At 40.8% G+C, this 271767-nt stretch overlaps 4 protein-coding genes across 5 annotated transcripts; 3 read left to right on the top strand and 1 right to left on the bottom strand.

Moving 5' to 3' along the window:
- Positions 1-2820: 2820 nt before the first annotated feature.
- Positions 2821-194647, top strand: roraa (RAR-related orphan receptor A, paralog a). 2 transcript variants are annotated; one of them, XM_006789317.3, is made up of 11 exons: positions 2821-3120; positions 134386-134415; positions 179575-179660; positions 181264-181405; positions 183338-183733; positions 184368-184489; positions 184595-184727; positions 185713-185820; positions 186808-186918; positions 187112-187224; positions 187624-194647. In XM_006789317.3, the coding sequence occupies exons 1-11, from the start codon at positions 2967-2969 to the stop codon at positions 187786-187788; spliced, it is 1560 nt and encodes a 519-aa protein (XP_006789380.1). In that variant the 5' UTR covers positions 2821-2966; the 3' UTR covers positions 187789-194647. The 2 variants fall into 2 exon arrangements, with proteins under 2 accessions (XP_006789380.1, XP_006789381.1); XM_006789318.3 differs by lacking the exons at positions 2821-3120; positions 134386-134415 and adding an exon at positions 147865-148013.
- Positions 194648-196409: 1762 nt separating this feature from the next.
- On the top strand, positions 196410-206550 carry ice2 (interactor of little elongator complex ELL subunit 2). The gene is made up of 16 exons (XM_087843128.1): positions 196410-196542; positions 197872-197973; positions 198070-198421; positions 198532-198651; positions 198754-198888; positions 199109-199225; positions 199580-199739; positions 200460-200641; positions 200733-201513; positions 201615-201784; positions 201865-201994; positions 203035-203119; positions 203321-203371; positions 205456-205699; positions 206223-206284; positions 206366-206550. The coding sequence occupies exons 1-16, from the start codon at positions 196529-196531 to the stop codon at positions 206406-206408; spliced, it is 2748 nt and encodes a 915-aa protein (XP_087699254.1). The 5' UTR covers positions 196410-196528; the 3' UTR covers positions 206409-206550.
- Positions 206551-206691: 141 nt separating this feature from the next.
- Positions 206692-211103, top strand: anxa2a (annexin A2a). Its single transcript, XM_006789314.3, has 13 exons — positions 206692-206848; positions 207430-207482; positions 207764-207857; positions 208394-208488; positions 208597-208710; positions 208857-208947; positions 209137-209216; positions 209602-209661; positions 209842-209935; positions 210053-210148; positions 210293-210351; positions 210594-210716; positions 210819-211103. Exons 2-13 carry the CDS (start codon positions 207435-207437, stop codon positions 210876-210878), a joined length of 1014 nt encoding a protein of 337 aa, XP_006789377.2. The 5' UTR covers positions 206692-206848; positions 207430-207434; the 3' UTR covers positions 210879-211103.
- A 29573-nt stretch (positions 211104-240676) lies between these two features.
- foxb1a (forkhead box B1a) lies at positions 240677-243013 on the bottom strand. The gene has a single exon (XM_006789313.3). The coding sequence runs from the start codon at positions 242637-242639 to the stop codon at positions 241698-241700; it is 942 nt and encodes a 313-aa protein (XP_006789376.1). The 5' UTR covers positions 242640-243013; the 3' UTR covers positions 240677-241697.
- Between the last annotated feature and the right edge of the window lie 28754 nt (positions 243014-271767).

A 271767-nucleotide genomic window follows, 5' to 3' on the forward strand; every position in this document is an offset into this window, starting at 1 on the left:
AATTGTGATCAATTCATAGACTAACATATCACCTTCAACCTTAGTGTTAAACAAACTTTACAGCGTTGTGAAGAGCTTGTTTGTGCTCAGATTTTGTTTCCCATTTTTTCTCCTTTTCTTCGCACCTTTTTGTCTACAGATCACCCTGTGGTTTGACAAACACATTTTTTCTTCCTTTCTATCGCCACTCCCAAGACAAGATTAGAGGGGAAACTCATCAGTCTCCTTGGCTGTTGTCTGATAAACTTTTTATTTGAAGGGTGTCCTGTCTCATGTCTCTGGTGTCTTCCTCCAGTGCACTCCTGATTTGAAATATAGCCTTACATAATGAGGGAGAAAAATAGAGCGGTGTTGCACCCCTGAGCCAATGTCAGCTTAATCAATCATCTGATCACGGCAGGCATGCTTACTCTACTCGCTTCACATCCGCCACATCCTTCCCCCTGTTCAACGATGTGACAGCAGCATAATTCATTTTAACTCAAAAATTAAAGCAGCAACATCAAGCTTGTCCTTGCATCTGTTTGGTCTAAACACACGGCGGTGCCGGTCTTGGTGTGCGCTTTTGCTGCTTTTGTTTGTGTAGCAAAGTCGATGCTTTCCTTTGCACGCGTGCTTATCGGAGGAGTGTTTGCATGTACTTGTGTACAGTGTGCAGTTTACCGGGGTTGCCTTTGCGTGCACATGCCGGGATGTATTTCGCAGATGTGACATTTGTACGTTTTTCAGATGTAACATTTCGAGTGTGTTTACGTCTCAAGCTCAAGTTTCTTTGCTACAGCGCTGAGCATTCAACAGGCGTGGAATGCGAGTGCGGGGTCCACGCGGTCAAATTGCACCAGGTCAGAAGGTCGGGGAAATTTGGAGAAGCTAAAGCTGAGCAGAAGGAATGGAACTTGGCCTCTTCGCTTGGCAGTGAGAGATTCCTTCTGGCTTTCTGTCAAAAAGTCGGCATTCAGCAAAGCATAACTCCAAAAGTTATATCACGCTCTTGTTGCTGAGTTACGTGCAGGAGTGTTGTAATGAAAACATGAAAACTGACTCTTTTTGACAAAGTACCCCATGTTATTAGTCCAGACTTAAAATGCTGCATATTTTATTATGTCTCATAGCATTGATCTGTAGTTTTGCATGGATTAAACACCTTTCTTTATTATGTGTTCTAAAATTGGATACAGCTTAATTACAAATTAGAAACAGCATAAATCATATTTACATATGCGGATTCTTTCATGTTTTTTTCCCCCAAGGCTATGTTTGTCACTATTCACCTTCACGTTAATAAAGTTTTTGCGATACTCTCAAAAGCTGCACTTAATGCTACATTTTCCCTAAATCACTACAGCCAAACGGCAAATCTGACATCATGACAGAAGGAAGTCACATTTGGCCAGTTGAAGCTAAATAAAGAACTCAACAGAGACACATCATAGCCTTTTTTATTGCCCTGCATCATATTATCAGCCTCATCGTTATTGTATTAATAGAATAATAATACATAAGAAACAAGCAGCTCTGCCAGCTTTCCTTTACCATAAACCAGAGTGCACTATAATCAAAAATTAATGAGAGCCACATCATGTTTCATTTAAGCTATTTAGAGAAAATGTTAACCGCAAGAGTATAAATTAGAATAAAACTACATACATACTACAAAGCAACAGCTACTTAGTTACCATACTGTGTGGTGTCAGAAGCCTAGTTAACCAGTATGCACTGAAGCTCATCTGTATGAAGGCAAATGTTCAGGACAGTACAAATATATGTATTACAGAAATATGTGTAATGTCGTTGGGTATTTGGCAACAAGCAGCCTAACTCTGCTGAGACAGTGAGACCATGTCAAAGTCCACGTGCGCCGCTTTTAAGGGGCGGAGTTCAGTCTCGCAGCTTGCCCGCTGATCACATGCAGGAAGCATGGAGTTTGTAATTTGTGCGCAAAAAAAAAAAGCGGGATATGGACGCCGGTCGGCTGAGTGACGTTTGAAGGCAGCCATGCACGGCGCTGCAGCTTCACGCACATTCTGTCAATCCGCTCTTTTATCACGGACGGCGAAGACACGCAGCTTATTCTGCCAGTGACGAGAAGAGCTCAAGCAGTAGTCATAATAGGCGAAGCACGCTCCTCCCACCGGATGGTGGAGATGATGATGATGATGATGATGATGATTATGTTAATTGTGATGATGTTGATGAAAATAATGAAGAGTGTTCTGATTATCCCCGCTTGAATGCTTGGACGTTAAAGTTGAATACTTGGCTGAGAGCAGCCGGCAGACTCCTATAGTCAAGCCCAGTGAAGGAATTTGAAGTGAATATTCCCTGCACCCCTACAGCTTTTGGCTGACGTTAGAGAGAAGAGAGATGGGTAATATGGCGATAATTATAAAGTGGCCATATTTAACAGGGATTTTTTAAATTAAAGCAAAAAATAAAATAACAACCCCAAGAATAAAGTGTTTTCCTAAAATTATATTGATTATTTTTAGATCGACAGCCTAAAAGAAATAGATTATGTAGCTACAGGCGCAGTTGCGTGCACAAGGATGCATTTTTGGCCACACTGTGCAGTTTTGCAGTTTATAATTCATAGTATTCTATCCCGGTTTTCTCATTTTGCATATAAGCAAATGCAGAGATGTAAAAAATCTTTGGAAATGGTTAGACAGTAATAGAAAATCGATATTACCATGCAAAACTGCGCGGGGTCGATCAGCGTGGATTACTTTCAGGCCTACATCTATTCTTCGACTATTGACAACCTCTCCCTTTCCAGTTTGCATGACTGGAGCTCTCACTAGCGCTGCTAGTGGACAATCAAACCTACACACCCACCTCCAGACACACTCGCATTTCTCATTTCTTACTTCTAAATTAGATAGCGAGACGTGGTGTCGGAGCTCACAGATCGCATAGAATTAGTTTGAAGTACCAGCGGTAGTTAAACAATAAATCTGAAATTCAACATGGAGTCCCCTCCAGATCCAGCGAGCGACCCGGGCAACAGCGCCTCGGAGCCGGCTACCCCGGTCAGGGAAACCCCGGTAAACCTGGAGACGCTCCGGAAAGCGGACCATCCAGCCCCGGTTCGAAGGCAGACCTGTTCAAGCACCAACAGAGGTAAGCGAACCGATTTCCCCCTTTTCACTTGATGAGAAATACGGAGCGATCGGGGACATTTTCATCAAACTTCAAAAATGAATTAAATCGCGTCCCCCTTGAATAACTGCACACTGTCTAAAAATCACCCAACCACAGGTACACAGCTTTTTATTTATTTTTTATTTAGTACCACAGCGGCGATTACCCACTTGGTCGTAATGAGTGCTTCGGTGTGGGATCCTGGTGTTTAGGCTCTGCTGACAGCTCAAATCATAGGGGGTGATACGGTCACAGATGTCACATTTACTCTGACTGCAAGATTAATCAATTATCCAGAAACCCGGAGTTGACCAACGGGACCTTCTCCTCGTGCCAAAACGGGCTAACGTGCTCGCTCTAACGCGATATTGTCACAGAGTCGAAAGTGAACTTTGGGAAACTGTGGGTTAGTTTATCGATTAGTGCTATTCGCCTTCGTACAGACGTGTCCTCCACAGTGCCTTATACAACACACTGTACCGTCTGGATGGATTTTTCCCCCTTTTTTACATTTCCAGCTAACAGATTTGCGCTATTCCTGTGTGGAAAAAGACGCCCCAGCAGCTGGAATTTGTTTAATGCCAGCAAACACTGTTGCAAGCATTGGAGGCTTCTGCACGCCTTTTGCGATTAACCCCCCTCCCTTCAATACGAACAGACAATGAAAGCCCAACGAGCCCTACATTGCAATTAGCCCGTCAAAACGTCTGCATTGCTGCATGAGGACTGTTTCTTTTTTACACGATTTATCCATCACGTCCCGTCCATGTTGTACAGTACAAGACAGTATTTAACCACACCCCCTCTCGGCTGTATCCAGCACAGGCTAACCGGGCTCACCCAAGTTCAAAGAAATAGTGCTTTCTCTGCTGATTCCTGACAAGCAGAGTTGGTGTGGATACATGGCAGCGAAGCGACCGGTGTAGATGTGACATTCATTCATTGAACGATGTTTTCTTTTCTCTTTTTTGTGAGCGCACTCTTCCTGTGCGCAAGGGTATATTTAGAGTGTGATATGGTGAATGTGGAATGTAAGCTGGTTATGTAACAGGTTTAGCCATAAACAGAGGCGCGCAACTGAGAGCAGAAATCATCATCTTAGATCTTTTCACTTTATAAAGTGGTTACCCCCCCTTACTCCTCGTTATCACCGCGCTTGTTTTATATAGAAAAAATAGTCCAGTTCAGCGACTATTTATATGTATTTACCGCTCAAGCGAAACTGTGTGACTTTGTGGGCTGGCACAGCCTGCGCGCTTATGTAATAGCGGGGCAAAGACAGGTAGTTGGGAGGCTTCGTGGATTGATTTCTTTTTTCACAAGTCTGACTTTGAGACACTCCTAACCTGCTGACCCATATTCACCCCACCCTTTTATGCACAGGATTAAAGTGCGTCTGGGAAAGAGAAAGACAGGAAAAAGAACGCCTTTGGTCTGTTATGTAATGCTGAATGGGTGAAAAAAATGTCTTCACTGGGGCAATCTCTGCACTTTGAAAGGAGGTTCTCAGCACGGAAACTTTATTTTGGCCTTTATACAAAGAAAACAGATTATCGTTGGATATTATTTAGCATAGGAGGACTTAAAGAAAACTTTTGAGAACTTTTCAAAAACTTATTGCAAGTAAATATTTGTCTGACATCGCTTATGGTTAAATTTCTGGAATTATTTTCTCACGTTTAACTGTGTAGTTCAAATCCTGTTGTGTATTTTAGCCTTTCATACAGGTGGAAAAAGCCTAATTCATGTTTTAGCCTCATCAATTGTCATGTGCAGTGCTGATTTAGCACCACTCTGTTACGGTCAGTCGTCTAACCTTTAGAACATTAATAAATATTACAGTGAGATTACAAAGTATTGTAATGCTACAAAGGAAGGCCACTGGTTGTTTTAAAAGACCCCCGAACTGAGGTCACGATGGAGATGTCTTATAAATGTAATAATCTAGAAATATTTACAGCATTCATCATGCAGGAGAGCAGAAGAAAAGCTTGCTTTCATAAAGATATTATGTCATAATTGCTTTATTCAATTGAAAGTACACATGTTCTATTAAGGAGAAGCTGCAGCCGGGTTATTGCGTAGGCAGAGTTGATTGTAGGGTTGCTTAAAAAAATAAAACAATAAAAAAGGAGAAAAAAAGAAACAGTAAAAAATATTTATAGTTCACAGCAGTGTTACAGACTTCTGAAACATTTTTTAGGATTACGCTTCCACGCTCAGACTCTGGCTTTTTAGGCCAGGCACGGAAACCAACATCTGAAAGGCGGCAGACACTCGCTTAAGCGCAGTTTCCCTCTTTACACCAGCTGTATTAGACTTTCTGAGGATGCACATTTCTTATCCTGCATGCAGAGCGTTTACTGTTTTAACCCTGAGTGCTAATACCTTATAAGTAGAAACGGCTTACTTCAGCAGAAGCTCTGCTGTAAGACTTGAGTGGGTCAGAGAACAGGCCTTGAAGGGCTTTTGGTATATCATTACTGGAAAGAAGAAAGGGTGTTATTTTCATATTGCAAGATCTCTCTCCGTTCACAAATTTGGAAACAATCAATATTAATGGCTTAGTTATGTAAGGTGATGGTCTCTGCAGAGGTTTGAAATCTCACAGTTGCACAGGGAAGCACCGGAGCCGCGCGTGTGATGAGAGACCTGGTGTTTGCATCCGCATTTAACATTAGTTTGTTCGACTGCCGAAAATGTGTGTGCTTCCTAGAAGTGTGGAATTAGACTCCACCGAATGATGCTGATTGATATGCTTGTCTTCTTGTACTGCGCTATCATTGTCATGTATGCAGACTGTGAGTCATCTGAAAATCATTTTCCTTCGTTAGGGAGTAAGAGGTTACTCATAAAGTACAAATAACATTATGTTGGTTTAGAACAGCGTAATCTGTCACTAGGTGAAGTGTGATGTGGTTCCCTGTGGTGGAGAATATTACAGAGCCTCCTGCTTATTAGTTTGCCTCCGTCTCATATCTCGATTAATTCTGATATGATTTTTTTTTTTAGCCTGAATAACAGCTTTCTTCCTATTGTTTCACTACCTCCAGTGTTATTGTAGTTTTTCCCACCACACATTTTTGTTTCCATAAAATAAAAAAAGTAACCTGTCCTTCAGGTTTCAGTGTAGAGAAGCCTTAACATACAGTGCAGTATATTGCGTGATCCAGTCTAACGGAGGAGAGTTTAAACATTGTCACTCATCTCTTAATGAACACGTAGCCACAATTTACTCAGAGGTTTTATTTTTGGGGAGTGAAACGAGAGCTCTCAGCTAGACAGCCAGCATTTATTTAGTCGTTGCTGAAAGAGGACGGATGAGGTACAGCGGCATAGAGTTTTAACTTTTTGCACTAAATCTCAGAAAGCTGGCAGTTGGCTGAGGTTAGCGCGCCTCTCGAATGGACAGCGGCATTACTGTGGCCCTGGCATTCTCAGATTCAGTGAATGAGGGCACTCTGCCCGCTGGAGAGCGTGAAGGTACAGGTATAGGCTTATAACTGAGACTTCAGCTTGGACAGATCCAGGAGTGGAACTCCATTATGTGTCCTTTTTTTCTGGCTGGCTGGCTATAACATAATATCAAATCTGAGTCCTCTTGCGTTTTCAATTCTGAAATGTGGGTGAGGTAATGATATCATGAACTGTTTCATTGCTACCCTTCAGACACTTAACATCGTTAAATGTTAACAGTCAGTCTTTCTTCAACCATACACCGAGCTGTTGCATAGATGGTGACAACTGTTTCTCGTTTCGACTTTGGCACTAGAGCTGTTGGGGGGAAAAAAAACGATTTTCTGTTCTTATGAGCTTCAAAGGTCAAACATTATTTCAGTTGCATCATGCTTATCTAGACAGTGTACCTGTGAATGTCAGCATAATGTTAGAGTTAGTAGTTGATGAGCATTGATTGAAATATTGCCAAGCAAGATGTGAAGCTTTTTTTTTCTTGCTGTCATTTCAAAATATGAAATTAGCAGCACAGTGGCTCAGTGGTTACTACTGTTACTTCACAGCAGTGATGTGTGTGGTGACTTTCACAGAAAGGCGAGTATATGATGATGACAGGAAGAAACATGCTTAACAAGACACATTAGATGAGATTAAAACAGATCTTTTTATGATTTTGTACTGCCTGTCTTTTATTCTTTTATATAAACTGACAAACTTCCTGCAGCTTTCTGTACTCTGCACGGACACGTCTTAACCTTTCTGCAGTTGTTTCTGGATGAAGAATTATTTTAAAAATGTACTTTAGTATTTACCATCAAAATATTTAGCATTAGCTGACAATTACAAGTACTGGAGGAATTGTTTAGTAAAGTTATACTGCACTATGAAAATACCCAACTCCTTGTCTACGGAGCTTGGTGGAGAGTCCCTAAATCTGGGAGTCTCAACCATTTGACCCTAGAACTGAAGAAGCTTCTCGGATGAGAGGTGAAACGTCTTCAAGCAACTTAAAGAAGTCCAGACGCTTTTCTTTCCAAGCTCCTTAGACTACGATGACCTGGATGACTGAGAACCTTCACAGACATACCCAACTCCTCGTAAATCGTGAACTATTGGAGCATTTAACTTAAAGTATTAAAACAAATAGCAAATATGCTGCATAAAAATATTTTTCTTGCGTTGTTATATGAATTAGTATTACTGCTGCATGTTTGAGCTTGAGCTTTAAATATTTTATATTCTGTCTAATCTCCTGTAATTTATCATATTCTGTAAAATTGTGTTTATAGTCGCTGCCCTGTGAGGATGCAATTTCTTAAAAAAAACAAAAAAGCAATTTAATGAGCTCATTGGGATTAAAAATATCAATAAAAAATGAAGTTGATGTTTTAGCAAAACACTGGGGTTAAATTTAGTACGTCCAATCAACCAAGTGAATTCTCATAGATGATAATCTGAAAGTGCTGGCCGAGCCTGCACCTGTGCAACTTGTCTGCTTTATTAAACCAGTCGTGGCAGGATTTGACGTCCCGTCTCCATCATTGATGCTTTCTTTGCTGTTGTGCTGAAGGAATTATTAAAAACATTTTCACACTATACTCTAACTCCGCTACATCACACAGGTTGGCCAAGGTGATTAGCTAGAGAAAACCTTTTTGTTGAGATGATAAATCATGGAGTGCTTGTTTATGTTAGCTCTGTCTCCACATAACATGTAGTTTGTAACTGATCTCAGAGTAGTAAAAGCAGAGTCAGCTTTACTAGCATACCTGTGAGTTTCCCACCAAAGCCCACCGCTAAGCTTTGTGAAAGGGCATTTCCATCATAATGCTGACCCCGTATAGATTCCAGTAGAGTAAAGCAGAATAAAGCCTGCTTCCAGAGACAATATCCAACTGTGGCTGCAAGATGGTAGGAAATTAGAGGATGGATGCAAACAAGTCAGCAGTTTTATGACATAATACTGTGAAATGCAAGGAGACAGATCGCTTTCACACTGGTATATTTTAGTTGGTGTTAGTTCACTGGACTCTGCTTACCTTGCTTGCCCTGATGAAGCAACACTGCTTCACAGCAAACAAAATATTCCTCCAGCCCCTGTGTTTGATGAATTCATTCTTTCACAGGGACGGTCAGCCTAACATAGAGCTGGCTTAAGTTACCTCCAACTAAATGTGATACCTAAAAAGCACATATGTTCAAAAGCAAATCGAGTCATAATACTGTGTGTTTGGACAATGTATGTTTAAACATTTTCACAACTTGACAATAGCCTACTTTGTTAGTAGTACAATCCCCAAATGGTACTCAGGGGTGTGGTTAGTTTTATGGGTAATTAACAAAAGTTTGGTTTCTGAACACAGGCAAAGTCAGTTCATTTCAATATCAAGCACAAAAAAACAGCTTTTTTCTGCATTAAATATCAACACAATTAGCAGCAAACTGCGTGTCACAAACAGTTAATCAGTTTGCACAGCTGATTTAAATATTCTCCTCTTTATACTTTGTGCCTTCAGAAGGGAAATCCCAGTAATAGACATCAAATCAAACCAAACTTTATTGTCAATTTGCTTCGCATGCAGCTGTAGTGTATGTAAAATGAAAGGGCTTTTCTGCAGGGTCAACACAAGCGTATGCAACAGGGTCAGTCATAAAAACCTTTTCCACTTCTTGCATGCAATCTTATCACCGTGTTGTCTTCGTATATACAGACAGTACTTTTTTAAATGCCAAAACACAGTTTACACTGGCACAGGCGGTTAGAAAACCAGAGCCAATTTGGATTAATCCTGACATAAATATTTTATTATTTGCACATTATGGTTATTGTCAACATCAGTGTGTAAAGCTAGGCCCCAACTTTAATGCATACAACAGATGTAAGGTACTGTACAAGAGGGACAGCAAATATCGTCTCAGTGTTGAAGAAGGACAAGCACTCTTTCGTGCAGACTTGGGAGAGCTGGTATAAAAAAGCATCATACAGAACAGAGGGAAGCTGTATACAAATACTGTGACGTAAAAAGAAATGCTGCTCCAAGTGGAAGCATGACTGATTTTCTTTTAACATCTTGTGCAATTCCAGGAAAAAAAAGTGAAACACAGACACAGCTGTTCATGATATGGTGTTTGGTAACAACACTCCATTTGCTAAACTATTGGATTTGGCAGGAACCTTTGATTTCTTTATGTAACAAGACATGTGAAACAGCTCTAGAGTTTAATTCTATTTCAGCAAGTACTCGATTGGTCTGACCTGTAAATATGACATAAAAAAGTCTCTCAAGTCTCAGAGATGCATAGTTACAGTATATTAAAGGCAGTAAATTAAGTTTAGTTTAATTAAAATTAAACGAAACTTGTGAAAAGACTCTAGACATTGGTTAAAGAAATTTGCTTGTTTTTCATTGTTTAGCTCTGTTTGTCACAAATGAAAATCCAATATTCTCTGTTCATTTAACACTTAAAAATTTTATGCATAACACACATTAAGTCATTGTTAAATGAACTGAAGCATGCACCACAGTATTTGCCATTTGCAAAATAGCAGATTTTTGCTTGACCTGTGCATTTCACTCACAATTGTCCATATAAACTAAAGTGCATTTAGCTTGAAAATGCATTTATGTATATTATTTACTTTTGTTGACATGAATGCATTTCATATGTATATTTAATTTGCATTTTTTGCACAAGTTAGAACTTATATTTATCTTAGGCTTACACTATAGGTAATTCAATGCCATCGTTTAACAGGCAATATTAATTAAAATAAGTTAAAAAACTTAACCTAGACCATCTATGAAAGTTTTATTCTTGTGGGACATCTTATTTTTGAGTTTGAATCACTAGTGACTTAACTGGGGCTGGCGAGGAAATTTCAACTGGTGACAGACACCAGATTTGATGTGAAATCTCCAGTGGTGAATGATAGCTCAGATCTATGGCCCATTTACTGAAGTTTGTATCTTAGATAGAAAATTTTGAATAGTTATGACCGGAAATACTCCAGATGCATTATTGGAGGGTGTTAAAGGAGTCTAATTTTAATGTGGTACACTGTGACCTAAGTACTTGTGCTGCTTGGCTCCATGCCTCTCTGTGGCTCTGTGATATGAAAAGGGCCCCTTAGAAGAGGACTAGAGGGAAAGATGTGGTGAGAAGGGTCTAAAATCTCACTCTGGGGGGATTCTTATGTCACATCTATGGCCAAGGCTTTCACATCTCCATCATTGTGGATGGTGAAAAGCTCCCAAGCAGGTAGGTAAGCCCTTTGCATGTAAAATTGTTACACTCAGAAACTTTGACCGTTTTATCTTTCAAACCATCATTCCTTTCATTTCTGAACAAAACTCCTGCAAAACACCTGCCAGACTGCACCACGTCCTGCGTGACATTCAGAGAAGTCTTTTATTGTTTAATTCAAATCACAAATCCTTTACCTGTGTGTGCACTCTGATCGGCCAGCTACGGACATTATGTGCACATGTCTGCTTTAAAACGAGAAGAAATCTAAAGCATTTTATTCAAACAGCACAACTCCAGAGCTTCTTGGCTGTCATTTATCTTTCTTTCTGAAGGCTAAATTCACTGCAGCCTTGCTTTAAGGATTCTGTCGCGTATGATGTCTGACTAAGATAAAAATGGAAATATCTGTTGCATATTGCTGCCTTTCTAGCACAGATGAAGAGCAGCAGCAACGGACAATAGCAAGGCAGAATAATCCATTTGCTTTCTCCTATGCTTAGAGTAATAATGTAATTTAACAATGTCTGCACTTACGCATTCTCACCATGTAGTACATCTAACAGAATAGTGTAGACGAGAGAAGGTGGTCTCAGGAGTTGTTAAACCTTCACTCAGAACAATATGTGTTTTTACAAGTCTGCGCGCCATTATTGCACTACATGCAAAGGGTTTTTTCCGTTTTTACAGATTCAATTTTTAAAGAAAAAGAAGACCAAAATATTTTGTTATAGTAACAACATTGCTTTTCTGGGGTTCTGTCACACAAAATCCCAGTGCTGCAGGAGGTAAAGCGCTCATATAACATCCTCCACTGCTAATTTCGTTACATTAGTAGTGCCGTGTCATTACTTCACAAAGTTTATTTGTCACCTGAAATAAACAGAAAACTTTTGGAGACGTGGAAGATAAAACAACTTGAAAATCAGTGTCATTTCTGTTGGCTTGATTATTTATATTGGAATAACAAGCCCAACTTAATCTCATAAATAAAAAAGGGAGAGATACAGATCCGTCCCCTCCAGGTACTGCCACCACTTAATCGAATTAGCTCCACTTGCAGGCTTGACGGGCTCTTCAAACACCCCTGGTGACTTCTGAGTGCCGATTACAATCAGCTACTATTTTCAGCCTTTGATTATAATCTGGTGAGGTTGGACAGAATTTTTTTGAACGCAGAACTAACTAATTATTAACATCGCGGCCCATCTCTGTCTTTTTCTCTCTCTTTTTTTTTTTCGCGCCCGCTACTCGGGGCCAATGGGGCTGGAGTAGTTAAACAATACCCACAAGTGTTAATCATATCAAATCAAGCAGTAGTGTGAAACTATTAGCTTGGTCTTATTGAAACAGCTCATGTTAGTTGTTGCGTTGTCCAAACATTAACTCACTAATTGTAAAATATGTGTAATATTAAAGAGGTCTTTTGTATATGTTTCTTATTGTGAAAGGGGAAAAAAAAAGCTATAACATTTGTTCATACAGATTTCGCCACCTGACAGACAACAGTAATGAACACAATTCGCTACTCATAAAATAATAGGAGATGATCACAATTGTTCTTGCCTCACACAGTATGTCACAGAAACACTGCAACGTGCCTGTCAAACACAATTCTGCTCTTTTGTTACTTTTGAAAGGCAGCTTTTGAATATGAATAACTTACTAATGAATATTTGGTTCTTGTGTGTGTGCGCGTCGGTGAATTGATTGCTTTAGGAGGCGTGCTAAGACAGACTGTGGCACGATGGGGCTCAATCAGTGCAGCAATACTGGAGTGCTGCTTTCCGACAGTGATTGAAAGACAGACTTCACTATGTATGATTCTCCAATCACTTATTCGCTGACAAATATCATCTGTCTGATCAATCAATATTTGCAGCTTTATTTTAGTAATGCAGTGCTTAAGAGGCAATAATTAACGCCGTGCTGGGTTGTTAAAAGCCTATTTTTATGTGACAGACAGAAATAGACGTACAGAAATAGGAAGATGAAAACTTTGGGTTGAGGTTGGTAGTGGCAGACCCCGCAGACGTTAGCTGCGCGCAGTGAACATATCGAGAACTTGAGATTGTCCTATGGCATAACTATTTCAGTAGCTTTCAAGTTATGTTAATGTACAAAACTGTTTTTTTTTTTCATCTTAACTTTGAACTTTCTTCCTTCTTTTTTGGTTGAATGCTTATTTCAAAGAGCTATTTGGATTAGAGCTATATTGGAGACAGCGCTTCGAGAAAGTTCCAGGTATAAAAATGTCCAAATCTAATTCTTTATAAGATTTTTTGAGCTGTTGTTGACACAAAACTTTTTGTTTAGCTTGCCGTCTCTTCAGGAACAATAATAAGTTCAGCTTTTTTGGGGGGGGGGGAGGTTGCGAGTTTGTTTGTGAAATTGAAAATATACTGTGAAATAGTCCGAGGGAATATTCATTCAATGTCATCTTGCATTAAACAAGTGTGGCTTGTGATGCTCATTAATTTCTGCTTGCTCCACTTGCGGTGTTTGGGCTCTCTTTGCTGGCTCAGTGCCACAGTGTCTTCTGAAAGAGCCACTTCATCTCTGTCAGGGGCAGGTGGAAATTTTCTGCACACTTCTAATTGGACAAAGTGCCTTTCAAACTCTGAGCCATCATACACAGATCAAATTATCATACAGACCAGGTGTCAACAGAGGTTTTTCACCTCCCTTTTCCTCTTCTGCTCTCTCCGGCGTCTTTTGGTTGATTTTATGATTCTCTCTGGGCTTTTCAAACTCCCTACTGCTTAGTGGCCCCCGGCACGCTCAGGCTCGTCATAGGAATTAATTACAAGAAATTACGCTTGCTATTTTGACTTTAAAGCTTTCATTATTTGCTGTCAAGAAAATTTTTTTTCTCCAGTGCAAGGTCCTCAAGCAGATATAAGCAAATATTTCCACCAGATACAAGGAGAATTTGAGGCTGTGGTTTTAGCTACCAGGGAGCTTTAAGATCTTTAGTAAAGCTCGGGGCCAAACTTAACTGTGCTTTTAAAAGTAATGGGTCAAATCTTCAGATGAATTCTTCATCTCTTAAGTGATACGCAAAAAGAGCAACATGCTGGGCGATGCCATTTTGCCAGTATGTGTCATTTAAAGGTGTAACTGTATTTTGATTGAGCGCCAGTGAAGCCGGCTTGTGACTAATGTGAAAAAAGAGGCTGTCCAGTATCAGACATGTGTTGGGTTAATTTTTTAGATAGTTAGACAGTAGGGGTGGGGGAAAAAATCGATACTGTGTAGTATCGTGATATTTTGTTTGCTAATAATGTATCGATACAGGGACAGCAGAAATCAATATTTTGTTACAAAAAAGGTTTTTGTGCTCTGACTTCAGAGCATGTTGATCCTTTTTCTGAGCAAGAATCCTTTCTTGACATTCCTTCACTGTCCAAATGTGTTTAACTTTTTTTTTGGCAGCAATAAACATGACAGTTTACTTATTTTAATTTAAGACATGTTTTATTTTAATCAAGTTTAAAACTTTTTTATTTAATGTAAAATTATATTTTGCTTTTAATTTACTTTCAAATTCTTCAGTTGCTGAATGGGCTGCATAGTTTTCATAAATTTCATAGTTCAGAATAGCTATAATCGTACCAGATGGTTGCATTCAGTTAAGTTGGACTAGACTGTAATACAAACCGTTCAGTTTGTCAACAATAAAACTGACTGAAATGAGAGAAAGACTGAGTGCGAGACTTTGATATTAGATAAAATGAATATTGATAAAGTTTACCTTTATGTACAGAATCTGAATATTGCAAAATATTAAAAAAAATTGCAACAATATCGTATCGTGCGTTAAGTATTGTGATAATATCGTATCGTGGGATGTATGGTGATTCCCACCTCTATTAGACAGTTCACGGTACAAGACGGCAGATCAAGTGTTTTGAGTGTTTTAGGTGCCCTTTGTGTCCCTGTGCAGCAGTAAGAGGAAATATTTTGTTTTGTGTTGATATGAAAAGTAGGAGCAGTACTGGAGGAGAATAAATAGAGGATGGATTTTGAAACAAGTGTCTGAAAGGTTTCATAAAAGCTGAACCAATTACACTAAGTGTGATTTTTATATTTTCCCAAGCACGTGAGGTGGTCACTTTAAGCCGCATTCATTGCGAAAGCTCGCAGTAAATGAAAGGATGAAAGGACAAGTGATGAATTTGGCTTTTTAAATTTAAACCTTGTTGACGCTTGTACTCATGCATCACATTTTTATCCCAATATCTTTTGAAGGTTTAAAAGCTAAACTGGTTGTAATGATTAAACGATTATCTCCGCTCCTTTAACAAATCACGCAAACGCGGCAAAGTTTTGACACGCTCGATCGCTTATCTTGTCTGCATGTCGTCAACGCAGATGCACTACACTGTGCTGACTTGATTCGGCGCAAAGGAAAGTGGACAGGAGAGATTGATGGTGGTGTCCCCAGTCAGACAGATAACACCTGATTCTGCCTGCAGGGGGCTGGTCTAGCGCGCTCCTCCCCTGCGCCTCAGATGCATCGAAGGCTGCGCCGAGGAGGTGAACCGTTCCTTCGCTCAATGCAAATTCATGGCCACATTCAGAGATGATCCCATGACAATTGAGCCAATGTGGCCCAGAGCACTCTGCAACACATGATCCATGCATCAGCCACACCTGGGAGAAACCCACACAGGCACGGGAGGTCATTTGTTCAACACAGGTGCATCACGTATCCCGATGCAGTCAAACAACCCACATGCTTGAATGCACGCTCGGAGACACACATGGCCAAACGCACACATGCGCATAGATACACAGGTGTTAATGAAATGCTCTGTACACACGTGGTTATCTATGTCTGCAGCACATCAGCTTTTTATTCTATTGTTCTTTGTTTCTATTGTTTCGTTGTTGCTTTGTCTGCTCAGGTTTGAAACATCCATACTTTTTACACGGGAACTTGCCTCAACAAATCAAAATACTATAAAATAATTAGTAGTTGAGGAAACGATACTATAATTGTCAGCCTTCTTGATGGTGATGAGATCATGTGATCGTGTTGGATGGTGTGGCGATTCTTTCTTTCATAGAAACATGTTAAAAACGTGATAACGATTTTCGGAAAACCACCTCCGGGTGTTGATATTTTTAAAGCCGAGCACTACACAGCAAATCCAGCATGTCCAAATTAACACTGTCAGATTTGATTTCAACACTTTTAAAGTGTCTATATGGGTCCACACCAGAGAGTGTTGATTTGACTCTTTTTGGAGAGTTGGTACGTTAACTCTGATTTAGTGTTAAACACCAAATCTCTCTGGAGTTGATAATTTGACACTTGGTGTTAAGAGTTTATATATTAACTCTCAAAGAGTATTTTAGTTTAGCTACGTAGGAGTTATCTTCTAATTAATTCTAAGAAGCGGGAATTTTACTGTTCTGAACTTCTAGAAATTTCTTTTGGAAATAAACATTTATTAAAAAGACGCAATGGTTTTTGAAAAACATTTATTCTGAACTGTGCAACACAATTTCAAAACATTTTCTGAAAGATGTAACAGTGTACATGTTCTCACTTTCATTAGAATTTCGTTTATCAAAAGGTCTGACATAGGTGAGCTGGTAAATGCAAATAACAGCATTCTCATCACTTATTTCAATAAATACAAAATACAATATGCATGTCCTTAATTCATCACTTTGTGGAACTTCAACGCACTTCTGCTCTCCCCCATATTCCATCTTCACAAGCATATCCTATGTGGAGATTGAATAAAAATTAGTTGACACTAATTAATGGCACAAATCAATTGCAGCACAGTTAAAAAAAAAAAAAAAAAAAGGAATCCTTTTTGAGCCATTACTTGTGTAAAGTATTTTCCCAAAAGACAAGGACACAGACAACAGGTAATACTGAACTAAATGTAAAACCTCAACCTTTTTCATTTTTACCTAAAACCGTGTGCACAAAACTCTGGAGGAATCTAAATGCTAACGTAGAACCCAGTCGGGACTCGGGACATCTGCTACTGCTGTTTGCTCGTTTTTTATGGGAGATCGTTTTCAGGCTTCAAGTAGCATCATTATATCAACATTTCACATTCTAGACATTGTTTTAAGTGTATTTGACCAAGAAATTTGACTGAAAATTCACATGCAAGCTTTTTTTCAAGGCTGTGGTATTTGCCCGCAAACAATACCTTTCAGCTAGCTAAAACAGAATATTATGCTATCAGCGAGCAACATGGCTAATGCCTTTCACACAGCTTTGTCTCAACTCCAAAGAGCCACAGAAGTAAAAGCTAATAACAATAATTGAAACAATCTTTGAAAACATGACTTACCAAGCACGGCAAACAACTCAAATATGTAGAGCAAAATGTTTTGAAACGGCTTCACTTCAGCTTCAATTGGAGCCGTGCTGGGGGCGGAGTCTGTGAATTTACTCTATTGGTGTCATAGCCCCTGTAGGAGTTCAGAGTTAAGAGGTCAAGAGTTAATGTTTCCATTGTAACACCTCCAGATTTGAAATAGAAACACTCATTTTTAACACTCGATTTTAACTACTATCATTTTACACCTCAGAGTTACATTAAAAGAATGTGACTCTACTTAGAGTAAAATTAACTCTAAGACTACTAACACCAAAACATTTAACACTTTTGAATTTGCTGTGTACAAATTGGGTGTTGGTCTTGATGCCAGCAAATATGTATTTTCCTGAGGAAAATGTACTTGTAAAACATGTCTACTGAAATGCCAACTCTCTTTAATGGAAGTTTGATTTCATCTGTTTGCCAGATCAGAAAGAAGTCTGGCCAGGTGTAACAGGCAGCACCTCACAAGGGTTAGTGCCAAATTGGTTTGTGTGAAGAATCCACATCATAGGGTGCTTGAGCTGTTACCCTCACATTGTCGCTTTAGGACAGCCGGTTATAAAACTAAAAAACTCCTTGTCTTTTTCTCTTGTGCTATTGACTTAACAGCAAATAGCACTCTGGCTGCACTTGTCACACTACCCAGAGAGGGAGTTTGCTCATTTTGGTATGAATTTTCCATTTCGCGCATCATTTTTTTTGTGATTTATTGTTGATGCTGTGATTTTGTATTCCAATATTAAGTGAACTCCTGTTGCAAGGTATCGCTATTTGCAATAAAGATAACCTAGAAACTTGTATAGAGCTTGCCAGACTAAACAAGCAACTCAAAAACACCGCCATAGGCTTGGGGATAATTGTGATGGATGCCTTGCTGACAGCTTTTTTGATGTTGTTACATCATTTGTTGTAATTTACCAAACATCTGTAATATTTGAGTGTCTTATCATCCCTTTGAATCAAAGTAAGCTACATCTTCAAGAAGACATACAGTGTAAAATCTCATAAAAAAAAAAAATCAATAACAAGGTGTGTTGCACAGGTTCTCGGTGTATAAAGCAGATGGTGAAAGCCTTCTGTATAATAGATCTCAATATTAACTGTAGCACATGCTGGGAGTGTTGGTGGATGGCAAACAGCAGAGTGAAAGAGAAGCAATGACCTTCTGTCCCATCGTTTACCCTCTCGTGCCCCCCCATACTGCTCTCAAATTACTTTGTTTTAGCCAATTAAAGCAGCCGGCTGAGCATCAAGCAGGCTGCCATTTTTCGCTCACCTGGACCCAGGTGACATTATCGCTCTGTCATCGGGAGAGATAGCTGTAAGTGGGAATCTCTGGCATGGCGCCGTGCCACCTTGGACCCCACAGTGTTCGCTGAGATTAATGCAGTGATTCTCCCCCCAACTTGCACGAATCAGTCGGCTCTCTCATCTGTTCCCGGCGATAGCACCGCGCACTGCTTCTCACTGCATGAAGCAAGGACCCAGTGACTGTATAAGTTTTTGTGCTACAAAGCATATACACACAGACATACACGTGTACGTTTATGTATATATGTATATATATAACATTTCCTAAATCGCCCCAGTATAAGTAACTATCAATTCCTAAATATACAAGGAATTTATTGTCTCTTGCTATCTTATTGCCTTGTCGCTGATCAAGATACCATATGCTGAGAAATGACTCTCCATCCAAATCCTTTAATGGCTCAATAATAGAAAGACGGCAGACACAACAATACCATGGCACAAAATGAGTGAAGGACCGGAGAGTGTGGTGTTTAACAGCCATACGAGCACAGATTATGTGCTTGAAGGGGCTGAATCGAGTGCCAGCCGTGACAGTTGGGCTGGGAATTGAGCGTTCCGGGGACGTGCGGCTTGACTCCGCTCGGAAACACCACTGGGTCCAGGGCTCATCTCCGCAGTCCTCCGCCTCCCTCCTTGCATAGTGGCATTGTGGCCTGCCGTTTGCTCCGCTTCTCCGGGGGAATGGACGGGCCCTTGCTCTCGCTTGATGAGCACTCGCTAATGGCTGCTTCTTTGAAAGCTGACGGGCCCGTTTGAGGAGGAGTGTCTTTTACTTCCCTCCAGCTTGCCTTGGCCGGGCATTCGTCAGGCAGCCTGGCTTTGCTGTCCTGCCCACATGATGGTGCGCCAAGGGGCTGAAACGTCTGTCATTTGTTTTACTTTCAAATAAAAGTTGACGATTTACCAATAAAAAGTAAAAATAGTCTTTTGATGATGTCTGGAGGCATATGGAGAAAGTGTTGCAGTAGTGACATTTACAGCACTTTGTTGGGCTAGAAATAACAAAAGACAAAGGAGATTTGTCTGTTTACTTTCTTTTTTTTGTCTGTGTCCCCTCTGTTAGAATTGTTACATGCAAATTAAACGAGTGAGTATAGAAAGTGTCACAGACATTAAAACATGATTTGGAGCCCCTGCTGAAAGTTGCACTTCATTAATGCTCTAAAGCTTCTTTTAATATATCGCTCGCTGTGTATCAATTTATGCACTGAATTGCCAAAATACATTCTTGCTCTCAACAAAACCCCACTTGTTTGTGCTTTATTTAAGAAAAGATATTGCTGCTGCTCAGCCTCTGAAAAAGGACTGTAATAATCGATGCACTGACTGTGATTTCTTGGCCGAGACTAATTTGTGTGTGATTTCTTTTTTTTTGTTTCTGCTCTTTGTTATATACAACAAGTTGCCAAAATTAATGTAACAAAGCAGATAAACACCATCCACTAGTGGTAAATGCCATGTTATTTGCCAATAGTCTGCTCATGTATAGTGGTCCATCGTTGTATTAACAAAGAAGTTGTTTGCCTGGATATGTTGTTTTGATGCTTCCCTTGCATCAGTCAATCTGCCAGTTAGTTGGTTACATATCCTGCTGATACCCTTGACCAGTCTTCTCACCCCAGAGGGAGCTGTTGTTCCTGTTGCCCTCCTCTACACTACTGTACCAGTCTCCAGCTTCTGGAGACTCCATTAAAAAGTTAGTCGTCCTTGGAAATCTCCTTTCTTTAACTTCTCTTGTCTTTACTCTCTCCAGCCCTCTCCCACTCTGTTTTCACGTGGACTCTTTTTTTTCCCCCCCACTTGAAACTAGGGCGAAGGTCAGAATGGTGAATTTGATATAAGAGCTGACATGGTTTCGTGGAGCACCTTGTCAACTCAAAACAATAGGTTTGCAGGAGCTGTTATGCCGAATAAAGAATGTTCGCATATTCCCACTGAAATGTCCTCCGCTAGACATTCCCAAAAGAGATGTGAACATTTGTCTGCATACATTTTTACCAGTCCTGGCCCAGTAGAAAATGGAGGTTGAGGCAAAATGAACATGTGAGCAAATAAGTTATTTCACAGGGGAAGCTAAAAAAAAAAAAAAAGGAAAAGTCGACCACTTTGCTTTTATCCTCGTGTAGTGGCCTGCTCTCTTCGGTCTTGCTCCGGGTTTGCTTTAAATAAATTTAAGCTTCTTGTTGTAACCCTGCATATAATGATGCACCTACATCAGGCCACACATATTATCTATGAAAAAGTAACAGATGTTAGTAGTTGCATAATGGCAAAGAAGGGCAGCTGGGATGTTGTACATTGGCGTGATCAAATAGTTTTAATTTGATCTGACCTCTTTGTCTCAGTGGTGTCTCTGAGCTGCCTCTTAGTTGCAGCTTAAACAACAGAGTATAATGAAACAGGATGAATGTGGTGACGAGAACCAGTCAAGTTCAAACATACTGTGAAAAAAGTAAATTGTGCATTTGCTTTTTTATCATTAATGAAACAGGGTTGGGCATTTTTACAGCTTAAAATATAGCATATATATATACACACACACAAAAGAAGTCTGATTATGAAAATGATAACATCTAAAAAGGACGGATTGATATTATTATAACAGCTTCATTCGTTTCCTTTGTCAGAGATCTCTCACCAAGCAGTTGTCGCAGGCAGTTTCATCTCAAATTAAATTCATTTGGACATGACATTTTAATTGGAACACTATTCCCATTAATTGAACAAATTAGAGAAAGTCTGCTGGGGGAAAGGTAATCTCTGGGAGAAATGATTTGGAATTCACAATTTAAAATTAAAAATCAGCTGCTCAGCTTTGTTTGTATGGCAGCCAGTTTGCGGCAGTGCACGCGGGCAGCGCCAGTGTTTGGGGTCCCAGCGGCACTCAGGGCTCACATTGTCTTCATTAAAAGCGATTAAGGAATAGGTCAATTTAGTCTGCTTGGCTGCTTAAGCCGAGCATTATTTTTTCCTAGTAAATGTCTTTGTCTCCACCAGCCTTTCCTCCGTGGGATCGGGCAGTCCCCGATTTTATTCGTGTTTATGTGTTTGACTGAACGTCCGAGTGAGTCATAGCAGTATCATTTTAAATATTGTCATTTTGTTTAATTTGTGTGCACATACACATGTTTGGGTTTTTCATGCTCCCGTGCTCCGGTTTTAGCATGCAAGCTGTCCGGGTGCTGATGACTTGCTGTCTGATTAGCAGTGAAAGGCAGTTGAACCCTGCAGCTTCGACTACAGTGAGCAATTAATTGTGCTAATAAAGAGCACCTTAAAATGTGCAGTTAATTTTGTAAACACACATGGATAGAGGATTTCACCCCTGTTGTTGATGAAAATTAGCCATCATTCACTGTTGCTTTCAGAAAAGCAACATGTTTCTTCACATTAAGTTGTTTGGAATGTGGCACCATTTACTCCGCTGCTTTTCACAGATTTTGAATCAAAAATGTTTTGCCGATTTTTTATTTCAATGTTTATCATTTTGGGTAGAAAGATGACTTATTTTAAACAAGTAAATAAAATAAGGGAGGTTGGTATCAGACATACACAAACTCATAAAGGCTTTAAGTCCGAAACACTTACAAGCACCTGTGCTGTATGTAAAGAAAGAACAAAACAGAACAGTCTGCCTACATTCTCATTAGGTATACATATGTGCACATAAGAATAATAATGGATGATGTGGCGTGTCAAAGCTCACACTTTGGCCAAGATGAAAAAATCAATCGAAAATAGTGAGCGTTATAATGAATCGGGTGTCGATTTAGAGCGGAGAGCTTGTTACATTACTCTTTCATTTTATTACCCTACTCTGTCAAATGATATACTTAGGACATATGCTGCATGTTTCAAAAGTAGAAGTCTCTGTAGCCGTGTTGCCAGCATACAACTTTTCCAAAGGAGCCCTTTGAAATTTCATCTCATTGTGTTTCCCCTGTATTCAGATCAATCCCGTGGTTTCTCAGCTACCACATTATTATTCATCAGTCTATGGAGCTAGATCCTGATTGTAAACCTTGAAGATGAATCACAGCACATGTTTGTGCATTTGTGTAAATACCACTTGTTTGTGCTTTGAAAACTGGGGGGAGAGACAAAAAAAAGGTTTATAGTGTCTCATCAACCTTGGAAGTCTCAGTTATTATTATTACGTTTTGGGGGGGTTTTATCGCCCTGGAATATTTTCCAAAATTGAAACAGCAGCGATGCCTGTGATATGAATGAGGTAAGAACTAAAGAAAGAGGATGAGAGCCTTAATTGGAGCTATGTGTTGTAAAAATGTGGCGAGAAAGGAGAGGATGGGGTGGAAGGAGGAAAGAGAGAGAGCCAGACAGAGGGGGCTCCTAGATAGAGGGCCAGGGGGAAAAAGTTCCCCCATGCTTGTCAGAGTTTGAGCAAGTTCAGAATTGATGGAGCCCACAGGCAGCACTGCTAATTTTAGTTGAAATCACCTAAGTGGTTTGGCTAATTTATCCAGGCTCCTCGGCCCTCAGCCCCTGGTTTCTGGCTCTCTTCTCCCCCGCCCCTCCCTCCGTGAAATATCCACAAAGCGTGAAGGTACCAGGAGGTGACAGTGGGAACAGAAGGGTATTTTGTGCCCAGCTGATTTGCGGAGCACTGGGCGGTTTCAACCCGTGTCACACTCTTGGATATTGTTTGAACCCTAACGACAGCCCAGGTTCAATCATCTATTCCGCAAAATAATTCCCACCACCCTGAATTTAATGGAAAGTGAAATTACATTCGAACTTTAAAGAAAATCAGATGCAATCTCTCATACATCTTATTTCTCCTAATGGCTTACATTTCACGTTTCAGCTATTTCTTCATTGTTACTTAGATATCAGGAACACTTTTGGAGAGGGAGTGAGTCTGATTTTGTGTAATGATGGTCTGCCAGCTGGATTTGCTGAACATGTTGGAGCTTAACAAGCAGCATTGCTGGCGTTTGAATGTTTAGTAACAACTCGGAGAATCCCTTTTTTGTCCGCCTGTGAACTGCAATTTGGTAGAAAGTCGGGAAGAAAGAATTTAAAATGAAACTGTCATGAAATTACAATGAAGGCGGGAGGTCAAAACGACTTTTTTGGTTCCTGGTATCAAGTGATGTTAAATTATTTGTGGAGTCTTTTAGGCATTTAGATTTTAAATGAAACATTGTGAGCAGGCTTGCTACATCGTAGGTTATTTTCTATGACTATTTGATTGTTTCAAATGAAAAAAATCAGAAAAAGTTGGCTAAACATGTCAAGGTGACTGGAATCCATCAAGGCTTTTAGATGTCATGAGGTCCTTTCATTGCTTGCCCATTATTAGGAAAATGCTTTGAAATTCAAGATTTACTTTTGTTGTTTAATTACTTTAAGTGTGCTTCGGATAAGTCTAGTAACAAAAAACGGACCTTCTTAGTCAATTTAGTGGATAAGAAGCTTTTGTGGTTATGAAAATAGACATTTCTCATTCAATAGGTGTGCGGTACACCCTATATAAGTAACCTAGTCACTTCTGGATATGTAAAATGAGAAGCAAGTTAAGACGATTAAGAGTTGCATAAAATAAACACTTCAATCATTTGGAACCAGAAGAGCAGTCAAAAACAAAAAGGTAAGGGAATGTGTGGTTACGCTAAAATGCATTCTAGTTAATCTAATAGAAAACTCCTGTTTCTTTAATAGCCAATTGATTTCTTTTCTTTGTAAGAAACCTGTTTAACCCCAGTTTCTGGTTAACTGCAAGGCAGCAAATAAAACTGCTGGACTGGGACTGCCTTTCTTTTATTGTTTTAAAAAAAGATTACACCCTATTTGCCGTTGATATAAATATTTGTTTAAGTACCTCAATAAAAACTGTTTGTGTGTCTAAGTGGAGCGGAGTTTCTTGAAAAATAATTTCCGGAGCTGTGACCAAGAGGGATGTTTGAAGTCTAGTGTGCAAGCCAGCAGTTTTTGGCAGATGAATGTAGGGGTTTTATGTGCCAAGCACCTGGTCAAACTGCAAACAATGAGGAGCTTATGGATTCGCTTTATCCAGCGACGGAGACGATACAGAGAACGTTAGAACTCTTATGGGCCATTTTAAGAAATGCTGATGCACAATAAAGCTCAGCTCTTCTCGATGCTCTGGAAAGATTTCATATACCATAAGTTTCATATAGCATGTGTAGTAGGGGCGCAGATAGCTATGGATATTAGCATATTAATGTTGCTCTATCTGCAGTGAGCCTATTTATACTTACTCATTACCATATGAACAAAATTAACAGCCTTCCAGGTTTGCTAACCTGATCAGTTTAGCAAACCTGCTGTAGCATGAAGTCTCTCCAATATAAACAAAGGAATGAGGGAAAATAATTAGGAAAAAATCGTAGCCCTATTGAGCTGATGGAATAGTGATATTGTATAAACAGCTTAAAAACTACATGCAGAATTGAGATTCAGTGTGGAGGGTCTTGTTTGACTCTTTAGCAGTGATCTAATAATGAGCTCCACAGATGGGTTTGTTGGCCGAAGCTCTGCTGAGTCCACCGTGTATGCGGTAGAGAGTGTCAAAGTGTCTCCTGTGCAGGATCATCTCCAGGTTTGGGAAATGGATGGTGTCTGCCAGATATGCTGGCATTCAGTGGGCCTTCACTCGTGCACTACCTGGGCTGGTGCTCAGCCAGGGTTAATTATAGGGGAGCTCCAGAGTCTTGTGTCACTAAGGATTCTAGACAGAATATTGTCATACTGCCATGTCCTATACAGAAAAGACACGAGTAAAAGCACAACTGCTCTGTGGCGTTTCTGTCTTGCACAGTCGTTTCACTGTTGGTCTAAAATGAACAGTGGCAAAGAGCCAAATGGCTGGTAAAAATGTGTGTTTGGTGAGTAAATTAGTAATAGTGCTCCAATAAAATGAGTGGTAACCTTTGTCAGATGGTGACATTTTATTGAATTGCTTGCAGTATTTTTTTTTTTGTCTCAACATTTTAACTGAGTATCCCTGCCGTGGTACAGCCCTCTGAAAGATGGGCAAATTAAGAGTACACCATAGCAGCACAGCTCGGGATGCTGCATTTTTAATTCTCCGCTTTCTTCTTTCTCATCAAAAACTGGTGTCTACATTACCAGCCTTGAACTCCTAGCCTTAAGCATACAGTAGATGGGGGAGGATGAGGAAGAGGTTACAGAAGTCTGGGCAGATCACTTCTTCTTCTTTTCTTTTTTTTAACACTACACCCTTGGATTTTTATTAATGTTCAAACTTGCAGTCAATGAACATAGCCTCAGATGACAGTAGTTCAAACAATATTTTAGACTTTATGCAACTTTTATGATGGGTCCAATATTCTCCGAGACGTGTTTCTCCGAGTTTTTCTTATGGCTGACAGTATACAGTGGTGTATTAGCTATACCATGTTAGCAAAAGGTTGGATCCCCAACAGCAAGGCAGTGGAAACAATTCCTCAGAGATTTTGGTCCATATTGACGTAATAGCATCACACAGTTTCTGCACAGCTGCACATGCTTATCTCCTGTTCCACCACATCTCAAGCGTGCTGTATTGAATTGAGATCTGTTGACCGTGGAGGCCATTTGAGTACAATAAACCCACCATAATGTTCAAGAAACCAGTTTGAGATCTGAGCTTTGTGACATGATGTGGTAACCTCCTGATAACAGTCATTAGAAGATGGGTACACTGCGGTCTTAAAGGTATGGACATGGTCAGCAACGATACTCAGGTAGGTTGTGCTGTTTAAATGATGCTCAGTTGGTACTAAAGGACCCAAAGCATACTAAGAAACCCTCCCTCATACCGTTATACCACCAGCATCTGAACTATTGATACAAGACAATATGGATCCATGCTCTTATTTTGTTTACACCAAATTCTGACCTCACTATCTGAATGCTGCAGCAGAAATCAAGACTCATCAGAACCAGGCAACACTTTTCCAAACTTCTGTTTTGGCGAGTCCATGTGAATTGTTTCCTGTTCTTAGCTGCACCTGGTGTCTGGTGCAACATCTGCTTCAACTTTTGACATTTTGTGCACTTACAGCACAATCTGATTGTAATAAGTGGTGCTTTGAGTTACTGTTTCTTGCCTGTCAGCTCGAAGCCGCCGTTCTCCTGTTAGTGCCACTCTCTGGAAATTTTCAGTTTTTCAGACCATTCTCTGTAAACCCTCGAGATGATTGTGTGGGATAATCTCAATATCCTCAGCAGTTTCTGAAATACTCAGATAGCATCCCATCGGGCAACAACACCCACTCCACATTCAAAGTTACTAAGATCACCTTTTTGTCGACTTCTGATGCTCGGTTTGAACTCCAAAAAGTTTTTTTGACCATCAGTATCTGTCTGAATGCATTGTAATGATTAGCTAATTAGATAATTGCATAAATGAGCAGTTGAATAGATGTATCTAGCAAAGTGTCTGGGAAATAGTTTCCTTAAAAGGTACTTCGGCTAATGTATGTTTGTCTATTGGTTCATTCAGCTAATTGGTCAAGCAAAAGATCTTGACCTCCACTGATATTACTGCAGCTAATTTGGTGTATATTAAACGTCTGCTAAGAATCACTCCTAATGAAATTTATGAACCCCTGACCATTATTGCGACTATAATGTCAGATATTTCTTCTTGACTAAGGCTTTAGTCCTTCGGCTTTCAATCCTAAAGCCAGTATATCTACCAGAAAACTAGTGATTTTGCTTGTGGAATAAAAATATCAAAACCAGTTTTTGTACCAATAATATAAGATTAATTCAAGCAGTTGATTCTGTTGCCCTGATAGTTATCATATAAAGCTTGTGTGTGCTTCTTCTCTCTGTGACCCACTAACCTTTCTATTACCATCACCCTCAGGGGAAAATATCTATACATAACATCCCTCATGAAGTTTACTGGACACAGCCTGACTTTTGTACAACTGGTAACTGACCTTTTCTTTGGTGCCACACTTTCCACAAATTATATAAAAAAAATTCAGTTGTCAACGGGTCATTCCAATTATATGTCACTTGAATATTCATTTACAATATTCATGATTTTCATATACATTGAAGATAGAAATGTAGTTCCATTATGAGTTCAATCTTTACATTTTAACCTCTTGGCACCAGCACTCTAAGGACATACGTGCATTAAATTTTGGCACTGTGGGATAATGAAGATTGGCAGCCCACTTCGCACTTGTCTAGTTTATTAATCAGATGAAAAGGTGTTGCTGCCGTTGACTCTAATTTTGACTGTTAATCCAACAGTTCTGTCTCCCCCTAAAGCGCTTAATAATGTAGCTTAAATTGGTTTATAAGAATTAAAAATGAGTCATCTTCACATTTTCACGGTCTTTTATCAAGTTTCCCCGAACTAAGTCTGGAGCCACAAATCTAAAAGCAAGTTATTCATCTATCAATGCTTTCCTCTAAAGTAAAAGTGTGTTACTTCCCTCTTTTTTACTTAGACAATGTCTAGTCATGGCAAGCTGGTGCACACTGGCCTAGAAAAAAAGAACAGCTTGTGTTTCTGAAGTTTTCTCTCCTGTCTAGTTATTTTTAAAATGCCCCATTTCCGCCATTGTTGTGGCATTGTTTTGACCTTACGCAGAACAATTTTCCCCAAGTCAAATTAGCTTTCACCATTCAAAGAAATGTTGTAATATAATGGTTTGACGGTTCTGCCTGTGAAATATAAAGAAATGGAAGGCCGTGCCACTGGGGTTAATAATATTCCTCCTCTTCAACAAGTACCTTGGGATCGTAAGTGTCCTTGAAAGCAAGCGGCATCTGACTTGCGCTGGGCATCTTTCAGCACTCATGGGTAATAGCAGTCTACTTTCCAAACTCTGTGCACTTTGTATCAGTCTGATTTGTTTGCTTTCTCCAGTATAAGAATTGATGGGCGGGAGTGGGGGAAAAAAACCCTTTCTCCTGCTGTAATTTTTTTTCATGCTTTCTAGAATAAAAGTGAAGATAATTGGAAAATAATTTTCTTGCTATTACTTCTTTGTCCATGAGAAAAGCATCTTCTGCAAGAGATCAATAGCAGCTCATCAGTCTTTTGAATGTACCAGCGTGAGAACTAGAGTCAGCCTTCATGCAAGTCAATGAGCACCTGGAGCGCTTTTCCCAGAGGCCACTAAGTGTGCATAGCAAGGGACTACTAGGGAACTGCAGCAAGGTCTCACATCCTGCTTTGATAGGACAGAGTCAGGGAGGCTTCGTGCGGAGATGCCGGGCCCGCCGAGGTTTACACCACCTGTTTGTTTCCCTTCTCCTGAGCGGCACAGATCTTACATGCCTTTCTGTGCCCAGCCTGCTGGGAATTGGGGTGTTAGATACAACAAAAAAGGTGACTGAGGTGTGCTGAGTTCGGGTTTATGATTTATTAATCTGCACTCCTTTAAATTCCAAACTAACGGTGTGGGGCTGCCATGCACACTCTGGGGAGTAATCTTGAAACACAGAACAATTCAGATTCACCGAATTACCGTCTTCTGCATCTGATGGAGAATAGACAATGCGGTAGCAGAGTGCAGCTGAGAGACACGGGGAACAAAAGCTTTAAAGCCAAAAGTTCAAGAAATGGAGGTCACAGGCAAAGAAAAATGTGGCTTCACTTTTCATCTTGTGGACTATATTTTAGTACTCAAGCAGCAAGCTGTGGATATCCCGCAGGTCTGTTGGGTATAATTTTGGATTAATCTCACATGAAGAACACCTTCTCCTATCAAGTTTTTTCCTGTCACTCGTGCTTTAAGAGGTGCAGTAATTTAGAAGTTGGGTATGATTACAGTTAATTTAGTCCCACCTGTGAGACTCTAAACACAAAGAAGTCAAAGTCAACTGTTCTGGTACAGTAGTGGCCTCAGGTGTACTTATCTACCGTGGAGATTTATCCAGCAGGAGAGATTTTTTTTTCCTTATTTTTTTTTAAACTGCCAGACATTTCTTTGGCAATCTTTCACTACTTGACTTGGCTCTGTATTTGGGTGTATCACCCCAGCCAACAAGGTGGTTAAAGAAGCAACAATGTTGAAGCATGCACATGTCAGAAGGTGTCAGATCATCATTACAGTTTTTTTTTTTTTCCACATAAACTCATGTTAGTGTTGCTTTGGAGGAATGCGTGCTAAGCTTGTAAAATAAGGTGCGCCGTGAATTTAAAACACACCGAGGCCATTTACCAAATATTTCCCCTTTGCAGTCCATCATCCGCCACAGCACATTCTGCGTAGTGTAAAATTTCACTATCTCCGCAGAGCTGTCAGCTGCACACCAGATTTCACTCTAGCTGCATGTGAAGTCCATTATGTGCAACCATTCCCCCTCGGTAATACACGGGTGTCACTTCGAATGTACTTCTTCTTGGGTTACTTTGATATCTTTAACATGATGGCCATCCATCATTACAAATGTTCTGGTCTCTAGCCTGGTGTGTCAAGTAGTTGCAGCAATCATGAAAATATGATGTATTTTATGACACAGCCAACACCATATGGTAGTGTGTGTAGTACACAGGCAATAAATCACTATATAATTGTACATGCAGTCCGCTCCTTTGTCTCAGTTTTAGAAATTATTCGATAATAATCTAATAAGCAACATGTGTCACGTTACTAGTTTATACAAAATACTTGGGAAAAGAGAATCCTAACCTGTTAACTTCAATATATAAAAAAACTAAGTGCTAACTGTGTAAAAAAAAAAAAAAAAAGTCTTACTAATTGATTATCCTTGGGGTTTTGGGGGTTAATTCCTGTACAAATTTCAACCCAGACTAGAGAAAAATGAGAAACTGGCAAATGAAATGTAATTTTAAAAAATTCATCACAAAAATAATGAAATTTCACTCAGAGGAGTAAACTTTAAACATTCATAGCTACAAAGGAAAAAGGTTTTTAAGGAGATTTTCACTGGGAGCTTTAGACACGTTGTTCTGGACTCTCCCATAGATGAGTTGGTGAAATGACTGTTAATAAACTGTGCTTATTACAAAGAGATAAGTGTGTCTGATTGTTGGTTTTGTACTGGCTGTCTGGGGTTTCCTTTTAAAGTGCTGCAACTGAGAGGGCAAAGCTGCTCCTCTGCCCATTAGAGCAGAACCACTATCCTTCACCTGACAAAGTTTGGGAAAGGACACGGATGTTTCCAGTCTACTTCATAGAGTTCAGCATAGCTCCGCCTTGGGAACCCAAGTTTTACGTTTGAAGAGTGGATGTGAGGGGTAAATGGGACAGGGGTGATGGGCCGGTGGGGGTCTGTATGAGCGGACACGGATTCGGGGATGCGAATAGAAGGTCTAAAATAAGAAGTAGCCCCTTGGTCAGAGTCGTGGCAGATGGAGGCTCAAAGAATGAAAGGATGCCAGCATTCTTTGTGCAGTCTGGTGCCAGCAGAGCACTCGATGGACCACTTGAGACTGGGGTAGGGCCGATGTGATAAGACAGCTGCCTTAGCCTAACCTCTACAAGGTCATTTTGGCCAGAGCAGAGTGTTGTGCTGATGAGGGGAGACACCCTGAATCCTGAGAACGACAGCTGAGTTGAAAGTGAAACAAGTCGTGATTTCTTTTTTCTTTTTTTAAGCCATGGAACTTGAAAGATGCATTTCCAAGAACCATTATTAACGTTTGCGCAATTTAAACCGAGCTCTCTCATGTAAGTGACTGCGGAAGGAAGTTGCATTGGGTGTGAAAGTTTTAAACATTAGCAGTCTGTTTCTGAACTATGTTTTAAATGAGCTACCCAGTAAATCAAAGCAAAAATTAGCATGGAGAAAGTTTGGAGGTGCTAATGACTTTGACTGTCCCTGTGGAAAGGCTTACTGTTCCAGAGAAGTTGTAGAGTCGTGTGTGTGCGTGCGTGTGTGTGTCTGCGTTACGGAGAGCGAGCAGAGTGTGATTCACTAGTTAATAAATCATGCCAGATGAGTTTATCATGGAGATACAGAAGCTCCTCTGGGTCCTGAGCTAACAGCGAGTATCTGGGAGCTGGTACAACACATGATGAAATGCCGTTGTCACGTATATCATTTTTATAGCCCCTAACTTTTTACCTTCATTGCTGTCAAAGGGGCAGGATGAGTGACTGTGTATCAAATATCCCAATGTGCTTTAAGGAGGAGCCGGCTGACTTATCAAACTAGAAACATTTCGGCTCATGCACTACATTCCCTGCCACAGCATCTTAAAATCACTTTTTATCAGCTTAATCCAGTTTGATTATCTGCTGGCAACAAATTAACTATTCTTGTTTACTATAATTGAGTTCTTCGATGAGCACTTGGTAATTCTCCTGAAGTTTCTCATCTTTGCTTTCACAGGGGAATTGATGGTATCTCCCTAGATGCTCTTATCTTTATGCAGATGATACAGCTTGTCATCCATTGGGGAGTGTACTTGGATAATCATCAATAAATTGACTTGATACGTTGTGACTTGGTGGCTAAGTAAGCCACGCTCCAAATGAGGGGGGGGGATGGACCTCGATCACGCCTGTAAATTTTTTCTTTTTTTAATAACATTTCTTGGAAAATCTTGCTTTATTTAGAATGGACCAAACTCTTTGGAATGACATTGAAGGCAAGAACGGGCAGTGCACCATTCCTCCTGCGCTCCTCTTAGGGAATAAAAGTCAGTATAACGGCTATCTCAGCTAATGACTTGGGAGAACAAACCTTGGTCTCTTAACATCGAAGACTTATTATTTTTAGCTCTGGCCAATGCTAAGCTTATCCCTCTTACAGGGAGCACGTTTTGTGATATCAGATGTGGAAATTAAAGCTAAATGACTTAAGGGGAAGATTGCCCACACTGCAAGTAGGCTACTCTGACCTTCAATAAAGCTAAGCTTGACATGCCTATTTCCCCTCTTTTTTTGCTCAGTTCTTTTCAAATCAGTGGGCTTGTAACATGATGGTTTGGTATTAACTGCCATCAATTTCCTGCTTTCTCCAGGGTCCTTTTTTTTTTTTTTTTTTTACAATGCAGTGAGCTGTCCTACAGGAAATATACTCGAAATTGTGTCTGTTGTTTTTTTTGGTACTTTAATAATTCTTCAATCACAGTTTTGGTTTCTTACTTTGGCTTGACATATCGAACTATTGATCAGCATTTAAATAAGCGGTTATGTATAAGAAACAGCACTAGAAATGTAGGTTTTGCCTGCTGTTAAGTTGTTTTTTCTTTGGCTGTCTCTTCTTTTGCTTGTTTTCTGTCAGTGGCTTACAGTGATGTTTGCCCTTAATGCTTCTGCAGCTGCTACGATATAAGTCACTCATTTAAGCACTTTAAACTCTAAGTCACACAGAGCAGGATCATTTAAAAGTTACCTTTTTCGTAACAGCTGTTGTGTGTATTTACTTGCTGTTTATTTTGTAACACCTCAGTGGGTGGACTACATGGACTATTTTGAGTTTTTATTTTTAATGCTTTTTTTTTTTCCATATGCCCACTCTCACCTCTGCGCCTTCTGATTCGCAGGAGAGCTCAGAGCTTCAAAGTTCCTGTTGATGTTTTTGACTCCTTCTAGTAATGAGATGAAGTACAGTACATAAGGGGAAGAACTCTCAAGCTGCTTTTCCAGGGGGCTTTGGAATACATTTGGTAAAATGTTTATGATGCCAAAGACCAGGGCTGGCTTCTCATTAGCTGATCTACCCGTTGCAAGTGTTACAGCGGCATTAGTCTTTTGGGTTAATCTTCAAACGTTCCCATATTTATACCCATCAAATACCAGTGACTGCCTGCGACACCCTTGTGTGCATTCGGGGAACTTGCTTAGTTAAACGCCACAGAATAAATGCAGAAATGTGAGCTAAACTTGACAAGATCAAACACACTGGTGAATGTACAGACGCTGGCCAGTGTTCTAAGTGTGCTGCATTATTCATGTTCTCCAACATGGGGTCCCTAATGAGAGTCTGGTGTCTGTTTTTTTGGAGTTGGAAATCGTGGAAGTCTGTGTGACCCGTACGCGAGTCTGTGGACAAAGCTTTGCATTTTGTGGTGAAAGTGGAATTAAAGGCAAACCAAGTTCATCACCACTCCAATTTAAAAGAGTTTTGATCCAAGTCCTTGAAATCATTCGCATTCATCACAGCGTCATGTCTTTTCGTGTTTGCCTGTCCTACAGTTTGAACACTCACATTTGTAACCCTAATGTAACTTAAGTACGGGTATAATAATTAATGTCAAAAAGGAGAACATTCTGCAGTATTTCCTCAAACACGATGCTTAGTTTTTCCAAGCATAATTTTTAAACTTAAAAAAAGTTTTCTTAACAGCACAATAGGCCGTTTTATGATATGCTGTAGACTTGACACTCTCTCCGGAGGGTTCCTCTCACATCAAGCGGCTAAGGCCTGTGGTTAAATGCAAAATTTACTGCTAGCATTGTAATAAGCCAGTGCAACAAAATAAGGATTATCACCCTGCGGCATGCTGGTTCAGTAAGAGGACGCTGAACCAAAGGCTGAGCATCCATCCTATTAACACCACATATCCCTTGAAGAGTAAGCAGCAGGTTGCAGCTGAGCATGTTGTCTTCATTCTTGAATCAGAGCTGGCAATAACATATTCAGACTGAAGGGCCTCAATTAGACACTTTAAAACTCTGTGTAATTGGCGTATTTCTGCAGATTGCCTGTGGATATGTAATGCTCAAATTAACACAGCCTAACTTTATGTCTGTGGTGCTGTGATTGTCATGCAGTGTGGTGGCAAGGCAGTGGAGGTGCTGTCATTTTTGTATTTCAGTGGCATAATTGAGGCCCAGTACATGGTACTCTATGTGTTCATGAATATTGAGAATCTGGCAGCAATGGACAAGACAGATTTGCCTCCAAATTAAAAGCTGCACCTTTGGACCATGGAAAAAAAACCCTAATCATGTTTTTGAGGGTGTATTTTAAAAAAGGGGAAAATTAAACTACACCAAGCTAAAATGTTAATCACATTTCATTTTAGACGCGTCTAACCATTTTTTTTCTGAGTTTCAGTATCTTATAAATAAAATAATTACATTAAAATTACATTATGGGATTTCACAGTTTTGGCAGATACTGGTTTCAGGCACCAGCCTTCAGCCATGCAATCCATCATGTCCTTCAGTCCATTGAGGGCATTTTTGTGAAATGATTTTCCAAACTACCTTTAGGTTACTTTAATGTTTAAGTGCATTCATTTGTTGAATAAACTGTTGAAATTCTGATCTGATTATTAACAACAGTATAGTGATTTTTTTATTATTATTTTTAATCACTGCTTAAATGACTTAACTGGGGACTGTTTGGCTTACTGTGTTACAGAATGAAAACCTAAAGTCTATCCACGGAGGGACTGTATAAGTAACATTACAAAGAAATTAAAGCTTTGTCAAATGTTTTCACTGGATACAACAGTGGTCTTGGAGCATCTGCGTTTGGGAAAACACTAAAATCAGAGGACCAGCAGATCTAATTTTATTCCCGTAAACTGCGGTTCACAGCAAGAGGGTCCCGGGTTCAGTTTCCTGTCTGGTTTAAATCCTTCTGTGAGGGCTTTGTATGTTCTCCCTGTGCCTGCCTGAGTTCTGTCAAGACACTTTGCCTTCCTGCAACAGGCCATCCACGAAAGCCTGTGATAGACTGCAGTCCTGATTTCCAGGGTGTACCCTGCCTCTTGCTCTATGACACTGGGAATAGACTCTGTCTTGTTTAAACACCACAAGAGATGTTTAGCTGACTTTATACATAGGTAAGTTAAAAACCAGTACTTATGTTTTTTCGTGTGGTTCAAGTGGTTCAAACCTTTATAAATTTCACTACTTCAGCCAACACATTTCAAAAGACGCAACTTTTACATTAGAGGCAAACTGGGTCTGGTGCTATCGAAGACTGTAGCTTTATATTACCACAAGTAGCTGAATGAAAATAGGAAATATCCTCAGAACTAGGATTTTTCATCATACAACTTCAACAAATGCAAGTGATTCAAACTTGCATGCACGAATCATGGTGCACTGCTTTCACCAGCCACGGGTGAGTGGGTATTGGTTCCTTGCAAGCACAGTCATTGTGCAGAGCCACACAGAAACATGTTCGCTGAAATGAAATCTCAACCATAGCTTGTAAAAATGTATCTGCATTCACTGTCAGACAATGACCAACAAATGCAACCGGGAGTCATGACCCTCGTATCAGTTGTCTGCTAGCCGAATGTCCCAAAACATTATTGTTGCCCCTGCTTGAGTCATCGGATAAAAGCCATTGGGTTCCCAAACTGATGTTGCCCCAGTCAGGAATGCTCATGTAACTGCACTACGTATGTGAATTATACAGTTCAAACGACATGAGAGACGAGACAACACCACGGCCACTTGCAAACCCACATGCTCATATATGCCAATTATTGATCATCCTGTTTTTATATAAAGCAACATATTTCTGAAAGTTAAATATTTGTGGATTGGCCACTTTTCAAACGTTTTAATTAAAAAACATATTTTGGAGATTTAGATTTACCAATGTGTATTACAGCTTTAGCAGTATTTTTCATCATCAAGCCTTCTAACAATTTTTCAGAGAAACTTGAATTGTTTAGTTTATACAAACCTGAAATTACAATCCACGTATTAACATTTTATACGTAAGAGTTTTATTTTTTAATGTTTTTTTGACAGATGAACCATGAACCTCTCTGACAGATGACAGAGAGCCACAATTTAAGGTCACACAAAGCAACAAAGATAATAAATAAGACAAACAGTGATAAAAAAAAAAAGGCATCACGTGTAATGCAATATAAAAATAAAAGCAAGTCTATAAAAATGCGTCAAATGAAGGTTCATGATTTCGCTACCCTTATCTCATTGCAAAGTTGAGGGAGCCTGATGGTAAAAGAAAGGCCATCTTTAGATTTAAGCCTTGACTTTGAAACAGCCAGGAGGCCCGCACCTGAGGATCCATGGCTGTGAACTGGCTCATATCATCAGATTGCACAATTAGGTTAATCTGCTGCAATGCTGTTTCCTTTGTCACTTCTTTAAGTGGTATTATAGAAACCAGTTGTGGCGTCCATGCAAATGGATGTAAAATCAAGCCGAAGCCTCCCTTTTCCGTGCTGTCCAGTAAGCGACAAGTATCTGGCTACATTTTTCACCAAGCTCAGGTAAACAGTGGAAATTTGAGGAAGTGCTTTTAGAACACACAAATTGTCTAACAAGTGTTCTCCAGTGACCGACACTGATGGAGTGCTTCTGGGGAGGGAAAAAGGCAATAACAGATGCTCTAAGAGCTGGGAAAATATTTAGGTTTTAAGTCCAGTAATAATTAGTGTGACTGCCAAGTTACTGAAAGTTTGTGACCTTTCTGTTATTCTGACTGTATCCATGAGCACCTAGTTACAGCATGAAAACATCCTGCTCTTTGCCGTCACAACAGTTTTTCCTGTCAGTATTAGCTCTATAGCAGCTCCTTGTTGCTTCAGCGCAACCATGTAGACAGGCCTGACTGCTCTCCAATCCAAACATGTCAGCCTCACCATGTCTTTTCTGCAGGCACAAGCCACCCTCTGTTTGTCACTAAGGAACAAACACATGCGTAGTAAAGGAAAGCCCTAACCTCAGCCTCTGGAGTGTGACTCCTCTCAGTTTAAAGAGCTACTCAGCATGGCTACCAGACCCTTCCAGGAGGGGCCTGGTTAGTGGCCAGAACCTGAGTCCACCCAGAGTCCCAGCAGAGGTGTGCAGCCAGTGGCTGATGGGCTATGTGAGAGGGCTTGTTACACACACCCTGGTTAAGAAACAGCTGGGGGTCCAGTTCAGGCAGGGGGCTCTGCCCACGGATCAGACGCTGGATTCTGTCTTTGTGACTCCATGCTGGCAACCTCATGAATGTTTCAGTGAAGTGCTGTGAGGTCTGCCTGAAGAGCCTGGCCTAATCCGGCACTCCTCGAGCCATGCTGCTTCACCTTGCCATGGAGACGCGGCTTCTCATCGAGGGGGCTGAGATGTGGTCAAGCAGAAGCAGATATTGAACTTCCCGGGGGCTGCTTTCGTTTCTTCCCCCTAGTGCATAGAAAGGCAGGTGGGATTAGAGCACTGGGGCATCCAGCTTTTTCTCTCTCTCTCTCTGACTGCTAACAATCCCTGTATTGAAATCCTGTCAGCACACTGCTTTGTGTCTTCCATTTGCATTTTGTTGTAGTGTGCATCTCGAATTGCTCGCTATGCTTCTCGAATTGCTCCGTCTGGCAAGCATCTTGCAAAAAAAGGAGATCCATCCAAATACTAATAAGGCCTCTTTTATACGGAAACTTTAGTGCTTTTGTCACTTTGCAAGTCCGCTTAATTTTTCTAACCCGACTTAACTGAATAATGAGAAGAGGTTGGCAAATGACAAACTGACCTGAGTAAGAGCAAACATCAGTGCACAGAGTGTTGTGACATGCGAGTGGTATTCATGCACAGTCAGCAGGGCTGTCTCTCTTTCTCCCTGTGGTCATTGACTTCAGCTTGTAAGCTTCCTGTTTCCGATAATTAAAGGTGAAGCGTGTGTGTGTAAGTATGTGTGTGTGTAAAGAAAGGGAGGCTAGATCATGAGCATGTTGCCTAACTATAGACTACTTAACGAGCAGGCGCATCGATAGCCTTTGCCCCGTAGAAAGCGCTAGATGCTGCTGCTGCCCACTCGCTGACTAAGTAAAGGCTACATTTGCATAATTATCTGTTTAATTGGTGGGCCACTGCCAGAAAACTGACCTTTTTTGGGTAAGCAGTAGCATCCACACTAAATTTATTACAAAGATACGGGGGAAGAGATTACAAAGCAAGCAAACTGCCAGCTCATGGGTTTCTTCTGCTTAACCTGATAATCGTTTGCGCTCATAAACACTTTTCTGCCCACGCACATTTGCAGGAGATAATTTGCCAAGTGATTTTAAAGCAATCATGTTGCTCTGACGTGACAAGAGTATCCGCTATGATTGCAGGCTTTATCATGTTGCCGAAAATAAAATCTTTTTTTCAGGAGGGGGACAGAGTCTGGTAAAGTTTGCTCTACTGCCAAATGCAGTTAAATGAAGATAGGTGTTTTTAGTTCTCAATGATAAAGAATAAATGTGATTTTTTTTTTTATTGTAAAGAGTTTTGTCTCTGCTGAGCATCAACACGTGATAAGGTTCCCATCTGTGTTTTACAGTCCAGTGACAGTGGAAAAGCATTAATGCCCCTCCCCCTTTCCTGAGCACAAATACCCCCCGCCCCGCCATCTCCATCCTGTTTTCATCTCCCAGGCTTCAGCTGTGGCCCTGTGAAATGCTCTAAAGCTGAACAATTAACTGAGAGACTGTGAAAACGATTCATGTAATTAATATTTTGTACAAAAAGAAGTGGCAGAAGGATTGGGGAAAAAAAAGAAAACATAAAGCTAATTTTAATTGAATCTATCCCTGGGAACAGGTCAGACGAGCATGCTCAATTTATCTACGCTATCGAAATCCCACTGGCCGGTGTAGACATAAAGGTGTGCGCGCGCGCGCGTGTGATTTGTTGCTCCGAATAATCGCGTTCGCATTCTCCCTCTGAGAGGCCGTATTCAAGCGTACACTTATCTTTTTCTCCTCATGCTGGCTCGGTGTAGTGGGAAATGCAGTATTTAGGAGGAACTATGCAAGAAACTGTTGAATCAGTAACTTTGTTCCATGCGACGCTGCCTAAGCTCTGCAGGGTGTTGTGCTTTGGAATACAGTCTCAGTTTCCCTCAGTGGCGAAGCTTACGCTCACTCTGTGTGTAGGCTATCAGTGGTGGGTAGAGGGCTCCTTTGAAACTGACTATAGTACGAGTGTTTGTGCCTACTGCTGCTGCATTTGCTGCGCTGGGCAGCTTCTGATCAGCCTGAGCCTTGCCTGCAGAGAGCTGGCACAGCCTCCAATCCTATTCTATGTTCAAAGGTAAAGCAGACCTCTCATAGGCCCCGTCTTTGATGTGCTCTTCGACACTAGAGTCATATCTCTGCCACTGCACATCTCTTGGCAGACAACAAGAGCCAGTCCAAGGGAAGGAAGAAAAGAAAAAAAAACTTAATTTGCCAGTCACAATTCATTTCTACAGACATGGTTCATATTCAATTGCGGGCCTGTTTCTTGAGCCTGTTGGTATTATTTACGAGAGGAGCACAACAACGGCAGAACAAAGTGGAGAATTAAAAGGGCTGCTGCATTTAAGCCTCCAGTGCTGGTTGGTTGGGAAGCTGAGCCAGGATTAGTGGTAGAACAATGGTTTCCTCACAATGAGCATCCTCCATATAGCACATCATTGTATCTGCTGCAGATGGAAGGCTCACCTATAAGCATGCGAATGAGACTAAATTTACCGCTTCTTCATGCAATTGGTGGGTTTAAATGACACAAATGGCACCTTATGAATCATTTATTATGATATTCCGATTCCCAACCCCGCAGCAGCCATTTTGCAGCTATTCCATTGGTGTTTAAATTAGCTTGGAATTATGCAAATGATCCCAACAAGGGGTTAAGTTTACCATCACTCAGCTTGTTATGTTGCATTTGCCAAAGACAGAGCATAGAGCAAATTAAATCAAATTCATTTTGGCAACGGAGGTATATGACCACTATCTCCGAGGAGTAACTGTCTTAATGATTTATTTTACCACAAAGACCTCTGAGAATTAGCAGTTGGGGGTGATATTCACGACGTTGTTTCAGTGTTGCAAATTAGTGTCCCTTGGATGCCTAATAGGAAAGGAGTTGAAAAAAGTGAGGAGATGTCCCTTTGCTGGCTTCACTGGGAAAATCACAAGTTTTGGGAAAAGGGATCATATTCCCTTGTTTCCAGTTTACTGCAGATGTGGCTCAAACATCTCAGTTTGGTTTATCTGAGCTATCGCCTCCAAAAAAATAAGTCTGAGTGACTCAGGCTGTAAGACTGAGTTTGTGAGTCAGTGTTCAAGGTTTATTTATCATTGGTTGTCATGCAAACAAAGCAGGGGCTACTGAATAGACGTCTTTGCATGGAGACACACCCGCACAACTGTTCAGCTAAGATAATGTCATCTGTGATGACTGTACGCTGGCGATGATGACTATACAGTAGATCGATCCATATTCACTTAGATTTAATGGATTACTTACTTTTCTTCTACCCACTACTCTTATAAATGCTGATTTAGCTTGCTTTTTTGTTTCTAGACAAGTTATCACATCAGGCTCGTCTAAAGACTCCCATCACAAGGGCAATTTTGAAACAGAAAGAGATTTATAGCATGCCACACCCATGCTCTTTGATGGTATGTGGGAAAAAGAAGTACAATTTAGATGTGGAGAAACCACCTTGAAAAAGCACCAGTTAATCCTCTATGATAAGCTCTTTGTCAGTTGTTCACTTTACAGGAACCAGCAAGAGAATCCTATCGTTGCACACACCACAGTCAGGATTAGATTTTGTTGGCACATTTGACAGGAGATTGAAATAGATCCTTGTGAATGAATGGGTCCTATCAGGATGTCTGGGTGAAAATAACTTTCTAGGAATTTCATGTACAGCGATAGTTTGTGAAAATTAGAGAACATTATGGGTTTAGGTGTATATTCATCCCCGGTACCATAAACATTTAGTTTGATGTCAAATTCCCTCAATCTAAGTATGTGGATGTACAAATATGATAATACAAAATTACTGATTTCACCTGGAATATTTTGGCAGTGCTGAAAGTAAACACCAAGACTTCAGTCTTTATATCCAAAGAAAATTCAAAGAGTTTTTCTTAAAGACAGAAAGGCTGGATTGCAGTTTTGTGGCTTTTTAAGGGCAACAGGCTAGATAAGAATTTGATGATGACTCGGTTGAACTGCATGTACGTGCACACAGACACGCACACAACTAAAACTTTTTAAGACAACACACTTTTCTACCCTTTTTTGGGTGAAAAGAAGCCTTTTAGAAACTAAAGTCTGAGTCTGAGTCTACAGTTACTATCACTTAGTTTCTAAAGGACAGATTATGATTAAGCCCCAAAACACAAAGGTCCTAACAGCTCTTTGCGTGAAGAATAACTAATGCATAAATGCTCATTACTCTCTTGCTTTGATGGTCACATCTTGATCTTGCTGCTAGAAGCAAGTCCGAAGCTGGAGGTAGTCACTATTTCACTACATAAGCTTGTAAGAAACAACCAGAGGTCCTGCTAACATTTCCTCTTACCTGGATTACATTGATGGTAAGTGTTTTTATTTTTCTCCTATATTCTGTGTCAGTAAGCGATCAACTCCAAAACCACGCTGCATATCAAACAATGAATTTTGTGTACAGCTGCAGTCCTAACACGAGTGCATCTTGGTTTGATGTCATACATTTCAATTTGCAGTCAAACATAATGTTTCTGAAATATTTTTAGTTCTGTTGTCAGTTTTCCTGTTCAGATATTCAGAACATCTCCCATATATGCTGGTCACCACTAGCATGCTGAGTGCACTGATGCCACTCAGGATTTCAGCATGTGGATATTAACAATGACAGAAAAATCATATCACAACAAATAGCTTTCAGGCACTAATCTCACAACCTAACCGAATTCACAACTTGCCGTAGCTGTTTATTAGCAGACATGTGACACCAGCAATAATATGACACTTGCTCATTTGTTATATGCCAGCTGTCATTATTGCTTCTCTTCTGTCCCAGCCTTTGAAACTATTTGATAATCCCCAATCCCTATTTGATAAACAGGGCTTGGTTGGTTTTATTGCTCGATCCAGGCTGAATTTACAGTACCGTGCAAAGGTTTTGAGCCACCTCTCATTTTGAGCTTGACTTTCTTCACATTTTTAAAGTGATCTTGAGCAATAGTTCTCCAGGGTTTCTGAAGGTCATTACATTTTTTTTTTGGACATTTGGCTTTGGCTGTTCTTTTTCACTCATTTTCAATCCAATCCTTGTACCTTGTTAAGTTACTTAACACTGACCTTTGAATCATTCAAGCATAAAAAAGGCCCCTTACGTAAGGGATGAACCAGTGTTGTGTCGTAACAGACAACGTAGCAAAGAACCGGTAGAACCTATAAATCGCATCTTTTGGCACAAAAACATCTCATTTGTTCCAATTTCTTTCAGTAAATCTGTGAAAAATGTCAAAGATAACACAGTCTGACAGGCATAAAATAGTATTTTTCACCAACAAGGTGATTCCCAGAGAGTTATTGGCTGAAAACTCAGTGGATCCATCTACTGATGGCTGAAGCCTCATCAGAAATGGTCTTAAGGGAAGAATGGCTGTTAAGAAGCCATTCTTAAGGAGGGAAAACAGGAAAAAAAAGCTGAGGTATGCCAAATTATCCAAGAACTGGACTGAAAATAAGTGGCAACAGGTCTTGTACTGTGATTAATGCAAATTTGGGAATTCTACTTCAAATTCTCAATGTGTATAGATGAGGTAAAGAGTGAGGCACAACTGTAAGTCTCCACAGCCATCTGTAAACAGGATGCTGTGTCCTGGTTGTTAGCTGCATTTCAGACAGCGGTGATCTTATCAGAATTGATGGAATTATGAAAATAGAAAAGGTGACAATGATCTCAAACACGGATATGGAAGCATACTTGCGCACAATGGATTGCCATCCCCAGAGTGTGGACCTCAAGACTATTAAACTGTTGTGGGATCATCTTGACAGAGAGCAAAACAAAAGGCAGAGAACTATTCCTGAAGACCACTTCAAAAATTAAAGTTTCACAATAAGAATCCAGGCTATGTTGAACATTGAAGTTGGTAATACCAAATCGTTAAAACTGTACAAACTCTTGATTCTGGTCATCATTTCTTTACTTGGATGACTGAACATGCATCAAGATATTTCCATGTATTTTTCAATAAATTACTACATCTATTTTACCATTTTCCTATTTCCCATTGAATGAAAGTGGAGGATAGACTTGTCTATTTGTTAGCAGAACCAGCACGTTTCTAATTTGTACAAAAGAGCAAAAGCCTTTATTGAGCTCAGGTGCAATAGCCAAGAAGCAACCATCTGTAACACACCTGACAGTGCCTCGGTCAGATAGCCACAACCCCAACAGACCCCAAACATGCTTCTGTTTAATTTCAAAGCACTTTATTCATGTAAGCAATAAAATTATTACCTGATTGCACTTCCCTGCGCTGTGGAGTTTTTTAGAATCGTTTAGGTTTTGTTTTAGGTTTTTGCTTTTGTTTTGATGAACTCATCTTGTTTCCAATCACTGTAGGCAGCTCTTTTCAGCAAAAGATGACCTGTCAAGCAGCACATGTAGCAAAAATTTTGTGAAGCTATGTGAGGATTTAGTACCTAAAGGGCCAGATATTATTGTAAGTGGGTTTAAAACAGAGCTTAAGGGTGAACTGAATATTGGAATCAATTGGACAGAACCACTTATCGGGATTAATGTTGCTATGCTGGATGTATAAATAAGAAATTGCATGCTTTCCATATCTACTTTTAAAACATAATTATACTGCAATGATACATTTACAACCTATTTTTCTGCTCCCAAGTGACAAAAGAATCTATTATTGCACTTGCAATATCTTCTCAGTGCAGCAATAACCCCAGATTGCCAACAACATGCACGGTAGTAGAAGATTACATCTGGAAAAATATCTATTCATCGTTTTTAAGTAGGCACTGAAAGATTTTTTTTTTCATTTGGCTTCAGTGTAGTATGATTATTAGTGGCTAGGAAATAAAATTTTGCTTTATGCACCATTGAATCTAGCCGCTCCAAGAACGAGGACTGTACTTGTAATATTAATTTAACATTTACTTCCTCACAGTGCACTTTTTGTAATTTTAAAGATTGCTTAATGTATGCAGTACTTTATGGTGTGTGAGTGAGGATTGCCTGACTGACATCATGATATCCATCTTACGGTCACCAATCGTCGTAAGAGCAAATAATGTAAAAAGAAACCCCATCTGCTATATATTTTGTGTCTATTTTATTACCTTATAATGTCCTGGACAGAGTGAAGCTTTGCAGCGACCAGCACATTAAAACCCATTGGAACCAATTGTAGGAGAAAGGCTGTCTTGGGATGCCCTCATTGGAGAGCAGCTAGGCTCATTAGTTAAATCCCCACCGTGGGCTAATGCAGCCCTCTAGGAGTGAAGGAGAGTGGGGGGAAAGAAGACATTTCTTTGACTCCTTCTCAGGGGTTTCTTTCCCACATTTTCTTGCATGCATCAGCAGTTAAGAAGGTGATGCACGTCGCCGGTTTTAAAGCCGCCTTCAGTGTTCTTTTGAAGCCCTTCATTGGGGGTTTTGCGATTCTGGGTTTCATGCTGGTGGTCAGATGTAACAATTCTATCACGATCATGCTGTTATATGATGTTTACTACAATGAATAATACAATCATTAAAACGAAAATTCTTTTAATGAACTTACTCGTTTGAAGTTTGGCCCGGAAAATTACTGAGAATGAGAAAAAAAAAAGTAACCCAAAGGTTCTTTAATATGTCGTGTACACATGCGCACAATCTGACCTTTTCCATTAGTAAGTGAGAGTAAAACTCTTGTTTTGCTCATAATGATTGGGGAACTGGAGGCCACAATGCAGGCAGGTCCCCACTTAACCAGAATTTATCTTTTTGGCAGTAAAAGGAGGGGTTTTGAGTGCTGTTATCTATGGCCTCCCCCTTGAACAAGTAAACAGCCCATTTATTATTAACTCAGGTTTAAGGTAGAGCATTAATCCTCTCTGACAGTTTGCCTACTTGTTAAGGCAGCCAGTTCTTCCTCCACAGCAGATGGCTTTCAGCTGCTGTTACTCTACAATGCAGACCCTCTAGATAAGAGAGAATCCTCCAAAGTTTGTGCTGCATTGTCTGGATCCGAAATGAGTTAATGTAGGCAAATACACTTGACTGACAACATCAAGATAGTTAAGACCATTTGTCAAAATACCCTGTCATATATGGAACTCACTGTGGGGATTTTGAACAGCACCCTCGCAGACATTTTCATCTACACTTGATGCTACTGCACCTGACTTTTGGTCAACTGCAATGTTCAACTTCAAGTACACTTCATTATAAGTTTCAGACATTGCAAATGGCTATGGTGCGCTCCCATTGGATGATATAAAGTCTGACCCATTCTTCCCTTTCCCTGCTGGTGCTGTTGATAATTGCACAAGAGCTCCTGTAGAGCCAGCTGCTGAAGTGTGTCCCGACTTGAACTTGCAAACTGAGTCACCCTGAGACCGCCTCTGTGGTTTTCTCTTTGATTCGTCTGCACAAAATCTCTTTGACAGTGGGACAGTAAAGTGATGTGTAATGCCTCAATTCAACAATACAAGGTTGTTCAATAAAGATGCATGCTTTGCCCACCGTACAAAGGAGCAAACTTCTCTACCCCTGCTGCCTTATTCTCATTCAACCCTACACTTCAACTGACTAAAGGTTAGCACATACAGGGCAGATTTTATGGCTGGAATGAGACAGTTTTGTGTGTACTATGAGGAATGCCTCTCAATTTTATCAGTAAATATACCTGGGGTACAGATGAGGATATTAGATAAGTAGATGGGGTAAAAAGGAAATATATACTTGCTCTCTATTAAGACTATTGCGCATGAATCAGTGGAAGTCTGTGAGAATCAAGAGTGAAGCTGTGAGAAATGGATGAGAGTACTTTTAAATTTGAAGATCCTGTCCCTTTTTTTTAAGTAGTTGTAGAACTCCCTATGTGACAGTGCAAGCCCTCTGTAATGGGGAGAAAAAAGGTCCCCCTTGGTCCTTGTATGACTGAAGACAGAACCGTCAACACAACTTAACTTAAAACAGGAACTCCAAATATCTGTGAACTATAATCTGTCTTGTCTTTGGTTTCTTCATCCAGTTTTCCAGTAGTGAATTTACTTTAGTGACATAAAGTATTCAGCAAAATGATCAAAGTGTGTCACTACAGAGAAACCTAAACAATTTAAATTCCCACCCAATAAAGCCCAGCAAGCCTGTCAGTACTGGAAAGTTTAAATAGCTGAATGGAAGTGCAGTTACAGCATTTTACACAATATCTATACATTTTTGTCTGCAATATCTATACATTGTTTTTACAATCTCAAACAGAGCACACAGCAGTAGGCTGGAATAAAGAACTTGTTTTAATGAATGCAGCTCTAATTCCCTCTTCGTCACTGATTATGAAGGAGGAAATGTATCCGACCACTGCTGAGATAAATCAGCAGGCATAAAGAGCAGCGTGAATTACGACATGAAGATAATTCTGTCATTCTTTCAGCTGTTTAACACATTCTTTTCTACTCTGTTGGTTTTAGAGAAAGAACGTGCGCGTTGCACAATAGAGTATCTGGTTCAATTAAGCAACTTTCTCCAACTGAAATGTACTTTCTCTAAGCCACTAAAACACTTGAATACTGCTATAATCAGCATTCATGCCATGGCAAATATAGAGGATTTTCTTTTACAAACACTTTTGCCTAAAATTGGGTCTCGTCCAAGATTTGAAGTTATTCATTCAGAAGTGCCGTCGTATTGCGAGCACACGGAGAAGGAAAAGAAAGATTTGTTGGAATCATCAGCTATCCAAATGAAATGGAATATCTTATTTTGTGGCCATGCTTAATTTGGATTAACCATATGAAAGCAATTTAACCGAGGCTTCCATTTACGGGGATGTCGGGAACAGAAAATGTCAATTTAACTGTTACCACTGGAAAGTATGAAATAAGACTGAGAGGCTTGTAACCACACTCTGCTCCTATTTCAGCAGTGTGTGTGTGTGTGTGTCTGTCTGAAGCTGTCTGTACCTGCCTTCACACCGCACAGGCTCTCCTCTGGTGTCACCAGCCAGGTCACATCGAAGACATTGCATCTTTCCATTTAGATTCAAGTTTTAACCCTCAATAAATGGTTGTTTCTCTTTGAAATAAACAAAGTATATGGAGGAGAGGACCTGCGTTTGCATGCCACGAATGTGTCCCAGTCATACACAGAGTGTAGCAGGCAAGACGACACTTACATGGAATATTACTCATGAGCTCAGACTCAAAACTATTGCAGTTCACCACAGTGAGATCATGACAAATTGCACTAAATTTATTTGTACAATAATTGTATTTGTAATGTAAACTGTAAACGGTCGCGAGACCTAAAACTGCAGCAAGTATGTGCTTTTTATCATGTGACACAGACAGCACATTTCCTCATCATCACCTCAGAGTTACTTCAGCTCTTCAGACAGCCCAGACATCTGAGAAGCAATGACACGACACCTGCTTGTAGTGACAAAACTGCAGGTAGCAAAACATGAAAAATAATCAACTAGTAAACAGGGGTGAGAAAGTACGACGTCATTTTTTGTTTTAATGAATTAATAATGCAAAGAGTAAAGAGTCACTTTTGAGGGGACTCAAAGCATTTTGATTAATTACAGTAAATGGGTTATTGTGTGTAAAGAGTTGATTAGTTAGTGTAGCACCATTATTTACAATGCTATGAATTATAAATGGATGTTTTAATGACTGGGAAATTCTGGGATCTCGCAAAAAGTCGTAGCACCAGTAACAGTCATAGGAAACAAAAATGATACAGATGTCTGGACAAATTTTAAGTGGCTTAATAATAATAAAATAACTTGGACCATTCTTGCGCATTGTAAATAAGTACAAGTACATACTAAAATCAATTCACGTAACAGATGCAGCTGGTGAAAAGGTTTAAGAAAAGTCAGTGCAGTTTGAAAAATATGGTTCTTCACATTCAGTCTACTGTAATTAAATGTGTATTACAATTATTCAAGCATAGTGGCTCTACGGAGGCACAACTGTAACAATCGATTACTTTGGGACTAAACTATGGCATTTTTACACCATATGATTCTTGTAGAACTAGAAGTATTTTAATCTTTCCATATATTTATTTTAGTGGAATTACTAAAGATGTGTTCAGGAATAGTTCTCCTGCCTGGCTGAAGAACATTCAAAGATCTTCTCTGGATGTTAACTGCCTTTTGTTCTGGTCTCTGTAAAGATGATCCCACAATACTTCAATAACGTTGGATGTCTGGGCTCTGGGGAGGCCAATCCATGACTGATGGTTTCCATTGTACTTTTTTCTACCCGGGCATGTTTTTACTGAGCTGGCAGTTCGATGTAAGAAAATTAAACAATGTGTATAAAGAGGAAACCAGAAAAGGTGGCGCTTCCAAATATTTTCCATGCGAGTGATGACGGTTAAAAGAAGGAAAGAAAACAAAGAAAGGCTCTGGCTGAAATAATGGAGGTTCTGAATATTGTTTACCCTGAGACACTCACTGTGGCTCAAGTTAAAAAAAGTTGGAGTGTCAAAGTTGGTATGAAAAAGACTAACAGCTTACAAAAACGCCGGTGGAAGAAAGGGTGCATGTGATTGGTCACCCCAAGAATGAAAGAGAAGATAATTTAAGATGATAAAAAAGTCTTACACGCCTCTCTGCAGCTTCTCTCCTCCTGCTACCCCCCCAAAAACCCATCTCCATAGAGACTGTGTCTGCTTCCAAAAAGACAAAAAACAAACTAAAAACCAGCAACAAACAACTTAAACATTTACAAAGAAAGAACAATACAGTATCCACATCTGAACCAAAGAGTAAAACAGTGAAATGTGGATTATTAAATATTAGGTCTCTCTCTTCCAAGTCTCTGTTAGTACATGACTTAATAAATGATCAACAAATTGATTTACTCTGCCTTACAGAAACCTGGTTGCAGCAGGATGATTATGTTAGCTTAAATGAATCAACACCCCCGAGTCATTCTAACTACCAGAAATCTCGAAGCACAGGTCGAGGGGGCGGTGTGGCAGCAATTTTTCACACCAGTCTATTAATTAATGAAAGACCAAGACAGACTTTTAATTCATTTGAAAGCCTGATGCTTAACATTATCCACCCCAGCTGTGAAACTCAGAAACCAGTCTTACTTGTTATCATCTATCGTCCACCTGGGCCTTACACAGAGTTTCTGTCTGATTTCTCAGACTTTATATCTGATTTAGTTCTGAGCTCAGATAAAATAATTATTGTGGGTGATTTTAACATCCATGTAGATGCTAAAAATGACAGCCTCAACATGGCATTTAATCTGTTGTTAGACTCAATTGGTTTCTCTCAAAATGTAAAAGAACCCACCCACCACTTTAATCACACTCTAGATCTGGTTTTAACATATGGCATAGAAACTGAACATTTAACAGTGTTTCCTGAAAACCCTCTCCTGTCTGATCATTTCTTGATAAAATTTACATTTACAATAATTGATTACGCAGCAGTGGAGAGTGGACTTTATCAAAGTAGATGTCTTTCTGAAAGCGCTGTAACTAAGTTTAAGAATATAATCCAGCCACTGTTATCATCGTCAATGCCCTGTACCAACACAGAGCAGAGCAGCTATCTGAACGCTACCCCAACAGAGGTCGATTATCTTGTTAATAATTTCACCTCCTCACTACGTACGACTCTGGATACTGTAGCTCCAGTGAAAACTAAGGTCTCTAATCAGAAGTACATGACCCCGTGGTATAATTCTCAAACACGTACCCTCAAGCAGACGACTCGTAATCTGGAGAGGAAATGGCGTGTCACAAATTTAGAGGATCATCATTTAGCCTGGAGAAATAGTTTGTTGCTTTATAAGAAAGCCCTCCGCAAAGCCAGAACAGCTTACTACTCATCACTGATTGAAGAAAATAAGAACAACCCCAGGTTTCTCTTCAGCACTGTAGCCAGGCTGACAAAAAGCCAGAGCTCTTTTGAGCCAACCATCCCTTTAACGTTAACTAGTGATGACTTCATGAACTTCTTCACAAATAAAATTTTTATCATTAGAGAAAAAATTACCAATAATCATCCCACAGATGTAATATTATCTACAGCTACTTGTAGTTCCATTGATGTTAAGTTAGACTCTTTTTTTCCAATTGATCTTTCTGAGTTAACGTCAATAATTACTTCCTCCAAACCATCAACGTGTCTTTTAGACCCCATTCCTACAAAACTGCTCAAAGAAGTTCTGCCATTGATTAATTCTTCGATCTTATATATGATCAACCTATCTCTAATAATCGGCTATGTACCACAGGCCTTCAAGGTGGCTGCAGTTAAACCTTTACTCAAAAAGCCATCTCTAGACCCAGCAGTCTTAGCTAATTATAGGCCAATCTCCAACCTTCCTTTCATATCAAAAATCCTTGAAAGAGTAGTTGTCAAACAGCTAACAGATCATCTGCAGAGGAATGGTTTATTTGAAGAGTTTCAGTCAGGTTTCAGAGCTCATCACAGCACAGAAACAGCTTTAGTGAAGGTTACAAATGATCTTCTTATGGCCTCTGACAGTGGACTCATCTCTGTGCTTGTCCTTCTTGACCTTAGTGCAGCATTCGATACTGTTGACCATAATATCCTATTAGAGCGATTAGAACATGCTGTAGGTATTACAGGTATTGGACTGCAGTGGTTTGTATCATATCTATCTAATAGACTCCAATTTGTGCATGTAAATGGAGAGTCCTCTTCACACACTGAGGTTAATTATGGAGTTCCACAGGGTTCAGTGCTAGGACCAATTCTGTTTACATTATACATGCTTCCCCTAGGCAGCATCATTAGAAGACATAGCATACATTTTCACTGCTATGCAGATGACACCCAGCTCTATCTGTCCATGAAGCCAGATAACACACACCAATTAGTTAAACTGCAGGAATGTCTTAAAGACATAAAGACTTGGATGGCCACTAACTTTCTGCTTCTCAACTCAGATAAAACTGAGGTCATTGTACTCGGCGCTGAAAAGCTTAGAAATTTGGTATCTAACCAGATTCTTACTCTGGATGGCATTACCTTGGCCTCCAGTAACACTGTGAGGAACCTTGGAGTCATTTTTGACCAGGATATGTCCTTCAACGCACATATTAAACAAATATGTAAGACTGCGTTCTTCCATTTGCGCAACATCTCTAAAATTAGAAATATCCTGTCTCAGAGTGACGCTGAAAAACTAGTTCATGCATTTATTACTTCCAGGCTGGACTACTGCAATTCATTATTATCAGGATGTCCAAAAAACTCACTGAAAAGCCTTCAGTTAATCCAAAATGCTGCAGCAAGAGTACTGACAGGGACTAGAAAGAGAGAGCATATTTCTCCTGTTTTGGCTTCCCTTCATTGGCTTCCTGTTAAATCCAGAATTGAATTCAAAATCCTGCTCCTCACATACAAGGTCTTAAATAATCAGGCCCCATCTTATCTTAATGACCTTGTAGTACCATATCACCCTATTAGAGCACTTCGCTCTCGCTCTGCAGGCCTACTTGTTGTTCCTAGAGTATTTAAAAGTAGAATGGGAGGGAGAGCCTTCAGTTTTCAGGCCCCTCTTCTGTGGAACCAGCTTCCAGTTTGGATTCGGGAGACAGACACTATCTCTACTTTTAAGATTAGGCTTAAAACTTTCCTTTTTGCTAAAGCATATAGTTAGGGCTGGACCAGGTGACCCTGAATCCTCCCTTAGTTATGCTGCAATAGATGTAGGCTGCCGGGGGATTCCCATGATGCATTGAGTTTTTCCTTTCCAGTCACCTTTCTCACTCACTATGTATTAACAGACCTCTCTGTATTGAATCGTATCTGTTATTAATCTCTGTCTCTCTTCCACAGCATGTCTTTATCCTGTCTTCCTTCTCTCACCCCAACCGGTCGCAGCAGATGGCCGCCCCTCCCTGAGCCTGGTTCTGCCGGAGGTTTCTTCCTGTTAAAAGGGAGTTTTTCCTTCCCACTGTCGCCAAAGTGCTTGCTCATAGGGGGTCATATGATTGTTGGGCTTTTCTCTGTATCTATGAAGCGCCTTGAGGCGACATTTGTTGTGATTTGGCGCTATATAAATAAAATTGAATTGAATTGAATTGAAAAAATAAACTATTAATACTTTGTTTTAATAAATTACCTAAAAGTTAGTATTATGATTAGTAGTAGTATTTATTTTAAAGACTTGTGTTTAAACTTTCTAAGACAGACAGCCAGGTCTTTATCATTTGTTTTTGTGGTCAGAGACATTTGGTCTTAAAATACAAACAAGTTCGGATAAAAAAAATATTGTCACAGATTTGTGCATGAAACGTGCATGATTTACACAAACATTTGTGTGTACACACTGTTAGTGAATAAGGACCCTGTCATGCTGCAAAATGAAACTGTTGCTGATCAGATACTTTACCGATGATATTGCACGCGAATCAAAATGTGTTTATAATTTCAGCAATTTCAGGAATATCCCCAGCACCACTAGATCCAAGCCATGACAGCGCCTCCACCTTGTTTTATAGGTAGTTGTAGGCACTCGCTATTGTACCTCTCTTCTGACCTCGGCGCATATTGTCAACAGTTTGAAGCCAAAGTTTCACATTTGGATTCATCCCTCCATAAGTGCTGTTGGCACAGATTTTTCCTGACTGCCACCCTTCCATTGAGGGCATTTATGACAGAGCTTCAGTGAACAGAAATAACACAGAAAAAAAGTCTCAGGTACAAGGATTAGACTGAAAACGAGTGAAAAGCATGGAGAACCTTTTATATAGTTTTGATAAAAAAATAAATGATTTTCTAAAATAATTGGGGACTGTTTGCTTTTGCCTTTACATGGATTATGTTAATATTTTTTGTGATATTAATATCCATCCATTTTCTTCTGGTGATCCAATTCACAGTTGATGGTGATATTAGTATATGACCAAAAGGAAATAAAAACCTGTAAGACTGAGACTAAGAATCTGTGAAGGATATATTATACAGGAGGAAAAAAGGCACAAATCACAACAAACAATAAATGCTATCCTATGTCAAAATAATGCATGCAATTTGCATGAAAAATGACTCATTTTTAAGAGTGACTTTATCCCTAACATGAAAAAAAAACAGAAAACATAAGATAACATATGGCAAATATATTAATTTGCTGTAGGATGAAATTAATGTATATGAGAAATTATGCTTTGAATATCACACACGAGATGACTCATCATCTTAAAAAGGAAAACTATAATAAATAAATATTTTCTCATGATTTGATTTGAGGATTTTTCCTTAAAGCATTAAATAAAGCTTTAACTGATGTTTTTTTTAATAGCAATTATTTTAATTCTCAAAACTCAAATATTTCGGCCGTTGGAAAGACATGGTGGTGTCCTTCAGTTCTTGCAGCTTACTCATCCAACACTCCACAGACACTGAGTGCATTAGAGTGTCGGCTGTACATGTGTGAATGTGTCAGGAGAGATGGAGCCTGAATTTGTGAGGCAGAGTGCATAAACGTGTGACACCAAGTGTGAGTGTACATGTGTGAGAGCGAAAAGGTAGAGAGGATGCATGTGTTTCAGCGTTAGTGCAAGTGCATAGTTGTCTGTGCGCTGGATGATGTGTGTGCGTGTGTGTGCGTGTGTGTGGGCCTGCTCTACACTGCGCTGGGGGCCAAAACACTAGAGATTGCTTTGATCTGGATTCTCTGTGTCTCGTCCAATCACAATCATGTCACCGGCTCCCCACGGCAGGAGCGACTCATTCATGGTGCAGAGAGGAGACCCTCCTGCATGTTATTACTTTATGTACACTTTATTTTACACGAACTATGTTCACAAAATGGCTTCATCTATATCCCACGGAAGCCTCACAATAATGACAGACAAAAGGATTTTATAGTCACTGGCAGGGATGTGGCATGGAACCAAATATGTTTATATTTAGGAACATCTGCAATGGTAAATTTGTCCATTTGAGACAATTATGCGGGAGCAACATTAGAAATGTTCAGGCAGATTTGTGTGCATTGGATTGGCTTAATTAAAATAGAGACATGTTAATGTGCTCAGAAAACAGTAAGGAAAATTAAACAACCTACTTAGCTAATGCGTCTGTCCTGAATAAGAATAAAAAATCTGATTTAGTGCTTTCACTTGCCTATATTTTATTATAGATTTCCACTTGCAGTGTACACGAAATGCTTTCATGCAAGAGACATATCTCGACTGGAGGCTACAGGGAAAAGTTTTTGCCCTGTTTCAAAATGCATTACACCAAAATAGATGCTTCAATGTGAAAGCACAGAGCAGTATTTGTTTAGATGGTTGTTAAAGTTAGATGAAAAGACATTGTAATCAAAATCTATTAGGGAATTTAATGTGTCTTCCTTCTGGCTGTTTTCAAACTGCTGTAGTATTAAGGATTTCTCTTAGTCTAGCTATAAACTGTCTCTTGAAACACAATAGTTAAAGCCCAAAGGGTCTAGCCTGTGAGCATAAATGAAAGATATTTAAATGCAATTACAAATTGTTGCTGTACAGTAACTTCACCAGAGCAAAACGGAAGGGAAATGGTTACAGCAGTAGTGCAAAAGTAAAATTATTTAGAGTTCAAGTCTCCACTCTGCTTTCAAATTTGATGTTGGGAAGTATCCCTTGTATGACACAGAAATGCTCATTTCCATATTCTTCAAAGCTGGGAAAATGTGGAAAAATGAACTCGAGTTGAAACACAGAAAATGCTAAAATTAGGTTTGTGCATCAATCAGTAAAGCGGTAAGTACATGTGCTCGCAACAGATCTGTGGCATGTGATTTTAAGCTCGGTACAAGATTAAGCTTCACTTCAGACAGTAAAATTAATGTTCAACTTAAAAAATAGCAGCTAAACAGATTTGACACCCTTATTGGACCTTTACACTTTGTCAGAGTTTAAAGATATATCCTGGTAGAAAACCGCTAGTGGAATATCCCACTCTTACCCTCAGGAGAAAATTGCTATTGGTGACCATCATAAGTGAAAGATTCCTATTAGAGTGACTTTGTTTCCATGATAGCAATTAAACGTTAAACTTTATATTTTTTTAGGTTGAACATGACCATGCCTTTAGAATAAAGGCATTAAAAAGCGGTAATTTAGTAATCATGGCACAGCAGTCATTATCTTTTTCTTTTAAGTTTCAGAGTGTGTTTTTCTTCTGAAATCAAACGCGAAAGGGGAGTCCATAGAATGACAACCTGGCAGAAAGACAAATTTGTTGATAACAGGCGCTGACACTGAGTGATGGCCAGCAAAATTGTCTGCTCCCATTATGTTTCGGAGTTGAAATACTTGTGGTGTCATGTCATTTGTATTCATGGCACCTGCAGTCCTAACTTAACATTAAAGACAGCTTTTACATCACCTGACATCAATATATTGAAAAGTAAATAGTAAAACTACTAGAGTAGAAAAAGCAGACACAGCTTTTGATATACCCGAATGGATCCGAAGACAAATAGCTGCTATATTCCAGAACTGTGCCAAACTCTTGAACCACTCCTTATTTTTTATTATTTTGCCAGGAAAATGGGAAATAGGTACAGCGGCATGAAGCATGTGCAAACAGAGTATGCGACAAAAACAGTTTCTAAGAAGCTTTAGCGTTAGCTTGAAGCTTGAAGCTCTCTTAGGCAGGTTTTCTTGTTATTTCTTTAACTGGTCTTCAGGAAATGTTCTTTGGGCTTCTTGAAGTCTTTCGTTCTGTTCTCTGTCATGATGGCCCCACACTGCCTCAGTAATGCTCTGGGGAGGCCAATCCATGACTGATGGTTTTCTATTATATGTTTTTCTATCCATGTATGCTTTTACTGCACTAGCATAGTGTTTATTGTGCCATGCTGAAGAATAAAGCCATTGCTATTCAGACTCTTTTCCAGTGGTATTGCATGGTGGATCAGAATCTGACAGTACTATTCTGTGTTCATAATTCCATCAATTTTCACAAGAACCCCAACACCACTGGCTGAAACCATGACAGAGAGCAGCTACAGACAGCAGTAGCCACTCACTGTTGTACCTCTCCTCAACCTCCTCTGTGCATTTTGAGAATTTAAAGTAAAATTTTTACATTTAGATACATTTGGACATCTACTACAGTAGCAGGGAGGTTGGGTATTCGATCCCTGGCTGCTTTAGTCTGCATGCCAGCGTATCCTTGGGCAAGACACTAACCCCAAGTTGATCTCAGTGCTCAGGTAGAGTAGAAAAGTGCTATATAAAAATCAGTCCTTTACATTTACCATTTAACCTTCAACTGAGACCATTTCTGATGAAGCATCACTGAACAGTTTATTGATTAACTGATAGCGAGACTACAAACTGTGCTGAGATATGCACAGTTTCCAGCTCATGGCTCTTTGGGAATCAAATTTTTGGAGCAAAAGTACTTTTTTACACATCTCAGATTGTGTTGTCTTTGGCATTTTTTAAATAGATTCAACTAAAGAAATGGGAACAAATTATGCCTTTTTTTTGCAGCAGGCAATTTTTTTTGGACTCACAACATCAATGGTTTGCAACACTAGCCTTAAGCAAATTGATTAACACAATGAATCAGCAGGTGGAAAAAACCCAAACCATCAGATTACCTAATATGGGAACCAACATATCATGATGATAGATAAAGCTTTCAGTCCAAACACATGTCTGGGAGAAAACACTTTTTGCCCACTAGTGTTTAACATGTGGGGTAAACAGCTTGAGAAACGAAAATGCAAATAAAACAATAATGCCTTCTCCCTGCTTTGCAAAACAGAGAGGTCTTGCATCTGTGGGAGGGGTGGGATGTCTAACAAGAACTAATGCTGTTTATGAAAGCAGAGTTTTCGCATCTAATCACAATGTCTATTCCCATGGGCCTGCTACTTCTTCATGCTCCCCTTCAGACTGGTAGAGCACCTCTCTTCCAGGAGCGCTGTATTTTTAGGATGTTGTGAAGCTTCCTCAGCTGCATACAGAATGAGATGCTCGCCTTTAGGGGGATGTCGAGTTTGAAGATGATGTCCTTTGGATTTGATTAATTCAGTAACGGAGAGAGAAGCTGTCCCTGACTCAAAATAGACTTCCTTTAAATGACTATATTGCTGTTGTTTTCTTACTTTTCACTGTTTGGTCTCTTTGCCACTTATCAGCGTATCACGACAGGAAGCAGATAATAAAAAAAAAAAGTTGGACTATCAGTGAAGGGAAACTGCCTATGAGTGAATGTGCTTGTGCACCTGTGTGCACATAAATGTATTATAAAATATAGGCACAGGATAGAAAAGCGTATCTGCTTTAAGCCTCTTTTTATTCCCCTCCCTCACTCCCTGCTCCTGTCTGCTGTCACACTTGTCCAGAGAGCGACCTTCTGAAGTTCACCATCAAGGCCTGCATGTAGTGAAACCTGACTCGCTCCTACTTCCTATAGAGTTGCTCGTTAAGGAACATAACAGTTACACATCCCATTTGTGAGTGTTTTTATTTTTGTGTTTTTAAAAAAAAAAAAAAAAAAAGCTAAATGCTCACTCCAAATACAAAATATTCCCCTGAAAGATTCCAATAAATCTAAATCCAGTCGCGCTAGAATATGCCAATCATGTATTTAATAATCTGGCTCATTTAGCATCTGGAAGAGAGATTAATGGCATGTACTATCTTTACAACCATCCCATAAAGATGAAAGAACTCTCAAACAAAAGCACATGTGCTACAACTTTGATTTAGTGGTTTAATACAATGCTAATTAGATCACATGCAGTGTCTCCTCATGAAATCTGCTCCCATCGTCTAATTATAACAGCCAGATATGCCATAATGGGACGCATGTATTTTAAATCAAAGCGGTTGTGTGTCAGCGTGGCGATCGAGAGGGAACGTCGAGGCTGTGTACGGACAGCTCGGACATTATTTTCCCCGTGTCCTGTCAAACTGTGACAATGCCCCCAGCTGACTGCATAGAGGAGAGGCTGCTGTTGTTGGGGTGGGAGGGCTAATTGTGCTACTCGTTGTCTGGTTTGCAGCCACAGGATGACTAATGAAAAATCTTCAGCTTTCAAACACATCTTTCACCTCCTTCAGCTCTAATTAATGGCTCATTGGTGGAGGACGGTAGTTCACCCTGGCCTTTTTCACCCATTATCCACTACTTTAAAATAATGCTCTTCTGAATACTGATCATGTATTAAAGCAGCGAGAGTAATGTAAAGTCTCCACTGAAAATCTTCCCACAAAGTGTGTTTTTCTAATGAATTAAAGATGGCTTCCTTGCTCTCTGGCTGGTAAACACTGCCGTTTGCTGCATAATCAGCATGCGGATTTATACAAATGAATGCCATGGTTATATTCAAAAATTCAGATAATAGTTGAAAGTGAAAGACATTAAAAACAGTGAATGTAGAATCAGATGCAGTAGCACAATCGTAACTCATAATCGCTGTCAACTTTTGCTCTTTTACTCCGTCTTATCGTCCACGAAAAATGTCCGTATTACCCGGAGATGTTTTTTCAACTGCTAATCCTTGCCAGGTTGTTTCACTGTGCCCGCTGCTGCTGTGCATGAGTTTATATTACAGTTTTACCAGTGCTGACCTTCCACTGTGCAGGGTTGATACTGGGGCCATGAGCTGACTGTTGGAGAGAGAGGGAGGGAGGATCACAGCTGGGAGTGGGAGAGTAGTTCCTGATCTGACAAAAAAAAACAGCAGCTGATGTGAAAATGGCTCAATTAGGCCAGCCATAAACTCGTTAAGGCCCACGTCGTGCCTGGCCGGACTGGGGCTTTTTTATTTGCCGCTGCAGATATTATTGCTTCAACGTATTAAAACGTGCATTTGATGTGCGCTTGGGAGCACTGGTGGTGTCAGAAAGTGCTCTCCTGATGGACACTTATACAAAGAATGAGCCTACTGCTGCACTCCCTCTGCAGAGGCTCAATTATCAATGTTGTTTTTGCTAGGGATAGAACAAAACATGGTGCGGCTCCTTCAAGCTAATAGAAGGGTTTCGCTCCTTCAGATATACGGCTGGCATTGCAATGTCAGCTGTGAAATATGCTATCCAGTAGCCACGGATCAAAGCAGCAGTCCTAAATCATGGGGTTTTTGTCACTGAAAGGCTGTAACAATAAGTGTCCTTTTCCCAGCATGTCTGTCTGCCAAACAACTGAAGTAAGCACACCTTTTCTCACGCAGAGCCAAGATGTACAGAGACAAATGATCACAGTGGTGTTTGGGCAGCCGATAGCACTATCCTCAGGCTGCTGCCCACGTTCGTGTCTCTGACAATTAGACTCCAGGCTGACAAGCGAGCATGGTTCAGCCACTGTGTTAAGAGACTTTGTCAAATGTGCAGCCCATCAAAATGCATGGGCGGCCCCAGCTGAAGTCAGTCATCCCCTATTAACGATGGCCCTATTAGCTCCTCCCGTGACCTGTGAGCTGGGAAATGAAAGGCGTGGAGGTGCATTCATTTATATAACCAATGTCAGGGTGCGTCGGACATGGACACCCCTCATCTCCCCGCGCCTCATCAGCCTCTCTGATCAGATGGGGATGCATAATACATCAGACGGCCAGTAAGTGGAGGAAAGACATTCATCACTGTCCACCTTTCAAATTAGATTCCACAGACGTGGCAATCAGTCAGACACATCAGTATTCAGCCCTGGCTGAAGGCTCTCCTGCAGAGACGTCCCCTCCATTACAGCTTTACAAACCTTACTTTAGTGTAACAACTGCCCTCACTGCATAATCTGCACTTCAAACAGCGGTGTTTTTCCCCGTATTGAATTTTACTCTAATGTGTTGATGAGTCACTGTGATTGTCTGTATAGATTTATGGATGTGAAACTTGGAGATGAAGAGACTTGGATTTTCAGGAATATACAGCAGAGTGCAGAAGTCTTGAGCCGCCCCTCATTTTGCAGCTTCTTATTGAAACATGCAAATATTAATATGGAAAAACAGACAAAATGGACTTTGTACCATTCCAAGAACCTTGAAAGGCAATACTTGGTATGCTATGCTGCACAGGGCAGCCATATGAAAATCTCAGTTTATTAGAAATGTTTCATTTGAAAGTGGCATCTTATTTTGTTTCTCAGCGCATTGTTTGTTAAATATTGTTCAGTGATTGTTTTTAATACAATTTCAATGCAATTTTTAAAAACTTGAAAAAATAGAGACTAACGCTCGTCTAACTAAGAATTCTTTGTTTTCTTTCCTCATGTTGTTGCTTCCATTTCTCATGCGGTGGCCTCTTCTATCTCCATCTCAGGTAAGAAAGTTTTTTTATTTTCATTTTTATTCTTTGTTTATTCACAAACTAATGAAACATAATCAAATATTACGTTTTCTATTCTTTGCTGGCAAGCTGAGCAAGCATCACTTTTCCAATATTTATTCCAGTGTTATAGATATGGTATAGATATGCCTATTAAAGGTGGGACTCACCAGATACCAGACATAGAATAATCCTTTAATTGTCCCACAGGGGGGAAATTTGGTTGTAACAACAGTAAAAAACAACAACAACAACAACACATATACAAACAGAACAAGACACAGGACATAGAACAGAAACACACAAAACTTTTACATATTTACATCATGGACAATAGTTACCAAAACAGTAACTGTACAGTTATTAAAATTAAAGTACAGATAAGTGGCAAACCCAGATTGTAGTGTGCAAACAGAGCAGTATACTGAAAGATGTTTAAATAGTTAAGAATATTTAGAATAATTAGAAAAGTACAGATTGTGATTTGTACCTGTGCATTAAAAAGTAGACATGTAACTTCCAATAAGTTAGTGTATATAAACTGAGAAAAGTAATGTGCAAGTTATAACAGTAGTCGTTGTTCGGTTGAACACCTTACTCACGATACGATATTAATTTGATTTTCAACATTTTGCAATATGCTGACTGTTGTAATATCACATATTGCGATATATTACTTTTTCAACTTTAACTTCAAACCTCTAAGTTTAACTATGTCAGAAATTGTCTTATCCAGTAAGGTTCAGTTTCTACGTTTATTGTCATATTTACAGTAAAGAAATATGTTTGCATGTACAATGAAATTATTTCTTTGCTGTCCACAGATGCCAAACAGAATAGATCGATAGAATTAAGTATGATTTAAAAAAACAATAGCTAGACTACACTAAGTATAAAAAAAGAAATACAGTAGAAATATAAGATATGCAAAATATGACTGTGTTAAAGGCAGAACTGTCAACAAAGAGCATCTGACATAGGAGTCTCTATTCTCAATAAGATAAACTTTCCAGAAATGTTGCCATAAGATCGAATCAATCTGATATCAGTCTGATATCAGTCTGATATCAGTCTGCGACTGAATGGGGTCAAGTTGGCAATTACATGCAAGCTGTTTCTGTTAATTAACTGTGATAAATCATCAAAAATCCCATGTCTTTTGCTGTCTGCATAGACACAAATCCACATTTAACAGAAAACCACATTTAACTGCTACATTAGCGCTCAGCAGCCATCTTGATCTATAGGAATATAACCAAAATACAACCAGCTGACAGCCAGTTGAGTCGAGTCTCTGTGAGTTGTGCTCATTAACAAAGACTCATTCAAATTGATGGTAACGTGATTTTTGCCATGACTTGTCACAATCTCTCTGTGAGTGATTGCAGTTAGTCCAAGTCAGACTGCAACTGTTTGCAGAAAGCCTCCTGAAATGCATCCTGTTCAATTGCTTTGCAATCACCACAAGTTGCAATCAGTCGCAGAATGTCAAAAAATATGTATGGGGTTTTTTTTGTAAATGCAAGGAGATTGCTGCCCTATTTTCACTTGTGTGAAAGAGCCATTAGCTTGCTCTGAATTATGAGGCAGCTTTGTCAAAGCTACCTCATAACTTTGTCAAAAGTACGTTTTTTTGGTTGAGCTGATTTACTGTAAAATTATTCAGCTAAAGTTATCTCATTTTTATTTTTTTCCCCCACTAATAATCAGTAAAGCGGTGAGTTTATAGCTATGTTTCCACTGACAAATGCATAGAAGGTGTGTTGTAAGTCTTTCCTACAAAATAACTGAAACATGCAGTTCCCTGGAAGACCACATCATCAAAAATCATCCATAATTAAAGGAAGGATTGCATAGAGCATTCCTTTTAATTCAAACCTGTCACAATAACATTAAAGCATTTTCAAAACTTTCCCCGGATGTTTCATCAGCCTAATTCATTTTGCGCTAAGCTCAATTATTTCAGTTATATTCCACTGAAAATTGAACATTAAATCGAAATCTGCCTGCTCTGTTACTGCTAAAGCAAGTCCTCTCGCTGGCTCTGGATCCACGGTTAATTACATGTACATCAAGCAAATCTCAGCACTTCTGTCTGATGTATTAAGCAGTATTCTCTCTGTTTCTCGGTTTTCCTCTCCAATTAAGACGGTGTAAAAAAGGATTTTCCAGAAGTCTTTTATTCAATTTAGACCTGCAGGAGAACACCTTATTTAGTCTAGGCTGTCTGTAATGTGTGTCCTCTGTCGGTCTTGACTGAGATGCACTATATTGCTACATGTAAGTAAGTCTCTGTTCTGCCAATGTGCAGGGATGCAGATGTACTTGGTGAAAAGCTTGAGCCTCAGCGACAGCTCTTCTTCCTGGATGTTTGGTTCTGTGAAGTCCAACTGTCTGAGTTTCCCTGAGGCTGTTAATCGGCTTTGAAATGGAAACAATTAGTTCCATAGCTGAGGTAGCCTGTTGTGTGGATGGATTCTTCCTTGCAGGCTGAAAAGCATTTTTGCTGTGTCATTTGGAGCTAGCAGAGAGGATGTAGGTCCTTGGAGTTAAATGTTTGTTTCTTGCATTTCAGATATTGTGAATTTAAAGCTTATAGATCTGCTTTTTTCCCTCCCACAACAACAAAAATGAATGAAAATAATCCACAAAGCAGGCCCTCAGCTTGTTGTTGAAATAGCTGGGCAATGTAACCTGTTATATGTGCAGTGACTTGAAAGTGTGGAAGCGTCGGGGCTGTTCTTGGAGCAGCTTGGAAGGTCTCCTTAGTCTCTTCTCTTCAGATGTCTGGCTTTAATTTGTCTCGGTGCGCCTGAGGTAAGGTCATGATCCAGATGCTTCTTACGCTCCTCTGATGGTCTTCAGATTTGCACAAGCAGAAAAGAGGAAGAGTGATGTGCAGAGTGGGAGGAACATTGTGATGTCTCTGCCTAGCACCTCCTCTTTTTCACAGTTGTACATCCTCATTTATAATGAGCGAGCCTGTCTAGCAGAATAGTGGCTCATTTCTTGGTTGTGAAAGAAACTCAACAGGGACTCCTAGATGGGACCTAGATATTCATTGCAGCACTGAGATGACTGAACAAGTCTCAAGATTGCAAGATTGCACCATGTTTCTAGGATTCTTTCTTTAATTTAAAAAAGTACTATTCTGCTTATGATTGTTTTTATTATCATTATCTCAAAACATGAGCCGCTATACGTCTTGGAAAAAATAAAAAATAATAAGATGACACAGTGAGAAAAACTAGACTGGAATTCTTACCAAAGCATGCATTGAGATGCCTTCTTGGTCAAGCCTGGCACATCTAATTTGCAGACGAACAACAATGAATAATAGTAGATATTACAATTTCAAGGTGTGTTGCACATTGTTTTAGCATGCAAAATGAGATTGCATACATCAGGACAGATAATTGATGACAACAGGGGGAAAATGTTTTTAATAGGTTCTGACCTTAAGGCTATAATTGATTCAATTCACCTCATCACGTTTCACTAATTTCTGTGAGAGGAATAGCTGTGGGATTTTCTATTTTATATGGGTGGGGGTTGGGGGGGTAGATGGCTGGAAGCATGTACAATTACTCACATGAAAGAGCTCTTGTTAAATGAGCTTGGCACTCAAGAAACAAACCTCAGAATGTGCCTGTGCAGGCGTCTGTATGCATGTTAATCAATAGTCATGATTTATTCAATGAAGCAGTTGTCAGGAAGTGGTTGTGCTAAGTGTTAAGAGGCTGATGAGAGGCAGACAGTGGTTTGTATTAGTGTCCGCAGAGAAGGAGCAGCTAAAATAAAAGCAGGTATCAGCAGCTGTAGTGAATTTGAATAGCCAATATGGACTTGTTGTCATAGAAAATATTTTGAAGATCCTGTGCCAGATGTGAAAAAGCAAATTTCCTGGACAGTTAATGTTTTAGCACATTCCTCATTGTTCCACTGGATGTGGTTGCTTCTGAGGACGGTTCACTGAGGGCACCCAGCCACTTTCTAAATTGGCTTTTGATTCATTTCTAATCTGGCAATGTCTAAATAATGCCTTTGGATCAGGGTTTCACGAGCTATGTCCTGAAAATAGAGTGAAAAACAAGCGGAATCAACCATGTCTGTGTTTGTTTGGCCTACTCCGTTCAGGGCTCTTGCAAAATGTAACCAGCGTGGCATTGACAAAGATTACGGTCCCACAGGCCACAGTGGGTGTGCAGGGAAAAAAAAGCGGCCTTGCTCTCGCAGCTGGCACTGAAACATATATACTTAGGCACAGTGGCACACGCTGGCGCACAGCTGCATACGCAGACACAGACAGACACACGCACGGACAAACACATAGAGTAAGAGAGTCCGATTTGGATAGCATCAACAAGGGGATAGTCCTAAGTCCAGACATTTGTAGTAAGTGTTTGACTCAGCTCAACCCCCTCATAGACACTTCTAATGTAGTTGGCTCTGTCTCCACCCTTCACCCTGGATCCAGCCCAGATGGAACGCACCCATCTCACTCTCACTCACTCCGTCTTAATCATTTCCTCTGTCTTTAGACACGAAATAGTATAAAAGCCAAGTTAATGATATAAAAACCATCGCACTGTCTCTTTAAGTGGGGATTAGAAAAAAGAGGAGTGGAGGCCAAGGGAGTAGAGGGGGGCTGTGATGAGGAGGGTAAAAATAAGAAGCCCGGCAGGAGCGGCACTGCAAGGTCACCTCTGCTGTAGTGTCTGGCCTGTCGGATCGAAGGCATGGCTAAGGGGTTGCTGTGGTACGGTGCGGTCTCCCAGGAATGCTTCAGGAAGATCTCCTGCCATACCTGAGGCAGCCGGTCATTTATCTGGAATGCTGCGCTCCGACTGCTAACGACCAGCTCAAATTGGACTATTTTTTCCCATTTGTCAGTTGGCCAGCTGCACTGGCTCAGCTGCGCATCTGTGTGGAGGCAAAGCTTTGGACAATGAAAGTTCCAAACTCATTTTTCTCACTTCTTTTCATTTTGTGTCTCTCTTCTCACAGTTGGGAGAGTTTTCAGTATTGTTGCCGCTTGTCAGTCTAAGTAAGTCTCCCCTGGTGCAGTGTTAATGGAGACAAGTGCCTTTGGCATGTGGCAAAGCATTTACTTTGACATTACAGAGGCCCCTGCACAGCAGGGGTCGTCAGTATTGCTTGTAGTGTGGCTGTTGTTAAGTATAGTTAACATGTATGTAAATATTCTGCAGTAGCAAAGTTTAATCTTTTGACTAATTAAAAAGTCATTCTCTTTTTTTGAACTACTTTTAAAATCATAGCGGAAATAGTTGAGATAGTATCTCAACTATTTCCACTTTACACAGAAAATCAGGAATATCTTTAATACAGTCCAACAACTATTTTAAAATGTAAGGCATCAACAATTATCACTAGCTGATGAGTTAATAGTAACTGCAGAACCATGTGTTTTGTGGCCTGTACTGTGCTGTAATTGTTCTTTTTGCACTGTCCTTCCAGTGGAATCATTATCTTCCATCAGCAGTATAATGCAACATAGTCTAAGTTCAGAATTTCAACTATAACATGGAGTGTGGTGACAGACTGTGGCTGTTTCCAAACCAAGAACAGCCCCACCTCCTTTGTTCATTAAGATGAAATGAGAGGGTTTTCTGCAACATTTTTATCATTTAAATGAGCTTCATCAAATAGGTCATTAATATGGAAATTAGCTTCCTTTAGCTTTATTGGAATCCCTTTTTCAATCCAGCGAAAGGCTAAACATTAGTGTAGGTTTATGGTGACTTTTTAGTTTCTGTGTTACTTGAAAATATTTTCTTAGAGAGATTATTATACCGCTTAGCACAAAAAGTATTTCTAATATTTGCTTTACCATTGTATAGAGAAGGTATTCAGTAGGCACTACAGTATGTAATTTCAACTTTAAAAGAAAAGAAGATTTTAACTAACTTCACCCTAGTTTTCACACAAAAAGACTAATGCCTATACCGTAATGAAGAATCACTGTACAGCTGAAATCAGCTCATAAACAACACAGAGCAAGGTGTTATATGTTGTATATTTTCTCTAAAAAAGAGAGAAAGTATGTTAGAGTTTTGATTTTAGTTGAGGAGCTTGGGATACACGTCTCACACACCTTTACCAAAACTACTTTGATTATAACTGACGTTATCGTTATCTGTCGCTTATATTATTGGGCCACAGCACAGCTTGGTGATGTTCCTCTAGTGCAGAGGAGAAACCACTGACCGGTCAGGAACTGGCGGAGGCGAGTCAGTCTGACAAGGTGTGAAAAGAGTCATGATCTTCTTCTCCCTCCCTCTCAGATCTCACTTTGATGGACTGCTTTGTAGTGCAGGGAGCTGGGCAAGTGCTAAGCTACATTACAATATATGGCGTGTTTGCCCAGCAGGTGCCATTTCCCTCTCTGCCATAATATGAATCGCTTTGCATTTCAGCTGCGCTGAATGCCAATGTCAGCTTAAGCATGTAACTCACAGACCTCTTCTTTAAACACTTCCTGCACCACCTGGGAAAAAGAGGCAGTGATATTCTGCTTGTTCAGCTCAGTTTGTATTGCGAAAATCTTTAAGAGTCAGATTAACAAAAAAATAATAATTCTTACATATATATATATAGTGGGGGAAATAATTATTTTTTCTTTTGCTTAATCCCTTGCTGAACTTAAAAAGAAATGAACTGTCTTAGGTAGGTTCATTTTACTGGAGAGAGGTAGAATATCAACCAAAACTCCGGAAAAAAACTAGATTAGATAAAAGTTATAGATTGATTTGCATGTCATTGAGTGAAATAAGTATAAGGATGATATGATTTAGTACTTGGTGGATAATCCTCTGTTGTAGTTGGTCATGAGGTTATAACATGTCTCAGGAAGGATTTTGGGCTACTCCTCTTTACAGAAACTCTCTGCATCCTTCAGGTTTCTTGGCTGCTACCTGGCAACTTGAAGCGTCAGCTTCCTCCACAGATTTTCTGTAGGACTGAGGTGTGAAAACTGGCTAGGCCACTCCGTGACCTCAATGTGCTTCTTCATTAGCCACTCCTTTGTTGCCTTGGTGCTATGTTTTGAGTTATTATCATGCTGGAAGACCAATCTTCAGTACATTGGCCTTACCGTTGGCCCCTCGTTGCAATGACGTAATTTTGTACCCTTGGTAAAAAAAGAAAAAATAGCCACAAGGCATAATGTCTCTACCACCATGCTTGACTGTGGGGATGGTGGGTTTTTTTGGCTTATACTCAGCATTTCTCTTCCTCTCAACATGTTGGGTCAAGTTAATGCCAAAACTCGAGAGCTCCAGACCAAGAAAGATTAGTGGTCATTTTATATTTCTTCCATTTCTGATTAATCACATCAACAGCTGTCACCTTCTCATCAAGATTGTTGCTGATCATCTTAAAGCCAATTCCAGCCTTGTGAAGGTTTACAATCCCCTGGTGGTAGAGAGGTTGGAACGAAAGAAACAAATTCTGTGGACAGGCGTGCTTTGTACACATAATGAGATGAGATCAGGAGTATCATTGATTGATTAGGTGTAAGAAAAGAAAAAAATCTCCAAACATGTACACCAGATCAAACTCAAATTTTCTAAGTGGCCAGAAAACCCCAAGAGGTAAGTGAGAAATTGTGCTTTTGGACCAGTGCTTTATTGTTCTGAGCTACAGGGAATCATGTTCAGTCCCTACTGTTGTTTATCTCAAATGCATATGGCACTCGCTGGCAGCCCAGCTGAAACACTGTCTGTCACTTAGTGGGCACTGCAAAAAAAAAGAAAAAAGGGACACGTCATGTGGAACATGGTAATACAAAAATGAACTGCGATGTGTGATGACAGGCAAAAGCCACCAAACACACCTTTTAACTGGCTCTAACCTACTCTACAGAGGCAGGTGAAGTGCCTTAGCAATAGTCGTTTATTGTTTTGTGGCATTCCTCATTTATTGTTGTTCAATGACTCAACTGAGCAACAAGCCAATCACAAAATCTCCTACTACCTCTGTGTTGGCTTTTTTGCGTTGGTCCAAGGTGTGGTTTAGGTGTAATGAGGGAGTGTGAAAGTGATGCTTAATACCGAGCATCAAGTTTAATGAAGTCAATGTGCAATTAACCAAAAGCAGACTTTGGTTGCACAATGACTTCCTCACCCTCTTTGATACCAACGCTGCACCTTGTTTGCCTCTTAGACTCCTGTTCTGCTCCTTTGCCATGTCTCTATCAACTTTGATGTCAATAACTCACCACCGGATCCACACAGATTAATTAATATGATTAAAAAAATAATAACGAGGGGTAAATTTCCACTAGATGAATATAGCTCTTCTCAAGTTCAGGGAAAAGGCCAAGATTCTTTCAACATTCTGTAGGTGTTTACCAAATAATCCCACACAACAAGTGAAGCAGAAACTTAATTGTAACTAATTAGCTCCCTAGAGGTTTAATTGGATCTGCATTCTTTATTCCCCAGTTTACCTGCAGTATGTAAATCCCGCTTCCATGTTGAGGAGGGGGAAAAAAGGAGAAATGCTAGGGTATGGAAGGGCTCTGTAAAGGGAGACTGAATTAAGTGAAGTTGAAAATCAGTCTGTAACAAGCTTAATTTCTATCTTGTCTGGCTCTCTTCATCCATTCAGCAGCCTGGAGCTGTTTCCAGCCTGTGTAATTGAATGTGCATTCACTAATGGTAGAGAATACGACTCATCTCTGAGGTCAGGTAATAAGAAAGCTTTGTTCTTTCTTCAGATGAGTCGCTACCTCTGGATTGAAAGTGACTTTGTCGGCATTCTTATTGTTGTGTGGGAGCCATACTTGAACTCGACTGGAGAAACCGAGCAACCTGCTTCTGTTTTGTTTTTTTATGGCATTCCTTTGAGGGAACGCAGTTGTTTCTTTTGCATGATTTCACTTAAAATGATAAGGCTCAAACCAGAGCACCACCATCTGTCCACCTTGACTTTAAAGTGCACTTTTCTGGGCGAGGGTACTTTCTATTTTCAGGTTCATCTGCACTATCACAGACTGGGAGTCCACCGGTGGGGTATTGTTCACTTTCCTCTTGACAAATTACACGATGGGTTAAAGGTTAAACGAGCTCTGCTACCGCCAAAACAGGATATTAGTCTTTTCTTTTTCTTTTTTTTTCTTTTTGTAAAATCTTGCTGAAATCACCAACAAGAGAACACAATGAAGGCCTATTCATCCAAGACCTTCAGCTACACTGCTGACAATACTGTCCATCCTGTTTTGTTTCTATAGCAACTGCAACTGTTAACTTGGCCTTACCTAGCCTGAACATAGTATAGAGTTGCTAAACTAGTAGAAAACAGATGTCAGTAGTCTGAGTGCCAGATCCACTCCAAAGTAATTTTTTGTTACATAGCTTTCTTCCTTTTCATAACACTTCATCAACAATTCCCCTTTAAGCAGGAAACAAGAAAGGTTTAAATTTAATTTTACTGTGATGCTTGACCTCATAAAGGAGGCTTTCTAATCAAGCAGACATTGCATAGCCAACCCCCAAAAAACAAAACAACATTTAGTTAAAAATCTGTAATGTTCTGTTTCTACTTTGTCTATGGACACCAGAATAAAACGCAAACACCACAATAAAACAAGGTGGAAAAGAAGGCACACAGAGCGTTTCAGTAATAGTAGAGACAGGAACAGGGTGTGGAGCATTCAGCCTCAGAGGGTGTTACATCACCAGACTTTTCCCCTTTTCCATCAGGCCACACATACATCATCACAGCGAAGAGAATAAAAAAACAGGATTCACAGGACTTTGGTCTGAAATCTTTTGCAGAAGTTTGTTTATGAGCGTCATCCCATTTCAATGTGAACAGAAATAAAAGAAATAAAAATAATAAAACATAAATATAATAAAAATATATTTTTGTGTAATTTTATTCTATATTCTATATTCATCATGGGTGAAGTGAAATATTTAAACATCGTTTTAATTTGAATAATTATAACTTACAACTAATGGAAGTCAGAAAACCATTATCCCAGATTTTTTATTTGAACTTTGAGTAAGTTACTATTTAACTGTATAAACACCTCATATCTCCTGCGCTAGTGCTATACATGGAACCGCAGTCAGTAAAGACTTGACAGTTGTCCAGGAAATGTTCGTTAACACACTCTACAAGGAGTGTAAGCCACAGAATGTCATTGCTGAAAAGGATGCCTGCATTGAAGTATATTAATGGAAAGTTGACTGGAAGAGAAGTGTGGTAGGAAAAGTTGCACAAGCAACATGGATCACTGCAGTCTTGAGAAGACTGTCAAGAAAAGTTAATTCAAGAACTTGGAAGAGCTTCACAGGGAACAGACTGAGAGTGCAAGAAAGTGGCTACAACTGTTGCAGTCCTAAAGTCAGTAGTAAAGTACATTATTTTGTTTTTATTAACCTCCTAGGACCTGGCGTCCACATATGTGGACATCACATTTTGGGTTATTTAGACCAAAATACTAAATTTTACTCTACAAGTGCCTGATATCCACTTACGAGGACATTATACTGCTACTGTTCTATCAAAATTCTAAACGAATATCCTCATATGTGGCTCATATTTTTCTTAGAAACAAAAATTAAGTAAAAAAAAATCTGGTAATTCTTTGTTTTTACATTCATTCAAAACATTTGTGGGTTTTTTTGTTTTTATGACAGGCGGTTTAGTGAATTTGTCAAGCCCCATGGATAATGCTTGGATCTGATGGTTATATTGCCTGTATATACTGGATGAAAACTGAGCTGAATTGATCTATCCACAAACCGACTAAACTCCAAAACCTTCATGGGACAGTGCAAATGATTTTGCATAACAATGGATAAAAACCTGTGTCTACAAATGTAACATTATAAATTTGAGACTTCAGCTGTAAAAATGTCATCTAAAAGTCTATCGCTTGTATATTAAAATATAACTTTCTCATTATGTTATTGTTTTAGTTTAGCAGCTCTAGGGATTTAGAGCTTAACAACACTAGTATTCAGACTTATAGGGGTTAAACAGGTTAAATACACACATGCATATCTTTTCTGATGAGCACTACTGCTTCACATTACTCCTTTTTCTCCCGTGAAAATCTTTATTGACATAAAATACTAATCAGACAACCATTTGAAGGAAAAACTAACAGTTGTTGCAGTTTCAGTGTCTTAATGCAAGTCGCAAACTTCATTTTTGTTGTCAGTTTGGCAACAAAATTAAAAATGTTAACACTGCGGTATAAAAGAAATCCAAAATAAAACTGGTATAGGCTACTTAAGTTACATGGCAAAAAAAAATTGTGTAAAAGAAAAAATGTACATCAATTTTATGATTTTGTAAAATCTGCACAAGCTTGGATGACAACAACATGCTGTTTTTGCTTCCACATCGTCTGAACATGTTTTTCAGTTATATTTGTAGGACTGCAAGTGGGTTCAGCCTTGAGTTCAAAAGTCTCGTGCTCTTTCTTTTATGGGCACCTTGTAGAAACAGTTGGTCCTGTTGTACCTAACATTTTATTTGTTAGGTATTGTCGTAGTGATGATAGTTAATTTAGGAAGATGATGCGACAGCCAGCATGTTTATATGAATTAGGTAGGCTTTTTGTAAAATAATTCTATGAGTTATTAATATTGTTAGTGATGGCAAAGTAGGGGTGGTAGTAGTAGAACTAGCAGTGGAAGTAGTATATTCTGCAGATGAGACTGGCACCTTCAGTGACAGTTGTGTCATGCCTGCCTGAGAAGGTTCATCATGAGCTCTAGCAAAGCATGTCAGGCATGCAGGTGAAAGACTGGAATGTGATTAGTCTGTCCTGCAGGATTGTGATAAGAGGCCACAGTTCATGCATATCAGTGGAGGGGGAGCTATTTGACTCAACTCTGAAAAAGTGATACTTAATAAAGACTTGCTAAAAAAGTCAAATATATGTTCGAGGCAGTCACCTTTCATTTGCTAATTGAGCTGCTTAATTTGATTGGGTAGTACATGTGCTTAAAGAGGATTTTCCTCTGCTACGAATGCCAATAACTGGTGATTTTTTTTTAAAAGATAGTATTCTACACATTGCTGATAGCAAACAGTCCGCTTTGCCTTTTCTTGAAAATAATGATGGACCTCGCAGTTCATGCATAATGCAAAGGCTGTGGAAATAGTTTTTCCTGAGAGCACACAGCACCGCCTTTGGACTTAAGTGAAATATAACCTGAATTTGACATTTTCTAATATCCTACACCAAACTTTTTGTTTCAAAGAGATAGAGGTGGTAATTGCTGCACCAGAAGAAAGACTGCCGATTCTTCTGGGTATTGCGGGTGACTGTGGGGACAAGGCGAGATTGGAACATGGTAATTGCAAAGACAAGGGCTGAGAATAAATGGGGGAAAAGAATTCTTTACTGTCAGACAGAGGAAGGTCAAAAGCACAAGTGTATGACATCCATGCATGTTACAGTGTGTTATTCACAACGCACGCAAGGGACTGATACCTTTTCTTAGATATCCACTTCACTGCTTTGGTTCTGACAAAGAGAGGAGATGATCTCTGCTGAAGTTTCCCCGACTACACTGAACTAACAGGATACAAGATGCAAGGATGTCAGCAGTGCTGGGTCACAGTGAATATCAGAGCAGCCCTCCCCCTTTCCCCAAATCATTATTTTATCATTTGATTAATGCTTCCACGGTGTTGACAGAATGCTTATACATTTCCTCAAAGATGAAAGACAAACAGGAGCAATTTATTTCTCCAGATTAGATATTGATCCCAGATAGTGTGCTGGGGATCGGATATCTCTTCCGAAAAAATGAACGTCAAATATTAAGCATCACAACTTTTTATTCTCTCCCCTATATTTTTATTAAACAGTGATCCTCGCACACACACATACACACACACACACACACACACACACGAACACACACGCACACACAACACGACACAACACAAAAAAATGAGATTTCTGCAGTCTTAAAAGGATTTGTCTCCTCACTGTTAGTCAGTCTCAAGCTATAATTTAGTATCTCTGACATGATAATTTATGATCGTCCCTGTTTGTGTCTTGTCTCAGTAATGGTTTTTTTTCCTCAATAGTTTTGTCCCATTTTGGGGCCTCTTGACTGTGGCCAGAGGCATAGCGCAGTACATAATCAAGAAAGAATGTCGTGTCATAAATAGGACGAAGATCCCGAGCAGATTCCCCGTATACAGGCTGTAGGTTCGGAGCAACCCTGTTTCTCCAACAGGATTAGATTGACTTTAAAACAAACTTTTTTTTTAAGATTAAGATTAATGGAAGCTCATAAACTCTCAATAACATGAAAAACCTTACTGGGCTATTTCAGATGATGGCTGTGCTGTTGTTCACATGACCCTACTCTACATCGCTACAAAGTTTTAGCAGAATTCGTTCAAAATGTTTGAGTTATCGTGTTTACAGACAGAATAATGACATGCAGGCAAACACTACCGGAACCCTTACCTATTTGGCGGAAGTAAGGAGAACAATAAGAGTGTTGTTTGTTTATTAATATCAATTTCATTCAAAACAGCACTCCACTTATTTTTTTAGCCTCAAAAACAAGTCATCAGACACACAAATAATAATCACGTAAAGAATGTAGAGCAAAGTCTAGCTTAAAACGGAGACAATTAGTAAAGGAATCTATTACGATAAAGTTTCCCTAAGCTTTGAGATGCCAAGTTATTTAATTTACGTTGCCTATTTAATCTATTCCACGTGGCTGGAGCAGAAAACATTGGCAAAAATCTTTGTTTCCCATACCTGCCCATATGTTCCAGATGTGTTTGAGAGAACAGTGGTGAGTAGATGGCAGAGCAACTACACTGCCTTCTGAATCCAGACTGATGCAAAATAGTACCAGCATGAGGTTGCTCAAGTGTTTCTGACTGATTCGTCCAGACTGAATACCTCTGTATTTTAGACTCTTGTGGTCATGTTGTCATAAACAGCTTTAGAAGACGTTACTAAATAAAATTAGACATATAATCAGTTTTAGAATTTATTTTCTGCACAGTGGGCTGTGGACACACCGCACAGTGAATAGGTGTGTGTGTGTGTGTGTGTGTGTGTGTGTCTTTGTGTATGAGATAACAACAGCAGTGAAGTCACCGTTGCCCAAAGGGAGCATAAACACCTTGAGTCACTCACAGACTGCACAGACAGACGGGAGTAAACAAACAATTATGTTCCTGTGTATATATCACACCATAAATGGGGGTTTCGTTGCAGTACAGGAGAAATGAATCTACTTGAATTTGAATTACTCTTGTGTGACCTGTTCACTTGAGGATTGCAGATAGGAAGTCAGGGGCTTTATTTATTTTTAATTTCCTTTTTCTTTTGGCCTTTCTGTTTTTTTTTTTCTGTGGCACGCTGGCTGTCTAAAAGGTTTGATTTGTTAAGCCTCACAGCTAACCGTCTCCCAGTTTGACCGCTATTTGCTGTGAGTGCTCATCGCCGTATTCCAAATTACCTTTCTCTGAATTCACCTTTTATTCCATACAGTCGGGGGGGAAAAAACAAAACACTGTTGCTTTGTGTTTAGTGCCAGCGTGACAGCCTGGTGTGAATTATCTCACTGTTTCTGTCAGCGTAAAACAAATAGAAGAGCGAGACATCAATTACCGTAGCGACTCCTGGGGAAAATAAAAGCATTGGAATCTAATGAGTGTATTACATTTACGTGCTGTTATATAATTTATGCCCTGTTAACCCATCCATCACCTCGATGCATACAGTTAACTACAAGCTGAGATCCCAGTGCGGATTCGCTACAGGAAAGAACAAATCACCAAATGGCAACTCGTACGCGCCGCATACCAGAAATGCTCCTTATAACATTAAGTGTTATAAGTAAGTGTATGCACTCCTCTCATAAACATTAGTGTTTATTTGCATATCCTTTCATTTCATGCAGATTTTAACCCTGAATTCCTGAAGTAATGCTTTTGACTTTGAAAAGCTCCTACACATCAGAGAAACACAGCTGATGATCCGCACTGCGAGCTGTGCTGTGAGTCACTGAGGCTTAGCAGGATCTACTGCTCTGACTCAGACATGTGCTGCTAGGGATAAAGGCTTTCTCCCCCACTTTTATTGTCTCACTGCCACAATGCTGCCTCAGACAGCCATCTCCAACCAAATCATCATCCCACAGAAAACATAACTTGTCCCTAGAGTCTGTTACCTCACGAACACAGGCCAATCAAACCGCTGACTGCAATCGGAGCACTTCAGGGAAATTTCCAGGGGAATATCTCAGGTTTTCGTATTGCGTTGGGTGGCTGTCAGGCGAGAGGTGTCTCTGTGACGTTTGCTAACGTTTTGAAGCTGAGCCAGCTGCTTTAACAGAGCTGGAAGTCCAGTGTTAGCTTTGACAGCAAGAAATGCACCATCTGGACTCTGAAATTCAAGTAAAAAAAAAAAAAAGAACTGCTCCATGTGCATCACTCTGGTCAGTATTTTCTAAAATAAACTGATTACACATATTTGGCACTGAGAGAAGATATGAAGTAGCACGGCACAACAAGTTGGGTTAAATGAAAATGATATTTGATTTATATAGGGCTGTCAGAAAAAAGGAAGAAAAAAAAAACAGGACAATTAGTAATGCACACGATATGTCATTTTTTCCCTCGTACTGACATTTCTGTCTGAAGTCTTCCCATTTGCCTCTATCATTTTCTCCCCAACCACGAAATCCTTCTCACTTGTTCCGTTTTATCATCACCGAAACTCATTCAACATGTCCGCTCATAGGCATTCAATTTTTTCTTTATTTATGTATTCCACTTTTTATTCGGAATCACATGTTAATGAAGAGCGTCATTATCAACCTTAAATATTTAATTTTCCGCTCTGTGTCTGCTTCCGAGGGAGGCTGAGTGGAAGAGCGGCGGCAGCAGAGTGGCGAGGAAAGGGGGGGTGGGTGGAATGAGCCTGCCGTAGCATCAGCCATATCTGCATCCGCTGCTTTAAAGTCGGCTCCAACCAAAGCAGAAGCACAGCAGTGTTTTTCCACGTTGACTCCATCTGAAGTATAGTTAGAAGCCTCCGTTTCTAAACAACCTAAGATTCCAGACTTGTTGTAACTACGCTGGCCAATTTTTTTGGAGGCGAGCTCCAGATTCGGCTTCAGTATCTGTCTTTGCCCCATAGCCCCATCTTTAAACTTCATCCCCGGTCCCAGCATTAGCTCCAGAGAGGCTGAGTGCCCTTGTGATAAGGTGTGAGGCCTGTCTGCCTCTGACTGACAAGCCTGCTCTCACCATGCCAGTGCCTGCTGCTTGATAAGAGAAAATGTCAGCATGATTTTGGGAAATGTCATTTATCGCGGCTTTCTGGCCGTGTCTGTAACCCAGACTGATTATGGTTGCTGGACATTTATATCACTGGGGGTGGCTTGGAAAATTGTACAAATGCTATGTTTTTCTGTGATAACACACTTAATATCCCTTTTGCTGTAATGGATTTGATTTTGTTCCCTTACCTCTCCTTCCCTTGTCTGAATTGACGCAACATTAGATGCTGCACTTGCTAGTTTATTTTATGAAGCGTGTATCAGACACCATCAAAGTGTCTGCGTGTGGAGGCGTTTAGATCAGGGATTCACTCCACAGCCAGACAAAGACTTCCACCATTCTCTGTGTTGTGTAGAAGCTGTGAGTTGAAGTGTTTGTGGTACGAGTGGAGCCCCAGATTTAAGTGACAATCTGCTGCTAGTCTTTGTCGGAGTGTGTGTGTGTGTGTGTGGGCTGCGTGGTAGATAGAGGACATCTTGCTGTATTATTTAGAAAGACAATCCTCCCCAAAGATGAGTGGGTTAACAGGAACCATTAATTGGTTTAGCAGGATCATATACACTCTAGTTCCGGCTTAGCTGCAAGGAAGAAAACGCTCGTGTTCAGACGTATTCAAAAGCTTCTGCTTGTTGTTATTTTTTTCACACTATAAACCCTCTCACTGTGAAGATGGACTATTTACCGTTCGCTTTTTTTTTTCCTCCTTTTTTTTTTTGCCTTAGGTTTTGATTTGTGGATCCAAGATGAAGCAGAGCTGAGTTTGTACTCACATCATCACTTTTAATGTTGGATTCAAAACCCAAGCTATCATATATTATTCAGGGAGTTTGCGTCTTCTCTCCGAAGCGCTTCACTATAGTACTGTACCTCAGCTTTGCCGCTGCTGATTCTTGGAGCCATTCTGTTTAGAGGAGGGTCTGTGATTCAGTGCTGTATATTTTTTTTTTCTTCCCTCATTGTTGACTCAAAGTGACATTTGTGGGACACCCTGATAAAGCAATTCTTCCTGCTGCTCAGACCAGCCCGGTATTTTCAACAGATTTTCTCATTCATTTGTATTCACCTCTTTTTTTTTTCAGGGAGACCCTGGCTGCCTTTTGTGATCCACAGCCCCAAAGTAGACTGAGACAGGAAGAAGTGTCTTTAACGTGGGCTCCCTGGCAGCCTCTCGGGAGCTTAGTGAGAGTGTTGTCCCCCCACTCTTAACCAAATTTATAGCTACCCTGACTGTGGAAATCTAACAAAGGCACGGACCCACAGTTCCTGGTATATTTGTCAAATCACTGCACCTGTGAGAGTCCCTGTGCAAGATAAATTCGAGGTTGGAGTGTTTGTCCAGGAATAAATCTCTCTTTTTTTCCCATTGTCTTTGTTTGGGTGAGCTGTAGGCAGCGAATGAGCTTTCCTCTTCACGTGAAGTGGAGTTGGTGAAAGCCATGATAAATGGTGCTCTTTGTTGACACCTTCATTGGGTTATTTATGGCTCATTAATTGAAGTGAAAAGGAGACTTGTTGGCACAGCGGGGGGAGGTAGCGCCAGGCCTCCGTGGCTGTGCCTCAGACCGGCCCACAGGCTTCGGGGGGTAAAGCGAGTGAGGAAGGTAGCGAGGGTGAGGCAGCCATCCCTCTCTTACGTTTGTCAGTTTTGCGTTTGCCGTCGATAGAAAGGGGGGAAACCCGTTTTCTAGGAATGAATAGGGAGTGAAAGAGGAGGACATGCAAGGGAACAGCCTCCACCTGTTCCAGGCGGCCCCTTAATATTTCAGTTTGCACACACGAACCTAAGGTACAGCAACCCCGGTTAGATGTGATAAATTAAAGATGCGTATCTGAAATAGTAAATACAAAGAAAATTGTCGGTTTACATTTAGAGCAGCTCAGGGATGCTTCAAATTATAAATGGTCTTGCAAAATGTTCTCGCCTTAGCCGTTTAGAAGTCAGTGTTTATTGCCGAGCCCAAAAAAAGAAAAGAAAAATCTGTATCTGCAGTGTATGTATTGGTCACAGCTGCGCTCAGATTTTGTCTGAAGTTTACGATACTTCGTCTTTTTCATCCCAACACAATTTCCTTTGAACGCTTTACGTCTTCCAAGGAGAAAGAGCCACTTCAGACATAAGCTCATGAGCACACTTGATTAACAAGTGGATTAACTATGCTCGTTTCATGGGATGATGTACCTCAAAGCACTTCAAAGGCCACGCCGAGTGCCCATGAGGTGCAGTAATGAGGGGTTCTTCTCCACAACGACAAATTTGGTGGCCTCGCTTCATGTGAACCTGATCATTTTCTCATTTTGCGCGCGCTTGCTCTTTTCTGTCTCCTGCTCTCTGCCACTCGGTTTCTCCTGCCTTCCTCTTGCGATCATTTCCCCACTTTTTTTCCCCCTCTCCGTCTCTCATCTCCTTCTGCCTTTTCCATCTCTCCCCTTAGATTTCCATTCAGTGATTCCCCTCCACCACCACCGCCGCCGCCACCTTTATTTTCAGCTGAGTTGAGATTTAAGATTCTTTCTCTGCCGTGCACTACATTTTTATTCCAGCTCCTGATTATCTGCAGCCATTATTTACCCCTTTAACATTAATGTTGTTTGTTCTGTCAGCATAAACTAAAGCAGCGATCGTCTGGAAGTTGCCGGGCTTTTTGGTGTCCTTGAACTGCTAGACCGGGTTTGACTTCGCTGAAGCCTGTTTCTGACATCCTCAGTGCTGTCACAGCTGTCAGTCACCTCTCAGTCACGCCCATGTCCGCCAACACTTCTCCATCTTTCAACACCCAGGCTTCCGCCTCACTCTCTATGAGGGGAACATGTCCTGGCCTGTCATACACTCATCCAGAGTGCAGTTTAGAAGAGAGGTGGTGGAGTGGGGGGGTGGAGAGGAGGGGGATTCAATTTTCTAAGTGGCATAACGTCCTCCTGAGAAGGATTGTGAGGCTTCTTTCTGTCTCTGGCAGTGGAATGGCATGTACAACTGTGCCACAGTGGAGTGCCCGCTCATATTCGCTCTCTATCACTCCCTCCCTGCATTTTTATTATTTTGATCTGGCAAGCACATGAGAGATAGTAATCTACACTTCAATTACATCGCACAAGTCATCAGATGCTATCTTGCGCTGGTGATAGAATGTGCTCTGAGGCAGCCCAGCGCCACTGCGAAACAGCCCCTAGAGAGCCAAAGTCTCAGCGTGTGTGCGTGCGTGTGAGTTCCGTCGATCTGTGTTTGTCTGTGCGCGTGCGTTCGCGTGCGTTTGCGTGTCTGTCTGTGTGTGCGTGTAAGAGAGACAGAGTGAGCTGGAGAAACAGAGAGAGACCAACAGATCGACAGAGAGACAGAGTCTGGGAAGGAGCTCTATTTATCAGTATAACAGACGTATTTGCCAGTAGGGTACAGTATTTAACCTCAGTTTGTCATTGCGGTGATTCTTATCATTACATTTCATTTAGTTTGCAATGAACAGACTGCGCTGTAATACGAGGATGAATTTCGTGCATCGTTTATCATCTGAATTCCAGATAGTAACCAGCAGAGGGCTAATACAGATGTTTTAAGGTCTTTGTCTACAAGACAGCCACTTGTGCCTCACGAGCTTTTATGTGATTTATTGCAGTGAGTGAGCCCTAATAATAATATTGCCATTGCCAGTATTATTTACAATACAGATTTCCTTTTGTTTATTTATTCCACATGTAATGTTCACGTGAGCTGTCTCATCTGTGTCCTGGGAATACATATAGAAATGATCTGTGTTTGTGTTTTCTTTCTTTCCGGTACCGTGTCCTTCCTTGCGCTCGCTCTTCATTCAATCAACTCATTTTCAAGGTAAGCCATGTTATCTATCATCACGCCCACCATGTTTTAAACTCAGCAGCAGCAACAGCAGCATCGCATGATACATTTTCAGTGACATTGTCTTTCTAAAAATGCATTTCTATATGCAAAGACAAACGCAAGCGTGCATACATGTACTGCAAAAGTTTTGACCTTACTTCTAGCGTACGCATTCCCACATAGATTACATAGATGCATGTTTGCTTTCCAGTACTTGTATTTCTTCATATGATTAATTATTAAAAGCCACACTATATATCATTTTAATATACGTGTAGTACTTGTAAATGAATGTTGGTCTTTGCCTTAAGAAAACCACCTACAGTTACAGTATTCTTCCACTGAGTGGCAGGTATACTCCCCGCTCACTCGCACCGGCAAATCAAGATGGATGGCTGGATTCCATAGTTTTTATCAGACCTTAATGTGCACTTATACAATGACAGAGAACTCTCCTAGAGGCGGACAGAGCGGTGCTTGAGAATTGAGCTAGAAGGAGATAGCACTCTCCAGGCCCAGCCATTTTCTTCCATCAGAGAGCCTGTGATGAGAGGCAGCCCTGGCAGGAAGGCTGTTTCCCAGGTAGGCATCACATTCAGTGCTCTGCCCTGCCTTTCCACTCCTGCTGAACCAGCAAGTGGAAAACCTCACCTACTCTACGCTTCTATTAGGCCCCACTTCAGATATGACAGCAAATGTGGAGCTGGCTTGTGAAGCACTTTGTTTTTTCTTTTTGTTTTTTTTTTCTTATTAGCATTATTAATTAATATTTCCTGTCAAGACACTGGCCGGTACAAACTGCAGATCTTAAAGGGTAAGGCTGAGGGCTGACTTTATTTGCAGCATATAAATCTGCTCCGTTTTGAATCTGAGGATTGAAGCGATATTAAACAGTTGTTTGGAGCTCTCGTCTGTTTCAGGAGGAAGAGGTGGCAATAAAAAAATTGCTCTCTGCCTTTGTTTGTGTTACCCCGCTGATAAAAGCGCCTTGATGTTTGAATATCTAAACGAATGGGAAAATGTAAATATTTTCTACCAGACGTTTTGAGTGGGACTGCATGCAGTCGCGGTCTCCAAAGCGCACTGCTGTCTAAATGAGTGGTTATTGACAGACCTTTGGCGTCGTGAGAATCACACGTTCTTTGAATCTCGGGTACACTAGCAAAATGTGATCCTCTCTGATGGTTGCATTTGAACTTATTTTGATGTCCCTGAGCATTAAGGGAAGTGACAGCTTACAAATAAATCCATAATTATCACATCTGAAAGCCGCCATCCCCAAACTTTATTTGCATACCCAACACTTGGAGGAATGTGGATAATAAACCCTGAGGGTCTTCCAGACTCTGGCAAAGTCGTAACTGTCATATCATCAGCGTTTGGGTCTTTCTCAAAAGCAAGCTAAAAGGGAAAGGCAGACTGGAGTGAGACAATACCGCTGTGTTAAAAAGAAGCTACAGTAAATGGGCAGCACTGACTAAGGTTCAGCAGAGCACAAAAGGAAACTGAAGGACAAGATTGTTCCCATTGTGTTTTCGCTGTGTATTTCCCCACAGAGCAAGGTCTGCCAAGGCCCCACGGGCTTCATTTCACCCCTTCAAAACCCAACATATTTCTTTGAGTGTCCTGAAGATAGGAACACAATGACTGCCTGTAGAATTTCATCTTAATTCTACCTGGGAACACAAAAGACTAATCACAGCCATCACAAAAGCACCGTTCCTGCAGCCCAGTGTGTGATAGGACAGGCTCCGGCAGCATAAAGGCCTGGCCCTCCAGAGAGCCGGGAGGCTGGAAGAGGCAGTCAAATGGGAAGCAGAATAGGCCAGGCGACACCTAAGATTATGTCTCGTCCACCATGTGGGGAGAACGCAGACCTGTAGGACCAGACATCTATCAGAGGAGGTCACCGTCTGGGCCGAAGTAATAGAACAGTCGTAATTTCACATCAGACGACAGGTGCAAGAAAAGTTAAGTGATAACAGATGTCTGATATTGTACAAAAAGGGTCCGTATGGTCATTTCTGAAGGAATTATGGCTATTAATACTGATTCCTTTATTAAAATGTAAAACAGCTGAGGTTTGTTACATTTTACTATTTATAATTCCCTGTTTCCATGTGCCTTTTTGCATGATGCCGCACTTTGCATATAAGCAAAGAAAAAAAAAGACCTACAGTCTATTGATCTGAAAGTCTGCGAGAGAGACCTTCCAAACAGACATCGCCTTCTAGGTGGCTCAGCCTCTGTACCTCCCCCAAAATTGGTTGCTGGGCTTTAATTAGCCTGGCTCGTTTGCATGGCTGCCATTAGGGATTCAGATAGGGTGGAGTGATAGCTGACATTTTCCCCTCGCCTCCCCTCTTGCCAGAATCCTCCCCTCTGATTCATCTCATCTTCATTTCCCCAGATCCTGTTTTTAAAGTTTTATTTAGGGTGTCATTTATTTAACAAGGGATTATTTATTTAGCGCATCAAATCATTCTGGAATGAATATTTATATATTTGTGAGGGTTTTAAATATTTACATGGTCTCCCCATTTCTAGTTTTGGAGCCACTGTAATGAGTGCTGTTGTTGGATGTCGAGGGGAATAACAAGACTGGTTTCAAAGTGAAAAGTCCTTTGAATATATTTCTAACTTAATTGGTATGAATCTATTATCAGGCCCGATGCTCTGATCATAGTTTAATTGGAGGTATATTATTATGGAATGACTTTAGCGGTGGCTAATGATATTTCGTTCAGCTGATGATATTCATTTGAATGGCGATGAATGATTCATGTCAGGGGTGGTGTGTGAAAACACTTGGCAGTGCCATGACCCCATGTTAGCTGCTCTAATGCACTCGCAGACTGCTACTTGACTAAATTCCATTAATCCTCAAAGAAGCTTAGCCATTTTGCCCTGATGCTCACTTTCTTTCTGCATCTTGTTTTACAGAGACACCATTGTGCAATGGTGGCTTATAAAAGAGGATGAACATTAACAGGGTCGTGTCCTGAGGACTTTAACCACTCTTTCTTCACTTGATCTGTCTGGTGGTGCACTATATAGGCTTGTGAGAGCCAGTGGTCTAACCAGGCTTGCAGAGGCATGTGAAGACTCACTACCAAGTTTACACATATCGGTCCTTAGAAGAGTCTTATTAACAGCAGCTGCAGGCAGTAGGAGAGCACAGAGAACGGCGGCATGACTGTTGAACCAGGGAACGCCTCTCCACGCTAGAACCCCCACCCCACCCTCCCTTCTCCTCAGTCTTAATGACTAACCAGAATGAGAAGTGGAGGAGAGGAAGAGCCTGGAAGAGCCTGATTTGTTCTGCATGCTAAATATGGCCTGTAATCTTTATTCCTCTGAGTGCCTTATTAAAAGTGAAAGGAAGATGAAATCCCACCAGCCAGCCCATCCTTTCTGCTGTTTATTAGAGGGGCTTTTCCTCTGTTAATATTGAGGTTATGGTAACCTTAGTGGTGATAGATGCATCGTGCGACTTCAGGTAATAATAGCAATGATTGATTCCCACCTGAACCCTGGAGGTGTAATCTAGCAGGATGGAAGAGATAAAGTGGCAGCCAGTGTCTAAGAGATACACAGAGAGGCAGATTCCATCCAACAGTGCTGTTTATCATCCCGCAGACAACAGCACTGTGTCAGAATTTATGAGGTTTCCCCTCGTCTCTAATTCATCATTCATTAACTACTCTCTTCTCCCCCTAAATCCATCTCTATTTGTTAGTTTTATCCGTAAGGTTAGGATGAAAAATACCTGTGTGTTAGTTTTTGATTCTGCGGGAAGATGAATGTGATTTCTGACTGCAAGTGTGTCACATCAGTCAGATCTGATTTGATAATCAAAGTGATTTTTTTTTCTTCCTTTCTTCCCCCGGCCTTAGAGTTTGTTGTCATCTACAGCCAAAGTGGCACGCACTTGCCATCATTTACAAGACGACTTTTTTTTTCTTTTTTTTTTTGTTTTCAGGCTCGAGTAATTTATTTAGATTAATGCTGGGAATGTGTTTAAGCCTCAATTACATATGTCAGGATTTTCAGAAAATACATTAATATGGAAGAAAAACAAAAACAAGCCTTTCTCAGCCATCTACACTGTGATATTCAGAGCACAGCACAATTTGCATTATTTCTTTACCTTGCCCTTTCTGTGCAGCTGGAATGATTCACACTTGTGATTTTCTTTTTTCTGTCATTATGTAAACAGATAACCAGAATGAGAGAGAATATGATCAGCATATTTTTGTGCCCGTATTTGCATTATGGCGCTCGCGCTGGAGCGCTAATGAAGCTCAAAGACAAGTGGAGTCCTACATAATTATTTTTTAAGCCACACCTTTTCTGTAGTAGAGCTGCACTAGATGGCACATCTATTATTCCATTAGCAGGTAATTAATGACTCTCATTTGTGTAACTGTTATTAAGCCCTTTGAAAGATTGTTTGTGTTCAGATGAAATGAAACACATCCCAGAAGCCATCCATTGTGGCGGATAGATTAAAAGAGCAATAAGGCTCTTTGAAAAATGATATTTTATCAACGGTAATTTTTCACCGTACCTCAGGGGCAGCGATGACAGGGAAACACTGCAGTCCTCCTTCATGTTGATATCCTTTTTTTAGTCAAACTACCAGGGGAGTACACTAAGTGTGATTTATTCATCCCTTGACCAGTAAAAGGTGTCAGCCAGGTGAAAATGGATGCTGGGAGAGTATTGACAGGAGAAATAGCAGTGCAGTTGTCCTGCTCTGTCATATCACTTATGAAGGTGGGGACATGTCCTATACTCCAGATGCCTAGTTCACAGCTGTCTGCCTTTCACTTGTGCCGTGCTACTTTTTGAATGTTTTTCATTTGCTGCGGATTAATAATTGCACAAACTTTTTCAATTTCGAGATTTTTGTTTCTTGAGGACGCTGTTATTATAAATGTAAGTAATTTTCTAATTTGCTTTATTTATTTTACTCTACTTCTTTTTGGCTTTACTCGCATCCTGGAGTGCATTGCATAAATCTCAGAGAGGATTCAGATTTCCCACATGAGCAGATCAAATTGTCTCTTTTGTTCATGGTTTCGATCTGCCAGTATAATAAGAGATTGAGGGGGGTTTTTTTCATTTCCTTTTTTTTTATATTGAAGAACAGGAGGCTGGAGGAATCAAAAGGAGTGTGTCTTATGAACAAACACGGAGCCTTTCCAAAGGAGACACTGTGTAACACAAGCACTGGCATTCCACAACTCCAGCTGGAAAGGCAGAGAGCATCTCCTTGGGATTTATATTTAGCATTTGCTATGCTACTTATAAAATATTTCATAAATAATGTGAATATATTAGACGAGAGAGAACTGTCGCCAGTCATTCCATATGCACTGCCATAGCAACAAGATGTTCCGCCTTTATCTGTTTAGGGCCCACGATTCTTAAACTGTTCATTGCCCACGTTTCCTTTTTTAATCAGTGTGTGTTTGGGATCCCCTGCAGCAGGGATCTAGATAAAAGGATTAACTCTGCCTCTACTAGTTAACCACATTTAGACTTTGCCAGGCAGGCCCTCAAAATGAAAATAGATGGATTTCTAATGCCTACATCAGTGTGTTCTGACTGTGTGTCTTAAGTATAATGTGGCAATACGTATTTATCAGTTTATCAAAATTAATAAAGCAATACAGAATAGAGGCAAGTTTACATTTTTCGGGTGAATGCTACTTTTGATTTGTTTAATTGTCATGAATTTCTGCAGATTTGCTTTAGTTTTACATGTATTCTTTTATATATAAATTGTCTAAAATGCACATTTGTTTCAAGGTGAAGTCAAGCCACTTAATTTACATTTTCTTGAGGCACTTGAAATCACTCAAAATATTTTTTTTTCTTTCTTTTTTTTAGGGTAATAGAAAATGCCGATGTCGATCCCATCCAAAAGCATTCAGTGCTCTGATATTGAATAAAATCACAGCCTGATTGAGGCTTTAAAAAACACAGAGGAAGCAATGACTAAAGGGTTGGCTGGTAGAAGCTAGAAATATTTCTTAGGGAACATCCACATATATTCATTATTGGTTTTGATCCATGAGGCCTTGTTAGAATCTGCAGGCCACTGCTGCACTGCCGGCTGGGTAACACAGTGTAGAGGGAAGGAACTGGCTCCTTTGTTACTGCTGTTAGCATTAGCTAGAGATTTGCATATATTTCTCTTGGACGCATTAAAGGAATACAAAAAAAGACTAATTCACTATTGAAAGTCTCCTTCGCAAGATTAAAAGAGTCCCATTAGAAATGTATGACTGCTCATGTAGTTTTTATTTCGTTTTTTTTCCGCCCCCCCTTCCTTTGTTGAAGGCTTTGATTATTTGCCAGGTTGGCAGGAGAAAAAAAAAAGTAACCTTGAAAAAAAATTATAGCTGCCATCTTTTCTGATATTTTTTTATGTGTTTGTTTCTTTGCGGCAGTGACTGTTTTTTTTTCTTCTTTCAGGTTATTTCAATAGAAATAATATTTTTATTCAGAATTCAGTGAAAGGAGAAAAAATCTTCACACCAGTTTTTCTGGAGCAAACTTTTTCAAGTTCCCGCATCATTTCTCTCGTCTTTTTTTTTTTTTTCAAAGGCTCACTGGACAGATGTAAAAGTGATGTATATTTCTGAAAATCTTTTTCTCCATCTTCTGTTCAGTAGTCGAGCGCTGGCCTGCTACCAGCATGGTGGTGCGGTGTGCCACACAGATGTCTGAACGAGAACATGTGAACAGCACTCCCAGAAGGAGTGCCCACAATGCTTATCGCTCTGACCTGAATTCTGTGACGACAGACAATTTTACAAACAGCTGGGGATCAATCAAAGCCCACTTGAAATATGCCACCTGCCACTTTTACATTAGGAAGCATGCTGTTCAAAATGGAACATTTTCACTTGTATTTGTGATTATTTTACAGGCAAAGTTGGTCTCCTCATGGGGCCTCAAGTGCCAAATGATTTATTCCTCCCCCTACTACCACCTCCACCATCCAGAGCTGGGTGGAGAGAAGGGGGTAAGATTTACTTTAAGTTGTGTCTAAGCCTGGGGATGTAGTCAACAAGGAATGGATAGATACAGTATTTGTATTTAAGCTAAAATCCCGTGCCCACTCCTTAACCCAACCCCCTTTCCGAGGCGGTTTGCATGCGTTTATGATGCCTGTAATTTGTACACTTAAACAAAGTGAGTGATCTGTGCCACACATTTAGGATCTCTTCCTCTCACAGTGTAAGAGCGGGTAAGGTGAAGAACTCCTCCTCTTGGGTATAGGTGTCTCTGACTATCCCAGTTTAGCCAAGAGTAACTCGTCTCCCAGCAGGTGTCAGTGTTACAGCTGCAGACAGATGTCACTAATACAAATTTACAACTATCTTGAGCCCTTTCCTGTCCTAAAATGTAACCAGTATTGTTTTGGACAGTAGCTCACGTCATAGTTACGCAACAGGTGGCTCTGATTTTGCGCTCAAAAGAGGTGTCTAAGACTTGCAGCTGGTTTCATAAGACTGGCAGGTTTTCAGTAAATGAAAACGTATCACTTGTTACAGCCTTTTTCAAATTTTAGTTAGCTAGATTTTATTTCTTTAGTAAGGATGTGAATGTTACATTACTGGTTCTTTTTTTAAAAATCTCAAGGCAAGAATTCAAATTCCGTCTAAATAAAATACAAGTAGAGGAAAAAGGACGCACACAATAATGTTTATTACAAGATTGTGGTTGAAGTTGAACTTGTCGTTACCTCCACACACACACGCACATACACACACAGGACCTGCGGTCATTTCTGAACAGTCATATTGAAGATTTCTTCCAGACGAGCAAACAGCAGCAAGATAAAAATGAGTGGAATTTATATAGAAACAGGATGAGGCAGATGTGTTAACAGTGAGCCTGGTCCTGCTTGTTTGACTTGAGGTCAGCAGCGCACCACAGACTTGCAGGATGTGCTTCACAAACTGTTGCTTGAGAAAACATCCGTTATAAACAGGATAATTAGCTTTTTGGAAGCCATTAATTCTGGCAGGTGAAGGGGCGGAGGAGGAAATAAATAAATGTGTCTGTGTCGTGTGACACAGTGCTAAAAAATTGGGCACCTTTCCAACAGCTCATTTCACCTTTTTAAAATTGGCCTTATTGTAGATGAAATATTAAATGGCCTGGCTGGCTATTAATGCTGACTTTTATGGATTGGATGCTGTTGTGCTTAATATACCAGTTGAGTTCTCCTTTTTATTCCTCAGCAGAGTTCTGTCCACCCGTAATGTATTGCGCCGGGAGTGAACCAACTGGTGCACAATGGGGTTTCAACCCATGTGAAGCTCCCTGGCTCTGCTCCAGGCTGAAAGTGTGTTGTCTGAAGTGTATTTTCTTCTCTTTAGCATCTCCATTAGTAGCACCTCAGTACATTTGGAAGTACATTTAAAGCTCCACTTTGAAAAAAATAATATCATCAAACATCTATCGAGTGCATTGATTGGAATCCAAGCTCATATTCATTATTCAGTATTTTTTAATCCTTTGTTATCCAAAAAAATGCCTTTTACAAAATAATGAAGGATCTGCCGCAGATAGATATTACAGATAGATCTCGTCAGATCTACATCCTAATGTCCTTGATATTAGTTTATATCTGCAAAAAGGAAAAGAAAGAAGGGGGGGGGGGGGGGGGGGCACTGTGTACTACCAGCACATATAACAAAGTTAGATGAACACAGAGCAGTGGATCTCAGATTTCTCTCACATGCCTCACTTCAACAGCTGAAAAAAGGTTCGTGCCCCATACACCAAACTATCGCATTCCAGTTTGTCTTAACGAATTTTCCTAAAACTGCAGGAAAATTATTTTTCATGGCAAACTCTTTATGATATGATATGATTATTAAGTTTTTTTTAATTCCATATTTTTTATATTTGTTCCCTTACAACTCCATTATAGCAACTTAGCCACTACAGAGGAAGAGTTATGCGGAGAAGAAAAAAAAACACAGAACAATAACCTTTGTTTCATCTTCTAACCAAACTATTTGTTAGCTATTGCTGCAAAAACAGAAAGTGGTGAAGTCATGGTATCATGCCCGGGATTGCCTGTGTTTCATTTTGACTAATTCGTGTTGATCACTTATCCTGCGTACTGCAGCTTGATTTTCTGTTATATGATACATGTTTTTGTTCGTGCCAAATTATGGCATGTTAATGTTATGTTTCCCTTTAATAATGTAAACAGAAAATACACTCACTCCTCAGTCCTTGAGATCGTAATCGGTTAACTTGATTGAATGCAACTGCCAGTTTATTAATAAATGAAATAAACAGAAATCAAATATAAGCTTATTGTAGATAGATCTATGTTGTTAGTGCTTATAACATATGCTCTAAAGATTTAATAAACTGTATCAATATGCATTTTACACTCTTGTATTTCAATTTAAAGATGACTTAAAATAATGAGCAACAGTGACGATACCATTGGTTAAAAAAATGTTTTCCTTTGAAATTATTTTGTGAAATAAGTATAAAAATGCTGTTAGGTTTAGGTTAGGTTTAAGTTTATTTAAAACTGAAAGTCATGGTAATATTGAATAGATACATAGAAAAAAATATTCCAATAGTATCTGTGAAAAATATTCTCAGTTTTTTTTTTTTAACCTATCAGTAAGTCTGTATTTTGATAGACACAGTAGCGGGAAAAAACAACACAAACAAAATAAAACTCTCAAAATAGAACTCTCTCTTACAAACACACACACACACACACACACACACACACACACACACACACACACACACACACACACAAAGAGAGCGAGAGAGACTAAGATGTGCTTCGTTCTTGAAATTTGAAAGTAAATCGTGGTTATTAAAGGTTTGTCTTAAATGACTATTTGAAATTCATTTATATTATAACTGAATTTCAAAAATGTCATTTCAAGTGTTTTATTATTATTATTATTATTATTATTATTATTATTATTATTTCATTATTTTATTTTTTTCACATTTCAGTGGTTAAAAACCTGAAACTATATACTGTTTTAAAAACCCTGCCAAAAATGCACAAACACACACACACAAGCAATGATGGGTCCCGCTATAAGAATTCTAGCCATACAGGAGTGTGAGCAGCCAGGACTCTCCTGTAGATGGACGTCCCCCTCAGCATCATCCACAGTGGGGGAGGATGTGGCTGTTTTCTGCCTCAAAGGAAGACGCTGGCCAGGGACCATAATGCCTGCAGCCGCTAGCAAAGCCCTCTAAAATATTCATCACATAACTTTTTCTGTGTGACTATATGTTTTTAGCAGATGGTTACATTTTTGAGAGGAGAACAAAGTTGTAAAAGGAATATGATTTTACTTGTTGCCATGGGAACAGAGATGGATGAAGATGTTTCATGGTTCACTGGCTGCCTTGTCTGTGTGTGTGTGTGTGTGTGTGTGTGTGTCTGGGTGAATCTGCACATGCCTCACTTTGTCTGCATGACTTAGTGTACATATTCTGCAGATTTATACAGCGTGTGCATGTACCATATTTGCATGAGAAAGTCTTTTTATATTGAATTTTTAAGTGAGCAGCAGATTTTGCCGTCACTTAATTTCTGTGAAGGATATTATGAAAACTTGCTCAGTGAAAGGTCAGCGCGGTTCCAAGAGGGGATCATTTCCTAATACACTATTACAACACGTATCAAGCTGCTAGTATTATAGAAATAATGCACGCTCTTGTCAGAAGCTCTGTTCACAACGTGATTTATTTTTCTCTCTGATGGTGAAGTGGTGCTCATTTCACAGTGTATTAGCCGACTGTCTAAATACTGATGATTCAGTACCATGGCTACTCATTTTCACATGACACATGAAAGGGAGGATCTGTCGATAAATGCGACAATAACAGTGGCCCGAGTTATCTGGTGCCGTTTTTTTTTTCTTAGCTGCATTTCAAAATGAGTGTTCTCCCATTCGAGAGGAGCTAATTAGATTGTGTGAGTTGCATGATATGGGGTCCTACACATAAAAGCCCTGCTGCGGAGATGAGCAACGGTTGCCTGTACCCCAGACAGTGCTGATAGTAGAGCCACTCCTTTAATTCCACTCTCAAAAATCAGATCCTAATTGCATGTCTGATTTTAGTAACTTGTTCGGCAATTTAAGAAAATTGCTTTTTGAAATGTAACAATTTCAGTGATCTTAAGCGTTCTCATTTCTCATTCTGTGCGCTCTGCTGAGGACTGTCTCTTTTCAGGCCTCATCAGGCAGTAATTGAAAGGTCCTCCTTCGCCTGTAAACCACTGACCCCGTAGAATTTATCATGCTGTTCATTTTGGGAGTATGAAAAACTGTTTTTCGAGCTCATCAAAGAAGAAAGGAGGAAAATATATTTGTGGCTAATTGCTTAACTTTTCTCATTCGGCTCTTTGTGTCGTACAGGTGAGTACTGTTACAGAAGACCACGTAAACACACAGAAGGACCCACACTCACTTTTTGCAAGAGCACACGTAAACCTATTATCATTTATTAAATCGAACTTGGCAGCGTGCGCCAGGTGAAGAATGTAGTTATTAGAGGAGGCACCTGCAGACTGAACGTGGAGCCTTTTATTTAGTCCCGGTAACAAAGAGGAAGACTAAATTTCCACAGAGGCATTTGTGTGAGTGGTGAAGTGTAGCTTAATGGCATGGTTTTATTCATCAAGCGAGGTCTGTGCACTCGTCCACTGCGAAGCTGCCTTGAGGGACAGTGAGTGATTCCGACCACTCAGCCTCATTATGGAATCATATTAATATTTAAGGGGTTGGAATTGAGGAATAAAGAGGGTAATTGATAGCATCAAAATGGAAGTGTTTGAACCCTGTTATATTATTTAAATATTTCTAATAGCGCTGCCACAATACGCGCTAAAAATGCAGCGAGCATCCCTCTTTTTAAGTGATAACAATTGTTGAGCACCCTTGAACTTAGTTGTGAATGGCATGCACGGTCGCAGACAAGAATGGAAGACACAAATGACTGGCTGATGAGTCGTGCCCGGCAGAGGGGATTGAGTCATAGCATAAGTAGTGTGGGGTTTTTTTTTTTCCTCCCTTGCTGCAGCTGAAGAGCCACAGACCATCATGTTTTGGAACAACAATGGGGGAGGAAAACAATACAGTCATATTTGTTTTCATTTCCTGTTTATTTTAATCTAGATAACCCTGTGTAGCAGGGGTTTCATTTACTTTAAGTAGCAATGGAAAGGACAGTAACCTTTAAAGTCTTCTGTGTGGGCGTTTGCGTGCGTGTGTGTGTGTGTGTGTTAATCAGCTGATTAGACTGTATGGAAGGAAAGTGACATGTAAGCATAAATGAGTCTGCAGGCAAGTAGACTGTGAATGATAATGATGCTCTGGAGTTCTACTTAGCATAACATAAGGGACTGCTGCTTGTGCTCATGGCATTCCTCAGAACGCAGTCAGTGGACTTTGTTACAGACTAGCACTAATTAGGCTTTACCACGTTTAGCCAGCGGCTCTACAAAACCACCATTGTGGCTTGTTTCTGGAACTTGTGCATGATTTAGCCTCAGCATTGCATCAGCCAGTTCTGGGAATGAATGCTAACTTGTATTGCTGCTATTACGAGAGCAGCATATGGAGATACAGACGGGCAGGTGTACGCAGCCTGTTATTTGATTGTTACCTAGAGATTGATAATCATACAAAAAAAGCAGTTAATGAAAAGGCCCCCAATACAATGCCTTTTATTTGGAGTGAAAAAAACCAGTGCAAACACACAGACAGATTGCTAGCAGATGCCAGTGTACCTGTAGCTCCTGATCGGGTTAATTGTCTGTTTCGGGGGAAGAAAAGGTTTTGGATGGTCAAGAGGACTGTAGTTCAAAGCACATGGCATCAATGCAGTTGCAGAAGTCCGCTGTTGTTGTAAAAAGAAAAAGGTAACATTTACTTTTTGATTTACTATAATATTATTTTAAGCTGATAGATGTAGTTACTGATAAACAGTAACTGTAGCTACCTCAGTGAACTATTTATGACAGATAAAACGAATCAGGCTGAGGTGTAATATTCAAACACTGTCTTAACAAAAGTACAAATATAGTATTATATTAAAATGTAAATGCGCTTGGATCTACTTAATGTGTCTACTTACAACCACATAATACTTCATTTATATATGCACTTTTAGTAACTTTATAAGGGTAACAGCCATTTATTCTGCTGCTTCTATCAGCAGTCACATTATCAATAAACAATAAAGACCCTTTTATAGAAAGCCATGTCAAAACATTGGCTCCACTGTGTTTGATAAATGTTGTGGTGTGCTTTGGATCATGAGCTTTCCAATCCTGAGCTCTCCTTCTCCTTACTTTAGTCTTTCCATCATTCTGGTGAAAGTGAACTTTGGCTTTGTTTTTTTTAAAAGATGTATTTATTTATTTATTTATTTGTATTTTTTAAGAACTGGTAGAGCAGAGCCTTATTGGTCTTCATTCTAAACACCTTATTGTAAATCCTCTGTATTTCCATTCATGAAGGCGTCTCTTGATAGTAAACTGAATGACAATGATGCCCACCTCCTCCAGAGAGTTCTTGACTTGGTGGTGAAGTTTTCTTAGTCAAGAAAAAAAAATCTGTTTAGTTGTTTTGTGCGGTTCTTCAGGCCTCAGGGTTTTGCCGATTTGGCCAGTGCATTCCTTGTTTTTAAGAATGTACCAGCTCGTCGATCTAGCCGCTACTACATTTATTTGGGTTTTTCAAACTAATAATGGCTTCCCTCAGATGCGCTGACCTCATATTGACAGTTCCAGTGAACAGCAACCGAATACCAGCTCGACACTTTGAACCAGCTTCAGATCAAATACCTGTTTAATTTACCATGAAATAATGAGGGAACAGGCCTCACCTGGCCATGAAACTACTTGTCAATCAATTGCCCAGTTAAATTTGAGCCTCAACCTCATGAAAATGAGGGCAGTGTATAAAAACAGCGGTAATTCTAGGTAATGCAACATTTTTGTAAATTTGAATTAAAGCTGAAAGTCTGCACTTCAATCACACACAAGGCAAAACATTATTATTAGGTGTTGAACTTTGGGATGCTATTCAAACAAGTACTCACTAGGCCTTAAAAATAAAATCTTTGGGAGCATGTTAGACTTTTATCTAAGCAAGCTGATCAACACACTAAGAAGCCCTAATTCTAAAAAAACAAAACAAAAAAAAAACAAGGTCATTCTTTTTTTTAAGTATAATAACAAACATGAAATCGTCTTTTCGTTGTGTTGCCAGTAGAAACACTGAAGCTCACAAAGAACATAGTCGCTATACAAACTCTGCGTTGAATGAGTGATGTGTGATTAGGCGGCAGGGTCTCAGAGTACTACGCGTGGTGGCTATTGCCTGAACAAAAACACCCCCAAAACATTAATACACTGACTGCAGCCAGTGAATTTTTCTTGTGGAGTGCCTGTGTGTTGGTATAAATAGATAGCCAATTTGTAAAATCGTCCGCCTGAACATAAGCATCTTGGGCCACTCTAATTGGTCAATTTCCTGCCTGTGTTGAGTGCCTAGATTGATTTATTGCCTTTTTTAAAAGGCCGTGGGGACCAACAAAACAGCTGTGCCAGCCGTCCGTGCCGGAACTGTTATAAAAACAAGAGGCTGAGCGCTGAGAGTCGGACAGCAGTCACGGCAGCAAGTGGTGGGTAGAATGGAGCAGAGCGGCATGGCAGACAGCTGGCAAAGACAGCGTATGCTGTCTGGCACCACTGGAGATGCAGGATTTATTTCAGCAAACACCACTGAGTGGAGAAGCCCTGCCCTGGTGGTGATCGCTCCTTTTTTCATGAAAACACACACACAACCAGGAATTTGCTTGATTGCTTCAATGCTTTAATCATGTGAAGGTCTGTGTGATCGCAGCCAAAGAATAGACATTTTTCATGTCATGATATCCCCCATCCACTTGACATGGAGAGGGCTCAGAGAGAGCGGATTTGAGTGCTCTGTCTCTGAGGGCTTGAGTGATAGCTCCCCAACCTGAGCGCATCTCGGCAGAATCCAGCTGTTTGTGAGCAACCGCGGTGATTTACTCTCCCGCCTCCCGCGTCTGGCTGAAACAAATCCATTGCACGTGAGATTTGGAATAATGCATCCGTCTACTCATGTGCCTGTGACCCGTCTGAGCTTTGTTGTTTGTTTTTATAAGTGCCTATCAGAGCGTATCTCGAGTGTTAGGAAACGCGATGTGAAGAAATGACAATTTCTGCACAAGTGGTATTTGAGACAGAAAAGCAGCACATAAAATTGTTTGGAGGAGGGTGTTTTTGTGAGAACTGTCTTTTAGTTGTAACCTTCAGTGTGAGCTTTGACCTGTGTGGGTTGTAGCGCAAGTGTTTTCTCGGTGTGTAGCAGGTTTGAAAGACTGAGCACTTTACATCTGCTATGTTCAAATCATTATCAGAATGCTTCCTTAAACACAAACGCATGCCTATATTTCCTCTCACCACCACATCTTCTTTCCTCCACCGCATCTTTTTTATCTGTTTCTGTTTTCTGCAGTAGTAAAGTTGATTCTAGACCTCACTTATGATGCTTGTGATCTTTCTATGTATTCACCTAAAGTAACTATGGAGAGAAGATTAGAGATAACCTTTATTGCCTGGTGAGGCAACACTGAAGCGTTCTGTGAAACATTTGCGATAATTCACCCCGTGGTGAAGCATCTGCTTTAAGCGTCCTAGAGCAGCCATTGACTCTGGTTCTCTTGTGAAATGTGAGTGCAGTTAGCTAAGTGTCTCCTTTTTGAACTGTGATTCTTAGAAATTCCTGTATTTAGCACTGGGGATTGGGAGCCCGAGTCTTCCACAGGCATTTGAATGCACATTCTGTGAGTCCTCCATTAAAGTCAAGAAAGAGAGAGACCAAGAGAGTGTGTATATGTGCAAAAGTGTGTGAAAGGGAGAGATGGAGAGGGAGGGAGTAATCGCACAGTCTTCATCTAGTGCTTAACTTTAGGAAATATGAGTCTGGTTGAAGATGAAAGGGACTTAATCTCGAATGCCTCTCTCTCTCCTCTACTCTTTCTCTTCTCAGTGCCTGCTGTCCATTGGGACTGGCCCATTCTAGCACATTGAAGTGCATTATGTAATCCCCTCCAACTCTCCACGCCCTGCAGTAATGGTTTAATTAGGGGAGGGGAGGCAGCCATCACGGCATCCCACCTGCCATCACTTTTCAAACATTCACCAAGTGATTTTGATACCAAAGACGCCTCTCAGTCTATCGTATCGTAAGCTGTCAGCATTGTGTTTGCTTGATGCATCCTGCGACGCAGAATTAACAGAGCTTGTAGCCACAGCCTACTGTCCTCTTTCTCTTTCGTCTAGCAGGCTCTCTTCACTCCACCCAGTCCCTAGTCAGCCAGGCAGCCAGTCAGGGCAGGCGTGCTCAGTCTGTCAACACTTGTGCAGCACTCGAGTGTTTGAATTGAAACAGGAGGAACCTGGCAGAGCAGCCTTTAGAAACAGGGGGTTAATACCAGATAGAGTGTGATGTAACTCAACTTGGCACATGTTAACTGACTGTGTTTTACTTGATGTTCAGTTCCATTCTTATTATAAAGGTGGCAAACGTTTTGATAATTAATTAATTAATTACTGTTTACTTGCCTTTGCTTAGATTAATATGCTGCACACAGTGCACTGAATAATTATTAGATGGTTTTTATATCATTTTAAAATTTCCTTAAAAAGTAGTTATGTGTTGAATGGTCTTAGATGAATTTTATTAGTGCGATAGAAATGATTTGTTTTCCTATACAAATTATTGCAGTGTTTCTTTAGGATACTGGTTTCTAAAGTAACCTTGATCTTGCCATCTTTACTAAGCATCAAACTTTTATGTTTTCTATGTGCATAGACTGTGTAAAAGATGGTTACCGCCACGCCACCCACTATTTTCTGATATCCCACGTTTCTGCCGTTTGCATCTTAGTTACAAAACAATGGATGTGACAAGGAGGGGCAGGTCAGACTGTGAAACCGCATGCTCATTGGCTACTGACAATTCATTAACAATGAGCACGCTGTTTCACACCACAGATAATCCTCCGTTTTGAAATATGGTTTGACCGCAATTTACAATTTTTATTTACTGTGACCTGAATTGAATGACTAAGTCAACAACAGAGCAGAAAAGTGTTTCCAGAGTTTCAGACAGAAGGCCCATAGACTTTTACAGGACTAGAAGTATTTTTGCAACCACAGCTCTCGCCATCTGGTGGCCCTCAGATAGACTGCAGGTTTAGCACGCTTCCGTATCAGCTTCATTTTACTGACTCAGAAGCTACATCCATGTTCTTTACCAAAATTAGCAGTGCTGGGTATTTAATGTCTGTATTAAAGTTATATAGAGTACTTCAAATTGGTGGTGTGGCTGTTTACCCTGGAGTTTTTGCTGTGCGCTCAGAACTCTTTGCACTAAACAAACCTTATCAATGAGTTTAGCCAAATGTTTGATTGTAGTGAAAGGAGTGACTGAGCAGCCTGACTAGAGATTTTCCCCTTTCATGTACTATTTCCAAATCTGCCTCCATCCTTTGAGCTTCCTTTATGAATGCTAAATGGCAAGTTTAAAGAAGGAAAAAGGGTTTACGTAAAAATCTTTTATTCAAACTGACAAATATGAACATGGAGAGAAAAATCATTCTGAGGTGCGCAGAAGTCCTTCAGTTTGAGGTCCAGGGCTGATATACGTAAAAGATTCATTGAGCAGTTTTAGTTTATTGTGCCTACATTCACTATCAGAATACATTTATGCATGTTATTGATATTCACCTGTATAGCTGCAAAACCTAACCTGCCAGACACTGAGTGAGCGAAGACTATTCGAGTGCTTTGAGAAGTGAAGTGTGGTTTGACTGACTGACCTGAGATTGGCTCCCGCTGAATACATCATCTGCTGTAGGGAAGAAGTCTGTTTTCAATTGTGTGCATGTGTTGCCTTCTGTCTCCACTCTGTGATGAGATGGGTTTGGTGGGATGTTTTGGGACAGCTTGCATAAAATACAACATCTTACGGACATGTGGATTCAACTAAATTTACATGTTGGCACTTTAAATTTCTTACACAAGAATGAAGAAGGTCAATCAACTTTTGACATGCGCAAATATTTTATGTAACATTTATTTTTTTTTCCGGGTCAGACAAGGGGATAATAAATTGCACATAGTTTTGTTTTTCCCTTGTACTCGGTTGAGCTTCCTCGGTACTCAGGAAGGAGTGGTGTTGTTTTAACAAGCTTATACTTTTTCATTAACAAAGGCCTTGTGGGATACAGTAATAAGCAAAAATCTTAGTGAATTGAGATGTTTTCAGATGTTGCTTTTGCAAATGTCACTACAAATGTTTCCCAGATTCATTCAGCAACCCAACCATTAATATGAAGAATTATTTTCAACCAGAAGAGATCCTGCAACAGTTGGAGTTGGGCCCACAAAGAATCGATGTTAACAAGTTGTCCAAGATGCTGGGAGCAGCTCTAACTAACTTGAAAAAAATGACCACAATAATATCACTTACACTTGCTCCCACAGATTGGCTGTGTGCCCATCAATGTGGCACGTAGATTGCAATCAATCAATTACAGATACTCCTGATCTCAACTGATTATATGTATTAAGCACTTCTGTCCACAGAATCAATTTCTTCCATTCCAACCTCTCCACCACCATGGGCAAGACTAAAGAGCTGTCAGAGGACGTCAGGGACAATTGGGAAGATTGTAAACCTGCACACAGACAGGAATGGGCTACAGGGCCATCAGCAAGAAGCTTGGAGAGAAGGCAACAGCTGTTGATGTGATTATTGGGAAATGAAAGAAATAGAAAATGAGCATGAGTCACCCTCAGCTTCGATCTCTATGTAAGATCTTGGCTCATGGCATGAGGATGATCATGAGAAAGGTGCTGTATCAGCCCAAAACTACACAGGAAGAGCTCGTTAGTAGTATGAAGAAGTGGGTTCTCAGTCACCAAGAGGACCAACACTGAGCTGAAATCTTGCAGTGCCCACGTATGTACATGTCTTATATCTAAATATGAATATCGAAATAATTTAGAGAAGGCTTGGGAGAAAGTGCTGTGGTCAGATGAAACCAAAATCAAGCTTTTTGACATCAATTCAACCAAACGTGTTTGGAGGAAGAAAAATGCTGAGTATGACCCAAAGAACAACATCCACACAGTCAAGATTGGAGGTGAATACAATTTTTTCTGCCAAGGGTACAGGATGATTTCATCGTGTTGAGGGGCCAATGGATGGAACCATCTAATGTGAAATCAAGGACAAGAACCTCCTTTCTTCAGCCAGAATACCAAAGATCGGTCAGAGATGTTCAACAGCATGATAATAACCCCAAAATACCACCAAGACAACAGAAGTGTGGCGACGAAGCGCATTGAAATCATGGATTGGCCTAACCAGTCTCCAGACCTCAGTCCTTCGGAAGATCTGTGGAGGAAGCGGAGGCTTCGAGTTGCGAAGCAGCAGACAGGAAACCTAAAACATTTAGAGAATTTAAGTAAACTTGGTGATCGACTATAAGAAACATGTTACCGCTGTGCTCGCCAACAAGGGTTTCTCCTAAAGTTATTGAGTCATGTGTTTGCCTGCGGATCAAACACTTATTTCATCCAATGACATGCAAATCAGCCTTTTATGTAATTTTTTGTGTTTTGTTTTGTTGGTTGTTTTTTTTTTAGTTTTGGCTCATTTTCTTTTCAAGCGAGCAAACTTACAAAATTCAGCAGGTGATCAAATAGTTATTTCCATCAGTGTATAACTGGTGCTGTTTTAGAGGAGGAAAGAAATGTGTATGATATTACTTTTGTAGACATTAGTCCCAAACTTTTTTTTACAGTTCTCAGTTACTATTTAGTGACATTTATTTATATACTGCATAATTAAAGAGTAGAATTATGAGTTGATGTGTTGGTACAAATTGTAGCAAGCCCTCCAGTCCTCTTAATGGGCTTATCGTAAAAAGTCACGGCCAGCCTCCTCTCCAGTGTGGAAATCTGCCTCTCCCAGGATGACAGAGACTCTGTGGGTCAGGATTCACTCTGCTCCTGGCACAGCAGACGCACCCATGCTTTTACAAACAAATGCAAATTTTGCATAGGGTTAACCGCACTTCTGTCACTACTCCTGCTATCCTGGAGGGCTGAATAGAATTAAAAAGAGGTTGATAATGACTTATTAAAAACTGTGGTTAAATAAATGAAGTGTGTTGTGTAGTCATTAGAGGATGGGAGCTGTTACATTTTGATTTGTGAAGTGGGGTGTGGACTTGCTAATCCAGAGACAGTTGGGGATGCTGGAGGGAGGAATCAAGCCATGCATATAATATGAGAACATTAGGTTGATGTATACAGACGGGTGCTTCAGAGCAAGAGAAGTAGGGATGATCGATGAACTCTTAAAGGAAAAAATTATGAATATGATATTAGCTAATGTAAGTAGATATGTTTGTTTTAAAATCTCCTAAATGTCCAGACCATGTCATTTTTAGTTAGCTTACAGTTTTATCCACAGGTCTGATCCCTTTTCTAAAAGTTTTGCATGTTACACGTAGAGGTTGAAAGGCTATACCTATTCATAGACAGATGTTACTATATTATGGATTGTCTGAAGCAGGCCAATGAGGATGGAGCATTTTCCCTCTGCATTTTCAGGCCCGACTGCCAGACTGCGTCTGAGACTGATAAATCACCTTGCCCCAGCCCTTCTCCTGTGTTTTCTTTTCAAATGTAGAATCGATGGATTTTTCCTTCATTTCATTGACCTGTGCATAATGGTGCTCTCACTCCTTCTACCACTGGGAAGGAGCCCAGCGCCGCAGACGTGCTTGCCCAGGCAAAGACAGGCGGCCTGGGCTTTGTGTTGCTTATTGTTCAGCCTGGAGAAATTAATGTGCTGTGAAATTAGCATTTTATCTGACTGCAGATACAGTAATGGAGGCAATTAGAGTGCAGGGGAGACGCAGTGCTCGGGGTAGTGGAGAGGTAAGGGACAATCCGCAAGCTGCAGGAGCCCAGCGGAGAGTTGCACAGCCGGCCTCACAGATAACACAATCACCTCCGTCTGGCAGGCAACATTAGAATGTCCGTTGGTTAATAAAGAACGCATTTGCTCTATGAAATGACACTGTATCGTTCAGATTAGCTAACAGAGAAACCACACTGTAATGAAAAATGACTGTAATGAAATAGCTTTTACTCATATGCGTGCAGGAAGAGTGATCTTTTTATGCGTTTGACACCAGAGCTCTGTTGTTGACAGAACTGAAGACTGAAATTATTGGAATGGGATGGGAGTGAGGCGATGAAATCAATGCACATTTTGAGCTTAGATCATTTCTCTTCAGTTATTTTCAGACATGACATTGTGTATTTACAGCTGAGGGGCGCATTGTCAACTCTCTTTATCACGTCTCCAGATTGAAATTGATCTCTGTGATTGCGAGCCACAGGCAAGGAGATGGACCTTATCAGATGCTGAGGTGCTGCCAGTGTGCTGTGTTGTCACCTGCAGCATCATAGATTGTTTATTTATTCTTCAAAAGACTCTGTGATGTGAGGCTGGAGGGGAGGCACTAACATAATGCCATGTTTAATTCTCTGAGCTTTGAGACAGTCATGGCACCATCCAAACGAACTATTTTGGTCTGCTGAAGTCGTACCCGTCTCTATTGTATGCCAACACAGTGCCATAGAGTTATTGTTTTCCCGTGCTGTAATGTCTCGTGGAACTGTATATTACTCTTGATCCCTCTGAGCATCCTACCAGGGTTTGAGTCAAATATTGACATACATAGGTTAGAGTTACAACTTCAAGGTTTGCTGTGTAGAGAAAGAATAAAGTGTTCTCTCTTTGGTCTGCAAGGCCTCCTGAGCGGATTGTTTGTTCAGCGAGAGCACAGTCAGGTAGTTGTTTCTAGAAGTTTTTCACTGTAAAATATATCAGTGTGCTATACGGGTACCAAAATGTTTTTCTATATGTCTATATTTCATATATCCAGCCTCACATCACAGAGTATTTTGATGAATAAATAAACACTCTATAATATATAATATTCAAAATATTCATCTATGTTTCAATAATTATCATCTACGCTCTGGTTGGTATCTATGGACCATCAGTGACTGTAGGAACTTTTACACAGTCACTGTTACGGATGATTTTAGGCCAGTGTGTTTCTGTGGGTCTGACACTGATAATTATTCTGTGTGGAACTTCAAGAGGCAAAGGCGAATATCACTTTTCTGTCATTTACTCAACTTAATGACATGTGCAGAACTTCCTCTATTCAGCTTTAGTTATTCGTTATTTCCATATATAGCTACAATGATTGTTTATTTCTCACATATACTCATTTGTGTGATAATTCATGTCTTTTGCATATTGTCTGTTTTATCCATCTGCTCGTGCACTTTGAAGGTTAACTGCATTTTGTTGTCATGTACTGCAAATTGTGCAATGACACTACTGTTGAATCGAAACTAATTTGACTTTTGGAGTACCACTGCATGCTGGTATCTATCTCCCTTCATAAAGTGTACACACATCATTACCTGCATATCCATACTATTGCTTACCCACACACAACACATATAGCTCACCCTTAACTGACCGACTATTCCTCAAACCGGATTCTGAGGTCCACTCTTACTCACTGTCACTCTCTAACAGTTATTCTGTATATAAAAATGAGCAGCTTGGGTTTCCACCCCCAGGTCAAAGGGTTAAACCTTTATTATATTACTGATAATTATTATATATGTTATCATGTTATATTCTTATCATATTATACATAAGTAAGTAAATCACCAAATATATGATTTTTAGTATAGAGGGTGAGAAAAAATGAAAAAAGTTCCCTATAAAAATAATTCAAGTTACAAAATCGTTTTTTCACTACAGAAATCTATTAAATTGGGGTTTTATTCCTATATTTTTTGTGTGATTTTAAAAATAATTATAGTAATATGACCCCTTTTCTTCTTATTACTAATTCTCTAATTTTCTGCAAATATCTGGGTTTAAGCAAGTGGAACAGGAACTTTTTTCTTCTTCTCCTTTTTTTAAATCTGTTGGGGCAAAGCCAGCCACCCACCTCTAGTCCCCCCCCTCCCCGCGTGCTTTCCTGAGTAAAGACAGCATGACTTCTGCAGTCGGAGGATCACGCCCAATAAGAACATTATCCCAAAGAGTGCACTGGGCTGGCAAGAGTCTGAGATAATACCCCTTCCTCTTAAACTCCACCAGCTCCAGCTCAGGAAGTAGAGGCAGAGACAGGGAGACCTTACCAAATGATACCCCACAGCACCCATGAAACCAATTGTTCCCCCACCACCTTATGCTTTAGGGAGGAAAGGGAAGGGATGGCTGGATGTTTGCATAATATCCTTATTCTCAAACATGAGGGTGTAGTCGGTGTGTCCATTAGTGTCAACACACCAGTGCTAAATGGGCCTGAGCTGTCTTTTCTTTTTAGCTGCAGTCTTCCTCTGCCTGTGTAGACGGTGGTAGTCAGTCCACAGGGTATTATCCATACTGATTGGGAGGCTGCGCTGCCTCTGAGGAGAGGGAGATAGATGAGGACAAGCCACAGTGGTGAGAAATGTGTATGATTAGAAAGGCAGCTCTGATACCTGTCACTGGCAGCGTGTTTACGTGCTAAATGATGCTGATCAAATGGATGAGTGCTAACAGTGGCGCAGACGAATGAGAGGTCTTAAACAGTCATTTACAATATCTTCGGTGTGAGATTAGCCACATTACACAGTGATACTTCCAAACGACACCTTTGTCTGAAAGAGCTCGTCTTGAAAATACAAATGGGATTCCTGCAGTCGAGCACTTTTCTTCTCTCACTCCCTCCTTTACAGCTCGTCATTGTGAGGCGAATTGAAAGGCTTGCTCCTCATTAAGGCTAGTGTTGAAGTAGGCAGTGTTATGTAACCTGAGTTGTCTGCTCAGCACTCAGCCCCCTGGCTTATGGCAGACAAACCCCTCTTCTCAGATATTGTGCCTTCTCTGTGCTTCCTTGCTGATCTCAGACCAGGTGTTGCGGCTCAGGCAAGCATTCAACACGGGGCCAAATCTGTCCCGAGTCCAGTGTAATCACAAGGCCCCAGGTTGAGCGCAGACTTGGCCCTGGGCCTCACATCTTGTTTGAGTTAACAACACAGGCTGAATGGCCTGTTTACAATCTCCACAGCAGGGGCAGAAAACCTCACTAAATCTGTCTGGATGGCTGTCAGATGTGGAACAGATGTGCCGAAATGGAGGAAATTATGTCACTTCTTTTTCCCCTCTCTCGAGTGACCATGATGACTAAAGAGCCGTGATCAGGGTGATGTGATTATGCAGAAGGAGACTAGTATCGTGGTGACAGTTCTGCCTTGTCTGTTTTTTCTTCATCAGCTTCCTATGGCACAACACGGGCCCCCCCATTCCCTACCTGCGTTACACTGCCCTCTACAGGTGTATTTTGGTGACGTTCTAAAACTGATTGCTCCACATCCCGTGGAGTCAGGTGTGGGTGAGCTCAGTGTGCTCACATAGTAGTTCTCTCTTTGTGATTAGAAGATCCTGGGGGGATTTACTGTGATAAATAATAACCTGTGAATGAGAGATGATGAGCTTGACGTATAGGTGCATGCAGATGAGTATAAATATAAAGTCCACTGAGGTAGAGACTTAGGCATTGTCCCCCCCTGATATAAAAGACCACTGGAGTGCATGACCATAGTGAGACAAAATTAAAAATGCACATTTTCAGGGAGGAGTGTGCTTACTTTACCTCAAATATTTATTTGTTCTCATGGCCCTTGAAAGCTTCAGTGTAGATTGCTTGAGAGGCAAAAATACTGAGTTGTGCAAGTGTGTGTGTGTGTATCTAGGTGTGTGTGTCGGAGAGAGAAAAAGAAAAACATCCCTGGTCACACCTTTCTATCACTAAGGATTTTATTGCATTTTACTGCATCTCATCAGAGCCAAGGAAACAGAGTGCTGGTATAGCCACCAAAACGTGAACACTCATATATAGATATATAAGAAAAAGTATAACTTTTTTGCCTTTTTTCTCCGTGTACAAACCCATTCCAGTAACATCATCCTCATTCACATCTTCGCTTCATGACGTACCACCTTTTTGAAGATGTGTTTATCTCAGACAAATGTTTCTGGCTGCTGCGGGCCCACATCTGCTAAACATGTGCGTTGTTTCAGTTGAGTTGTACTTTACCTCATGCGCTAGGAGGGATGTAGATCACTAGCACACAGATTAAAAAGACACTTGCACACACAGTGCATTTTTCTGTATGTTTTCTGTCACTGTCCTTGTCTCAACACTACAGCGGCGTAGACAGAAAGCAGTCTAAGTGCGCCGTGCGTTTTATCTACGGAGACAAACACATGTAAGTTTAAAGGTTACACGAGGTTTAATTAAAATGATGAAATGGACAATAAGGGTATTGTCAAGCCCCCCCCGTCTTTCTTCCCTTCTGTACATGCTGACACGTAGAGATGTTTCATTTTCAACAATGAGTCTTTTCCTCTGTCTTTTGGATATTCTTAAATCTCTTATCTTATTAATCTTTAAAAAAAAAAAGAAGGCTTTTTGCCGCAGGCGGCAGAAGAGGAATTTGTGTTTAGTGGATTCCTGTTCCCAGATGAGGAGAGCTAAATGAGTTTGGAGGCTTCCTGAATGCTCTATAATTGTGATGAGGCTCTGTTCCTCTGAACAATTAAAGATGCAGGAGCCCTGTCTCTTCTGAGATCCATCCCAGATCACTATCGTTGAGTCTTCCCAGTGAATCATACTGGCATTGTAGTCGGATGATGACCACCTCTCTCTACTGCCCAGCTACTACTTTAAGAGGAAATCTCAAGGTCGGCATCATGCCCAACGCCGTGATCAATTTATTACTTGCTGTCAAAGCATTAGAGGGTAAAAACAGAGGACTTGCCAGTCTCCCTAGCGGTCCAACCCCCCTCTTCTCGTCTGCTACTACTCTCACATAGCAGGCTTTATTTGTCCCCTCAGAACAAAACGTTGAACAAAGCTTCATAGCCGTCTGGTCTGTGGAGCTCTGTGGCTATGCTAATGTCTCTAGGCTGGTTGAAGTCTTATTGAATGGGAGAGCAGAAGAGGTAAATAAGCGTGTCTGGATGAGAGGTGGGGGCCAGCGGGTGAACGAGATGAAGTAATAGACTATTCCAAGGGTCAGCCCATGTGAATGCAAATATTTATATAAGTGATTAAAATACCCTCCCCACATCCCGCCCACTTCATTTAAATGAGGAACTAAACTGTAAAACGATTCATCTCCTAAAGGCAAGTCTGAAAGAGGAAGCAGGAAGAGCCGTTTGTGGGTGGAAAAAAAGAGCAAACAAATGGTGACGTAAATCTGACTCACTCGTCTTTTGCCTTCACAATGCAAAGATTAGAGCAGCAGGCTCTTTCGGGAATGCAGATTTCATCCCTTGCTTTTCTTAGACTTTCATCCTCACAGTGACGAGTCTGTGGAATTTCACACTGTCACAGCCATTTCTTCAAAGGGTCAGAATTGCCGGCAATATTATTGTCTTTGTTCAATTTGTACCCCTTAAAGTATATGTGCACTTCTTTGTTGACGGTGCTTTGATTACATAAGGAAGAAAATAGTCTTGTTCTCAATTTGCTAAGATCACGCCAAGTCTTTATTTGTGTGTTTATCACAAGATATATATTTAATAATCTCTTTTGTGTGTTTGCATTGCCGTGAATTAAAGCACTAGATGCATGCGTATTATAAAGACTCGCACAGGCCAAGATGAGAGAACTCAAAATAATTTTCTGTTATCCTTGACAACGCTTATCTAATCAAAATTCTGATATCAACATATCGCACGATTGCTCTGTATGATAGGCGCAACCAATGGATTCTCGAGTCGGTTTCAAACCATGACCTTCAGCAATTTGTCATGAAACCAATCAGGTTTGTTTCAGTTATCTCCTCATCAGATAAGCGTGGGGAATCCTGAGGTACAGACACTTTAAAATGCAGAAGTCTAGAAATGGGCCCTGCTGTAATTGAAATTAGGATGCGATAAGATGCTCATTATGGAGGAATCCTGAAGACATGGACTCAAGCAACAAGGGGTGGTGATGTGGTGTTAATGTTTACTGTTTATTTATTTATTTCGACTGTATTTATCATTTTTCTTAAATCTTAGAGCACACAGGCTGAGGAGAAATTGGGTCAATTTGCAAGTGTCTCTAGTTGCATTTGAGGATGATCAGCCTATCATCAACTAGCAATAACATCATTCCCAGTGTACTGTTATGGAGGAGTGGAGTGATTTCCTTTTTATTTTGATGTCTTAATGAAAGCATTGTGCTGCTGAGAGCCCTGTTAAGCACTATTAACAAGTGGATTAGATCACATCCACAGGCCTCGGGTTTGTTCGGGTGGTCTTAGATTATAAAAGTGTTTCCTAAAAAGAGATCAAACCACCGAAAGATTGTTAAACCATTCTGGTTTGATTCTCAAAGGAGGGCTTTGCAGTTTCAGGTTTATTTTATTTATCCTTATGAACACAGCAATGCCACAAGCGATTCGTTTCCATTCATCGGGCTGGAACATCTCAACACGGTAAAAAGAAAGTGCACCCTCTTTCAGTTATAAGGTTTTACTTATTAGGTCATAATAAAAGACATCTGGTCCTCAGCGGATCTTAAAATTAAGTAAATACAACCTCAGATGAACTACAAAACATGACAGTGTATTTATTTATTTATGAGAAGCAGTGTTGGGGAAAAGAATCCAGTACATCCTTAAGGCATCAGTAGGAATTAAAATATTGTACTCAAATAATCGGTCATTGCCAAATGTGACCTCCTATTTAAAAGCAGATGTTTTGTCGGTTTGTTGGTCTGGAGCATTTAGCTGCATGTTAACACAATGCCGAGGAGGAAAGGCATCAGCAATGATATTATAATGATATTATATAATGATTTAGAGATGTAATTGCTGATGCTTATCAATCTGAGAAGTTTTAAGGTAATTTCCAAATAATTTGAAGTTCATCATTCTGCAGTGAACAAGATTATTCAAAAGTGAAAAACATTTAAGACAGCTGCCCGTATTCCCAGGAGCAGACATCCCAGCACATCGCCACATTTGGAGAAATTTAGACACAGCATATCAGTATAAACGTCTGGTATCAACTGTCAGGCACGGTGGTGGAGGGGTTATGACTTGGGTTCGTTCTGCAGCCACAAAACCTCGGATCTTGCTGTCATTATGTCAACCATGAACTTTTCAGTATAACAAAATATTGTCTGACAGCTAAAGCGTTGCTGAAAATGGGGTCATGCAACAGGATACAGATACATTTACAACAGAATGGCTGAGAAAGAACAGAATCAAGGTGTTGCAGCGTCAAAAACCTCAAACTGATTGAAGTGCTGTGGGGAGACCCTAAGAGAACAAATGCCTACAAACCTCAGTCAACTAAAACATCATTTTAAAGAAGACTGGGCCAAAATTCCTCCACGGTGATGTGAGAGACTGATAAAGACTTACTTAAATAAATAATGACATGGTTTAATATGGCATGTGATGTTGTTCATCTGAAGTTGCATTTACAGAACCTAATTTTAAGACCTGGAAAGGAGAAATTTTTTATGTCCTTATTTGCTTTTAAAACAGGAGTGCCAAACATATGGCCCAAAGCCCAGCACCAGTCCATTAAAGAGGCGAGTTCAGCCTTTGGATAAATGCCGTCTCGACTTTTCACTGTCTTTGTCACCAGGATGAAGAGCGTTCCCAGCATTTGATAATCTATCATGTCATGAAAGTTGCTGACCAGCTAATGACAAATATATTTCCAATGTACTACCATGCCACATTAATGATGATTAAACCAAGGAGATGTTTAGACATGTTTCTTTCATTTACCCCCAAACTTTTCTTTGTAATCCAAAAAAATTGAAAAACTAAGACATGCTTTTAAAATTGCACATATTTATGTTCATTAGACATCTCTGGTTTACGAATGGATTGCTCATTAATTTTAACCTTTCTTAGGATGTACTTCGTTACAGAAGGAAAAAAACAGGGGGAGCATCTTTGGAAGTTTTCTATAGGTTCTTATTTAATGGCCAAAAGATTGTACTGCAAATGGTCCATGAATAAAAAAAAATAACTTTGACATCCCAGTACTAAATACTTTGCAAAAGTGTACTATTCTTACGTGTTTTTATATCACTACATTACACCGAATTGTTTCAACCTCGGTATATTGTCAGCTATGTAAGAAAACACATACTATAAATTTTATAGTCGGCCTCACCCATCCTTATTTGGAAATAATCTGCTTGTTCACTCCAAAAGCGAAAACACTGCTGCTTACTTAAACCAATTAAAAAAAGAACTGGTCTCCTGATGCGTCATCATCGGAGCTATTGTCACAATACTTTTCTGTTTTTTTCTTTGATTTTTCTTAGATAAAATACAGGAATCACATTCAAATATATCTTTATTGATGAAAAAAGAGAAATCACATAATTTAAGCATAACAAGGACTACAGCTGTTCTAGGAACACTCAGTGACACTATTTTTAAGCGGCGGTTTCATACTGTTGATTTAAGTTGGAAAGATTTATATGGGGAGTAAGAAAACTGCATTATGAGCTTAGCTTGGAAAAATCTTTTTAAACTATCTGATGTCAAAGAGAATTATTTCATTTCCTCCATCTAGGCCCTTTACTGGTCATAAGGGAGCATTAGGCATGCCACTGCAAATCCCTCTGACTTTGGTGCGGCTGCAGATTTGCTTTTCTGCCCACACCTTGAATCAACTCTGTTGATCTCAGCGCGGCTCTCTAAATCCACTTTGCAGCGACAGTTTTTTCTGTTTTTTGAGCATTGTTGTATCTTGAGCTTACTGTTGTATATCAGTATCATGTAACTTAGTGAATATTACTGTACACTAAAATTAATCATCTTCAAATGGATCTTTAGTATTTAAATTATTTACATAGCAAAACTGGTCACGTGCATTCCATTAGTAATATTTAACATTAGAGAGGCCATGAATGTGAAAAAAAAAAAGTCATGGTTTTATATTCAGAACCAGTAAGACCTTTTTATCGTGCTACCCGGCTGAATTGCAGCTGATTTAATGCCTGCAGGTAGTCACCAGTTAAAGACTCATTACAGGTCTTTGTTGCAAACAAAGAACCAGAGTGATGATGTGATGGTTGAGCTCATATTATGATAAAAGCGATGCTTAAGTGAGTTAATGCATTTATTGCAAGTGAAGTAATACTTAGTGATATTTTTTTTTTAAATGAAACAACCACTGCATCCCACTACACAGTCCTCAGATGGGCAGTGAGTCATGTCCTCAGAGTAGAAGCAGCTGTTGTGGGAATTTAGCACTCATAAGTTTGATTCCACATAAGTTGGGTTTTATATGTGCAAAATAATATGAGGTAACTACACGGGGATATTGTTTAGTATACTCCCAGGTTGGGACCCCATTTGGCCTTCAGAACTACATTAATTATTCTTGGTATAGATTAAACAAGGTACTGGAAATATTGCTCTGAGATTTTGGTCCTGTAGTCTCGGTCTGGTGTGGTCTTCTGCTGTTGTAGTCGATCTGCTTCAGGCTTCAATGCTTTTTTGCATCTTGGTGGTGACATCTGACGTCAATAAGGCACTCACACTAGATTTGTTTTTGTTTTTCATTGTCTGTAAACCCAATAGATGATTGTGTGGGAAAATTGCAATAGATCAGCAGTTTATGATATACTCCATACTAGCTCGTCTGGCATTAACAACCATTTCACAGAAAAAGTCACTTAAATAACCTTTCTTCTTCACTTAGATGCTCACTTTGAACTTCAGCAGGTCATCTTGACCACGTCTACATGCAATTTGCTGCCATGTGATCACCTAATGAGATGTTTGTGTTAATGAGTAGTTGAGCAGGTGAAGTGGCCAGTGAGCATGTAAGAAATTATAACTGTAAGATTGAGGACCCCCCCCCTCCCCCAACTGAATTAAAATATACAACTTTAACACATTATATATTACAACTCTTTATTAAAACACAGTCTGAGGATTGACAGACTGCTCAAGTAGTTGAAAAACATTATAAAAAGTGCCATCATTTTTCAGTTGTTCTCAGCCCGTTAATCTCATTTTTGTCTGTAGTATGGCTGTTATCAAGAAAGTAAACAAATTACTTGCAGCATCCCTTTACTTCAAACCCTTTGTCATTTCACTCCACAGTGCTGCTAAACAATTAGATTTGTCATTTCATCTCTGGTAGTGTCATATAAAATGCTGCTTTATATTATTTGTAAAGACATTCACAGCTGGTGAGCATGGAGGCAGATAAGGTAAAAATTGTACTTGTTAATGTGGAGCGATGACAAGCTTGTTATTTTGTTTCTGTTATTATTCACTGCTCTATACTGTGCATGGCGCATGAGGCTGATTAATTTGGACGGATACACTGCATTATGTTGACAGCAGCACCTTGATGCCATGGCACAGTACACGCAAGGCCTTTCGATGCTGGCTTTATTCACACTAAGGGCCACATGAACAGAAACCTGTTTTCTGGGATTAATTGTAATTTGTCAGAGTGTGAACCGCGTTTTCAACAAATCTCAGATGTTTTTCGCTTTGGTTAATGAGCATTTACTTTATATTAGGAGTTGAAATGGGTTAAAAAAATGTTAACAGTTTTAAAACAACATTTAGCTCGAAATCAGAGAAACACAGATAATTTGTAGGCAGAAAAATGGCGCCATTGATCACTGAGAAATCCACCGGGGGGTTTAAAATGTTTTAGTATTTCAACTTCAAATCATCTCTGTGTACCTTATGTCACAGGTAAGTACGTGGGTTTTTTAAATGTACTATTTCTATAATTCCAGACACTTAGAGCTTGTAATGTATTTCCTTTTAGGTTGAAGAGAATGCCTGCTTAAATTATATTTGATATACTTGATTTTCTTCCAACAGTAATGTGACAAATGTAATATTTACTGTGACTGATTTCAGGGACAAGCAGGAGTCTGCTTATTGACTTTCACACTGCATGGAAATAAATGGTGACCAGTAATTGCCGGGAGGAGGAGTAAAAGTGCACCATGGTCCTCAATCTTTATTTACCATTTACTTTTAAATGATGAAATTGAAGTATTTTGCAGTGTTTATAGCTACAGTAATGCACTGTGTTGCAGATATGAGAGTAAACAGGAAAGCAATGCAATTAACAGGCAGTCTTGTAGCACAATATGAATTATTCACAGTCAGTCAGAATGTGTGTTCTGTAGACCTGCATCTCTCTCCCCGTATGAAAGGGACATAAGTGTTTCACCGTGGTTAAGTGCTGTTTTTGTCTAGCATGGTGGCTATTGGCATTGTCTTCTTGCAGTGGAGCTATGGGGCTCTCATTGCCCGTAGCACTGCTATAATCCCGCAATTGAAGAGGATCTGTCCAGGGGACTAGAGACAAAGCATTCTGTAGAGGGTATCAAGTGTTCGCCACCAAAGCCTACCTCCCCAGGCTGCCCTCCAGGTGGTTTTCCTGTGAGCTGCAGAGAAATCAAGGTGAGGGCAAAGCTTGGTCTGTGGGATTTTGATTTGATCTGGGTTCTGTAGGGAGCCCCGGTGTTGGCCGAGGCATGGGGAGATCACAAGCCGCCGCTAGTTCGGTCTGTGTTTCACAAGGTCGACATAGTGACTTCTGACGTGGTTTGTTGCATTTTTCCTCCAGCAATGCTCCACTGACCTACTTCTTTTTAATCCCTCGATGTGACTTTAATTGACTAGAGGGAGGGGCGGGGAGGAGAGAGGGGTGTGTCTGTGTGTTCTAGGAGGGGGCAGTGGGTGCACGAAAGGAAGGGTGAATGAAGATAGGAAACACGAGAGGAAGCAGGAGAAAGGGGAGACTTGAGAAGTTGAGTGATTTCCTACCGCTGCTGCTGTAGTCAGTCCACAAATTAATTTGATTCTGTTATGTAACTGTAATCATCATCCTCTCTAATCACATCAGCAGCTCTGTGAGACACCCAAAATATAGGGACTGTGGGCTGGACAGAGGGTGGGGCAAACTGAAGAATCTGGTTGCTAAGGGGGAAAGAAAGTAAACTGACTGGGGCTCAGGAGTACGCATCCGGAAAAAAGGTAGAAGATGCTGCAAATTCGAATGGAATGTAATTCTGTAGAAGCATTATTTGGGGTTACGTTTCACTCTTTCTTGTCTTCCACCAAATATATTGCAATGTTATTAGGATGCGGTTCTTTAATTCTGACAAATGCTTCAAACGGAGCTGTCCCATTTTCAGTGGGTGCATGACCTCAACTTGTACGGATGCTTGGTCATGCTCTTTTGCATCACATTTTAACGTCCTGAGCACTGACCATCCATTAATTTTCTCCCACTTACTGTATCCAGGTTTAGATTGTGGGGGCAGACCTCCCTCTCCCCATCAACTTCCTTCAGTGTACCCAAGCCAGCTGGGAGGTGTGTCCTGGGTCTGTCCCAGGGTCTCCTCAGCGTTGGACATGCCCAAAACACCTAACCTAGGAGGCGTTCAGAATGCATCCTAGTCAGATGCCTGAACCATAATTGTAGCATGTAGCATAATTTCTCATAAGGTATATGCTATATGACTACTACTGTCTTGAGAGGTAAACTGTTTTCATAGTTTAAAAAACGATTTTCATGTGACAATGACTCCAAGCACGTTTTTCTATATTATGTTCCGTAAAGGAAAAAAAATTATATTGGCATGTATTGCCAACATGGTGCTCTGTCACTGGCCTGTAAAGTGGAAAATAAACTCCCCTGTGTCTTTCTTTCTCCTGTCTCCCACTGTTTATGATGCACGTAGGGCAACAATGCAAACAGTTATTAGTTTAGGGAATGGGTAGATGTAGATTAATTCAATACATTGTTACATTGCTCCACTAGCTGGTCAAAGCCATTATGTTAACAGCTTTTCTTGTGGAGTGCCTGGATATTGTACGTCTGAAACAGTCAAATGGAAAAAAAGAAACATTTTAATAACCAAGTGCTTGGTGTTTTCAAATCGTTTTCTGTGTCCGATTGAAGACATTAAATAATATATTGCCATAGTGGAAAATCAATAAGTTGTAAACCAGATCTTTCAATTCAGGAACAAGCTGCTGGAGAGAGCAGAAAGCCTGTTGCCCTGACTCTGTGTTATCACAGTACATAAAGGCTCATGATAGGCTGTGTTTCTTCCATTTTCTGGAGAGGACAGATGCCAGCCAACATGACTGATCCCGTCAGGTGAAAAGAGTGCATTGTATATTTTTCTTTTAGCTGAGTGTCCATGACTCCTGGGATCCAAGTTGTTCCAGATGGGTCGAAGGTTAACTGATTTGGGGAGGCTCGTCTCCAGGGGTCTGATTGGGAAGCTGAAGACCCCGTGAGTGTCCTCTGTAAAGTGCAGTCCTGTGTCACTTACTGACACTTGTGTTTGCTTTGAGTACCATTGGGTCCTCTGCTGTCTGTAGAAAAGCACACACACACGAAAAAGAAAAAAAAAAAAAGCTCTCGCCGTGTCTAGTTCTTTGTTCTCAACCTGAGTTGGATGAATACAGTCATGGTGAAAATACAAGTGGGATGCAGCATCAACAGAGGTGTCTTGCTTCCTGTATCTATTGATTCCTTTTGATTGTAGCCTGTTTTTCTATTGAGTCACCGAATCGCACCGTAGCTGATGCATTCATGTAGACTTCATCTGGGCTTAGGGTACAGACAACCATGCTTTGTACCTTGTTAGTACATAGTTATGTGACAGATGCACATGGTCCACGTGGCTTTTGCTTTGCATCAGAACTGCCTGTTTGTGTGTCATGTGTTTGTTGTTGTGGAAGGGCAGGAGGCTTGCGGTGCGCCTTCTCCCCTCCAGCTGAAACCTGTCAGTCCCCCTGGGGAGCTGGGCCCGGGTTTACAGGACAGCTGAGGCAGCCCTGACAGCCCAGCTCATCTCGTTTGGAGCAAGGCATGCCGCTTTGCCGCTTGCTGCCTGGACAGGATTTGTTCCCTTCCTGCCACTTTACATCCACAAGCTCTACATTTAATTAGAATCACTTGTCATGTCTCGTATATCACCTGGGCCTCTTGGTGTCAGCTGTCAGCCAAAGAAATGTGATAGTTATTCATTGCTCTGCAGAAGTGTAACAGCAAGGTCACAGGACAGAATGCACCTTGAGCTAACTGTACTTAATGTCTGTGTGTGGGTGCACAGCATGTGTGGTGTCAAACACAACCGATTTCTCAAATTAAGCCCTTCATTTTCTATCCTGTGCAAATGAGATTGTTAATTTGTTATGTTAGGGTAAGCCAGATAAATGGAAATGGGGTGCGAAGCTAATGGTAGTCATTGGATGGGGGTGAAAGGACTTTTTGAGGCTGTTAGTGGCCTTAGTGGGTACTGGCTTGTGGTGTTGGTTGGTTGGACAATCTGGGAGTCTTTTCTTTAGAGCTGGAGGAATCCCAAAAAACCTTCTGAATGCAGAAGTACTCAGGCAACAATGTGCTCTAAGGGCATGCAGCCGCTGCTTACACAAGACCCTGTGCCAGGATAATGCATGCATGATGAATGTGATAACCTCTGACCTGTGTTCACATCTGTGTGGTGGTTGTATTTTTACTCACCAGAGATTCCTGCTTGTTGGTCACTCACCTGCCTCAGTATGGCATTGGTAGCTGTGTGTGTGTGTGTGTGCCATGTTTGTTTTTGCTTTGATAATGTTGTCCCTGTCACTTTAAATGGCAATGTTTTTTCCCGGTCCCTGTCTTGTTCTCTGTCTCTGTCTGCCTGTCTCTCACACCCTCTCTCCCTGCTTTAACAGCCTGGTTATATAACTCGGTTTTCTTTCTCTGATATCCCAGAGCTCTTCCAGTCAGCTGACAGCACCCAAATGTCTGCTGGTAAACACACTGCTTTCTGTCTTTTCTCTCAGATTTTTTTTTTTCCACTTCCTCTTCACCCCTCCTACTGCCTACTCCTCAGCGATTAGGGATTGATTCTCTCCTCTGTCCCTCTGCCTCCTCTTCCATTGGTTGGACTCCATATCCCCAGGCCAGTTTCCACATATTAGCACCCGAGGCCAGGGGAGGCGGGCAGATACGCATTGCCTGCCATGGCCCATGGATCCTGCAAGCCAGTGAAAAATGAGCTTTGGAGAGGCAATAAATTGCATCCAATTTAGAGATGAAGGCAGAAATAAATTTCTCTTTTCTGAAGTCTGAAGAAAGGGGGGGGGGAAAGCCCCAAGATAATTTCTGTTCCATCTTTTTTATGTGGAAATTTCTTTGAAATATCCTTTTTGTGTTGTTCGTTTGAATTCATAAAATAATTATATGTCTGCACTTTAGATTGCCTTTTTATGTTTCAGCAGGTTATGAAAATAATCATTCTTGTCTTCGCTGATGTGGTTTGTGTCTTGCTTGAAATGCAGAGGGGACATTTTTGAAAAGATATATTTACCAGAAATGATTTGGCGCGCGCACACACGCGCTAACACGTACACATACGAGAGAGAGTCCCCATTTTTCATCACTGCATTATCCTAAATGAACTGTCCAACAGTCTTTGGCTTTCTCAGCTCAGCATTGCAAGTACTCTAGGAGAATGAGAGCATGTGCAAGGTAGTCTCGCAGATGATGAAAGAAAGTGTCTTGTAATGGCCACAGTCTGGATCTCCTGTTCCGCTGGCTGTGCCCCAGATGTTTTCAGAAGCCTTATGGCACCTGTGTAAGAAGCTCCTGAAGTAATGAAGAACTTAGCAAATCCACTGCAGTCTGTAAACCTTGCATCAACAGTATAATCCAATGGAGATCCTAACATTCGTTTTCCCTGTGGTGAAGTCGAAGCCTCATATTAGTCTCTGAAGCCCAACTCCAGGCTGAGATGTTTCCCTTTGTGCTCAGGTAGAGAGTGTTGTGTGCCAGTGCTTCCCTGTGTATTACTTGGCCTGCCAAAAAAACAGTGGAAAAGACATGAGGGGGATAAACTCGGGAGAATTGCATCCCATTCTGTTTTTCTTTTCTTTTTTACCTCCAAGAGATGTTTCTTCTGAGTTAAAAGAGTTATGTTTCCCAACACCATTTCAATGTGCTGACACCCCAGCTGTGAGGTGTTGAAATTGGCAAAAAAACATTGTCAGCGCGCAGCGTTGTGGTGCCACTGAACTCCAAAAGTACAACATGAAAGGGCTGATTTTGTGTATGTTAGAGTGTATTTACTGACAACATCGCCATGCTGTTACTCATCACTGACTTCACCCTAGGAGATGAATAATGTGCAAATGGGCAAACATTCTTTGTTTGCTGTACACTGTGTGACAGTATTTACTTTGGATCACATAGTAATGTTTTGTTTGCAGCCAAATAAGCACAAATGGATTTACAGTGCTAAGCTTTAGATTGTGTGCTCACTTTGTGTTATTGTGTTCCTTTTACAATCTCTTTGAGCATTAATGGAATAGACGCTATGTAAAAAATACAGATATGTGCAGATGCAAAATATTCCGTGGCACATAGCTTTAACCCAAGCTAATGCATCGTGTATTATAAGCTGCGTTATGCCAACAGTTTTCCCGTCTTACTGCAGTGTATCACAACCCCGTGCTGCTCATCTAAGCAGGCAGTTAGCTAAGCTCAGCTGATTAATAAATAACCATGCCATGGTCTTGGATCAGTGCACCTCTAATGTGCTCAGACTCTCTGCCTTGTTCCCGTAGTGTCTACTGTATATTCCGCTTGGCTTTGTAAATGCAAAGGAGGGGTGGGGTCTCGTACTGTCTATCAGCATGTCGTAGGGGTGTCTCAGCATGTAGTCATCAAATCCCGCTGTGGCATGAGCTCCCCTCGTACTGCCATATTTGTCTCTCCACATGGCCAAGCGCAATTGGACGTGAGCTCCCCGTAGCTCTGCCCCGCCCGCCACCCCCACCGCCATCTCTTTCCTGTCCTCCCCTCCCTTTACTTGTGTAAATTATGTAAGTGCAGGGAAAGCAACGGTGATGATGCATACAGTAGTGGCATTTCACTAACCAGGGTTGCGAGCAACACATGCGAGCCCACTGGCCCGCATGGCATGCCTAAGTATCATGGTCTGCCTGCTCCATCGGCTACACCAAATGCATTTTTAACTCGGGTTTCTAGAACAGCCCGGCTAGACGTGGCGAAGGCGCGGGGTTAGAGGGTTTACCTCGCTGACTGTTCTCTAGTTAGGAGCTGACATCTCTAAATGTGCTGTCTGTGTATTGTGTAGCCATGCAGGGGGAATTCTTCCTGCACAGCTCAGACGAGGCTGTGGCTCTGCGCTCAGCCCTTCTCATAAAAAAACAATAGGGTCGCACTTTAGAACACAGACCTCACAGAAGATGAACAGTCAGCTCCAAAAAGGCATCCTAGACAGACAGAAGGGACTTTTCTTCTAAAAGCCTTTGAATTTATATTTTGCACTTGTCCCAAAAGATTTTAGATTTGGTTTCAATATTTTTAGTATAATACTTAATGTAATTCTTGAGATTACTCCAGCAAGTAACATACACATCATTTTTTTTTTAGCTGTTTCTGTGTTTTCTTTTCTTATCCTATATTGGAGACGCACCTTCAGATTATCTTTTAAATCCAGACTAAGCTACAGTGGTGAAACAATCAGTCAAATGATTGTAGTTCAATTCAATTCAATTCAATTCAATTTTATTTATATAGCGCCAAATCACAACAAATGTCGCCTCAAGGCGCTTCATAGATACAGAGAAAAGCCCAACAATCATATGACCCCCTATGAGCAAGCACTTTGGCGACAGTGGGAAAAACTCCCTTTTAACAGGAAGAAACCTCCGGCAGAACCAGGCTCAGGGAGGGGCGGCCATCTGCTGCGACCGGTTGGGGTGAGAGAAGGAAGACAGGATAAAAGACATGCTGTGGAAGAGAGACAGAGATTAATAACAGATATGATTCAATACAGAGAGGTCTATTAACACATAGTGAGTGAGAAAGGTGACTGGAAAGGAAAAACTCAATGCATCATGGGAATCCCCCGGCAGCCTACATCTATTGCAGCATAACTAAGGGAGGATTCAGGGTCACCTGGTCCAGCCCTAACTATATGCTTTAGCAAAAAGGAAAGTTTTAAGCCTAATCTTAAAAGTAGAGATAGTGTCTGTCTCCCGAATCCAAACTGGAAGCTGGTTCCACAGAAGAGGGGCCTGAAAACTGAAGGCTCTCCCTCCCATTCTACTTTTAAATACTCTAGGAACAACAAGTAGGCCTGCAGAGTGGGAGCGAAGTGCTCTAATAGGGTAATATGGTACTACAAGGTCATTAAGATAAGATGGGGCCTGATTATTTATTGTAGTGTATGTGAATGTCTGTATGTACCCTATCACCTTCTTAACTCCTCTCGATCCCCTTGCAAATGCACTGTCATGTTCTCCGTTTGCTATTCTTCCACATTACATTCAATAATGATGCAATCAGCCATTCAGATCATTGACAACCTGAAAGAAATCCAGGTCAGGGAGATGAATTCTTAGCTCTCTCTTATTATATTCTATTAGAGCTACATATAACCACACTTAGTATGTTTGTTTCATTTCCTTCAGCATTTTCAATGAAAATTGTAACAGAGTCTGGGCACATGTGGATAGAAACTGCAACTTAACTGGTTAGTAGAGCCATACAAGTGGTAATTCTAATTCTTCTTACAATATTTTGCTTTGAGTTTCTTGTGCTTTTTTTTCTGTTGCTGACACAAAATAAACCATTTAACAGCAATTTGTGTTGTTGATTACCCATCGAACAGCCCCTATCAGTAGATATAACTCCCATAGATATCACCAGCAGGCGTCATCCTTCAACTAGCTAGCAGTCCGGGTAGCCAGACATTATTTAATGGTGGTCATACCACCTTGATGAACAGAGATTATGGGCAAAATGTTTCCGACTTTGTTTCCACCACAAAAGCCAGCACAGCAAGGCTGAAGGGGTGTTGGTGGCACAAGTAGCAGTTAACACTTATTTGACCACGAGCTTTTGGATCTGACTTTTGCTTTCACTCGTCCTTTTGTTATTGCTTTTGTTTTCCCTTTTGGATCGGTTGGGTTTAGGCACATGATTAAAGAATAATACTTTTAGTGTTGTTTATGTAGCTCAGGTAGCTCTAATTCTGTCTAAGCACAGGTCATGTGAGGACGCATACATTGCTTTGTAAGGCAAAGACCTTGCATTATCATAGTGAGAAACCCAGTGATAACTTGCGAGCAAGCAGTTGGTTACAGTGGAGAGAAAAAAAACTCCCTTTTGACAGGAAGAAACCTCATGCAGAAACAAGGTTCAGGGCAGGTTGTAATCTGCCTCGACATGTTGAAACATGAACATAGGGTAGATTCAGGAGCCAAAAGTGCATAAAGATCTTGGTTTGGATTAAAATATACTTTACCTCAGAAAGCTCAGTTTTCAAGGTGTATAAGGTAAAGACACCATTCAACATTTTATGTGCACTTATTCACATGGATCCTAAATAATCTGGACTGCTTTCTATTAGAATGAAAACCATACATTCTACTTCACAAATAAATGCAGGAGGGCTCCTACTGACCTGAGATGCAATTGGGTGGGTGGATTTGAAAAAACACTAACACTTACACTCTAACATACACAAAATCACCCTTTTATACTTAATCAATCACTCAATGAAAAAAGTTGCAGATCCTGCGTGAATATAAAAACATCAAATAGCTGTCATCGTCCTCTTTTTAAAGAGTTATTTAGGTATTTATAACTAGGTTTATAGCCTGTAGCTAATGCCATATTACTTCTCTGTTGGAGGGACCTCTCATTGTGATATGCCACAGCAGGTGTCACTTATCTGTTGAATACAATCCCCTCACAGTACCAGGGTTCTCTTACTTCAGGAGTTGATGTCCTCCCGAGCCTACCCTAGTGCCTAATGGCCAGTTATACCAGTTTCAGTGTTGTTGTTCTGTAGATAGAATGGAAGGTAAGCACCATCTCTGTCTTTCTGATCGTCCACACGGTTTTCTGAATTGCTATAAGTGTGTCCCATCTGCCAGGCAGAAATCAATAGGTTCTCTTCACGCGGCGCTGACTTTGTCTGGTTTCTGACGAATAATTAAAGAGCCAGCTTGCTTCGCACAACCACGATGACTAATGCCGTTTAAGGAATGTACGTGAATCAATAGTTCTTATTTCTCTCTCATCCTTTCTCTCTTTCACACGCACTTTCCCTCTGTCTCTTCCTCTTTCTGTGTTTGCGTGTTTATCAAGGCAGACAAAGTTCTCCTTTGTGCTTGTAGGTCAGTGTGTCACTGTGCCGTGGCAATGATGCTCAGGCATTTTGACAACTTCTGAGCACGAAAACCAAAACAGACAAACAAACAAACAGGAAAATAAAATAGCTGTCTTCTCTCCGAAATCGCAATAGAGCCAATATGTTTGGTTGTTATACACTGACGCAGTAACTCGCTTTCTTTTTCTGTCTATAGCAAATAGAGGTCAATGACGAATCCAATTAGATTTGTCTTTCTAGGCTGCTTGCTCAAGTCTCCGTCACCCAAAAACAGAGAGGCAGAATAAATATGTGTGAAATAATGCATGGTTATGAGCGAGCACCCCATGCACACCTTTCTTTCCACTATATTAGATTTTCATAATTGAATAAAACATGGAAGTGCTCTGAACATCCCCTCAAAGGGAAATGGCAGGCACTAAAGCATAGAAGCCAACTCGGTAAAGAACTGCAAATGAATAAGTGATGAGGAACAAACGAAGTGTGGTATATGAGAACAAGGGAGTGATTTACTCTAAAACAATATTTGAAAGAGGAGGTGGATGAGGGGCAATAATTACATTCCAAAATAAAAAAAAACAGAAGCGGCTGGTCTTGTATGAATTACAGAGTGTCAGGCTGGGGTTTTTTTTGAAGCAGACAAAATATACATGAATCATATGCAAACATGACGGGGGAAACATCTCAGTCAACCATATTTTCATTTGCTGATATGGTATACAAACACACAGCAAGAGAGAGAGGGGGGATACAGAGAAAAAGCTGGGAAAGGCGGTACACTGTGAAATATCCTGAAGGTCCTTGGCAGCATTAGAGAAAGGCCTGGGAGGTTAGGAAACATCAAATCAATGCATTGTAATGTGAATTGACTGCTGACTTTGATCATCTGCCTTGGGAGTGCTTTAGCATTGAGTGCTGTCACACTGGCTGGGTTAAGCAAATATGGCATGGGTTGAAATGGAGAGAGATGGGTTGGGGGGGGGGGGGGGGGGGGGACAGGTTAGAATGGGAGTGAGAAAAAAGGGATGTATGATGCCTGGCTATCATCACGGAGTAATGGGCACATTAAAATTCTGTGTTCGCTTTGGTAAATGGCATCCTGTAGATGTTTTTGCTTGGTTAAATTGATTTGTAGACGGTAAATATTCTGTACATTAACAACAGCAGCTTGTGTCGGTGTCTCAGTTCTTTTGTTAGGGTTTTATGTGTGTGTTGTTGTTTCAAAGAGCTGTAGTGGTCAGGTGGGAAAGGAAATTCTTGCCCAGACTCAACTATTCCTGGGAAGACAGCTGATACCCTCCACTCACCTCCCTCCAAAACGATGGGTCAGCCATGCTTAGTGTCAGAAGCTGCTGATATCCCCGCTCTGAAAGTGGAAATGCTCTTAAGCCTTTCTCCTATAATGGAGTGGCCAGTCTAATCTTGCCCTCTCTGAGTGAGAGCTGGTAAGGAAGAGCGTTTTTACCACAGCACTCTGACCCTTGCTTTGGCACAATATTGTACGCGGTACAGTAAGAGAGCAAGAGAGCCATCCTCGTTCTTTTTGCCAGCGCCCTTCTGCTGCTGTCTCTCTCTTATCCTCAGGAGGATGTCCTTTTTTATGTCAAGCACACAGTGAAAGGTCTGTGGTTTGTTTTACGCCTCTGTGGTTCAGATAAAATCTCTAATTGAGACTTTTTTTTTCTCCCCTCATCAGTGGCTTTATTTTTTCCTAAATTTTTGTCCCCTTTTGACCAAAAAAAAAAAAAGTAAGCAAACTGGAAAAACCTTAGATGGAGTGCGTGAATGAAAAAAAGAAGGAAAAAAAATCATTGTGCAGTTATGTCACTGTGACAAAGAAAATACGAGGGGGAGAGAGATTCCTTGAGTCAAGCCAGAGCAGCAAAGAGAAGCCCAAAACCTCTTGTCACTGTATGAAAAGAATAGCAAGACGACCCGTAGGTATTGGGCTGCTAGGTGCATCTCCTAACAAGCTGACTGTTCAAAGGCTTTTTAGTGCTCTAGAGAACATGAAAGGCATGTTTAAAAATTTAAAAGCCCGATCTGTTCCAGTGCTATGGAGCGGCAGAGGGAAGCAGATTTTTACGTCGCCATAATTCCCTAGTTGCATGCTTTGTAAATTAATTAAGATGTTTATGACAGCTGCTTGCACCTAATGGAATGCTTATAGAGTATGCTATTAATTATTACTGCTGGGCACGGCTGCAAGCTTTCATACTGCTGAGAATGTATGGCTGTGGCCGCAGTATAGACGTCGTCCCAGCCTCCACCTCACACCTCTCTCTTCACACTTCCAGCGAGAGTCAGTGGGCTGTCTGTGCATATGTTTCAGATGTCCACTGTGAGGTATAGTCAGACGGCGTGTTTAGCTCAACGCGTCACATTGTTGACAGCTGCCTAAAAAATGCTGAATAAACATGTATTCCAGCGGTCAGCATTCCACAAAGTGGCGGTGCATTAGGCTTGTCATCTTCATCGATAGGCTGACAGTGCTCTGATGTTTGTGCGGGGCGTTTGTGATGTGAACTGTCACTGACCTCATGAGCCTAAAGGAAGTTCATCCATTCGCTCCCTGCTGTTAACTTGGCCGTCGAGCGGGGAGCTGTTATAATTTCAGTAAGAAAGGAAGAACGAATATCTCGACAGCTATGCCCGTGAGTGTGAAAAAGCGAGTATGGCTGGCTAATTATAGTTTCTTTTCATATGACTTCACCACAAGTTCTTCCTCTGACATTGTTACGCAATGGCATAACAATAACACCATTGACAGCAGGAAGCTTTGCAGCAGCAAGATACCATAGGCAGCAAGTAGAAAATATAAATTGTGTACATTTTTTGATCACTGCACGAGCTCATTGTTCTCGAGGGCCGATGCGTACAAGCCGTACTTTTACTCTTTTGTTTTTAAATTGTGGTCTGAGATAAATAGTGAGTGTTTGATGTGATTTCAAACTTAGATCTGTTGTAGAGTATTTTTACTTGATTACATTTGGCAGCAATTACTTTGCAGATTAAGGCCAAAAATAACCCAAATATTAAAACATTTCAATTCTTTACTTAAGTAGAATTACAAAAGTCTTACCTTTAATGGAACATTTTTATACTGTAATACTGCAACTTTTGCAATGTTTGATGCTTAAGACGTCCCTCTAGTTTCCACTTTTCTGTCATGATAAATCAACCTAAAACATGGTAATCACAAATGCTAAACAAATGCAACCTGTAACAAAAAAGGAAGTGGAAACTACACACACACACACACACACACACACACACACATATATGCACATATATACAGAATGAAAGAAGGGACACTTTTGCTATCATCTGTCTAGTTACAGTCAGTGGGAAAATGGAGTATCAAGACAAGTGCACCCTATGGCGGCAACTTACCCAGGAGTCAATGGGACAAATAAATAACGCTACGCAGCTCACTCTCTTCATTACACCATGTGAGGTAGATTTGTATCCCTCTATCCCCGCAGAAGGGAGGCATCATGTCTCTGCTCTGCAGAGCTTTATCCCGTGTTATCCTCCGATTACATTTACATACAGAATGCAGCAGGGAGGGAGAAGGCAACAAACTGAAGCACACTCCACCTGTACCACAAGAGGCAATGTGTGAAATATATATTCAGTCTTTCATCAACCACTTTATCTGCTGTGCATGGGTTATTTCTGTCTGCAACGCTTTGAAAAGGGAGCCAGAAGCTGTGATCTGTTCCGTTAACCGTAGTCCACCTCCACGGTTGCCCCGTTATCAAGTGTGGAGTGTATCTTTGTACTTAATAATAAAACTCTGTCTCCTGAAAAAAAATACGGTGGATTTCATTTATTCATTTTTCGCATCGCAATTTAAAAATTCCAAATAAGACAGTCATGTTGGTGTCGACATCCCGCAGACGTTCATCCTCGTATTTGTGTGTTTATTGTTTATTTATTTAAATATTCATTTTGGATTTTATTACTTTTGTTTCATTTTTAGTGTTAGTTTTGTTAGGTTAGGCTTAGGTACCAACCTGTTAAAGGCATCAGAAGCTTTTCTTTCGTTTTTTTGTTTTGGTTTGCTAGGGTGATGAGTCCCGGCCGTCTTATATGATTGGTTGACTGAAAAAATTCGACAGTGGGAAAGCAAAAAATATAAATGCCAAATCTATGTTGATTAGGAATGTATTTTTGAAATGTAGCAAACAAACATAGTCCTCAAGAAAATACATTTTCCCCTGAAATGTAAATGAGAACACAGCAGTGTCATTTTTAGGGCTCAGTAATGCCACCACTGACGAACTCCCTGCTAATAGCGCTATCTTTGATCTACATGGAGCATGGCGGGCTTACAGAACTCGCAGGTTTTAATTATGAAATACATGAAAAATAGATGCTTCACTAAGTGCCGACCGTGACTTGCAGTGAATTACAGTAGCAGGGCGCTCGCTGGTTTGCCTCTGCCTTTCCTTCCTTTATGTCTTCCAGTGCCTCCAATACCTCCACTCGGGTCTGTCTCACTCAGTTTGTTACTGCAGAGAAGCAAAAAAGACAAGTCCATGATATTAATTAGTGGATTGACAGACTTGTAATTCATCTCAGAGGAAGTTTTCATTACATGGGAGGCTTCAGAGGGGCAGTTTGGCTTATTGGCAAGTGCTAAGACCAGACCTAATGGGGCTGCAGTTCCCTCCCTTTTGAGCAATTACAGCCAAGTCCTTATCAGCAGCGCCACGAGTCCACTGTTGTGGGACCTTGATTTCCAACACACTCGCATAGAGTGATCCTTCCCCGTAGACTCTTGTTCATTAGACAAGTGTGCAGTACTCTACTTTGCTGGATGAGAATTGAGACTGAGTGAGTGATGGTAATGAAAGGTTTCCTGTATGTTTCTGAGTCAGCCTTTATAGAGCTGATATTAGCTGACATTAGTTTGCCATCAAAGCTCTAGCCTCCTTTCTCCCTCCGTGATTATTCCGGCAGCCTTGTGCCTACAGTCTATTGACAGGCCCGTGCAGCTCCTGTAACAGCTCGTCACGAGCCGTCAGAGTCCATATAAACTTTAATCCTATCTTTCGATTCTATTCTTGAGATAATGCAAAATGCAAGCTCGGACATGGGAGTTGAATAAACAGATGCTGAACGGCGCTTCATCTGTTAAAATGACACATACCTCTGGCAAAAGCAGTCTAACACTGTGGTTTCCTGAAGTTGGCAGGTGGCCTGTGAATCATCTTTTGCAGCCTTGCAAGGAAAACCGAACACAGAGAAAAACAAAACAAGCAATCTCAAGTAAACTGTAGATCTGAGATGATCTTTATTTACCAGCTGTACGCTGCTTTTCATGAATATTTAAACTCTTCTGAATAGGTTAACCCAAGGGGGTTCATCTCTGTTGGCCAACTGTACTACTCTTACAAGCCATTATTGTTGTTACAAAGGAGGAAAAAAAAGGAGCATAAGTAGTGTGTTTGCCCCGGGAGCTGGAGGTAATTGTATCCCCTCCCCTTTAGATTTGCACCTGTGTGGAGATAAGGTAATATATTGTAACGCGAACGGGAATTTTAAAGTGTTGTCTGTGAGGCTGCTTTCTTCTATGCAGACAGAGCAAACGCTAACCTCAAAAGCATAATGTTATTATGGAGTTGTCTGTACGCACTGTGTAAATAAAAATTAAAGAATGGGCTAGATTATGTTATTTTATGGAGGAGCATGAAATAAGCATCCCTCTGACAGAGTAGGGTATCTATTTAAACTTTATGTAGTTAGAGCCTTTATATATAAGTGTAAACACAACCGGTGGTGGTCTCTCGTGCTGTTCTGTGCAACTCCGTAACAGTCAAGTAAGTCAGGGTGGTCTGCTGAATGTGGTTTGTCTTTATTTATGGTGCGGGCTGAAAGGCTATTGGGTTTCATGTGTGGTTGAAGCTGGATCATTGGGAGATTACTGCTGGGCTGGGAACCGACAGCGCACAGAGTACACAGAGGCCTGCCTGTGCTGCTGGCCTCTCTCTGACCACTGCCCAGGGCTTTCCTGCATCCATCAGGCCCCCTGGGACCAGCCCGCACTCGGAGGAGAATTACTGAATAGTATGTTAGAGCCAAGATCAGAACGAACAACATCAGAGCTGCAGAAACATAACCATTTTGGGTTGTTTTTTTTTTACCTGCAGTACAGTACTAAGTCGCAAAACAATCTAACTGAATTGGATGGCTCAGCGGTTGCAGATTGAGCCGTTTCTTGTGTATTTGTCGATGTTTCCTGACCCTTTTTTTCCCCCATTGCGACGTTTCTTGGGCTTTTGTGCATGTTGTCCATAAGTATAGAGCGCTGTGACTTTGCAGCCACACATGTTAGTAAAAAACAGTAAAAACAAACAGTAACGTCATTCAGTAATAAGCAGTCTTCTGTATATTTATTGTTGGGTGCTATTTGAAGAAAAAAACAGTCATTTAACATTAAACATAAAGGAAACGGATGAGGTCTAAACACCAATCAGTAAAGAGGACACATAAATACACGATGGAGGGTAAACAGCTCTGGAAGGTGGCCCGTAAGAAAGATTCAAATCATGGAAAAAATATAATCGTCGAAAAACAATGTCATGATCCAAACACTACAATTTTCATTTAAATGATATCTAAATTATATAAATATTTTTATGGATCTGCCATCACAATGCGTGTACCGGTCTTTTCAGAATACAGAGTTGGTGTCAAGGTGGACACAGTTTTGGATTCTGTCATTTTTTTTCATCTTAACCTGTGCAGCAGTGTCTTACCAATAACAATAGCACTTATCGCAGCGTTCCCTGCGGTACAATTAAAATTCCATCAGAGTCTTCATTCTGCCTCCAAGCCATGCCTGCTGTTTTTTTGGCCCTCCTGGGCCACGTCAATTCCTCTGCTGCAATGTATAATTCACGAGCCACCAAACAGCACTGAGAACTCACCTGGAGACTTGCAGGCCTAGCAATGCAGAACTGCTCTGGGGGAGATGTTGCACATGAACCTGGGGGACATTTGTAAGGGTCGAGGTGCGCCTGACACGAAGCCTCAAGTCAGCCAGGGCTTCTCCGATCTCAGGGTCATCCTGATAATGTCGCTCTTCCTTTGGGATCTACCACCTTCACGTATCCTTTTATTTTTTCCTGACCTTTCTTCTTTCGTCTTCTGAAAGACAGTTGTAGTGTCCTCTAAAACTAATTTGGATGTATATCTTCTATTTGCAGACAATTCCATAGTGATGCAATGAAGTAACCTGTAGAGTCTCAGAGTGGTTGCTTTTATTTAAAACCAATTAGAAATGACCAGAAATAACAGCGCCTGGAGACAGAGAAGTCATTTTTCTTTGGGCCTCCCCAGAGAGTTGGCCTCTCCATGGATTAAGTGTTTTAGTATATTAGGGGGCAGCTGATTAGAATCATTGTGCTTTTTTAATCATTAGATTTTTGCATGTATAGTTTATAGCTGTATAATAGCTAATAAGTCTAAGTGTGTCACAGAAAAAGGGGCGGATTGTTTAAGTGACTTTGTGTATGAAAGTTTCAGAAAGACTGCCAAAGAGGAGCACTGAGGTTCTTGAATCAGCTAAACCACATTTTTTGACTTTTGATGAGACGAGCATTAATTTAAGAGCGACCTTGCATTATATCTTTATGCTTTTAACAGCGCTTTGTACTGTCTAACCCACTATGTTAGTTTTTCCCCCTTTAATGCATTCATGGATTGCTGACTACCTAAATGAGTCACCTAGCCCACTGAATATTCTAATTTCCTCCAAGCCTGAATTTGTACCACTGTTGAATTTCTTAAAAGCACAGCTCCAAAGATCCCGTTTCCTAAACGATTCGAGCCGCTCGTCGGAGCTTTGTGATGGCTAAGAAGAGCAACACATTAATTATTTCTAATTATTTTCTCTCAGGAATGTAGCAGCAATTTGTTAATTGGGCAGGTAGCAGCAGTCAAGAGATGGACCGCTGAACGCGACCACATCGATCATTCTTAAGATGTTCGTCTTACCCACCATTATTAACCAGCAACCTCAGGAGTAGCCTAAAATTAACAGTCCCATACAGCTGCCGTCATTAAGACAATAAGCAAACGTTCCATTATGATCTGTGTTTTTCTATCTTCGAGGCCATATTAACTCATTAACTGTGGAGCGTGGATACTGCTAGCATTCCCAAGGCCTATGGTATTGACCCGTAATTCCAGTAGGTGTCTAGCCAGTCCCTCACTGGACCCTCACTGGCTCCTACTGCAATTGGGTCTGCAGCGGCGGCGCCGTCCTTGTGTGCGGCGGGCGTGCAGCAGCGGCATGTGGAGCAGGCAGCGGGAAGCGAGCCTCCCTGTCTCCCCAGACTGAACAGTGAATGAGGATAAGTGAGGAGCACCAGTCAATGAATCAAGCAGCGGGAAGGGAGCAGCCGGGGGGGGGGAGTGTGACGTCCCCACGGGAGAGGCCTCGCATTAGGAACTTCCTCGTCTGTGTGTTTCTGGCACAGGTTAAATGGATCGCTCCCATTAGCGCGCTGAGAGGACAGCTCCATTATATGAAGGAGACTGTAACTTTGAATGTCATGGTGCAACAACCCCAGAGCACGCCTCGTCTACCAGGGAGGCAGGGTGACAATAACCATCCATGATAATCATTCCCTGTCAGGCTTTAAGGAACCTGAAATTATGACGTACAGCCTGCCGTGTGCCTCAGACTTCATTACAGTGCTGTCACTTTGAGTCGCCTGCGATGGCACCGCACTCCACAGCCGGCTGCAGCGCTGTGACTGCCAAACCCCCGACTCACTCTCCTCCTGTTTAAGTGGCATGTTTACAGGATGTGTGCCCCCCTGCAGATAGATGTGGTGGAGGCTAACCTCCAGTCGTTTGCACGGTACCTCTCTTCCTCTATAGCATAGGCAGTGTCTCATGAGAACAAATGCTGAATTGTTTACCCAGGCAGGGGAAAGTATGACTGATCAAAGGCAGCGAAGAGTGTCCCTCCTTCCACTGTGACAAATGTATAATTTAGAAATTGGAATTCAGCTACAAGTTCACACAGGCAACAGCCTTTTAACTTGAATTTCTATTTACGCTCATAAACGCGCACAGTAGATGTTTAGAAAAGAAAATCCACAAGCTATACGTCTGTTTATAGCAGCCTGTTTATCAGCCAAGGAGAGTTTCACCTCCAGACTGACCTCTGAACCTGCCATCCAGTGGAGAAGACAGGAGCTGGCAGGCATTGCCAATGTCAGTGCCCAGAGCTAACTCCTTCTTTCTCACCGCCTGACTCATTCATTGGCTTTGTGGCCCCTTCTCCTTGCCACCTCCAATCACAGGGTTTTGAATGACACATAGAGGAGGAAGTGGGCCCACTAACCTCCCCTCCTACTTCTTCTAACCTGCATAGCAACAGGAAGGATGAGCCTTTGTCTGTATGGTGATAGTTTTATATCAGCACCCTGGAAAATATTACCGTGGGAGTAGTTTTGTTATCATTAGGCGTGCTGCATTAAGTAGATGGGAGTAGCACAGTAGTTGGTTGGAGCCCTTATTATTTACAGTGCAAATAATACAAGCTCTGCTGTCTTACCAGTTTCTGTGTTTCTCTCACTTTACTTACATTTACAGGCACAATATGTCTTTGGCTTTTGTCATTTTCAGCACATCTGGCTTATTGGCAGTAACAAACCCGATAGCGAGTAAGCTGTGAAATTGTTGTTGTTGTTTTTAACTGTTTCTAGGAACTGTTTGTGTGAGAACACACACCAAAAGGATGTTGTAAACATTTCTACCGACTGCATATTATCAGCTGCTATCAGTAAAAGTTTCATAATAGGTTATTGTGTGTGAAAAAAACGAGGCAACTGCAGGATGATTTAAATAATCCCGTTTTTCAAACACGCTTGAAATGCACTCCATATGATTTTTTTTGTTGTTGTTGTTCCAAATGAGCACACAAAAATTTTGGTGATAAGCTAAACAAAATGATTTACTTCTGAAAATACCCCAAAACCTCTTATGGCAAATTCCTCTTTTGCATGGAGTTGACTTAATGAAGCATTTATGTGGAAGGCACAAGAGTGAGAACTGCTCTGCGCCGAGTTCATGACGGCTTCAGTGTATCAGCTAGGCAATGAAGCAACGTAAAAATGATCAGGCAGGCAGACTGCAGCGCTGAAAACTTGAGTTTTAGAAGCATACGTCCTCACGTGAATGGTTTCTTCTTGACTTTGACTGTGAAATAGTCAGCGACAGCAAAGCATCTACTCGACATTATCAGTGTGGTCTGTGTGGCTGAAGCTGGGTGAATGCCTCCACATGTACTGTATATACATACCCTCACACAAGCTGTTTCTTTCACTTCCTCTGTCACAAACATTTCACAAAGCAAAGGGTTGTTTACAACTTTAAGTTCTCCAGCCAGGCCACCACACTTTTGTTAACACTTCAGAAGATGACGGATGAAAGCTGGAGGCAGTTGTTTTAAATTCTCTGTAACTTTTTGCATATTCTGTATGTTTTATGCATTTTGTAGATATATCGTGCCCTTAAATCAAATAATATCTTATATGTGTCATTGACCACACTCCTCTTGAAAGCTGTGAAGTGTCTGTTTTATGCAGTAGCGTAGGCTCTGACAGAAAGCCACCCTATTTGCTCTTTCGGTTTCTGCTAAGCACAGCCACTGTGTTCCTTCGGAGGTTAACGAGTTGTCTTAACCATCAGCCGGTTAGCTGCTTGATACAGTCCTTTGCAGCTGCCTTGTGCATAAGCTGAAGCTTAGAACAGAAGCTTTGACACTGCTGGTTTTTAATGAACCATCAGGTCTTGCTGGCTCCCATGTCATCTGATTTTAGTGCAGAATTAAGACTCGAGTACTGTTTATTTTCTTCTTGCGTAATGTCACAGTTGGAGAGAACAGAAGCTTTTGGCCCTGAGCAATGGAACAATGCTAGCTCCATCACAGACTGCTGGCCCCTAGGTGACAGCTTCCCCTCTTCCTGCTCAGTGGAGTTGATATCAGTTATGTGTTTCTCTGTGTATGTCTATAGGAGACCGAAGGGCTTATTTGTTTTCCCCCTCGTTGCACTTTGACTCGTTTCCCCTCAAACGTGTCTCAAACATTGTTATCTCTGGCCAGACGCCTTTTTTCACAGAGAGTTATTGAATCATGTCAACTTGCCGTCCCCCGAGTTTCAAATGCAAGCTGTAGAAAAATTAGCCATTGCTTCCGCATGACAAGTGGGATCTATTAGTGTGCTCTCGTCCTGCAAAGCGTGAGCATCTTAGGGGCCGCAGGGGACCTCGGCTGGCTGTGTGCTTGTCCGCGTCAGGCTCCTGGGGCATTAGACCAATGTTGCAGACAAGAGAAGGAGCCAGAGCCAAAAAAATAAATAAAAAATAAAAAACCCAAAGTGGCTCACTCAAGGAGCTGACACCTGAAGGGGTGAAGATGGGAAGTATAAGTTGCAGTTGCAGTACAGCCCAGGTTTGACTCAACCTGGTCAGACTGCCTGCCTCTTATAAGCCGTTTGTACCCACATTGGCACTGCTTATATCTGTTCTATAGTGTATCCAATCGTTTCTCTCTTTGATCATGTTACAGTTTTTAAAATGGAGACTCTGTCACACATTAAGAAGGGAGTTTTTGTGAGCCATCTCTTTGCCTCCTGAGCCGGTCAGACGAGGGAGGGCTTACAATTTATTTACAAAATAACTTCAAAAATCCCTTTTGTATTGAAACCGTTTAAATAAAGGATTAGCTAACATTAAGGTCAAAATGCCTTTATCTCCCTCAGGGCCAGTGGCTTAGTCATGCACTCGGACCCAATCGGAGAGGCGACTCAACACATTAGCATTCCAAATGTTTTTTTTTCCCTTTAGTTTGAAATTTTATTCACTGCCTGAAGAAAATGGGGTTTCAGCCACCTTGTCATAGATGTTGCTATAGAATGGCCCTAAGTTAAACACCAGCCTACACACATAATTACCCAGGGCCACCTAAGTGACCTTGGTCTGTTGCAATCTGTTGCAACGCAGGGTTTCCTTCTTTGCTGCTGTTATCATATTATAAGTTATTAATAAGAGCCCCGTGTGAATAGTTCATGTTATTTGTTTTTTTTAATATATTTTCTCATTTTTATTTGCTTTTTTTCTTCACAGGTATCTCAGTAACAAAGAAGACGCACACTTGTAAGTACAATTTTTATTAATGTGGTTTTTATTCTACTACAATTTTAAGATGGTAAAAGTGATACTTAATTCAAAGAAGAATCCCATACTTAATGTGAAAAACAACAACAAACAACCCCTTGCCTCATGTATAGTGGAGATGGTGAGCTCATTATGTTTGTGTCTATGTTGACTCTTTTTCATCATTGCCTATAAACGTGCTGTTGTCTGCCTACTACTGTCATAAATCAAGGCCTTCAATTAGATTTCTGTTCATCCACTTTCACTGTTTTGTATCGCTCCGTCTCCATACTGGAGAGAATATGATGATAACCCCAGAGAGGAAATTAAAATGCTATGCAGTCTTATGACTGCTTGGTAATCATGCACATTTGAAGCAGACAGCGTGGTGAAGCACCTCTTTGTTTTCTGCAAGGCCTTGCAGCTGAAAAACACGGATGTGGTGTTGCGTGGTGGTTTCTAACCTCTGAGGCTGCATTAACTACCAGACTTTGTGTTCTTCAAGTGCAGATCCTATCACTAAAATTGAAAGATACAGACACTGTATGTGACACATGTATCACATGCTAGATGCAAGGCTCCTTTTGTGCAATACAACAATAGTACACAGCCTTTTCTTACCACCGCTGCCTTTTCAATTTCCGTGCGCTTATGAAGAATTGATGAGCAGTCAAACCTGCAGAAATCAATGATTTCCAAGAGATTTGTACTGTATTTTGACACATGTGAAGTGCAATCGGGAAAGCATGTAAAAACGCTTTTGTGCGGTGTTCTGCAGTGTGTCTGTGCATGCGTGTACATCCATATGTGTGTTCATACCCCACTGTGTGAATGGAAGAAACTAGCCCTGAAGGCTATCCTTTCTCTCTGATCACTCTGATGAAACTTGTGGAGAGGGAAGGCCAGGGGGCTTTTCTGTAAGAGCGGTCGGAGTGTTTCAGATTGTGAGAGGCTGCATCTCCCCCTGTTAAACACCCCGGCTCTTTCTTACATCAGACAGCAGGGCAAAGGGATATGATCTTCAGTGCTAGACAGCTCTACCTTACTCAAACAGCCCCGTCAAAACAGCAGCACGATTGTGTGTTAAGCTATTTGCTTGTCTGGAGGGGCTATGCTATTTTTTTTTCATTTATTTATTTATTTTTTGATGCGTGTGTCAGTGTTCATGTTTGTGTCAGGATATCTTCAAGGTAGAACAGAAACGCTTTGACCCGCCATCCACCACCCCGCTATCTTAATTAGTGCGGCGCTAAGCACCTCTACACTGGAAGGGGGCTCAAATCAAAGAGCATGATTTAGGAGTCTTGGGTTCAAAGCCCTGGGCAGAGACTGGACTACGCTGTCTCATTTCAGTGAGAAATATTCAAATCTTATCCATGTGCGGAAATCAAAGTAAAGCCCCTTAACAAGTAGTTGATTGCTGTGCCTTACAGACAGGAAGCGGCTGTGGAGCCTCGTCAGAGCTGCGTGCACAAGAAGAAGTTCAAGGGCCAGTTAATGGTCATTGAGAATGCGGGCGGACGGTCTGAGAAGCCTGGTGATTATATGGCTGGTGGAGTAATAATGAGGGAGATGGCTCTGCCCTGCATGGTTATAGCCAAGATGTAGATCTATTTCTGTTCCCGGAGTGAAAACATTGGCTTCCCCAATACGCCAGTCCGCGCTGCCACTCGTAATGTGAGCTTGGCAGCCTTGATTTCATGTGCATATGTGTGCAAGTATGTTAGTTTCTGTGTGTGTGTTTAGGAGGTCTTCTCGGTCCAACCCGGACCACAGGGATGGGCTGTGTCTCTGACTAACTCCCCACTCTGCCTGAGTGATCAAACTGCTGGAAGCTCCCCGCCATGCCAGTCCCCTCATCAATATAAATTACAGGGGCAGCTGTTCACTGGCAGACTCCTCTCCTCTCCTCTCCTCTCCTCTCCTCTCCTTTCCTCGCCTCTCCTCTCTTCTCTTCTCTTCTCTTCTCTTCTCTTCTCTTCTCTTCTCTTCTCTTCTCTTCTCTTCTCTTCTCTCCTCTCCTCTCCTCTCGAACCCCCTTCATCACTAATCATTGAGCCATCAGAAAGTGAAGTATTCTAGATGAAAACAGATACTTATATCATTGTGTCATTGACTGTAATGTCCTCTCCCCATTCAGGACTTACATAGATTTATTGTCTGAGCCTCTTTATCTGTCTCCCCCTTTCTTTCTTCATTTCCTCAAAGGGGCTGTCCCTCGCCATCACTTCTTCTTACAACAAAGCTTCAGTTCTGAGCAAGAAGTCAGCTGTGGTTTTCCTGCACCTTTCCCTGGCAGTTTTACATCTGTTTTATGGACTCTCCGAGTAGCAGTTGATTTACGCACTTGTGACAAATTAAAGGAAAACCCCGAACGCGTAATGTCTGATTCAACAGCGCTTTTGTATGCTGTTGGGGGATTTTGCTGGCTCCACTTGTCCTTGCTATAACCCCCACCAGCACATTTCTTGTTGGTTTTTCCCTTTCATTTCTCCTTCCATCTTTATGTCTCAAACTGCCCGTGTCAGGAAGAGGTGACAGTAAAAGATAATTAAATTTTGCACTTTTTCCCCCTCTTGCGTTGATGTCGGACACCAGATATGTCTCTTCGCCTCCTTCTACCTCAGCGGGGCTGTTTTGCTGTGAGATGACTTTCTGTTTGGACCTGTTGAGAGAGATGGTGTGGAGCGGAGGCTCAGATGCAGTAGCTGATTACACTGAGATTAGGCGTCTCACCTCTAATCTACCATCAGCAGTCTGGGTCCCTGTCTCACAGCTCGAATAGCAGAGCACTAGTTCCCACATACACATGCAGGTCGTGTGGACAGGATGCTCTTGCTTGAACAGAGCAGATCTCCTGATTACTTAGAGCTAATCCTCCCTGTCTTTCTCACTTGCAGCTATAGATTTACAGTATACTGATTGTTTGATGACTGTTCAGACCATAATTCGCAGCAAGACAAAGATCTGCAAATCCACTTGTAGTTGCACAGCTTTATCTATGAAAGCATAAATAGAACATCCATAACAATATAATAACACCCAAATATATCTAAATAACAGAACCATCAGACAGCCAGCACAGACATTTTTAAAAAGTAGAAAACTCTTTGCTCAATTTAGCCGAAAAATATATGATTCTTAATTAATCCTGTCGTGGTATTGTGATATATTTATCAGTGTTTACATTATTATACCAGTGTCAGTGTGTAGCAGTCTATGTGTAATATATCTGACTGGGAATAGACTAACCAGAGGGAGGCAGTAGTACAAATGTAACCCGGGGAAAGGAGAAAAGGAGACAGACGATTTCCTTTCATCGGTCCACAGATACATTTTGGAGAGCCCCGCGTTTCTTTTCCCCCCTCACCCTATATTTATCTCCATTGTGTTGGTAGACTTCTCGCACTGATTGAGAAACATGGCCTCGCTCGTGAATCATCATTTATTTACTAGCAGCTTTTATTGAGTTTCTCTCGTCAGCGATGTGCATTCACATACTAATAGTACGGCTAATCTGTTCCAAAAGAAACCCGATGATTCAGACTCTTCTGCGCTGCTTTCAGTCCCGAGTTACAGAGAAATTATATCGCCTATTGATGCGCTCTCAAAGTTATAAGAGTCTGTAGACTTCATGTCTTTGTTTTGTGTGTGGGGTTTTTTTTCTTTTTTTTTACAGAACACTCTTAAAAGTTGACTGATACATGTTTTTTAAAAATATGCTAACAGCCTTATTAATCCCAATAATGCAGTCTGTGTTCACATAACACAATGACAGCTTTCCCCTTGTAAAGAATCGACTTTATTAAAAAAAAAAAATGCCATGGCAGATCCGGCTTGGATGTCTGAGTTGTAAAATGTTAATGCACTGGCTCTGTGAGTCGAGGTATTTTCAGCTAATCAAACATGAGATTTATGGTACTTAATAGTGCTGTACATTGCCAATTTAGGAGAATAATATGTCCCAGTTGCTGTCTAATTTTGCTTGGCAACAGGCGCACTCCTGTGGAATCGCCCAGGGCAGTGTGAGTTGTCTCTGCATAGCTCAGTGTTCCATGCTCAGTGGTTGTTTGAAGGTATTTCATCACATTGTTGCCTTGATTCAGCTCTGTGGGGATTTGTTAGTTGCACTCATGTGGGAAGTGCATCCAGTACATTGTTAAGCTAGGGCTGATAATGAAGATCAGCCAGCCAGAGTCCCCTGAGCTAAGCGGAGAGAGATAGTCTAGTGAGACGCGCTGCTACAGACATAGTGGAGCAGGACGAGCGCACGCAGCAATACATACAGACACAAAGGAATCATCAGCACAAAAACATACAACACCGAACCGCGCTGTACTGTGGTGCACTGAAGAACACAATGCAGTACAGAGTATTGCATAGGTAGATTATGAAATCCATTATAATCTGTTCTTCTTACCGGACATTTTCCTGAATTTGTTAAATTGGCATTATGATGTGTAATGTTAATGTTGTGGGGGTTTTTTTCTGTTATGTGAAATTGACAATAAAAAGGGCCTCACAACACACCGCCTCTATTTCACTGGAAAGTTATTTGATTCTCAGCATGGTACTAGAACTGGTTGTTTCCTCTTCTCCCACAGCAACATTGAATGCTTAAATTGACACAATATTTTTCTCTCTCTGTGTACTGTAGGTTATGTTTTCGTCTTACTCTATTTGTTTGTTCCACAAAGGGAGTATTTTCTTTTTGGACATTTTGGTTTAATCTATAATAGATGGCTTTTTTTTTCTGAAATAGGTCAGTGTAATCACAACAGTGAGGGATGGACAGTCACTGTAACAGGGAAATCAATAGAGCTATCTATTTGTCGTAAACCAGGCCAACATGATTTTTCTCTATTTTTTCCCTCCTGCCTTGTCTTTTCCTCTCCAACTCAATATGGCAGGTCCTCATTTTTCAGTAAAAGCATTACGTCTGCCATTTTGTAAAATTGCAAATGGCCTTTTGTGCATGCACTTTCTTTGCATAAGTTTCTGGATGTAAAGTCTCTTCGTCTTATCACCTCCGAGGGGCCCTGCGTGTTTTCTAAGGGGAAGTGTGGTGAGGGGAGCCGTAGGGGTGCAAGTCCGCTTCTTGTCGGGGGGGGGTTGCTCTGCTTTTGTTGGCGCATAATCTGGTTCTTCTCGTGGTGCCGGCTCTTTCAGAGAATTTGAGCTTGAGTGAAGAGACACCTCGTCAGCTTTTCCTCACCTTTTTTTCTTCTTCTTCCTTTTGTGTCTCACACAAAACCGAAAGCACTGTCTTGAAGTGTTGTCAGACCGGAAAACAAGAGTAAGTGACATGTGACAAGGACACAATGCTTGGATGGGCCAGCCAAAGTAAGTGGCCCCATCTGCTGCGGGCGATTTCTCTTATGCCGGCTGTCTGCCGCCTCAGGTGAAAGGGGCCAAGGAGCGAGGGGCTGTGCTGGGATGGTGGCTTCTGCCAGGCGAAGCAGTTGGCATGGCTGGGAGGGCACGGCTGGCCTCTCGCTCGCTGCAGTCAACCAGCATTTGCAAAAGCGCAGGTTAGCCGTCTCTCATCGGGTTTCCAATGCCTCATCACTTTCCTATGGTGTATACACATTCGGCATAGGACAGGAGTGTCAGCATGTAATGAAAGGTTTGATTCATGGAGGGTGACAGCTGCAGAGGTCACAGAGCTCTATAAGATATGATCCTCACTAATGCTGATGGGGAAATTTTAAATGATGGGTCCATAATTTGACGTGCCTTCCTCAGCTTTCACTGAGCTCTTCATTAATCAGTGTGTTTATAATATTGTTGGTCTTTTCATAGACGTTATGCAAAAGGAAAGTGGAGCAAAATCAATTTTCTACTCTTTTCAATTTTTCAGCAATAAAAATCTACAGTTTCGTGCATTGACAAAAATAAATATAAACAAATATGTGCCATCAAAACAGCTACTGCATCATGAAAGGAAAAAGAGAGCAATTTTTTTTTATGAAACTGAATGATAATTTCAAGTGAGGATCAGAACTTTACAACAAATAAGCTGTTCAAAAAGTAAAGGAGAGGAGAGAAAATAAACTTCCTACACAGAGACGAAAGCAGACGTGCTCACAAAAGCTTTTGGTGATGTTATACATTGACATTTGTGCTGATCGCATTGTGCCCATTTTGTTGAATCTGCTTTATTAGAGGAATGCTGTTTTTTTTTTTTTTTCCACGTTGCTATTAATTTGTGTTTCTGTGGGTGTGCAGCGCAAGAACAGAGAGATGTGGTTAACCCATTGTGAAGTTAGCCGTCATCATTAAGATTCAGGAGATAACAGGCATGCGGATTTCTACTGCTCAGCATTATAGGATCCCAGACATCAAAGGCAGGTTTTCATTCTACTGTGTCTGCTGCATGGTGAAGGAAAGAAGAAGAAAAAAAACAGGTAAGGAGATATGGAGTCAGGAAAATAAAGCAGATTTTGAGTGGAAAGGAGCGCGTGTATACTGTACAGAGGTATGCAGAGGCAGGTGACACAATGCTCAGTGATCTGTTTGATGTCTCAGAGGGTCCCTCCTGCATAGTTAGCCCTTTGCTAAATTGCCATCCACTCTGATTAAGTGGCACAGCCCTTAATAACACCGTGGTTGACCTCAAACTGGCTTACTTTTAAAGATCAGGTTCATTCCTCAATGTGGTCATTAAAGTTCAGGTGACTCAAAACAATTCATTTGTGTTGTTTTGGTCATTATTTGCCAGCTCTGTATTTTTACCTGCAACACAATTTCCTGTGTATTCCTCCTTTCATTTAATCGATATATAAAAGTGCTGTGAATATTTTTTTTTCTTTGTACAAATCTTGTAATAGTATTTCCAGGTCTGTTACACAGATATAACAATGAAGTTCCCCTTAATTCAGATTACTTTGTCAGTCAGCGTGGTGCCATTATGTGCCATTACATCAGTGTGAGCTGTTCTACAGTGAGAGTATTGAATGTACAAGAGCGAGAAATACGCTGTTCTCCAGTATTGTGCTGGATTACAGAATCAAGGTCGACTCACAAGACACAGAGCAGCATTATCCCTTAATCCTGTGTTTTGGTTTCAAATAGCCTTTTTACACCTAATCTTCACAAGTAAAATGACAAACATGAATACAGAGGTAGGTATTTAAATGTGCATTACCTGCAATGTTAAGGTCAAAGGCTTACGCTGACTCAAAGTGGCTGTGTATTTTGTGACGGAACAGACAGCCATTTGTTATTTTGTTGCTGCTTTATTACGGAATACTAGGGAGTCTTGTGATGAAATTCCCGCAGGGAGTTTCAGATGGGTAAGTGTGGGAACTTTTTCGACTCGGAGCTTGTTTGTTTTTGTGCCGTTTTCTTTGTAAGAACGTTCAATGAAAATAAGATTTCCGCCTCACTTTAACCTCTCAACAAGTTTTGTTTGGCTTTCCGTACTTGTCCGCTCAGAGGACGGGCTTCACTGAGTCAACAGATATAGCGACTACATACACACTACTTACGCTGCCAAGGCTGTGCCTCCCCTTGACCAAACTGGTCTTAGTGTGTCCGTCAGGCTCAGCTGTGGCAGAGCTGGAGGAAACTTAAAGGTGCTGTGAAAGACTAAAAGTGGGCCAGCCGCTGCTGCCTCCTGTTGACCTACCTTGTTCAGAGGGTCCAGGTACAGACTGATGACAGGACTCCTCCTCAGCGGACCACATTACTAATGTGTGAGGGTGCAAGAGGAACACATCCAATGATGAATCACTCCCCTGCACCCATGGCATCCTCATAAGTCAAGAGTAAAAGTGTTGAGAGTGCGCTCAGTAAAGAGATCCTTCGCACTGTCCACCGTAGAGCAGCTCGATCCCGGTCCGCTGGAAGAAGGGAAAGGGGGAAGGCTAAGTGGTGCACATCACGCATAGCCTGAAGATCTCCCTCAATCTTGAGGAAAAACATTAGTCCCTCGAGTGGGTCACTTGTTTTTTTTTTTAAAGCTCATAGAACTCAGGAAAAGTTACTTTCATGCTTGACCAGAGCTGCATTTTAATAAATGAGAGTAATCTACATTGTGTTGATGTGGAATGCCTCCCTGGACCAGCTACATTACCAGAAGTCACAGAGAGAACATTAAATGTGTGTTAGTTTAAGCTAAAAGGGTTTTCTTCTGAGGAACAAAAAGGCGCTCCCTCATTATTCACTTTGTTGTTTCAGAACTTTGAATAAATGTGTGTGTGTTTTTTCTTTTGGAAGCAACTTTTTGGATGCAAATCTTGTACATCAGGTTGCTCCTCTGTTGTCTTCTTCTAGCTTTGAGCCAGAAGGTTAAACTATTTTAGTTTACACGCCTGCCTCCCCCTAGAGCTGATGTCAGGCTTTACTGGTGATGTTGGGGGAGTGAGTAAGTTTGGCGCTAGGTAATACATCACACACACCAGGGGGTCTCCCTGGTATGCTCCTCAATAATGAAGTTCATTCGTTAACTTCTCCCTCAAAGGCCAAGTTCCCCCGCTGCCCTTTTCAGCAGCCATTGCAACTCTTACCAGAGTCACCCTACTAACAGAGTGAGAAAAAAAAACATCATCATGCTTTTCTCCTTGACAGACTCAGTGGTTGCCTTTGCAGAGCATGAAGAATAAGCAGCTCCATTACCAATCCCTCATGCCTGGTTATAGCCATAATTATCACAGGGAAAATGACCTGCTCTGTTTGGTTTGCCGTAGAGGGGCTGCGCCTTCCTAATCACCTCCTTCTTCCCTCCTATCGTCCTCATGCCATGGAGATGGAGCTGGTTTTGGGGGAGTCTTGCCAGTTCATTAGAATTCACAGGGTTCCACCTCCCTGCCTAGCCAAGCTAAGCCTCTCACACAGGCTGCCATGCCTGTGATAATCTCCTCTCCTCGTTCCCTTTCGCTTCTTCTTTCTCTATCCTTCTATTCCTTTCCTTTCTGTCCCCAAGGGCGGCCTCACACAAAAGAGATGCAGTACAATTCATTGATGAATCTGATTTCTATTGACCTATTGAAAAATTGTTCCGGGAGATGTGTGGTAGCGCTCCGGCAGTGTCCACGGGCTCACTTTGCCGCCGCATTTCCATATAATAAACTAAATAAATAACCCGATTTATACTGGTTACTTAAATGACGGCCTCTATTCAACAGCTTTGCATGTGAAGTTGGTATTTTTTTTCAAGGCTGTTTCGACCAATTGAACATCCATTTTAATCACTTTTTCTTACTCTAGAAACACCCAAAATAACCAGAAATAGCCTCGCTTTAAATCTTAAATAACAAGCAAATAAAAAAGCAGCTGAGAGCAGTTCTTTTCCATTGTAATTTATATTATTGTCCCCATCATCTTGTCATCACCACATCTGTACCTTGAGGAGATCATTTAATGTGGAACAGGCATGTAAGGATGCCTCAAATGAAGCGAGACTCGGTCAGTCCATGGCGAATAAATCGGCTTAGCTGTAAAAGTGACACAGTACTTTTAATTTTTTTGACAAAAACGTGATGATTCAGTTGATTTGGAAAACTGGACTTGTTTCTTTTTTTCCTTCAAAAAATATTTAAATGAAGTCTATAAATAACTACCTGTAAAAGAAAAGGCTATAGCCCTGTCAGCCATTCGCTATAAGTGCTGTGTTGTTGATTCTGATTACATGACAGTTGACAGGTGTATACTTCACCTGTGTAGGAATGAATTGCTTTCATGCCTTTTGCTTTTGACCCTACTATTCTATAAATATTGTGTTTGTGTGTATTTGTATTTAGAGACAGACTGGGGCTGATCTGGCCCTGGGGCTGCTGTGCATACAAAGGAAGGGCAGTGTATATCGTGTATATCGTCATCTGATCTGAGAGGAACTTTAAAAATTTCGAAAAGTACATTACTTACCTGCAGCTGCTACTTTGCTTAGAGGAGACATATTGCACTGCTTTGTGGAAAATCCATTAGCGGTAATGAGTTAACAGCATTTCCTGTAGCTACACGTGCTATGAAATGCTGGCACAGCAGTGGCATGAATGGTTTTAAATTCACACCTTTCTTATTTAAACTTGTCTTTAAATGCAACCCTCCGCAGTGCTCTGGACGTAACCCAATAGTGTCCTCTATTTTCACTGAAATAGGTATTTCCTTTGTTGTCTGTGTGATTTATTGAAGTCTTCCCACAAGTGGAAGCCCCCAGGAAATTGCCTGGAATGGCCTTAAATTGGTTTATGATTGTGTGGTGTGGGCCGGTGCTGTTATGGTTCTAATATTATGCCCTCCACTCCTTGGCATCTATATTAAATTGATCTGTATTGTTTTCATGGAGTGCCTGTTGGAGCTTGTTAATTCTGCCGCTGCTTCAGGCAGGTGGTGTAGCTCCAAACACCCAGGTGGCGTGGTCGAATATAAGCCTCGGCTCTCTAAAATATCTCACATGACTGGGACGCAAAATGAGTAAGTCCAAAAGTGTTTATCTTGCGGGGTTAACAGCTGCGGAGCGGAACGCCACGCAGCCGACTGGGTCCGCGCTCTTAAGAGGCGAGTCCAGAGTTGTAAGAGTTAACATGGATCAGCTGCATGGTGAGCCTGTGCAGGGAATGGCTACTGACAGACTGCTAATGAGGCCATTATCAGGTCTCGTCCTCTTCTCTTCTCCCGGGGCACCGGTGGATGTTCTGTACCACATCTCAATTGAATTTCATTCCACAGGGCTTGTTTACGGTAAATACATTTGCTTGAATTAATCCACGAGGAGTGTGAGATACATGACTTGGCCAGTCTAAATGCAGAAATTTACTGTGTTGTGTCCGCTTCAGTTCAGTGTCGGCATCCACCACCAAGACTTTTTTTTCCCCCCTCAGGGGTATAAAGAAATTATCAGCTAAAACAGTTCTATTGAGGGCTCCACATTGCTGCATTAATACCCATAGACAGCTGACCATCAGTCCCTCTGTGGCTTAATCAATACCCTAATGAGCAACTATCAGCAGCGTATTGGCATACTGTCACTGGTAATGTGAAGCAGTCAAGGAAGTGTGTGATCAAAAGCTAATGAACCAGCCTTGCTGGAAACATTTGTCCTTAGGGAAGCTTGGGCTTTTAAGCACAATTATATACAGTTGGAGGCACTATATTTGTTGCATGGCTGACAGACAGAGCAGCAGCAGCGTCTTTTTCCAGTTTCACTCTGTATGATCCACATAAACACTGTCAACTGTTCTTTTATTGAACATTTTTTTTGCATTGCAAGAAGGCTGAAAAGGAGGACTGAGTGTACAGTGTGATCCTTATTTAACCTTGCAATTTACACAAAAGCTCTGTATCTTGTGTTTCGTTTTTATGTAGTTTTTTATTCATATTAATTATATATATATATATTTATATATATATAGAGAGAGAGAGTTACACGTCTCTATTTTGCTGTAGCATTTAACTTTGTTTTCTTTTCTTTTCTTATACGAGGAAACAAATAGGTTTTATTAGAAGCACGGCTATTTCATTTTCATGGTTATTTTATGAACCTCTCTCTCTTGTCAGAAGCTATTCGTCACATTCACGCTGCAGAAACATAATGTAGAAAGCATGCACTCCTTTCAGCTCTCTCCTGATGCTCAGGTTGGAGTACTGTATGGGTGTTGTCCTTCTCTATGTCCCTGCTATCATATTGTGCTTGTTTGTTTCCCCTTAACGGTACCTCGGTGTTATGTCCCAGTGTGTCGCGCCGTGCTCGGTTCCAGAGAGTCTGATGCAGCAGCCAGGTTCTGAGAGACAACCACAGATAGTGACAGTTAAACCTGCTTGTGCGTGGGCCTTCGCCCTCTGACTCATCTGTTGAACTTTGAAGATCTTGCGGGGAGATGCCTACATCAAAATGAGAGGACTGTACCGTCTGTTACATCATATTGTTTCGAATAATATGCGTGTCTGCATCTAGTTTGTATACCAGGCACGCTCCATTTGATTCTATCAGCCTCTGAATGATATTTTGCTCATTAGACAGTGTGCAATAAGAGACCAGTGTTGACACAACCTGAGTTAATGTGTTTAGAGACTCTAATGGATCATAGAGGTGCTAATGAAACATTGTCATGGGAAGATTTATGTTGCAAGCTGCTGAGTTCTCATTTCCATTTTATATGTGGTTAGATGTACCTTTATTCAATGAGCAGTACACAGCGGAAGACACCAAATGAATATAGATATTTCAAGTGTAACGTGGGAATAAATAATTCAATTTCATGTTGCAACTGCTTTGTTAAGCAGTCGTAACAGGAGGCAATTCTCTATAATTCTGTGGCGTGGATACAGTGGGGTTAATAAAAGGTTTAGTAAAATGAAACAAATATAGAGAAGTTGAGAAAACGAGGGTGTAAAATTCAAATTTCTACATGTGAAATATTGACTTTGTAAAAAAAAAAAAAAAGTAAAAAAAAAAAATCACTAGTTTAATTTTTAGATGTGAAATATTGCAGTGTTTGAAACCGAAGCTGTGTGATGTTTGTCTTCAGACAAGATGATACCAGCACCAGCTTATTCGTGGAAATGCCAAATGGTTATTGGCCAAGGCTGGATTGCAGTAAAACCAGAATATTGTATCAGAGAGAGGCAGCTGGTTAGGAGTCAGAACAGATTATCATATGAGAGAGGATGAGTGAGGAGGAGGAGGGGAGGAGAGGATCGGAGAGAGGGAGCGAGAGAGAGAGGTAGAGACTGGAATGGAAAGCAGGGGGCGAGAGTGAGGGGCAAAAAGGAGGACGAGACGGAGAAGTGATACCAAGAAACTCATCGCCTGGTCGCGATGGGGTCGGGGGGATCATCCAAAAACCTTCCGTCAGTATCTATATCGCCTCCTTCACCTGTCTGAAGGGGTGTGTGTGTGTGAGAGAGAGAGAGCTGCATGCAGGTCCTCTGAGAGGTCAGAGGAAGATGCTGAGGCTCCACTCATCTTCTCTCTGTGATGGGCCCACTGCTGCTTGCCGACATCTGGCCTCACACTGATCACTCATATCTACAGACAGGGAGGTGGAGAAGAGCGGGGCACTTGTATCACCAAGTCACAGAAAAAAATTACACTTCCTCTGTCATCCATTCTCACTGCTCTCTTTTCTTCTTTTCTTTTTTGAGTCACCAGTCTGTTGTCTTCCTGTCCCTCCTCTCTTTTCTTAGCCTTCACATTGCACAGTTTTAAAGGCAAAACAAAAGCACAAGGTGCAGAACCAGAATGCGATTTTTTTTCTCTCTCTTTCTCTCTTTTATGCGAGAGCTTGTTTTGTCTTTACCCTTGCACTAAAAAGATAAGACGCAGATAGTTAAGAGTGTGCTGTGTCTAGCAAAGCTGGTATACACGGCTCCGACTGCAATCAGTGGGAAGAGGGCCAGCTTCCCTGCCTGAGCTCTCAGCGCCCCTACTGGCTGCATGCTGTGCCAATCAAAGGCTAGTGGGTGGGGAGCAGTCAGACATGAACACTGATGTCACAGTCACATGGATTCTGGTGTGGTCATGCTCGGAGGCTGAGAGACAGAGCTGTGCTGGCCAGCTGCTGCTGAGACAGCAGTGGAGGGCTTTGCGCTGGTGATAGTTCTTCTCTTATGGACTCGAAGCTCAATGATGTATTTTGTGATTTCAGCTATGAAAGGTAAGAGCACAATGCATGCCGATCGCGCACCCAGAGTAACAAGTAGGGAAGTACGAGTACGCTATTCACAGCCTGCCAACTCTTTGCATTTCATTTGCAAGGCATGAGTGTGACAGAGAGAGAGAGAGAGAGAGAGAGAGAGAGAGTGAGGGGGAGAGAGGAGGGGAGGGAGAGATACAGTAATACATTGCTTCTGATTGTGTCCAAGTCAGTTAAGCTTTTCTAATATGTCTGTCCGTGCACTTCGAGAATTTCTGCTTTGAACTCTCAGAAAGAAAGAGATGGCGCGATAGGAGCAATTTGCATCTTCCAAAAAAATAAAAATAAAGAAAATAAAAATTAAAGGTTTGCTTTCATTTTTTTATTTACAGTGTGCGTTTTGTCGCTGCAGGTTTGCAGGATGCTGTAGAAACCACAGCCGGTGCAGCTTTTTTTCTCCACTAGTTCGTCTATTACATGAAATAGCTCCAGGGTTTCAAGAGTAGAAGTTTTTATTGGCGTAGATACGAGGTGGCATGCGATGGAGAGGGGGCTTGGGTTGGAGGGGTGGTTTTTTTTTCTTCTTAATCCTGTCGTTCCAGTCCAGGGAACGTGTCTGTGCTGCAGGAAGATGTGTGTGGTAGTGTTGAACGCGGGTCGCAGACGAGCGACGAGGCACTGGCGCGACTGGCAGACTGAGATTCTTTGAGTTGATACCGATGCACGTGTTTGTCTCTCTGTGTGTGTATATATATTTATATAATTATATGTATTTTTTAAAATTTTATTTCTGCGTGTCTGTGACAGTGTTGTGTTCCACTGACCTATTTTTGGGGTAGTCGGGTTTACATGTGGCACAAGAGCAGGACTGGGTCCTCCCAGTCTCTGATGTTGATCTAGTACGCTTTAATCCCAGCTCTTCCACCCCCTCTCCGTTGTACAGGCGAGCATGTGCACACGCAAACACACACACACGCGCACACACACACACCCGTGCAGACAGATAGTGAGTGTAGTCAGACATACAGTGCATCCCCACACTTCTCTCACGCATGCCTGCACACACAAACATACACACAGACGCGCGCACACATATATGCACATAATCACGTTTTTTCCACACTTATGAGTTCTTCCATACAGAGAGATGTGAACAACCATGCAGACATATGTGGTGAGATGCACTCCTAATATAATTAAATAGGCAACGATAACCCCGCTGAGGCACAGGCAGCTGTCATTCGGTGCAAAATGACAAAAAATATATGGAGCTGGAAATAATTTGATTTGATGTGTGCTGCTTTCTTATTTTTTCCTTCCCAGTAGATTGAAAGGTTTGAAAAAAAAAAGCACGGGGCATCTTCAGAACACAGTGGCTGCATACATGCACATTATTAAAAGCAAATGAAATTAATGTGTGATATTATATGTAATTAGAGTATTAGTAATATTGATAGTAACACTTACAGCTTGTCTGACTTTCGTTTGACTCAAGCTGCCACGACCACAGTATTAATTCCTTTCATTCTTTTCTTCTTCTTCTTCTCTTTTGTTAAGAGTGTAAAGGAAGTCATTTACAAAGTGAAGCTCACAGTCAATTGTGATAAGCCTGACGTGTGTGAAATTGAGAAAGAGCAAAGTCCTGAATCTTATTTTCATGAAAAAAAAAAGACCCGTTTGACCAAATGTCCTTTTACATGCATTTCATAGTGAAGGGTTTTTATGAAACCTCATATTTTTGGAGAAAAAACGAGTTTTGTGCTGTGTAGCATTTCTAATCTTTTTATGTTAAAGTGTAACATGCTCAAAATTTTATCGTGTTTATTTGTGCTTCGCTTGACTTGGCACAGAATTGCGTCTTTTTTTGTTACTCATTCAGTTCAGAAAAAAATGAGCAAATCTGATATGTACAGCAAAAAAACCTGCTTATTTTTTGTGCTCTAATGAGTCTCTTCACCAGTCTTCCTCTAGATCCGTCTGTTCCCTCATTGGTGCTTTCAGTTTGATGAGGGGTGTCTAGTGTCATGAAAGGATATTGTGACAATGTCAGAAATTAATTAAAATGTCAACAAGGGGGATAATTGAAAGCTAATTTAAATAGGAGCAGTCATTTCTCCTGAATGTGGTCAGGGAAGTGCACGATGACTTGCTGCATTGCCACAGACACAGAGTTTACATTGTTACCCGTGCATACTGCATGTGCCCTATGTGGTGTTTTTGGAAAACTGTTTTTCATCCTCTGCACTTCAAAAAATAATGCTAATGTATTATAACGAACATCTCTCTGTGCCTCTGTGGCTTTGTCTCTACCCTGCACCACCCTCTACCCACCTCTCCCTCTCAATTCAGCCTCTCTACCACACCACTGCCTCTCAAGTACCTAATTACCTGTAATGGAAACATCCCTCTCATTACCCCATGCAAATTAGCCAGCCTACTCAACACAATTAAGATGAAAATTCCAATTACATAATTAAAGAAAGTTGTTTGATGTGTGGATAGAAAAGGTAAAAAAGAAAAAGTGTCTCACACAGACCACATATAATTAACCCTTGAAAAGGAGAATTATTGTGGCAAAGTGGGTAGCATCAATGTTTCAAAATTGTTGAAAGCAGTGCCCAGTAAGCTACTACAGCGCGCGCAGACAACACATAAATATGTGATCTAGCATGAGTGTGTACTAGACTGTGAAAAATCTTTTGGGGCCCTAGAGAAGGTAAAGCCAAATATCTTATGATAGGCGCTTTAAGGCTATGTTAACAAGGCTGTAAATATTTGCTGTGGATTTGGTACTCTTTGTCTCTTTCAATCAGTGGCCGATTGAAGCGCTCACTAACCAGTGCTGCAGGCTTTCACACATTAAAGCAGAAGTTAGCAAGATTGGCTATTATCCAGTTAAGGACTGAGGACATGAAGAAGCCAAAGGGGAAAAAAAATATGCCACAGATTAAGGTGAAGGCAAATATAGCACAAGTCACCTGCAAGGATTTAAAATAAAAGACCCAATTATTTTAGGACGAGGCATTCATGCACGTTTTGATCTTTAAAAAAATCAATAAATACTGTGTACGTTTTAGTCTGTCAGTATGTAATTTTAGACAGCTACAACATTTACTTCAGTAGAACCACAAATGTCTGTATATTTGCAATAAAAAAAACCTTTATTAATTTAAGGGGTTATATACAATACAATACAATTAAAAGCATGCACACAACATCTGAGAAGATGCAAGGCGGGACAAACAAGTCAGCCTACCAGACGTGCAGTGTGTGCTTCAGCCCTCTCTCCTGCCTCTTAGCTCACAGAGGAAGTGGATTGGTGTCCCCACAGGTTATTAAAGTGTGTGAGCTGTGCCAGTCTGCGCTGTGCACACTGAGACAAACATCCTGGCTGCCTGTCTGTGTGTAGAGGGACTGGTTAATGAGATATTGACTGCCCATTGAGAGCATGGATTTTTGATTTGGCTCCATAGAAGTTGGGGAGAAAAGGATGTGCACTCCAGAGAGGATAGGCGCCTACGGATAGACACCAGTTTCTGAACTGGGGATTATTTTGCATTTTAATGTTGCACGTTTTAGGTGATTATGAATTTGAAAAAATTCAAATTCTGGGTTTGAGAAATGTGTTATTTGTGCATTGGATATAAGTGTGTTGAGTATATGATTTGCCTTGTGCTTCCAGTAACAACACAAAGAAGAATTGCCATTTCTTTGTAACCACATCTAAGCATAGTTTTTGTACAAACATTAATCTGCAGCGGCATCCGAAGCATTGCCAGGGTGCCAGACAGCTCTGTCAGTCATCTTGTCTTGTCAGTCACACCTTGTGGTTTTGACAGATTAGTCCAATCACAGGCAAGGTTAAACGACTCCCCTGTTCTATGTCCAATCAAACAGCGGGCAACAACAAACAGCACTTGCTCAAGGTAACCATCGGACTAAATCCTTAAAAACTTAAGGTTCATTGAGGGTTCTCTATTTGGCTCCCCAGTCAGGTAACAGACCAAGCTGGGCTTAGCCTAATGCCTTTAACTTAAAGGTAATTTCCTACTTTACTTTCAGTCTGTATTTCAGGAGTCACTTATAGAGCCTTTTGAAGTATCTCGCTGTCATGCAGCATTTAGCTTCTGATAGAATACTTCCTCTGTCAGCACTCATTAGATAATCACATACCACAGGCTATGGAGTTAGAGAACATTTTTACTTTCATTTTTTTTCTTGCCTTCTGTAACGTTCTAAGCAGAAAATGTAGAAAGAATATAGATTCTCTCCATTTTTTTTGCAGCCCTCAATCTTTCCGTTCTAATAGTTTGCTGTTTGCAGTTATTTGAAATACTGACACGCATCCTCCCAGCGCAAATCAGCTTTACTCAGTAAAGTGCCTCAATAAAATTAGTGTATGACTATGTAATTTAATAAGGAACGTACACTTCTTCTGCTTCGCATGCTTTGCCTTGCCCTCGTATGCTTTGCCGCCTGTGGTTTAAAAGTTAGCAGTGTTTTAAGAGAGTGAAGGATGAAGTTTTATTCCCCTGTACTTTCATTCTGAGCATGTTTCGTACCATTGGCTTTTTTCCTCTGTGGGCCTCTGGAGGGCTGTCCATTTGCTTTTTGAAGTTGCATCAAAGAGGAAATGGGGGAGAAAAAGCATTATTGATTTTGCGTTTTGTCTGACTGAAACACTGAGGACAGAAAAACACATAAGGAGTTAGGTGTTGGCAGTGGGGCAGCTCCGTCTCTTGTGTGTGAGCCAGAGGGAGATGGGGGAGATATCGAAAGAGGTAGAAGGTGAGGAGGAACACCAGACAACACTAATGCATCTCTCCCTAGAGTCGTATGCTCGGTCCTTTCACTTCCATCATTTCTCCCCTCTTTTCTGTTCCTAATGGCGGAGTAAATAAAGCCCATTACTGTGCGGCCTGAGACAAACCTCTGTCTTTCCCCACCATGTCGGATAGCTTTTCCATCAGACCGGTGACTCCCGAGGTCTGACAGCGCTCTACAGTTGACCTGCTTTTCCATGAAACACCAAGCTGCTCTCTTCTCAGTTGTAATCAGATCTCCCTGCTAGGCAAGCATGCTGGCAGCAGGCAAGAAGAGGAGTATTGTTTTTTGTGGTTTATCACCTTCTTCGCCCTCTTCCTGCATGCGTCAGCCTAGCAGAGGTGACACAGGAGAGGAGTACTTTTCTGGTGTTAATCTGACCTAAGGTGACTAAGAAAGAAACTCTTAGTGATAGAAACCGATAAGAGCTTGTCTCTAATATTCCTTACTCAGCGCTTATGCTAAACAGATGCGTGGCGTCTTTTAGCCATTTTCTGTGAACTCTGTCGAAAGACATCTCCTAGGCTTCACATAAAGCGATTCTGTGGAATTTTTAGTTAGGAAAATGACGGTGAAATTCGAAGACTTTGCCAGTGAAAGCGTGCCGCAGAATAAGAGGCTGAGGAAGGGTCAGAGGTCACAGCATACTGAGACATACTGCCTTCTTCTCCATGGAGAGCTACGGCAGCATCTAGGGAGCCTGGTGGGGAAGAAAGGATGAAAAATGAGAGGCGTGCAGAATTTTGATGAGATGAGGGAACAGGCAACGTTATAACAAAGGTCGTCGCAACATGTGCTCCGCCACTTGATTACAAAAGGGAGAGAAGTGTGTGAGGCGTTTGATTGCATGTCCCAGCAGAGGCCATTAGAGGTTCTACTTGTAGGATGGCTTCATTTACACTCATCTGATCTGTTGTGTGCCCTTATGAACAAACAAAGATTGCGAATCTTCCCGAGCACTAGGGGGTGCTCTTCAAGGGGAACAAATGAGAATATCTGTCCCCCAGGGTTTTAAAGTTTTTACCGTCTCCTAAGTTCACCATCATTGCCGGTGCTGGTTGCGTGTTGCCACCAGGCAGAGCGATGCATGTTTGAATCTGGAATCAAAGTGAGAACTTGCTCTCAAGGTTTGCAGCATAAGGTGCTCTCACACCAGCGAAGATGCATAAAAGGAATTCCTAATCATAAATAACAAAGAAAAACAGCCTCGCCAGAACAGACTGCTTAAGATTGATTTTTATGCACATGCATTCATTTGGAATAAAAGAAATGCTGCTTCAGTGCTAATTGCAAAGATGAAAGGGGAAGAATGTGCAAGGCAATGAACTTTGATTAAAGGCACAGCACATATCCTATTCAGGGACATAACGTTTTAATGAAATCCAGGCCCATTTATGGACTCGTGAAGTATGTTTTGAAATTAAAACGGAGTTTACGCGGTTGATATACGGGATGAAAAAGATACACTCCGTTCGCATGTGTTGGTCTCATCATCCTAATTCAGCAAGTCAGGCGTCAGCGCCAAATACACAATGTCTGTCTTAGACAATGAGCGTGTGCATGCTTCCCAGCTGGAGCAAAGGGGTTAACTGGCTGTGGAGAGATCCTTGACCTATCTGAGATGAGCTTACCGCCCCCTCAAGCAATGTGGAATATCTGATTGCTGATTATGAGTTTATTCCCCATCGTGCTGAGCCTTTTGCATGTCAGGATCCATCCCTCCCCAGCAGAACTGATTAAGGAGCTGGAGATGATGCTACAGCTCTTAGCAATTGCTGAAAAACTCTCAGAGAGCCTGGTAATCTAGAGTGCAGCTGGCAATCACCCACCACTGACTTTTTTTCTTTCTTTTTTTTACAGGCTTTTGGGTTGTTTTGTTGTTTTCAAGTGGGGTTTTTTTTTTTTGGCATATTGTTGTCTTTGTTCCCCCAGGACTTCTTGTTTCTGGATGAGAGCTTTCCTAGTGCTGAGCACAGGTCCTTGTCAACCTGGCTGCTCAGCTCAGCCTAGTCCAGCCTTAACAACAGCAGCGTCAGCAAAGACCCTCGCTCAAAGTCTCAGGATTTGCTTATGATCTCCCTCTTATAAGAGCCTAATTTGGGCAAAAGAAGCATCTTCATCCCTGATGTAATAACGCTCTCTCTTGGCTCATTTTCAGAGTTCCTGGAATCCAATACATGGGACATAGGCATCAGATAAATTGAAATAAATAGCTCCTCAAAACTGTACCCTTATGTTAAGTTTTGGGGATTTATGTGCCATTCAGTAAATTTCTCACAGGAAACTCCCATTTGTTTTCACAGGGAAACAAATGGGACTTTTCTAGCAAAAAGACTGCATGACTGCTTTATTTGCTCACAGGGATCTGTCACTTAGTTAGAAATCAGCAGCTGTCATCTCTTAAGTTTTGTTTTTGTCGATAGTTGGAGGGTAGAGGAAGACAGCGCCGTTCCTACTGTGCTAATGGTTGTTTTAATGCCTTTAAAGTGCAACCTGGAGCAGCAGAGGACAAATCTGCCCAAATAGAGCATTCTTAATTACTGTAAAAGCTCCATAGCTCACCGTTATTGACGTTTCACTGTCAAACACATCAGCCACAATGTTACTGCCTAACGCTTAAATGCTCGTTAAATATTGAAATATTAAATAGATTGTGTATGTTATTGATTGTTTTTGTTTGTTTTAAAACCCAGCTAGGGAAAGAAAATGCAAACTTTCTTATTCTATAGATACTATGGTGTGTTGGCTGGTTTATTTAACATGTAGTGTATGTAGTTTTGCACAGAGTCAAAGAAGGGTACATAGAAATCATTTCTTTTTTTCCCAAGGTATTTTTTAGAGTAAAGCTAATGGAGTTCCACATGTGACACAATCAGCCCTGGTAATCAAATGACTGTTGTCTGAGCTCTGCTTTCTTGTGTAAATGAAACGTCTTAAAATGTTGCACTGTGGTGGTGAAAGACACCAAACATGTTTCATGTGACAGTCTAAAGTATCTTTGGGAAATCTCCTGTAAAACTGTGTGTTTCTTAGGTTGGGGTGGACAATTACACTTATATTTTTTGCACAACTGCATGTTGAATTGCATGCTTTTTAAGTATCATTATTTTCATATGGACAAAATGTTTAGGTGGTACTCTGTTAAAAACCCCATCTACCTATGTTCCCATAGTAACATTGCAATGTGACACAATTCACAGGCAATTTACTCTCTTGATTTTTTTTCTTATCATGTATGATCATAAACTACGCCTTAGAGGGGGGATCAAAACGTAGGTGAAGCACATTTTCAGATTGATAATAAAACTGACTTATAAGTATATAATATTAACATATTCCATCTATCCAAGTCAGGTTTGGGTGGGGGGGCTGGAGCATCTCCAAGCTGTGATAGGTGGGGCACGCCTATCTAGCATTCTAGGTTGTCTACCGCTGGGCTAACACAGACAGAAAATCAGTCATGCTCACATTCACACCAATTTAGAATTGCCAATTAATCTAAGGCATATCTTTGGACTGTGAGAGGAAACCAGGAGTACCCACGGAGAACCCACCTGAGCCAGCTGGTGGATTTGATCCCAGGACCTTCAGGCTTTGAGGCAACAGTGCTAATAATTTAATAATTGTATATTAATTATTCAGTGCACAAAAACCAAGGAATTTATAAACAAGTAAATGTATTTGCTTTAGTAATAAGTCCCCTGTTCTGCTTTCTTTTTATTTAAATCAGGTTGTTACATTTTAGTTACTGATTAAATAAAAAATAGTAATAATTTAGCCTTCTGCACTCGTGGGTGTGCTGTCAAAACGTTAGCTAGTCAATGTAGCTACATAGCTTAGCTACACTGGCAGCTACACAAAGTCGATGTAACACTCCTAGATAAAATGTCTTAAGTCTTACCACAGTCCCACCCAAATATGACATTCACACTAACTTTGTGCCGCCTTCTGCCTCACAATTATTTTCGATGTACGTGTGCAGGTACCCACAATGAGTCATTGCTTCCAATTTATTGAAACGAAAAGTTGACCCTCTGTGGTCATATATGGTGATTTGAAACACGCCATCCATGCGAGTGTCTAACTAAACAGCCCAAACGGTCTGTATTATTTTAGGTTGGATTATCTAAGCATCTCAGTTCTCTAGCGACCTCTCCACTGGAGGCGGGCATTTCTGTTGTGGCAATGTTTGTGGGAAAAAGACGCGATAAGCAAAATGTTGACCCCATGGCACAGTTTGAACGACAGCTCCTTTTTATTTGCATAATAAAGCAAAAAAATGCTTCAAGAAATGTATAAAAATCAGAAGTGAGAAAGTTTTAGGGAAAAATGCAAAGAGAAAATAATGCAGAAATGTATACACAGATAAAATAAATTAAGTGGAAAATTGTAACTAAATAGAGAAATGAATATAAAAGTAATTCAGTATTGATTTACTTGTTTATTTTTGTTATTGGCATATTAATTAATTCATTTACTCTTTTTTTCATTATTTTTAATTACGGCAAATTCAGCCCCCCATGATAAACCACTGTCTGTTTCACATACCTTCTCTAGTAGAGTTAGTGAGGAAGGTGTTTTTTGATCTTTTGACACATGATTACATTGGGCCCGTCTGGGCTTTGATCTCAGGATGGATTTTTTTTCCATCTCTTGATGTGGGATTATTATAATTTATACATAAGGGATTTTTTTCAGCCTCACCAAACTTGAGTAAACATAGTATACATACTAGATTAACATTGTATTTGTTTACAAATTCTCATTAGCGAGGCCTAAGATAATTAATCAGTGGCCGTGGTATATAAGTAGATAGACACCGTTCAAATAATTTATTCCTTTCAGCTCTAACCAAGTGTGAGAAAAAGTGTCTGATCAATTTCTCCCTTAGATGTAGCTCTTTGAAGGCATGCAGTGTCTTAGGAGAGTACTAGCCCAGTATTTATTCTCTAGAAACTGAGAGTTGAAGACCTTGCAAATTCTGTACAAATATTACAGGGTGCTGGCTGCCTGACTCAATCTAGGAGTCCTCAATTCCCCTTAAATAAAAGAACTGTATGAACCCAATAACACCCATACAGATGTAAAATATTAGCTATAGTGTAGGTGTTTGCTTTTTATTGATGTTGAAACAAAATAGCCTGAGTAATTTGAGCGCATTTTCTCTTTTGTGCCCAAATCTTTTTTTGATTTTATGTTTTCAGGCACCTGAGGCACAGCTTCACAGAATCATGATTACAAATGGTTTCTTTCTTTTCTTTTCTACACATTTTTTTTTTGATTAACAGAAAAAGAAACTAACACCAGCTAGCAATGGAGCAAAACTAGCAGTGCTTACCAACAGAAAAGTTTGAGATATCCTGAATAATTCACCTCCAGATCGCTGTCGTCACACAGAAGTTTCAGTAACTCATCGACTCGTATTTGAGTCCTTTCACAAAATTTTACACCCTCCTCAAGAGTAAATAGACATGGACACCAGCTGAGGTAAACAACGGACTGGCAGCCTACACATCGTAAATTTCCACAAAATATTTAATTGACACATAAAATTTTTCTATTTTTGATTTATTGCTTAGTGTTGATGATATTCAAATTTGTTAAAATATAGTGCGTACAAAAACGTTTTTATTAGTGCTGCCAGTGTTAATCTCGTCAAAATGACGTTAACGCCATAACTGCATTAACGCGACAAATCTCCATTAGCGAGTTAGCAATCGGCCCGTGCGTGGGACTGCACGGCGTCAACACGTTAGCGCTAACGGAGATTTGCCGCGTTAATGCGGTTATGGCGTTAACGTCATTTTAACGAGATTAACGCTGACAGCACTCGTTTTTATACACAAACAGAAGAAACGCAGTGGCCAGCTGCTTTACATTTCCCCACAATAGCCGGGACTGACCACATCCATTATGGGCAAATGTAAAATATGCAATCTAAATTCAATTTTTTTGATTTCTGTTGGCTGAATAAAGCCTTTGTCCTACACCAGCTGCCATAGCTAGGATTATGTACTTGAAATGAAACTAAAAGATGAAACTAATTCAAGAAAGAACCAATATCACATGAATTAATTCATGTTCTGAAGTGTGAATCCCACTTTTAAAAAACCTCATGTTTCACTATAGTTCCCGTAAAACATATTGTTACACCTGTTTATAGTGCATAACAATTATTTTTTCATTTCACGATGAGGGGCTGTGTAATCATTCCACTTTTAAAATGCTTGTTTCTCTAAACGGGTAATTAGAAATTAGTCTAGGAACAAATGAACCAGTCTGCTGACAGGGCCAGTTTTTCTGAGCTTTTCTGAGTGTATATCGCAATCGTTACCAAGCCATCCTGCCTCATGAAGTGTTCACTTTTTTCTTTTTTTCACAAATGCAGATACAGTATGAAAAAAAAAAATCTATAAATAGCTAAATTGTCACCCAGTGATATCTTTCTTTTTCTCTCCACATAGACCGATTAACTGTATAAAGCCAAATCTGGTCGTTATTAGTCAGATAAATTTACACTACAAGAGAAAACCAGTGGAAAACTTGTCCATTTTGTATAGACTGAATTGATTGAAGCATTGTATACTTTATTTTTTGCATATATTAAGAGAAAGCAGCTTTTTTTGTTACATTTGTTTTAGTTTATGACATAAAGCAGCTCAGTTTCTCTCCCAGGCAATTCAAAGATTGCTTGCTTTGTAATTTGAATGCTATCCATAGGCAACCGATATTATGTGGCTATTACTGATGTAAGTTCATAAGATAGATTTGATGTCACAGTGTATCCCTTAAGCAACAACAAAAGCTTGCAGTGATGAAGGGTTTATTTTTAAAACAACAGGAAAGGCTTTCTGCAGATTAATTCCAGTGTGTGGTTCACATTGTTGGAGAAACAAATTGGGCTTTACGGAATTAGTGCGTTTGCCGCATAAACCTCAAATCTATTCCTGAAACATACAATTGAGTTTGATGTGATGGATGCGTTGTCTTTGCACGAAATTAAAAGAAAAGGAGCAAACCTTCCCAAATGGATTATTGTGTAGTTGGAAGTACAGTAATGATAGCTTCGTGTTTTCTTCATTGACCCAGGTGTGGTTTAAAACTACAATATGGATGTGAGGGGCTGCCTGTGTACTCCAGTGCTGGGAGACTATTTGCTGAAGGTCATTTGGGATCATAGCTTGCCATTAATAATTCCTGAAAGCATCCAACATCTCCATCTGTTCTGGTGCATTCATCGCTCCACTTCAAAGACAAAAGCAGCATCTGCAGGTTAGCATTAAACCTGCCTCCGGGCTAAGATGTTGGAGGTGGGATTCTTTGTAGAGAAAACACATCTCTGGTCATCAGGTCATGCTGCTCATATAATAGCCAATTAATGTGCTGTATGTTTGCTCCCGCAGCTTGAACTTGTGAACACATGTGTACACAAAGACTCGCAGACGCACATACAGTACACATTACCTCCTATTTGGACTACGGTGCGCGTTTTTCAGCTCTCGCTACCGAATCCAGTGGACATAAATCCATGCTTTCCATCGAAGGCTACCAGCCTCTCTACAGGGATGCAATTACCACCCTCCGTCGAGTCATTCCACCCGACAAGGTGTTCCCGGAGAAATTATCGAATCGGATTTCAAATGAGGCATTTAATTACGTGCATTGTGTGTGTTTATCTGTGTGGCTCACCAAATAACAGGTATTCACCTGTGCAATGGGTGTTCAGTGCTGTCTAAAATCTAAACAGGTCTCAGTGACAGGCGCACTTCAGATACGTGGGAGTCCTGCGGGGAGTAAATGGATGTTTGGCAGTGGCATGTGCTGCCCGGGCCTGGTGGGCACAGTGGGCGAGGAGGCAAGTGCCTGGCTGAGTGAAAGATGGCAGTGTGTAAGGAGAGTGTGTGCACACAGCTGAGGCTGTGACAGAAAACAGTGAGAGTTCTGCTCCTGCTGCTCCATCTCTCCCTGCCAATGATAGATCTTCACTTTAATTTTGTTAATAGCGAGAGTCTGGCTCTCAGTGGACTTAGAAACGGCTATTCTGCACCAATTTTCTCTCGGGTTATTGTAATCACAAAGGTGTATTTGGGAGAGGGAAAAAAAGGACTGGAAATCTTAGTTTGCATAATAATGTCTCTCTAATTTACTGTAAATTTACAGTTACAGTGCGAGTATAGCTTGCAGTCGTTAGTCCTTCATCTCTCACATGTAATTTGCTGATAAAGCACCTGTGCCAATGAGTAACTCCACCATCTTTCAGCCCTTGGCTCTTGTACTGTACTGTAGGGCTGACCAGTAAGTCCACTCAAATCAACATCAGCTCCAAACTGCTTAGCCTGGCTAATTTGAATTTCACATCTCTGCTGAATCATAACCCTGTCAGGACCTTTCTTCTTTATCATGCCTGTGCCCCCGGTGGATTTTCATCACAAGCAATAGAAATTAATTACTCAGATTAGAAACTGAGCCACAATTACTATCATTCTTTTTTTTTCAAAGACTTACATTTCGCTTAATGTTGATATCTGATCGGAATCACACTGCAGAGGCTAGATTGTCTTTGAAAGCAATTATTTTGCTGTATTTATTCATGGGGTTTCAGCGGAAGTTAATGACTGTGGAAGAGAGCGGGAAATGATTTTTCTCGATGACACACTCCCGGAGTTGTCAGGTGAAAGCGAGTGCTGCGCTGTGCCGGCCGCTACACTGGACAGGAGCTCAGATCAACATGATAAAGAGGGACTGATTGAGCTCTGTACGACCACAGGAAGCTGAGCGTTAAGGTTCAAGGTTATCTGGACAAATCAGACTCCTGTTTCCATTCATCCCCTCCTCAACCACCAGCCAGCCCTCCCTGGGCAAACCGGCAAATTAGCAATTCTGATGTCTGCAAGCAGGTCTAGCAAGGGAATGCCTGTGAATCCTAATGCCATGATTAAACTTTCATATCCGTCCGGGGGAAGTGCTGCATATACAAAATAAGCAATCTCTTTTTATTTTTCAGCACTTTAAGTAAGGCTGTCGAGATGGGCAAACATAAACCCTTCAGTGGGGTTAAATTGACTGGGCCAAGAGGGATGAGCCTTCACTCAAGTCACTCAAGTTTTTTTGTATTTCCTTAGTGATTAGAACTGGTATTGATATACACAAAGAAACTGCATTTAAATGACATTTAAATGACCATAATTCAATTGTAGCTGCGCTTCTGCAACAGACTCAATGCCCATTCCTCAACATCACAGATTATTTGGTGAGAATTAACATATTAAAAGGTCACGTTTAAGGAAACTGGATATGCAGGCGGTCTTACACTCCCTCGGTCGGCCACGGTGATTGTATAGGACAGAATGTGAGGGACAGGGAGCTTCGGTCCAAACGGCGAGCAAATTCTGGATGTGGCCATTATGTAAGATGGTCTTATCAGGCTCTACCTCCTGCTGAGCCACAGCATAGCTTCCCTCTGCTCCTTCTTCCCAGTGCTCCCAAAACATGGGGCTTCATTAGCTGGGCTAAATATCCCCGTTCTTTGCAATCTCTATCATTTTTTGCCTTGAGGCAATCCGATAATTACCTGTTCTCATTCCCCCTCCTTCTGGCCAGCAGGGAAGTGTTCTGACTTGCATTCGTTTGCATGAAATATTATCAGAATATTGCACATTTCTCCATTCTGCAGGCTCTGACACAGGAAATATGGAGTTGCAGGAGCTGTGATTGACAGGTGTCTGTCTTTCATGTTCCTCTGAGAATAGCTGCTTTGTTCTGGAGATGCAGCAAGAATTTTGATGGAAGGAGAAATGGCGTAACGTGTATAACGGCTTTGTTGCTTTGTTTAACCTCTCTCGCTCCCATAATTTCCTGTGTTACACTGCTCTTTGTTACCTACAGTGTAGGTGTAAAGGAACTCACAGATTGTCTGAATTTAAAAACATCAATGCGTTACCCCCACAGAAAAAAAACTATCAGTGCTGGAGTAGGATCGCTCTCTTTGTGAATTTGCAGAGTTTGGGGAAATAGACAGATGGGTGCAGAGCACATAATGCCTGGAAGGGAATAGCATCTTGAGTGGTTACGGTCAAAACAAAAGGCCAAGGCTTCCACCCAACTGCACGTATTCTGCCTTATATTATAATTCGTAATGTACAGCGGCTGGTTGAGTTGATGTATAAGCTTTACCGCTAAAGGCAAATCAGCCAGGCTCCCAGCTCTGCAGTTAGTAGAAATCATGTATGAAAGCTCTAATATGCAGGAAATTGCATCTGATCTTCCTATGATGCAGAGCATCCTTGTTTGTCTGCTAAATGACTGCTATGGAATCCAAAATGTTCCTGCTTCAAATATCGCTCTCTTTGCAAGGTAATGTCATGCTTGGTATTTACTTGCATGTCTGTTTCATGGCAGCAAAGCCATGAATATGACAAGTCTGATTGTAGCCAATTTAAAAAATGTCTTTAAATGTCATTCATGAATGCATATTGAAATTTAAAAGGAACTTGTGTTAAACAGAGGATCCGTCTGATACGGACTTGCTGTTGATGCATGAGCTTAAACCCATTCAGTGTCTCCCCTCGCCTTGCTGCGGGAAGCAGTGATGATTTTGGACTTTGTGACGGTCACTTTAATCTCTAATGAAGGCTCGTCCCTGGCTCTGCTCAGCCCTCTGATAGCAGAGCAGTCATAAACAGGCCTGTCAGGGGGATTGCAGCGCTAGCAGTGTAAATGGCAAAGAAAACCCCAGGGACCAAGCCATGCTTGCATTATGGTCTTATTCAGATATAGTGTAGCTGGGGAAAAGACAGACTTTCATATGACAAAATTCCCCTGCTTTGCCTCAGCTTACTGTGGGACTGAATCACAGTATACCTTTGGACCCACTTTCCATTTGAAAACTAAACATTACCCACATTAGTGTGAGTATATGAGTTGCATTCCCGTGCTTTCAGGTAGTCGACATGTCTTTGAATGAAAACTAAAATACCATCAGGCTTATTCCAGCTGCAAATAAACACTCGGCTTTTGAGATTGACAAATTGACCGTAAAATTTGTGTTTCTAAATTCAGTCGTGCCGTGTTATAGCATATGCTTCTTTTAGTTTTTACAACATTACCATACAAATGAAGACAATTTCATGTTTATCATCGTGTGCAAGATGTAAATGTGTGCTCAAACGATTCTGTGAAACTGATTACTGGTTGCTCTGTGTTCTGACACATCCTGTGCTCATGCAGCATGTGCGACAGCTGGTTAGTAATTAGAATAATCTTCTCCCTGGTAGTGATTTAGCTTTCGTGACTGCAGCTTACCTCAAATTGAAAATAAATTTATAGATAAATGCGTTTGCTGTTCCAACAAATTATACCGCTGTAACTCAAAGGAGCCAAGTTGTTTATTTTGGTAGTAAAAGAGCAATCAGAGAAAACAAACAAAGCGCTTTATGAGAGCTGTCAGATTAATAATGATGCTACCCAGCGGTGATGATACAAACGATTATTTTTCACCACACTCTACCCCACATCATCATGGTAATTATAGATACTATATCATTATTATATCAAGTATTCATTACAGATTATCAAGATAATTGAGGCTTGCTCCAGGATTGCCAAGTTGACTATGCAGCCATTAAACTGGGAATTACTGTTGATGAGCGAAACACACACATTTCATTATCCACAGCGAACCAGTACTGAGTCAGTGCGCTGCGTTACGCGAGCCTCAATATGTGTGCTCGTACACAGTGGCTACACACACATGAACGGTTGACAGTGTTAAGATGAGGCTATACATGTGATACATTGTTTTTCTCCCAGCTTCTGTTCTGGTGTATCTGGGCAAATCCCATGGCGATGAGGCGTAGAATCTGTCATGGAGAAGGCATAAGCCTTTCATATGCATAGTGGAGATAAGAGGCAGCCATTTTATCAGGCGAGCTGTCGCTCCAACATGCTCGCGTGTTACGTGTCCCCGGGAGCGCCTCCAGAAACATGTCCCTTTAATGACACGGCCCGTGCTCGCCAAGAGGACGCCCAGTTTGTTCCGAGCACTAACCTGACAATTATGCCAATTACACAAGGCAGCAGTGTTGACAAACACACCGGGAGAATTGCTTCAGTTGATTGGTAGCTGTGTTCCCAAGTTCCCTGCTGTGACTTCTTCTGTAATTTAACTAGCATGGAGGAGAATTGCAATGGGTTTTCGAGAAAATTCCCCAAGCCTTGTGTGCTTTTGTAATGCGGCGATGTTTGTGCCAAATGAACAGGCAGAGAAATAAATCTTGTGCATCAAGGAGGCAAAGGGGGAGAGATCTTTTTTCCTGCTCGGCACCCGTGTTTGTGGTTTGTTTCGATTCATAAAGAGTGTTATGTTTCCTGTAGGGCCAGAACGGCATGTAGAAAGTTGTTGTGGCGGATCATATTACCTCTGAGGATTAGATCCCAAATACTGACCCGGCACCATTAGCGGCTGCTTGTGTAACTAAGAGCACTGCTGTTGGCACCTGAGTATGAAACTTAGCTTTCAATGTAGTAAGACAGGAAACGCTGCCAGTGTGGAAGCATACACAGTACACTTGCTGCTCGCTTGCTACAGCATGATGTGCGAGCGCTTGGTTAGAATACATAAAAGCTATTTCAGCAGGTTTTTGAGCAAGAGCAGCATTGTACCGCATCAGCCTATTTGCAAAAAATCTGTGTTGATAAGCATGAATATTTTGCAGGGGGAAAAAAAAATATGACCCTCCCCCCATTCCCCACCCCCCTTTTTTATTTAGGTGCACATTTACTTATTGATCTCCTCCAAGCGCAGCACTTTCTTTGCATTCCCGTCTACAATAACGAGGTCCTTTATGATCACGTGAATTGAATCTCAAATAATGCGCTTTTCAGGCCAGATACAACATTTGCGTACAAGTATTTTCTTGAGGTGAGCTACATTGTCTACATGGTGGCGGTTTTTAGTCGTGATGGGCTTGAAAAACCTTGCAGGGAGATTTTAAGGCAAGAGCAAATTCAGCTCATTGTTCCACAAAGGGGCCGTTTCGTAACAGTTTACTTGAGCTTTAGTCTAACCACATAGGCACGCGGCGGACGGAAGCTTGTGCCATGACTGAGGTTCATATCTTGAGCTGAAGCTGAAGTCAGACGTGGTCAGTACGAAGTGTCACTGCAGACGTTTTTCTAAGAGCCCAGCGATACGCAGAAAAGCAGGCACATCCAGCTGCATGCACTCGCATGGTCAAATAGAAGTGAACAGAGTTCAGTTCCCACATGTCCCCTTCACTTCTCTTACATAATGCGCTGTTAAGCTGGAGTTAGCGGACATCAGCTGGTTATTGGGACAGTGGAATTATTTACTGTAGAGGAATGGAGATGGCTGTGTGAGGCAAATCATTGTTTTTTTTTTGGGTTGTTGGTGTTTTTTACATAGTTCGTGGTGGGTTTAAACGCGTCACTGAAAAAGCGGGCACATTCAATGCAACGCCTCCGAAAGTGACTGACGTGCCTTCTTTTATTGTATGTTACTGCGCAAGAGCCCACACGTCCTCGAGGACATATTTCCTGTTGCATTATCATGTTAGTGCAGCGTAACAAGTGCCGCTTGTTAGAAATGTCAAAAGTCCCTTAACAGTGAAAGTGCTGTGATTTACACCCATGTTTGACGAGGCTGGGAATCCATTAGTGTCCATCTAAATTATATCAGCCAAGCCACTGACACCAGTGTGCAGTCAGCTGCCAGTTCATTGATTAAGAACAGTTTCCAGTGGTCTTACGTAACTGGCCCTTTCACTCAGTTCAGCGGCGCTGGCCTTCTCCTTGTGGCGGCGCAAAATGAAATAAAAGCTGTGAATATTAAGCCTCACGTGCTTTCTCGTAACTCTAGAGGTGTTAGGTGAAGCGTGTGATGGTACACGATTTAATGTGGCACGCTGCACAAAGGACACCGTTACTCGGGTTTGTAATAATACGTCCTATTGTGCTGTCAGTAACCACAAAACACTTTCTGAACTTTATGAGATGTTCTTCTAGCCACCATCGTTTTTTGACAGCCCGTGTGAAAACTGTATTTAGATTGCTGTTGGAAGTCTCCGTCTTAATTCAGTCAACTCTCTTCTGTTTTTTCGGGTTTTGATGAAAGAAGAAGCAATGTCAATCAGGTGAACTAATGGGAATGCGCATTTTGTAATTCCCTCAAAGGGAATGGTAGATTGAAAAGAGTTTGCAACCTTTTAACACACTTGCACACACTAGCACTGACAGTCAAGCTCCATTATCTGACAGCTGGAGAGGTTAAAAATAACTGTGCTTGCAGCAAATTAGACGTATCATTTGGCTTCTAAGTGAGAGATGAATCTTTGTGTGGATGCTCCTGCCATGCCGTGACACAGGGGCAATATATCAGGCTGTGTTTGCCTGTCTTTCTCATAAACTCCAAATGGAATTGTAAACAGATGAAGCAATTTTACACCAAATGTATTCTCTCTGAGTCGCTCCTATGCTACAGTGAGAAGCCCAGCTACCACGGATATATACAATACTGCCCCATGTGCTCTCAAGCCAAAGTAGATAAATCATAATTTGGCCGCCTGCAGGATTATTGCTATCGCTCAAAGCCAATCCTTGAAGTGTTTTATGTGTTACTTTTTTATCTGATGATAAATCTGGTGTTATTGCATATATGTGGGGAGGACTTTGAAAGATCTCGCTGGCTATTATTTTTGCCGCTCGCACATGAAGCCATGTTTGCACATGATTTACAGCAGTATTAGGCATATGTACACTTAAAGAAACACTAGTCAAGTTTTCAATATCATTCAAAAGCACCGTGCCCAATTGTTAATGCACTTATTGTGCAACGTAAGAAGGTGGAGCGTTAGTTGCCTTTTAAGATGTTAAAAGAAGTGTAGCTGAGGTATCCGTGTTTCACTGGGGTAAGTAAAGAGATTTCCATGGGAGGCTTAGGTGACAGCCGAGGTATTCGTTTCCTCTAAAGACCCAACAACATCATTGTTAATTCATTGCTATTTAATGACTTGCTAGAGAAGGTGCAGGAAGGATGATCTTTGTCTCTGAACACAATCTCTTGTATTCCCTTGCTTAAGACCCGCGCGCTAAATTTGTCACCGACTGCGTAAAACTGCATTCACCCCGAGTTTTACGTTCGGGTCCTGCGTGTTTGCTGAGCGCAGTGTGGTCCTGACTGAGTCTACTTGACGTGATTTATTTCATCCTGCTTAACTGGCAGGTATTGATGAGATAGAGGGATAAATACAGTAGAGTGATGGAATTAAAGCCCACCCTATTGTTCCCATGCTGTGCATCACTGACACATGAGACTCATGTCTCTCATTAAAGAAAGTAAATGCTTCAGGCATTCTCCCTGCAAAAGCATCGAGTTTGCATGCGCGTCTGCGTGCACACACTTGTGTGTGCTTGTGTGTGTGTATGTGTGGGAAGCTATCTCAGTTATTTTCACTCCGTATAATCTCCCCCTTCTTGCACAATGGATTTAGCTTAGCCTTGAAGAGGGTGAGAGCACAAATTGCGGCTGACTCTAAACAGCATTCACTGTGTTGACTGGACATGTGATTACATTAAACAACAGGCAAGACTATTGATTATTTCATTAACTTTAAAGCATTGCCCGTGAAAAGGACAACACAGCCATTCTTCTTGTAGCCTTTCTATGATACTGAAGCATCTTTGTGTTGCACCGCTGGGCAATCCCCGTTGTTTCCTATATGATGCTTCTAAGCCACTAAAGGAATCCAATCTTAACTATGCAAAAGAGAGAAGGAGAGAGAGAGATGGAGAGGGGGAGAGAGAGAGAGAGAGAGCTTTCTTCACTTTACGTGTTCAGCAGGCACTTGGCTGTGCATCTAAATTTTGGGAAGCTGGTGTTAACTCTATATTTGGATTCCACTGGAGTGGATTAAGGATTCTTTACTGCAAACCCACGGGATTCTCAGAGACATAAAAAGAGGAGACTGTATGCATCCGTGCTATACAAATAATTGCAGGTTTCAAATAGTGTAATTTCAAGCACCAGCTATATGGGAGAGTGTGGGCTTTGATGTACAAATCCACAATTCACGGGGGATTAGCACCCCAAAGGTTAGCAGTTGCTAATTACAGGAGATTGGTTATACATATCTAACAAGGCAAGAAGACAGCCTTAATAAATGTGAGGATTCATCAGGAACAAGGATAAGCAGCCGTGATAAGCGGACATGTATCCGAATCGCCGTGGATTGATACACCGTAATGCCCTTGTTCATACAGTGGAATAAAAGAAGCAGTTGTCTCTGCAAACAGTGCACCTTGCGCGATGTGAGATTTTCGGGATGCATTTGTGAATGCAGATTCGTGCAATCATATAAATTAACCTCTCAGATATTCTTCCTGTGTCTCTTACTGCAGCACTTTCTTTTTTTACTGTATTTCGCTTGCAGCGTTCAGTGCTGCATTACCATAATCCTTCCACAAACCACCACTGGCTAAACGAATCTATTATTTTTGCCTGGAGCCAAAAGATGCAACCAAATGCAATGCATTGAGGGAAATGAAACTTGCGATAAGATGCACATTTTCTCTATAATAGCCTGTCTACAATGAATTTTCCACCCAGAGTTGAAAGTGTCAGTGCACTTGACCTTTTAATAATATGTACGTTGTAAGCTAAAAGGGTGGAAGCCAAGCCAAAGGACGAAAAAAAACCCAAAACAAAACAGGAATTGAAAAATCATAATTCAATTCTACACACAGCATTTATCCTGGCTCTGACTTACTGGCCATATGGGGTGTTGATTCCCCCTGACTGACAACAGCAGACCTGAGCAGTGTGGCCTTCTGTTTTCATATGGCCCTAAATTAAACATGTCCGAGCTAAGGCAGGCACTTGCTCTGCCGCAGGAAATGCTTTTTCATCTCCTAATGAATGTGCCTGAGGGGATCCCACAGGGGGCTCCACTTCACCCCTCATTAGGCGGGGTGCTGCCTCTGCCTTCATGTTTAGGAGCAACCTCCTGGAGTGGGACCTCCCACTTCATCTGAACGTCCCACGCTCTCTTGCCCCTGGACTAGTGGACTGCACTGCTCCTCCCAACTTCTCTTTTACAGCCTCTCGCTCTCCCCGTCTCCACTACTTCCTCCTCATCATAAAGCAGCTCATCTTAGCGTCACAGACCTGGAATGACAGGAATGAGAGGATGGACCATGCTCCTAATGTCATTTTAATGGCCCTTTTTGGTCTGTTGGGGTTGTGATTTATTTCTGTACACACACACACTTCTAATGTCCTCCTAAATATCTACTAGATTGCTTTTTTTAAAAAAACAAGAAGTCATAAATGCAAGTGTTTTACAAGTCCTGATGAGGGTGACAAACTAATCAAAAGTCTTCGAGAACCTCCACTTTCCTCCTATCATGTTGCCTTCATTATGGCCTCAGACAGACGGGGTTGTTATGTCAGGCGCTGAGGGCCAGACATGCTGTGCAGTGGCCTTGATTAGCAACAAGAAGTAAGAAGTGGAGAGCTTAAGAACTGTGGAGGACCCTTTATTACGCTGTAGCATAGACGCATCCTCCAAGTGCAGTGTTGCGTACCCCCTGTCACGTAGAAAATATTGACAGCTTCCTGTCGCTAATGAAGCAACAAAGCACAGACGATTCCTGGCTGTTTTGAGGCAGCAGGAAGGGAAGAGGGATATACAGGTTGTCAGCTGAGTCTGAGAGCCTTTGCATGGCAGCAGAACAGGCTGAAGAGCTGACTGTTATTCCAGGGCTTTGGGGACGCGTTTATGCAATCATTAATCTTGGCACTTGTTTATTTGCCTGGGATTAGAGCACCAAAGCACCAGCAGTCAGGGAAGCTGGTTCACCAAAAGGTAGCAAAGAGCGCTCAGGCCTTCCATTGTAAGCAAAGTGTGCAAGGAGGGAAGCATGCTTTGCGCATGGCTGCTTAATCCTGCCATGTTAAACAAAACCAGGCCAGTGTTTGTAGGACTATGAAAACAGCAGTGCAGGGGGGGAAATGTGCCTCACACGCTGTAAGCAGTCTATGAACTCTGTGTGGCAGTAGGTACTCCTTGTGCACCCCTGTCGTCTAGGAATGCCTTTCATACGGTCTGTTACATCTAGAGGAAAGGAGGATGACGGTGAAATTGCTCAGCAGCTCCTCCACCGTCAGCGCAGAGATTATCGCAGATTTTGTTTTTATATTCTGCAAAAAATGACTGAAAACCCCTTTTTTTGGGATAAATGTAAGCTTTTCGAAAACTGATTTAATTCACTTGATTATGAGCTCAGTGGCAGTGTATTTTCAAAAATGTATATTTAAAGGGCATAAGGGAAGAAGTAAGTCTCTAACTGTGGGGCTCAGATGCACAGGAATTATAAGAAGATATCACTACTATATATATATAAATGGAATATACACCTAATTTCCTACAAGCCTGTCAAATACTGTGTAACTTGACGCTCGCTTGCATTCGTGATTACCACTAAAGTGACACAGCGGTGTGCTCGCACTTAAGCAGAACCCTTAAAATTCATTGCCTCAGTCTGCTTATCATGGCCAACAATGCAAATATATTTTGGATTGTTGCAATGTCAATGCAATCATTTTGTGCATTTAGTAGCAGTGGGAATGCATAATGAATGAAGGAAGTGCTCATAGACACTAATGCTCAAGTGTATTGTATATAGATTCGATCATGGCTGTATTTCACTTTCATCTACTTGTAAAAAAGGCCAAAATAATCTTTGAAGGCCATGTAGCCACAATGTTTGTGTGTGTGGGTGCACTGGTATAAAATAGAGCAAAGCAAATGTGGTCCAAGAGAAAAGCAGAAAAAAAAAAGGGGGGGGGGGGAGTGAGCCCAGCGAAGCAGGCACTTTGAGAAAGCTCTTCTTCTCGGGCCCCATGACACCGGTGATCTGTAGAAAGGTTGGGTGCCTCTAGTTTCAGCTCTATCAAGCTCTGGATCTTTGAGCAGCAGGATTCAGTATCCCAGCTAATGTAACAAGGCTCATTTGTCTCAATCACACGTCCCTGGAAGTATCGGCTGGCCATTGATGTCATTCATCTTCCCTGTCCTTGCCTGCTCTTTTTCAGCTGATGAAAACCAAAGACCTTCAAGCAGAATGGCAGAGGTAGTGCTCATCAGCCCTGCTGTGAAAGTTGTTGAGTAACGGAGATGCCACGCGGAGCATTCGTGGTTTAAACTAATAGACTAGAATAGCTTTCAAAGACAAACAGCCCTACACATGTTTTGGCAACATGACTTTTTAATTTTGGGATTTACTTTGACATTTCTTTAGCACGTTGTCACAAGACGGCGAAAGCATGTGCTTTTATCTTGGTTCGTTTCAACAGCGTTCGTCTTTGTCCGCCGCTGGAGTCGGTAAAGAGCACCAGCAGCTGACAAATGTGGCAGTCACAACAAATGTTATTAAAAGGATTTTTTTTAAATTCAGGTTGTGGGTAGTGGGATAAAAAAAAAAAAATCTTGGTATTGTAATATTATCTGCCGTTTAATTTGGTCTTGCACGGCATAATAAAATAGTAAAAATTTGACTTTATTTTTAAAGGATGACTTGCAGTGTGGATTCTCTTGAGATTTTATTCTATGTTATTTAATTTTTGAAGAGATATTGTATTATAACACTGCTGTGCTGTGTTCCTGCCCAGAGGTTGCTTCAGCTGATGTCAGCTCCAGTGGAAATACTGACTCGAGCCATATCTGGAGGCTTATGCCGAGCTTCCCCATTCGATGGAGCAAATCAAGATCGTGATTACTATCTGGCTCGTGCAGCCAGTCCGCGTTGTCTGGAAACATGTTTTCCTAAGCAGACCACAGAGGGACAATTACTGTCAGCTGAACTATTCAGCCTGCTCTGCATGTGTGTTCTGGCTGTGTGCCTCTGACCCACTGACCCTGAGCAGCAGCATGAGATGGGACCTCCAGCTTCCCTCCTCTTTTCCCCTTTACATCTTTGCTTCACCCCCAATGTTTAATGAACTGAAGTGAGCAAAACAGGTTTTTTTTAAATGTCGAAAAACGCACGTGTGAGTGTATGTTTTGATTTCTTTGTGTGAAACAGCAGAATGATTCGATTCAGAGCGCCCAGCAGAATCCTGGTTGTCTTACAGAAACGCATACTAATACAGCAATTATAGGAGGAAGGAAGTTGTGGTGTGTCGCAGTGTGGCAGCAGCAAATTCCCCTGGTGCACTGGAACAAGACTCTTTGTTGTTATGTAAAGGTTTCCGCGTGTAATTGCAGTGGATATTTTTGAAAGATTCATTATTTATATATTCCTGAGTTTTTTTCTGGAAGAGCCTACTCGGCTGCCATCGCTGCAGGGAGTTTTGGGACTGAGAGGTGCTTAACTAAGGCACTGTACCACAGTCGAGCCTTTAACTATTGCCCCTTTAGTTGAAGTGGTCAGAATGCAGGCTCCAAACATCACATGATCCTCAACCAAATCATTCAACCAGCAGCTCTTGCACCAGTCAATCAGTTGGCCCTGTGTGATTTGAGCCTCAGTGATTTTGACTTTTGATGCATCCCAATGACTTGCTGCAGAACGTGTGAGTAGAGCATAAAATGCACATTTACTCGAGTTTTATTTTTTATATACGTCATAATAACCAAGGATGGATGACATGCGATCTTAATGAACTAAATACTTTGCAACTTTGCGATGCATTTTTTGTGCCTCTATATTTAAGTGAGTTCTGTCGTACCGGTTGTGTTTTGTCATTAAAGCAAACAGCACGAGCCTTTCTCCGAGGCACACATGCGCGCACGCAAGGGGCGTGCCCTCTGGTCCCCAGCACCGAGGCACAACTTCACTTGTCACTACAGTTGCAGACGAAATGGGAATATGTGGGGGGAAGATGGATAGAGGGGGTAAAGAGTGATGGGGTGTGGGGGGAAGATTTGAGCTCAGGTGGGAAAGACAAGGGAGGGGAAAAGAGCGCCGCACACATGCTACCCTTCATGGTGCTCGTCTGCTCAGTAAACCCAGGCTTTTGTTGTTTCCCCTAGAGTGCAGGAAAGCAGACTCCCAGTCAGGAAGCTCCTCAATCTTTGTCACAACAACACATAAATTAGTGCCCAAATTACTGTTACGCCGGTGGAGAAAGAGACATGGAGAGAGATGTCTTGTGCTGTGGTTTGGGAATACGTCTTCCCCTCTCTCCTGCTCCCCCTTCATAGAGGGTGTCAGAATGCACTTCAATAAAACAGTCAAGTAAATACAGGCAGATACATGAAGAGAGAAGCACTGCTGTGTTGTACAGGCATCTGGAGTTGGGCAGTGTTAAATATTAATAGGCCTCACACACACACACACACACACACACAAACAAACACAGAGATGTATGCTTGAGTTCATCCAAAAAGCAGCCCAGGGCAATGGTCCAGACCTGAGCTTTGCTAAAGTCACTGCACTTCTATGAAGGAATAATAGGGAAGGGCTTAAAGAGCCCCCTCTTTTTTTCTTTTTTTGAAACTGGAATAGGTCTTCAGATATAGCTGGTCTCTAGTGAAGTGGGATCACAGCTTAGGCAGCTAAATGATTGGGGGGAATTAGCAAAACTCAGCATAAAGACATCAAAATGTGTCAATTATGTCCTTCCTCACGCTAATCCCTTTGGTCCAAATATTTTTGATGACTTGTGTATATTTATAGGTTGAATAGAAGCTGTTTCACAGTGATGATATAGAGTTTAGGTCTGCAGGTTTGTGGGTTGTTTTTGTGTATGTGTGTGTGCTGCCGACCAGTAAATGCCATTAGAACAGCACTATGGTAATATGCCAACTGCCTCCGATCCCTAAACAAATAACACATTTATACTATTCTGCCTGTGTTCCGTGCCATGACTGTCCTTTGCCGCTGACATTCAAATAACCTTTCTTCTGCTGCATAAATGGGAATAAAAAAGTATTGTATTGTGTGACTTCACATGACAGCCGAGCCCTGGCAGATAAAAAGAGGCAGAATTCTGATTCCATCTCTTGTTAGGCTGTCGCCGCTCTACAGCTCGATCTGACTGTTACGGGAATCTGTTCAGAGAAGACTCTGTTTATCAACCGACAGCTGATCTCCATTTCCAAATGGGAAGTTCATGTAAGGAAAATAAATAGACGCATAATGATGGAGGAACATTGCTTAGTGCGCATTTGCCAGACAGTTCAGTGCCTCTGGTGTTTGCGTGTTGACCGCGTTTGAAGGCTCTGTAAGAAAATGTGCTTTGTATAACTGTCTTGGGAGCCGATATCCCCATAAGCTTTTGTTTTGTTTTGTTGCTAAATATTTTAGAAAGATAATATATTAGCACAGTTTGTTATGTGTGGGAGAGAATTTGCTAATCTGCTCATAATGCTGTGCCCTGTCCAGTTCCTTACATAATCTCTGACATGAGCCCGCTGGCTTGCGTCACTCTGTCATTGACAGCTGTCAGCACAACACGGCTGTCACACATAGAGAAGCCAATGTTTGGGGTTTTTTTGTTTTTTGTTGGGTTTTTCTCCCAGAGTGGTGTACATTGTAAATGAGCCCCCCCAAAAAACAAAAAAAAAATTTTTATTCCCGTACGGAGCAGCGTAGAAGCTTTGGTTTCAAACCTAATTTATTCTACACATCTATCACATGAAGGCTATGGGAAAATGATTTAATGGTCCAATCGAGTAATGGGTTAAGCTCTCAGCATTATGATGGTGGCCTGGGCATGGGTCTGTAATGTAAGGGATAATCTTAATCCGTCAACGTTATGTCAGTAGTCCAAGGGTTCAGTGGGAACAGCCAGGAGATTTTGACTAGTAGTGATTTTCAGTTGCTCTACGGGTTGTTTTCTTATCTGCATGCTACAGTGAATAATATGGAGAGAAAAAAAACGAGGAATTACCTGAATTAATGGTTTGTTTACATCTGACAAGAATACAGTCTATATCTGATACTAGGGCTGTTCGATATAACGATATATATCGGATGACGATATAAAATCGTGTGATTTATATCGTTGTCAGGACGATAAATGTCTTATATCGGGATATGAGATTTTGGTCATATTGCACAGCCCTATCTGATACCATGAGCAGGTCCTCTCAGTGCACACTTACTTGTTCTTTTCATCAGCAGTCATTTTATTCTTCACCTTGATAGAATCTTGCGCATCATTCCTTACATCTTTAATTTAAATTTGCATCACGCAGGCGAATGCGTTTTTATCTGCTAATAGCTGCTTACTCAGTGGTTAGGCAGCGAGTAAGCAGCCTCGGTAAACTGTTAGCGTGGACTTTGTAAATTGTTATGAGCGGTCAGAGTTGAATGATCGTTTCCTGGTCCTTGTTAATGTGTGCTGAAGTTTTAATAAAGGGGCTGATGATCTCAGGGCTGTGAAGAAGACAGTGAAGGGCACCGAGTGAGCATACGGAGGCCTCACTGCCCCATTGTACATGTGCTCTGAGTGACACGTCATCCTCTCAAAAGGCCTGCCAGTGTTGTGAATCAGTGTCCTTGAACTGCTCAGACACAGACAGACAAAGAACAAGCTTTAACATTCTGTTTCACTGTCTGCTCTCTTTGCCATGCCTATCACCCAAGCCCACCCGCACCTCGCTGCAAATGCTGTATACAGTCCTGAGACGCTGTACGACCCTCATGGTCTTATCCGTGATAAGATTGTGTTGTGGTGTGATTCAAAACGTAATCTTGGCATCTCAGCAGGTGTCTCTGAAGTGTCCTGCGTGCAGAGGCCATCTCACAGTGCTGTGAGGAGCAGCAGGCTGCTGGGATGGACTTTAGCATGACTGCCTGTCTAACTGTGCCTGGCTTTGATGTCGTAAACAGAGCAGACAGGGCTGGCTGACAGGGAAGTGGCAGGCAGGCAGGCAGGCAGGCAGGCAGGCAGGCGCGGTGAATGGGATCAGTGGCACTGCACTGGTCAAGCTCAAGCGAGCCAGCAGCTGCCTGTTTCACACCAAGAGGCAGTTAACACCGCAGCTCATGTCAATAGATATTGACTGCCAGATTGGGAGTGCTTATAAGTGTAGGCCTTTCTGTTTGATTGGGTCCCCTCTGTGAATTCAGTTCAAATCATCCTCAGTTGTCTGAAGTGTGGCTTAGGGGCCTCATGACCAGTCACTCAAAGGGGCAAATATTGACTGATGATTTAGGTGACTTCATGGTGTATTTGATCTCCATTGTGCCATTGCTCATTTCTTCTCCTTGACCCCTTTCTTTACGAAAGCAGCTCAGCCTAGCGTGGAAATAACTATATGTTCGAAGTGATGTCTTTTCTCCTACAAGAAGCTATGAAGCCTGTCTCAGCTGGTCCAGAGACAAACCCTTTTTATTGTTGAGTGCACTGAACATCTAGGGGCTTGTGCAGCGGTGGAGGGAGAAGAGTGTTAGCTAGTGAGACTGTGTGCACTCAGGGCCTTCATGCTGCAGATAGGGCTATGTGAGGCATGCTTGTGTGAATGTATGCCCTGCCTAGCCTGGCACCCCTGTGTCTATACTCCCACTGCTTTCACCTGATGTGGCACAGCCTCTGTCAGGCCTGAGTGAGCGCCCAGCCAGCTCCGCTTCTTCAGGAGAGATGAAGGCATCTCACAGCTATGCTGTGGGGGTGGGGGAAGCTAGCAGCAGCCTAAGCCTGAAGCTATCAGAGGCTGGAGCTCAGAGCCAAAAGCCTGTGGGCTGGATAGGGTGGGTGGAAGCTTGGCTTAACTTGGCAAGACAACCATAGCTACAGCCCTGCACTGCCACCCAATGGCTGGGGCCTGCCGCTACAACCTTTAGTTCGTCATAACCGCAGCTAGTCATAATTACAGCACGCTTCAGTTGTTGTGAGTGCATGTCAGAACAAATTATGTAAGTAATGAGGCTGAAAATGCTAAAGGAGTCGAAACACACTGCACTGCTAATGCTCATGCGGGGAGAACACAAAAACAAACAATAGAGTGCACTCATACAGAGATAGACCTAAATGAAATAACAAGTAACTGTGCACAGTAAGGAGAAGATTAATTATGAATTAACCCTCTCAGTTAGGTTGTCAAAGCCCGCCTCCTGCCTGGATTTCACTCTAATCCGGGCCGATGAGGTGCAGTGCCCTCTATTGTATGTGAGAATCGCAAATCACAGGAGGTGTTGTCTGGAGGAGAATTAATTGTGCATGTTCCACCACTCCCTTTTGTTCATTTTGCTAAAATGTAGGCTAATTCCAAGTAAACATGGCTGGTCTTGTTGACTCCAGCAGTGCGAGGAGAACAGACAGATTCCTGAATGAATAGAGTGTGGCTCCCGGGTTAGTGGATTAGAGTCTGTGTGTTAAGGGCCTCTCCCGGGCATGCCTCCGGGACAAGGACATTATCCACATGACACATTATAGGCTCGTAGGCAGCTGATTAAAATGGGCAGGGATCTCTGGATTGAACCCCACAAAAGTACTTTTGATGTGATCAAACTAGTTTAAAGAGGCTGGTTGTTAAGGTGTTGAAGGGGATATTTAAAGCTCCTTGTCTTTAGAAGAGACCTGAGGCATTGTAGTAGACAGTTAGGCCTTGTTAGAGGGGTAAGGCTGATGTAATACTTTGACACTGTGAACGTGCTACTATATTTTAAAATATTATAATTTCTATTTCATCCCTGCAAGACAAATCATAATATTCCTCCGCTAATTGGTATAGACTTGGGCTGCAACAACTCATTGCACCGTGATTGGCTGGCTCCAGGTTGGTTAGTTAAAAAAAAAAAAAATCCCAAAAACCATTAGATTGTGAGAAAATATCCTGCGGTGATCTTTCCTCGATTTAGATCAGATAGTGGCGTTTGTCTGGCGCTGTAGTGCCCTGTTGGGATGGCGGGACTGAGATGCTAGAGATGTGGAGGAGGGCTTTGAGATAGAGATCTCTGGAGTGGGGTGGGGGTGGAGGTGGAGAGGGATGGTAGCATCAGTGGCTGCAGTGATAAAGCTGAAAGCAGTGGGACGAGCTGGGAGTTCTGTGTCTCTGATGTCTGTGTGTTCTGTCTGTTCTGCTGTGTTGCCCTGTGGTCGGCTCCTGAGGAGAAGGCCAACGATGGATGAGGCCTGTCCCCTCGTTGCTTTTGTCCTCTTAAGGCGGGTGAATCACAGGCCTGTCAACAGCACAACACCACAGCCAAACCGCAACTGAACCCTTTTTCTGTAGCGTATACAGAGGTGCACATGCAGTCGCTGCCACAGCTCCCTGCAGCACAGCGGGCACGTTATGATTCTTTGTGGCCACGGTGGATTTACTCCTGGGTTTTTTAAGGTTCTGAAATATATACGAGGCTTCATGAAGTCAAGTTTTCCAGCGAGGAAAACATCTCCTCGTGTGGCTCAATGAGTCATTGTCGTAATACAAGGCCAATATTAGTGCTCCTGTAGTACATTAAGGCTTATGGGTAACTTTTCTTCTACAGGTTGTGTTTAGGATCCAAAATGACACTCTGTTTACATTGCTGCTTGTGAGGAGTTAAAATGGCCTCCTTGCTTACACACAGACACACACACACACACACACATACATTACAAATCGGTAAATATTCAGCTAATGCTCTGTGGAAGTGAAGATTCAAAAGCCATCGGATGAGATGTTTTTAGAAGCACAGTGCTCTTTCATGTACCGACATGGATCCATGGTGAGGGTGTTGTACGGTGACTTGTGACAGCAACGTTTTTATTTATTTTTTTTCTTCTTCTCTCGTTTCCTTTTCTTCTCCGCAGCTCAAATCGAAATAATTCCCTGCAAGATCTGTGGAGACAAATCATCAGGCATCCATTACGGCGTGATAACATGTGAAGGCTGTAAGGTAAGCATCAAGAGACCGAACCCGGTTGTGCCAAGGGAGGTGGTGTGCCTGCGTGCACGCAAAGGGACAGAAGAGCTCAAAGAGGAAAGACTGGGAACGCCGGGGAAGTGCCGAAAGTTGCTTGCGAGGAAAAAATACGCTTGAAAATGTTGCTGAAGTTTTGCGACGATTTGGAGAGGGACTGCAAAGCAAAGACACGCGGAGTGTGATCATTAAAGTGGTCAAGCACCGCAGAGGACATCACAGAGAACCACAATTAGTAGGACAAAGTCATTCCTCTGCCTTGCTTTGCCTTTCCCTCCCAGGGACGTGTCTTTTGCTGTTTTTGCTTTTGCTGCAGCCTGCTCTTCTTGAAATAAAATGATCAAAAGCACAGTGCTTTGAATTATAGCAGATTGTTGGCTGTTTGCTACAGTGTGTTGCTTCTATTGAAGCCACCTTTTGTACTGTTTCAAATGCACCAACCATTCACAGTGAGAGGAATTTTGTGCTTAGAGTGTATTCTTGTCCCCATGCTTGTCACCAGGCACATCATTAGCATTCCTCAGCCAGCCTGCACCTTTGCTGTTTGCTCCTGGTTATATATGTGCACGTGTGTGTGTGTGCGTGTGTGTGTGTGTGTGTGAAGGAGAGAGAGGCAGACAAGAGAGGGACAGAGAGAGTTTCCTTTCCTGCACTCTTCTCCCTCACATAGGAGCTTGCAGGGACAAAACACTAAAGAATAAACTGCTGAAATCTATCTTTAATGACTGCTAATTAGTCCAGGCAGAGAGGCCTTTAATGATATGTGCGAGTACAAAAGTTTGGACCATAAATCATAGCATTATTAAAGAGTGCTGCTTGTCACTGGCAGTTTTAGTCGGTTTCCATAATGGCTTCTATTATAAAGCAACTTGGCAGCTGTCAGCTGTTTTCTTGTAATTAAACAGCCAATGAGCAGCTAATTAAGACATATGTGTATGGAGCAGTAGAGTGGGGCATGTTAATGATGTGCTGGAATCAATTCATTAAGTCAAAGGATGAGGAATCCGGTCGGTGTGCATTCACAATCCTTTAACACCGCGCATGCCAGTGCTGCGTTAATCAACACTAATAACCATCCACTGTTATCATTCCTTCCCAAACACAACACCCTCATGCTGTACTCACGGTTGAAATGCAGCACTCCTAAGATACTACAGTAGAAAATATAGTCACGGTAGTATTGTTATGTATCAATTTCATATTAATAATTAAAAAAAAAACCCACTTGGAAACAATGAAAATGAGTAATATTTTAAGCTCAGTGGTAAGCAGATCACTTTTTACAGAGCACCTTTTAACATTACTGGTTCTATAAAGCATTTTACAGTGTTTGTTATTCACGCGCACATATCTGAAGATACTTGGAGTTCAGTGACTTTCACGAGGAAGCTTCAGCATATTGAGGACGTTAGCGATTGAACCCACATGATTAGCAGACAAACTTCTCTACAACCTGAGCTACGGCTATGCTATTGACATGGGGCATGAATTGATCCTTCGAGATGAAAACACGACTTCACTCACACAAGTTTTTCCAGTAACCCGAGCTGTTTCTTTGCCCGTCCTCTGTTTAATGCAGGGCTTTTTCAGGAGGAGTCAGCAGAGCAATGCAGCTTACTCCTGTCCCCGTCAGAAGAACTGCTTGATCGACCGCACAAGCCGCAACCGCTGCCAGCACTGCCGGCTGCAGAAGTGCCTGGCAGTGGGCATGTCACGAGATGGTAAGTCCTCTATGGAAGAGGAGAGGCAAGTGGGTGGATTTAGCAGGGTGGCATGGCGAGTGGTGAGATGTGAAGAGCCCCCGGTTCAGGCTCCTGTGTGGGCAAAGGTGTGCTCCGCTAAACCGCCTTTGGATCGATGCTTCAGGGAAGCTGTTGGACACTGACCTCCCCGTAAAGGGAGCAAAAAGAGCTTCCTTGTGGCAGTGAAAATATCAAACTTACTGAGAAGCAGCTCTAATTTACATGATCAAGTCAGTCTATATCTTTTAGCAGCTGTGTATTTGAATCTCGCTGGAGAGACAAAGAAAATCTGTAGGAATGAGATGAGATAATGTCGTTATTCTCAAAGGGGCACAACAGACATTTCCAAAGGAATTCTTGGCACGAGAACATGTTAAGCTGTCAGTCTGTGTTCATTCTCTGCCAGTAGTAGGTGAGCACTATGTCTGTGGGCCTAATTTGTTGCTGTGATAGAAACTAGGTTTGATGAAATACAAGGTTGTTAGAGGTTGTCATTAGTCCTGCTGCAGCTGAGATGCAGTAATGGGATCACACAGGTGGGGGTGTGTGCAGAGGGGCTCCTGCTGTGCCAGGCTGGTCCAAACTAGACTGGGCTTAAGAGATTCTAAGAGTCGAAACACACTGCACTGCACTGTTTTCACAGACAAGTGAAAACTTGAACGGAGTGCAAGCGAAGAGACCGGTACAACTTCATAGACACACATGCACACTTATTAAATTAACACAGAAGTGCATTAGCACCGTGTGCGCAGCTATCCAGTATACATTATTACATGCACGTATGAAGACACACTCGTGTATAAACACACACTCTGGACAGTAGAAGGTGACTCTTACCTTCACTGAACACACCAGAGCCCATCTGCCCGAACTCTCCTCTGCTGTTCCACTCACTTTCCACTGTGCATACACACACACATACACACACTGTGACCGGCTGACTTATTGCCAGGCCCCCAGAACACCGGCCAAGAAGTCTAATTCACAGCACCAATGTTTAGTCTGGAAACCTTAAGGTGGGAGGCAGACACTTGGGCTGTTTGATTGTCTGATAAGCTTTTCTGGTTCCTTTCCACCTTTACCTCTGCGTTTGTGAAGCTTTTCATAATAATCTCTAAATCAATATAATTAATGCTGATCCCCCCACTAGATAAAAATACGTTGTAAATGAATGGGAATAACCCGTGGCTAAAATATATGGTGTGCTGCTTTCTGATAGTAAAGCACAGTTTATAGATGAAGGGTAATTAAATTGCCTAAGACTTTAATTTCTTCCCAAAAAATTCCCAAACGTGTGAGAAAACTCAATCTGTGCAATTCCGCTGTATTTCCTAGAGACGAGTGTCAGTATACTTAAAGATGAGGCAAAAGAGAATGGCATATAATTTAAAATCTTTTACTAGGTTTGAAAAAAATAATAGTATCGAGTGTTTTCGCCTAGATGGACTGCTTTGGGGAAGTGTTGAAATGAATGCGAGTTTTCTTCAGCTTGAGTGTAGGCAAGCTTTTGCCTGACACAGCATCCATATGGTGAAACCGAGAGCACAGGAGAGGGGAGAAAGTGGCTCGACTGTAAATTACAGCAAATCAAAACGGTACAAATCAAATCAAAACTGGTAAATATCTAACAATATATTTATTTATTTCATGATTTAATTGGTTACTTTAATGTAAGGCATTTGGGGGAGAGTGCTTTGATAAAACACTGATTCTCAAAAAACAGTGATAATCTATGTACGCCCAACCCACTAGTAAAACTAGTAGTGGTTCACAATCACTTGACTGTGAATACAATAAGTAAATTAAATTTAGTACATTTGTTTTACTTGATGCAAAGATCCTTCATAGAAAGTGCCACCAATTCTGAGTGTTTTGTTAGCTCTCACACTTGTCTTGTCCTGCTAATTACAGCAGTGAAGTTTGGTCGGATGTCAAAGAAGCAGCGAGACAGCCTATACGCTGAGGTCCAGAAGCACCGGCTGCAGCAGCAGCAACGTGACCACCAACAACAGCCTGGGGAGGCGGAGCCGCTCACACCTAGCTACGGCCTCTCTGCCAGTGGCCTCACGGAGCTTCACGATGACCTCAGCGGCTACATGGATGGTCATACTCCTGATGGGAGCAAACCAGACTCAGCTGTCAGCAGCTTCTACCTGGACATTCAGCCATCTCCTGACCAGTCAGGCCTGGACATCAACGGCATCAAGCCGGAGCCCATCTGCGACTTTGCCCCAGGCTCTGGCTTCTTCCCCTACTGCTCCTTCACCAATGGAGAAACCTCCCCCACCGTGTCCATGGCTGAACTAGGTAAGGAGCAGCAGCGAGAGAGAGGGAGAGGCAAAAGGAGACAGCAAAATGAAGGAGAGGGGGGGAACAACTCAACCGTGGGGCAAACGACACAAAGGTTGCTTAAAATAGCAGGAGGTTGGAGACTCATCTCCAACACTCATTAAAAGAGCCTCTTTTTTGTAATTAGTTTCCATTAATTAGGGCCAATCAGGATCCAGCAGGGCAGGCGTCTGGGGAAATCATTTTTTTAGGCTCCCCTGTGCCTAGGAACTCCTTTTAACAGATGTGTTTTCAAAACCATTTAAATTCTTATACTCAATATTTCTCTCAGAGAAAATGTGACCTTTGTTTCAGTGAGTAACGTGGCACCCCTCCTCCTTTCCATGCATTTGTGTCATAACTAGATTGGCTTTCCCTCAACCTTAAGCTATGAGCTTCCTGCAGGCAGTAAAAGGAAATGTCAACAAGCCTTTTCCCAGTCAAAAAAAGCCCACGCGTATCCGCCTCTCCTCCTTCATGAAGGCTCAGTAAATAAATCTTCTTTTCCTGTGGCATATTTCATCAGTGAGGTCTTCACTTTCACATAGCCTTGTGAGAAACATTCGAATCTCAACTGTGATCTTGCGGGTTTGTGACTGTGCTTGTGTTTCAGAACACCTGGCCCAGAACATTTCTAAGTCACACATGGAGACATGTCAGTATCTGAGAGAGGAGCTGCAGCAGATGACCTGGCAGGCTTTCCTGCAAGAGGAGGTGGAGAGCTACCAGAACAAGGTATCTTTACCACCGCTGTGCCTTTCTGGGTCTCCACAGCAGTTACAGTAATCAGAATCATTGTTTTAAAGTAGATAACCCATTCTCTGTCCTATCTGTTCTTAGCCCCGGGAAGTCATGTGGCAGCTGTGCGCTATCAAAATAACAGAGGCCATTCAGTATGTGGTGGAGTTTGCCAAGCGCATCGACGGCTTCATGGAGCTGTGTCAGAACGATCAGATAGTGCTGCTGAAAGCAGGTATGACAGCTTGTCAACATGGCCTGTTGCCGTCAAACTCACCCACCACTACCAGCCCCTCCACCCCTCTCCTCTGGCATTGTCACAAGGGCGTAGCTGACCTGACTGCACAAAGCCCTCTTCTTCACACGCACAGACAGTGTCACAGAGAGGAGACCCCACCCCGCCTGCTTTCCCTCACCGTCTCTGTCTCTCCCCGTTTGCCTCCGTTCATTACATACATAACAAAGGCAGACACAGCATTAGATAAGTCATGTGTTCCCGAGCTCAGATAATACCTATCATGCCTGCCGCCATTTCTCTCTCCTTTTCTCAAGCACCAGCGATGTCTGTTTAAACTTCTCTTAAGAGGATGCACTCACAGAATTGTGTATATATAACCCTGCTATGGCTCTTTGCACACAGTCACCTATATTTATAGACAAATACAGACACACATCTACCTCACATCCAGCAAACAAACAGCTCTCCCGGGTCCTTCCCTGGGTGTTTCTTTACATTAGCACAGCCCGTACGAATAACGAAATACAGAGCGAGATCCCTTGTCAGACATGACATTTTAAAACAGTAGCATCTCCCTTGGAGGCAATAATGGCTTCAGTTACATTTTCTTGATCCTCTTATCCACTCCCACAGAGTGGTGCAAATTATACAACACAATAAACACCTATCTATCTAAATAAAGGTTGAATGAATAAGCACTGTCACCAATGAATGGAGTACAATTTTTTATCAGGCACGTCATTATGGAAGAATAGCCTTCTGTCGATGATGTTTTCATCTGCAGAGGCTTTTTTTTTCTCCTTCACTCTGACAGCAGGCTTCTTTATTTCAAAGTGGTTGTGTTAGTCATATTGTAGAAGATTAGCACAAAGCTAAATCATGTGTTTTGCATGCCTGACTGATGTGTAACTGTTGGGATAAAGAAAAAAAACAGAAATAACAAAGCTCAGATTCAGCATCTTATTCCTGTCTGTCTCCACAGGCTCTTTGGAAGTTGTGTTTGTCAGAATGTGCCGTGCCTTTGACACGCAAAACAACACAGTCTATTTTGATGGAAAATATGCTGGACCTGATGTGTTCAAGTCATTAGGTAAGTGGAGTGTGTGTGTGTGTGTGTGTGCACTCATGCATTTGAATGACTGTGCATGTGTGTATTTTTGTGCTGCTGTGTTTGTGTGAGTGTGTTTAGTTGGTTTTTTTTTTTTTTTTTACAGTGTATTACTCCTTTCTTTGTTGTAACAGCCAAAATTAGAGTCTGCTGTTCTGTTCTGCACAATGCTGAACGCCTCGAAGCAAACACTCATCCCTTCCTCACCTGGCATTGCTGTCTTTTCGGCGGTTATTTATGGTAAAACAGAGATCTTAGTGAGGCTCTGCTGCATATGGCTCCTGTAACTGTGGAATAAATAAAGCCAGACGGAGTGTCTTTAGGGAGAGTGCTATCAAAACTATCATTGATAGCCTGACATAAAACATCTCAGGCGAAAGCAAATAGAATTTGTGTCAGACTGCCATATTACTGCTAAGATGTCCCACCGTGGATTTTTCCAGCTACCTTTTGACAAAAAAAAAAAAAATGGAAATGCATTCCATAGTGGCTGAAAAAGTGGAGAATTCTGTTTCTCATTGTGAGTTTGCATTCACTATCGCTGTGTTTGTATACGAGTGAGCATGTGTGTGTGTGTGTGTACTATACCAGTGTCCTATGAATTCTGTGCCGAGAGGTCCACAGTGGGGGAGGCAGAGTGATGGGCTTCCCGAGCTGCCGTGGCATCCGCCTGTCTCTCTCTATCTCCGATAATTGATTTAACTAAAAGCCTCAATAGTGACCTCATTTTGGCTTGCATAACGCCACCCAACTGCCAAAAGTGACTCGTCTGGGAGGCAAAACTCAGTAAAAGCATTGCCTGTTCTGCTTAAGACGCTCCCATGTGCTGTCAGCACGCCGCTCTTTTTCATTTCTCCCCCTTTCCTCTCCCCTCCCCGTGTGCCTCTCTCCCAATAAAGATCAAGAGTGAATGTTGTTCTTTGGTCTTCCTTATCCTAAGCCCCCTCTCTCTGTCCTTTGCTGCGGCAGGCTGTGACGACTTGATCAGCTCCGTCTTCGAGTTTGGGAAAAACTTGTGTTCTATGCACCTGTCTGAGGATGAGATCGCCCTGTTCTCCGCCTTTGTGTTGATGTCTGCTGGTAGGTGTCATTCACGGTGCAAAGAGAGGGGGAAAAGAAGGCAAACATACGTTCACCACAATAATGAACACACTGTTGCAGTCCTATTTTTTTCCTGATAATTAAAATCTTGCATTGCAAGAATCGTGTTTGGCTTTGAAGAGCCCCGCATGTGTTTTACAGCCACATAAAGATGTGACTATTTTCCTTCCAGACCGGTCCTGGCTGCAGGAGAAGGTGAAGGTGGAAAAACTCCAGCAGAAGATCCAGCTGGCCCTCCAGCACGTCCTGCAGAAGAACCACAGAGAGGACGGTATACTTACAAAGGTACAGTGCATACAGAACACACTTCATCCGTTATCCCCGAAAGCTGGAATTCCCTGCTGTTGTAGCAATTTAATCTTACACTGCTTAGGATCTTTATCCACTGGCCTTGAAACATTTTTAACCCCAGTAGATTAAATGAACCCAGATTTCGGAGGAAACATTCATAATGTGACATGAAATACCTCTTTTATCAGTATGTGCTTTGTTATCAGCTACACCGGCTCCTTAATATAAAGTGTCAAGTTTTCCTTGTGCCTGAGCGCTTGTCTCAATATTTACAAGTCTGTTTGCCCCTGCGTGAGACGGAATACACTGTAGGGAGGAATGTTTTTCACTACCATTGCTCCATGTCCTTGCCTCCCTGTGAATCTAAACAGCCTGTCTCCTCTCTCTCCACAGTTGATATGCAAAGTGTCGACACTGCGGGCGCTGTGCAGTAGGCATACAGAGAAGCTTACAGCTTTCAAAGCAATATACCCAGACATTGTGCGTGCCCACTTCCCCCCGTTATACAAGGAGCTGTTTGGATCAGACTTTGAGCAGTCCATGCCCGTTGACGGGTAGCAACCCTGCCAGGTGCCAGTGTGCCCACCGTAGGGGAATGTGGAGGAGGAATCTGAGACACTTTACTGGTGCCCTGCACACACCAGACCGGACAGATGGCACGCTGTTCAACTTCTTCTTTTACATTGGAGGGTAGGGCTTGGGGAGTTGATTGTCAAGGTTTACCATATTGAATCTAGTTCTCTTTGTAAGAATTGTGGGACCCGACACCCCACGGGACATGAAGAGGAGATAGGAACAAATCATTTCTGTTTGGTTGAACTTGACCCTCTTATGCGCTTTTCTAACCCAATTCTCTTCATTCGTCGTTGTTTTCACTTGATTAACTGCATCACCCCCTATCATTCTCCCTTGTTTTTTTGTTATCTGCACACCTGGCTTCTAATCATTATGAACAATTAATGAGACACCTTTGAAGAAAAAGAAAAGAAAAGCTGAAGACCTCTTCATTTAGAGGATGACCACATCAGTATTATTTCCCAGGTTACACTCCCGTAACAGTTCTGCTTTCTTCCCATGGTCAAACCTGTCACCTTTTTACGCAGAAAAAGTGACAACAACAGCAACAACAACAAAAAAAAAAAGATAAACGCGCACACTTTGGTCAAGTTCAGCCTCTTTTCTCTTGTGCTCAAGCCGTATCGTTTGGGATGACGCAGTGCTTGGGATGAAAACTCACGGCGACTTCGAGGGAGGTTCCATTGGCATGCCGTTGCAATCGGCACCTCTCTGTGGACAATCGTTTAAAAGAGAGAGAAAAAAAAAAGAAACCTAGAATTCTGGTAATTCTAATGAAAACGCAATGATTTAAGTTGTCAAAGACTCCATCCACCATTGTTGCATAGTGAAACCATGTAAGGCCATCTGCTATTAATCCTTCTCTGGACAGGTGCCCTGGAGAAGCACAGGGCGCCAATACAATGAAAAGGGTCCATTCCACCTGTTTTATAATGTACTACAGGGTATATGGTCATAAGTACTTACTATACAGAAAAAAGTAATGTTTATAGAATCTATTTTAAATAACATGTATGATATTAGTAGTTAGACCATTCTTAATTGTTGAATTGATAAGGCACTTTTATTTACACCGTTCTTTAATTTAAGACTTGTATATTTACCTAGTGATGTGTTGCATGTGCACAAGAAATACAAGTTGAATCATGGATACAGAGGTTAGTCCCGGGAGCTGCAGATGTTACTGGTCTACTGGAAGCGTACGGGATGTCTGTTAGGGTGGCTGGCGTGGCTGCCGGGTTGGCGAACAAAAGAGGCGTGGATGAGAAGGCAGGTTAAAGACACTCCGTCGCTTGTTTTCGCAACAACTGCCAGTGCGACGCCTGTCAAAATGTAGCTGTGATACTCCTCTGAGGGGAGCATGCACAAACATAAAAAATAATACAAAAAAACAAAACAAAACAACCTCGCGGTGATGTTTTGTTTTTGTTGTGAACAGATCTGGATTTCATGGCATCTGTTTCAAGTTTTTGAAAATACAAGAAAACTGAGGTGTGCTCGGGTGACAGATTTTGGGGATTTTTATTTTTTTTTACTAAACATTTGCTTCTCATTGTACTGTGAAAATCTGTACATTTTTCTTTAAGGCTATAAATCAACCCAAATAGCCATGTGGTTGGACTGGGAAACTCACATGCAGTCTCTAATCCAATTGTTCCATCTAGTGGAAGATAAAGATACAGCAAGCGAGTTAACAGCCCAATGGCAAGAGACCCCGGGGTCTAACCTAAAAAGCACATTTACGAGCCTCTGTAAGAACATTTTCAGCGTCTTTATCTGCCTTCTCACTGCAGTCTCAGCCCGGCAACGCCACGACAGGACACAGAAGAAACAGTGAAGGGAAAGTGAATATTCAAAGCCTTGTCTGGTTGTAAAGCTTCTATTTTTGTAACTTGTTTTGGTTAATAAACTCACGAAAGAGAACGAGGGAGAGAAAAAGATGTCAGGTAGCACTTAACTATATCCCTGCAATAATTAGACTAGCTGTTGTTCGTATGATTAGGGGAGAAGCATAAAAATGGTAGGACAAGTGCTATTTTCAGAATGCTTTGTTGTTGTGCTTCTGTTTTTGTTGAGTGTGTCTTTTTTGTCAGTGTGGTAGTAAAGTGGTAGAAAAAAGAAAAAAAAACAAACAACCCTGGATGTGCCAAACAATAGTCGTTGCTTCCGCTTTTCCAGTCTACTCGTCTATAATGTAGAATGGATTCCTAAGACATTCCAGCAATCTCAGTAGCGGCTTTTAGAAAAATCGTTAAGAACAAACAAAAAAAAAAAAGAACAAAAAAAAAAAGAAAATACTAGAAAAAAATGATATCCCTTTAGAAACCCGACAAAGCATGTTAACACATCTGTCACCAGTCTGTCTGTAACATTGAATCCAGTTGTTTTGTCTTTTTTTTTGGTTTGTTTGTTTGTTGTTGTTTTCCTTTTGTTTGCACACTATCATTCCTCTACCGTGCAATTTGCGCGAGGCGTTAATGCCTTGCGCTGTCACCCCTCAGGGAAGAGTTTCTTCTGTGCTTTTCTGTTTGAATTCATTAGATTTATAGTTTAGTAGATATTTTTTCTTTCTATCGTTCGTTCTTTTTTTTTTTTTCAGGGACGTTCCATGAGAAGTGGTTGAAAATTCCGATTTGAAAATTCATCACAGAGTTGTTCAGAATTTCACATTATTGATGTCCTTAAAGGGCCTCCAGCCAAGTCGATTAATAAAAACAAATCTTCTTTGTAAAAGAAAAACCCATCAAACCCCATCGCATTTACAAAGTGTAGTTTTTCAGTACACGGCATATTTCTTTCACGCACACAAAATAATTTAAAAAAAAATCTGTTTTGGTTTAAAACGGTGTCATCAGGGTCTTTATGAATAATAACCCTCTTTGTTAGGAAACCAAATATTCTTATGCAATACTAAATCTGTTGTGTTTTGGGTTGTTAGTAAATATGCTGTACCTAAGTAATAATATCTGTTAACGATCCAATGCTATTTTGGATATGCACAAGCCCTGTACGACTAGAAAACCTCAGTCTCAAAGCAAAAGAAACCCAGTCTGGAACACTGCTAGACAATCCGGTGTTGAGAGGCCCGGCGGCCCGGCAAGAGCAGCAAAAAGGATTAGGTGCGAACGCTCAGGGAGGTAACAGGTAGACCGAAGAAACGGCTCGCTTTCCTCTGGAGTCGCGGAGCATTTCATTAATTTTGTTTTTGTTTTTTTTGGTGAATTTATGAGATTTTTTGGAAATCTCTCAAAAGCACTCAAATGATGAGAGGAGCTTGGCTGAACTTTTTCTATTTTATTTTTAATTATTGTTTTTTTTGGCGTAGCACACTGAACTTTTTGTCAGAAAATAATGAGAAAATTGAGATTTGGCTGATTCTTTGTCAATTCTTTTCATTTTGTTTGTTTGTTTCTTGAAGATTATTTCTTCTTCAAACGTTATGTGATCACGTAAACAATATTCTGTCAAACATGGTCAGCCTAAGGTCTGCCACTAAAAAGGGGTTCTTATCTCGTAAAATGTGCTGTTTTGTTTTTCATTTTAGTCGAGTAGCTGGTAATGTGCTCTACAATGTATAACAAGCAATATGCCTTGTGTTATAATTACGGGTCTCTACAGTGCAGCCATCATCCTTTTTCAATTGACTTTATTCATACAGTTGATTTTTGTTTCCTCTTTTTCTGAACAAAAAGACGTAATAAAGCCCCGTCACTCTATTTTTTAATCTTCTTAAGGTTCCGATAGAGGGAAGATTGCAGGAAACGGTCACCAAACACACAGATGCTTGTGTATAACTATAAACTACGCCTTTACACGGGCCTGAAAAGTGATGTCTTTCTGTATATTCTCATTCGAGATATCCCACTTTAAGCGAGGGATCGATGCTACTTGTGCTATTCAATCAGTGTATAGTATACAGTAAAATGTGCTGGTCCTTTTGTCTCTGCTCTGTTGTCTGTAAAAAGCAATAGTGTGTGCGTGTGTGTGTGTCTGTCTGTTCTCACAGTATGTGAATATTTTAAAAAAAAAACCCAGACAAGGCTTTAATAATTACAGAGGAACAGGGTCATGTGGATGAAGAGGTTTTGATCTTTTTTTTATTTATTTTTTTTACATTTTCTAACAAAAAAGAAGCAAAAAGGTTTTGAGGAATGCTGAGCTCGATCCATCCATAATAGTTGTAGATTTTAAAAAGCATGACATAACGCCTTCGACAATTCACAGGTCTCAAAAGAAAAATTTTTTCGCTATCAGTTTGTTGGTCCAAGCCTAAATTGAAATGAACCGAGCCAAAATGTGCACTGTAGATTGCGTCTTCGACCGTAAATTGTGAAGACCGGCGTTATGTCACGCTTGAGGTTGCCGGTGTGTCGCCCAGAATTGTGAGTCAGTCGTCGCATTTTAACAAAACCCATTTTCCAAAGCACAGGTGATAAGACTTTATGATTAAAGTTACGTTTTAAGAATATAGTTTAAAAATAACGAGACAAAACAATGAAAAGCAACTTTTAGCCATAATCGAATGTCAAGCAATAATATATGTCTGTGTATTATTTTTCATTCTTTTGTGCATAATAAGTCTTTGAACATCTGCATGTAAATACACCTCTTATTTATCGCCATTGGGTTCGGTTTTATTTTTGTGTTGATTTTGTGGATGTTTTCTCTTTTTTTTTTATGTTTCATCTGTACATTTGACCAGTTCTGTTCCCAGGTGGAGAACTAAGAACTTGACACGGCCTGTGTGCTGTATATCTTATTTTCTCACTCTCTCTCCCTCATTCTCTGCTGTTTATTCACCATATTTAATATTATTATTGATCACATGTATAAAGGTAGCTTTGTAACTTCTGTCTGTATAGGGTAAGAGGAAAATACTGCTACTAAGGCCTACCCAGTGAAAAAAAAAATTTATCTGTTTATCAATGACATCATATTGTACGATAACTCTGTTTCTACTTTGCTTCCCTCCTTTAGGATTAGTTTGATAGCGATAGGGCGTGCTGACATTTATTTTGTGTTGCCCTGATGTGTGGTGCTAGGTAAGTTAATTTTGTGAACCAAGTATTGATTCCTAAGCCAGGCCGCCCTATTAGTTCATTGATTTCATCGCATATTAATGTATTATTGATATTAGGACTCAACGAATAATGATAATGATAATGATAATGATAATAATGAAAATGAAAATGATAGTGGTAAAATTACCCAGCCAGTACCTGTATCAGTGTGCTAGACTTGGGATAAGGCACTTATTTCCTTCTGACTTATAGCAAAGCTAGTATCTGCGAATTAACAAGCTTATTAAGGTCGCTTTTCTGGTTTGTGGAAGAATTATAATATTCAAACTGAAACAGCAGTATTGGATTTTTTTGTCCTTTTTCCTTTGTGTGATTGTAAAGAAAAAAACACTCACTGAGGCTAGTTAGTTTGTCAGGTTTTAAGATACTATTTACCTCCCCGTGTCTGCATTGTTCTTCACCTGATGCAGGGAAGTGGTGCTTGTATTTCATTTTACAGAGCCTCGGTGTATGCTTTTGTTATTCCCCATTTTAAGACTATCCTGATCCTGAAGCAGCGGTTTCTCCAGAACCAATGGCACAAGCCTTTTTGCACCACACTGAAGTGTTAAAATGTACACGAGAGGATTGCCATTTGAAGACAAAGTTGACCTTTTTTCTTTTCTCTCGACTCTGTAGCAAATATCAGTAAGAATATGCTTGCAATAATACACGACGTATCACACTGAGTGCCTCTCGGTGTAACAAAATGCATACATGGTTTTGATTGTCCTTTTTTGTTGTTGTTTTTGTGGTTTTTCCAGATGTGTACTGAAGTGACAATGTATTTTGTACATGAGGGGGAATTGTCGCTCGCTCATGCTTAAAATGTTTGGGTTTTTGTTTTGTTTTTTTCAAACTCTCTCTCTTCATGTGTTGTTAATTCTTTTTCGCGTGGGTTGTTGTTGAAGGGTTCCGATGTGTAGATGGTCTGTTTAGAGTGTACACGTCACCCCTCGCGTCGTTTCGGAAACATAACTGGGAACGTCGCTTCTTGTTGGTCGACAAATGCTCGCGGACGATATTACAGAAGTGTTCTCCTGCACATTGTTTTGATTTTTCTGGTCGAGCAAAAAAAAAAAAAAAAAGAACTAAACAAACAAAAAATACCTAACAGAAAGTCCACATTTCTTCATTTTCTGTTAGTGTTAAATCTTCTTTTTATTTCACTGAGGATGGAAGATTTACTAATGCATTGTATATTAAGTATTTGTATGTGTTTGTAAAACAGACATACGATACATCTGGATTTCTTTAATGTTCTGTGTTCAATGTGCCCTCGGTCTGTTGGGGTAATTTAACATGAAAATGGGGTGGGTGCGTGGGGGAGGGTGGAGCAAGGGTGGCTTCTTTTCTTTTTTTTCCACGCAAAAGCAGTACAAATTACGGAAAAAGCCGAAACTAGTGTGTGGTTGTCACAAATTTCTAAGTCACATGTTTGCTACTGATGTAAAATGGGGACAGATGATCATGTACCTTTTTATCCAGCTCTTTTGAACTCTCTTTAGCAGGTAGTCTATTCACAAACGTAGTTTTGCTCCTTCTTGTCTGATTCTTAAATATGAAAATAAGTATTTTGATTCATTTTGTAAATACGGCTGTAAAGAAAAATAAGAAATTTAATGTTGTCTTTTAAATACTTTTCATTCTAATATGAATGTTGTTATATTGTACTTAGAAACTGTACCTTTAATATTACCTTTATTAAAAGTGCATTGGACACATCGATTTTAGATGTGCTTTATGTGCTGTTATCCCATAATAAAATTTACCGCTTGTAATGGGCTCTGTTTTTTCCCTGGCTGTTTATCTGTCTCCTGTTGTCTGCTCTCTGTATTCAGCTCACGCTAGAAAAGTTAAACTGCACGTTCTGCCGTTACTTAATCAGAGTGACGAGCCTCACTCCACTAGAAACTTTTCTTAATGACTGAATTATGTGGACAATACCCAGATCCAAATAAATCTGTGGTGACTAAAAGAATGTAAAATCTGAAGCTTCTCCAGAAATCTGGATAATCATTTCACTTGTATTAATTATTTTATTGAATGACTCTTTATACATTTTTCATTAAATGTTTTCCATGTAATACATTTTAGATTTTGATTAAGCATTATTAACTGCAAAACTGTGGAATAATATCCAACATTTCAGATTGTTTTTCTATATGTGCTTACAGTCATGTGAACTCTATGCAGGCCTGTGCAAAGTTAAATGCACCCTTGTTGCTTCCATAGGAGTTTAGAGGCTCATCAAATGCACTTAATTAACTGAGCATCAGCAAATGTGATCACCTCTATAAAAGCAATGATGGCAGTTTTCTGACCTGCAGCATTTCGTTGTGTGTTAATACAACAGCATAATCTTCACAGGTGTGGACATCCTAACAAATGCAAACCTCAGAGAAAAGAAAACAAGAATTACTCAGACTCTACAGGACTCAGTATGTTAAATATTAAAGTTTTTGACAGTACAATTAGAAAAAGGCTGAATATTTATGGCTTGTTTGGACTGGTGGCCAGAAGAAAGACTTTTCTCCATAAAAACAACACGACAGAATGCCTTAAGTTTGCAAAGCTGCATCTGAACAAACCACAAGACTTCTGGAACAAAGTCTTCTGGACAGACAAGATCAGAAAGGCTGTAAAAATAAATTAATCAAGGCATTGCAAATGGGACTTTAACGGAGCTTTGCCTGCAAATCAATGAACTGAAGCAATTTTGTAAAGAAGAGTGAGCAGAAATTCTTTAACAATGATACGAGACTGATAGTCATACAAAAAATGATTTCTTTAAGTTATTGCTGCTAAAGGTGGTTCCTCGGGCAACAAAATATCTATATGGACGCCAGAGTTCAATGGAAAAAGCAAGTCTCTTGATTTTAGTAAAGACCAATAGAAGGGTTTAAGTTTGTCAAATGTTAAATAGTGCTATTACTTTTGGTGTTTTTGATCTTGGTTTTTATACACCTCAGCAGAGTAGTGGAGCATGTAAGCTGCATTCAGGTTAATGCCTGAGACCGCTGTGGATATGAGCAAGAGATCCAGATAGGTCTCCCTATAATTATCTGTACTAGAGCTGGGACTCGTATCTCCAGATATAATAAGATTTTACAGACCCCAAGATAGCAACTAACAGCAGTCTCAGAAACCACGCAGAGACGGGGCTCAGGACTGGACAGCAAGGGTTCTTTGGACATTATTATTACATGAAGGGAATTACCTGCTTGCAGCAAAATTAGAATACAGCATGCTCTTTTCCCCTCACTTTGCTGAAAAAAGGTCTTCCTTAATTCAAAGTAAGGAGAGTTATTTGTAAACAGACACCATGGAGGCTGTAGAGTTAGGCTGTTGGCGTGAACACACATTCAAGAGTATTTTTCTTTTTCATAGATGGGCAGGGAAACTGTTACCGAGCACTAAAGCAAAGCTGCAAAGAAATGTCATCTTATTTGTAACCAAATACACTCACACAAAAAAATAATAAAATCGATTGATTAATAGTTACCATCCGTTAGGGGGCAGTAATGCACACAGAGCGGTTAATGTCAGCAGAATTTTACCAAGACGAATACTGTCGCTCAACAAACGTGTGTTAGCCAGATAACACTAAAGTTAACAGGCAGTAGTGCAGTTTTTCCTGTGGACCGCTGTCACAGACCACCATGGAGCTGACATGGTACGTAGCATTCTCACTGCCACTGGTTTCTGTCCTTTGAATCCTTGTGGATATTATTTATCAGCTTGAGCTAAGTACGCTCGCTACATCAAGTAAGGATTAGCACATGCTGGCTAACAGGAGTTGAGAGAGCTCACTTACGCTTTGTGTGGCGTTGACTTAACGTTATTTATATGGACTCAGATCCCATTTAGTGGCTACCTTAGGAGTAAAACCTTTACTGTTTAACTCCGACCAGGAGCCGAAACATGTGCTTACAAAACGAGGCTGCACCATGTTATTTATCCTTGGCTAGCTGTCTGTCAAGCTGCTTAAATAAGACGGGAAGTTAGAGAAAACTTAAGAAAATATTTACAACTGTTAGACACTTCTACCATTTTTTAAAAATAAATCTAAATAAATGTTGTTTTACTAGTTTAAAAAAATAATGTTGTTTCTATATTATTTCGTTTTTCTCGCTCATTTTTCCAGTATGATAATACCGTTAGCTAAACACTAAATTTGTATTGTTTGTACCTGACGTTACCACTTTAATATTTTTTAAACGCTTTTTATTTATAATCAGTTCTGTTCAAGAATTCATTATAACAACAAAACAACGTTTATATTTTGAAAGGGAAAACAGGAAGTTGCACCTGAGAACAGCTGCGCAACATTTCTCTCAGAGAAACACGTGTTTCACTTTGTTTACTCTCTGTTTGGCGGAAACGTTGATTTGATAATAATAAGACAACAAATATAAATTAGGATTATATTTGTGCAAAAAAATAGTGCATTAAAATATATTTTAATATTTCGTTTATTAAAGTAATCGAAAAATGAAATCAAATTGTGTGTATATATTACATTTTTTGGATATATTGTGATATTGATATTATTATCACTGGGATTAAAAAAACATCCATAAGTTAAATATGAAGTTGGGGTGTTTTTTTTTTTCTCAAAACTTTGAGTCGGATACCTTAAAATTGCGACACTAAGTCAAACCTTTAAGAAAATAACTTCAGAAGGTGTGTTCCCCCCCCTGTCAGTAGATTGTATTTATAAAATACTATACTTTTTTTAAAGTGAATATTGAATATTTATACTTTTGTTAATTATCTGTCAGGTGGCTTTTTTATTTCTTTTTTGTCTTACATAAACAAGTTTATCTAGCAATCAATATTTTGTAAAATTGCAGCGTAAAAGAGTAATTATATAATATATACAGGGCCCTACAACAGCATTATAAAAACACCAGTTAAATTCTAGAAACGTTTGGCACTTTGGAATGGTTTAATAACAACATAGGGTCTCTAACATCTTTTATTTTCTCTTTTTAAATTGAAGGGAAGACCACCCAGTTCCTGAAGGGCCTTTCTTTTCCAGAGATGTTTATGACAAATATTCCCTTGCACCTAATATCAGAGAACTGTGGGCCTTTCTCCGAGGGTATGTCATTAAATTAACAGTTAAAGTAAACTATAATTTCAAGTGCATTTACACTATCTGTTTATTCTACTCGTGTTTTCATTCTCCTTCTCCAAGTCCTGTAGAGAATGCCAAAGCCAAACAGGAGTGTGATGATGGGGCTGCAAAAGCCTCCCGCTCTCCTTCCACAGATGAAGCTGCAGAGTTTAAAGACAACAGTTGCATCAGCAGCCAAGCATCCTGCTGGGACAGCTGTGATAGTGAGGAGCTAAGTGCAGACAAAGCCGTTGAAAGAACAGGAGACTTTGAGGATACCAAAAAATCAGGAGCAGAGCAGAAGCAGATTAACAAAGATGCTCCCTTTCCCGAGCCCAGGCTCCCTTATCCCTGCCTGTCCAACATTTCTAGCAAACAACAGGAGACATTTCTTGGTTTTTTAATGAATAAGAAAACCAAGGATCCTCCAGAGGTATCAGCATTTGCATCTTAATGCTCTTAATGGGAGCTTAGTCCTGGTAGTTGTAATTCCATTACTTGGGGAAAAAAAGACCCTGATTTTTGTTTGTTTGTTTTTTCCAGGTCTTAAAGGCACGAGTGAACAATGAAGTGATGCACTTCAATAGCTACCTCCAAGATGTGGCTAGAATGTGTGCTGATGACTACAATTTCATATCACAAGGAGCTATGCAATATTCAGAGGTACTGATACTCCATCAGTTGCACCTCTCGTTAGCTTTATGTGGTTTAGTTCATAAGCAATGAAACACAAACCCTAATTGCTTTTTCTTTGTTGTTTTTAAGGAATTTTTAAGGAGCTGTTTGGAATGCATTAGGACGCTTCCCCAGTTCTACCAGATCCACGAGCTGACCAGTTTAACAGGAGGGACATTCGATCCAGGGCTGGCGCTGACCTTTGAAAAACAGTTGCTGAATATGGTAATGTACATCTGCAGCCGCTTTTCAGTCTCAGCAGTATCAGACTACAGCCTTATATAATTTAGTTGTTCAGAAATTAAAATGTCTTTTTTCCCTTGTTTAAAGAAATTAAATCATCACTTTGATACCTTCTCAGCTTCGAGTGTTGAATTGCAGAATCAGTTTTTTTGCTGTTGATTAAGTTTCTCTATTACCATATTTCTTCCCTTTATTTCTCCAGGGCAGTGTGAATATTACAGACCACAAGATAGTGCCTGCTGATGCACAACTTGCATGGGATTATCAGAGTGTTTCATCAGAGAATCCTCCAGCTAAAAAGGCTAAGGACATGCATGCTGTAAGCAATTGTCTCACTTTTTGTAATTGCTCCATCAAAGTAAGCCACAGACACGTTTTACTGCTAGAATGAGATTCATGACCTCGGGTCTATTGAAATTCTCTTTCGCCTCTTGCAGTTTTCACCAAAGACACCAGAGGGTGTTCATGTCTTGCTCAGCAAAATTAGACCTTATTGCATTTTTCTGAAAGATGCCAGGTCACACATGTTAATGTCAAACCCCGTTTAACTGTAGAAAGTTGTGTATCCACTTGTTTTTATTTGACTGATACATTAGATTTTCTCATGTTCTGGTAGTGTGATTTTATTTTATTTTTTTTAATGTGTGTTTTGTTTCCCCCCCCCCCTCTCCAGATTGTCAGTGGTGATGGGAATGCTGAGAAGCTCTGTGCTTGTTATGAGCCTCATGTTTGTTTGACTCGAGATGCCTTGGTCAGGCTGCTGGACAACCATGGCCCTGAATTTGTGGAGCAATGGGAACTGCCTGTTTGGGTGAAATTAAACCAAGGAAAAGGTACAGCACACATCACATGCTGTTGTAGTGGAAGTTAATTAGAGCCAGCTTAAGTTTTACTTCCAGCAGTTAAAAATGTGCTATCATGGTGAAGTGAGAAAAAAATATAGATTACCCTTTTTAAGCTTACCCAACAGGTTTTATAGGAATATAGGGCATATTATGACCTAACAAAAACATGCTGCAGAATTGAGCTTCATAGGATTACCAAAAAAGAAAATAGCAGAAGACATGTTCACATTTTTTAAAAGTGAGAAATAAATTATATGTTTATGAGACACATAGAGTATCTAATACCTCATTGATGCTCACTGTTGTCACCTTCGTGAAGTGTGGTGTGCTGCAAAAGTGACGTCACAACTGCTGACACGCATCACTTTAGCGTCATTTTAGCTTGCTGTGCACCTTTTGTAGTTTTGTAGCCTTGTGCGCGTGCCAGTCTTTGCTTCCATTTCACTGAAATGTCAGTACAGGAGCTCACAAATTCGAAGAATCTGTAACAACATTGCTGTAACAGCTTGAAAAGATGACACTTCCTGGCAAAAACTGGCAAAAATGTCTTTGCTGCCTGCAACAAGACTGTGAGGACATCACAGTTGGTGCACAGCACAGCCAATGTGGTGACCATAAACTAGGCATTAGGTAGCTATTGTGTGTATTGATGTTATATGGCCTGACGGTGGTACTGTTTCACATGGCCCTTTTTATTCTTATTCACAGTCGGTAATCAGAAGAAGACTGTGTATATAGACTCGCCGCTCCTGAAGACTGAAATGACAGTGAGAGAAAGGAGTCATATCTATCACGAAGAGAGTTTGAAGCGGTCCATCAAGAAGAATGGAAGTAAAAATGTGTTCCATTTGATGACAGAGCTTCCTGTAAATAAGCAGAACCTCTCACAGGTATGTTTATGTGTAAATTAACTGTGGTAGTGGTGGTGTTATCTGGTCTTATTTCATTAGAGCAATTCTTCTTCTTCTTTTTCTGAATTAGGAAATTTCCCCGAGAAGCGTAGTTTCTCTGGAAAACAGTGGTCTGGATTTTGAGGTGGATCTCACCGACCTGGAGACATTTGGAGAGACGTCAAAGTGTAAGAAGATCCCAGATGAACAGGATGGATATATTAAAAGTAAAAAAGATAGAGGGTCCCCACTTTCAAAAAAGATTAAAACGTTCAGTGAAGAGATGAGCAGCTCCTCAATAAAAACTAACGACTCTGTGTCAGAGCCAGCTCAGCAGGTTTTGAGTGAGCACATTCAACCGGGGACTGAACAAGCAAGACAAGACCCTGCCCTGCAGAGTGATGAAGACCAAGCTTTTACTGGAGACTCGGATGATGAGAAACTGGTCATTGATGACTCGATGTCTCCAGTGAACACTGTCCCAAAACAAAGTAAACCTCAAACTGTAACGTGCTCTGCACACCCTCCAGTTGTTCCTGCTTCTGAGTCCACTCCTGACAGTTCAGAGATGTCTTCCCCTCAAAGAGTTACAAGGGCCAGACGGCAAGCCAAAAGAGCAAAAGACTCTGGGGACCAGCTAGGTGAGATCCTGCGCATGCAGACAGCCATGTTCAAGTCTGCCAACGAGATGGCCAAATGCTCTGCTAAGTCGCCCACCCGATGTGCAGGGCCATCAGTTCACTCTCATCCAACATCGCTGGTTAAACCGTGTGTGTCTTCATTTTTGGAGAGAAACCAGAGCAAGGATGGCGAAACCTGTGTGGTTCCCCCCCAGTCTTCATCCCTCAGTGCAGACACTAAAGAACATAAAAGTTAGTGTTGATTGATTTTCAATATGGTGGTTTAATTTCTGTATGACGTGATTACCATGCAATGCTTCATTGACTCTCTGCTCCTTTATTGACCCCCTCAGAGCTTCTTTCACAAGACCTGCAGGCTACAACAGAAGATGAGCAAGATTACGAGGCTCCTGTTGAGGGCAACCTGTTTTATAAACTCTACAGTCTGCAAGACTTGTTACTCATGGTGCGCAGCTCTGTCTCTCTGACCCACACGAGAAAAGTGGGCAGCAGGAAAAACCAGGTATAAACATTCATTCTGTATATGCACAATCCTCAGAATGAGATTTGTTTTTAATATTGACATTTGATCTGTCCCAATAGCATACACCAGTGCATGTCTTGCCTAAGCTGGAGTACCAGTTGTGTTATGGTGTTGAGTGCCTAACCAGGAGCGAGGTATGCAACTTGTGGACAGAGACTTTGCTTCACTCCAGCACAGTATCTTACATAGGTAACGTTTTTATCCTTGTTACTTTCAAACTTGTTGCTTTGAGATACTATTAAAATGATGATGGTTATGTTCCACACATGGTGCTAAATTGAGCTAAAGGAGAGACCCTTTGGCTTTCCTTTTTTTAACTTCGTTGCCAAGGAAATAGCCAATGTATCATTTAGACAGCTTAAAACAGGCCAGAATACAATCAGTGGGGCAGATCCTTCCACAAACCAGAGAAATAGTCTTCAGATGACTCATCGTCCTCCTCTGACTGTGTAATGGTTAGGTTTACTTAGTTGCCATAGCTACAGCCACATGTGATCATGTGTTATTACAGTGAAGGCAGTGTGCTAAGCTAAGCTAAGTGTTGTTTTGGGCTTGAGTTGCATTGTCAGTGTCTCCGTATTGCTTATCTGTGACTCAAGATTCGGGGAAAGACTCCACCTTTTGTCTGTGCTAGGTTCACTGAACTGACTCATGTAATCTTGACATGCATGTACTGTGTTCCTTTTGCCTATTGTATTAATTAAACACCTTTATAGTTCACAAAAGGTACACACATTGGCACATTCAAGAGAATGGCTAACAAGCCTGTGTGGCAAAATAATGTCTGGTTTTGCCACTAGTGGTAAGAACATTGAGCTATATGAAATAAATAATATCCCACAGCTATTGAAATTATATGGTGCTAATAGAATTCCTTACTTTCCTTCTTTGTGGTTTATCATGTGGTTTGTCATGGGGTATTCTGCTATTGTGTATTTATGGCTGCTGTTGTCAGCTCTAAAACACTCTGCAAATGAAGGAAGACACTGTTGAAATATGCAGGCCTTCCCAGCTGGAGTGGAAGGCAGGGAAGAATCAAGATGAGAGGGGGCCAACGAGCATTTCTTAACACCCACTCAAGCTGGTTAACAATGCTGGCAAATTACCACAGACTAATTACTTTGTGAGCACCAGACATAGCACGGATGATGAAGTGAAGCTCTTGATGTGCACACTAGCTCTTGTTGTTCTCTCAGTTTGTCTTTCACCCTGTCTCCATGACTCTGTAGCGCACATCAATGCACACACATCAAAAGTAGCTCTGCTGCGAAAGCTGCCTGATGACTGGAAGCAGAACGTCTCCTGTGGGTTCAAGTGAGTGTTGTTTCAACAAATGTGTGTCGATAAAAAGGATTAAGCTAATCACCTCAGAATGATTGTGTTACTTAAGATTTCGAGTTTGTCTTCTTGAGTTTCAGTCAGAGTGTTGATAATCCAGGACTTTTCATCACCTCTGAATTTGTTAGGTGCCAAGTAAAGCAGATAGACTGAAACTTGCTGATGTCTCTTTTCCAGGCTTTCCAAGTCATTAAATATACTCCACCACCTACTGAAAAAACTTACTGGGTAAGTTGTTGCTAACACAAATTATATTATTACTATTTTTGTTTGTATATTGTTGTCGTTAAGATCCTCCACCCAAATTTTATTTAATAATTGTAAGATTCTGTTTTTTTTTTTTAATATAGTATTCTTTTTTTTTTATTATTATCTCTTTTATTGGGACAGCTGTTGAACATAACAGTAGTTTGCCTTTTTACACTTTCTTTGCTGTCACATTTTAACTTATAATTGAAAAATAAAGAAGACAGAAAAAGAAGAGAAAAGAAAAGAAGAAAAAAAACCCAAAAAACTAGGGTTAGGAGGCAGCAGAGCAGGTAGGTTTACGTAGTACTCAGGGTTGTAACATCATATACAAAATCACATCTCATATGCTTAACATAGTCTGTCCATTTAGACCATATTCCGTAGAAGGTATCCCTCTGAAGTTTAAGAGAAAATGACACTTTTTCTATCGTATAGATCTCTTGTACAGAATGTATCCAGTCTTCTATCGTTGGTGGTTCAGGCTTAAGCCAGGCTTTTTACTTGCGGCCAGAAGGATATACTGGAGTCTTCTGTCGTTGGAATTCAGTTTATCCACTGGTACATTGCACAAAAATATGGTCTCAAAAGTTGAAGGAAAAACAAATGAAAAAAACATTTTGTAAATGATCATGGATTAGAGACCAATACTGGTGAATAACTTTACAGTCCCAAAAGATGTGGAAATGGTTAGCTCCGTTTCCCCCACATCTCCAACATTTATCACCAATTCCTCGATATCTTTGTTGAGCAGGGGTAATGAAAAATCTCATAATGCTTTTCCAGCAAAATTCACGCCAAACATTAGACCCAGTGGTAGCCCACTGTATCTTGCATGCGTGAGCCCTTATATAGTATTCTAGGAAAGTGTGTGCACAGATTTATTAAAATGTACAAACATACATGCAGATACATTATATAAAGCAAAAACAGAGTTTATACAATTCTATCACACTTGAAAGTCAATATTTGGTGTGACCACCTTTATAATTCAATACAACCTGGATGAACACTTAGGCAAACTTTCTTTTCATTTCTTTAAGCAGTCTCCAGAAATCGTCCTCTAGGCTTCTTGAAGGACATTCAAAGCTCTTCTTTGAATGTCAGCTGTCTTTTGTTTTATTCTCTGTTAACATGATCCCACATCTTCAGTAATGTTGAGGCCCGGCTTCTGGGGAGGCCAATCCATGACTGATAGTGTTCCATGGTGTGTTTTTCCTCTCCAGTTAAGCTTTTACTGCAATGACGGTGTGTTTAAGGTAATTTTCATGCTGGAAAAGGAAGCCAGTTGCCAATCAGACTCTTTCCAGATGGTATTATATGGTGGATGTAAAATCTGACAGCTCTTTTTTGTCTTTTGTTAATCTTTGACACTACTGGCTTAGATGTAGCCTTAAACCATGACTGAGCCTCCACCATGCTTTAGAGCAATAAGACACCCCCCCACCCCACCCCAGTCTTCATCCCTCAGTACTGACACTAAAGAACACAAAAGTTGGTGTCGATTGATTTTCAATATGTTGGTTTAATTTCTGTATGACTTGATTAACATAACAGTGCGTCATTGACTCCCTGCTCCTTTATTGACCCCCTCAGAGCTTCTTTCACAAGACCTGCAGGCTACAACAGAAGATGAGCAAGATTACAAAGCTCCTGTTGAGGGCAACCTGTTTTATAAACTCTGTAGTGTTTGTTTAAATGTTGATGAATTGAATGTAAAGTCTATACCCCAAGGAGGTTTTTTTTTTTTTTCTTCAAACTTGCTCATCAGCTTCAAGTTATCAGAAAGTTGGCTATTGATTCTTAAAACTTTGTTTAAGCCGATGAAATGTTCACACTGTTCGCTCTGGCTGCCTCGGGCTAAAACTGTGACGCAAGTCTGCCTTCATGTTTGCGCTGGAGAATTACTCAATCAGAGAATTACTCAATGACACTCAGTACATGTGTCAACTTCTTTGTCAGCGCTTCATTCTTCATCATTTCTTCTAAGAATGGAGAAATCATTGCAGTGCTACAACACGTTTCTGTGAGTGACACAGTCTCAAGGACTTTGTTTGCTTTTGTAGGTTAGAGGAGGGACGATACCTGATTGCACATAAATCGGGGGAACCGTTTGTGACCATCCTCAAAGCAGCACATGGAAAAGGGAATGGGGGGGGATACGACCTGCATCAGGCCCACAGCTCTGTTCCACAACCCCCGGCTTTTGGCTTTGTGCCTTGGATACCTGTTGATCCAGCTGTAGTGCTGCCCTTCCACCAGCAACATGGAAGGGTCCCCTGCACCTTTCCACCAACACCCATTGTGAAGGTTTGTATTCATGTTTTCGCTACAGTTACCCTGTTAATTCAAAACATTATAGGGAAAAAAATCTCCACAACAACAGACATGTGGCCCAGGTTAATAAAGAGCGACAAGAGGAAAGGTTGCTATGTTTATATCTAGGAGTCCCCACCCCCACTCCAGAGAATTTGTAAAAGCAAAAATACCTTAAGTTCTTTTTTAACAAGTTAAACCAGAATCTACTGCATATTTGTTAGTGGTAGCCTAAAACTAACACCACCACCCCAAGGAGAATTTATAAAAGCAAAAATAACTCTTCTAACAAGTTGAACCAGAAGCTGCCTCATATTTGTTAATGGCAAAGTCTAAAACTAACAGCAGGGACAAATACTGAGAAGAGTTATTGGCTTTTCTGGTTTAGATTCTGAGACATTCATTGGAGGTCTGTCTGAAATTTAACATAGCAAATAGCTGAACGGCAGCAACTTTGAGCACTCAGTCCTTCTGAAAATGACAAATAAACATATTCTCTTATTGTCCATCCTACCAGAAAACCAATGGAAGCAACAAGAAGACGCGCAAGCAGAAGAAACGTACAGCCAAGCGTAACACGTATGTGAAAAAGCTCATTCAAAAGTCGTTTTAAGATCCCTTTGTTAATGTATTGTCATATAACTTCATGATTTGCATTAGGAGAGCTGGAGGAGGAGCTGCACATGCATGTCTAAAGAAATAAAAGCAAAGTCCTTAAAGTATAAATGTGGATCCTGATGCACTTTTATTCTATATAACCTGTAATTTTGTTCAAAGGTATGTTTGTATATATTTTGTTTACTTTTTGTGTGAAAAAGAGTTAATAAACTGAAACTGATTTATAACGTTCTGATGTTTTTGACTGTGGGAAGTTGGGATCAGACACACCTAGGATTTCTCCTCACGGCACAAGGCTTCAGTCACTTTGAATAGTGTGTGGGAAAACTTGGCTCTAAAACTCTGAGCTGCTGACTCGTAGCAGATTAGGGTGGAGTCATGAGTCCACAGAAAGGGGGAGGGAATCAGTCAGGGGAAGTGAAGTGGCAAGCCTTTTCATATCTCTGAAAAGTTGAGCCTCCACACCCAATCCATTTAAACATCACCAGGACAAATCTGTGCATCATCTCAGCTTTTACAGCTCAGGTAAGTGTGCTGGAATTTTGTCAACTGTTTGTTAATAGAATAAAAGGAAGTACGGTTCAGTTTACACTGCATAAAGCTTCAAGGAGTTTTTAAGGAAGCATTTTGCATTCACGAATCATGACCTATGACTTGCATTTTCACAGTTTGTATAAAAGAGTCTCATTTCTGTTTAAGTTTCAGTTAAGTTTTAGTTCTTCAGGTTCTTAAAGCAGTTTTTTTCCCGCTTGTCCACATGTGAAAGAACTCAGTTGCCTTACAACATCGAAGTGCAGCAGCACATTTTCCAGGGCGTGTCACTTCGGTGTTTCTAATGCGTCTGAAATCTTTTACTAGAAACTCCTCTGAATGTGGCAGAGCAGTCAAAAAGAAATAACCATTCGTAAAAGGAATAAATTCCCCTGCAGTGACTCGGCTTTGTAAAAAGCAACAACTTTATTTAACTTCTCTGCCTTTGTTAGAAAGACCTTGCTTTACCTTCTTAAATGATTCCATCTCCAGTCAAAATAAACATGGTCTTGTGCAAGTCAGTGATAGGATTATAGCGAGATTTGATTATGAGATTTTTTTTTCCCCCACAACAGTGAAAATGGCTATGGTATCAGAGTTTCTGGGACAGCTGTCTCTCAACATTGGGGTAAAGTTCTGCTTTCTTTTTTTCTTCTTTATCATGGCAACTCTTTTATCATTTATTTGTTACATGCATACTTAATGTTTAACTTCTCCACTGGCAGCCTGCCACATTTAGCTTTAAGGGTGAGCTTTGTTTCAGTCACATACTAAAAGACGTTCTCTGGGAAACTGACATTAGCTCAACTCGTGCACTCAACCTGACCTTTTGTGTGCCACCAGTTTCCTAATGGAGGTTAAGAGGTTAACAACAAAGCAGTTATTTTACTTCTTGCTTTGACTTCTCAGGGTCAGGATCCTTTGTTCCCCACTGTGGTACCTGCTCCTGACTTTGACCCTGATAAAGATGCTGCCAGGATAGAGACCGCCATCAAAACCAAAGGCAAGATCTCTCTCTCCAAAAAAAAAAAAAAAAAAAAAAGGAAAAAGAAATGGTGCTTGGTTCTGCAAATTCTTGCAACAGATGAGTAACTGGTATTTGTGAGTCAGCCTCGTGGCTTAAAATGTTTGGACCACATTGGGAACACCTCCATGTCCACGCCCCAGTGCTGGCAGAGCTGTGTTCTGGCCGCTGACTGAGAGCTACTGGCACTCCTAACAGCCCACCGTCGTGCTGCGGTGAAGAATGTGTTCAGAGTGGAAAAATGTTTTTCTGCAAATAAGAATTGGAGGAAATTACACCTCATTCCCATGTTGCGTTTAAACCTTTACTCAGACACGATATTTGTGTATATCCATCCCCTCTTCTTCGTTTAAAAGGTTGTTGTAGGGATTTACTGATTGTGTCTTTCTTTTGTCATCATAACCTACTCAGATTTCCTAGTATTGTTAAAAAATTCATTCATTCCAGTACTAATATATTTTAGTAAAGTAGTGCTGCATTTGTGTAATTAATGTGTTCAAATCGTGTATAATCAGGTGTGGATGAGCAGACCATCATTGATGTCCTAACAAAGCGGACGTACGCCCAAAGGAGAGAGATTGCTTTTGCGTATGAAAGGAGGGCAAAGAAGGTACAGCAGGCCTAAACTCCTTCATGGCTTTAAAGCGCCATTCTTTGTCTTTTCAGCAATATGCCAGACATTAAGCATGATTGGGTAATGCTGTTATAATTTATATAGGACATGATCTCAGCCCTGAAGGGTGCTTTGTCTGGCTCACTGGAAACTGTAATCCTTGGACTGATGAAGAGCACGGTGCAGTTTGATGCCTCAGAGATCAAGGAATCCATCAAGGTAAAGTGTGGTTTGTTTGTTTTTTCTCTCGCTCAGGGAGATTTTGTGGAAGGGCAACACCGCCCTCTGCTGGAAACAAAAAGCCATTAGTCTTGTGTCTTCAGATGGCTTTCAGGTGTGATCGTTTAAAATTCTCCTTTTTTCAGGGCTTAGGAACTGATGAAGAAACACTGATTGAGATTTTGTGCTCACGTAGTAATGACGAGCTGGTAGAAATCAAGAAGGTCTACAAGGAATGTAAGTACGCTTTGAAATCCTGTGTAAAGTTTAGATTACAGTTGAGGTTGCGTGCTTTTCATTTACTATGCATTGTTCTTGTTGTATTACATATCATATCATGTCTTAATCAGTCATAAATCAAGTTATGTGACTACTCTGGTTTCAAGAGATGGCTAAATCCCCGACGTGAAAATATAATTTTTATAGTGTTCAAAAAGGAACTGGAAAAAGATGTGGCTGGAGATACTTCTGGAAACTTCGCTAAGTTACTATTGGCTCTTGTGCAGGTGAGACATAGCTGCATTGTTCCTTAAGATTTACATACATATAGGTGACAAATTAAAAGAAAATACTAGTGGCAGTGTTATTCTGTGGGGAACATTGTCCGGGCTCGTTGTCCCCTTGAAAAGAACGGTCACTGCAAATCAATGATTTGTAGTTTGTAGATGATTAGTAGTGTCAGTTGCCAGACATCAACAAAGTTGAACACCTGAGATTTTTAAAACACAGTGTGGATGTATAAGTGTACATATTCCATTATACAGTACATCCAAACACTCGTCCACACATAATTACATCCATGCAGGTGTTTGGTGCCAAATATAACCTGTAAAAATGACTTTTCAGCAGTTGCTTGTGAAAATGACCTGAATGTTGTTTATTTTGCCGCAGACCAAGAGAGCTGAACCGTCCTCTGTTACAGACTATGAAAAGATTGATGAAGATGCCAGAGTAAGTTGTTTGCCTTTGAATTAAACAGATTTTTGTTTGGGTCTTATATCCCTGTCATGTATAGAATAATAGAATAATTAATATAGAATAATTAGAAATTTTTTCATTGTCCATGAACGGCTCTTTTCTGTGCCACAAGCTAAATTCTGGCACTGTTTAAGGATATTTGCTCATGCCTAGGCTCTCTATGATGCTGGAATAAAAATTAAAGGGACTGATGTGGCGACCTGGATCTCCATTATGTCTGAGAGAAGTGTACCCCACCTCCAAAGAGGTGCCCCATCCTTTTTACTAAGAGCACTATTAATACACGTGGATTTGTGATCCTCTGTTGCAAGTTGTGAAATGGACCCATTACACCACTCAAAGAATTTTTTCTTCTGTGTCTTAGTATTTCAGAAGTACAAGAGTTACAGCCCCTACGACATGCAGGAGAGCATTGTGAAGGAAGTTAAAGGAGACTTGCAAAGATCCTTCCTGGTGCTAGGTACACTTTAGCAGTGCATTTAGATTATGAATGAATGACAACTCCCCAGTTTTGGTTTAAGAATTCCTTCCAAAGTGATAAGAAACATATCTTCAGAATGTAAGATGTACTTCTTTTAATATTTGTTCTTTTTATTTGTTCCAGTTCAGTGCTTTGAAAACAAACAGCTGTACTTTGCCAAAAGACTCAATGAAGCCATGAAGGTACTTGCACTGCTGTTCTTTTCCTTTTTCTTGAGATGTGGCTATTTTGAGGGCTAGACTGTGTTTTTTTTTTAATCCAGCAGATGTAAGAAATACATCTGCTTGTGAAAGTGTAATTTAGCTGCAGGAACACAGAGAATCCAAAGTTGACAAAAGTTATCTTACAACAGTGTTGCATCAGCTGCTGCAGTTAAGTTTGGAGCGTGTGCAACTTAAGTGCTGACTTGTGCTCGTTTCCTCAGAGTAAAGGGGCCAAAGAGAAGATGGTGACCAGAATTATTGTGTCACGCTGTGAGGTGGACCTGAGAAAAATCTGCTCTGAATACAAGTCCTGCTTTGGGCAATCTCTGCAACAGACTATTATGGCAAGTGAATTTTCTAACCTGCCTCTGGTCTATGAGTGATTTACAGTAAAGCTTGTTCTGTCATGCAGCATGTCTAACTTGCTGTTTCTGTTCCTTCTCCAGGAACATACCAAGGGAGACTACCAGAAGGTACTGCTTGGCCTCTGTGGACCAGGGCAATAAAAAGAGTCATCAGATGCAAAAGAGCCTCTTTATCCATAACTGGAAAGCTGCGCTTTGAATGTCAGCTGGAGGCCACCTAAGCTCATCTCATGTTTTCTGGATATGCATTTGAATGCAACATTTAAGGAGAGATTTTTTTGTCTTTTTTTTGTATTTCATACATGAAGAGTCTGTGTCACAGTTTGTTTGTTATACCAAAACGGAAATAAAGTTGCTTTGTTTGAACATTGCTCATTTTTTTTGCCTCAGTGTTGCTTTATGTGGATGTTTACATGAATCGCCACCAGAGGGCGATATATGTAAACGGTAAAAGCAGCTGCAGAAAGCTCTGCCCCTCTGTCTTGGGGCCTTACATTGCGTATATCTGCTGAAGGAATGCAGATATGTTTAAAAAAAAAAGATATATGACAAAATATTTTTTTTAACAGCAACCTTTTTACCCACCATTATTATCCTTATTCTTAATTATTGGGCATTTTATAAATATGTGAAAGGAAATGAAAATGACAAAAAACATTTTGTCTGCACAAGAAATGAAAATACATTTCTGAGCTTTGAATATAAAAAAAAATACTGCATACATTTTCTTCCAATTCAGACATTCGATGGCAAACCTCATTTGCAAACATAAAGATTCACGACCATAAAAACATTAATGTACAGTGTGAGCAGTGCTGCGTGTTTTCAGATAAAGAATTACAAGAAACAAGCTTCGGTTTCCACTATGAGATTCCATCAAGATGATTTAATCATTAGTGTGTTTTTCTGTGTTTGTTTGGTGCTAATATTTTAATTGAAAATGTTAATTTTACCTCCGGCCAAGATGATTTGCATACCACTAAACAAGTGTCTATACAACGTGTTTCTGCTGTTTAGTTTGTGGTCTCTCAGGATGAAATAACCACCACAGTGTTGTCAAGGCATTTCTACTGAAGTATAAGGAAAAAAAAATAGCCCCAAAAGGCAAGTTCAGTGCTGCTGAGCACAGTGATGAGGAAAGGATCGGAAGGAAAGTGCAATAATCTTGCGAAAATAAAGCGGCGTGCTGTGGCTCAAATATGATAGAAGCCCATCTATTACTGTGGGAGAAACCGCCTGATAAAATAATGCTTCTGTCAAATATTTTCAGTGGTTGAATGGCTGAGAAGAGAAACGGCTTCAAATTTTAACAAGGCGTCAGATTTATGGTCATTTTGTAATAATATTGATGAGAACATTAGCCCTTTGTGATGGTTTGTGTTTATGAGCAATAAAAAAAATAAAATATAGCGTAAAGTAAGATAAAACAGTATTTTGCAAAGGAGTGAGTGAGATTTATGCACGCATACAGTGACAGATTAATCTCTGCATCATAAAGGGAAAAGTACCACCATATTTTTCACTTTTTTTATATGGATGTACAACATGCTGTTCTGTTCAAGGCCAGCCCGTTGGGACCTCCAGCAAACCCAAGGGGAACTCTCTTCTCAATTGAAACGATGCAATTTACTGTCCCAAACACTGGCACTTCATCATTCAGGGGACTTTAACCCCATGAATGTCAAACAGAGCATGCTGGGAAGGAGATGGAATACCTCACATTACCATAACAACTAGAGCCAAATGACAAGCACTCTGAAGTCTAAAAGGTGAAGAATAATACCATATAATCACCTAATAACATCTGAATAGCAGAAGAGAGTTTGGAATACTTTATATTTAGGAAAAAGCTCTGTGAGGAGGGGTTTTTTGTCAGTTGGATCCTGATATGGATCCTGTCAGGCACCTGTATCTCAGTGTCTTTAAAGGTCACACAAAAATCCTTTTCCTCTTCTCCTTTCAAACACTTTTGTTAGTTTGATCGAATATGTGGAAAAAGCCCTGCACCCGCCCATCTGCCCCACACCCCCACCTGAGAGAAAAGGCCCGGGCAATCGCTTTAGGCATCCAGCGGCATTAAAGTTTCACAGTACAGCTGTATAGCTGCTGCTGCTGCCCCGCCAGACATACCAACTGCACACCGGGAAGGTATTAGTTTGTGCTTTTTATTAATTAATTGCATTAAACAGAACTTCCAGTGTAAGGGACCGACAGCTTCTTCACGCTTGCCTTCACTCCTCTCTCCTTGACACATCTGAACCTGGCTTAGTATTTTTGTGCAGAGCACCAAAGGGTGTTTAATTATAGAGTAGGGGGCCACCAGGGTTTGATTTTAATTGTGTGCATCTGTGTGTGTTTGCGTGTGTCTGCACGTTTGCCTGCAGCTCTATAGGTCGCGGGCATACTTTAAATCAGAACTCCTACAGGCTAAGCTGGAAGACCGGGCTCCCTCAACACATCCACAGAGCCGTGAGAGCCCGAGTTTGATTAATATTTTCGTAATTATCATTATTTAATTCAGCAAAACCACAGCTTCTTCAGTGAAAGCGCGGCCTTTGTCTCTGTGATGCTGAATATCCTGGCTCATTAAGGGCACGCAGAGATCCTGTATATGGTAAATAAGAGGCTGTGTCTCATGCTGCCGCCCCAGGGAGAGTTGGCACCACTCTGAAGGACATCTCCTTCTAAAGAATGGCGCTCTGCTGATGTTTCTCGGCTCAGACCGTAGAGCTGGATCCCCTGCCTCTGGCATCGTCAGGCCCGCTTCCTTTTATGAGGCTCAAACTGAGACAACAGCACAGGCAGATGAGCGCTGTGCACTCGTCATGCCATCAGGCTGCTTCCTTTGTACAGTCGACTGGTGATTGAAACAACATAAGAGAGCAGAATAAGGCCTGTCTCCTCTCGGGTTTTGGCTCCAGTCAGACCATCTACAGACACGAAAGACATATGGAGAAGTTTATAAAAGAGCTTTGTGTACATGCACTGCATTTTATGTCTTTGAAGAGTTCAGCTTCTGTCATTTTGAGAAGCCAAAAAATAATCTTAATAAGGTTAAACTTGAAGGAAACTGGGATGCTGCTGCTTCAGTTCAACATGTTTGATACAGTAACTACTTGTAAAGTAAAAAAACAACATTTCTTTCTTAATAATTACGTCTTGTATCAATTATGTGTGGTACAAGTCACAATCTAGTTTGTTAAAAAGCTCGCCCCGAGGGATAACTGGTATTTCACATACTGCAGTTTATTAGATCAGCAGTGTTTGATGCTCAGAGCTGGACTGTATGCAGTTTTCTCTTTGCTTGAAGCTTTCTCTCTGTTGCTATGTGCTGAAAGGATCAAAATACCCGGTGGCTGGTTAACCTGCATGCTATATATTCATACCCTCGCGTCCCAGGTTGGCCCAAGGAGACGTCCGTCATTCCTCTGCCTGTCCTGCCACTCCCTGGTCTGCCAAGAACGCAGCAAGAAGAGCGCTCCTTGCCTAGAGTGTTGTTAACCGCCTGATTTGATCACCTCTCTGACAAAAATAACGCACGCGCAAGCTCCTGTTTTATATCGTACAATTGAGCAAGATCCGTGTAAAAATACTCCTTGTACGGTTTAATCATTTGATGAGGCTGGGTGGCCTCAAGCCAGATGCACTAATGATAATTTTCTGTGAAGTGGTTGTAATAGTCTGGCCCCGGCTTCAGTATCTCTTCCGTTGTTTGCACATGCCACTGGATCAGTTTGTGTGTACTTTGCAGCAATGATAATAATATACAAAGAACTGCAAGGAGGAGGACAGTCTTTATCAGGGTGGCATATTAATGTTTATTTACACCGTGGCTAATAAGATGTGTGCTTCCGCAGTTAGGTGAGACAGAATGATGGTGGGTAATTAAACTGCTTTGCTTTAGATTCATCCATTATCCATACTCAAGCTTGCATACATAATGTAATAATGTTAAATAAGGCCTGTTGCGGCGGTGGGCGAGGTGACCATTCTGAGGTGTTTTCATCCCGCGAGCGTGGCGTAAATCAATACGGCGTGTCACCGCAGTCAAAATGTATAAAGATCCGTGTGATAAATTTTCGGAATTGTCAAATATCTATTCAGCGGCGAGTGAGATACGACCCTTTACATAATGCGGTTTTGCAAGAGCACAAACACACTGACGAGACTCGTTTGTGTTTCAGCGTTTGGCTTTCAACTTTCTAACCTGCTGGAGGTTTGAGACTGACCGAGGGGGTCTCTAATCCATATTGTCATGATGCTTAATCCCATCTGCTGAAGGCGAGTCCCGTCTTTAATGTCCTTGTCAGACTGGCCGCTGGACCCCAAGCACACTTACGCACACACATGCGCGCATACACAAACACAGGCTCACCTTCATGCAAGAGATTGAAATCAGCTAGGCAGACACTCAAGCATGAACCAAATGTCAGCGACAAGCCACAGGGAGAGAAGAGGGGCCCGTGTTAATTATTACAGAGAGAAATCATACAGTTTCACCTGCAAGACATGCTATCCAGGATATCTGTGGATCATGAAGTCATTTTCTCTTTTTTCCCCCTGTGGTGATACTAAGAGGAGACTCAATCTCAATGAGTAGGTCTTTAAAAAGGAGTGATTAACTCTATGATGGATGTGCCCCCCCCCACAAAAAAAAAAAAAAAAATCTTTTGCTTATCACATTATGAAACTGTGTTGTGTGTACTTCTCTAAAGCGAATAATAATGATATACAGAAAGGTGAACAAGTTGGTGAAACCTGCAGAGTTCTTTTGTTCATCAAAATGTCACGGATTTACAGATATTGTTTGAAGCCAGACTGTGAAGCTCTGCCCTTCTGACAGGAGAAATGCAAAGTTTTAGAAAGGTGTCTACAAATTTCTTCCCTCTGCAGCAGCTCTGCTCTCTCATTTGATTTTGAACGTGGAGCAGAAAAAAAAGAAGAAGAAGAAGAAGAAGAAAAAAAGAACCTGCCTACCTCCTTGTCTTCTGACAACACGCTTCCCATGTGACACTTAACCTTTGGAGATTTCCCATTCTCTCTGATCATTCACTGTTTGGATCATGTTAATTAACCCTAAGGCACAGCAGAGAGTTACAGGCTTTGAAGCAGAAGAAAAACACCAAGAAAGAAGTAAAAGGAGAAGGGATTTTTTGTTGTTTTCTGTTTCTTCATGGCGATTAATTTCTATACCCATGTGAAAGTCCTGATGGTGCCAGTGAGAATAATGAGTGGTGTGGGTGTTGGAACGGATGGAACATGGTTTGTGTCCCTGTCACCGTTAGTCCTTGTCCCTGTGAGGAAGTTGGCTGGACCAGCCTGACCTCCCTCAGGTGGCCATGGAAATGGAAATCAGTTCAAAAATAGAACACAGGATGGTTTTCATAGCCTTCAGCTTCCCCCCCAAAAAAAGAAAAGGGGATTTTTGTCTATTTCTTTTTCTTCTTTTTTGGCTCCTGGCATAAATGGTCTTTTCTGTAGTTGCGCGAAACACACAAAGCAGGTTTCTTGGTGAAAAGTGCCACTGGTGGCAGGCAGAGCAATATCGCCCGAGCCCAAAGAATATGCTGTGCATGTGAAATTATTTTGTTAACTATTTCACTCCTTGGTCTCATCTCACATTTGGCAAGGCTCTGTGAAAATCGTGTCTGCACTGTACAGCAAGCAGGATATAAGCCCCCGGCCTTGATGTCTTCTGTCAACCAACTGTAGGTACAGCTAAAAATACGCTAAAGTCAGGTGACATACAGTACATATACTCTCGCGTCTTTAACTCTGAAAGACTTTCCTTGTCTCTCAAAAGCAGCCCTTTTTTTCAAAGCAGCAATGGGTTGAAATCCACCACTCCAAAAACTGTGGAAATATTCATGAGGAAATCTGCTGGAAAAGATGAGCTGCAGCACAACCAGGGGCTTTATTCTCCAGGTTTTCGGGGCAAATCTGTTCCTGTGCTTCTATCTGACGCTTGTCTAAAGCACATAAAGACAAAGACAGGAAGTATGATTAGCCATGGAGAATAGAAGTGCACGCTTCCCTCCAGGATAAGTCTTGAGGTGGGACTGATCAAAGCTATGCCCAGAGACAGAAGGAGACTGAACCAGCACTTTTTCAGTGGCTATCTCTGCCTCAAGACTGGGGAAGAGGGGTGGGGGCTGTTCTATACATATTTTGCTTTTAACGTTTTTGCTGGAAAAGTTGCAGAACAATATGCTGTTAAACGTTTTATTGTAACTCTGCAAACTACAACTGTAAATATAGTTGTTTCTGGAACAAGCATAAACAAGATGCTGGCAGTAAGACTAAAGAAAAAGATGATGATCTTTTTTAAAATTCAGTTTTAAGCATATCTATGCGCAGTATTTAGTAACAGAAAATCTAAAGATGATACAAACCTCTTTATTTTAGTTTATTGTATTATTTTTTGTAAATAATATGAAGCCTGGCTTTTTTTACCCCTCGCTCTTTCGCTACAGTCGACGCCTTCAGTATGCTCAGGTTATTATAATGTGCCCTTTTTAAACCCGTGGTCTTTTGTATTTCAAAGGTGCAGTCTCGCACATTTTATGATTTCCACATCACGGGCCATAGTTACCTCCACTGCCTAATACAGACTAAGAAATGTCGTATTCCACCTTTTACCCCTTTTTAGTTGAGGAGTAAAAGAGATGCAGGTATATTCAGCTGGCCTGAGGGTTCGAGACTGGAAGTACAAGGCGGCTCTGGCTTGTCATGGACAGAGTGTGATGAGATGCCTTCATTATAGCTGGTTTTTAAGGAGAGCTGATCTTTGTGAGTCTGCTTATATCAAAGGAGTGGCTTTGATATCCCAGCCTCAAACACTTAGAGCTGTTGTAATGACAGCCGTCTGCTGCTTTGGTTTTTCATTGTTTTTCTCCACTATCATCATCAATATTTGATTTTTCTTCATGCAAAGCCTACACGTTCCTTTATGCAACCTTATGCATGCGCACACTGAGTCCCGTCTGTTTATTTTCACATGCTATAAGTGGGATCTCTTTGTAACACGCAGATGACTGGAAAAGTCCTTAAAAACCTTTTTTTTTTTTTTTTTTTTTTGCCAATGTGATTATTTTTGTTCATTTACAAACTGAAGGTTCACATTCCTCCAGCAGAGCTTAAGCACAGAACTTACACTGTTTATTAAAATATTGTTAACATTTTGGCGATGGCGTAGTCCTGAAAGCACAAATTTGAATATCTGCCTCGGCCTGTAAGCCTCTAAACTAGGAGACTAAATATATACTTACATTTTATTTCAAAGAGAAAAAAATCCTTTCTGGCAAAAAAGACTGGCTATGAAGAACTTTACTCAAGGACAGGAAGCACATCATTAAAACGGGGAGAAATATTAAAAAGGGGGAGATATGAAAGCGTGAAGATCTGCTCGCCTTTGGCTACTCTGACTTGCTTCAAAAACATCTTGAGATCTTTCCCTCCCTCAGACCTGCGCTCTCCCTCGTTATTTGACTTTATTTGCTGGCTCCACACTGATTTGAGTTGTGGAGCTTTCCTCTAAATAATCAATCACATAGCACGCACCACAAAAGCAGAGGATCCCTATGAGGAGGCTCTTTTGCAGTATTCAGCATAAACGCGAGACCGAAAAAGTGAAGGGCACAAGTGATGTGGTCCCTTCATGTCTACTTGACACCTCAGATTTCATCAAAGTCCTCGGGTGTATGTGTCCTCGTCCTCAGACTGTGGCCCGGTTAGTCTAATTAGAATACGCAGAAATGTGAATGCTGAAGGAGCCACCTCTCTAAAACTGTAGGTATGGAGGTAATTACCTGTTTTTGTGCTCGGCCCTCTGCCTGTCTTTTCTCTCTCATCATCTATGACATGGCACAGTGCTGTCACTTCGGACCAAAAGATGAGGGGACATTATCACATTACTCCTGCTCCCTCATGGATAATGGAACAAGGTTTGCATTTGAATGATAAACAAAATGACTTGGAGACACTGGGAAGATCACTCACACCTGCCCCTCCCTGCTTCTGCTGAGTATTATGCAAAACAAGGGGTGAGGATTTTTTTTTTTTTTTTGAGTCCCGTGAACTCATCCCTGTATCTCCCAGGCATGTTGGACAATTATGAGTCAGTAGAAGTAACCTTGCTAATGTTATGCAGTGTTTGTGTTCACCGTCCTTTTATCAGAGCACAGCTGCTTTCATTTGCAAAGTTCTTCACCAGATACTGACATTAGCATAGACTTGCAACCGAGGCCCTTAATCAGAAAAAATACAAAATAAAACAAAGCGCGATGGCTTCAAAGTGTCCATAGGGCGATAAATAATTCTGGACCTTGTCGAAACGATCAGATCAAATAAGATAAAATGACATTCGGAAGCGCCACAGCGTACAAAGCAAATATATTTTCATTTGCGAGGGAAAGAATATTCAGCAGCACATAGCTGCATCGCTGTTTATTTTCATTTAGGAAGACTTTCAATTCAAAACAAACTAAAGTTATTTTAAGTTTATTTTGTTGCCAATAAACACCTGGAGGGAATGTTCCTCTGCAGTGACGCTCTGACGAAAAAAGGTATTTCAAGTCTCCTGAAATCTGCAGCAGCGATGCTGCTCACATAACACTGCCATGCTTGAAGAGTGCCTCCTTAGAACTGAGTCTAAAAAGAGAGCATTGAATATATATTGGTTAACATCCTTTAAAGGCAGCTACAATTAATGTGTGAAGCTGCGCTTGGATCCTTTGTGCCTTACACCTGCCAATCACCATGTTTGTAGAGCTAGATCACAGTCTTGTTTTTCCTACTGTATGCAGCTATGTATTTATTTCCACTGGTGTGAAGAGATTATATTTACCGGCGTTTTGAAGATGAGGCGTTTCTGCACACGCTGCGCAAAGACTTGCAAATTGCAAAAAAGAAGAAAATCAGGAGAAAACGGCACATGCAGGGCTGGAAAAGCAAACTGTGTGGCGTGCGTGTACTGAAAGTCAGAGCTGGCAAAGTATTCGCTTTCATAAATCTGGCGATTGTGTTCCCACTGCAGCTTTATCGTGTCTCCCTATCTGACAAGAGTGGAAACTGACTTAGCACTGCTCCTTTGAACAGATTCTCGCTGTCACCTGAAACCAAAAGGTGAAGCTTTTAGCAAGCAAATAAATCGGAGGGAGAGACTAAATCTTACCAGTTGGGATTCGCTGTAATCACACCTAAAGTGCCTGGTCTAATCGACTTTCAGCATCTGTTTACTCTGCATGTCTTTAAAAAAAAAAGCCTGTGGTGTCTGGCTTGTTCTACAGGGAGTCATTGGGGTTCAGGCTTCGCAGTTCTCCAGCGGTTATTGCATCGAGAGAGGTGCCAATCCAGTCATTTCACCACCTATCCGAGACAGAGCCCAGAAGGCACGGGAAGGCAGGAGTCCCTGGTTAGGACAAGCTGCTTCTTGTATCAATGTTGACCAGCCACACTCCTTGTGGCTCCTCCACATCTGCATCTGGGAGCTTGTCTAATCCCTCTTCTTTGTCATCTCAGGTCAGTAGATGTACTAAATTTCCACCCTGAGAATTATAACAAGGGAAATAAGCTATGTGAAGAGGAAATACACTGAGCTTGTGGATTTAAAAAAAAAAATCACCTGCATGAATCTACAGACAAATTAAAGTCCAAGCCCAATTTGTCAAGATCATCCCAGCTTGATATTATCTAAGGTGACACGATTTTATTTATTTCCAGCTGGCATCAGGGTGATGAGGATTAAAAAGATAAAACATAGGCTTTTATGTATGGGCCACTTTGCTAATGAGATGGATTAAAATGTGCTCTGTGAAGGGAATTAATTTGCAACTGAATGGCAGTTAGTAGGCAAATGTGTATAGCGCATGACACAAACCCCTGAGGGTATTCCATGGTTAGTTTGGTACAATTTAGAAATTACACAACTCGTTTACTAAATAACGCGCTCGATTTTCCCTGAACTGCATTCTTTAGCGCCTCACTGTCACACTTGACTTTCAGATGCGTTGAAAATAGGTTAGTCTATTCCAGTGAATGAAGCCTCCTGGTACTACCACTCACTGCAGTAATAGATAGCCATTTATAATTCATGAGATGGCTAGTCCCCCAAGTTAATTTTGCCCAAGGCACTGTTTACTTCTGCTTTGTACTTTGTTTAAAGTCAGTTGTTGACAACTCTTGTACATGTCAAACTATCACCGCTAATAATTGCTTAAGGAGATAGAACTTTTGCAAATGTTGGTTCCACCAGAGGTATATTCGCCTCACCCTATGCAGAACTTCTTTAGATGAATTTTTGATTCATCTCCTTCTCGCTCTTGACAAAAAAAGAAAAAAAAAAAGATGGGAAAAAAATCCTCTGTAATTCAAAGCAATAGCTGTAAGAGAAATTATAAAAAAGAATAATGTAGTATGCTCTTCATAACATCCTAGTTTTCATGTGAAATAGGAAATGTCTCTCTTACGCTCCCTCTCCTCTCCCACCACCCCCGCCTCTTTCTTACTGTCTTCCACTTTCTTGTTTTTTTGCATATTGGCCAAAGACGGACTTGCGCTGCTAGATGATGATTGTCACACGCTGAGGATTGACAGAATCTATTGTAGGCGAGTAACGGCCTTGGGCGCTACCTCTGTGGGTCATCCCTGTTCGTCTCTCTCTGCGCTGATAGCGACATTCTCTCAATCCAGGCAGTCGCTTGATTAGTGCCAATTATCCGGGCTGTCACTTTCCCTGGTGAGAGTGGCCCAGGATGCTCCCCGTCCCCCACACTTCCGGTCTAGAGCGGACGTGCACTAAAAGTCTGCGCTCGTAGCTGTAGGCTGTGGGAATGATTTTGAATGCAGAGATGGGTGGGGCGGGGGGATAAAAGAAATGAGGGAAGCAAGTTCTGAGTTTGACAGTGTGATAGCATTGACTTCCGAGACAGTTACAAGGGGAGTGTCATTTTCTCCCGCAAAGATGTCTCCCCAGGGCTCCACCATCTTCCATCAGTCAGTCAGTCATCAGCTTAATATTCAACTGTACACTGTCTACAGGACCCAACTGGGTTACATTCACTAAGGTATACAAAATTCACTTGTAAGTCTGTTGGTTTTTAGTCGAAACCAGAGGTACCAACTTTAGTAAAAGTGCGGTAAAATAGTATTAACAACAACAGCAGTTTGTCTAGAGCGTAATTCGTGTGACCGAAGAATCACTGCAATCTGAAGAATGAATGCCATAAATGTGCGACGCTAGAATCAACCAGTCCAAATACATGTGAACAACTGGAGCAAACACACCAAACAAAGACGGGGCGGAGATCGTAAAAAAATTCTAATAATTTTGATCAAAAAATGTTGCAGACAACAAAAAGCAACCTACATTTTTACGTATATAAAAAAAAGCTACACGTCATCTGTTCCTGAATCTCTCTATTTAATTAGAAAAAGTCAGATTAGGCTCATTGTCACGCCACCTGGTTTAGCCCAAGTCTTTCTGCAGTCACTTCTTGGCTGTGCTGCACTGTTTTTCCCTGATTCCACACAACGCAATCACAGTATTTTCAAGCCACTCTTTAAACAGTGCTGCTGTGTATTTACTGATCTATTTCTTGCCTCTTTCATGTTGTTACTGTGTCTCTTGTAACTTCTCAGCATTCGGCAGCAGAGAAGTGAGACGCAGAGCTGCTTTAAACAGCAGAGGTTATCCTCAGTATGGATGTCTGCAGGGGGAGTAAACACCACTGGAGTGCGAGTGAATATTTTGTATGAGAGAGGGTATTAATTATTCATGCCAGCTTCATTGTGTATGATGATGTGTCAGGATGTTTGCCAATAAACAACAATATTCCTTGTAGGATTGATCCAATATGAAAAGTTGTTGAGCTAGTTCCTCTCGGTGTGAAAAAGTCTGACGAATGCAGTATGTGTGAGAGGTGGCACTGGTACTTATTTATGGAAATATCAATATTGTATCATAATGCGTATCCTCTCCGCTTAGTATAAACAATACAATCTAAAGGGGGTACTTTAAATCTGGACTGTGAGAATAACATTAATATGAGGATTAAGGGAAATGTGAAACCACTGAATACAAAGCTGTGTAATCAAATCGATCTGAAGCGGGAAAGTAAACTGGGTCAGTGCGGTGCTGGGATTTTTGGGATTGGCAGAAAAGTACACATAGAAGACAACAGCAAAAAATAAAAACCCCGCACCTTCTTTTAAAGTGTTTATTCTGCTCACAAGAATGCTCTAACAAAGTGCGGCACGCCCCGCTGATCCGGCTCGTCATTGGCTCTTAGCGCGGGGCGATGAGCCCGGCGTGTCTGTGGGGGGATTTTTGCTCCCTTTCATGGTTCGAGTGCCCCGCCACCATCTCCCTGTGACGCCCCGGGGAATACATCACCACACGGGCAGGACAGCAGGCCAGCACGGGCGTTATAATTGCCATCTCCTCCTAGTGCACATTGTGCACTGTGGAGCACGGTGATTAAATCAAAAAAACTCCTCTGCACCCCAGCTCCTTACCTCGCAGGCAAAACAGCAGGCTCCTCTGGGATGGGGTCATCACGGCCCCCTCTGTGTTCTCTGATCTTTGCAAAAAGGGGGGTCTAGTGCACACTGTTCACTATTATGTACTAAAGGAAACACAAGGAACCTAATGACTGTTCAAATCAAGACTCATCTACAGTTTTTCTCGTCCAAAACAATCTCACTCACAACTCAAATGTTGGATAAATATTTGAACTGGTAAATACTAAGCAGCTGAGAAAGGACAATGACTGCACTAACTCCATCCTCCTGAGTGACTAAACTCTTTTGATTACCACTATCACTTGTGTTGGATGCTTCCTTTTTCATTCGTGACTTAACTCAGCCAGGAAGAGCACACCTTCGATCATCGGCATCCTGATTTACATATGCCTGTGATCATTAAAATACAGATAATTCACCTGAAGCCATAAAGAAAATTAGACCAGGGTTTTACACAGAGTTATCGTCCTTGGACAACCTGCGCGCACACACACAAAACAGACCATTATCACTTGGGTTAATGGCTTTGTTAATTTGAAGACATTAACAACTGCTCGGCTGTCCCCAATGAATGTGTCATACAAGGCAGGCCTTGTATTGTTAAATGGGTTGCTAAGTAGATTGATTCCTTAGCTACAAAACACAGCAGTGATGTAGGCAAACAGGTTAATTAAACATTTACACACAAACGCTCAACAATCTATTGTACTCCTCTAATTTATGGCATCAATATGCACTTTCATCAGGATTTCTTTTTTTTTCTTTCTTTTTTTTTGAGAGAGGCATATGTTTGCTCGCTCCGTTCAAATTGGCACCACGCCAGTCTTACTGCACTGCTGTTTTCGAGGAGCAACTGGGACTATCAGGCTCTCCGCAGTCACCCATAACAGGGACGCAGCAGTCCCTCCGCTGCGCAGGGAGACAGTCAGACACAGATTCAAACACCTGCACCCACACCTCCACCTACGCTCCTTTTCATCTCCCGCGCCAGCCAGAGGAAGCAGAGCCGCTGATTCCTAATCAGCTTCGTCTCCACTTCCTCCACCTCTCAGCTCTCTTTGGCACACACACAAATCGGAGTGTACACATTTGCACACAGGAATATACACACACCCAGTCCACCACAGAGACTTCTGCAGAAGAAGAAGTGAAGCGCCACACCTCTTCCGAGAGAAATTTCCTTTTTTTTTCCCCCCCTTCTCATTCGGAAAACTCTTGGGGGTCACGAGGACAGAAAAAGTTCTTGCTTTTTGTTATTTTCGAAGAATTTCTACAATTGTGAGAGCAAAGTGGGATTTGGGCCAGAGGCGTAAGATAGTTTCCATCTTTCATGTATCCTCTACTGACAGAAAGTGAGCTGACAGGAAGACAACAAGGGAACAATCAATCACCTTTCTTTTCAACTTTCCTTTTTGCCCACGTACGTGTTGGTTAATTTCTTAACACGGGGATATATATATAAAAAACAGAGGCTTTTCTGCTTTTCTGTAGTGGTTGTCTAAGTGATGGAGCACAACTCTCCTGTAGTGTAACAACTGTGAGCTATGATGAATTCCAACGATCACTTCATATGCCAGGCCTCATTAGCTACGGATGTGTTTGCTTACAGCTTCGCCTAAATACCTCAAGTACTAGATGCATGTTGTTTTTCTTTCCCCTTTTAAGTTCTCACCCTCTCTTATTCACACATGCAAGCACACAAACACACACACATGCACAGCCTGGAAAAGCCTTTAATACACTTGCCAACCACGGGCCCTGGGTAAGATTCCTTGAGGGCGATGTGTATCCACAACAATGTTTCTCCCTCAGACATGTGGCATGGGTAAACAACACGGTTAAGCCTAAAACAATGTGTGTCCCTGATGACTGCAATTATTTATGAAATCAAACACAATTCAGCTCTCCGCCATGTGGGACAGCTCTCTACATCACTCAACAAATCTCCACTCTTTACTGCTCGTGATCTTATAATGCAATCCCGGCGATTACTACAAGTGTCAAACTCTCGTTATCATCAAAACAGCATTAATCATTACACTGATCTCTCACCTGCACTGAAAAAAAAACTCCCATTTTATCCATGTCACATGTACCTTCACTGCCTCCCCACCCCACCCAAACCAAGCGAAACATGTGTAAACCATGCAACCTTCAGGCTATATTTCCTCAGGCTGTCTTTGTGGATTATAACAAGGCGATGGCTAAATTATTCAACTTTTGGTTTCTCGTGAGTGGATGAACAGTGCAGTGGGAGAAATGCCAGTGTCAAGACAGTATGCAAGCTCTCGGGACATTAGCCTCCAGTCAGCAGCTGCTGCAGATGGTATGCTCACTTTGTCATCCACTTTCTCAGCATTGCTCGTGAAGAGCAATTAACTAACAGCGCAGACACAGACAGACAAGTTCATTTTGTTTTCAAAAGGATTAGAGAGGTGGACCGAGGGAAGAGGCCATTCATCACATAGGCGCCTCTTTATCTCTCACATGCTTTGGACTTTAAAGGGTTTCAGGATTTTAATCAAACAGCCGTCTCTTTGCACTTTTAACATAGCCAGTGCTGACAAGCAGTGATCACCCAGGAAATTTCCTCAGTCTTAAGGTCACTGACCTTTGTCTTATCAGTGTTACCAAAAGTAAAAATGTGTGTACACATGCACTTCACTTGTCCAATAGAAGATGTCTAGATGTTTGTTTTTGTTTTTTTTTAACATTTTGGTCAAATGCAAGTAAGAGCTTGAACTTGAAATGCAATCTACTGAGCTCCACAGATTAAGATTAAGGCAAAAGAATTAAGAAATATAGGGTTTAAAAAAAAAAGAAAAGAAAGAAAAAGTGCATCATGTAAAGTGCATGGCAGGATTTGCAGATGATGACGCTGCAGGCAAAGCCAAGTGTCTGCTGTGCAGGTCAGAGGTGTTAGCCTGGTGGCCTTGCAAAACTAGCTTTGACATTTCTAACACTGCACATTGTTTATGGTGTGTGATCATTTTTAAGACCCCATGAAAATATACAAAAAGAACAATTTGCATATTAATATTATTATATGCATTGCTTATTTGACCTCAAAATTATTCTGCAAAAGTATCAACTGTTAGTGCAACATTGTGAAAAATTCTGCAAATCGGCACAGTAAAGACATACCCTGCATTTTCAGCGCGTAGGTTCTAACCTCATAAATCACAGGCAGAAGATAAATATGTGAGGGCAACTAAATTAAATGGTACTTAGCCTTGTGAAATGCTCTGTAATAGATCTGAAGAGGAGGTTTAGAGAAACAAAAAGCTATGCGTCCCCCTTTCTCCAGCCAGCGGTTGTAACCCTCACTGAGCTCCCTTAACACAGAAGAAACCAAAGATCATGACAAGACCTACTAGAAACATATCTCATTAGCTGCCTGCATACCTCTCCCATCATCTCCTAGCACCCTCCTTGGGAATATAGAAAGAGGGCTTTGCCTGCTCTGTCCCCAAGCTCTTGTCAAAATCTTCTTAATTGTGATTAATTGCATGGCCATAATGATTTCCTTTACTAAGTACAAATAATACAACAATGATAACAATATAAGCGGCAGAAAGCTTTCACTAAACGCTGCCGCGTTCGTCAATTGCAGGTGTGTTTTCTGCAAAAAAATAAAGTTGTTGTTGAGAATATATTGCGTGACAAAAGAGAACAATGTTTTTCATATTTCCACAACAACTTGAAAAAAGCACGGCTTTGCAAAGAATGCCCTAGCTCCGGGCTCCTCTGCATATTGGAGGTTTTCCCTCTGTGGACTCAGTTGTTATGGATGCTGTTTATGGTGCTGCTATGACAAGTGTGAAGGGCAGGCATAGTGAAAGATGTATCGCTCGCTTATCTGCTCAGTGTCTGAATATGTTATAGGATTGTAAATGACCCCGCTGTCATGACACGAGTGTCACAACAAGCGCCCCCCCCCCCCTTTTTTTTATTTTATTTTAATTCATTTGAATTTTTTTTTTAGATTTGACTCTTCTGTGATAAGTTTTTGACATGACGTGACAAACGCTGTTTGTGAGCCTAAACATCTGTAAACTCATTGAATTTGCATGCTGTGCTTGTGTTGGTAGGTTGTTATAAAACACTTCACACGAGATCAAATTATTATTTCTTTTTTTTTTTCTCTCTTCTTCTTCTTGTTTTGCCAAAAATTCCCATTCGTGACAGAAGTTTTTCTTGAGTTTGCGGAAAGTCGTCGAACGAAAACAGGCAACTGTGAGCAAAGTAGCGGGAATGAGTGACAAGAGGCAGACTAATGATAAGGTTTATAAGTTTTGATCGTTTTTACGGCCTGCGAGTGGAGCTGAGGCACATCACTGAGATGTGCTCTTGAGCTGCACAGAGAACAATGTGCCTTTGAGACACTCTCACTGCACAGAAGCAGCCTCGTCCTTCTGCCTCTTGCTGCATATGCTTTATAGCCGACAATAAACCATTTTAGTGCAAAATAAATTGGGATCGTATTGAAATGCTGGCGCTATATATGTCATCGAAGACATACAGTTATTTTTTAGCAAAGCTGGAGAATAGTTTATCATCATGTGAGTGCTGCGATGGGTCTGTTCCACATCATTGGCTTCTCTTGCTTAGTTAGATTGTGAAGGTCAGAGTTCTCAAGCCTTTTATGGCTGTTTAACTTCGGAGAATTATCACATGGGCAGGATTTGGCTGATATATGCTGCGCAGTCCTACCTCAGCATAGTGTCATATACATCCTGCATTTTAAGTTAAAAGATCTAGTGGCATTATTTGGACCATATTGTGCGGGAGAAATGGATAGAGGCCTGACCTCGCACTGAAACATTTGCATAGATGCCTTTATTTGACAAAAGAGATTTAAATATCATACATAAAAATTTGGTATCCCACAAATGGTCATATCTTAGCATGTGTGTGCGCTCATTTCACAGTGCAAAACAAGAATCGGTCATCTAATTTAGCTGTAAGTGAAACCGATTGCTTGAATTGCTTTGAAGGGCAATTAACTGTTTACCACTGCAAATATGTTTTATAGTTGTTTAAGTCTGTGCATCACATTCACGTTGATTTTAAAGCAGCATTAACATTCAAATCATCTGCCTGGCCCGTCCGCGGCTGGTGTTAAAAGAACATCTTTGTCGACATTTCCTAATTCAAAACGTAGATTAACAAGAGCTCTGGAAAAACATATTTGAATACTGACATTTTGTGGTTACATCTGTTTGGCTTTAATTGCTGTGTTGAGTTTTAAAACTTTGCAAACATAATTAGCGCCCCGGCAAATGAGAAGAGCATTAGCACACAGCACAATCACAAAATTAGCATAAAGGGAAAAAAAGATTTTTAAGGTTTGCTTAATGAAAGCTTGAAAGGAGAAGCCTTCTCCCCCTGAAACACCAAGGTGACATTTTATTTCCAACTGTTAATTGATGTTCTGCTGATTAAAGCACATTTTATGCAGAAGACCAGAGGGCTCTATTTCTGGAAGCTATCAGTTCGCAGGCATGGATTGCAACAGAGTTACAAGGCTGAGCTGAACCTCATATCTTTTTTTATTTTCCAATTGCATCATGGATCCAGTTTCTTCTGGGAAAGCTGCAGATAAAAGTGCAGATTAAAAGGACAAGAAAGTATAATTAGTGTTTGGGATTAATCCTGCATTGTGTGAACTAATACTGTCATTCTTACAAAAGAGTGACAGTATTAGTATCTCTACAAACACTGTATTTGTATTATATTGTACTCTGTTGTACAGCACTGTGTATTCGTGGTATTTTTTATAGTCCGGATGCTATTGTATTGTAAAACCGATGATATTATTTCACTTACAAACAGCCCGTGTCATTAATCAGCTCACAATATTTGTTAGAGCAAAGCAGACTAATAATTCAAAACTGCAGCTTATTTATGGAAGTGAACAATTGATAAAATGCCAGGAAGACTGTAATCTTTTAAAGCACTTCTTACAAAAACCTCTTTGTCAGAATAATCAACACAATCTGCATAATTTACATTACTTACTTAGATACATGAGCGAGCCCGAGCTTAGAGTAAAGAAGTTTGTTTTCTCGTGTTTGTGCCTATTAGCCACAAATTAATTAATCTACCATCCAAAACCCAATTAAGCCACAAGCTATATTAATACATCGCCCATTACACAGCGTGCAGAGGAAGTACCGGAGAAGCGCTATTATTTTCACAAACATAATCACATTTTGCTGCAGCGGTGGCACCCACTGTTTTGTAATGTATTCAGAAGCCAGCGAGAGCTGTTCGGGTAGAGGATACAGACCTGAGCAGGGAGATGGATTTTAGAGACTGATTTATTTTCTGCCACTAGGGGGAGAGGTGCTCCTCGCAGGCCTCACCAGGGAGAGCAATAATATCCAGCTATAAAGTACTGATGAGGCAGCTCAGTGAATACTTATGAAGAGTCCTGAATTAGATTCACTCTCACAACCTTGGTCATCTTATTCAAAATGCCCTCGGTCTGGTTTATAGCCCATGTATAACGACACATCCCAAAAGCACCAATCATATAATTACCAGTGTCTCAAACTTGAGCATTCATTCAGCGTGGGTTCCTTCAGCCTTTTTTAGACCCCCTCTATCCATCAATGATGTGAAAAACTCCAGCTCCTCCATTTAATATTGTTTGTTTTGTTGTTTGTCAACACAACAGAGGAGATGTGGTTTTCTAAAGCTCGGTGTTAAAGAGGCACCCCGAAGAAGAATACACACAGGGTTGCCATGGAGCCCATTGATGTGCAAATGTTTTCATTTAAATATTTTTAAGAGGATCAGCTCAGATTACGCCAAAGTTTGACAGAGATAATTCGATGGCTTGTGTAGCAGCTTTGTTTGTGGAGACCATCATTCAAGGCACGTCAGACCACCTTCACAAACCACATAGCCTTTTTAATGAAGTTTACTTTGAGGAAAAGGCCAAAGCTAGTAGCTTTTCTTCATGCGGGGCTATATTAGGGAAATCTCCTCAGTCCTTATTAATGATTAGATTAGTGTTTTTAAAACGCTTATATTTGCGCTTATGCAGCCGTGAGAGGCTTAGTGAACGTTAACAGGATGACTGCATGGTTGCGATTTCTGGATAAACAAAAAGTTGCACTTAACATACTGTGTTTTGGAAAACAAAACAAAAATACCAACAAGCTGGTATAGAAGCATCGAGCAGATATATTTGCTCTTTTTTCCTTGTATTACAGATAAATACACCATGGAGACCCCCCAGTATTTGGGACAAGAGAGAAGAGCTTAAATATTTATGCCTAAGCCTCTGGAGGCCCACTATTAGTAGTAAAATGTTTTACTTTCTGGGGCTGTCACTCTGCATTGGCTCCCATTAACAACAGGGCTGACAGGGACCTCTGGGTCAAACACTTTGAGGCAACAAAGGGTCCTGATGAAATCACTCAGTGAGACCCAAATTACTTCTGTGTCATTGCTGAACAATATTTTCTCCCCAAAGCATTCCTCCTTCTGTTAACGCCATGACCCCTTCCACTGCATATGGAAAGGATTGTTTGTCTATAACACTGGGGGATGGAGATGAGGAGAAGTTCATGGACAATGTTCCCGGCTGTGTTAGCCCCCCCTACAAGCAGCGAGACTCTCCTCCCTCTGTTTTGTTGCGCTTTGTGAAAAAAGTTGATAAAAACAGGTTGTAAATGGAGATGGGCAGTTGGAAATGAACACGTTGGGGTGGAGCAGTGAAGCGGGAAATCCAAATATACAAGACCTCAAAGAAATTCTGGCAAAAGCAGAGAGGGAAGCTCCCGGGACGCTTCGTTTGGCACAGCGGAATTCAAACGGGACAAGCGTTTGGGAAAACTGCTTCACAACAAACGCTGAAATTTCAGAAAGCGCTTTTTTTGAAAGGAAATTTCTGTTTAGCTGTTTCTGTCAAAAATTTCTGCTGCTAATATCTGAACAGAAACATGTTGTATTGTTACACTCAACATATTTGACTAGTCTGACCTAATAAAGTACACTTAAAGTTGTCAAGTACTTCAAGACACACGCAGATATAAGCCTAAGATTAATGATTGACACTTGCCTGCAGAAAGACATACAATAATGGTAAGAGTGGCACAATTGGATGAGCTCAAACAGTATCCGAAAGGCCTGGAAAGGAATGAGCAGGCAGGGAAGCTTCAAATCCCCTCTCAATCCTAAGTGGGTGGTCCTTTCACTGTTGGTAACTGTGCAGTCGCCAGGCATCCACACTGAGGTTTTGAGGAGGGGGGACTGGCTCTCCAGACGCAACATTCACCGTCCCAGGCCCATACATCCACAGAATTAGATTCATGCTACACTGACTTTATTTAAGCTAAGAGTCCTGGCAGTGGCAGCATTAAATGACAGCCAGTTCTCCAGGTCTTTTCTCTGGATTAAAGGATGATTCAGGAGTGGAAGGCAGAATGGCTTAAGAAAAAAATCATTCAAGGAGAAAGGAGTCTATAGTTTATCGGAAGAAAGTAACTGAGACTTGCAGACGTTGCCAGATTCCATTGAACGCCGCGGACATGTGTGAAGATTGACAGAGAGATATGCTGCAGCCCCTCCGCACCCCACCCAGTCTGTGCAAAAATACACACACATAAACACACACACACACTTACACATCAGCGCCATCTTTACACTTTCATTTATTTAGCTTAAAAGATTTCAACACGAAAAGTGAAATTCTCAATTTTCTCAATTTCTGCATGCATTGCACTTGCATCTAGTTATATGATACCAAACTTATACCTAAATACCTTCCTCTAGAGGTTGTAGTGTTGCTATTTGCTCTTAAAAGTCAACAAAAAAATGTCAAGTTAGAAAAAAAATCTTTGTTAGTCTTTCAAAGGAGAAAAATACAGGTTACCAAAACCTGTGCCAGACGTTTTAATAACTTGTAAAAGTCCAAAAGATTTCTTTTTATTTAACCCATGTTTACGTTGTCTCAGGACCACTTTTACTCTAACAGCCAATATTTGGGTGCCACCCAGGCATGGGAATGAAAAGCAGCCATGCAGCCTCCAAAGCCAAGCACATAAGAACTGTTTAAGTTGGCCCCACAAGTCATACATTTCAATGATTTCAAAGAGACCTCCAATTAAAAGCTACAAACATGTCTTTGGAATGCGAACTAACACAATTAAAAGTGTTCATGAGTGTATTAGAGGAATAAGTTGTGAATTAGCACTTCGAATACACAAGGCTGTTTTCACTCCCAAACTCTTTCACTCATTCAAAAAGCAGAGGGAAAGAGGTCTTTTTGAAGTCAGTCACTTCTCTTTCTTTTCTCTCTCCTGCTCTCCCTCCCTCTCTTTCTCTCTCTCTCTCTCCCCGGGCAAAAGAAGATTGAGTCAGCCTAATCTGCTCCTTGTACATTTGAATGTCTTCTGCAAAGAGCTCATCCTGGCCGCTTGATAAAGGCCCAGGTGCAGAGACAGTGGCCGTGCCTAACTTTGTCTCTGTGGGGGCTGTAAATCACAGTGAGAAGCCCACCCTTTGAAGATGCGAGCTCGCTTTCTCCACTGATTTGTGGCCAGAAGGACAAGCCCTTTACCCGGGCCCTGCACAATGCTCACGCCAAAACCAGGGAGGACGTCAGAAGGAGGCAAACTGATAACTTGCTGATATGCTCGAGGGCTCTCAATCAAGCAGCACAACACACACTTCACGTAGTAAGAAGCAGGGCTCCTGACTGCCAAAGGTCAAGTGGAAGGAGACTTGGGTGACACCATGAGGACTTAGAAAATCATATGCAAACAAAAATGTTAACAAGTATTGACAAGTGCTGAGGGCAGCAGTCTTTTGGTAAGGAAAGAAGAACTTCAATAAAGAGTGAAACATAAGGCAAAGCTAGGAATCCGCTGTGACCGTAGCTCTTTATAATTACTTGACATGCCCAGAAAGTGAATCATAAATAAGGCATATAATTCATTCACTGCTGCAGGGTCCATATACAGCACCAATCATTCTGCATTGAGTTATTTCCCACAATTTGCTCATCAAACTAGCTAAGAACAAGCTAGAGTTGCAAAAGAAAGCTGTTCCAAAGGCTGACATGTTGCGAAATGTAATTTTCATAGTAGCACAGTCTACAGTGTAAATCACCTTAAATACCATATGACATGTATCATATTTTTATTTGTGTCTTGCCAATTCTTTTACAGTCAGTTGATAATCCATGACTAACACACACACACACACACACACACACATACATACTGGCTTCTTATTTCATTAGTCCACTACACTTCCATCTGTTGATGCCAAAGAAAAGAAATTAGCAGACCATTGCACGCTCCCTTTGACAGAGTCATTAAGGTAGCCAGTGCAGGGCTAAAGCAGAGCCCCGAGAAGCTCACTGTGACACACACAGACTTGCATGCCTTCTGTTTGTTATTTAGAGCCTTATTTACACTTGTTGTCAGAGACAGCCTGGAAGCACAGCAGTGGCTTCCTCCATGGGCTGGATAACAATGAGCTGTAGGGGAGCAGCCCAGAAAGGCATTTATCCTGGCCCTGCCCCATCTTGAGAAAAAGGAAAGCGAGAAGTTTACTGCCTGTGAATCAGAGACTTTTACTCCCCACACACCTAACCGTCCTCCTCCTCCTACTGACTTCTGATTTGACAGCTTGGAGATCATGCACGCAAGTGGAAGAGACTAAACTTTGATTTCATGTGTGAGGGGGTACGGACAGTCCAGCACCTTCAGTTTCTGCTCACGAGAGCGATCCAGTAACGTGAAGCACAGCCGGTCAACTTCAGGCGTAAATAACTTGAAGTAACTCATTGTTCTCGTCTGCTCTACTTTGCAGCTCGCAGAAAAGAAAGATGGAGGCGGCAAGCGAGCAAGCGATGTTCATTTTTGGTTCTTAAAGTGCTTCCCTGGCTCTTTCATCGCATTTCATCATTCTGCACTTTTCTTAATGAATTTAATGAGCCAAAAAAAAAAGTAGAAAATGGGAAGAACAACCACTTTTTGAATGCATCATCACAAAAGCTGCCACGCAAAAACTTCTTTGGAAACTCAACTCTAGATGAAAACAATTCGGACTATTTGGGGAGTCACGTTCAATCGAGTATTTTAAATGATGGCAAGCCAGTTATAGGGCAGGTTATTTTTTTCTTTTATTGTCAGGAACAAAGTGATCAGCAGCAGATAAATAATTATAGCTAGAGGATCAAATGAACCTTGAAAGCTCATTTATTGACAGGATATTACATCATTCATAAAGAATCCCAGTTCCCAAGTGTACTAGTTGCTCTTATCGTCATGACAATTAGACTAATGAAGTGCACCATGTGATAAGAGTACTCAAAAATTGTGTTTTTTTAAGAAAAAGTGGCGTTATGTGAGCCTTGTATGGGTGTGTGAGCCCATTGTGACCTTTTTGTCCGGCGACTTCCTGAGAGGACAAGCGGTGTGTTCGGAGGTATCAGCAGCTGCGTGCTACATGCCTCTGATCCAGGCAGCTATTGACTTCCTGAGATTTGAATTAATTACTTGCTTCACAAGAGAAACTGGATTGCTGTGGAACCCCCTAAGAAGTCCACTCATTCTTAGGAAACTGCCCCATGGACTTGCAGATGGTTTCACTGAGATGTGCTTTCCCATAGAGAACAATTACACAGGGGATTGTGGCGCTGGCATAAACCTGGAGCACACAGTCTCCATTCTGAACATTTCAAAACAGCCATAGGGGAGGTTTGTGACTTAACATAAATTAGACCACCAGGGAATGGGGAGAGCTGAAGTGGCGGAAGGGCAATATTGCAGATAAATGCACCGTGCTTAGAGCTTCTGCACCGCGGAAGAATGAAAATTGCACTATGACACCTTGGAATCAGATAATAACCGAATTAACATCTTTTAATGTTTGACAAATGCGACCACTGCAACCTCGCCTGTAAATATATTGTGATGCGGCGCCAGTTTAGTCAGTTTTTCCTTTGTGTGTTTTCACTTCTAGAAAGGAAAACAATGATGAGAGCAATTAATGATGTGAAGAAGAGACAATTACAGTTTATACTTTTGGGGCCCCGTGCGTTAGTCTGAAAGGGATTAACTTACTGCCGCGTTTGTATTCTGCTTACTTTCAATTGGCTCAAGCCCTCGTGTTTGGTCTTGTTAGTGCCAGCGGGCCCCCGTTTCCCAGTGAAGAGTACACTTCAGCTGTGATGAAGTATCCAGGAACGCAGAGGTTACCAGTGGCTGCTAATTAACCTCGCATTGTATTCGCTAACAAAGAAACAAAGGAACAAAGTGGAATTTCAATGCAGAAGATTATCACAATCACAAAGAGCATAGTGCTGGATCATGCACTTAATGGGGATTTTCACACCGGCCATGACACCATGAGATTAGATCAAAGACAGATGAAGTTACATTAACAAAACAATGCAGTCTTGTTATGCAACAACAAACAGCCCATCTGGGCCTTCTCTGGGGTAGGAAAGGCTACAAGTGCACAGCATCAACTGGGCACGCCAGAGCTCCCGTCTTCCTCAACAACTTCTGGAAGACTGGATTTGATTGTGAGAACTTTATTGCAGCTTTGTTCTGGTTGAGAGGAGGTAGCATCCTCTCCTCAAATACATTAAGACAAAGAGGAAATGGGCTGTATGTTCTTCACTGGTTATTGTTGTCTCGGTTTCTGTCCCCCTGGCTGAATGGCAATTACTGACGATTTCCTACCAGGCACTGAGCCCAGGCCCGCTGAGGGTGCCCTGACCCCGCACTATCCAGAGGGGAGAGACAGGAGCTGTCAAAACTTACACCTCTCCCTGCTCCCACTGGGAGTTCTCCTCCAGCTGCTGCCCCACAGGGCTTGTTGCGCACTCCTGCTAATCAGCTCCATCTTCTTCTTTTTTTCTTTTTTTTTTGTGTGGAAGAAATCAGCCCCGAGTGGATGTATGTGCATTTCTCACCTCTGCTACCTATTGCACCTTTGAAGTCCTCTGTAAGTGTTAGTTTATGGCTGGAGAGAGTACGATAAGATCCCAAGGAAAGGTGATAAATTAGCTTTTCGTCCCACATTTAAAAGGGGAAATAGCAGCCTGCTAAAATCCACAGAATCAGTTACAGTTCTGACACCTAACAGCTAAAGCACTCGAGAAGCAAAACATTGCAGCGCCAAATCCGTTAAGCAACTTCATTAAAGCAGATTATTTGCAGGGAGTTTACTTGCTTCCCACAATGAAGCTCTGTATGACAAGCATTTGGTGAAATCTCTCATAGCGCCATTTTTTGGAAAACAGAATTTGATAAATATTGCCGATCCAACAGATTCACTAGGATACACAAGGCAAGCTGGGACAGAGCAGATATTTTGAATCCCCAAAACACGCCCTTCACAGGCATGCCAATTACCAAAAACTGGGGAGTAAAAACGCTTTTAAAAATCTGTAATTCATTTAATAGGATTAGATATGCGTTCAGTTACTTGCTGAACCCATTTATGCGCCAAAATGCAACATAACTAAATCGTGAGTCACACGCAGTTGCTTAAAGTTCAGGATGACAGTGTGAAGCTCGAAATTTGATGAATAGTTCTGTGTTGGTTGTGTTTCTTACCTTGTCTCAACCCGCCCAACAGTTGCACACACTCAGGCAAAAACAAGTAATCCATCTACATGTAGAAGTGTCATGGCGTTACATCACATATTGTAAAATGAAGATGGGAAATGTGTCAGTGACTGTCGCCAATACACGATATCCTGTAACAGCTAATCCATATGTATGTTATTCAATTTATTATTCAAGTTAGCTTGAATCAGAAGAAATATATGGAATTATACAGAATCAGAAAAATATATTGTACAGAAAAGGGGTTCTACTTATAAACACACACACATATATGTGAACATACATATATAATTCAGAAAAAACTGTGCTGACAGTGTAACAACAGGGACTCATTTTCGCCTCACAGCCTGTCACAATAAGCATTCTTATCTTGAATATCAATTATCACCTCATTTCCTAGAACCACTGAATCTCCTTTACAACACCTGCCTCTATGCTGGAAACACCATCTCTGTGATGTGAGTGAGTATATGATCTGAACCACATAAACTTTATGGCGTAAAAAAGTTTCACCGCAGTTTATAAAACAGACTCGATGGCCTATAACTTCCGCACAGCCACCGTCTGCTGCAGCTCAGTGGAATTTCGCCGCTGCCACCCGCTGACATAATTTGTTTCACAGTCACCACCCAGCAGCATGAATCAGATGTTGACACTCTAATTTCATGCACACATGGGTGTTTGGCTGAGCCAGCCTTGAATGTTGCTGCATTCCCCCCGTCTCTCTCGCTCCAGCTGCCCGCTATACCTGCCCTTTGCCCTGCGACACAGCCATGTAATGTATTTAGCCTGGGAGTCACACACATTATGACTCAGGATTGGACCAAATACTGTTGGACTGATAATGTGTAAGTCAGGAGTATGTCTTGAAAGTTGTAAAATATAATTCCAGTACTTATTATAAGCTAAACATATGAGCTTATCTTCTTTATTTCCCAGGGATTAAACCTTGGGATAAATCCCTAACTGGCCTCAAGCTCTCAAGTTTAAAAGAGACTCAGTCGTAAATGTCTGAAAGTAGAGATTTGTTTTTAATCCACAGCTCCTCTTTTACCCATCAGGAGAGCTTCAAGTTGCCCTGCTTACCAGTAAAATAAACCTGTTTACCATGGTCCACAGCTCCATCTGAAAATATTTGTTTTACTGTTTTTTTTTAAGTAAAAATTGCACATACTTGCAAGGAATAATAAAATAAAGCCACTAGCCATGCTACAAAATGCCAAACGCAAGTCAAGCACTGACATTTTGCTGAGTATAATTAATGCAAATTTTGTCTATCGGTGATTATTTTGCTTCTTCTAAAAGCCACTTCTGGCAGTCTGCAGTGGGAGCGAGGAAGAATTACCTTGTGTTGTACATATATGTCCTCATTCTGTCAGCTCAAACAGGCAGCATAAACTATTTTCAACAGTAGTGACCAGCTGAATAAATGCTATTATATATCCCCCCCCAAAAAAACGGATAAAGGTGAGAGCAAATCCCAATATATTTTCCCCTCAGCAAATATGACATCCTCTCTTATGGCTGAGCATAAATCTACAAGATAAGCACCGTAGAAACAAGTTGTTTGTGTGCATTGGAAGCAGCCAGGATTTTCTACTTGCTTCCTCGTGACAAATATCTAAACAGTAAACACATAGTAAATAACAGCACCCTGTCCATATCAGTTCCCTGCTTGAGGTTAAGTTGAGTTCATTGCAGAGGCCACTGCCTGCATGCATTAAGCAAATCATAAATTATACATGCTAATTACCTTGGGCCTCCACTTTAATGAATTATTTTAATTAAACTACAACATTGGAGTTTTGCATGTGGTCTATATTTCATCCCCTGCCTAAGATGACCTTCTTCTTTGTACAAGTGGAACATAGTTGAGAGAATAAGGACAATGCAGACTTGGTTTATACCGCTGAGTTCATACTGGTGCTGCTGAAGGGAGTGAAACAACAAGACTGGCATTTATTTGCTTTGTGAAGGGAACGCTGGGTTTGTGTTTGCTAGTAAAGGAAAAAATAATCTATTCGTATGGGTTTATGAAAAAATGTGATTTTTTTTTACAGCGTCATAAGTGTCAGACGTGTCTCTTTACCTCCCACCTGTTACTTTAAAGCAAGGAGATTTAGACGCTCCCATTGGCTCTTGGAAAGGTTAAATCAATTTGCACATTTCTTCAAGCTTGTAGTGTTCATATATTTGCAACTGAGCTGATTGTCTGCCCACCAAATACCTATATACCCCCTCTCCCCCAATACAATTAAATTGAACCATCCAGTGAATCTGAAACAGAGCTGTAGGATGGCAGAGTTTCATGATTTAAATGCACATTAAAATATTGCATTTCTGTTTGTACACTGGTTGTGTTTGCGTTTCACATTTGGGTTGTACTAACAATAAATGACCTCTTATTCACAAAAGTTCCTTACAGCCGTTTATCTGCATTATTATATTACATAAACCTTTTAGCAATGCAGTACAAATAAGACAAATGACACTGAAATTCAAATAATAAAAAAAATCCACATTTATAAATATATATATATATATAATACATATTGCACTAGTTAAAACAGTACTGTTTTTACCCCCCACTTGTGTAAAACAGGTGTTTTAGGAGTTTTTTTTCTTTTTATTTAACTTAATTAATAAAAAAACAAGTTCCATTTCTTAATGTGGTTTTAATGCAAGCCTAATTATTATGTTCTGATTAATCTGCTTCTAAATTGTAATCTGGTCTTCCAGTTTAAATACATCTAATCACCCAGAGTCAGAATTAATGTTACACACAGAGATGCACAAAGTTGGGGTGGAGGCGTGGGGGGGGCTAACACTGTTGTACAAACAGTCCGTGGGGGAGGGGTGGATTTAAATTCCAAAAGGGTCTCGCAGCTCGTTTCCTAGTTCCCCAGTCAGCAATGTGTTTGTGAAAAATCAGTCTTTTTGTCTTGCTGAAAAAAGGCTAAATCTACATTGGTGGCCCAGTCTAAGTTTACTATTCTTTGCACTTTCAATACAAGTGAATGAGGGAGAATGAAGTGGCCCGAGCCCCCTTATTTGATCTACTGGATTGTATAAAGTGACGGAATTCTAATGTATTTGCTCAATGCCCCGAAATAGGCTGTTGCTTTTCTATAGAGGATGCAGAAACGTCACGTTATTTTTTCAACACTCTAAAAAAAAAAAACCCCACACACAAAAGGTAAAAAAAAAGCGTATTTGGCAGCCTACGTAGGTATCTCCCTCCGTCTGTATTTACACAACCTGTTGGATAATGTCCCCTGAAATAGAAAAAAAAGCACAAGGTTGAAACGTTCAGATGCTCTTTTTATAGGAACGAGGGGGAAAAAATGAACATGGCGCTTATTTAATTACCCTCTGTGACGTCTGAAGTCGAAATTATGTAACACTTAATTTAGACACTGTTTGCAGCTTTTCTAAATGTTTATTGTCGGGCCTAATCGTGTTTAGCTCAGCTTGATGAATGAGCCTGGTTGTCTGCGCTGTGGCCAGGGCATCGCAGCTCCATGCATCCTAATCGGCTGCACGATTCATTTCTCTGCCACAGCCTCCAATGCCTTTCTCACATTCATAAAATTCGTAAAATCATACAGTTCTGGATAAAGATTATTATTATTATTATTATTATTATTATTATTATTATTATTATTAGACGGAAATGTAAAACAAATCCCAAAAGTTAAATTTACACTATCAAAAAAGCTGCCATTTGTAATATAATAATAATAATAATAATAATAATAATAATAATAATAATAATTCGTATCGTCTTACATAAAATCTTCAGAATCATTTTGATTGTTTACTTCACTTTTAATGAGAAAATATTTCGATGACCATTTTTTCCAATTCATTGCAGACTGTTGGCACACTTTTCGAAAGCACGCATGCTTGCAAAAAAAGAAAAATAATAAAAATAATAATAATAAAAAACAATTAAAACAACAACAATACCCACGTCATCATCAACAACAACAACAGCAACAACACAAATTTTAAAATGCATGCTTTACCTAAAAAAAAAAAGTACAAATTTACAGCATCTGATACACATGGTCACCACAGCCTTTTAAATTAAATGCTTCACAGAACATTTTCTGGAAAATAGATATCTAAAACATAAAACTAAAAAGTGCATTTTACAACATTTTTAGTATCAGTTATTTTCAATATTCACATCTTGCATTTTGAGGACTTCTCAAAATTCTACTTTTCAATATTGAAAAGAATTTCGTAACTCGGTTTGCTTTCTTTTTTCTTTTTTTCTTACAGGGATGGTAAGAAGAAATCTAAACCCTATTCCTATTTGGTATACCCTTAACCATCATTCCAGTATTTTTTTTTTCTTTTTATAAAAAAAAAAAAAGCAAACAAAAAGTCATTGCCTCGCAATTTCATTGACATTACAGTGGTCACACAGAAACGGTGCAAAGGTTTTGCCAGTTGATGGAATTGAGAAACTGCAACGGGGGGATTTGGAAGCCACCTTCAAATAAGAGTTGATGCTGCCAAAACAAACTCCCCCCCACCTCCCCACAGCCCTCCAATTGGATCCCCTCAGTGGCTCCACTTTCAACACTCGCATTTTAAAATAAACTGAAAAATAGAACTATCAAATAATTTATGATTTCAAGAGCAATACTGTACGATTCTGTGCTGGACTTGACACAATTTAAAGCGACACATTCAACACGAACACAAATAAATCGATATGCAAACTGCAACTCGCCTTGATTCCAACAGCAGAAAATATAAACTTTGGGTTTGGTAAAGGGGCCTTGGAGCCAGCCAGCAGTTCGTTTAATAGAAAAAGTTCAGGTGGTCAGTGCACAGCCACAGACTGTAGAGTGGAGGGGCTCGTCAGAGTCTCACTCGGGGTTGCGGGGCTGCTTTGGCTCGTCGCTGTCTGTGGGGACGTCGGGCTCAGAGACTGTGGAGAGTTTGATAGAAACGCGGGGATGTGGGGAGGTAGCGCCGAGAAACCGGGCATGGACGTCGGGGTGGGCTTGATTGGCACCGGGATAGCCGGTAAGGACTGTCCCCCGTGACACAGGGATTTTATGGGCACGCCATAGGCACTGTAGTCGCTGCTTGCCATGGATATTGGGGCCGCCGTGTCAATCACGCTAGTGTTGTACATGTGGGGCCAGGCTGTCGTCAGCTGGTTGTGAAGCGGGTACCCGGCAGACATGGACTGCATGGTGGAGAACGCCAGACTTCCCGGGACCTTGTATTCTCTGGCGATGATGTTCTCAATTGCAAAGGGGTGTTTGAAAGTTGATGACTGAGACACTCCGAGGTTGTAAGTTGACATCTGAGGGAGGTGTGTGCCGGTGGCTGCCAGGGCGCTCAGTCTCAGCTTGGCTTGCTGTTGGAGGTAATGGGCAGCATCCGACTGCTTGCTGGGAGCCAAATGATCAGACACGGGCAACACTTTGAACCTTTTGCGGCGCCTCAAAAAACTTCCATTCTCAAACATGTCCCCACAGTTGGGGTGCAGAGCCCAGAAACTGCCCTTACCTGGTTGATCTGGGCGCCGGGGGATTTTGATGAAACAGTCGTTAAATGACAGGTTGTGACGCAGAGAGTTCTGCCATCGCTGGGTGTTTTCTCTGTAATAAGGGAATCTATCCATGATGAACTTGTAAATTTCACTGAGTGGCAGCATCTTCTCTGGGCAGCTCTGGATCGCCATGGCAGTGAGCGAGATGTAGGAGTAAGGTGGCTTCTGATCGCTGTACGTGTTTCTCCCCGGACGAGGCATCCTCGGTGTATTTTTTCAGCAAACGCAATAATAATAATAATAATAATAAAGTAGCTTCCTTTAATTCCTTGGCGAAAGCTTGCTGCTCTTCATGAAAACAACCGCCGCAGAAAGTTTCAGTGCAGGCAGAGCCGGAGTTGGGTCGTGCGCAAAGCAGCCACTTTGAGCGCCTCTGCAGTGTGCAGGCGAACACGGTCGAGGACGGTGCACATTTATGGAGTGACGGCTGCTGCGAGTCTTTCTTCCAAAGTAAGTCAGCTTGTCCCTCTAGCAGAGCTGAATGGACTTCATTTGGCGTCCTTGATAAGACTAGCTAAGCGTATGCCTCCATGGCCTTCCTCTAACCATCTGATAGTTTTATGTAGTGACATGAACAGAAAAGACCCCTGTAGAGGCGCTCCATTAATGTGCCACCTCTTTGCTATCACATGACAATTGCCATGGGAGGAGGGGGCTGGGAGGAAGGCATAATCTGGTTTCATTTACACCTATTTACATGGACACCTTGGGCCAATGGAAATCATTTCCATTTGAAGACAGAAAAAGGGGCGAGAAGGCTCGGTAACCGGAATTGAACTGCGATGGCACTCAGTGTGTGAAGGTATGCGCTAATACTTCTTCAGCGGACTTTACAGTTGCACCTCACAAGTACGCTATGTGAGGGAACTACATGGCAAATTTATGTCATTATAAAATGCCTTTAAATATTTATGTTTTTCCTAAAATAGATACATGTTTTAAAAACGTGACAATATTCCTGTTTGCGCAGTGATGTACGTAAGGACCTATTTTTTTAAGGATGACTATAAAGTGTTTTAGCATGCTGATCAGTCTTTTTATTATTATTATTATTATTATTATTATTATTATTATTATTATTATTATTATTATTATTATTATTTTCACGTGGATTTGAATGAAAAGCTGATTTCACAGATAGGCAAAAATGCTGAGAAAATGCATTTTGCTTTCCTCCCCTAATTACACTCTAACATTGTTTGCGAAATGCACACACCATAGAAAATAATTTGCCATGAGCAAGTTTGTTGATGAGCCCACTATTAGTTTTTCTCAGCTAATTTCGCCCAGAGCTGAACAACGGAAGTAGACGATATGAAAACATCAACACAATGCAAACAGCGCTGTTCAAACTAAAACTTCATGAGGCAATCAGGTCTATTGTGTTTATGTAAAGAAGATTCGAAAGTACTTCAGAAATGCAAATAAACCCTTGAGGACGGTGTGGTCAAAACTGTATAAAATATCCATAAGTCAATTATATGAATGTGAAAACCAAATGGGAAGCCTATTTTGAGCTATTGCTATTCAAGCTTTTGGCCAGGGCCACCTTTCCGCTTGGAGGGTTTGCAATGCCAGGGACCACACACACGCACACGCAGATTTACTCATAATTTATGCTAATTTCCCCCCCATAAACCCACAGTGCACCCCATCACCAGTCTGATGGATTACGAAAAGAATCGCATTGCGGGGGACACCGAGCAACTTTCACCCAGAAAGCAGAAGCAGGCTGAAGAAGAGCATCCTCCCTGCTGTATGAGGATTGTTTGACAATCGATTAGTTAGTACAAGTAAATCAGTTAATTAGCCGATTAAGATTAAAGAACAGAAAAAAGAAACAAAGTGAGAAAAAAAGTAAAATTATTGTTAATGTGTTGCATGCAATAAGCTAAAAATAAACATGAAAAAAAGCGGGTTTTTTTCTTTCTTTCTTTTTTTGCTGGAAAAATTCCCACCTTTCTCTTTCATTATTATTATTTTCCTGCAAACTGGCTTTTAACACCTGTCATTTCACATTAATGTTCAGCTGAAAAGGTTTTGTCCAAAAGGAAGTGGCCCTGTCAACCTATCTCCAGCGGCTCGGATAATGACAACACACTGCCAAATGCCAAACATCTTCTGACATCCAGCCTGTTCAGTCAGCCATTCATTCCAAAAAAGAAAAAGAAGAAAAAGAAAAGTTAGGCCATGTTATTAGTTCTCACCCAGATTAATATGTCTGTCCAAAAATCAGGTTTGAATTCGCAGTTGATTCAAAAAATTACAAGAGTAAAATGTGATTATTACGAGCTGCAGAAATCGCACTACAAATGCTTGAGCGTGCAGCAAATGGATTGCATTTCATGCACTATTCGGGCTTATTTTACATTATCAACTTGAATAAACTTTGACAGTTTTTATTTTTTGGCACCGCAAACCAGCTGCGGGTTTGCGGATTGAAAGTTAACCCGCAACGCTCGCGTTAACCAGCCGTGCCACACAGACATTTTCCCCCTTCTTTTTGACTCCTCTCACTCATAGTCGGAGTGGCTTTTTGAGCTTCAGGGTTATGGGGTATTGGTAGGCCTTTTGTCCCCGTCCAATGCACACACTGAAAATACCACCATGACTCTGAATCTGAATGGGGTTTTTAGCTGCTCCCAAAACTCCCGAGTTCAAGCAGCAGTAGATCAAGTCTGCACTATGTTTGGTCATTTGTAGAAACCCGAACAAAGGTTGGGATAAGCCAAATTGCATTGCACTTGTGAACCGTGCCTCAGTCTGAAGTATCCTTTATAGCGGGAGGGGGAGACCAAGAACAATTTTGTGTGAGCTTAAAAAAAAAGAAGGGGGGGCAAAACAAAGGGCACTTTCTGAAACATCTTAAAGTAGAGTAGTGAGGCGTGACATTCCCAGGGTGACGAGACACAAAAGCTGAGGTCATGGGGATGAAAAAGAGAATCAAACAGCCACTTTCACACGTCTGCCCTCCTCTGCTGCACCCCCCGAACACAATAGGAAACAAATGTTGTTAAAAGAGGATCGATGCCATTCATCCTAAAGCAGCGAATGATAGCCAAACAATATTGTCACAGTGAATCGAGTTGAGATATGCTGCCACCCAGACCTACGGAGAAGGAAAGAAACTGCTATTCAGGGAATAATTAGGGGGAGGGGGGGCTCATGGTGCTGGACCAAAAAAAAGTCAAAATATTTTGAAGTATGTCAATAAACAAATGTCACTCTTGCTTATTATTTTTTATGTGTCTCAAATAGTTTTTTGTTGTTGTTTTTTTACTTCCAGGTGGTGCACTCCAGTTGTCGGCTAAGAAGCTCCATGTCAGACTTCAGGCAATGATTTAGGCCATTACCGATCAATAAGTAAACAGTGCAGCTGCAGAAACATTTTAAGACAATCGTTTATAATCAAAAATGAATAACCGCAGTTTTCTCTTTGAGTTGGCTCAGTGTTCTTCACGCAGATTCGTAGCCCGTAGATTTAAACGGATTTGTCATCCGCTGGCCTCTGAACACACGCTCTGCGTAAAGGAAAGCGTGCATAGTTTTGTTGTCTGCTGCAAACTACGGCTCTCCAAGCCGTCCAATAGGCCTGTGCTTTTAATTAAGTCCGTGGTGATTTCAGCCCCCCAGAGATGTTTTACGGTGCAATTAAGGACGCGCTGACGATAAGGTATGAATATTCAGCAGAATGACAATTAATTAGCAGACAGAGTGCTCTCACAAGAGTCTCCTCAACGGAAAATTTAGCCTATATAACGCAATATTCACACCACTTCGAGGCCAACTTCACACGCTGCCCCCCCCCCTTGCGATGGCTGTGGATTTTGACCAGAGAAAAATCAGCGTAAAGGTAAAACCCCAACGTTAACAAATACAGTAAATATATTTGTTAATATTTCTTTTCGGAACACTAAAATTACGGTCCTAGTCTAGTTGTTTCTTTGTGACATCAGAGGGAGTACCTGGAAGAAGACCTCAGGGCATTCGCAACATATGCTCGGATTAAGCTTAATGGTCTAATTACATAAATTAGGCATTAATTATACAGCACATCATGTGTAACAGATATCTCAATTGTACAGAGGCGGGAACAATCTAATTCAATTTGTGTATGAATAGTTTCATCCAATTAAACACACAAGGACATAAAAAAGTAGAAATATCGATAGCGAGGCCCGGCTTATTTAATCAGGACACCAAGGGATTTTTCTGGTTGTAACATTTGAGCGTGCACATTTTTTTTTAAATCTAATTTCGTTGTGGAACGTTTTCCCCCCTTTAGCAGTATGAACACCGAGAGGCAGCAGTTTCACTCAATGGCCATAAGATGGGGACAGTGTAATTGATAGTTAAAGGAAGAGTTTTACAAGCGTAAATAGTAATCACTCTCTCTATGTGCATGTACACAGAGAGTTAAAAAAAAATTACAGTCATATTGAAGAATCACTATGACAACACAGGACTGTTTTTAAACCTGTCTGTCCATCTATCTACTGCATTACTATGAGATTGTCTTCAGGCACACGAGTGTGCATGCTAAGTGTGAGTGTGTGTAGGAGGGTGTCCCAGTTCATTGACTCCATATGGTGAGAAACAGCAGGACTGATGAGTGTACTACCTGAGGTCCCTGTTTGTGCCGTGGAGTGTAACCAAAACAGAGCCCCCCCACCTGACCCTTCCACCCCCCCCTGCATAATTCATTACAGACAAGACAGTGCCACTCTCACTCCCATTTCATTTAGCTTCTTTAGTGACAGATGACTCTGTAACAACAAATCATACCATTAAACTACACATGATACTTAGCCAGCTGACAGATATAAAAGGGGAAGGAGCAAAGAGCAAGAAGATGAGAGAGAAATGGAAATGGGTGAAAGATGAGAGGAGAAAACAGAATAACAATATGGCAGAATCCATATCAATATTGAGAAGAAAATGCAAAAGCCCTCACTGATACACTATGTATTACCTCATAATGAACTGGTTTCATTTGAACAATAATCATGGAAATTCTCAGTCACTGTATATACTGTTGAAAATGAGAGAATACTGAACTATTTATCAGTGTGAGATCATGACATATTAACAACAAACTCAACGGAAGAACGAACTTTCGTTGCGACGAAGCAAGATAAAAGGGCTTTTATGCACAAAAAGGTGTGAATTAGCATAGGTCAATCCCGTACGCAGGGGATAAAAATGAGGTGGAAGGCTTTGACGTGAAACACAGCGCAAGAGCGCAATGAGGACGAGATCAGAGGGTGAAGTAATATTAATGAAGGTATACCACGATTAAAATCTTACGTTCACACTCCCCTTAAGTGTCATTACACACTGATGTACAATAGCACAACCTACCCAGATGGCAGGTGACATATAAACTAAATGGCAGAAAACGGATCAATATACTGGGTCACGGCAGGGGAAATTACAACCTCTTGAGGTCAATGTTATAAGTTTAACCTAAAACCTCTAACCTTCATGTTTGCCTTTTGTTCTGCCATTATCTTTTCATTGCAGGAAAATTGGTACAAAACAATCACTGCCCTTTAAGCGTTGCCTGTTTGTCACAAATTAATTGCAGGATTAAAAAAAAAGAAGCTTTGAACTCAGGGATCAGTTGTAAGGAAAGTTGACATGTCCTACGCAACACCACCAACGCGTCTCTCCTTTGGGGGTTAATGTGAAAGACGTCTAATGGAGGCAAATCCCTTTTTTATTGTGAGCTTATGTGGTTGGAAGGCACGGTCCTTTGTGTGGCTCGTGTTCATCCAGACCTTGGCAGTGATCAGAACACACTTAACCAACTGGGACCAAATGAGGGGCATTTTGTTCTGTCTTTCATCTTATACATCAGGGAAAAATGCTTGGTCTCCACGGACGGTTAACGGAGCCAAAGACCAGAACAACACAATACGCAATAACAATACAGGAGTGTTTACAGCACACGTAAACAAAAACACATGGCTGATCCTCGGGACACCCACGGGGAAGGTAAAAGACTAAAAACATATCACAGAAATTTTTATTTAAAAAAAGTTTGCAAACATATTCTGTTTGTGAACACCTAAGAAAACGAGACAACACACTCTTTCTGACCTACATCTGTAATCTGCTCTTATTTTGCCTGTCTGCCTTTCTGCAGCCATCACAGAAGATTCAGTCATTTACTCATGAGCGGCTAACAAAATAACCAATCATTAAGTGCCACTTCCACTGATATGTTTTAATTGGTATGTGATATACGCCGCTGTAAGACTCAAATTTGCATTGCTAAGCATAAACAAGCATCGCTGTAAATCACAAGGAGCCCTAAAGAGAAACAAGAAATGTTGCATGGTGTGCTTTGAACTGCTCTTTATTGTTGACCAGCTCAATGTGCCTCCTGCTGAAAGATAATATGCATGACACAGTTCCAAGCACTGATTCATTTGTTTAGTAACAGGGCAGCTAACCTACGCTGAAGGCATGAGTGCAGTGAGGAAAACATAAAGGTCCTGTTAATCCACAGCTAATCACAGGGCCACAGGAAACAATCCTGCAAAAGGATTTCGTCACGTTATTTAAGGCGGGACTTGATGTGTTTCTGTAAAAGCATGCTGACAAGACATGACACAGTGCAGACTCTGCATCATTATTCCATCAGGCTGCTGAAGACGCAGCCCCTAACTGGCAGACTTTTAGGAAAGCATGGCAAATGTCTAGAGAGAAATATGTATTTATGTTTTTGAAACACTGTTGATTAAGAGTTCTTGAAGCGGCGCCGTAGCTGATATACGAGAACATTTATTTTTGAAGGATAGTAATGGACCTGATGAACTGCCGTGTTGATTACTAGAACCTTAAGGGTGTACACTTGAAAATAATGTTGTTGACTCTGACCCATTCAGGAGCAAGTGCTTCGGATGTGACAAGGCATCTGAATTATACATGGGAAATGCACAGAGGCTGCACTGCACACAAAAGAATGCAATTACATTTCTATCAAACAAATTTAATCTAGAGTCGAGGTTTATGCTATTATAATGCACTAATGGAAAAGCACAAGAAGAATCCTATAAAATGTCAAGTACCGCTGCATATCAGGAAAAGTCTTTATTGGTCACTGTAGGCACAGACTGAGTGTTAACAGGCTTATCCGCAAGGGAAATGTTCAGTTCCCCAGCCAAAACCAAAGCTATTACAATCCCAAATAATTAACTTTCAGCAGAATAGCCAGTTGTCACAAAAACTAGGATAGGAATATGTCCAAGGGGGGAAACTGGATGAAAACACCAAGCTCTGTTTGCAACTACATCTTCAGACACAAGCTGGCAAGGTACACACTAATCCAAACCTTTGATGGTCAATTAAAAATAAATGCAAACATGGTTAATACCTAACAGTATGAAGTCTTTTCTCCGAGCTGTCACCATTTGTTTTCTCACAGGCAAATGTTTAACTGTTGGGTTCCTATTTTTAATGGTCACTGAGATGATTGTCAATAGCTGGTGCTTAATTCCCCAAAATTAATTTAAATAAATAATTAAAATCTGGGCAAAAAAAAAAAAAGCACACCGCACATTAACATTTAAGTCTGTTTCATCACTTTGGCACTGTTGCACTTTTTCTTGTTTTCTATAATTCTTACACTCTTCTACAAATAAACACAGTTCTGAATTCCTTACACCGAAACCTGAGAGAGAGACATTTATTATCAGTGAGGTCGATCTGCCTCCACATCACCGAAGCACTGTCATTCAATCATTACCTTGTTTATGCCCACATTTCACTGACAGTCTTGAATGGCCCTTAAACCAACTCAGGTAATATGGCCTAATAAACTGGGACCAATAAAAAGCATTTAATCGCGAGTGTCAACATGATTAATTGTGTACTAAAATCCATGTGAGACCTAGTCATGGGGGCAGTGAAAAAGGCATTTTGCATTTCAGCATAACTGGCACCAGGACAGGCAGTTATGTGAGTCTATCCATGGAATGGTATGAATATCAAATTAATAATTAGTCATGTAATTTCTCCTCAGGAATTACTATGCCTCAAACTGGTCGGTGAATTTAATTATTAGCAGCCTTTTTGTTTCCATGTCCCTCTCATTACTGTCAGGATTGATGTAACGTAAACTTCATTAAAAATTAAAGCAAGAGTCTTAATTATGAGGCTACACTGACTGAAGTTAGAATTAGCCAACTCAGTGATGTGCAAATGAGAGCATTATTTAAGAAACATGCTGGAAGTAGTTATGCTAATTTCAAGAGTTCACAGTAGCAGACCTTTTCACTTGCAGTTGCATATTCATTAAACACACTATGCAAATTTAATGTAGCAGTCTTAGTAATGCCTTGTTAATTTATTCAGATTTATTGAGAACGACTTGTAAAAAGTACCAATTTAATTACCCTATCTCCTTGGAAGGGAAGGGATATGGCCAAGGTTTTAAACTGTGTAAATCAGCATTAGTGTGGTTTGATGGAGAAAAAGGGAATGAAAGGACACTGCTGTTAATAGCCATGCTTGAAAGACATATTGATTCACTTAAGACATGATCCAGGTAAAGCGCATTCAACCAGCCAAATTTGGACAGTGCTGTAAAAAATTACAAAGTGTCAGTTTTAGCAACAGGAAATACTTTATCACCGATCGTGTGTTTTACACCTCTGCAAAGTAACTCCTAGTTTAAAAAAAAAAAAATCAAGTAATAAAGACATTACATTTTAATTTACAACAGCTTCTATTATCATGTTACTCATTAACATAACATAACACTTCTGGTTGCTTTCTTAGATACACCTGTCCAGGTGCTCGTTAATGCATATATCTAACCGGCCAATCACATGGCAGCACGTCACGCACTTAGAGGTGCAGGAGATGACCTGCTGAAACCAAGCATTACAATGGGAAGGATGTGAATTAATGATAAAATGTCCCATTGGTTCCAGACAGATTGGTCTGAGTAGTTCAGAAACAGCTGGTCTATTGAAGAGAGAGGGCTCTCTCAAGTCTGAATAAGAGACAATGTCCAGTGAGTGGCAGTCCTCCAGCCAGAAATGCCTTGTTGATCCCACAGGTCAAAGGAGAGTGGTCAGAAATGCTGCAACAGTAACTCAAACAAGCACTCGTTACAACCAAGGTATGCAGGTGAATATCTCTGAATGCACAACATGTTGAACCATGAAGCAGATAAGCTACAGCAGCAGAAGACTGCACAGAGTGCAACTCCTGTCAGTAAACTGAGGCTACAGTTCACACAGGCTAAAACACGCATCATTTAAATATTACAGCCTACCAGAATATTGTTGGTGACTACGTCAGTTCTACAGAGTACCCGTAATCTGCATACCTGAATAACACACCGTGCCACAAAACCTACATTATCTTAAACTGGTTTCCTGAACATGACATTGAGTTTGCTGTGCTCAAAGCTCCGAACACAAGATACACTCATGTACTAAAAAGATACATAAGCAAATATACCTGTTAAAATATTATTGTCACAGTACCATTAACAGAGTATTTCTAGAGGTTCAAAAACTGTCATATTTTAAACACATCTGTAGGACTTTAAGGGGAATATATTAAAGCAATATTATGCACCTACAATCTCCCAGTTTGGATTTAGGAGACAGACACCCTCTTTACTTTTAAGATTAGGTTTAAACTTTCCTTTTTGATAAAGTTTATAGATGAGTCTGGATCAGGTTACTCTGAATCCACCATTAGTGATTTTGTAATAGATCTAGGTTGATGCGGGCTTCCCATGATGCACTGAGTGTTTCTTTTTCACGTGTGTTTATACACCACTGTGCATTTAATTATTAGGCTCTCTTCCACAGCGTGCCTTCATCTTGCCTTTTTTCCTCATCCCAACCAGTCGTGGCAGATGACCACCCCACTCTGAGCCTGGCTCTGCCGGAGGTTTCTTCCTGTTAAAAGGCAGCTTTTCCTTACCACTGTCGCCAAGGTGCTCGCTTAGAAAGGGTCATATACGATTGTTTTCTCTGTTTTCTTTGTATTATTGTAGGGTCTTTACCTTACAATATAAAGCACCTTGGGGTTATTGTGATTTGACACTTTATGACACTTTATTTAAAACTGAATTGAATTAAAACACATAGATTACAATGACATTGAACTTAATATTGGTGTGTTATATATTTAGCAACAATTTGTCTAAATTGCTTTTCATTTTGTTTGATTGCACTAATACTGTTAAGTGCTATTCCATTTAACTGTGATGACAAAATATTGATGCATAATCAGGTCCAACTTGGAAACATCTCCGTAATGCAAATCATTCTCAGAATTTATCAGTATAGAACCCTTGAAGCTACGGTAGCAGAAGTTAATTTCCTTCCAGTTACACATTCAAATTCCTGCATTGAACAGCTGAGGTAAGACTGAATTTGTTTACAAGCCATCTTTGACTCATATTTTTTGGCCTAAATGGACTGTTAGTCGTGATGCTGTTTCCCCCAGTATGTGCAGGTTGATTATGGTGTACACTGAAGATAATAATAAATAAGACAAGGGACTATAGCCAACTTTTATGAGATTAGCATAACAGAACTGTAACTAAATCTCTCCCTCTCAAGTAAAAATCATCGTCAAATTAGAAGACTGTTAAAGATGGACGTCACGAGCATGACACTTGTTTTGAAGCCTCAATTGCTGCATTACAGAGATCACCATCTTGTTTTTTGTAGCCATATATTATAAGTAATATATGGCTCCAGAGTAATCAGCTAACACTAGCAAGCTGGGCTAGCAAGGCTGAATGGGTTTTTTGGCTAATGTGCTACATCATATACAAATAAAAACTGCATTTTCGCTCATGGACCTGGAGGACCTGTGTTTAACTGCAAGCCAAATTATTTGTCAGACAATTGAAAACTATATTAAAAAGGTTCTACAAACACTCAAAAGGTCTAGTTCAGTCAGTGACTTGAATTAGCTGAGGTAAAAAAAAAAAAAAACTAGGCCCTAAAAGAGCGAACTTTAACCCTTAATAGAATTTAAAACGATGGATTACAAAAAATAAAAAAATTAAAAATCATCACTGGTACAGTTGTTACCATTGGGGGAAAACAGCAATCGCATGTTGTCTGAGTAGATGCCAGGTAAGTGAAACAATTGAAACAATGGACAAGGTAAAACCCAGCTCTTTTATACTTTTAGTCTTTATTACTTGCATTTCATTTTAAAAACATTCTTGATTTGCAATCTGTGATTGTTAAGTCAGAGCATATAAAATGCTGGTTCAGGGAAAGGTGACCATTACAAACAATACCGCAATAAACATTTGCAACTGAGAGCATGTTTACTGCATTGGACCATGTCCAAATATAAAGAATTACTGCGCAAAAGAGGGGTGTTAATTAATATGTGATTTTAATTCAATAAATAAACCCCCGAAGACAAAAAATAAACATGTCTGCACACATCCGGACTCACCCTGTTTATTATAATAAACCGAAATTTTACTGAGAGCTGTTGATTTACAAACAACAACAACGGTGTCATCTCAGGTACATATCACTTCACAAAGGAAAGAAAGAGGGAGCTAATACGATGTGCAACCAAATAATCTTGTTAGTTTCAAGTGGTATGGCCAGTTGTCAGTGACTACATGTTAGTCCTCGGGGACAGAGTTGAAAGACTGAACTGCAGAAAAACATCCTTAGGGCTTGCGAAGGAAGAAGCCCAATCACTGTGTTGGAGGAAAAAAAAATAACCTGCAGATGAGCGCTGAGGGTCGCAGAGCTCTGACCGTGGCAGGGCAGAGCTCAGTGACTACATACACCACTCGAGGAGATAATTACACTGGCTGGGTGTCTATTGCTTGTGTCTGTTCATCACTCTCTGTTGTCCCTCAGGAGTCCCTTTGGGTGTGTATGTGAAACTGTGTGTGTGCATGTATGTGTGTGTCAGGTGGTCCCTACAAGCCTCTTACTGTTTTGCTGCATTTTACGCAGTCATCCAAATACAAATTTAAAAAAAAGACACTAAACCTACGAACATGCACTCTCAACAGTTAAGCTGGATAAAATCATGGATAAAGCTTCTTATTCTCCGGCTCAATAAATAAACTAGATAGGGCACTTGGTGAGTGCATGTGTGGTTTTAAAGGAAGTGATCTGGATACAGCAAAATTTGATGGGCTTTTCTTTGCCCATGTATCATCATTTTATCTTTAGGCAAGTTTACAGAGTTTGCATATTTAAGAGAATTCTGCTTCATATATTTTTTTGTAATCTTGCTGACAGACGGAAAGACAACCCAAGAAATTACACAGATCACAAACATCTGCTCTGGCTTTTACCTTCATCAAATAAACACTTAGTAGACTGGGAAAAAACTGCACAGCCATTTACTTGAAAAGGAACAGCATAACATGGTTTTTTATAATTATCTATGCTCATAAATAAAGTTTGACATCCCATTAACCTAAGAGTTAGATTTTCTTTGTTAAATGTAATTTAAACAAACATATATACTAGCTGTATGCAATTCCAATATTTCTCAAAATAATAATTTAATTTAACCTTTAAAGTTGTAACTTTATGACCAGATGAGGCTGCTGTGGCTGAGCTCATGTGAGTTCTGGACACAAGGACAAGCAAGGTTAAGTAAATCCTAAAATCTCCTCGTTACCATATTAATTCAACCAAATATGCAAATATATAAATATAGATGGCATTATCAATTGACATTTACTGACCTATAAACTTATGACAACACACTGCATTGACAGGTGCATACATATCATGCAGATATGCTTAGATAGGCGATAAATACTGGAGTCAGTTGTCATTATCTCTGTATACTTTGGTTTTAGGACATTGATGTGTCTCCTGCTCCTGTTTTTCCAGGTTATTCTGGCACACAATGCTGATGTCAGAATTAAAATGCTGATTGTATTCATCCCTATTGAACCTCCAACTAGAAGATGACTTAATATACATCCTTTATCATCTTGAGGGCAATAATTTCCATTTTTTCTACTAAGAGTGACAGATGCGAACCATCCCATTGACCATAATTAATCTGTGTTTAAAATGAACAGGCTGCATAGAAGTGGAGCCATAGCCCAGGGTCTGAGGGCCCGCGCCACAGTACTATCTGTCTGGCCCCATGCATCTCAGTGTAATTATCCCATTGCCATGAATAATGGGACAAGGGGGGATCCGAGTGATGCTTTGATAGAGATGAGATTAGTTTAATCAAGTTCATTGCTTGGGCTGGGCCACCGAATCTCATCATCGTTCCTCTCAAATCACCAGACCCTCACCCCACCCGCCAAAGCTCCTTTTACGCCTGCCACATTAGCCAGAAAAAAAATTTATGACATCGTTAGTTTTTAAGTGCTACCTCTGTTAGGACAATACATACTTAAAACAGAAGGCTTTGTGACAAAAGGATTCATATTAAACGGGGCAAAAGCAGGAGTCCTGAATATCAAATGGTCTGTAGGAACATTTACAACAGAAAAAAAATAGATACATAACACAATAATTATATATTTATTTAGTAAACTTATATATTTATTGTCTCAACAGATTTATGAATTACACTATTTCAGGTATCTCATGCTTTCAAATATAACCTTGGCCAAATAATTGAACAATTTAGCATCACATTTAGATTCATCATAAAGAGAAACTGTTGGTTTAGAATAGTTTAGGCACCTCCCATTAGAAATTCAAACATGGGATTTGTCAATGTAATGTGCTATCCCCCTGAGGCAAACATTCAAATAAAAAAAAGAAAGAACAGTACAGGGCACTCTGCGTATTTACAGACAACAAATCATGTTTGGCAAAAAGTGACAAACCCAGCGTGCAGCAAAGCCGGTGGACTCCTATAGTGATCTTAGCTTGGCGAGATCCATAAACACATGTTCCCTACAGCACACCATCACTCTCTCCTGCTGGCCTGACGTCAGAGGACAGGGCTTTATCTGTCTACAGAGGACGGCAACTTTGCAAACAAAGCCTCAAGTGAAGCCTCTCGGAAGTCCCGACTTTGACTTTCTCCTAGCTTCGTGTCAACACACATCTCCGCAGCGCCCTCCACACGCACACACAAAAAAAATACCACTATTACAGCACAATTTGGGAGCCATTCATCAAATAAGACATAGGATTAATTAAGCCTGAGGACTGAATTAGCCTCCCTCTTTGCTCATCAAGGTGTACCCTTGGCCTGGGGTTGGAGAATGGGGAGTGGGGGCTCCTCGGTGGTGGTGGTGGGAAGGGATTGGGGGGTTGGGGTGCTATTTCATACAACTCGTATGTGTTTATTAGCCTAGACCACAGATTCATGCTGAGACAGAAAATGAAAATTTCTTTAGCACCAATTTGCTTATGATGTACGACAGTTCAAAAACTCCAGAGGGGAATGCTACACCGGTGCTCTTCATTACATATTAGCTTTATGACAATATATTTACCAGAGATCGAGGCCTTGTAGGAAAATCTTGACAAAAGATTGACTGACAAAACCTATTTCCCCGCAAGTGCTTTTCCTCCTAAATCAAACATATACATCCATTTCCCAAGTATACTGCCTGTTGAAGCCAATATCACACATGATATATCACAATGACACTCAGCCTTTCAGGGTTGTTTTTAGTTGAATAATTTCACTTCCATAACAAGATCAATGACATTAGGGCACAGCAGGCAGACCGGGCTCTTCTGTTTGGTATGTTTGATGTGTTATGAAGTCTGAAATAAGTAAAGATTCCCTCCTCTATGTACAAAAACATGACATGCATACATTCATACCTTGCACTGAGTTCATTAGTCCATAGCATCCTGTCCCTGACTGAAGAGGGTCATGGTTTTGATGAATGGACTGTGTAGCATGTAGCTTCAGGCTAAGATTCAGCACCTCAAGAGGCAGCGAGGACTCAACACTGGATGGAAAGAAAGAAAGAAAGAAAGGAGGAAATGAGGGAGAGAGAAATGAATTTGGATTACCCAGGAGTTCTGTCTCTCCTGAGTCCTGCATCCAAGATACATTAGGAATCTAATGTGCTATTATTCTCTATCACCCCCCTAAGCCTAAAACATCTGTCCTTGGGGTGTCTCTGGTAATAGACAAGAGCTTTCAGACCCCTCGCTACTACAAGATAGCAGCTTCTTCAAGGGCCCTTGACGTCCGGCTGACTTAATCTGCAAGTACTTCCACAAAATTGACATTGCCTAGAGTGTATAGCAATGAGCAGACAATGGCGTTACAGAGCATTTATATTTCAGCTGTGCTTCCAGGGACAGTGAAACCTGACCTTTAGAAGAGAAAGAATTGGATTTCTTTTTACTGGTTTTTCTAACTTCAGAAGACTTTGATTTGACATTTGAGTTTCTTGAAGGTCAGTCGAAGGTGTGCGGATCATTTCAGAGCACGTGTGGGTGGGTTGTATGGAGATATGTTGTATTTAGTGTGTGTGCCAACAGGATTCACAGCTATGGATCCAGTTTTTTTTGGGAGAGCTGGAGAGTAACATACAATATCACAGTACTGTACTAACGCTTGTTATCTCCTGTTTTGAAATTGTGTGCTTTTGCAAAGTAATAAAAGGGTTAAGCTAGCAATGAATGACAAATGATGTCTGTGTAACACATATGTGAAGTGGTGAAATGACAACAATTTCAACAATGATTGTGATAAACACAGGAAATGCAATTTACTTGAAGTCAATTCTTCTTATGTTAAATAACTTCTTCTCGGTTAAATAAATCAGTCCTACATATGCTGATCTACAACCAAGCAACTATTTAATGCTATCTATTCGTCTTAAAAATACAGTGGCCAGATTTTTCTCTACATGAAAACAGTTTAAAAAACAGAAGTGAATATTTCAATTAACAGTTACATTTTTAGTGGAGATAGGAGATCAGGAACCACAAAGTACTGACGAGCAGAAAAATGCATTGTTGGTTTTGATGACAAATAATATGGTGCATCTTTACCTTAACGAATACAAATGGCAGAAAATTCAAAAGCATTTCATTGCCACCCTTTTTTCTACACATTTTGTTAAGTGCCATTTCATTTTAAAACAATGGCCTGCTGGTGTGGCGTTTCTTTCTGAAACCTAAACGCATCAGAGAATAACTGTTTTCATATGATCACGGATGCAATATTCATGATACTCATTTTTAACATGAAAGATCTGTTAATGGAGGCATAGTATTTGATGTTGTATTTCTACTAATTGAATTAAATCTAGTCAAAGAGCAGAAATATTTGTCTTTAAGGCTTTTGGACCTTCAAGCTCTGATTAAAAATGCATCCCATTAAATGAAAAGAATATATCTTGATTCATTCATTATTAAAGAGATGGAGCAAAAATACTATGAGTACTCATTAATTTAGGAGAAATAATGTTTCATTCTTACGCAGGACAACGCCGCAGTAACTCTCCTTTTATGCCCATGGAGTACCTTATATTCATCATACATGGTAATGGAAACCATGCAACCTGTTTAAATAGAAAGTTTCTTTGCTAAAGAGATGTGGGCTGAACAGATGGCCAACCCTGTGCCTTTCACTACTGTTTCTATTGAGCAATTAAAAGTTTCTGGCTGTTTTTCTCTCATCCCCCCTCCACCGTCCCCCAAAGTACAGATTGCAAACATGACAAAAGGTCAAATATCTGCAAGGGAAAAAGGAGTGGAACAACTGTTCCACCAAGCTGCTGCGGCCACAGCTGGTGTACACGCGGACGAGTATTCACCTGAACGAGGACTGGTAATCACCCCACACCGAAGTGAATAATTAGTGTAATAATTACCAGGCTTAAAATGAATCTATGAACTGCCCTCTCTCACAATGCCATCAAGAATAACAGGTGTTGAAAGTGCCTTGAAGGGACAGAGATTAAAGATTATTTCGTTATCCCGAGTCTCCTTCAGGCACAACTGTCTTGTGTTTTATCCTGTCATCCACATCGAGGGTCATGTGGGGGCTCATTTTCCTCTGGCTTGGCAGTTCTGGGAGCTAGGCATTTGACAGAGAGTGAATGTTGTTTAATCTGGGAGTCTGGGCCGTCCTTGAGCTTCCTGGACACTCCATGTCCACATAACCTCCAGCTACATGGAGTTAGGTTCTACTAATGCTTATTATTAGCTGCCATAATGATTGTTACTTGTAAAAAGAAGAACATAAATAAAAATTGCATTTCTGATATTCATAAGACTAAATGAATTTTTCTTCATTAACTAAAAAACAGGGAGCACTTCCCCTTCGCTTCGGATTTCTTTGTAAAATAGTGGACATCTTTTTCTGATTTGCGTGGCAGCTTTGTGGCTGTATCTGTTTTGACTTAAGCACCGACGCAAGTGAGCCTAGGGGTGTTTGTTCTTGTAAGACTTACTTAAAGACTTGTCAAGATGCCACAACTCGCGTGCCGGTTCCAAAGCTCTTTCTGTGTTGATTATTCAGACTTCCTGTGTGTTTTTGAAATTGCTACAGCAGGTGTAACACATCTTAGACACAGCGAATTAAATATTTGTTTCTAATGCTTAACAGAGTGGGTTTTGTGTTTCCATTACACTGAAACTGGAATAGTCCCAGTAGTATTACAGGGAAAAAAATATATAAACGATAATTATTAAAACTGGCAAGGCTATAATATTGTAGAGAGAAACCATAATGTCACAGTAGTTTTGTGTGGTGCGAAAGGATCTGCCTGCATAAACAGCTATTTGTATGTATTCCTCAGTGTTTCCACTCAGCAATGACTAGAATATGTGAATGTCTATGCAAAATCAAGATAAATGTGCAGTTGAAACAGACATTGGTTGATTATAGTACCAATATGACATCTCACACTTCATCTTTTACCGTGGTCTGTTGTGTTATAATGTTATATCATTAGTTTTCCTGACAGTGATTTAGCATGCAGACATCTACCTCATTGACCTGAGCTGTGTTTAAATGTAACCTTCTTTTGGCCCTAGCCATCGTTTGTCAATTCTCAGCTGTCAAATACACACAAATTGGACACAACCTGCCATTTACCAGCGACAGTGAGATACAGAGGGGTTGCAAAACACAAGCAGGGCAATTATCTGCATCCCGTGGTTACATGGTCTGGGAGGTTAGCAAGTTGTTCCTGAAAGATTACCACCTCTAATTTCTTTGGGGAGGATGGGACCTTGGTTCTGCTGCCAAGCCTGCTTTTCAGGTCAGGGCTCCCTGAATGTTAACTAAGACCCAAGAGCAGGTCAGCACGCAGGCCAAGGGACCAGAGGAAAAGCCTGCGCCCTACTCTTACAGTGGCGGCCAGCAAGTCGTGCAGAAAATAGCCATCCATCTTTGGCACGATCCTAATGATCCACTGTGGGTGATATCTGTGGTTAGGAAGGCTATCCAGGTAGTCCTCCACTGGTGCCTCCCTGCAGCTAAGTGCAACACTGTTTCTGAAATCTCTGCCAACAAAAACACAGACTCACTTACCAAAGAAATTCTCTAGTATTTCTTCAGTAGGAGGCAGAATTGTTTGATGTCCTCACAGCTGCTCATCAAGCCTTTGGTTGTCTTCTTTAAGCTATGCTGCAAGACATTTTCATGCAGTACCACAAAGGCGTGTTGTGCTTTCGTTTTTTTTTTACTTTGATCTAAATTATGAACCACTCGGCTCAATCTCAAACTGCTATGAGCACTGCAGCTATGTTTCTGAAACTGTCATAGCCCTACATTATATTTTAGAATGCCATTCAATGTCTTCTTTACTTTTTTGCAGGCAGCCAGCGAGACTGCATAAGATACATAAGTGGAATACGCATGTTCACACAAAAAGTGTTGACTTCTTCTGCATGTGGACACATGAAAAATATCAAATTAAACAAGAAAAAAATAAACAATGATATAAATAATTAGTAACTATATCTAAAATGATTTTAAATTTGGATTAATTAGAATTAGTTGTAACACACTCCACTGAACATCTGTAGTAAACTAAAAATCCACAGTAAAGTTTCCAATGCCTTTAATAAAGATATACTTACATAGTAAACCATACAAATCTCGGTCAGTACCTGTAAAGACAAAAACATAATTGTTATAACAAAAATCCATGCTTACATACACATAATAACATAACATTTTTCTTTACACAATCGGGCAATTGTGGCTCAAGAGTTGGCAGTTCGTCTTGTAATCGGAAGGTTGCCGGTTCGAGCCCCGGCTCGGACAGTCTCGGTCGTTGTGTCCTTGGGCAAGACACTTCACCCTGGTGGTGGTCAGAGGGCCCGTTGGCGCCAGTGTCTGGCAGCCTCACCTCTGCCAGTGCGCCCCAGGGCAGCTGTGGTTACAATGTAGCTTGCCATCACCAGTATGGGTGAATAACTGAATATATTGTAAAGTGCTTCGGGGTCCTTAGGGACTAATTAAAGCCCTATACAAATACAGGCCATTTACAATATCTCATCTAACACATATAAAAACAGGTATTTTGTTTTCATACATTCACTAAAAGCACAACCTTGTAGTAAATAACATATAATATGCACAGAATTTATCAATAATCCCACGTCAGTGCATGTTAGATGCTTTCCATCAAAAGAAAAAAAAAAATCAGCTATACAAAAACATAAATACAAAACTAAAGAAGACCAGACATCATAAGCTTCAGCAACACATCCCTTGTCATTTTATTTAATTTGGTTTACAGAGAAATCGCCAATTAAAAAATAGCTTCTTTACTTTGTTAATAAAGCAGAGGATTGACTTGAGGGAACTTTTCAATTGGAAGTTAATTATGCAGTCTGGTATTCTCAAATGTTCTCTGCAAATGTACAGTGAGACTATAATGCTGCTCTGTGCTCTGGTTCAATTTCATATTTGCATAGCAGAAAGAGTGCCATGTGTTTGCAGCTCAGGCACTCAGCTTGTTTTGGTGGTATTTGTATGTGTGGAGATGCATTATTGGTACATCATACCTCACTCGACTCAGTTCCTGGGACATAAGGTGGTAATCCCCAATGTTTGATTTTCAAAACATGAGTATAATCAGATATTTATGTTGCTGATGCTCCGTAATCCACAGAGCATCTAAGTACAAGAGCTAAATAAAATGTTCAAATGGTGCGTATAGATAAAAATAAGATACAGTTCATCTAAATCTCTACAATCTGTGAGCTGAACAGAACTCCTAATGCTTTCACCTGTCTTCATTGAATCGTGCAGGAAAGCTCAGGGTAAATGATGCTTGAACAGCAGGAAGATCACTCATTGTTAACCATATGGTTTTGTGTGATAGGTCACCAGTGATTCTGAGGGTTAATATCAAATGCCCAAACACAGACAAGGGGGAGCCACGCATATTAATGATAATGCATATTCCCTTGTGCAAAGGAGATCGGATGAATGGCAAATCTGTTTTCTGGCGATGTGGGGGTATTGTTTTCAGTAATTTGATAATCAGTGAATAAGTGCTTTGTATATCTTCTTACCTGAATAATGTGATAATATTTTAATTCACCAATCACTTCACATGTTACACCGAGATGCTCCGAATTCACTCGTGAAATTCAAATATATATGCATCACTAATGGTTAGAATGAAAAGTGTTTCATTTCTCCTCTTTTCTTTTGGCGACATTTCTCTTTACATTAACAGTGAGTGGGATCTGCCCCCACCCCGAGCTACAATAAAAAATATATTGGCTTTTAACAGTTAAACTAAAACATATGGATGCTCAAGGCCATTCCAACATTGTGCGAAAGCCTCGAGGCTTTTACACAAAGTGCAGCTTCCCTACAAATCTGCAATAAGCAACCAAAACAACCATCGCTTCATGTGAGAATTAGCAAACAGTTATCATTTCTATGACATAAAAGAGTCCGTGCCAACATGCGCTGAAATAATAAAATATTGAAATGTCTATGAAACATAAATGTGAATTCTTGCTACATCTGTCTCTTGCTAATTGAGTTGCTACCAAGAATGTTAGTACTCTGGAGAATAATTTGTCAGTGCAAAACATCGAATGGACCAATTTATTGGTTGCTGCAGGCTGTGGAGTTCCAACAGTCTTTGATCAACCTTTTTAGGTCAGTATCTCTCGAAATACAGAGAGGAGAATTACACAGCAGAGAAAATATTTCATCTTTTTAAAAGACAAGGAAAAGTATTCTTGTAGTTACGTTGTTTGGCTGTAATAGTGAATAAATTCTTTGCTTGAAGCCAGAGTGCGAAAAGGGAAGCTTTTGTGCACAGTATTTATTGTTTTGCATGGCTGGAAACTTAAACATTTATTGTGAAAAAGTGACAGTAAGAGTAATTATAAGTTTTGTTTTTTCTCATCATGCGCTGGATGTAAGATGCACGCACTGACAGTTACCGGTAGGTATTTCTGACACACTAAATTAAAAATGTGCTTCAAAGAGTTTTGTGTTGGCTGAGGGGTTGATCAGCCTCTGATTTTGAAATAGTCTTGTCATTTTGACAGTGAATGTACTAAAGGTTGTTTGACATATTCGGCAAGCATCAGAACTCAGTTTTTCCCAAATAATATCATAACTCTTACAATTAGAAATAGAAGTTGTGTGTCGATCTTTAAGACGAGTGTCCTCACTGAACCTAACTAAATTAAAAATTCACTGTTATTATATAAATAGTGTTTTAGCCTGATGTGCAGTGTACCAGATCTACCCAATATTCCTATAAGAGTAAATATTATCACCTAATCTAACCTATCTAACTTAACCTTAAATGGCACGCTGCAAATGATATAATATTAATCTATAAATAAATAATATTCTTTGTAGCTTGTTAGGGAAAAACAACCTAAAAAAATGTGCGCTCTAGCTTTTTCTGTACAATTTTCCATCCATTTTTTTTCTCTTTTCTTCCACTAATGCTGGAGCCTATCCTGGGTGTCATAGGGTGAGAGCTGGGGTACATGCTGGATAACAAACAGAGACACATAACACATTCCTAACTACAACCAATTGAGAATCACCAATTAACCTAACAAGCATGTGTTTGGACTGTGAGAGGAAGACAGAGAACCCGGAGAGAGTACACAGGGAACGTGCAAGCTGCACACAGAGGAGAGGAGCTGGGAAAGAGCTGGCAGGAGGATTCTGCCAGACCTTCTTCCTTTGAGGCAACAGTGTGAGCCACTACACCGCCATGCTGTCAGTTTAGTTCCCACCGAAATAAAACAATAATAAAATCTTTTGTTAAGATCCTGTTGTTGCCGAGTGCACAAGAAGCTTAGCAGCTTCTTCCTGACAACATTTGTCCTAGATGTGTAAAGACTATACTTACTACTTGTAAAGGTGCTGTTTTAGCACCAAGCTTCCTGGAACAGATACTAGTCGGAGCCAGTAACTCTAACTCGTATAGTGACATTTTAAACCACATCCCCTGTTTGGCCCCATTGTAACATTTTACATTAACAGGTTATATCTGGTTAAAACACCATATTTGAGTTTCTAACATACTTAAATTGCAAATGACAGTATGCCATTGAACTCTAAAAAATATAACATATTAAAGATGAAAAGACACACATACTGTATTTTAATTAGGAGTGCAGCTGTTCTTTTTCTTGCTTAGCAGATTTGGTTATGAAATGGCCAAGAGTCTACATGCTGATCACCTTATCCCATTCATTATATCTATGACTGTTCCCTTGACCGCATGACTGGAAAGTCTATTAATGCTGGCAGGAAAAGGTAAAATTGAGTGGTACATTTAAAAATGCTGAATTGCTTTAATTAATTTTGTAAAAGTAGACTTAGCTAGTAGAGGTCTATTCTCCTGCGTCCTTTTCAAAAATGCTGTCTCAACACCATGCCAATGCTTTGTGCCCACACGAATTTCAAAGTAGCCATGTATAGTGACGTTCAAATTAATGTAAAGTTGCATTAATAATTAATAACATATGAGAAATCCCAGTTTAAAAATAATAGGTACAAATCATTTGTGAACTGAAGGATACTGAGGATATAGTCACAAAGCAAATATGTGCATAAAACTATAATAGTTTTATTATACTGAAACTATATTACTATTAAAAGATTTAAACTGAAAACAAAAAAAGTTTGAATCATCGCTTAATTCAGACACAACAAACTTAAACATGTTTGCTTGGAATATATCTACACTCCCCAACGGTGAGGTCACGCAATTCATTTTTACTCAAAACATTTCAATGAGGCCCTTAAGATAAGACATCAGGTCGTACAGCGCGCCACATCATTAGCTCACACATGTACAGCATCTCAGAGGACCTTTAATTTGAGGAGGAAGAGTCTGTTCCTTCGCTACGAGGTTAAAGAGTGGGTGACAAGTGTAGAAAATCACAGCGGAATGGATTAATTAGGTAGACCTAAAAGCATATTTATCAAAGGCTAAGCCATACAGGAATTATCTTAGAAAGGATCTAATAAAGATGTGCAGGTTAATAGAATAAAGGGCCTTGAATAGAATGTGTGCTTATACATAAAATATCAACCACCTCCCACATGTAAAAGAATCATTAGAATATACAGATTAACTGTTACGGCAAGCAGATTCTTAACAACTCAAACGACCTTCATGTGGTTTGACAGCGGCAATTTGCTTCCTGTGGTCACTCTGATTAAAATGTCAAAGCCTCTGACTTAATTCGTTTTGGTCAAATTCCACATGAAAAGGGCCAATATTTGCTCAGAGAGCAAAGACTGATTACATAAACCTGAATACGCTGATATCAAAAAAAATAAATATTTAATGAACTCCCTTAATCAGATAACACCACGCTGCTCCACAGAGGAAATAAACAGCCTGGTGATTCTAGCTGAATCATCTAAACGGTGTCAATCACAAGTGAATAAGGAGGGCTCCGTTCCCGGGTAGTGATGACTGATGGCCCTTCAGCGGCGACTGAGACAGACGGAGCTGATTGAGAGAGCTTATCTTTATGGTGGAGCCATGGAATTGTTAACAGGATGTGATGGCTTGCGTCCGCCGAGTTGAGCTGGGAAATAAAGCTGTTGGGCTCGGGCTGCCTTGCCATCATTCACAGAGGTAATGATCTCTGTCTGGCTCAGAAGTAAGTAATAGTCTGCCCACAGGTTAGTAAGGGCATGACACAGGTACCCTGACAAAGTTAAACTTGGACAGATGAGCGCAGGGAATATAATAAATTTAATAGGCAGTTTAATAAAAAATTAGAATATGTGGTGAAACTTAAAATTCATAAGAGGTGTGCATGCTTCTTTTTTTTCTATCCGCAGACATTTTTTAGCTTTTTTCCTTATGACCCATAGAGGAATAATGTCATGCAGCTGTAGAGCAAGAGATCTGCAAAATACTAAACATAGTTCTTAAACTGCCATTACTATCCCATTACACCTTGGCATTTACTGGGGCATTTCTCGACCACATTTTGCATGGCGCACGCGATATTCCTCACGTAATCAAAAGGGAGGCATATTGAGGGAAAGCAGTCAAAGATCTAGCTCCACTCAATTAGCTTCAGCAAGATAATTAATCAGTTCAGTATGCACATCCAAGTCTCAGAGGCGTCTTTGAGATAATTGTTCTCATTGACTTGAATAATTATTTGTTTGCTGATTTAATTATTTTCACATTTGGAAAACAAATGAATGCGTGCTGCTACATACTTTGGAGCTTTTGTTTTCTTTTGATGTATGCAGGTGAGTGTCAGACTAAAAGAATGACTGATGACTTCTTTTCGGAAAGTATCTCTTGAGAAATTATCTGGAACCAAATTCAGACAATTGTGTTTTTTTAAACCATAACCTCGACGTGAAGACAGTCAATAAAACATAAATTGTTTCTTCCTCGTGGCATCAATACAAACTACGAGGAATCAAAGACTAATATTTCTCAGACAGAAGGTCATCTCAGGGTTACAGATACAGAGTCTCCGTACACTGTCTGGCACGGTGAAAACAATTGTCAGAGTCCTCGGTTCACACCATTACAAGTGTGACTGAGACCTTGCGGCTACTGTAGCAAATAGCACAAATTATGGGGGCCATTTTAATAGCAGTCTCTACTATTTATCATGCTGTTTTAAATGTTTTGCTCATTTGTTTCCATTAAATATTTCATCTTCCCTTAAATATTCATTTAACTTCCTCTTTAAATTTTTTACCAGTCTCTTTTCGGTTGCTATCTTCTTGCCTCCCTTTTAGGCTTTGCAATCATAAATAATTATTCATCTACACCCAAAAAGAGATTGCATAAAACATGCACATGAATCCTTTTTGTCTTTTCTCATTAGTGATATACTTCGAGTAGCCTAAATACTTCCCGCTACCCCACTTATGGAAATTGGTCGGAGAACCTTCCTAATGATTCTGCTTCACAAATAGGATACAGCCTGCGTTTCTGATCCTAACGTTCACCCTATCCTTTCAGGATGAAAGGCGGAGTCTGCTGCAGATCCCAAGTTTGTGTATTACTTTTAAAAGGAGGACTAATCCTGACATATTATCCATCAGACAATGCTGTTTTAGATTTTACTGTTTAAACCCAATGCTGGGCTACAATGGACCAGCTGTACTCTGAATGCCTGCTTCTTGGTGCTTAACTGTATATTGAAGAAAGAGATTTACCAAAAAAAAAAAAAGAGGGTGCAACACAAAACCACAACATTTCTCTTTCACTGGGTTTACTGTCTCATGTCCTTCTGACTTGATAGTATTTTATTTTCAAATTATTTAAATATTTCTCACTTTTGTTTGGATTTCCTAAAATATTTCCAGGATTCACTTAACTAAAAATAAAAAGTCATCACATCATTTATAAATATTTAAGATAAATTGGTATTCCTTGGCTCAGTATATTTTCCTTGGCTAAACAGGCAACATTTGTCTTAATTTGTTGGACAATTTCAACTTGCCTTATTAGCATGTAGTGCCATGTTGGAAGGTGAAAGGGAAGCATAAACTCTCAATTTGACTGGATTATCCTTTTGTGATGAGGCCTAATGATCCAGCAGAGTAAATAGCAATGTGTTAATTAGAAATTACAGTGAATGATCCGCTGCACACAGAGGAGGTATTAATCAGGCTGCATCATTATATTATACTCAGAGTTGTCTTTTCTTTTCTTATAAAGATAAAATATCTAAAAAATATATATATTATTTCCGATGTAGCTGATATGCTCCTAAAGAGCCAACTGACCAGCAATGCCTGTAAATAAAACCACCCCTCGGTGTGACTGAAATTATATTATACTGAAATTAACTATTTAAAAAAATATGTACATGCTGTTCAGTAATGTATTTATTCCTCAATTCGTATGTCTTTCCTTATTTGTTTTTAATTTGGAAAATATTATGGAAAGGGCCTTGTAATTGTGGCTGCAGCTGCCAGTTACTTCTGAATAAATCTCAGACTTTGTCCAATTTGGACGTTGCACAGTTCAGATTTTAATCAATAAAGGTGTCCCCCTAAACTACAGCATTTAAGTAAGCATTTGCCTCCACCTAGTGGTAAATGTTGGTTACTGAGGCTAGAGCTATATAGAGCTGTATATTTTTCAGTTCTTATAATTTTACATTTTTTAATGATGTTAACAAAAAAAACAATACAATACCATCTTTTAATGATTTCTTTGAACTGATCTTTTCCCCAGGTGAACTGACTGTACAGCATGCATCTTTAATGACTTTAACAAGTTTGAATTTAGTTTGGATTTTCTCTAAACCACACAGCCAAAAGTATACATACAGACTCTTAACATGTACATAAACTTCCTTTTTTTAATTGTATTTTTAATTTATTTTTTAAATAAATGGTGCTGAAGGTTCCCATTCACATTTGACTACAACTGCTAATTTCTCATCACCTCTCATCATAAAAAGGATTTCTTTGACAGCACTAATTGGATTGAGCAAAACTTTTTAAAAGGGAACGTCTAAGCAGCTCAGTGAAGAAGGAAATTTGTAGATTTGCATAAGCTGCAAAGGGGCAATTTCTAAACAACTGCAGATTCCAAGATCATCAGTTTAAACAAGTGCAGTGTAGGTTATTTTCATGTGTCACCACTTTGCCAAAATCTGGAAGGAGTGTCCAAACTGTCACCCTCAGATAAGAAGAAATTGGTTAGGATGTTCAAGAACCACCAAAACTCAAGGGAGCCTCTGCTCCAAAATCAACACCTTACAAGCCAAAATGCCTTCTGGAGGAAAGTCTGGAGAAACACTATCTGACCAAAAAGACTGAGCTATGTGATCACAGTAAAGAGCTATGTTTGAGTTTGACAATAAAAGTGAAACTTTCAAACCTAACAACACTGAACCAGCTGTCAAATTTGGTGGTGGTATCATCATGTTCTAGGATTGTTTTGCAATCAGTAGTACTGGTACATTGCACAAAGTGGAAGAAATAATGCAGGACTACCTCAAAATTCTTCAACTTCATCTCAAATCAACAACTGTTGCAAAGCATCAAAGCTGGTTTTGGAATGGATAAAGCAACTGGAATGACCTTTCCAAGGCTCTGACCAAAACTCTATTGAAAATTTGTGGACTATGTTTGAAAGCTGGGTCAGTGCCAGGAAACCAACCAATTTAAATGAACTCTTCTGCCAAGAAAGAGTAAAATAAATTCAAATTTAAACTTGTGCACCCAATTTTTGTTTTTATCATTCCACCTTGAAAGAAAGAACAGTTCAAAGAAATCATTAAAGCCCCCAATTACCATGATATTCATGACCATGATGAGTGTATGTAAACTTCTGACAACTCTGCATTCTCACATACAAAACTGAGTATTATTTTATTGCACACAAAATCTTTTGGCTGGAGGCTGCAGGTAGAAAGCTGATAAAACAGACAGGGCTTCTAAAATACCAATTCCATTGCATTATACACAGGACTGGTTCAGTTTACTTTGCAATAGTCAGCTACTGACCATAACTGACATTATTTCATGTAGTTAATAACTAAATCCATTAATTTAGAATTTCTTTGAAAGTAATTACTGCAAAGTCAGAGATGGATAGATATTTCTATGCAAACAGAAGAACTTTGCATATTCAACATTTACAGTTAGCCAAACCAAATTAGCCTTGCAAAAACAGAGGCCTACTATACAAGACAAGCTACAAGTGTGCACTTCAACAGCTTCATTATTTCATTGGTAATGATGAATAAAGTCATATTTTAAATAATTACTGAAAGGATAATCAAGTAATCACTGACAAAGTAACTATAATCCGATTACATATCTTTTTTAAAATGAATTGCGCTCAGAGTTACTTATTTGTGTAACCTTATTAGCTAAGAGATTATTTGCTGGATTAGGTATAAATGTTACTGCCCTAACGTAATGAAATTTATCATAACACAAGCTCTTTTTTTTTACAGTGTTGCCTTTTCAGACACAGCGTCATTAATGCTTATTAAATAAAGTGAATAAAAAGAAAAAGTGAAAAAAAAAATACTTTGACTTGACCAAATAACTAGCAGTTGCTTCCCACTATAAGAGAGAACAGTGCGATTCCAAGTATAAACCATTACGTGTTGCAAACACGTTGCGGTTTTTAACCTTTAACCCACTGCTGCACGAATCAATGGGTAGCAAGATGAAAGCAAAAATACAATTTGGACAACAGAGCTCGATTAGAGACGTGTGTGAACCAGACTGTGTAGTCTCTACCTTGTCATTTGTATGTTTCCAGTATCAGCAGAGGGCAGTGAAGCTTGCTAGGGTAAAGACACTTCTGCGACTCAAGGAAGGGCCGTTGCTATTAGGGGTGCCAGATTTGCTCGTTTTCCACGGACCAGAGCAGTCTGAGCGATTAACTCTTTAGGTATATTGCATTATTTTGTTTGTTTTTTTATCATTATTATTACATACTTTTTAATCTACATTTTGCTAACTTTATTTTATGTGGGACACTCAAAAAGAAGTTGAAAGAAGTTTTGAAAATAGAATATCATTATGTTACTCGTGGTCACAGCAGGGCAGTAAAAAGAAAAGCTTACAGTGCACCAAAATGACATTTTAATGAAATTTGGCGTGCTTTTGTGTGCTTGCACACAAAAAATAAATTCATAAATCACACGTGACCACGAACGGTGTCGTTTATGCCAAAGAATCTGCAGGAAACACAACTGGCAACTCCGCCGACCATAAACTGTATGCATATCCATGATAGAGCAAGCAGTGTTGCCAACTTAGCGACTTTGTCGCTATATTTAGCGAGTTTTCAGACCCCCTTAGCGACTCTTTTTCTAAAAAGCGACTAGCGACAAATCTGGCGACTTTTTCTGGTGTTATTGGAGACTTATTTATGACGACTTTCTGACGTGAAAACGCGTATCGCTCTTACTCTCAA

This window comes from Neolamprologus brichardi, chromosome 7 (assembly GCF_056152115.1).
Source record: "Neolamprologus brichardi isolate AB-2024 chromosome 7, ASM5615211v1, whole genome shotgun sequence".
Taxonomy (NCBI): domain Eukaryota; kingdom Metazoa; phylum Chordata; class Actinopteri; order Cichliformes; family Cichlidae; genus Neolamprologus; species Neolamprologus brichardi.

Bases quoted from the DNA above. Each gene is read 5' to 3' on its own strand.
- ice2 (XM_087843128.1), top strand. The intron at 201,995-203,034 runs GTAACGTTTTTA...ATGACTCTGTAG, and splicing joins CAGCACAGTATCTTACATAG to CGCACATCAATGCACACACA. The intron at 203,372-205,455 runs GTAAGTTGTTGC...TTGCTTTTGTAG, and splicing joins CTACTGAAAAAACTTACTGG to GTTAGAGGAGGGACGATACC.
- roraa (XM_006789317.3), top strand. From the start codon at position 2,967: ATGGAGTCCCCTCCAGATCCAGCGAGCGACCCGGGCAACAGCGCCTCG. The intron at 185,821-186,807 runs GTAAGTGGAGTG...TTGCTGCGGCAG, and splicing joins TGATGTGTTCAAGTCATTAG to GCTGTGACGACTTGATCAGC. The intron at 187,225-187,623 runs GTACAGTGCATA...CTCTCTCCACAG, and splicing joins AGGACGGTATACTTACAAAG to TTGATATGCAAAGTGTCGAC.
- anxa2a (XM_006789314.3), top strand. From the start codon at position 207,435: ATGGCTATGGTATCAGAGTTTCTGGGACAGCTGTCTCTCAACATTGGG. The intron at 210,352-210,593 runs GTACTTGCACTG...TCGTTTCCTCAG, and splicing joins GACTCAATGAAGCCATGAAG to AGTAAAGGGGCCAAAGAGAA. The intron at 210,717-210,818 runs GCAAGTGAATTT...TTCCTTCTCCAG, and splicing joins CTCTGCAACAGACTATTATG to GAACATACCAAGGGAGACTA.
- foxb1a (XM_006789313.3), bottom strand. From the start codon at position 242,639: ATGCCTCGTCCGGGGAGAAACACGTACAGCGATCAGAAGCCACCTTAC.